Below are 285,308 nucleotides of genomic sequence, written 5' to 3'. Positions count from 1 at the left end.
AATGGCTGGGGCCAATGAGGTCACTCTCCACTGATAACCACCAGATCAGGTGATCCGATGGAGTTTCTACTCTATCTTAAGAGAGGATTACGTGGGTTTCCCTCCCCCTTCGAAGAAGTTTTACCACAAAGAGTGACGTGTCTTAAACTTGTTACATGTATTGCAGGGTGGAAGGCTGAACTAGCCTGACACCATGAAGAAATGTAATAAAACATGAACCCATTTTTCTATAAAACACACACATACAGGACATACATTACTTGGGTAAATACAGAAAACACCTCTCGTAACCTATTGCTCGTGTCTCATCTGTCCAATCAGTGAAGAAATATTCTCTCTGGTATTTTCTCAGCGTCTTTTTTCACTGGGCTGGAACTGCACAAAACCTCTCTCTGACTTCGTCCTTCTGTCTTTCCACTCAGCCTGTCTCCAGTCTCTGTCCCTCCTTAATCTAATTGTGTGATACGTTCATGTGTTTAGAAGCAGAGGGTGTGACTGTGGCAGAGGGCCAGACAGCCCAGACAAGGGACAGCGCTCATATAAACCCCACTGCGTTGGATACATTTAGTTTTACTGTCTGCTATGACATGGGCTAGTTTTCCTGAAAGCTAAGGGCAGCAGGGTGGGATAGTTGTTAGAGAGACTGGCAGCCGGAGGATCGCAGCTCAAGCCTCCGCCCTGCTGAAGTGTCTTTGAGCAAGTCACTGAATCGCTACGCAGTTCTGTAGCTGAGCCTGACCTCTGACCTCTGGAGGGGGGGCAAGAGAAAAGAGAATTTCCCTGCAGGATTAATAAAGTCAAACATCACATCAGACAACTAAGCCTCAGCCTAAGATGATCTAGTTTTATTATTATGATTTGAGCTGAAATGGGTCAGGGGAACCAGGCCCTGATGTTTGTGTATTTAAAGATCACATCACATCCACACAAGCAGCGATGTTTTATGAGGTGATAAAAGCATCTGAACTAAACCGCTGTTACTTTTATAGGTGACTAAGAAACAGTCATCCTGTCATCTGCTTTTCCCACTAACTGTTTCCGCTTTTGTTTCTCTAGGTTTGTCACCATGGAAGGGCTAATGGAGCGGCTGGAGCAAGCCGTGACTCGCCTGGAGCACATGTCCGTCAAGATGCAGGTGTCCAGTGGCATGGCTAATGGGGATTGTGTCAACGGCATCGATGGAGGTAAGGCTGTCTCTTCAGAACACACAGGTCAGAAGTTTGGGAAGCAGTGCTGTGGAAAGAGTTGAAACACAGAAAACTCACACAGAGAAGGGGATGTATAGGACTGTATGAGCAAAACAGCTCTAACTCTATTCTATTCTGTTCTATCCTACAATTAAACAGGCATTAGATACACACATGAGACATTAAGGCTGATGCTTCATGCAGAAAGTGTGTCCGTTTGTAAAATGACATAACTGTGGCCAAAACAACTGGGCGCGTTAGAGTCACACACATGGTCGTGCACCACCTGAAATTTGAGACAACGCAGGCGACGCCACAGCACTTCCATCCTGGATTTGCTGAACAAAGACAAACTGGAACTACTGTCCGTATCTGGTGGGGTTGTTTTTTCTTGTTGTGGAGAGCTGAGTTTTCCCACAGCACCACTAAAGTGCTGGAGTTTTCAGGAACACCAAGCTAGGGCTGCAACTAATGATTATTTTCATTGTCGATTAATCTGTCGATTATTTTCTCGATTAATCGATTAGTTGTTTGGTCTATAAAATGTCAGAAAATGGTGAAAATTGTCGATCAGTGTTTCCCAAAGCCCAAGATGACGTCCTCAAATGTCTTGTTTTGTCCACAACCCAAAGATATTCAGTTTACTGTCATAGAGGAGTAAAGAAACCAGAAATATTCACATTTAAGAAGCTGGAATCAGAGAATTTTGACTTATTTTTCTTAAAAAAATTACTCAAACCGATTAATCGTTTATCAAAATAGTTGGCGATTAATTTAATAGTTGACAACTAATCGATTAATCGATTAATCGTTGCAGCTCTACACCAAGCCACACGGACGGTACGACTGCGGCTCCTGCATGTTTAGCCACGCATGAAGCCTGAACCAGCCTTTAGCCTAACAAACAAGCAGCGCCCCAAGTCGGTCTTAATATCCTCTTTATGTTCATTGTATTTCACCTTCGCTTTCCTTCCCTCCTTCCTTCCTTCCTAACTTCCCTCCATCTCCAGCTCTGTCCCAGTGTGTGGAGGCCTTCGACCTGCTGCTGAGGGGGCCAGTGTCAGACTACCTGAAGAACAGCCGAGCCATAGGAGACGACGTGGAGAAACATGTCAGTGCTGTGTGTGTGTGTGTGTGTGTGTGTGTGATACAAAAGCTCCTTGGTTCTATTATGTCATTCAGAGTGCAATGGCTCCAGTTCCACACAAATGTTCTCGCTCACAGACACACAACCATACACGCACGTTTAATGTGCACACACACACACACACAGACCAGCTGTCTACAGAGCTTACCACAGCTGCTGTCTAACGCTCTACTGTTATATTAGAGGTTTGTCAGCTTATTGTTGACGAAATGAGGCAATTGCTAATCATGTATTATCTTTAAATCACCTCTAACCTCAAAGAGTGAATCCTTCTTTAAATCTTAAAGGTTGATTCTACTTTTACATGTCTTAAAATCTCCTGAAACTCCAGATGTTGCCCCTGATGCTGACTGAAGATCAGTTTGAAATCTTTTTTCTCTCAAATAACATGAGATTTGGGGAAAATCAACTAATCTGACATCTGTTTTGTGCCTTAATGTGGAGCGTGATATCTAGCTCTCTGCTTATCCTCTCTGCAGAGGCATGGAAGCATAGAGCATAGATGGATGTGGAGAAGAGAAATCAGCACTCCTGTTCTCTGCCAACTTTTGTTTCAGTGGAACTCGCTTTATATACAGATGTGGATTCTCCTACTCTAGATCCCACTTAGATATGATTAGCTCTGGGAAACTGAAGGATAGTAATGAGTGTGCATGGGAGGTCCGTGGTCCTAGAAATGGCTTTTCAAAGATTATGTGGGGTAGATGGGCAGTGTGTGTGTGTGTGTGTGTGTGTGTGTGTGTGTGTGTGTGTGTGTGTGTGTGATTGAGAAGATAATTCGTTTCCTGTCCCCTACGAAACCAAGAGCGGGAGTATGATTGAACTTTGACCTTACATTCTTGCATCAAAAGCGCAAGTGGAGCACCTTTTCCTATTTTCTAATGACCCATGCTCCCACTGGGACTTTGTGTGTATTTTGCAGTAAGCGAGTTGGCAATAATAGCTGTATTATGTCCTTGAATTAGGCCAAAAACAACAGAGTGCTCCAAAAAAACAGAGGAGTTGAAGCAATCAAAAATAAATTACCCTAAAATGCAGAGAAAGAACGCTCACGTTTGTCCCCCTGTACCTCAATAGAAAATCTCTCTATCTTTCTCTCCCATCGCTGGACTGAGTGAGGAGGTGGGAGAGTGTGTGAGCGAGAGAGGTACTTTCTTTCAGTTTGGAGAGCTCCTTTTATGGAAAAAGACTCCCTGGTGGTTCCCTTGGCCCGCAACTGGCGGTCTCTTCCCAAACACACAAAGGACGTGGCTGGCTGGGCCTAACCCAAACTCTGTGTGTGTGTGTGTGTGTGTGTGTGTTCATATAGTTTCTAGATTGATTCACTGGCTAGAGGCCATAAGCATGAGAGTGGTAAAACATGAACAAAAATGAGAGAACTTATATGTATATATGTATTGTCTGCAACCCAAAATCATGCAAACCAATATTTTTTATATATTATTTTATTTTTAGTTTCATATTGCATATTAAATAACACATTTGATCAAATTATCATTATGTTTATTACATTCAATAAAATGCTTCATATAACATGTATCATAGTCATGAGCCTATACTAAGCTGCCTTGACCCTTTATGATTGACAGGCAGAGATGGTGAACAACGCCCTGCAGTCACAGAGAGCTTTCCTCAAAATGGCCGCCACACACCAGGAACCTGCAAAGGTACAACAGTGGAAAGTTAACAAGGACACCCAGCAGTGGTGCGACGACTGTGGTCTCTGTTTGCCTATTTTGACCCTGCCACCAGTTATGATTGCATAAGGGTCGATGGTTATTAGACTGAATGTTTGGCTGTTGAATGGATTCTCAGAAAACTTGAGTACTGATTATACCGGTGTATAGCTTTGACTACATTGCTGGTATCAAAAAGCTTGGCAAAAGTGAATAGCTTAAGAAATCAGCAGTACAAGTCCAGCACACGTATCGCCAGTGTGAGTTTTTTTAAAAACACTTTTTTAAAACTTTGAAAGTCTGTTCTTCAGCAGTAATGTCTGTTCCAAACAAACTCAAACACAGAGCAAAGATTTTGAATTAATGACACTCATTGCTCATTTAAAACTTGAAAGTCATATGTTTCTTCATTTGAAGAGAAACAAAACTGTCATACAGAATTTTGGATATAAATCTGTGTGTGTGTGTGTGTGTGTGTGTGTGTGTGTGGGAGGGAGGGAGGGGGGCGTCATGGTGGCTCAACAGTGACTGCATGCTCTTGCAACCAAGGTTTTTGAAATTTCTCAAGGCATTTGTTGCATGTGATTGTTTTTCCTGTCTTCCCTTCCACTCTTCACTTAACACTAACAAATGAAATGAAATTTGCCATGTGTCCCTGTGTCCTGTGTGCCCTGTGTGTGTCTGTGGCCTGCAGCAGCTAGCCGGGCCGGTCCTGTGGCCAGCCATGCGGCACCACAGCGCACAGACCGCTGTTCACAGAGGGATTACACTGCGCTTTGACTGGGAAAACGCTAATACAACACATTCCCAACGTATTCACGTATGGGGAAAGGGGGGTGGGAGAGAGAGAGCTGTGTGTGTGTGTGTGTGTGAGAGTTGATGTGATATCATCCCATTGGCCTTCAGTTTGTGTTGCGTGTGTGTGTGTATGTGTGTGTGTGAGACGGGGTCCGCAGAGCCCACCAGGAAGTGATTACTCCCTATCTCTCAGGTCATTGGCTGAGAGGCGGTGAAAAGAGCATTCAGCGATTGTCAGAAATACAAACAAGGAAGGAGTGAGGGGTTTTACAGAGAAAGGGGGATTGACCCAAGAGAGAGAGGGGGGTGAGAGAGAGAGAGTGTGAGAGAGAGAGAGGAAAGAGACAGAGACAAGAGGAAAGAGAAAGAGAGAGAGACAAGAGGGAAGAGAAAGAGAGAGAGAGTGAGGGAAGAGGAAAGAGAAACAGAGAGACAAGAGGGAAGAGAAAGAGAGAGACAAGAGGAAAGATAAAGAGAGAGGAAAGAGAAAGAGAGATGAGGAATGACCAATACACCCTTCAACACACACACACACACTGAACCCCTCCCCCCTATACACACAAACCAGCATCCATACAAACACCCTCCAAAAACAAAATCCCTATCACACACACACACTCACACACACACACACACACACACACACACACACACACACACACACACACACACACACACACACACACACACACACACATCTGTCGACCTCTCTCATTCATGTCTATATCTGTAGCTCTCCATGCAGTGGTAGAAAAGTGTGTGTGACCCTGGCCAGTGCCCCGGTGGAGCTCTCCACACACACACACACACACACACACACACACACGCACACACACACACACATGCACACACAAACACACACAGCTCACAAACTTCTGGCCTTTCTCTCCGGCGCAGCCCTGTTGTGCTCCCTGACTTTTTATGGGCATGTTCTATATTTGAGCCTCTTGTCAGTGTGCGTGTGTGTGTGTGTGTGTGAGAGAGAGAGACAGAGAGAGAGAGAGAGAGCAACAGAAAGAAAGCCTCGCTCACGTGACCTCGACTTGGCCCATTACTCCATGTGTGTGATTGTGTGTGTGTATGTGTGTGTGTGTGTGCCTTGCTAGCTCCGGCAGTTCACACACTCCCAGCTGCTCCATCCCTCCCAGCTCTCTGCCTGTGGGGTTTCACACTGTTAAAACTCCGCTACAGCGAGCGTTTCTCCCATCGTCACTCTAACTTTGATCCGCTGCTTGTATAGGAAGTCGAGGCCTGGGATGCTGCTCTGTCACATGCTGGGCTCACACGCTACCCATCAGATAACATGAGCCGATGCTTTGATCCTCAGTTTGTCTCTCTCTCTCTCTCTGTCTCTCTGTCTGCTCTCACCGCTACGACTATCTACCGCTCCATCAGTGCTTGACTCCTGATCCCACCCAGCCCCCCTAGCTCTTCACAGTCAGAGACATTTCAATTTACACGCATTTATTTTTGGGTCGACCGAGATATGTGTAACTTCGCTGTGGATTTTGTTTCATTTTTTTTTCTGCGTCTTACTGCGTTAACCCCCAACCTTTCTCACTATACCTTCCTTTTAGAATTCCTCTTTACACCTTCCATTCTCTCTCTCTCTGTCTCTCTGTCTCTCTGTCTCTCTCTCTCTCTCTGTCTGTCTCTCTGTCTCTCTCTGTCTGTCTCTCTGTCTCTGTGTCTCTCGCTCTCTCTCTGTCTCTCTCTCTGTCTGTCTCTCTGTCTCTGTGTCTCTCGCTCTCTCTCTGTCTCTCTGTCTGTCTCTCTGTCTCTGTGTGTCTCTCTCTCTCTCTCTCTCTCTCTCCCTCTCTCTCTCTCTCAGTCCAGAGATAGAGCGGTTATTTCTGTCTCCCTCTCTGCAGTGTAGCATGATTGAGAGAGGGGGAGAGAGGGGGAGTCCACAGTCTGACCTAGGAACTGACTCACAGAATCTGATTCATGTTTGCAGGGAGAGCCATGTTGTTGTTGACTGTAAAGAAGTGACAACACTGATGAACACAATCGCACAGTGGTACGCTGCATTGCTAATATGTCTAAAATAGGTCTGCAGTAGCCTCTTTTGGTGAGGTTTCATTGTCAGCAGTGTGTTCAGTGGAGAATGCGCCCTTGCTTTGTATTAAATTTTCATATAGCAGATAGTGAGAATAGCTGCACACTGAATCTTGCACCCATTAAGATTTACTTTCCGCAACATTTAACCCATTTTGGGCTGAAAAGTTTCCTACAGTAAAGCCTACAGGGGAGATAAGGTCGCTCTGGATGTAGATACATGACATTCTTCTGTGTCTCAGGAGGGAGACGGAACAATCACATCATATGGTCGGCTATTTTTCCACGTGTGCGCATCTTACCTCTCAACCATAACGGGGAATCAGACTCCAGCGAGCGTTGCGTCACATCGTTCTCACATTACCGCTCAGAAATCACACTACATCCCCATTTCCCGTGGCAGGGTGTCCGTTTCATGGACAGGGAGATATCGCTTCAAAGCATATCTGGTCGCAGACAGATATTAGCAGGACTTAGTGAGAATAAAAGCGGCCGGAGGAGCAGTGAAAGGGCCGTCTATCTGGGCTTATGGAGATCATGTGCGTCTGATTGGGGGAAGAATTTGTTAGAGAAAAAAAGGGGAAATGTGTACTTCTGTTTTTGTCACTCTCTTGCACGCATGCTTAGGAATACACATGCAAATGTGCGTGCACAAGCACATCCCTGCATTCTCATACAGTGCTTTATGCATCATCTTTCACCTACATCCAAACACACACATGGAAAAAAAAACACACAAAAATAAACAGATATTTGTACACACATCAACCAACACACATACACACACATACATATGCGCTGTGGGATACACCTTCATAATCTATTTTACATTGACCAGCTATACATCAGGAATGTGTCACTCCCGCACAAACAAGATATTATCACCGCAACTATAATAGTTTATCTTAATGCTTATAATCAAATTAGCTACGTCAGTAGCAGAGCATTTTTTTCGCAGTGTATTCTTCAAATCTACTGTATCTGAACAAAGAAACAAATGATTCGTTCTAGCTCATCAAGTCCAGTCATAATTTCATGGCTGTTTCACATAGCAACCAGTTAGCTGCAGATCAAAATAAGAAAGCTGTAGTAGGCAATTTACCAAGGAAACATTGTGTTCCTGTGTATATGCGTGTGTGTATGTGTGTGTGAGCATGCGCGTGTGTGATAGGTAAACTGTAAACACTGGAGGAGCGGTATGCCTTACAAGGCCAGAGGGATCTCCCAATGAACCGAGGAATGTTTGTAGGAAAGGAGCGGAGGAGAGGGGAGGAAGGGAGGGAGGGAGCTGGGAATGGAAGACTAACCATAGCTGAGATCTGGAAGTTCCAATGGAAAAAGGCTCCATGCAGCTAATAAAATTAGTTACTGTCCTGTAGCCTAGTTTAGGAATTGCCGGCTGGCAGCGAGGGCCGGCTGGCTGCAGGTGGACAGGGGAAACAGCACACAAAACTATCTGAAGTGCTTAGGATTTTTGAGAGGATTCTGCATGTGAAAGTTGCGGCAGTGTTTTGATAAAGCGATGCCTAGGAATGTGTCCAGCATGGTTTCCTAGCTGTCAAGGCTTTTTGGTATTTGCTTTAAATGCAATACAATGTTTTACTCATACACTTCACTCTGCTAACCCTCTTTCTCCCCACCTGTCTCCCCATCTCCCTCCCCTCACTTACCTGTCTTGTCACCCCTGTTGTCTCCACCCTCCATCCTCCCTCCCCTCCTTCCCTCATTCTCTCCATCCTTCCCCCCCAGATGGAGCTGGCTGACCTGCTGAAGCCGATGTCCGAGCACATCCAGGAGATCCAGAACTTCAGAGAACGAAACCGCGGCAGCAGCCTCTTCAACCATCTGTCCGCCGTCAGCGAGAGCATCACCGCTCTGGGCTGGGTGGCTGTGGTGAGGAGTAACACACACACACACACACACACACACACACACACACACACATACAGGATCCCACACGCAAGGAGACATGTATGAGCATATAGGAACACAAGAAATCACACATACACATATACAGTATATAGACAGTTACATGCACACATGCAGACACACACACTCACACACACTGCTAAAACAGCCGTGGCAAAAAAAATCTAATGTAAATCAAGTTTCCTTAAATTAAAATAAAGATGTGAATGGAAAAAAAAACTGAAATCATCATCTCAAACTGAAATAATCATCTTGCTAATTAACTGAAATAGCAAATATCAACATGAAGTCTTTTCAGTTTTTTTTGTATTTCCAACCTGTAAGTGAAGAGAGAATCCTCTTGTAATGAATGCATATTATGTCCATCTAAAGTCATCAAAAGTCTACCGGCCCAACCACTTAAATACTAAATCTCAGACTGAATTTAAACTAAATAAAATCTGAAGCTAAACATTTCTGAAAAGTAAAAAATATGCTAAAACCAGAAAACCGACTGTGACCATGAAGTAAAGTTCAACAGAAATTCAAATCAAAATGAAATAAAAAATAACCTTGCACACAAATAGACACTCAGACTATAAATAAGCTGATTTACCTCATTTCTACCTCTATCTCTCCTCCCTCCAGTCTGTTTTCCATCACTCCCAAAATCTCTTCTCCTAAATTTTGAGGGGAATATAATTTGGATTAGGATGAAAGCCCATCCACTTGACATCTTAAATAACAAGCCTGGAGCTGTGTCTGGTCTGTGTAAAACTCGGCTGTCAGTAGGGCAGTTTTTCCTGCAGGACTTATCAGTTAAACCTGTTGAAGTGAATAATGTCACTATGTGCTTTTTCTTCTCAAATGAAGGCAGAGCTACAGTTAGCCAGATCCTTTTCCAATGTTCTGTACAAGGAAGGTTTTACCTCACAGTGGTTCTGTCAAATAGCTGGTGAGATGAGTATTTTTTGAGGAAATTTAGTCTCTCTCTCTCGCTCTGTCTCTCTCTCTCTCTCTCTCTCTCTCTCTCTCTCTCTCTCTCTCTCGCTCTTTCTCTGGGTCAGACTCAGAAGCCGGGTCCCTATGTGAAGGAGATGAATGATGCTGCCACCTTCTACACCAACAGAGTGCTGAAGGACTACAAGGAAACGTAAATATGTCTAATAAGGATTAACATGGCTGGGGACCTCACAATGAACAGTATGAACAGTTAAAAGGCCACTGAAGGATGATATTGAGACAACACAATCATTGTGATACTAAGATTTTGTATCGTTAAAAAGGCTCTTTTGATTTTACTCTGGGAATTAGGAAAACATAAGGACATTCAGTCAAAAGGTTGAAGGAACAAGTTTTCTTTTGTTAACCTCTGTAAAATGCTTCAAAGGGTGGTAGTATGTAGTTTAAGTGGCACAATACACAATATATTGTGACAGAAAGTCATTCACATGCATTGACAATTTGATTTTGAGCACTATCCTAACAACTTACGTCCATTTCAAATACTTGTCTCTCTCTTTGTTTACTTTGTTCATGCTCACCTGCTCCAATCCATCCTCCCCCTCCCCCCCCCTTCGCTCCTTCCTTCCCTCCTTCCTACCTCATTGACTCCCTCTTCTCCTCCCTCCCTCCCTCTAACCATCATTCCCTCCTCTCTCCCTCTGCCCTTCCTCCTCCCTCCCTCCTCTTCCTCCCAGTGACAGACGCCATGTGGAGTGGGTGCGCTCCTACCTGTCAATCTGGACCGAGCTGCAGTCCTTCATCAAACAGCACCACACCACCGGACTGGTCTGGAGTAAGACTGTGAGTACAGCAGCGTACTGAGACACACACACACACACACACACACATATATGGTATATACACACATACAGTCCCACACACAGATGCAGGTATGTACCTTACGCAGATGCACACTCACTTCATACATAATTAAATACTTCAATATGCAATTAGTATATGTGATATGAGTGGGTATTATACACTCACAGAAGTGTAGGCTGATAGGCAATCACACATACATCATATCATGCAACAATATAAAAAAAAAGGACGTTAATGTCATTGTAGAGTCAAGAACGTTTCCCCTCCAGAAAGCATTCAGTGACAACATAAACTTTCCTCAGCCTCTCTTCTTCTCTAAAAGCTCACAATGCATTTGTCTGAAAACAAGAAATCGGTATAACTTCATATATAATCACCTCTATAACTTACATAACATAACTTTTCTTCTCTCTGCTGTGTTTTCATTTCATTTCCGTTCGCAAGCCTCGATATTTTTATATCAGGACTCAAATTAACTCCTACTTTGCGTACACTTCCATTTTTAGTTATGGAGCAGCTGGTTAGATAAACCGGGCTAGAAAGTCTGAATGAATGAATGAGCGGCTCCCCAGTGACTGCCTGCTCCCTGCGGTTATCCATTGAGCAATGTGGAGCTCACAAAACCTCTATCACTCCTACACACACTTCTGTTTATGGATGTCTGCTCAGGGACTTTTAACTCCTCGACACTCTCACTCAAGTCTCAGAGATTAGGACGGGTCAAAACCAGATTCTTTCCTCTTGTTAGCCAGAAGGGATTTTTTTAAGCCTTTGTCTATCCAGGGAAGGTTGAGTGAGCACTCTCTGCATGTTGGCGATGCCCTGCCTCTCACTCGCATTAAGCAGCCAGGTGCAGCCCAAGACTGTTGGCCACTGAGCCGCTCCATTGCAGCAGCGGAGTCATCTACAGTGTGTGTGTTTTTTCATCTCTTGATCTTCTTCCTTCTCAACTGGAAAGGAAATCAAGTTTGAAAGTAAGGAAGCGTTTCACAGCTAGAACATGGAAGTCACTATATTTGGGAGCATTTTGTTTCCTTAATGTGATGTATGTCCTGTTGAAACAGGCTATTGGGTCGGGACATAACGCGGGGAGAGATCATTCAAAAGTGTAAACCAATGGGATATCAGTTAGTGAGAGAAACACAGTGTAATTTGATGGAAGGGATGGGATTGTTCAAAAATCTGTCATGGTTTTATTGGTTTTCCGGGAAGTAAAAGTAATGAGATTTTGATATAAAAAATTACATTTTTGACATTTTTTTGGCATGAACTGTCAAATAAGACCTAAAAAGGCAAGTGCAACTTTTAACATCAAATGATTAGATTGAAACCTAAAGTGAGGCCAACGTTCAACAACTGTGTGTGGGTGTGTGTGTGTGTGCGCAGGTTCTTCTCTATATGCTAGTGTGTGTGGAGAAACTTGAGAGCCTGCAGGAGCTGTGTGTGTCAGCTGTTGCCCCTGCTGTCAGACAACAGAGCTGAAGTGTGTGTGAGGGCTGCAGTGTGTGTAGCGGGACTGGAGTGTGTGGCACTAACAGGTGGTCCTCAGGGTGGACTTGAATGGAGGTTTTCTTCACAGAGGAACCCCAACAAAGGGCCTGTGTACACACACACACCCTGTAACGGTAACTTAAACTACAGGGCTTGGCCCCCTTTAACTAAGCTGTCAGCTGCTGTTCAGAGAAGGGTTTAGTGACACGCTTACTCACACATGCACAGTCTGACATATGGATGTGGCTTTACACACACACACACACACACACACACGTACACTGCCACTCATATTAGCACATATATTTCAGACCAGGCTCAGTGTAAAAGGCTCTTGAATTTTGATAAAATGTCAGTGAAATTAAAAATGACGGGGCAATTGCCTCCCATAATCAGGAGGACCCTTTTTGCATTTCATCATGTTCACATTTTTTTGCATTGAGTTGTGAAATATTCACGCGTGAATGCAGCTACTGTCCTCTGTGGGCCACCATAGGCAATTTGTGGGAGCCTATGACCAGGGGAGTATTTCAAGTGTGTTCTGGGGGAATCGGCTTTTGATCAGAAAACAACCTAACAGCCTGAAGCAGTACAAAATTAGGATTTAAAATTAAGCAATTAGCAGTACAAATTGTTTGTCTGCCAATATGTAATGCAAATGTATTGTAGCAATAAAATTACCCCCCAAAAAATACCAAAGTGCAACTAAAAATCAAATCAAGGGGGCAAAAAATGCCCTCAGAAAAAAATGTTCATTTCCTAACTCTGCCTCACACAAACATGTTTAAAACACAGGCAGCCATGAACACAAAGAAGCAGTCAGATATTTTTACAACCACACACACACACACTTCAGCTTCTCCATCAGTTCTAATCCAGTGGTATGTGCTGAGCTGTTTAGTGTAACAGGCCAGTGTTGTTCAGTGACGATATGTACAACACATGTGCCTCGGGTCAAAGGTCAAATAGTCTCAGCTGTACTCTAAAGCACGTAATGTGACAGTTCAACCTTCTGAACCTCTGTGATAGGTGTGTGTGTGTGTGTGTGTGTATGTGTGTCTGACTGTCTCTGGCAGCTGTGTTAGCAGTTGCAGCGTCTTCAGACAGCGAGTGTGTGGGAGTGTGTGTCTGCTTCTCCTCACTGCAGTTGTTGATCGGTGGCTGCGCAGTTTTACTGTACAAAGCTTTTATCCATTCTAGACACTCTGGTGTGAATCGGAGAGGACTGCAGTAGTAAAAGGAAAACTCTAAAAAATTTTCTGCTGATAAGAGGATCAGTGACACCCTGCCATCAAGTATTTTTAGTCAAAACTTTTAGCCCTAACAATGAAAAGTGTTTTTGCCATCCACATGTATTCAGACCATAGATTCAAAATGAGACACTCCATTATCCATAGCATCTCATGTAGAGTTTACCATGGTGAAAAGACGCCACCTCAGAACAAAGCTTTCAGATATTTGCTGTCTAATACTCCCCCTGCTGGAGAGGTTTGGTACTATACTGGTTTTGGTACATTTGACTTTAGGTAAACCATCTCCTTTCCCTCTACTGCACAAAAAGGGCAGGCCCTCATCTTTTCATCTTCAAATATGCTATCTAACATGCATCCCTCTCTCTCTCTCTTATCCCCCAGGGCCCCATTGCTCCTCCGTCTCTCTTTGACTCAGTCCCAACTGCCCCCAGTGCTCCCCCCCCACCTCCCCCTCCTCCCCCTGGCCCCCCTCCGGTCTTCTCAGACGATGACTCCCTTCCTCAGGCGGACAGCACAGCGGCCCAGCACTCGGCCCTCTTCGCCCAGCTCAACCAGGGCATGGACATCACTAAAGGTGGCCGACCGTAAAGCCTGACAGCCTCATGAAATATCAGCAGTCGATAAATATCATGACAAGAGAGTATAGTGCACAGCTTTTTCCTGTTTTAACAGTAAACCGACAGTTATATAAACATGTTCAATCTTCATGTTATGAATGTGTAGATGTACAAACGTTGAGCTGGATGTGGGGGACATTTCATTTCATTTTCAATTCAAAAGAGAGCCTGGAAGGTCAAGGTGATCACTTCCAAGATAGGTTGCATGAAGGAAATCAGTATTATGTAATGTTTTGTCTAAGAATTGTATTGTCTAAAATACATTGACAGTAGGTCAAGATATAAATTTACCATTGCTATCTGCTTTAATTGAAATATAGATTTTATTACAAGAATGTGTTTACAAGAAATATAATGACAGGTATATCTGGCACACACATACCATACAAAGAAAGGTATAAATGCATATGCATGATATTGTTTGTCATCTATAGGTCTGAAGCATGTGTCGGATGACAAGAAGACCCATAAGAACCCCACCCTGCGCTCCCAGGGGGGCGCTGCCCAATCGTCACCGGCCAAGAGCAGGACCCCCGGGGCCGGGGGCCCAGCCAGAGCTGCACCCCAGAAGAAACCCCCTCTGCTGGAGCTGGAGGGCAAGAAGTGGAGGGTGGTACGTTGACTGTTTACATCCACTTTGGAGGAGATGGCAAGAAAGGAAAGAAAGACTCAGTTTACATGTGGTGGTTAAGTAAAGATGAGTAATTAGAGATTAGAGGATTCTAGATTAGATTTCACACAGATGAGTCTAAGATAATCGTAGGACTGACAGATGCTTTTTGTAAACCTTGTCCTTTTGAACTTTTATGTCATTATGGTGCACACTTGCAGACTTTCACACTTGACTCATGCCATTCTTGTGAACAATAATTCAAGAAGAAATACATGATAGAAAGTTCATACTTCACATCACAGGTTCCTCCTATAGAGGAGATGATCTGATTAGATTTTGGAGCACTTTGCTGCATAAATTTGCATATTAATAAGGAACAACTGATTTTCTTGAAACTAATGCTTTAGTGTTCATATTAATACAATATTCACATTTAAGTTCATATCAAACCACCCATGTATTATGTGAAGACATAAGTATGTTAACATAGAAATATTTGCTAATTAATGTATTATTAATTAATAATGCTTAATAAAATAACTGGTTGTGCTTAATATATAATGGTGATTATGGGAACACTGGGCAGCTCATGCTGTTTTTCAGTCCTGCTTCCATTCGCACAGTTACACACATTCATACTTAGAGCAATCCTTCACCTCAGGTAATGGAAAGTTTAACCCACTGAGGTCAGCCAATCAGAGGTGACGTCTCTCCCATGTCAGAGGTCATTGACTGAATCTATTCTCTTATTGGCTGCATGGTGCAGGAGAACTTTGAGCAGAAACATGACCTGGTGATTGAGGAGACCGAGCTGAAACAAGTGGTCTACATCTACGGCTGTAACACCTCCACTGTGCAGGTCAAGGGCAAAATCAACTCCATCATCATAGGTGAGTTACCTGTAAACAGATAATGTGTTGGTGAGAGGTGAAAGTATTGTCTTTAAGATGAAATGTATCATTTCTTCTGTCAACATGTATATATTCACTGTCCCCAGACAACTGTAAGAAGCTGGGTCTGGTGTTTGAGAATGTGGTTGGTATTGTGGAGATCATCAACTCTAAGGCCATCCAGTTACAGGTGAGCAAAATATCTACAAGAAGGTAACATAATGTCTTCAAAAGGTACACACAGTTTCTTATGTAATGTCAGTTATGTACATTTTATATCAGGGATAGAACTTGAGGGTTTGGCCTCTGCTTTAATCTGCTTTAACTCACATTCAATTTGTCACTAGTAAGTTCAGACTTGTTTGGTCTAAAACATACAAGCCTAAGGCCATCAATGAGTAAGATTTACATCCCTGCCCAAACGCTCCTACCTTTGCTTACTAGCCCTGCATGAAACAATGCCAAAAAAGGAAGATGGAAAACCAAGAAAGAAAACAGAAAACTAATCTCTTGAAGAAACATTTCACATCCTCTCTCCCCTACATGCATTGAAAATGTTCCTATCTTGCTAGAAAAAAAAGTCTACCCTTTCTCCCTGGCTCTCATCACTTAGCCAGCACCTCTCTGTCATACAGGATCATTCTAGGGTCACAGGGTTACATCTGTTGTCAAGGTGCTATGGGTCTAACCCTTGCACAATCTAGGAATCTAAGTTTATTTTACTGTTACATCCAGTGTCAGCTAAATGCTTAAAATGTAAATGGATTGTAAATATACGTCTTGAGCTTGGAATGGGTTCTCCTTTAGCTGGTTGCCAGATGCCAAAAATAACAGGTTGTTTTCTTTCTACAGGCGTTGGGTAAGGTGCCCACCATTTCCATCAACAAGACAGAGGGCTGCCAGGTCTACTTGAGTAAGGACTCTCTCAGCTGTGACATTGTCAGTGCCAAGAGCTCCGAGATGAACATCATGGTACCTGAAGGAGATGACGACTATGTGAGTGTCTGAGATACTGAAGTGTGAGATAGAAAGAGAGTTTAGTCTATCTGCTTGTGTCTGAATGTGTGTATAAGCATACTGGTGTGTGTGTGTGTTAAATCAAGGTTTGTTGAATTTTCCACATACTGTATGTAGTTGTTTTGCAGCTAAGCATCATACTGCATATCTTGTTGTTCTACAGAGGGAGTTCCCAGTCCCAGAGCAGTTCAAGACTCTTTGGGATGGCTCCAAACTGGTGACAGAGCCCACAGAGATTGCTGGCTGATTGCTGCTTTGCTGTCACCACCATCATCATCATCATCGTCATTGTGGTCTTCAGTTCAGACAAATATCTCGCTGCCCCTCTGCTCTCATTGTATTTCAAAGATATAAAAGGGATCTTATAGACAGGCACGGAAACATAACTATTGGTGAGTTTATTGTAGGTGTATTTGTAGCTTCATGAGATTTCTCTAGCACTTTGAAACTGTTGATTGTAATGAACCTGTCAGTAATTGTCTGGAGCTGCTTTCCCCTATCTACACAGCACAGCAATGCTGCTTCAAAGGTACTATAAAGACAAATCATGCAATATGAAGGTGCATTCATTGGGAATAAAAGGGATATTTTGGGTGTGGAAAACGAGCACCTCAAACACCACATACTTATTATAGTTTGTCTTACATTTCTGTGCCATAGCAATAAAGGCATTTATGTAAGAATGTATAACTATTGTTACATAATCAACAATCTGGTGAGGTCTTATCTTTATCTTCAAATATTTTCTCTGAATGTTACTAGATCACCTGAAAGGGACTTGTATTTTAATATGACTGTACTCTACCTTCAATGTCATGTTTCAGTGTTGTTTCATTGTGTCAGTGTTAAAGCAAATTTAGAGACAACTGCAGTTGCACGTTACAGAACAGGCTAGAGATCATGTAACATGCACATAGAACATTTGGTGGCCAAGCACACAAGCCTTATTTTGAGTCATAAGTGCAGTAGCATTTAGTATTACAGTACAGTATGTGAGTTTTTTTCTATCTAATTAACTGTATCTTAGTTACATTATCCATGTGTATAGTGCATGGTAGTCATGTAGCACTGTTTCACTGAGTGGAGTTTATGCAACATTGTTTTTCTACTATATATTGCATTAACAGCAGACAAAATGTTACTGTGTTGCTAGTGCATAATATGTATGATGGATCAGCAACAAGAAGGTAGGTTGTGCTGTGGGAGATGTTAAATGAACCAATCAAAGTAATAAACTAAATACTTGGCTCTCAGAAGATAATTAGAAATCAAGTTACAAGCACTGTGTTTGTATGCCTTAAAATGCTGAAATGCATATTGACATTAAGGGGAACTTAGGTCCACTTAGGTTGCACACTTGACCCATGCCTAAATACCACATCCTATTGTCTTTATTCCTGTGTACATCACTATATTTTATATTAAGACGTAGCGCTTCAGGGCACCAGCATCGGGGGAAGATAGTGTACACCACTAGTCCTTTTCACAACATTTAATTCACAGGAAAAGAGTAAGAATTGTGTAAAATTTTTCAAATAAAATCAAATCCTCCAGTACTTGAACTTTGTTGTCACAGCGTGTTATTACACACAAGACACCCCGAGGGCCTTTTCAGTGCCATAGTGATTAAGACGAGAAGAAACGATACATCACAAAAACAGGCTCCAACTTGGAAGAAAGAATGAAAAGAAAGAATAAAACCCCCGGGAAGCTTGGGGACAAAATAAAGGCACAAAAATTAAAGAAAGATAAGAGATTAATTATAGACAAGAGCACCGATGTTGTCAGTGTAAAAGTAGCAAAGCCTGTTCAGTCTTTCAGTCAGGTTGACATTGTTCTATGATTAGTGTATTCAAAAACAATTACAAATTTCTGTTAAATTTCAGTTAAGAACTGATTTCAAGCATTGACAAAGTGGAAGAGGAAAGACTACGTAATATGCAAAAAAAAAAAAGACAGCTTATTTACAATAGTAGACATTGAAACATCTCACAGACAACTTCCAAAACAACACAAATCCTGAACTAAAATACACTGTTGCTGGTAACTCTCCACATAAGACTCCCAGGTTGTTCCGTGCATTTTAGAAAAAAAGAGAAGTCCTCTCTATGTCCTCTCAGTGTTTGATCACTATATTTCCCTGAGAGTCTTGAGTAAAGAGCATCTCCTCTTCCTCCACCAAGGATTTGTAAGCACTAGTTCTCTTCACCACCCCCATGCTTAAGTTAGTGTGATCTTTAAGTGGACTCCTGGCTTGCAGGCCGCGGTGTGCGATCACCCTGAAGCCTTCAGAGTCCTGGGTGAACAACATGGCCAGACTGTCCTCCTCAACCTCCCTGCAGGGTTGTTGTGGCTTACGCTTCTTTAGAGGAGAGATATTCGGTTTTGTCCACTTGTGCTGTGAATCGAGGCTCTCTTCCTCAGCCTTTTTCCACAGCTGCTCTGGAATATGTTTTTGAGACGATGTAATTTTTGGTTCCGTCCATTTTCTATTTGAAAGCGGTCCGAGAGGAGAGAGAGATGAACGCTTGTTTGGGGATTTGGAAGATGATGACACGCCGTTTTCTTTCTCGTCATCCTTCTGAGATGAATGAAGGTGTTCAAAGGATTTCTGCGTGGAGGTTCTCCCTTCCACACCCATCCAGAGTGCAAAGCCCTCCTCACTTTGCAGACTTTCAAGGAAAGCTGGCCCAGAGTCACTGACCGTCTTCGCTGTGGGATGTTTCTGATTAGTCAGGTAAAATTCACTCTCAGAATCGTGGGTAATGCGGTCATATCGTTTCATCTCACTAGGGCCATTTAACTCTTGACTGTATGGAGGGCTGCTACAGGCAATCGATGGCTCCTGACTGCACTCTTGTCCACGACGGTGAGTCTCAGCTGCTAGTGAGGAGGTCTCAGTGAGCCTCCTCTTTCTCTCTGGCAGACTCATCTCCTCCTCAGACTGCTCCTCTTCAGATTCATGGTCTGTGTTCAGTGGAGGTATATGGCTTGCCTCATAGTGCTCCTGCCAGACCGGTGCTTCACTCTCAGTCACATGTTCACTTTTCCACCGATGACCTGCACCCTCCCCTCCTAAATCAATATGAGCAGTCTTGACTTGGCGCTCCTCTGTGTTATACAACAAGTCAGACACCTCAGGATCCGTATCTCGTTTTCGTTTTGTCCCACATACTACAGGTGTGGATGTGGTTGAGGTGCATGTGGTAGAGGTAGATGATGAAGAGGAGGCATCTACTGGATCTGCGTTTGGTTCTTCAGATGTAGATATCTTGTTGAGAACTGTTTGTGGGAGGAATAGGAAAATTAATTTACCTAAAAAGAAGGGACTGTGGGCATTTTATACATTCAAACAAGTTAACAGTCCACTGCAATGTTTCCAGCTTATGACAATAATGATCCAAAGACATGTTTCTATAACTTGTTGGCTGCTGAGTTGGAGCTACTTACCTCTGCGTTGAGGTGCAAAGAAGGTGGATATGGAGCTCTGTTTGGTGTTTGGCATTTGAATTTTGGTCTGAGTGAAGTTCAGTGCCACAGCCAAACTGTATCCTCCACGTTCAGCCAAGGGGTTCAGTAGTTTAGAAATGGGACGAGCGAGTCGCTTCTGGAACATAACATGCGCAGAGTTCATCAACTGAGAAAATACAAGGCTTTTGTGTGACACAAAACTGTAATTACAGCAAAAGGGGTTACTGATAAATTGAAGGAGCTCGCTAATAGTAATATAAGTGCTAGTGTATTCCAAAAAGCCACTTGAGTCATAAGTACTTGAAAGCTATTTCCATAATTACCTGTTTGGCTTTTCCTTTCAGTTGCACAGTGTCCAACCAAACACCACACTCCTCCTGAGCAGAGGTCTGTGATGCTGGTTTGGAGGTCTTCATGGCGGACACTGGAGAGAAGAACTGGAAGACCTTACATAAAAAAAAAAATCCTTGTTGTGAAGAGGGCGGGAGGGATATGACCAATTACACTGTTGTTGAAAATAACGGGATGTAATATGGCATTAAAATTACAATTGTATCAAAGTCCTGTCATGTTTTAAAAATAAACCACTGCTACTGTTTCAATGGACATTGCAAATAAATAAAGAGGGGCTATGGATATAAGTTATTTGCATTGCCCTGGCCGTCTATTGTTTTTCATTTACTGCTTGACACACGTTAGCTTTGGTTATCCGTTAGCTAACGTTAGCTAGCTAGTTATTTTGTCATTAATGAAAACTTCTGTTTGGTTGTGCCATAAAACAATGAGTAATGTCACATTATGTAAGCTGACCGCATACGCTGCCACAAGAGAGGATTCCAGTGACAAGCGAATAGTTAATTGCAGCTTTTCTTTGACTTATCAATCTTTTATTTTACCTTTTTGTTCAGATATGTGTCTTCATCTGTTCGTTTGAGTCTGGCGCCTAGACATGGATTGCCTATGGGATTGCCAGACTGCACAAAGATGCAGAAGCAAGAAAAAAGCAAAGAAAAAACCTTGGAAACGATTTTTACCACATTTTTACCCTTTTTACCTCAAAATCTGAGGTGTGACTGAAATGGAAAAAGAAGCCGTGTGTATTTGATACGTCGGTAATCATCTTAAAATCGTACATTTATCTAATTTTAAGTGTGGCGCGACGGACACCTAATATTTTGACGTCTGTGGGTCCTTGCAGAAGGGTGTGTTTACATCGACGTCACTACAGTTTGCCGAAGGGGGTGAGTGAAATGTCTTAATTTCGTTGATTAAACATTGATATCGAAATAGCAGTAAATTGTCGTTAGTGTGTCGTACCAGTTACCACAGTAATGATCACACATACTGCGTTTATTGTTTATCAACAAGTATGTGTCCCAGTTATAAGTAACAAATCATAAAGGAAGTGCTAACCAGCTAGCCTCGCTAGCTTCCTACAAGCTAGCTTGGTTAACAGCACAACAAGACGGTTAAGGCTCATGATCGGTTTCACCACTTAACGTCAATTATTCATCGGTATCAATCGTGTTTCATAGGAGTAGCCACGTTGTGAGTGTTTTTGCTTTAGCTATATTATACATAACACGACAATGAGTATTGTTTGGCTTTTTAAATCCTCCTTGGGCTTTATGTGTTGAGCTAGCTAGCGTGGCCAACCTATGTTGATCAATAGTAATCTGAACAGTGTGTCTTTCTCATAGCGGAAATCTACCTTACAACACATTTCGTCATTCCCATAATGTTTATCAGTTAAATTATTATGAACATGAACAACTCTCTCCCACATCTGGAAACCAAATAAATAATCTGCGATGTCAGTAAGAGGCAACATTTTGAGATGCTTCCTAAATTATTGAAAAATAACTGAAACTGACTGTGTGGATTCTTTTTGACTCTTAACATCCAAATGAGTTATATTAAGTTGTAGTGTTAACATTAATGATCCAGAAAATGTGCCCATTTCACTGTAAAATCCCCCGGGCACTGTTACTTTGTTCTCAAAGTTGCTCTCCCCTTCACTATTAAAGGAGCAGGTCCAGCATTTGACACACATTTGACATCAACAGGAGGGTCTTGTTTCATGCTTTGGGAGAAACTTGTTCAACTGTCCAAGCTAATGAGAACAACATTTGAAATCTGATACGAATGGATTCCCTTTTAACAATTGTGATCAAAACTCACACCAAAACATCAAATGCTATTTTTCTGCAGAGCTTTGCTATTTTGCAGTTCAGTTAGCTTTTCTGTAACATTACTGTAGTTAAGCCTAACTTAGCTCTTAACTTACTCAGATCAACTTCTGATACACCAGCTGCCACCATGTTCCATGGAATACCAGTTACAGGAGGGATAGGAGGAGGTAAGACACTTAAATGAATCTGATGTCTGCAAGTTATCTAGTTATCTAACAGATGCTTTACACAATCAATTCAATTTCACTCATTTCATATACTTTTTTCCCCACAGCCCCAGCCAATAAACCTGAGTTATATGAGGTAGGCCTAAATGTAACTTCTTTTGTGTTTTAATTAGGGCTTGACAGACTGGATTTTTGAATTGATATTGAAACCTTTAGGAACCAAAATTATTAATGGACTTACCAATGCACCTTTCTGCTCATCTAGACATGTTCTGATTGTTCACTGAAACTTAGCCTTGAAAGAAAAAGATGTCCTGATATCGTTCCATTTGAACAAGAAGTGCCTTTGTTTCATTACTTATCAGCATCAAAATTGAGACTCTTCTCTATGAACTTAATTCACTTAATAATTCACTTGCCTCAATTATATCTGTGGGTATAAGCAGATGCCAATATTGACCCAATCAAAAATGTTTGGCAAGTATCAGTCAATGTTGGTGTTTCAAATTTAATGTAAAATGTACATTTATCCATACCAGTGTATGCAGGGAAAGGGTTTAATATTCAATATTCTACCTAAGTCAGTCTTAGCAAGCCTTCTATCACTAATTATGCCTCCCCTTTCAGGAAGTGAAGTTATACAAAAATGCAAGAGAACGAGAGAAGTAAGTGACATCACCAACAACCAGACTAATATGAACACAATGGAACCCAGGGAGTCGTAATGCAACTGTAACTCCTTATTGTTAACCCTGTTTCTGAAGGTATGACAACATGGCAGAGTTGTTTGCTGTAGTCAAGACCCTTCAGGCCCTGGAGAAAGCCTACATCAAAGACTGTGTCACACCTAATGAGTGAGTTATACCTGAATTTATATTTTGTGTATTGCGTATTTTGTGTGTGAAAGACTGAGAGAAAGAAGTGTGTGCGGGTACATGTGTTTTTGTTTGTATGCCTCTGGTAATTTGTGCTACTTGTCTGTTTCAGGTACACTGCCTCCTGTTCCAGACTGTTGGTTCAGTATAAGGCTGCTTTCAAACAGGTCCAGGGCTCTGATGTGGGCTCCATCGATGACTTCTGCAGGAAGTACAGAGTGAGTTCCTGGTTTGGAGTGCAGATGATCTAATGAGCCATTTGACTTGATATGGCCCAAATTGAGTTATGCACATATTCTTAATCTTGAATGTTACTTAATGTGTCTGTGGTGTTTCAGCCACATCCTCATAGAGGCTAGCTAATATAGCCCGAGAGGGTAAAAATAATAGCATAAGACAGAACATTTTTAAAGTTAATGATGGTATCACTTGAATTTTCACTTACACCTACTACCTTGTGCTTGTACAATGACTAAATAAACCTCTAAAGCTTATTAGCTGTGTTAATTGAACAGAACCATTTACCATAACATAACATAACGTGGAGTAAATGTGAGGAAACACAAAGCTAACTCTATTACATTTGCACTAAGCTCACTCTTGTCATGTTGTCTCCTAGCTTGACTGCCCACTAGCCATGGAGAGGATTAAGGAGGATCGGCCAATCACCATCAAGGATGACAAGGGCAACCTGAACCGCTGCATTGCAGATATAGTTTCTGTACGTCCTCTCTCCCACCATCATATTAAACACTCACTTTACTTAAGTCAATGCAAAGCGGGGTTTGTTTGGGCCGTGTGCCAGCATAGAAGTTGTTGCGGTACTTTGATGGAATGATTTAGTATGTCCTGTTCCAGCACTAAGTGGCCGAAGTGATTTCACTTAATTTGGCTCATCCTCTGCTCAGTCATAGAGAGCTTTGAGTCGCTACTAGATTGCCAACTGCATCCACTGCCAACTCTGATTCAAACAGAGCCAAGGCCTGCCATGTCGCAGTGTTGTTCTGTTTAAAAAGCTAGCTCCACCAGAAAGAAATATAATGGATCTGATATAATGGAAATCAAACTCTATTTCCAGTTGCTGACAGTGTAAGCAAGAAAATACTTCGAACGTGCTTATTGTCGTGTGTCTCTCACTTACCATCTTCCCTCCAACCTTCAGCTCTTTATCACTGTGATGGACAAGCTGAGACTGGAGATCAGGGCCATGGATGAGGTAAATGGACGAGTATTAAATGTTTGTGACAGCCAAGTGGCTAACTTGTCATACTGGTTGCTTAATTAACCTGCTTAACTTGATACACATTTTCATTTTTCTCTGGACCAGATCCAACCAGACCTGAGAGAGCTGATGGAGACCATGAACAGAATGAGCAACATGCCTCCAGACTCGGAGGCCAAGGACAAAGTCAGCCTCTGGTCAGTTGCACTAGGCCACCCAGTTTACAGTGTTTATATTGTCAAGCCTTATGTAAGCTTAGACAAGATGTTATTATGTATTTAATTTCTTGAGTCATAATAGCATGCACAACAACACTAGTACACTAATTATAGTGTTTGCTTATGAATGTAATTGCATTATAACAAGTGTATTAGTGCTTTCTAGGTGCTCAGGTGGGATGGGTGTGCATGAAGGGAGTGAGTGAAACTGCACTGACTTAAAAACCTCCACCTGTTACCACCAAGGTGCTGTGGTAGCACAGTGTTTTTTTTAACTAAGAGAATCGCTGAACAAAATATGTAATTCATGCGGCGACTTTGCCACTACAGTTAGAAAATCATCAAGCTACTTCCTGGTCTGTGGATATGAGGCACTAACCTGACACGCCAGATGGTTTGTTACACAGAACCATCTGGGAAGCCATCCTTGGAAACTGTTTGGAAAAGGGCAGGCACTTTCAAAAATACTTGGCAGGTGATTGGATGAACCATCTGTCTATTCCCGTCTAGCACGGGCTAACTTCAACCAATCAGATCAACAATCCATATGACGTAGTAGGACAGCGCCGAAGAGGAAAGACAACAATAAACTATGTAGTTAGCATGTCGGTAGACGATTCTTGCCGTCTTTGTAAGGAAAATTTGCGCATAAAGGGCACACTTACTCTCCAGTTCAGAATTAACTGATGTTATAGCAGCATCTACGCTAGCCTCTTTAGGAGCCGCCATTGTTGTGAACGAACAGTCGCTTCTCACTGTCATCACACCTAAACCACGCCCGTAGCTGCCCTCATAGGACGCTGATTGGTCTGAATCACTGTGGTTCGGCCACAAATGCATAACTTGAAGCCTGGCAAGATGGATTCTGAATCCAGCTGCCTCGCAAGGTAAGTGCAGCACACCAGTCTCCAGTTGGCCGATGCTTGCTTGACCCCTACTGTACTACCTGGTGTACGAGCACAAATTGTATTTCCCTTATGCTGGGTTCTTGGGGTTCTGCACTACCTAAACAGTGCATACAGTAATTCCCCTAAGCAGTGCGCATAAGAAGTTCCAAACACACAAACTAACACACAGATGTCGGCTCTTACAGAGGTGCTCTTCCCAAGCACCTAATAACTTGGCATTGAATTAAAAGAACAATGTAGATCCAAGTATAGAACTTCTTCAGCTCTAGACAACGACCACAAAGCAGTCAGGTTTCCTTGACAACAATGTAAAGGTTGGTGACCAGCACTGGACCAGAACTCTTTTCTCAGGGTTAGGGTTAGGGTTAGGCTACTGATCCTGCACAACACTGGTCCTACACTAGTCTGTCAAAAGTCTTCTTGTACAAATCGTGACTCGGCTCCATGATTCTTAACCGTGTGGATGTAGACTGAGTGAGTTTTGCTGTAATTCTCAGTTTTCCCCTCATCGTTTCCCCCAGGTTGACCACCCTCAGCGGCATGTCTGCCTCAGACGAGCTGGATGATTCTCAGGTGCGCCAGATGCTGTTTGACCTCGAGTCGGCCTACAATGCCTTCAACCGCTTCCTCCACTCCTCCTAAACCATCCCTCCATCGTACACCTATCCATCTATCTGGACTTCTGACTCTAATACCTGTTTCCAAAAAAAAAAATGAAACACTCTACTTTTTTCCTCGGGATGTGGTATCTGTGGTATCTGTCTCTGGACAGGTATTCTAATTCATATCCCCCCAGTCCCTTCTTTCCTCTGTCTACATTAGATTGATGTCTTGTACCATTCAAACTGTACAGCCCTCTTTAATCCACTGTTTCTGGCACATCATTGTCCACTCCGGAGCAGCTGTCCATGCCGCCTGCAGCCTTGCCCAGTGGGCTCCTCCTGTGCTGTGAGATGCTCCACTGGCCTCCTCTTGTACCCAAACCTGAGTGATAAAACCTTTTACATCATCTGTCCACCCCGCCCTTGAGAAAAAAACGTTTACTTCTGACTTTGTAATATCAAAAAGGGTCTAATTTTATACATTAGTGTCACAGAACAACAACAAAAAAAACATGACAAAATGATATTGGACAAAGTCTGCACAAGATGAAAGGTTGCGTCAGCCAAAGCCTTTATATTATTAGAAAGACGTATATAGTTTTTTTTTTCTAAACATGTGCCCACTACCTGATGGGGCTCAAAAATCATAAAAATATTAGGGTCAAATTTACATGTTTGGTTTTTGGCTGTGTAATCATTTCTTTTCTATCACACCAGATTTGTTTTCACTGTAGTATACTTATATTACTGTTTGTCAGTAGAGTAAAGGAAGCTGACAAAGGCTGAATCTACAATGTCTGTCAGTTAATGGATATTAATAATAATATGCAGCTGGATTTTAAGATCGTTTGATTGCTCTTCAAATGAATCAGTATATTGGAAAATGTGGTGGAAAGAATGGTTTATGTTTATTATTTGTTTTTCTCTTTTTATTTGTGTACATTTTCTCTCACTAACACAGTTTTCAGTTAACATGCATAATTCAGATTTTCTGTAGAAGTGAGGGTTTGGCCACATTAAGTGGGCAAAAGCAAGGTGGACACACCCCCTCCTGATTTTGCTTACTAAATATGTTTCAACCCTCAACAACAATTAGGGAGAACATATTTATTAAGATTTATCATTGTAAATAATAGTTTTGAATTTTAAATAAAAGCATGTAACACCTTTTTAGAAATAAAGTTGAAAAATCTACCTCCAACTTCTTGTATAGTGTGTTAATAACCTGGAATTTGTCCATGTAGGAAATTATTTGAAACAATCAACATGTGACAGAATGGGAGTGGTGGTGTAGTAGAGGGTAAACTCACCTTTTTATTTGTGGAATAGATGCACCTTTTTAGGTTGGAAAAAAAAACGGATGGAAATTCATAACATACATGTTAGTATATACTATCAACCTTATGTAAGGTCTATGGGGACAGGGTCTTATATAATATCTAATATGATTTATTTTTTACTTGTATATCTATATACTGCATAAATTTAACATTTATTTTCTCCAAAGTGTTGAAAATGTGGCAGCAGTTATTGTTCTGTCATTTTTACTATTCTCGTTTCTACTGGGTGGTTTTCTATTGCCTAGTTTGTATTCTATGCTGTGCTTATATTATAGCTTTCTTTTTTCCTACTGAATCATACTTCTGCTGCTGCAACGAAACTAATGTTCCCACGGGGATCAATAAAATATCATCTAATCTTATGAGAAAAAAAACCCTAAATTAATATTTTTCTGAAATTATAATGCATGTATCTATATAGGTGTTTTGCTGAATGGTGATCACCTATTGGAGGCCAAAGCAGGCCTAGTTACCCCACCTTGTGTTTTCCTCTGCCTGCCTGCTGTTGCTTTAAGAAGGCCAGTTGCGTCTCCAGGACGACAAACAATTACAAAACGCTGTTCGTCCAGTCTGAATCCATCAGCCAACAGCAGGCTGGGAGTATCCAAACTCGCAGTGAGCACTGACTTCCACTTCTGTTTAATAACATTAGTTAACCACTGTATTGCTTTGATAGCGTGTAATGTTTAATTTTCAATCACTAAAATGGAACTTAACAACTAACCGACGGCTCGACCGACACTGATTGATCAGTAAGCAACGCGACGCTTCTTTAACTTCAAGTTGCTGTTGCATGTGGGTTGCCAGATAAGAAATATCCAACTTTAGGAGTATCGTCAGACTCAACTATGTTACATATGTAGCCTAATTATAGAGGATGTTGCAGTTCTGGCTCCAGTCGCAACACCATAATTCAGTCATTGTTGCAACACCGTTACACCTGTTTTGATCGAGGATATTCAAATTCTAATGATCTCTTTCAGAAATTATCAGACAAGGTGACATTTCTGCATGAGCAAATGAACGGAGCTTAAAAATGAGCAAAAAAGGTGAAGGAATACACGTCTCTGAGGTGGAGGAACACATTTCTCTGAAATACGAAATCAAGAGGAGGCTTGGGAAAGGGGTGAGTGAATAAAAAAACTCATTTTGTTGCTTGCTTAATTTGATTAATAACGTTAGGCCTCAAAGTATTTCACTGTCAACGTGAAGCAGATTAACAAAACAATTCTAGGTTTTATGAATAACAAACAAGAGTTTCACTGCTGTTTCACCTGCTGTATTGTTCAGGCAAAATCACACCTATTCACTTTCACTTTCTGCACCCTTGTACAGTAATGTTTTCCACTCCTTTAAATGCTCCCACCTTCTTCATTCTTAAATTAAATTCCTGAAATTCTCCAGACTTAAGGTCCTCAGTGAGCACCAGTGTTGTAAGCAAGAGGTTTATTTACTTTCGCAGGACAAGCCTTTTCTCTGCAGACCAGCTGAGCTGTGAGGACAGGCAGTTTTTTCCCTTGCAGTGTCAGAGTCCAAACCTTTTGTTTTGCTTTCCACTAGCATATTTCTATGGTAGCCATCGGACCGAAGATAGTTTGATTTCTTTCCATACACTGTCCACAGAGACCCACAAATTGCTTCTTTGCTGTGTAGACACTATTAGTGGCCAGGTGGCAACCTGGGACTGCCACGTAAACACGTCATATTGGGTCACTAACCTCACCTGAACGGGAGGGAGACGCCACGGCTCATGTTACACAGCTGTTGAACCTGTTTACAGCTGACTGGTTTCACCTGAAGGAAGCAGGCTAGTAGCATGTTGTGCAATGATGCTTTGAGGGAGCTCAAAGGCTCCTGGGTGCAGCACTGTGTTAATTGGCTGTAGAAAGTCATAAAGTGGTTTTACAGTAGCACAGTACAGTTATGATATTGTTCTGGAATATACAGTGTTTTGTTTTAAAATCTACTTCATTGTATTAACCCTGTAAACAACAGGCCTTAGTGTCCCTTTTCAGTACTTGTTTAGCAGGGAGTTGATAGGGCCGGTGGCAGAGAGTGACTCTGGCTCACTGCTGTCTCTGTTGTGCCTGGCCTTCACTCTCCCCTCACCTCACTGTTTCACCTATTTTACTTTCTTTTTGCACTTCTTATCTTGTTGCCGCATCCTGCATTTTGATTTTGTTGATGCTTTTCCTTCATGCACGACTTGTTTGAAGTTATCTAATGTTATTTTCCCAAGCATTTACCAGTACACAGGATTTGATGTTGCAGTCCTTTGTGCCCATAATCCACGCTGAGCATTCACACAGAAGCCCAAATCAGATTTAAAAGGAATGATAAGAATGATAACTATAGAGGGCACCAGGCTGCGCTGTCGTAAATCTACAGGACCATTCACCAGCCACCTAATCTAAATGCCACAGGGCTGAGTGTGGGAGTGTGGGTCTGTCACTGGGGTTATCAAGTAGGCACCACCCATTACAGATGTTTCATTGAATACAGCTAAAGTTGCCTCCGCTACCCTGGACCTACACTGGAGAAGTAGAGCTAGCACAGTGTTATGACTGTATTCTGTCTGTCTCAGGCCTATGGCATCGTATGGAAGGCAGTTGACAGACAGACAGGTGAAGTCGTGGCTGTGAAGAAGATCTTTGATGCCTTCAGGAACAGGACAGATGCCCAGGTGTGTACTTGCTTATCTGACTCTTAAGTGACAGTGAAGTAATGCGTGTGGTGACTGTAAACTTTGATCATATATAACCACTGTGTACAAATTGCCTGACCTGCCTCAATAGAAAGAGGAGTTAGGCTAATGATTAAATGGAACAGAAGGCCTTTTGTGTGCTAAGTTTATTGCTGAACATTACTTGTGGATTGCAGAACCTGACAGTCCCTTGTGTTTTCTTTGCAGCGGACATTCAGAGAAATCATGTTCCTCCAGGTAAGAGTTAAACAGAGGTCAACTATATGTTAGACTTCAAACCAAAGAGATAGAAATCAAGCATAGATTCTTTTTTTTTATCTCAATCCTGAGGTATTATGAGCTGTACGATAAGACCCGTAAATCAGGCTTAGGTCATTAACTCAGGTTATGAATAGAAACTAAACAAGTTGAGTCATAGATAAGTGCTGTGGGGTTTGAAAAGGAAATTGGTATGCCCATATCTCAGAGTTTACACAGGACATATACACCTCTACCACTTCATTCTCTCATTCCCTGTCTTCTCAGAAGTGCACCATCTGTTCTTTAATTCAATCCCTTTTGAAATACAAAACATTAGGGACACTTGCTTTTCATGAAGGACACTGATGAGGTGAATCCAGGTAAAAGCCATTATCCCTTATTGACTTCCCTTATTAAATCTATACCAATCACAAAGGAGGAGATGTAGAGGCACAGACAAGTGAGAGAAAGATTTTTAAGTTTTGTGACAACTGAGATGTGGATTTTGCAAAAGGGGCTGCAACTCAATATCAGGAAGATGTTCCTGATATTTTGTACATTCAGAGTATATATTTCAGTCTTGGTGTTGGTTTAATTGTTGTGTCTGAGGAAACTGTTCTTCACTCTACGGTCCTGGTTTATTCTTCACCATGAAACCCCTCATGATCTACATAATGGCCATATAACAACTAAAGGAAATTCCCTGACTAGGCCTGTCATAAACCGGTTTGTTTGGGTAAATGACTGCATCATCATCATGATCACCAGTCTGTCGTGAGCTCCACTGAAATAGCGGCATGCTCATCTTACTAATGTCTTTCCACTGCATTACTGTATCATGCTCTACCTATACTGGCACAGTGCTGTATGTTTTTCCATTATGTTGTGCTCACGGTTCACTGCTGCATGGGCAGAAGCATGTTGGTAAGGTTCCTAAACTTATTTTGCACTGGCCCAGTTTCAAAGGGTGATGGCAGTGATGTCATCATAACTCCTATTAAAACAGGACCACAGCTGCTCAGTGTTCTGGGGGGGAAACCACTGAGTGATGATAATGTACCATACCCATAGTTAGTCCAGTAGGTGAACTACAGTACTAAGTTGTACAGTGGAAAAACTCTGTAAGGGGGACCCCTCTGCCGTAAGGTAACAACTCTCTAAATGTTTAATATGGTAAAACATATGGAGAATGATTCGTGGTGCATATCATTCCTGGTGAGAACATTAAGTAACCATTGTGGCAGAGAATTTGCTTAAAGTCACAATCAAACGGCATCTTTACTTCCTTAATTTGATGTATTTCTGTGAAACAGGATATTGAGGTGGAACATAGGAAGGGATCAGTCAAAAGTGTAACAGTTAGGGTGAGAAAGGCAGTTTGTTTTATAAATCTGTGATGGTTTTCCAGGAAGTAAAAGATTTTGTTTGGCTCCTTGATTTGATTTTGATATAGACATACAAGAAAATAAAACATTTTGTACAGTGTTTGGCATTTGTTGTTAATAGGTATATATTATGATATGGAAAATTAGGTAACAAGGTGTCAAAAAAGTCATTGTGACTAACAGTCTGGTAAGGTACGTGTAAGTTTTTGGTGTTTTTGCTAAATATTCAAATGACTCCCCCCAGTGCATCAGTTTTTTCCAATATCAAAATGACTGGAAACTGGTGATATAGCCTCCTCTTTCTCTCTCTGTTGTACGTGCCCGTCTCTTTATCTTTCCCTCACACTCACCCACATTCATGCGACCTTCAGCTGTGCCACTGCCTCCTAATCAGCTGTTGTCGTCTTCCAGTGAAACGCCAGCGCTGCAGTCATGAGGTTTACAGTGTAGACGAACACAGTGACCATTACGTAACCGATTCCAAAACCTTCCCCACTGTAGCCTATACACAACCTTGATATCAGCCAGTTATTATGGGTCAAAAGTGTAGCCGGAGTGTGTTCTCTGTGTGTTTGTTTGTGTATGTGTGGCTTCCATTACTAAGACCCTTTATCCTGTATACAGGAGTTTGGAGATCACGCCAACATCGTCAAGCTTCTAAATGTCATCAGAGCACAGAATGATAAAGACATTTACCTCATCTTTGAATATATGGGTGAGTCTTGCACACATTTACGTGATACAATCGCTGTCCCACAGTTTCACAGAAGCACAGGCCCAGCGCTGCAACGCTGCTGCTCGACATGCATAGCTGCTCAGCTGTGGCACACATCCATAGCTTGAACAAACACTCTTTATCTCGATTTTCACACATGAAGCCTGATATATTAAACCCACGAGTTTGCCTTAGATCACCACCCACACACATTGTTCTCTGTGTCTAATTTCAGACGGACAATCATAAAATACAACGGAGAATGAACGCTGCAGTGGTATTCAGCAGTTTTACTTGGCACAGAAGTGTGTGTGTGTATGTGTGTCAGTGTACGCCTATTTTCTACAGTCTGTGGTATATGCAGGTGTGTGTGAGCGTGTGTGTGTGTGTGTGGAAGGGGGTTTGCTTCTCTTGGCTGCCTGTGATGCCTTACTGCTGAGTCCACAGATTGGCCTCTCTCTCTCTCTGCAGTGTAGTCCACATCCATACGCCAGCATTACAGCACATGGCTTTCACACTCCCGCTCCCACACACACACCCACACACACACCTTCACTGCTGCCCCCACAAGTGCCAGCAAGCTCCATTGTTTCTTCTCTCGCATTTAATTTGAAGGACGCTGCGGGGATGGGATTAATGTGTGTGTGTATGTGGTTATGGATGACATTACTGTAGAAGCCATATTATCATTGATTTTTGCATTCTCCTTTGTGCCAGATACTGACCTGCATGCAGTGATAAAGAAAGGCAGCTTATTGAAGGACATCCATAAGCGTTATGTCATGTACCAGCTCCTCAAAGCTACAAAGTACCTGCACTCAGGAAACGTTATCCACAGGGACCAAAAGGTATGCCGGTGAGGTTATCAGAGGGAGAATATTGAGGAACTATAATGAATATATATGGACTCCAATGTGGAACTGCTTGAAATTTACATGTTTTTGAGTTAAAACATGTAAACATATCACACTTAAACTAACCCAGATGAGCTCTTATTCTGATTAAGAGAAACCCAAATTGGATACCTGCGATATACTTTTATTATCTAGGATATTGTGACATCCCATTTATCGTTGTTTTTGTGATTTTAATTATGGTAATGTTGCATTTATTCATGTATTTTGTCCAAAATGCTATGTGCATAGAAGCACACTCAGTGGCACTTTTGCAAGTCTGCAGTATTGGAGTTTGGCCAAGCAGCAATGACATGGCAGCACAAGATGGCCCTTGACCCTGCAGACTAGGGCTTGATCCCTAGTGCATGCAGCGTTTTCTCCTATTGGGCCTCTTCTTCTTACTCTCTCTGTACTTGTGTTTTAGTACCTTGATCAAGCTTGGCCCCACACTCCCTGATATCCTCTTAAATTGACCTCAGGATAGATGAATCAAAATCAGTTGTCCTTGTGAAGAACATTTCTCTCTTCTGTGTCCCCCACAGCCCTCCAACATTCTCTTGGACACAGACTGTTTTGTCAAGCTGTGTGACTTTGGGTTGGCCAGATCACTCTACCAGATCCAGGAGGATTCTGGGAACCCAGTGCTGACAGAATACGTGGCGACACGGTGGTACCGAGCTCCTGAGATCCTGCTGGGATCCACCAGGTATAACTGCCATAAGCATCTGGTATGAATATCTGTCCCATGTCTTCTTGAAATTCTGCTTTTGCTCATCTTTTACAACAGTTCAATAATATGGAAAGTAACATTTTTAGCAGCATTTTTAATCAAGGCTCACAGGTTGACCTATCTTGATATATGTAAGAGGACTATAAGCAGAATTCTCATTTGTATACCTGCATATCAGTTATGAGTGGACAGCGCTGTAAAAGCCCCTAAACTTCTCCCAAGGTACACCAAGGGAGTGGACATGTGGAGCATTGGCTGTATCCTAGGAGAGATGCTGCTGGGAAAAGCCCTGTTCCCCGGGACATCCACCATCAACCAAATAGAGAAGATCATGAGTGCCATACCACACCCCAGCCCAGACGGTGACTAACAACCATCATGTATAATTCAGTCAAATCCATAACACTTCACTGTTAGTGAAGGAGAGCATTCAGCACTGCGATCTAATGAAATGCAATTTCATTTTCAGACATTCTCTCCATCAAGTCTGAATATGGTGCCTCTGTCATTCAGAGAATGTTGCTGAAGTAAGAAAGAGTATAGTCTTTTTTTTTATATTTTTTATTGTGTTGTAAAAATCCTACTGTACACAGTCTGTGTCACCAATGCACATTTGCATTCTGTGCAAATATGATCTGTAAATCTGATAATCTGAATACCCAACAACGCACATCTTGAGTTTATGATCTTTCCACTGATCTTTAAATGTGTAAGTCTGTAAACTGCAAACATCTGTAAATCTCTAAATCTGTCAATAGCCATCATATCAAGAAGTCTTTTTAGTCAATAAAAAGCATCATGATGATGGTCTATCTAATTTAGTTGTAGAAACCATGACTTTGACCTCATTGCTTTACTGTTATTTTCTATCAAATCTCATTTCTACGCCCCCATGTTCCCCTGTGACTCTTTTTCTCTACTCCTTCCTCTTTCCATCTCGCTGTCCTTCCTTCTCCAGACCCCAGGTGCCTTTGGAGGATCTTCTCCAGCCATCTGTGCCTGCTGATGCTCTGGACCTGCTGAGACGCTTGCTGGTTTTCAACCCAGACAAGAGGCTGACTGCTGAGCAAGCCCTCCAACACCCATATGTAGCCAGGTACTAAGAGGGAGAGCAGAACAGATCCAGTATTGATTCATGGCTTCCTTGCTGTGGCCAACCCATATTCACAGTAGCTATATTTAAGACTGAATAAAAACCCACATCAGACTTGGATTGTAGTCTACTGTGTGTTGACTAAACATGGGGCAACATTATTCTCTTCTCTTTGCTTTCCTTATGTGGACGTTCAGTACATTTAGTTATTATGTTACACTGCATGTGTTAGGATTAGATCAGTGAGATCAATGTCTGTGTCATTTTGTTACTGTTGTCCTGCCAACCATGAAGTGCCATGTTGTAACCGTAACTGTTTTCTGTCCCTGGAGGTTCCATAACCCAGCCAAGGAGCCAGCTCTTAACTACGATGTAGTGCTGCCAGTGGATGATGATGTGCAATTATCTGTGGTTCAATACCGCAACAAACTTTATGAGGTACAAACAAGTCATAAATGTTTAAAATGCAACATGAGAAAATTGAATTTTACACAACAGGACACATACAAGCGTAGCACATTAAAACTCTAGTTATTATGGAACGAAGCATGTGTTTGTGTAAAGATGTGATTATTTTAATAGCCTGATAAATCTCTTTTTTATCATAAAACTATCATGACAGATTTTATTAAACCTGTTATGTTTTCCGCTTCCTTACCTGCAAATAAGATGATGCTGGAGAAGAGAACTAATCAGAGGATGCCAAGACTGATCCAGCCGAAGGAGAGCGAGAGAGCTGGCTCTGGGTCATCGGGATCCGGGTCAGGGTCGGCACACGACGGGGACTGTGTCAACGGCAAGGACAAGCCCACCGGGAAGGACAGAGGAGAGAAGGACCCAGCTGCAGTGAATGGAGATGGGAGCGGTGACCATGAGGGGAAAACACAGCATGAAAAGACTGATAAGACAAACCACCTGCCTTTACATACAGGCATCACCAAACCTGGGCCAGTGGATGCATCCTCCACCCAGCCGGCTGTGGAGAAGACGAGCCCATCAGTTAGCATGGGGAGGCTCACATATAACCCCATCACACACGCCCCAAGTATGTATCAATTGACACGTATGATAGGTTTGGGGCCTGCACATTGGCGGCACACTGCAATCTCACATGTTTTACACTCTTGTATAAATCCCACACATGCACACACACTCCATCATGTGGAAACATGAACTCTCTCCTGTAACTCTCTCCTGAAACTCTCCTCTTCGTCATTCAGATGGCTTTGTCAGGAGTCCAGGCGGCCCTCCTCATTACTACCAATCCGGTGCAGCGAGCAGGAAACTAGTTCGACAGACAAGTAATGAAGATGTCACTACATCACCAACAGAGGGCGCCAATGCCAATATAGTAAGCAGCAGAGATCAATCAACATGCGCATTCCCTATTCAGCTGTTTTGTTATCTCTCTTGCTGTGATGTAATCTTGGTTTGTGTCCTTTCCCACCCTTTCTCCCATCCACTTATTTTATCTGTGTGTTTTGCTCACTCCTCCTTTTTGTTTTCGGCTACTGACATTTTCTCCTGCCTATGCTATACTCTCCCCCCGCTAGTCCATGGAGCAGATCTTACAGCGCGGCCGGTCGGCCCCTGTGGCCCATACCCGCTCCTTCTCCTTGACCCTAACCCAAGCCCAGAACAACCCGCTGATCCGCAGGGACGAGCCATCTGTGTCCTCGGGGATATGTGTCACCTCTGCACGTCTGGTCAGTCTACTGCACCCCCGTGACATGTACTCTACGTACCAAAGCCAGCATGCAACTATAGGTCATTCACATGCTAAGGGAAATAGATTGAAGAGCAACTATGTTTTAAAGCTTGGTGGTTGTGATTACTAAGATGTAATGACAGTCATGGCACGTCTCATCATGTTTGCAGTGTGCTGCTTTAAGCTTAGTGTGCAAATTCTGTCAAGATCTCTTTTGCATATGATCTTTGATTTTCTATTTGAGGGTTTTTATCTTACTTATACTTCACTTTCTCTTCCCATCCAGAACCAGCGCTCCCACTCTCAGGCTCGTGAGGCACGGCCCCCACCCCGCTTCAGCAAGAAAGTCTTTCAGAGTAACTCTAATGTGGCTGCTGCGGGCGACCCTCGAGCCAAACTGGGCAGCTACTCCCAGGCCTATGGCACCATAAACAAGACTGAATTGGACAATCTGCTGCGGAGCCGCCCTTACAACTAATAAACTCCTGGGGTAGATAGTGGGTTTTGCTTGTGTTTGAACTGGCCCCTACCCACTACAAACTTTGCCTTCAACTAGGATGTCCGGCATCTGGCAAGCTGAAAGAGACCTTCTCTTGTATACTGTAGATTGTACCCATGGAGACATGGAATTACATCCACTGTCTGTGACAGTGAATGCATATTTGTAATGTGACGTCATATCACCTTTATCAAATTTTATCAGAAATACATAACATGCAAAACTGGTGTGCAGTTTTTCAACATATTTTACCCTCAGTTGTATTTTGCATTGTAAACTAATGACTTATATTTTGAAACCACAAACCCTAAAATAGTGACCTACATAGTAAAACTTTTTATGGCTTAAGCCAGTGAGCTTTAACAGAGCACAGAATAGGTGTAAAGTTGTTGTTGGTATTGTTGAATTTATGCAATGAGAAAGCATATTCCATGTAAATACAACTTTTATAAATACAACATAACAAATATTGGCCAATATTTTGCTTCTAAATCTTGGGTTTCATTTATTTTTAATTGTTTAGCTAACATTTTTATCGAAAATATCGCAACGACATGTTATGGAAAACACTGCGTCATTGTGACACCAGTTGAGCGCTATCGGTCATTTTTGCCTTAATGGAGATTCCCACACACCACGTGACAACATCGTGAGGTGACGTCAGCGGTTTTCGACCCACTTGTCGAGTCCGACCGATTTCAGACCAGAGGCAAAGGAGGAGGTATCCGAAAAGAAGGCTTGTGTCGGCAGCTATTTTTAAACAAACACACCACTCCAGACACGCCACAACGATATAACGGAAACGGTAAGGATGCAAACAGGAATATGAGAATATGGGTGTTATTTTAATATATGAAATTAGTCGTTATAAAACAACAAGCTTTGTTTGCGACGCTAGCACTGCCAGCGAGCCTGCACGCTGCTGGTTAGCAACGTCCAGCATCCTTCTTGTTGAGGACTGCAATACAAGCTATTCAGCAAGCTAACTAAGGATATATTGATAGAACCGATGACATAAACCAAACGGGAAACATTTAGCCAACTAGATCAATTACGTGCACATGTATTTTGATATTAGAATGAGCTGGCAAGCGTTGATGCCTTGGTCATACTACATTATCTGCCGATATGTCAACGACGACAAGCTAGCCTAGCATTGTAAACCCGAGGGGGCGCGGCGTGTGGTCCTCCTTCAGATAAAATCATGAATGGATTAATCTTTGCTAGCTTGTGATCTTGCATATTAATTGTGTCCTTATTGACAGTTTATCCACAATCGACTGTTCCGATGGTGTGCGATTGTGTGGCTATTTTGCGATGAACAATTGTTTGTCAGATGTAAGTGTTTTAATTCGGATGTCGCATATAACGGGTCTAGTGAGGCCTAGACGGACATGCGCGTGCTGCAGGTGTAAGATGAAAACGAGGCATAGTGTTTACAGTGGTTTGATCATTCTGCTTTGGTTGCTGTCACTCATGGCCTGTCGAGTGAAGTCGTAATTCTGTTGTTACTTAAGTCTCCCTTGTAGCTAGGTCAGTGTGTTGTAATACATTACCTACACCTCATGGAAACCTGTACTGGGTATGCAGAGGTGTCTTTCAACTGTAGAATATCTGATCATGCAGTTTGTTTCCACACAAGAGTTAGTTGGACTTGTTACCAATCATTTATGTGACTTTTGGCAGAGATGAGTTGAAATATAGTGTAAATGTATGTGCAGCAGAGGCGTTATGTTATGTAGGCCACTTTGTCTCAGCATTATATTCCTGTGTCATGACAAACCAAACGCATACTTTCTCGATAAGCCAAAACAAATACTATTGCTATTATGGTCTGGATGCTATTTTTTATTGATAAACTCTCAAATAAACAGCTTTCATTTATGGTCTGCTTGTGTTAATGGTTGAGCCTGGCTACTTATTTAGCCTGGCTGGCCTTTGTTGACCGAGGCTGAAGGAATAGAAGCATGATGATGAAAGCACATGTCCACTAACTCTGACAAACTGCCCCTCTCATTTCCTCAGACATCTTGTTAGCAGGACATAGCCGATACAGTGTGGAACGAATGAGTTTGCTTTCCTTGTAATGCAATTTACAAGTTGGCTTGCCTGTAACTCCCTGGCTTGTAGATTCTTGATGTGGAGAGTGACAGATTTTGAATGTCCAACGTTTGATTAATTTTGTAGGGTTAGAATATTACCATAGCATGTGGGTAATCATGAAAAGGAGGTGTGAGGTGAGGAGAATTCTATTAAGCTAGGGTATTGGATGTTTCTGCCGTTGTGCTACCATCCATCTGTGTGACAGACTTGAACCTAGTCCAGGATTACTGAATCTCTATTGCAGCCATGGAAATAACTGCCTCATCCCACTCCGGGTTTTTATGGGTTCATTCCATTTTGCTATCAGAGGAACAGCCAAAGGATGGAGAATTGGAGAGGAGGAAATTGAGTGTCTTGCATAAGTCTTTTTTACTTACAGTTCAGTGTTGTTTTGATCAGATTTGGATTTTTAAAGAACAGTGGGCTATTGACCAGACAGGAACAATAAAGCTGAACCAGCCTACCAACACCACATCCTAAAATTGCTGGGCAACTGTTTACGCATTCTAAAGAAAGATTTAGTCTGTTGTTTAAAGTGACACTACTATGTTGTGCTCTGTGCCTATGATGAGCTATGGCTAGGCTAACCCAGCTAAGGTGCTTTGTGGTGCAGCCATCTGTCACAAGGGGAGACGTCTGCAGGTTTGACATAGCTAGAGTTGCTGCTGACACGGCGTGTCATGATGATGGTATCCTGCCAGACTGCTGCATAGGCTGGCAGACAGGCTGAAGCCTCAAGTGACAGCAACACACTGTAGGTTTATCTACCAGGTGGTCCAGATGACACAGTTTCATCATAGGACTCAAAATCTTATCCTTGGACATTGAAAACACAGACACTTGAAACATCTTGTGGTTTTCAAACTAAATGTACATTTCTCACAAATAGTAAATAGTAAACAATAGTATCAATTATACAAACATATATTGTCTTTGTCCGAAGATGGTTAAGTTGGCATGCATGAACAAGTAAGGACTACTTTCCCCTGAATCCCTCATTCTCTGTGGGCGTCAACTGATGTCGAGCATCGCTGAGCAGGCACGTGCGGGGGGGGGGGGGGGGGGGGGGCGGCTGGGTTAACTAACCCTAACCCTTTTCCCTTAATTGAACAGAATGCCCCTTCCAATGTAAATGTATTATTTTATTATAGGCTTTTTCCGAAAAGTTACTAAATTGTAGCGATACAAGCAAAACTATTTGAGCAAATGCAAAACACAAATGAGATTGTTCACACAGTGCATTGCCCCTTTCTCTGTGCTTCTCACATGTGGATGCCCACATTCTCTCGTTTGCTCACATTATTTTTTCAATTTACATATTATAGTGAGTGGCTGTAAGACGCCCTCGAAAGCAAGAAGGGGGAAAGTAAAAGAGCTAAAAGAGCTAAAGCAGAAGGCAGCTAGAGGGACTCAAGACAACAGAGAGGCAGACTGGGGAGTCAGGCAGTGGCAGGGCAAGCTAACTTAACTTCATATTCATCATGAAAGGAAAAAAAAATAGATTTAGTGACTTTATCATGAAAACTATCCAATGAAGATTGTTACATTTTGTTTAGAGTCTTCAGCTTGTACTATTATAGAATTATGATAGAGGATTAATCAGTTAGATCATTTTTATTTTATTTAATATTTGGCACAGGCAGACAGAAATGCAGAGAGATGGGGGGGATAAAGAAGAGGACAGTGAGATAGAAAGACAAGAGTAATATAACAGATGAGTAAAGTAAAGGGATATAACAACACTGCATTGCTGCACTCCTAAAACACAGAAATTATTCCACAGACCAGACACTGTAGATGCCCCTTTTTCATTTGAGCACCTGCCCCTGAAGAACTCACTCTCCATACTGTTATCTTGATGGTATCACTCATTGGAGTCTTGGCTTTTTGGTTTGTAGCTTGTGGAGAGTAGTATTTTGTGTTCAAAAATAGCAGTCTTTAAAATGTGGGATTCTCCTTTTGTACCTACCGTACCTAAGTCATCTTTAATGCAATATCACACCTCCCCATGTATAACCTGTTTAAGAGACTGTGGTCGTAGGGCTACATATTTAAGCAAGTTGACTTCCATATAGGCCCCAATGCTTTGTGTGGCTGCTTCCCTGTTGTTCAGTCATGCACACAGCATGTTGTATATGGACTCATCGAGTTATTGTGCTAGCCTAATTGTGTTACGTGGCTTTCTGGCTAGCCCAGTGAATCCCCCCCCTTAGCCTAATTCCCAGAGCGATAGCCATCAGCAGAAGCCAGGGATAGGGGCACTGTCTTTATCCGTGGGGCCGGGGCGCCTCTCCTAAGAGGATTTGAACTCTCCCACTTAACACATGTGGAGCTGTTACAAACAGTGCCTCAAACTGACTGCCCCCCGCTGCCCCGTCATCATTCTTTCTGCTTCAGAGACGGTGTGAACTCGCAAGATGAGTGGCTGGAAACTGGGAACTTTTTTAAGTATTGAAGTATGTGTCTCTCTCCTTTTTACTTTTTGTAATCACAGCAGAGCTTTGCTGTCTATAATGCCAGGACGTTGTACAGGGTTGGTAATTATTTGCTTCAGACTTCCATCCATTAGGGAGTCAGCTGCTGTTTTGAGTGACTGTTTGAACAGTGGCTTGTACCTAGATCTTACGATAAATATGGAAAGGGACATTTGTTTTGTCAATATACTTGAGGAGCCGGTTCTCTGTATTGACCTAGCTGTTGTCATTTTATGCAGATTTCTAGCACTGGTGTCCCATTCTCTCACTGTCTGGTGTGTTACTAAGGATTATAGCCTAGTAGGTAATATATTATATGGAGATAAAAAGCTACACTCAGACTAACAACATGATTAAAAGATTCATTCTCTAGTAAGAACCCTCTCTATGTAATGCCAGTAAGGTTAAGCATGACTTACTAAATCATCTACAACCTTCACTACCTACAGAAAATATGAATGGCAAATCCTTTGAAGTCCTGAGGTACTTTGGACATTGAGCTGATCATATGTTTTGACAGTTTGTCACATGATTCGTCGAGGACTCAAGTTATTCAGTTACATCCCTGGGTTTGTTCAGTTCACAGATGTCCCAGCTTGTGCGACATGAGCAAATAAAAGTCTCCTTATGTCAGAACTATTGAAGAGGGCACTGCCCATTCTGATGAAGTGAGGGCTGGTCCCTTGTTTAAACCGGGACTATCAAAGGAGCAGCTATTTACTATTTACTGACAGACAAATGGATATACAAAGAGTTTATCAAAACTGCTGCTGTACTGCCTGTGCAGCATGCCTCCTTACACAACCATTGTTTTCCGGAAAGCCGGGCGGGATTTGGCTCCTGAGATAATTATTGTAATCTGTTATGATCTTAATGGAGACTGTCATTATAAAGCAGAGAGCCAGCAGCGGCCATGTTCCCCTGTTGTAGTTTCGCGCTGCACTGTCCTAGTGACGGACAGACAGGGATCAGGAGGACACGCTCTGGATTTGTTTGCCATGGGGAAATGGAGCGTTGTTGCATAATGCTCTCCGTTATTCAGTGTGGCCTGGAAAGAGAGGAAAAGAGAGATGGCTGTGGAGAGAGAAACTGTGAGCCTGATGCTGTAGTGATGTGATCTGCCTCTCAATGCCTACTTTCTCTGTACTCATCTGATTGACGGTGTGAACAGACAGGATTAGGACTGAGGATGTGTGTGTGTGTGTATGCAAGTGTTTGTATATGTGCATGCACCTTTATACACAGATACGGTGACTGTAGTTTACATAGAACTGGCCTACACCACTTTAAACCTAATCTGCTGCCTAGTCCAGCTCTTCCTTTGAAGTCAGCAATTAGGGGAAATGGTTTTGGCTCCCCTCCTCAGCAGAAGATGTCCTCTAGGGGATTTTAGGGCTTTACCAGACGCACAAATCAACCTTCTAAATTGGACTTACAGTGTGATCTCTCTTTTCAAGTGCACAGCTCTGTATCCTGCATTTAGACGCTTGCATTAGCATCATATAGTGCAATAGAGATGGCACGGAAACCTGTTGACTAGGGGGAGGTGTGTTTGTGTGGGGGCCTGGTAGGGGGAGGGACACTGCAGTAGTGGCCAATGTCTCAAGTCTCCTACTGAAGCGAAGCAGATTAATAATGCATTCAGTTACCAAGGCACCACCTGCGTCCATGGCAACGCTGTCAGCACTGGTAGACTAAAGCTTCTAGAAAAAAACAGTTTTGTGGAAACTGGTGTGGACAGTGTTTCTGTCTCCTCTCATCTCTCTCTCTCCATCCCACCCTCCCTCCCTCCTTCACGTTTTCTCTGAGTATGTGTGTACGTGCGACCATAGTGTCCTCACACCGTTCAGTTTAATTCACAAGTCACCACTCTTCCTACAGTAAAGAGATCATGCAGGGAAAACAACATTGTTTCAATATGACCATCATGTCCCGAGCCATCTAACAGACGAAACATTATTTGGATTTGTGCCATCGCTCATCATTTCAGTTAGAGGTTACTAGATTTCAGTGAATGATTGGAATTGTTTGCAATAGTGATGCAGCCTACAGTAACTCCTTGAAGTTTAAGGCTAGAATAAGAGTTATGTGGACACATTCATGATTTCCCATTAGCTGGCCTAATACTTGAACTACAAAATCATATTTTGTGTTATCAATTATGCAGGCCTGGGTGTTTGGAGAGTGTAAGTGGGATGATAGCTTGCTCTTTTTTTGAGCCGTTATTTTTTTCCTTTGTTTTGGATTGCGGTTCCTTAATTGAAACAGCAGTCAGCTCTTTCCAGGGACTGCAGTTTCTGCCAATGACACGTTTGCTGTCCTGTCTCTTGCCCCCCTTTCAACTCGCTGCCTAAATCCGCTGGGTTCTAGATCAGTCTCTCCTAAGCAGCCATTGGCTGTGGGGAGGTGTTTTGATTTCTCTGGATAGTCAGTGATGACAGTCAATTGCTCCTCCCCTATTCCCCCTCCCTCTCCTCAGAGCAGTGTGACACAAGTGTCTTAGCAGTGTTTATAGTGATTCCCAACCCTGTGGCCTATTTTCCTACATTAGGACCCTTGCTTATGCCTGCTGCTTTCCACTGAAAGCAACACTGGATAGGTTTAAATCCTAATATAACGCCATCATACTAAGATCCACTGAGACCTCATTAAGACCAATCTGTTTTGTTTCTGTCTGTTATGGAGTGAGTAAATGGCAACTCTGTGAGCAGAATCCATATACAAAAGAGAAAGGTAAAACGGCATCAATGGTAATTCGAAAATGAATATAGTTCCTAAACAGGAAGGCAGACTACTGTAACTCTGCTTCATCTCTCTTCCTTCTCTTCCTCTTTGCTGCATTGTTTGATTGCTTTTCACGTTTTTAATCAGGCAGATGCAGTGTTTGTGTCTTTGCCAGTTTGGCCAAGATGGTGTAGTGTCATTACTTAACGTATGTCTTAAAGCCCCTGGAAAGGTAATTCTGTGATTTTCTTGTAAATAAACAAACTTTCCTTTTGTTCTGCTTTCTTGTGGGACGTCTGAGATGTGGTAAAGGGGGTAATCATTGATATTTCTCAACATTTTACCATAACTGTGCTAAGATGTTGAAGTTGAGGTAGAGGTCATTAGAAGCATCCTCTGTGTGAAAATTTCATACATGTTGTATGTGGTGGATGTGGATTTTTTTTAACCAAACTAATTATCCTTCTACTTCTCTGTGTTCCATAGATTGTTCTAGGAGTACAGTGAGCCTTCCTCCACACCATGTCCCAGGACAAGAGTGGCTACCCTGTTATGGGTGAGAACAACCCACTCCATAACAACGTCTATGGACCCCCTCAGCCAGGTTTCGGCGTGCCCCCTCCCAACTACAGCCAGGCCCCTGGGGGACCTTACCCACCAGCAGCTGGCTACGGGCAGCCGGGCTACCCGCAGGCTGGCCCAGGGTTTGGTCCAGCTCCCTTCCCCCAGATGCCTTACCCTCAGATGCCCTACCCACAGGGACCCTATCCTCAGGGGCCGTACCAGCAGGGGCCCCCACAGCAAGGCTTTCCTGGAGACCCCACTGGTGAGTGGTTTGACACAGAGTTTGAGACTGATAGAAGTAAGCCTTTGGGACATTTACAAAATGGGCCTTTTTCGGTAATCTTTCTTCACACAGGACTTATCAATGATTAAAATATCTCTCATATTACACATTTGAAAGTGTCACAAGGCTAAGGGCAATGAATGGTGACAGCCAGATAGAGATCTATACTCTACATTTGCATACTTTTTATAATGAAAGCAAAGACATCATGGACTCTATTTGATGATTTACTAGCCCAAATTGACTAAAACCAGTGTGCCTAGCTAAGGCCAGGTATACTTTATTGCTGTTACAAAGTCACCCACTCTGTTCCATAAAGCCGTCTCAATTTTCCATGTGAAAGGCACTGGTGAATGGAATTTTCTCTCTAGTTGGGTTTCTACACTAAAAGCATATAATTGCCCAGAGAAAAGCTGTTGCAGTTTGTCTATTCAGTCTCTCATAAGATCAGAAATAAAAACCATTGCTGGCTACATAGACTGCAACACGCATGACTGGGCAATCAATAAGATTATCAATGCTTCAGTCAGTGTGCTGAAAACACCCCAGACACTTATCCATTTGTTTAGCCTAGTTGTTGCCACATGCTGTTTATTTTGACACTTTGTTGTCTTCCTGTTGTTGTTCTCCAGCACCTATGGGCAGCCCTGGTTACCATGGTGATGGGCCTCCATCTTACTACGACAACGAGGAGTTCACCAACTCTGGCTTTGAGGACAAGACTATCCGACAAGCTTTCATCAGAAAGGTTGGGAGATAAACACTCGTTTACCCCCCAAAACACACACGCACCAGCCATAATGCAGGACGCTCTCTTACTGTTTAATATCGATGATAAAGAAGCATAGCATATATAAGAAAGCTATAATATTACACAAACTAACATGGAATAACACAATACCTATATAATGAATATATCTTTTTTTCTTCTCTAAAAATTCTCTTGTTCCCTCTTCCTCACCAGGTCTTCATGGTTCTCACAGTGCAGCTGCTGGTCACCTTCTCCTTCGTTGCCGTCTTCACCTTCGTTGATGATGCCAAGTACTTTGTGCGCCGTAATCCCTGGACATACTATGTGTCCTATGCAGTTTTCTTTGTGTCTCTCATCGTTCTCAGCTGCTGCGGAGATTTCCGCCGCAAGCACCCCTGGAACTTGGTTGCATTGGTAAGAACTTGCCCCTAACACCAAATAATTTATTTTTTTTAAAAGCAGTGAAGACCCTTTTTTGTTCAGTTTGCTAAGAAAATGTATAGAGACTCTACAGACTACACAAAATTGAACATTACTTGAGTTACTTGAGTTTAACAGCAAATATGGGATTTAAAAAATTGAGTGAACTATCCCTTGAAACTCTTCAAAGGTAATAAGGCGTGCATACTTACAAAGAGCAACTTAAAATTGTCACTTGAATCTAAGATATGTGCGTCGTCAGTGACGTCAACGTGTGTTTTCTGTCTCACAGTCCATCCTGACCCTCAGCCTGTCCTACATGGTGGGCATGATTGCCAGCTTCTACGACACAGAGACTGTCATCATGGCTGTGGGCATCACCGCCGTCGTCTGCTTCACTGTTGTCCTCTTCTCACTACAGGTCAGCACGCATAAACATGTTGTACAGCCACGTTAATAAGTGTATGCAAATGTCCACACACACACAAACACCTTCCACCAGTTCTTTCTTTCTCTCTAGCTGTTAGTATTGGGGAAACAAAAATGAACACAATTCCCTCTGAGTAATTTCACACGTCGACTTGCTCCTCCCAGTCCCTCATAGTTTGAAGCATGAAATATTCAAACCATAAGCTCTGAGTAGGTTATGAATTATCAAGAGTGTCTTTCACTTTCATTCACAGAAGTCCTAAAGAGTAGCATGTAGGGATGTCCAACATAAATCGATGATCGATTCATTGTTTGTTATGTATCACGTTGATTAACCGTAATGGTTAACCACAACAACAAACATCAATATTAGATCGTTAACTAACAGTGCAAATCAATCAAGATTTTTTGGGAAAATGTGCATCCCTAGTAGCATGTCTAGCGCCGCTATCTCAGCTCGTATTTCCCCACACGTCTCTCTCTTCACTCTCCTTAGTCTCTTTCTCTAATTCTCATTTTGTGTCTCAATCTAATCTTCCCCACTGCAGAGCAAGTATGACTTCACTTCCTGTCGGGGCGTGCTGTTCGTGTGCCTGATCGTGCTGCTGCTGTTCTCCATCCTCTGCATCTTCATCCGCCACAGGATCCTGCACATCGTCTATGCCTCACTGGGGGCCCTCCTCTTCACCTGCGTAAGTTTCATACTCATACGTGGTTTTCTTTAAAAAAAATTGCAGCCCTTTTCCTATCAAGGATTTCAGTGGCTCTTGCTTGTCTTCGGTTTTTAGTTATTGTGTTGAAAACGTCAACGCAACGCGACAGTAGTGATCACATGATCATTTTATTACTTGAGCATGACTACATCATGTCATTAAAGGTTTAAACCTATAAAGGACTGGATACCTTGTATATAAGTTAATTCCCCAATTGGGTCATTTGAGATTTGTGTGGTAATGGCGTCCAATAGTCTGGAGCCTAGAGCAGACAGTCATCACCACTGGCATACAGAGGGTTTTCCACCTCTCTGAGAGCCCCAGTCTGCTCAATAAGGGATAATTTCATCTGCAGAATGTTAAGAGCCAATCTTCCCCACAAACAGGGTAGGAAAACGATTCGTGCTTAGCTAAAGGAAAGTGGAAAACTAACCTTGTGATCATGATCTAACTGAATGTATGACCGTGCATTATGAGAGCCAAACTCGGGGGCGACACAGTTGTCAAAAAACTATTACGATTATGTGAGACAAATGGCTGGAAAAAACAGAGTTTTGGGCCAACAGAAGAGAAGAGGGAGGCGACCCCATGAAGACTAGAGGTCACCTAGATGAACATCTGAACAAAGAAGGAGAAAAAGTGATATGGAGTAGTTGATGAGTAAAGAACAACTTTTGGTGCATGGCTGGAGAAACTGCTCCACTGGCCTTGAATAAACTCGAGTGTGTCGAAAGACATGGATATAATAGTTGGAGAAGATGGGTGTTGAGTGATAAGAGTGAGAGGAAAAGGAAAGAAAACATCTGAGTAATGTTACAAATGTGTGGAACTATTCAGTCTGGCCTTCATGTTGTCTCACAGCCTAAGGGCCATAACACATAGGAAACTTATGCCGCTTTTCCACTGCATAGTACCGGCTCAACTTGCCTCGACTCTACTCGCTTTTGGTAGTACCACTTTGGTTTTCCACTGCAAATAGTACCCCCTCAATGTGCCCCACCCCCCAAACTGGTCGTCATAGCGACGCTGCAACGCTGCATGAAACGCGACACACAACTACAATGGAGGATATCGAAGCGATGGTGTTCTTGATTCTCGGTATGTGGCTGTTAAGTCACAGCAGAGAGACAGATTTTTATTTCAGAAGAGGCTGAAGGCAGCGAGACAGCAGACTGCTCTCTGGCTGCTCAAGGCGACGCAAGAGGGTAAGCTAGCCTGGTAGCTAACGTTAGCATATACGTCCTGTGTCGCGATGACGATCTGACCAATCAGTGGTCTGCAGTGTTTTTACGTCACTTTTTGGTATCGCCTCAGCTCGCTTGGAACCTCGACGGAGGTGCTACGAAAAAAAGTACCAGGTACTACGTAATATGGTACCTGGTACTTGGCCAGTGGAAAACCAAAAAAGGCGAGTAGAGTCGAGTCAAGCCGGTACCATGCAGTGGAAAAGCGCCATTAGATGACAGTATTACCTTGAGCAGGACTGGAAATTGATCTCATCCCGTTATATGAACATGTTGATTACATACTTAGTAGATTGCATATTCAGCTGTAAGGAAGAAAAGCATAATGAAAATGAAAACAATACTGCTGGTTAAAGGTATAAGCGACATGGCCAATCTATGTTGCCTGTGTATCATGGCCTCAGTTTATGTCAGATGGATATATTTGTGGATCTTACTTTTGATGGGTGTTCCCACTGCATCTGACAGCGTCAACCACCTCACTCAGCTTAGATACTGTGTGTAGAAAATGACTAATTCCATCCTTGTTTCATCTCCACAGTTTTTGGCTGTAGACACCCAGCTTCTCCTGGGCAACAAGAAGCTGGCCCTGAGTCCAGAGGAATACATTTTCGCTGCCCTCAACCTCTACACTGACATCATCAACATCTTCCTCTACATCCTGGCTATTGTGGGACGCTCCCGCGAATGAGGGCGCCCCCTAAAGGAAACAGGAGGGAGAGATGGAAAATGCTTCCCCTCATTGTGGAATGATGCTAAAATGCCCTCTCTCTTTTTGATTCCTTTTAACTTTTTCCTCACGTTTTGTTTTTCCCTCACACTCTCTCAATACTCTCTTACACACACACTCTTCTTTTGTTTTGAAGCAGGTAGATTGGGCTGTAGAGGAGTTGCGGCCTGTCATAATATGCAGCTGAGAGGGGCACTCTTTAATTTATTTATTTAATGAAAATCTTGCCGTTAATGGCAGACCATTGTGATCAGTCTTTTTCTTCTTCCTCCACTCTGACCACTCTGCTTGCTCTAACTGTCCTCTGCTTCTACTAACACAGATGACTGTCTACAGTACCTGTCCACCAACTTCCAGTTTGGCTTAACACGTATAGAAGAACATCCTATCCTATGTATGCTTGGCACTCTGCCTTGCCTTGCTGCAGAGAGATTGAACAGAAAAAGAGCGGGGAGGGCATCGGTGGCACTTTAAATATTGAGTGCAGTGCTGTGATGCAAACCAGCTTTGCCTGAAGAGAAGAAGCTAATGCTAGAAACACCCTTTCCTTCAATATATCTGTTCACCCGACTTTCCTCCCTCCCTTTTCAGTCTGCCAGTGTAAAGTAACTGCATGGCAACATTGGAAACACAACTAAAGATGTCGTACGATTCTCTAGAAGCACCAGAGGAATACCTCTCCTAGCCTGCTTGTTACGTAGCTGTAAATAGTTCAGTGTATTACTGTGTATGATGCTAATGTCCCTCACCTCTGATCTCTAGGCATGCTGGAGCGAGTCGTACGGATGGGGTGCTTGATGGGGAAATGTGCGCTCTGACATCAGAAATTAGCTAACCCAGTACAGTTACCAAAACTCTTTCAATGACATATAAAGAATGAAGTATATATATGACCATACACAAATATACACATGAATATATACAGTATATATATAGTCTCTCTATATATTCTTACTGGATATCTTTTCAAAAGAAAGAAAAAATGTTGTTCTGAAATGATTTTGTATGATTCCAAAGCTGAAACTAACAATTCCCTTAGCCGCTTTGTTTTTTATTTTTCCTTTCCTCTTTTCTTCATTAATTCCTTTTTGTCTGGTCTTTTATGTAAAGTGAAATTTAGTGCTGTACTTTATTTAATTTTTTTAAAAATTATAACTAATGTGAAATATTGAAGTACTGGAATTTCTGCCCACTTTTATACCAAGCTGATCCAGGTAACACTAGTTGCTTCTGATTTTTAAAAGAATAATATGAAGTAGATGGACACTGGGCTTGAAGGACATGGTAGGAATAATTAATACATCTATTTATTGAACTTGCTGTAGATTACAGGATTGCTTTGAAGTTAGTATAAGCTAGGAAATTGAACACTCCATTTTGAAGAGAGGGTCTCCATAGACAGCTGATGCTAGAGATGTTTGCTGCTGTTTCTCTGAGGTCTGTTTTCAACCTTGAAGGGTTAGCATGTCAGTACCTGAAATAGCAAAATGCAAAGTTTCAAAGAAATTATTACTGAAGCTCATAGTGAGAACATGAGACACTGGTTACACTCTGGCTCCACAAAAGTGATCTAGGGAAAAGGAATCAATATGTACTTGACAAATAATTCTACCTTACTCACAACATGAATGGTATATTGAACATGTATATTAAGACATCTTTTAATCTGTGAGTTCTGTTTGCATTTTTCACCTGTTGCATGACCCTCTCCTCACATTTGCATGTGCCGACAACGCACACTGCACACTAGGTGTTTCTGTTTCTGAGAGACACAGTGTTGTAAAGTATTGTTTTGGCGGCCCTGTTACACTTTTTTTTTTAACTCTTGTGTTTGTATCTAACTAATGTGTAAGTGTATATACAACTCCTTAGTGGTTTGATGTGTATAGGTAAAGTAATTTGAGGCTTTGTAGGTCTGTTTGCACTGTATATTTGCATTAATTCAAACTGGAATTGCATTCCTCTACACTGCTGTTCGCTTTTCATTAAAAGAGATAATGGAAAGGTGTCATTCCTCCTGTGTTCATTCATTTTTCTCAGCCGTTTGATATAGCAAATTGTGTACAACATAAGGGAAGTGTAATATCCCACTCTGGAGAAATATTTCTGGTAAATTCCTAGTTCCCAGGTGGGGTTGGGGCATGATGATTACATGTCTGTGGCATATAATCATAGTGGATGTACTCTAACATAATAGGAATCATGATAGGAACATAGTAGTGACAGTTACGAGATTAAATAAAATCAAAGCAAAGCTGCATTTCATTTGTAGTCAGCAACAAGAGCATCATTCATTACTTATTCCTACTGCACCCCACCCCTATTGTGCTGTGTTGTCAACTAAATGAGGACATTTTTATTTAGAAAACTGCCTCTCTTCTCTTTGACTGTCAGATAAAATAAAGCCTACAGCTGTGTCTAGCAGGGAAATTAATCACAGTTCATAAAACATATGCAGACAAGCAGTTGTAGGAATTGAATTGATTGAAGTGGTTGGCATTGTTACTGGCTATACTTTAATAAATTAATCAATTTAAGCAATATTAAAAAAAATATTACCAGGATAGCTGGCAGTCAGCCAAGCCCTGGAAACTGCATTTCGCTTTAGGGCATTGGTCTTGCATCTAGTTTGGTGCACGTGTAAAATTGCTGCTTTTCGCGCCAACCATCAACAATCGGCGGTCCTCCTGCACCTGTCCTCCAAAGTTTCGGGACTGCAGACATCACCCTTCTGGATAAACTTAACCTTCTCAGAAAAAGACTGCTAAAGCTGGATAAACATGAACGTCTCTTCAGGTTAGACGTTATACATTTAAGCAATAAGTCACCGTGCTTTACAGTGATTTCAGACCAGCTAACTTAAGAGGCATCTCAAGCCAGTGAATGTTGTTGCTGAGCCGCCTGTGAGTGGGGATTTCAGTTATAGTAATATGTAAATTGATCAGGTATTTCACAAGGCTTCCAACTTCACTCACACAATCACAACTAAGATCGGATATATCCGTTTTACATAAATGTTTTACATAAGTTCATTTACCCACTACTAACTAGCTGATCAGAGCGGCCGGAGGAAAAAAACGTAATGTTAGCTAGCTAGCTGGCCTAGCAAATCATCAGAGATGATGAAAATGCAAACTTTACCCTCAACGTTTCTTTTTATTTTTGCAACAGGTTTCAACATTGAGGACATTGTTACACCGCTGCAAGGAGGTAAACACGGTTTCAAGTTGCATGAAGCAGGTAACTTTACATGTTTTTTGTTTGAGTTCACATCTCTGTGTGGCACAGGAGGTGGAAACATGGAGGAGCCTAAAATTGAACAGCTGATGGGAAAACTAAGGACGCTTCAGCAAGGTAGTGTCAACGTGGATGATTGACATATTTTTGCATGTGAAATGGTTGAAATTCTTTGATGATAAATGTGTTTAACTGTACAGTGAAATACAAATTAATACTCATGCACAATAGCGACATCTTTCGGGCAAAGGATGGACCTTTCGTCATCTTAGAACCACGAATCAAATAACGATTCGTTTGCCGTCCTTCATTTAGTGCGTATTTTAGAACCCTTTGCTATCTAATGCCTGGACTGAATGGTTGGTAATGTAAGTCAATCAAGTCCAGTAGTTAAAGTTACCCCAGTGAGTATACAGCCGAAGCGAGAGCCACTTCTGAATACTTCCGTCTTCGCTTCGCGCATGCGTAAAATGGTGATGTCTACTTTAAGAAATGAATACAACGTTCTTGGAAACACTTTATACTGTGCGCTTTAGCTATCTAAAACCTGGTAGTCGATTACATTACTACTCTAATATTAGACAATAGCACGCCGTTCCGGACTAGCGGACAATGCGGTTTCCATCGGCTAGAATACGATGTGAAATGAATATCTTGATAGTAGTTAAGACGTCTTTGGTTACGGCAGCGGCCACACTTCCGTTTCCGCTTGTAAGCTTCACTGTCTTTATCTTTAATAATATCAGACATCTTGTGAATTTACCATGCGAGCGACGTCAGACTTTTTCTGACGCAGTAAACTGCGCTGTTTGTACAATCTCAAGGGAAAACGCATGATTGCGGAAGGCTGACTTTAATAAAACTCTTTCGGAATATGCACCAATGGGAAGGCGTGTTGTGCCGACGATACGCGCAGTGCCTTTCGGGTATAACACAAAAATGTTCAGAGACAGCTAACACTTCTTTATGGAGTAACATGATAAGGAGCTGATAGTTTCAGCACAATCCATGTAACTAGATGTAAAAAGTACCAGTTGGAATAATAGCTTGGAAACGTACCACCACGATCTAGACTGCTATACACGACGATCATAGCAGTTCTGACGACAGAGATTGGTATTGTCAGTGAGGTACATCCTTACCTGTTACTTCAGAAATGAAGTATCAGAAAATGATGAATGGAGGTTTATGAGATATGATTAGTATCTCTGGCTTGTAGAGAACAGCAACACTTTGCAAGACCCATTCTGATTTCAATCTTGTGAAAGTAAAAGAGTACTGAAATAGTAAGTAGCTGTTACAGCTGTAACTAGCTGTTAACTACATGCAAAATGTCAAGTGTATGTATGTATGTGTCTTCCCAGATCAGAGGACTGACAATTAAGTTAAGAAGTATTATTACCAGTATTATGTGTCCTATCCTAGGTAAAAGGGCCCTTGAGGAAGACGTTAAGGAGGCAAAGTCAGTCTGTGACTCTTTGCAGAAGGAGCTGGCAACTTGTAAGACACAGAATCATCATCATTAATATTATTGATCCTTGTGTATCCCTGAGATGTAGCCAAAAGCTTACAAAAGGTTGACACCAAGTGGGTATGCTACTCTTAAGTCAATCTCCTATTCACCCCTCTGTGGTTAGTGTTTTCTTCAAACCAGTGCACTTCTGCATTTATGTTCTTTCTTTAGTCCTTAATAATGTCAGTGGTGCAAGTCCTCCCTTACTGTAGATGATTGTTGTTATTATTACTATTACTATTACCATTATTATTATTATTATTATTATTATTATTATTATTATTATTATTATTATTATTGTTACAGTACAAATTGAAGCTTACCAACTGGAGGGAATCCACAAAGAGAAAGAAGGTACAAAATGAACTTGAAACAGAAGTTTCTTGAGTACTAATGACCGTGCAGAGTTAATGCTTTTGTTAATTGTATGTCTGTAAACAATGAGAATGTAGCCTTTAATGTAAATGCACGGTTTCTTACAATAAATATGAATAAGCTGACGAGCAGTAGAAGTACTCCGTTTTTCTCCAGAGTCATGCAGGGTGCTGCAGTTCCAGTGTGAGGAGTCAGAGCAGGACTCTGCCAGGTGAGCTCTACACCAACTGGATAAATAACAGTGAATGAAAGTGCTCAGTTGTGGCTTCATTGTTTTGCTGTAGTGTGAACATGACCCAGCAACCTTTTTCTTTATCCACCTTGCTAGACCTCATTCGTGTGTTTATGTGTAACACTAGATGGCAGTATATCATCACGGCAGCATTGTAGATATCAACCATCGATTTGTTAACAGAAGAATTAAAACTCTTTCACTCATCATAGATCTTTGAGATTAATTTTATACCTCTGTGGGTCTTTATTCTTTTTTTGTGAACTGTGCTGTTTTTCAGTTTTATGCTTTTATTCATTATTTGCTTTTACTCATATTTTATTAAATCCACATTTGCAAATGTTCAATTGGCAAACACATTTTCAAGTATGCAGTCATGGGTGGCCATGTTTCTAAATGGCGAACAATAGATGATACTATACACCATGTCTTTGGGCAGTGCATGATGCCAATATGATACACATTTGTCTGTATTGTTCCAGTATTGTATGATGGTGTTGTATCCAATATCCAACTTAGCTTTGATTTGCATTGTGTGACGTGATGCTAGAGGCACGTGCCCTGGAGTTGAACTCAACTCATTGTTGATACGGGATCAAATGTCATAATGTGAAGAACATGCTAAAGAAATCTCTGTTATGACAGAACAGCATACCAAAGTTATGAAGTAATGATGAGCATTACTAAATTAACAGTTTTCAACTTATATGCCAGTCTATATTACAGGTATTGGGGGTCAGGTGGATTATTGATGCTATGGAAAAATGTTACATGTTTATTTCCTTTACTGAGTGATGAAGTGTGTGTGTGTGTGTGTGTGTGTGTGTTTTCCAGGCAGTTGCAGCTGAACAAGAAAAGTGAAGAGCTGCTGGAACAGTACAGATGTGAAATCCAGGAATTCAAGCTAAAACACCGGAAGCAGCGGTAACTATTCAACTACAGCACAATGATTTGCAATAAAAGAAACAAAAACAGTAAAGCACAACCTCAAAACGTGTCATATTACTGTACAGTATATACATTTACTAATGTAAGCTTTGCTCTTGCAGGATGAAGTTTGAGAACCACCTTCATCAACTGATAGAGCAACATAAGAATCTGTACTCTGTCTTTGTGAGTCTATATAGTATTACAAAAAAAAAGATTAATTTGGGCCTAATTTCCTACCCATCTTTTTCTCCCAAACATTTAAAGTAGAAGGAGCAAAAATTTGACTCAGTGCTCCTTTTGTTCATGATTGACCCGTATCCCTCAAGCTGTTTCTTCTCCCCCAGACCCCACGAAGACTTCCAGCTGAAATAGAGTGTGTTGAAAATACAAATAGTCAGCTGTTAGCAGCTGGTAAGGACCCGCTCATAATTTCTGTATATGTCTGTTCGAGCACACATGCAAATTCACACCTTTCTATTTGTGCATGCATGCAAATTGTGTTAAATTGTTTTCCATTTCCATCCCCTTTGATTTTATTCTTGTTCCACGATTCCTGTAGAACAACTGAAGTTAGCTCAGCTACGCCACCTAGACGAGGAGCTGGAAGAGGTGAAGAAGCTGAAGCAGCCAGAGACAACTGCTGCAGGGACTCAGAAGGAGTAAAGCTGCATGGTAGTTTTAGAGAATCAGAGGTAATGGTCCCTTGTTTTATTCCCACCAAAAGTAACATATTTTCCTGCCAAACCCTATTTATTGCGGTTTCCTTGGCTGTTTGAATGGTTGGTGTTTTAATGTTAATTGTTAAGTAAAGCTACAGGCTTGCTTTGTAAAAATTCAATTGTGATCCAGTTTGTTTGTGGTCCTTTCTGCCTCTTTTTCATAGAGAAGAAACAATTCATATGAAGAATTTGGTTCTATTCGCCTAAGGCAACATACTCACTGCATGTGTGAACAACAAACGCTCATGCCAAAACTCATTTATTAATGACACCTTGGATATTTTATGTTCTATGATTGTTGAATGTTTTATTTTAAATAGCCAGACTAGGCCATTGTACTGTAGAAATGCAATTACCATTCTGTGTGGTATTATTTGCACTATTGTTTAATATTTGTGCTGACATAATGTAAAGGTGTTCATATATTAAGAAATTTAATACAGTTCATTCATAACAATGTTTTCAAATTGTTGCCAAAGGGTTTTTATTTTGTGACTCTGAATCAGATTGTCAATGAAAAAACAGTACACACGTCCATAATGTACACACTTATGTGCACACAATAAACACAATCAACTTTGGTTTTGTAGAGATTTAATATAGGACACTTTTTTGTTATAGTATAATGTCATAAAACAATACAATCCAAGGTTTGAAAAGAAAACACAACTACCCTGTGCAACAAATGATGCTGATTACTTTTTACTGCCAAGACCACATGCTCACATGAAAATTGACACTGCAAGGCACTTGGAGAGCACAGTGAAGGTGATCATAATCTGTTACTTAAAATATCATCCAGCCCTTTATTTATATAAATATTTACAATAGCATCCCTAATGGAAAATAATATAATCCCTAAAGTGTCCATATAGTATTAGAGTCTCCAATCTTTCAATGAACAATAACAGCACCAGAGACAAACACTAAATGGTTTGATGCCTGGGCTAGTGTTCAAGGTGTGGAACTGTACCATGTAGCTAATTCCTTCTAGTGTTTACAGACTGACAGGTTAGCAGTCCCGCAAAGGGCGTAGGTCTCAGAAGTTAAGTGACTTATGTAAGGAGGGATGGCCCTGCTCCAGTACTGTGAAATGTAGCTATCCTTTCTCCCTTCCTTTCCTGTAGAGGTGATGACAAATCTAAGATAGTCCAGGAAGGAAAGAGGAATGGGGGCATAGACATAGACACACATAGAAGTGGCCATATTTTAGTGATTCAGGGATAGATATTTTACATTTTCCTTTACACTGAGTATAAGATCATGACTAGTACTAGTCTTTTTTTTTTGCTCTGTTCCTGTGCCCCAGCAGGCTTAGCCCTTCTCTGAAGAGTTGTTTCACATATTCAACCCTGAGAAGCGGGGCCACACCTTAATAGAAAGGTACATACCACTCTCTACAAAGGGTAATGTTCACCACAGGCTCAACTTTCTGTGGAAACTTTGCTGGTGCTGCCTCAAAAAGTAACGGGTACAACTAGATACTAAACTTGTAATGATTAGAAAACATGAAGTTTTCTCTCACAGCATTCTGGTTTTCCCTCTCTCTTCATCCTCTATAATCTCATAGACTTGCTCTTAAATTTTCTCCCTTCATCACTTTCTCCATCTCTTTCCTTCTCTCCCACATCATATCCTCGTCTCTGCTCTCTTTGGTTTGGAACTGGGTTAATAATAGTCCTGGTTTTGGTGATGGCCTTGGCGGGCCGTTGGCACAGTGTGAATCCACAGAGATATACTTGTAACATTACCAGTTTCGACACAAGTCGCGGCTACACAGACACTTGTAGACACACAGCACCGGTACTAGCATGTGCAGTTCCATACAGGCTTGTTTGTTGACTGGCATGAGTTAATTTGCTTTCTGTCAGTGGGGCATACACTCACTTTCTCATACTCTCTCTAACCCACTCACTAACATACACACATCCATTCAAGCCTACTTAAAGGTAAAAGTTGCCCTACCGTTACTGTTTGGTTGAAAGGTTAGCCCATGCAGCCAGCGTGGAAATGGAGTCACTCTTTCACACAGTCACCATATAAGGTAAAAGTAGTACCAAGTCTTGGCACACAGGCACATTCCAAACTCCAAAACATCAATGTTTTCAGCTTTTTTATAGTTTGTCTTTTCAAGTTTTATTACTTTGTGTGAAAATCCAGGAAAGCTGCAGGGTAGAGCTGTAGAGGTACTTTCATAGTGTCGTTGGCACATATGGGCAGTGGGTCTTTTTGATCATCTTGCATAAACAGTCTCCATTCAAAAGGTCTCTCCGCCGTCGTACGTTATCCCAGGCTATTACCCATCTGTTAACAGAACAACAGGGATAACAGTGAATGCAACAGGATATCAACGCCCGCCCCCCCATTTTGCTCAACCTCCTTTCTCTCCTCTCTTCCTCCTCTCTACCATCAATGTTATAAGGTTTCAGTGGGCAGACCTAACTTTCACTTATTCTACAATATAAGGGAAAAACTAAATCAAATACTAGCTAGGGTAATATAATAATGTACAATATATAACTACACTAAACTTCTACTGTATATATAAAGCAATGAACACAAGCTGTCTCATTTGCTGTGATATGTAAAAGGATTATCAAAGTATTTGGCTTTTCACAGCTTCAAATTTCAGGGTCCTGTCACTATGTCAAACATTCATCTGTCATACTAATTTGAAAGTTACCAATACAAAGAAATATACAAATAAAAGCATACGTTCTTTCTCTAATTCATAGAGGCCATTTATAAAAATGTACCACTGTTAACCTGACTGAATTCTTGAATCGAAATATGAGTGTGACACCTAAACATGAGTTTAATTGCATCTGGGAGTGTGAATGATTTCTATATATTTGGATTGTTTTTGAGTTTAGTATCAGAAAATTGCAAAGAGATTGTTTTCCCTATCCTACCCTTGATATACTTAAGTGTCAGGGTTTTTTTGTAATTGAATTAATCTAAATCCTAGATTTCACCAAAATGTGATTACTCTTCTCAACACTACTTTTATTCACTACTCCTAGCAGTCTTCTCTCCCTACTCAGCAAACCTCATCCTTGCAATGGTAAACTACCTCAAAGCGGCTGTAGACCTTCTTTTCCTTCCTCATGCTCTCTATCCTCTTCAACAAGCCCTCTCTCTCCTGAAGGCTGCCCTGTGGTCGCAGAAGTCGATTCTTCTTCATGGAGTTCTGTCTCTCCAGCCCCTTCTCCCCTCCATCACTATCTTTGTCCCCTCCTGCTTCCTCTCGTTCCAGTCGGTTCTTCTGGCTGTTGGCTGAGATCTGCTCCAGAATGACCTTGGTGTCATCTCGCAGGTTGCTGCTGAACAGAACAGAGCCACTAGAGGTCTGGTACCGGGATGTGCTCGATGTGCCCGTTGCTGATGTTTTGTGATTGGCTGTGGTTTGGTCAGGGGTGGTGGATCCTGTGTCTTTAGCAGATGAACTCGCCTTTTTGCTAGAATTTTCAGTGACCTCCATGACAGTGCTCATGGTTTTGTCATCTCCTCCGGCTGCAGATTTCTTGTCCTTATCCTTGGGCCCCAGGAATCCCTTTAGCCTCTGAGTCTGCTTCTTGAGGAAGTCAAGTGGCTTACCCTCACTCTTCCCCTCACCCCCTAGTGTATTGATGGACGTATTAGAGCCCATGATCTTTTGAAGTCCATCCTTTGAATCAGCATGTGTCATAGCTGAAGAACTATGAGAGCGGCTCTTTTTCATTTCGCTCTTCTCTGCATCTGTAGCATCTGCTGTCAGAATCTCCTCACCACAGGAGACACGACGAGGATTCAGTCCTTTGAGTTTCAACGGATCCCTCTTGAATATTTTAGGTGAAGCAAGGGGCTTTAGAGACTTGAATAGGTCTTTCTTGTGAACCTCTGACACATTCTCCTCTTTATGAGTTGAAGCTGTCTCTGAAGGCTTCAGTTGGGTAAGTGAAGGCTTGGAAGGGATTGCAGGTGGTTTTGAGGCACTAAATGACGGTCTGCGAGTGAGCTCTGCCAGTTTTGATGCGATGTCTGGCTTCTTTGGTTCAGGTTCTGCTGGGCTGACAGAGACAGATGGAATCTTGGGAGTCATAGGGTTTGGAGGAGGCTTATCAGAAAGGTCCGGCTTTTTCTCAGCAGGTTCTGTGGCTTTTAGTGATGACTCTGTCCCCATCTTTGAGGCTTTCCTCTTTGCAGCCAGGTCTTTGAAATACTGCAGTCGACTGGCTGGGTCATTCATGTTCAGAGATGATGGCTCCTGGGGTTTGATGAACTCTGTGGTGACTTTAGGGGTCTCTTCAGTTGCTTGAGTTTTTACATCTTCATTAGTTTTTTTAGGTTCCTCTTTTACTTGACTCTCGTGTTTCAATCGTATCTCCTCTTTTTCTTGCTCTTTCTCCTTGTCCTTCTCCTTCTCTTTCTCCTTCTCCTTTTCCTCAGCCTTCTTCCTCCATTCAAAAGGCTCCCGAGACATTGACCTCCTCTTTTCTAGGATCTGGGCCACAATCGATGAGGTGCGGATTGGGTCAGACTCCTCATCTTCCTCTGTAGCTGGTGTTAAGCCCAGGCTACCACTGTGCATCTCTGTTTTGGAAGAAGAGAATATAAGAGAGGAACGCAGACGGGAGCTCCGCTGCAGGAGTGGGTTAATGCGTGTGCGGAATGATTCATGTTTGGACAGGTGGATCTCTGGAGTCTCTTTCACCTCCACATCCACACCCACCTCCCTTGTTCCACCCCTTTCCCACTCTCTCTCCCTCTCCCTCTCCACCTCTCTCTCCTCTTTCTCAAGTACCAATGGCTTGAAGTCACTTCCGGAGAGAATCAGATCCCTGGTTGTTCTTGGAGCAGAATCGTTACCAGTGTTCTCAGGTATAAAGGGCTTCCCAAAGCGTGGTCTCAGACTATCTTGTCTGGGCTTGAAGGGAACATTTGGTTGCTCCTTTGTCACAAAGCGAGGTGCTGAACTATCAGCAGCAGTTGGCTGCTGAGATGGTGGAGGGTCTTCAAATGCATCAGGCCCCAAAGGTTGGGTTAGGCCTTCCTCTCCACCGTCCTCATAAGTGCTGAGATAGGAGTTGATCCTCCAACTCCTCAGGCCTTGCCTTGCACTTGAGTCTGGATCGCGCTCTTGATCAGATTGTTTGGGAAACGGTTGCTTCTCTGGAGGGTGGGGTTGTGTAGGGGAGCTCTGACAGGCATAGGCCTGGCCTATGGTTGGCCTCTTGTGGGAGGAACCTCCTCCATACCTCCCTGCTACTGGAGGTACCTGGTGCCCCTCAGCTCCCCTCAGGTCCTCACATGAAAGGTAGTCTCGGCTATAGCTTCCAGCAGGAGGGGGCTCCCGGTCTGATCGGAAGCTTGAGTCTGAATACTGGTCTATGGCGAGGTGAGGAACATGGCCTTGAAGTCTGTCATAGTGTCCATGGCCAGAACCAGGCCCAGGCCCTTCGTGGTAGTAATGGCTGCCTTGGATCTGCTCCCTGTAAAGAAATATAATGGTTCTTATTTGTTTTGTTCATAATATAATTGTAGTTATGTGTAAAAGCATCTGTTACAAGAATAATTCAGATTTCTAACAGTACACAAGCAGGTCAAAATATTAAAGGGTAATCAACCTGTGGAAGTCTGTCTCGTCCAGATTATTCATGACTCTGTGCTTCATGTATTGCCTAGAAGAAGAGTAGCTCTCTTGAGTTCCCTCTGCATAGCTGTGTCTCTTGAAGGCACTGGCACTCATCTCCATTTGTCTGGATACTATGGACCTTCCCTGCTCCAGGAATGACTGCTGTAGACGGAACTGTTGCTGTGAATACTTCCCAATCATAATTCCTGCCCCAGGTTCAATCGTGTGACGAAATAGGTCATTCCTCTGGAAAGGAAGTGCAGGATTCCGATCAGAGTCTCCATAGGGGAAGGCAGAGGGAATCTCTGGTTGTCGGAGAAAACCCCTGGGGTTCCGCAATGACTGGGTTCTCTTCAAACCAAACTGGTTGCTGATGTAACTGCTGGTGCTGCTGGTCTCAGAGTTGGCATGTAGCACAACAGATTGGTCAATAATTAGAGGCTGTGACTGAGCAAACAGAATGCGGAACTCCTCATCAAAGGTGGTGACAAGCTCCCCTAGGAAGAGGTGGGCGATGCAGCGATGGATCTTCTCAAAGGACCACATGAAACTATGAGAGTAAGAGAGAACAGTGGATGCTATTAAAGCAGCTTGCAATTACAGAGTGAGTAAAAAGGATCTTTTGGCATGGGAGTGGCTGCAGAGAAATTAAATTATCTTAATTGGCTCACCTGTAGCTCCCACTGAGTACAGCCCTGCAGTCAGCTAATAGGAAGCGATCTTTCACCTGCCCCTTGAATGACTTTCCAGACCGGCAAAAATATGTTATTCCTGCCACAGTCCTGACACGCATCATCTGTAAAACACAAAATCTAATCATGTTATGGAAACATGCAAGTAGAAATCATGTCTCAGAGTTAAATAAATAACACCTAATAAATATGAGACCATGGCCCAGTGTCATATATGCTGTGTTATTTTAGTCATTTAAAAAATGTAATGGAAAATGCAAACTCACATGAATCAAGTCCAAGTTGACTCTGCAGTTGTTGGCCATAGCGACGAAGTGATGGGCATTCTGCTCATCCAGTAGAATGTAGACAGGGACGTGACGAGCCGCTGCATCCAAGAGGTCACTAAAAATGTCAACATCTGTGAACATGTCCATCACCACAGCAATAACCTGGAGCACAAGAAAAACAGAAAGAAGGAAATTATCCAATATAATCTAAGTCTTTTTGTAATGCTTTTTGAAGCCTTGCGTGGTTCAGAATTAACTCTGTGACTGACATAATGTAGCAAAGTTAAGCCTGAACATTGACATAGTTTGAAGGGACTTTTGCAGCAGCAGTTGTTCATTGTGTTTAACAGCAACAGAAATAAAAGCATGGAACGTTATGCTCTAAAACAATTTTAACTTGATGAAAAAAGTACAGATTTCACAGCTAAGGTGTGAAGACTACTTTTTAATTACATTTAATGTAAGCTTTATTATTAGATACTGCTCAATAGACATAATTTATAGAAAATTATTTTCTTAAGTGCTGTAAACCATGATGACGTTTGATAGCACACAGGTGTAGAAGAGTGTAGTATTTTACCCCTCAGTGACTGAGCTGAATTTGGCTCTTCATGAAAAAAACAGCTTTAATGTGTCCCTACATAGTAGCATAACACCACTCAAACCAGCAACTGTGACCAGATGTGCATATACATTAACTGCATTCATTGTATCAGCAATAGTATAATGTTGACCAATCACTATCAAATTTTCATAAGAGGCATGGTATAGATAAGCTTAAGGGCCCCTTTCTCTTGCAACCTGCCTGGCTTCTTCATGCAGGTTGAAACAGGACAACAGTTACTCAAACACTACAAGACATAATGACAGGAGAGACACACTTGTCTCACGTAAAGGAGACAGAGGGAGCAATGTAGGACAGACAGTGACACTACCCACCACACAAACAGGTTTGACTAGTCTGATGACATTTGGCACATGTACACATGAAAGTTAATTATATTTTTGATTTACCAGAAGGCAAGTTAGCTAGACGCTCACCTGAAAGGGAGTGGTGGTAAAGTTGGCAGTGGCAGACAAGCAGCAAGATAAAACTAACAATGAAAATTCATGACCCATTGATAGCCACTGGCAATGCTTTGTCTGAAGTTCGTTTTCTGAGATATAACGTTTGATCTGTACACACTGATAAGATACAGAAAGAGGATATTCACTACTTAGAAATGTTATGTTAATTTATCACATCACAGGTGTTTCCCATGTATCCCCTTTGCGATCAGCAATGAGAAATTAGCGTTCATATGTGCTTAGAGACCAGAATGATCATATTTAAGCATATTAATACCATGTTGTTGACCATTAAATGCGTGTGCATTTATGAGTGTGGAATGCTTTGATCTGATCTTCAGATGGCATTTTACTCTCAAGTGTAACAAACCAGATATGCAAGTTTGTACACATCTCCCTCCTGTTTCTCATCCCTCCCTTTTACTAACCTGGTGTGCATTCTTGATGAGCCTCCTGGCCTGCTCCTTGATGCTTGGCATGTCTGGGTCTGAGGGGTTAACCAGGGTGGTGACCTCTGTGGGTCCTATGAAGCTGTGCTGCTGCATTGGCCAGCCCAGGTCCAGCCCTGGGGCAGCCAGGTCAGAGTGCACCGGCCAGTAGGTGTCTGAGGATCCATCAGCCTCAAGAGCTCCCTTGTGGTAGGTCAGCTCCGGGATGTTAGAGGTCTGGTTGGGTGCCTGGATTGTGGACTTGATATGTTCAATTTCAGGCTGTGCCAGGAAATCGACCACGTCAGCGCTCTGGAGGAACTCGTAGTAGCCCTGATGTGACAGCAGACAGGCCCATATTCATTACATGATCAATGAAATCAATATATATATCTCAATGGTAATACACATATACAGTAGAATATGAGTCTTTTCACATGCAGGCAACTGCAATGTTACCTGTAGGTCATCTTCTGTCAGAGCGTCAATAGCTAGGCGGTACTCCTCGCGGTAATGTGGGGGCAGGTAGTTGGGGTCCAGGGGGTTATCGCCAATATCAGAACTTTGAGACCGGTGTGCCATGGTTGGAGAGGGGGTGGGGTCAAAGGTTAGGGCTCAGGATGAGGAAAGGTAAGGGAGGAAGGAGTTTGAACCTGTGCAGCAAAGTCAGAGGAACATATAAGGTTATGCTTTCAATGCACGGTGTTAGGCACATATACAGACAATTTGATCTTCTAGGTTGGTAAATAGAATAGATGATATGTACAAAGCTAATTGTTAGCACCTTATTTTCATTTAGCTGCCTGTGTAGCAACATTTAGCGACACTACATACTGTACCAAGAAAGAAAGAACCAACAGAATAGCATTTATGTAAACACAACAATCAAATGTTCTCATGTTACGGTCGCGCTGCTTTTGTGACTGCACATACATAGTAGGCCACTCCTCCAGCGGTGGTATACAATGCTCTTAATGCAACTAAATATCCCTTAGGGTGGTGAGAGGAAGCATGCTTTGTGTCAGGATTCAGGACACACAGATAGACAGATTGCCCCTAACGTCTTGCATAAAGCACCTATTGTTGTCAAAGCCAGTACAGTAAGTATAATGATTACACCTTTCACATTAACACCTTTACCTGCACACAATGCCACATGCTTACACTCTAAATCACCAACGGACGCAACACTTGAGACAGATCTCAACACAGAAATTTGCTATCCAGGGCCAGGTTTTTAAGGTGACAGTTGAACTAAATTCAATCCAAGGAGGGAATGTGAAGACTCTTTGAATTGAATCAAAAATAATTTCCACCCAAGACATCTGTCCTTATTTTTGCCATTGTTTATTGTTTGATGCATCTCATTATGTTTTGAGTAGCATCTTTCTCCAGTAAAACGGAATTCACCCTAAATTGTGTTATATACTCCATCTTTTACACAGAGAGAAGAACCATACTTTACATATTATATGGATATGGATAAACCCACTGTGTTATTTGACTCAGTTCTCAGCTATGGCATCACACACCCTGTTTAATTGTCCACTGGATATGAGATTAGAGTTGTATTCAGCACTGAAATGTCATCCATGTGATAGCACCACTGATTAACTGAAATTCAATCAGGCTTATGAGCAAATTGTAAATAAAGGTCAGGAGAAAGAAAAATCACGGGATAGAAAAAAGACAGGAGGGAGAGAAAGAACAAAGTCAAGTTAGTGAAAGGAGTGTGGTAAGAAAGGGGTGGGAAAGGGTGAGGTGTGAAGAGCTGTATAGACAGGTTCTCTCATATTTCTGCTCAGTAAACTTGTCATGCAGGTGTGTCATGGTTCAAGTTGCTACTCAAACCTCATCCTGAAATCGGTGTCACTCGTAGCTTACAAATTGATGAGTCTGCTACTCAGTATGCCATGAACTGACATAAACTTAACTTAGGGTATTGAAAGGCACGTTGTGACATAACAATTTGTGAGTGTGCAATTATGTGTGTGTGATAGAGATGGAGGAGAAGTTGTAGGATTCACTGAGCAGATCCACAGACCTCAGTGGCCACAGAGCAAAAGTTACAGTATGTCTAGGTAAACGAAAGCTCCCTGTCAGCTCTGTCTTACTCGCCTGACTGGGAACTACATTATCCACAGCCATACATATAATTTCATATGAGGATGAGGAATCAGCTCTTTACTTTACAAATCTGCTCACTCCTCAAAAGAAAGAATGAAAGAAAGGAAGAGGAAGAAAGAAAGGAAGCTAGAGAAAAAAGAAAGGAAGAGAAAGAAGAAAGAAAGGAAGAGAAAGAAGCCAAACAAGAAAAACAAGACGAAATGGAAGATGGAAAGCAAAGACACAACTCAATTGGACAACAGAAACAACACGCAGCAAGGAGGAGAATGGTAGCCTTAACAAAATCTATTCATTCACTCCTACTGTATGTGAGTGGTACACATGTGGGCATTATTATTTATTATTTGGCATTTAGGCTTATTCACTGGTCTGCTTGTCTGCCTCCAAAAGACCAGCCAGGAGCTGCCACTGATACTAATGCTAAGGTTATGTTTTTGGCATTACATAGTTCAAGGTAGAGAGAGACAGGAAAGATTGGGGAGACTTTAGACATTATACTAATGCACTCCTGACTGCTGCATACTGGATGTTCCATTTGATGGTGGAGATTTAGGAAAACAACTATTTAACTTTAGAGGTGGTCAAAGTAAACTGGTAAACGCTGGGAACACATGTGGTTTCCTCTGCACACTGCAGCATGTGATCAAAACAGGAAGTGTTTTTTACTGTTTGGATACATCACTGTGGAAACCTAAAGTCTGAAGAACTGTAGTTGAGTCTGAGTGGGTGGGTGAATAGGTGTTTTGTAAAGTTGTACCTGCTGTGTGACGTGTTTTCCGTAAAGTTCCACTCACCCAAGGAAATTGGTAATGATAGCAAAGTGCTCGAGCCCTACCCTGCAGTCAAAGGGAGAACACTGTTTACTCAGTAGCCGGGTGAGTCACCGGCTAGCTCGGCCTGGCCTAGCCTAGGGCTAACTTGCACCGTGCTGCTCTGTGGTGATTCATCTGCTAGCAAAATGGCTAACATCCTGCTTCCTGACTCATTTCTAACCATAGAAACAGATCTTGTGGTGGGCCGTCCCCATTCCAAAGAAAAGTTCCGTGGTGGGTAGGGAGCCATGTTGGGAGCACATGCTGCGTGCATGGAATAATTTCAGTGTCGCCAAGTTTCTTATATGGAGGAATCATGTGTGCTTTGATCTGCTGTGTTTTCTCAATCGTTTTTAAAGCAATTTAGCAGTGCAGGACTTGCTCTGCATACAAGTAAATTTTGCTGAGGCAGCAGGACAAGGCATACCTGCCCAGATGTGATAATAGCCCTGAACTGAAGGATGTGCACCCGCCTGTGCTAGTCTCAGAAAGTCTTTCCACCATGTGCGCTCATACAAGAACAGACAGAAACCACAGGGAGTGCCTATATCTCCGAGTTGTGAGTACTGCAACGCAACTGTTCTTGTCCTTCAGTTAGAGCAGATAATTCCCACCCCACTCAAGAGGAGCGCAGGATCGACCGCAGTGCACGGACCCTGAGGTGAAGTGTTTGCACTGCTTGCACTACAGAACCTGAGGCTCCTTATTGCACGATCTGACCTCTGGGTCACAGTGAATGAAGCAACAGAATAACACACCATAATAAGCATCATGATGACAGACTCTCCACCTGGCTGACTGGTAGGGTATTCAAACAAAAGTGCTGCTTTGTTTGTTGTTATAGCAACTGCAGCATGCATCAAACTGTAGGAAGTGACACACATGATGATAGGGATCTCTCTCTCTCTCTCTCTCTCTCTCTCTTTCTCTCTCTCTCTCTCTCTCTCGCTCTCGTTCTCTCTCTATTAAATTCAATTCAGTTTGCATTATTGGCATGAATGGTAACCATTGTTGCCAATGAACAATGAACAATATAATGTAAAAGAGGGTACAATTAGATAATTAGATTAAATACAATCGAAGGTCTTGTATTAAACAAGGAAATATAATAATATCAAATTAAATAAAAAGAGTAAATAAATCAGTAAATAAAATGGAAATCTAAGAACAATAGTCATATAGGTAAAATATAACTGCATTGTGGAATTCTGGTCTAATCTGATTAGTTCTAATTAACATTACTTTTTTTCTCTAATATCATGAGTGTTACATATTGTGTGGCTGTAAATTCTGGTCTCTCTCCTAAACATAGTTTTAACAATCTCTTACCAACCTCTCTCTCTCTCTCTCTCTCTCTCTCTCTCATGATATTTTCTGTTTCTCATACAAAGGACAGGCCCTTAAATGTGCTGTAAACAAAGTCAGTTTGAAACAGTAAACCACCACAGGGCAAGGCAGGTGGCAACAAACCTAAATTGCAGGTACTTGAAATCAATAAAGTCAATATTCAGACATGCCCAGTGTTTGCTCAATGAGCGAATGTAAATGGCTCATTCTCAGCATTCCTGCATGAACACTGACTTGGGAAGAGGGAGAGAAAAGCGAGAGCAAAGAGCTGCGAGATGGGCAGCCTCTATCTGTCTCAACACGTGAATCAGAGAGCCGAGAGTGAAGAGACACAAACACACAGTCAACACACTCACTCACAAAAAAATACTACTTTCTCCTTTCTCTCTCTATCTATTCTCTCTCTCTCTATCAAACACACTCTCACACTCATATCTGAACACGCCTCGCTAAACAAACACTCACTGATCCAGCATACCTCTTTGGTCGAATTATGCTATTTGATTATTCTGTGTGAACAGAGTAATAAAAAAAAAATAAAAAAAATACCTGAAAACAGGTTTGGAGGGATGAGCCTGTCGCCTCCCGATGCTCCTGTCAGGACCTTTCAGTGCCACTTTATCACTTTAACACACACACACACACACACACGCACAGATAAGACCAGAGACATATACATAACTTGTCTCTCCATATATCATCACACCTCAGCATGCCTGTCAACATACCACACAATAGACAGCTCAAGGTCGGGCTAGAATACACAACATATACAGTATGCTCTCTTTCAGGCAGACATGGCCTTTTTCTAACTGTGTTTTACACAGAAACACACACAGATGTCCTCGTCGTCTGCTCCAAGTGCCTTCATGTCTGCCAATAAATCCCAATAAAAGCATAACAATGTTTCTCTTTTGCTCACTAACACAATATCACACATACCTGAATGACAACACCTATACAAATAGACACTGACCCCTAGATATCCATACAATACAAACATATTGAATGGATGCAGCCTTTGGCAAATGACTAGTGTGAGAAGATGGGATCTATAATAGGAAGCACACAGGCACAGAGACGCCACAGAAACTGGCACTACAAACTTTTTCCCTGAAATTATAACCACATGTTGAACTATTCCTGCCCAATGACTCACTGTGAATTAAAGAAGTAAAAGCGTGCAAAGGTATAGTTCAAATTAACACATCGCAGGTTTGAGTCAAAACTCCAAACAGAATTGATCAGTCTGTGAAACAGGTTGTTGTTATCAGAGCCTATGGACCAAAGTCTATAGAATAGGACATATGTATTTCCCTTGCTCAACAGACAGGACTGTGGAATTAGAAGGCAGACACCAGCTATTATCTCACCAATTATTTTACAATTACAGGGATCTTAAGTTATTTAGATGAAAGGCCGTGGTGGTAATAGGTAGCCTTGTGCAAGCGGAGTATTAGAAAACTTAAAAATGCCTGTGCCATTTTAAACATAATACATTGCCTATGGTTCCTTACACAATGCTCACAATGCTGTAGACCCACATGCTATGAATAGGTTCAAAAAATGTATTATTATTATTCCATGTAGTTTTTCTTTTCTGTCTTGATTAAATACGATATCATAACAGCACTGTGCCAAGAAAAGCACGCTGAGTTCCTCTTAGTCTACACCAGACAATAAGGAGCCAAATGTATGTTTAGGCTATAATAACAATACTGTTAAGGTTTTGCAATGCATAACTACCTGGACAGCTTAATCCTGTAAGCTTCAGGTAGCTGTTGCGGAAAGTAACCGGCATTTCACTTTCTTCCATTCACACATTTTACTGGGCTACAGAAATTTGAGTTCCATGACGAACGGGATAGAACAGAACAGAACAGACCAGACCAGACCAGAGCAGGACAGGACAGGACAGGACATGACAGAATATAACAGAATAGAATAGAATAGAATAGAATAGAATAGAATAGAATAGAATAGAATAGAATGACACTTAATTTATTATAGTAATTTATTATAGTAATGCCAATAAAGCCAACTTGAACTGAATTGAATAACATAGGATAGGAGATGGGAGAATAGAACAGAATAGAATAGAATAGAATAGAATAGAATAGAAAATAACCCCTGTACCGAACGTTCTTTTGTCCCGAAGAGGTGGCCTAAGTTCGATAAAATGATACAGTTTTCCCATGTTTCCACTTGGTCTTACCCCCACCTTTGCAGAAACTTGCAGACTTCCTTGTCTTGTCTGTTGTCTCCTCTTTGTGCCGATGGGTATCGCTCTCCTCGGTGCTACAGCCGATGTTCCCCCGCTATGAGTTTCCTTCCTGTCGGTGTGTCACATTCCTTTGGTCGGGGCAGAACTCCACCCAAAAGTCCGTTGAAAAGCCCCGGCGAGGCGACGCGGACTCCGGCCCGTCCTGAGCGCTTCACTCCGCGGCTTGAAGCTCCAGACCTGCCGCCTCTACAGCGCAGCGCGCACAATAAGGAAGGAGCGGGGCAACTCCTGCCAGGGCTTTCCCACTGAAACGGTGAGACTCCTCCCATACTTGTTGATTGTTAGATACCGAACATTATTGGAAGTTGACTGTGAGTGGGATATTTCAAAAGTGTTGCCTATTATAATGTATGATATGGCCCCTAATTTGGGTTTACCCTCAATATGAAATTCTACAAATGTAAACTTCAACAGCAGTCCTTTGCTGAGTAGAACTTCCTCAGCTAAAAGTTCAAAATTGGAAGAGGTGTCCAGTGTTTTAGTTGGATCTCCAAAAAAGTCCAAGTCGAGTCCCAAGTCCTCAATGTTTGAATCCGAGTCCAAGTCCAAGTCACAAGTCCAAGTGTTGTTAGATACATTTTCATAGCCTATGTCCACATCATGACCAAATGATCAGGTACAAATTTAGGGTAATGCTTAAAAGACGTTTCTATGCCTAAGGTGATTGAGTCCCAAGTTCAAGTCCTCAGTGCACGAGTCCGAGTCCCAGTCATCAATATTCAAGTCCGAGTCCAAGTCCCAGTCATCAATATGCAAGTCTGAATCAAGTCATGAGTCATCAATATTCAAGTCTGAATCAAGTCATGAGTCATCAATATTCAAGTCCGAGTTCAAGTCTGAGTCATCAATATTCAAGTCCAAGACAAGAAGTCATCAATATTGGGACTCAAGTCGGACTCAAGTCTAAGTCCAGGACTGGAGTGCTACAAACTGAGAAAAACACCCTGAGGCCAACACTCATTCATGGTCAAATACATCAGAGGCTGTTTCATCAGCATTCCCTTTCTCTCACGATCGGCAGCGTCTGTCGCCAGATTCCCCTCAAAGAACAAGGGCTTCTTTGGAGGCCATGCTCCCCTCTGAAACATGGACTAAATGAATCACACACACACACAAACACACACACACACACACACACACTGCTGTTTTTCTCCATGGCCAAACGATCATGCAGAATCAGCAGACTCAAACAGTTCCCTATTCCATATGTAAAAACACTCTTTCTGTTGGCTGCACTGCTCAGTTCCTCCTTCTGATTTGGGAGGCTTGTTATTTAACCTATAAGAGAAGGTTAGGTAAAGTGCAGGTTGAATAACTCTGCTCAGATCCTATATGTTTTGTCTTGGGTGTCCCAGCACACATTTATCATCATTTACAGGTGTTGGTGGATTTGGCACACTTTGTTCTCTCCATCTCTGTGTGTCTCTCTGTCAAGTCATTCAGCAAGAAGCAGCTGATGTAAGAGTAAAAGTTGATTTAAGGTAAATACATTAGGCTAATCTCTGTCAGCTGTGTTTTATAAGTAGTAGGCTATAGATGATGTTAAAATGAATGACTTCAGATCATAAAGCGGAAGGATAATTTACTTATTTACTACTAGATTGAGTTTATTCCAGCACATGCAATATATTGATTAGGATTATGTTTCAGTTTACATTTTTGCACCAGTAATCAGTACATAATTGTGCTGCCTCAGACTTAATCCATAACCCATTCACTCTCTCTCTCTCTCTCTCTCTCTCTCTCTCTCTCACTCTTACACACACGAACACATCAGCTTTACAGTAGCTTTACATTAACACGTGGAGTAATACAGGTAAGAAGTACGCCACTGTGGGAGGGGTGTGTGTGTTTTATGTGGGCTGTCCTTTGTCCTGAAACGTGTCTATCAGCCAAAACACACCCTTTTTCATGATCCCTGATAGCCAGTGGTACACACACACACACACACACACACACACACACACACACTTATGCGTATGGATGTGTGCTCAACGCTTGCTCCTCTGGGTGTGCCTCATTTATGGATGTCTGCCTGAGCACCCATGTCTGTATGAGCACCATTCTGCGCACACACAGACACACACACACACACACACACACACACACACAGAGTATACTTCTGGGCTCTGCCTATGTATGCTCTTCTCCAGTTCATGCAAATCTCCAACTCTCAGCTTGAAAGAGATATGAAATGAAACTAGAGTATTTGCATACAGCAGCATGAGTGTTAGATTGTGTATATTAAAATTTGTCTGCCTGCGTACGGAAAGCCTGAACACTGTGTGTGTATAAGCAATCCTGTTACGACAGAAGTATGCATGTATGTGTGTGTGTGTGTGTGTGTGTGCATGCATGTGTGTGTGTGTGTGTGTGTGTGCACAGACAACAAACAAACACCAGTAGATACAGAGGCTGGAACTGAGGGTGCGGCCGCTTCAAGGAATGTGCTCAGGGCATCTTACCACACCCAACCTCTCTCTCTCTCTCTATCTCTCTCTCTCTCTCTCTCTCTCCCACCATCCTCCCTCCATTTCTCTTTCCCTCTCCTCCCTCTCTCTCTCTCTCTCTGAGTCACCTGGCAGCCATGGAGCAGGTACAGGTTCAGGCATGAGTCCAGGCGGCCACTAAATCCTGGCCTGCATCTCAGCAGAACTGGCTGAGGAGTCTGTGTTACCTGAGACAAAAGTACAAAACGGAGAGTGGGTCAGTGGATCTGGACTCGAACATCAACAGTAGCCTACGCAGGCTGTGGCTCGATCGGATTTCAGTTTTATTTCAGCCAGCGCTGGAGGTGCTTTTGAACTTCATTCGTACCTTAATGCTTTTCATTTTGTTGATTTCCCTTGAATTCACTTTGCGTGCATCGAGACTACCCTGATCCCAGCCTCGACCTATTGCCCCAAGGCAGATTTTATCAGCGTTTACCAGGATCAACAGGAATTCGTCTCAGTGTTGTAGAAAGATAATTAAAGTGACATTTAACAACCGCTTCAGCATGAGATGTACGCTAGCAAAAGTATGCTGGGGGTGTGAGTGTGTGTGCTTTTTCGCTCTCTCTCTCTTTCTCTCTTTCTCTGTGTCTCTGCCTGAAGCCTACATCTCTGTGGCCCTGTGAGCTTTCCCAGCATGCTTTTCTCACGCTGTAATGTCACACCTGAGTATAAGGTGACTCTATGGAGCCTGGGGCTCTGAGGTCATCTTTACACCACTGTGTGGGGAGGAAAGGTGCACACATGTCAGCAGCACACACTACGTATGGGTGGCCGTGTGTGTATGTGTGTGTAAGTATGTGTGTAAGTGTGTATTTGCTGTGTTGGTGCAGTGTGTATGTGTGTGCGCACGGACGCTCACGCCAGTTTTGAGACGTCACTGTCAATTTCCATTACCACCCACTATATAATGATATTTCTCCTTTGGTTTCTTAAGCCGGTATCCATGTCCTCCATATGTTTCTTTCCACAGATGGAGTTTACACTAGCTGTTAAAGAGCAAGGTTTAAAACTGTTATACTTTATTATTCTTTATTATTATTTACTTTATTATTCTCATAGTCTCTCAGTAAAATACTCATACTGGTCTATACATTTATACCATTTCCTAAACGTTTTTATGTATGTGTTCCTCCTTTGTGGGGAGATTATGTGCTATAATTTGTTTGATGCTCTGTTTGTGTGTGTGTGTTTGTCCGTGTAATTGTGAGAGCAGATTACATAATTGCCATTGTGTTATTAAGTCAGGTAACACCTGAACCGTCGGTCTGAAGTGCTTCTTATTCTTAATGAGACTTGGTTTACTGGTCCCTATAGACCTGCATGTGTGTGTCATTTGATGTGTGTGTCTTCCTGCTTTAGCAGGAGCAGGAGACAAGAGAGAATAGACATTGAAAAGCATTGTAATCTACTGGGTGGGGCTCCCTGCGTCGCCATCACCTTAAACCATAAACAGCTCAGGTAGAAATGCTGGACAGCAGCCAGACAGTATGTGCCGGAAAGTCCCCACAGTGTGTGAATGGATTTGCATATGTGTGTATGTGTGTGTGAGAGAGCAGAGAACAGACTGAGCTGACTACATACCTGTGTCAGGTGGTGTTATGCTGATGCTATAATTAGTATTATCATGAAATGATAGTAATGATTATTCAGGAAGCTGAATTCAGGAAAGGAGTTTAAGTAAATAAGGGTCTGACTTATTAAGTTGGAAATCAGCATGCTGCTACTATAGATCTTCAAACTGGCATGAATACTACTACTATTACTACTACTACTACTACTACTACTACTACTACTACGACTACTACCACTGCTACTGCTACTCTACTGCTACTACTGATAATGTTTGTATAGCAGCTTTTCAAAAACACTATGCACTTTACAGAGCATAAGAAGAAATTCCATAAAAACAAGAGATTACATAAAAAGTAGTCAATAACATAAAGAATCTAAGAACTGCTATAGGTTTGATTTTAACAATTTAAGCACGTAAGCAGGTTTGTAAAAAATGGATTTGAAGAAGTGATATAAAAGACTGAACTGATTTAGCCAGCCTAAGCTCCTCAGGCAGGTTGGCCCTGATGGAGAACGCTCAGCCTTGGTCTTTGGTCTTGAGTCTAGACTGCACCAGACAGGAAGGCTCTGATCCAGGACCTAAGGGTGTACTCTGGCTCATCTGGGAGTTAGAAGGTCAGTGATGTAGGGAGGGGCCAAATAACCACGCCGTGCTTTAAATGTTATCAGTAAAATCTTCTTAAAAGGCACTTCAGGGTGGCAAAAAGTGACAAAAGCACAGGTTTGTCTTCCTTCAATGTAGAATGATGGTGCAGAGTAGCAGTGTTTGCACCAACAGCACTTTTGGTATGGGCTTGAATTTTCCAAACATGTCATATGTGGGCCGCTAGAGTAAACTGTTGTTCAACAGGCGGGCAGGGTGAAAAGGTAAACAGGCAACAATCCCATAGAATTATGAATGTCACCAAACAGGAATGGCTGACAAAACAGTTAAAGCTCAGCTTGATAGGGGCACTTGTTTTAGAAAGGTTATACTTGGTCATTATGAAGATCAACATTGTAAGCCTTGAGGCAGGACATGTTGCACCTGTTGTCATGAACCATGTTTGTGCATTTAGGTGACTGTGAAGAGCCCATCAATTAAATATGAGACTCTACAAAATGTTAGTAAGACCAGTGAAGGTTACAGAGGGAGGAAAAAGCCTTGGTCACAAACATAACACCTTTCAATCTTCACATTACATCAGGCAGGAGACATTCTGCACATTATCAGGGCAGAAAACGACAATGAAAACATACAGACTACACTTCCATTCACTATTTAGGCATTTAGTTGTCGCTACATATTGACTTGAGTGTAACAGTGGAAAAAGCTTAAAGGCTACTTGCAATCAAAGCAAGTTCATAGTATAGTTTGTATGTGTACTACATGAATTACTGTTATGTGTTATGACAAACAGCAACAGTTCCATCTCTGCACCTTGAAATGCAGGATTCCTGCTTATTGTTTGACCATTTAAAATGGGGGTTAACAAAATACTATAGTAGTGGTAAGCTAACCTGAGCCAGATGATGTCAGACTGCAGATACTGCTTGTGCCTCTTGTGAAAAAAGTTACAATAAAATATTAACTTGATCAAAAGCATTAGTGATCTTGCTTCTTTTCAACTGCAAAGAGCAGGTGAGGGTGACAGGGTGAGCCGACTTATTCAATATTCATTACCCTTTTTTATTTTACCAAAACATTATTTATGAGGTTCTTTTTACATTTTTTCTTTCTTTTTACTGTTTTTTTTTTTTTCAAAATTGGTAATCTAGACTACAGTGAGTCCAAGAACCAATTTTTCAATCTTGTGTGATTAACATTTTGAGCTAGCCTTTCATAGACTCAGTTGGTGTTGCTGTATAAAAAATGGAAACAAACAATATAAAATAATTTTGAAAAGAGAGGTATACATCTCTGTCTATGAAAGCAGCATACTCAGTGTCCAGGTTCATGTCTGTATCTCTCTTCAGCACCTGAACAGCAGCCCCACTTCCTCCATCTTCCTCATGGGATATTTAGAGCACTTCAGACTCCAAGTTAGAAAATGAAAAGGCCTTCAAGTTCCCTGCTGATGACTGAACACAGCATGAGTCCCTGAAACAGCCTTGCCACTCGTTCTCAGTAATGATAAGAATGTGCTCCTTGGTTTTCTCTAAAAGTGCATTATGTCTGACTATCAGGTTGGCAGCCGTTCTCCTGTTCCTCTGTGACTTGCTGCTCTTCAAACACTGTGATACTGAAAATATATTAACCTATATATGGAAAGCTGATACAATTATACTACTCCTGAGAAATGGCCTATAACTCACTACTCATATTGTTAGTGCTTAAAATACTTATTTGCGCCTTGTATTGAAAGATGCCACTACTATTGCAAGGCAAATAAGTCCACTGCAACATGTGGCAGGTCCACAAACAACTCTAATCTTAGACTGCCCCCTACTGAACTGGAACGTGTTGTTCTCTATGTGAAACTCAAAGTCACTTGCACCTGCATAGACCTTGGCAAATGTTCCTTGAATCAAAAACTGTGAAAGGGTATATTACATAGTAGATTTTATTGTATTAATGTAATTAGAATTAAACAAACTCCTTCATAAATAAGATTGATAATGATGATGACCATTTTGAACATTGTTAGGCCTTGAAGGCCCAATAATAACAAGCCTGCTATTAAAAAGTCTCTGCATTCATTTAGAGAATGGGGACAGAAGTGTAGGTTGTTAGATTACAATGACACAGACTGAACTTTTTAAGTTTTGAATAAGTTTTGAATTGAACTGAATTGAATTGAATTGAATTGAGCAACCCCCCCCCCCCCACACACACACACACACACACACACACACACACACACACAAACGGAGGTCTGTGGCCTGGATGACTGGATGCAAACTAAATCTATTTCTGAAGGAAGTCATGAGGCAGTATGGTCCTGTACGGCCATCCACAGGTACAGCTGGAGGAAGACAATTCCTCTGGACGCATGTCAGCAACATGGACTCAAACCTGGATACGATGGATAAAGTGAATAGTCGAGAAAAATTAACTTACTTAGCTCTGTACTGTAAATATTTACTGTTGCCTATGACGGGGGTTTTTGCATGGGCTCGGGAGCATATTATGCAACATGCCGATTATTGAGAAGGTGGAAACTGAAAGTATGATGTTAAGTTTCGTTTTCCAGAGTATTGTTATTGACACGCAGGGGAGGACGATATAAATGGACAGCGACATAACGCTGAATTCACAACAGAAGCGTCGTTTGGTTTCGTCGACAAGGAACTCTGCAAACATCTGAACATCAAGGACCATGAGTTACGGTAGGCAACATCACAGCAGCTTCATGAGGAACACAAAGAAGGATTAATCATAGGAGGCTATGATGTGGCGTAGTTTTGCTTTTGATCAGTTTCACATATTGCTGCTGCAACATTGCAAATTCTAGCAGACACATTAATTCGGTCTATCTTTCTTTGAAGTGTTTGCTCTAATCATAATATATAATAATAATAATAATTATAATAGTATAGTTATTATAGGCTATATCGGACTAAAAAGAAGGGACAAGGGCGCGGTTCTACGCTCCAAATTAATTTATTAGCTGAAAAACAGCAATGTTTTGGTCTTGCAATTACACTTTAAGACTTCTTTTTTTATTCTGATTTATGCAGATAGTTTGGAAGTTTCTTTTAAGAAGGGCAGCGTCTGTTTTTTATGGTGTTGTGACACAGAGAACCCTACTTTTACTACTTACCTTTACTACTATTGATTGTACACCCAACAAATTGAATGCCACTATCTTCTGATGTTTTTCTGCATTGTCCCCCCCCCCCCCCCCTATATGCAGACTGGCAGGCATCGTTGTGGAAGGACGTCTTCGAGGAGCTGCTGGATGAAGATCAGGAGCTGGACTATGGAGACCAGTGGAATCTCACCTTCAACTACAGCCAGACAGACAAAGTCACCAAGGAGGAGAGGAAGAGAGGCTGGAAGGTCTACAGCCACTGCGCCTATGGACAGTATGTATGGTTTTATCTCCTCATGATATGAATGCTTATCACCATTTAAAAGTAATTTACATCATAGGGAGTAAAGATTGATTACATGTAGGCCACTGAGTTATAATAAAAATAACATTTAGGTGCAAACTATCAGAGATAAGGGCTACAGGATTTTGGATGTTCTCTTTGTTCATAACCAACTCCCACTAGTAAACAGATATTTGTCTCATCATGCCCTGTGAGACTGCTTGTCGTTCCTGTGGGAACGGGCACATATCAGGTCAGATGACAGTGTGATCTCATGACATGGAAACAGGCTGTGTACAATAATAAAACAGTGTCATTCTGTGGCAGAACATGGTACTGCGTATGAAACATGAAGCTTTGTAAAAACAAAAAAAACATAAGTCATCTGCTATGTAGCTACACACAATAGCACCACTTGTTGGGGAGACATTTACCAAAACACAGGATCTGATGTAATTATCCCTTGTGCTATTCTGGGAGACCAATGTAGAAACCTAGTTTGGATGTTAGAGGGAAAGGGGTGGATAAGAGTGAGTATATTATCTTTAAATGTTTGATGCTTTAGCAATATTGTTCTCAACTCAAGTGGGCACCTGTGTCACAGATGCTTGGTTTAATTAGGCCCACAACACCTCCAGAAGGTGTAACAGTAAGTTTGTGTGTCCCAGATCCTAGATCTATTCAAATAATGCAGATAATTTATGTTTAATGATTTACTCCCCCCCCCCCCCCCCCCAGCTTCCAGTGTGGCTCCTGCTCTAAGACCTGGCCCTCGGCGCGGGTGGTGGTGCTGTTCCGTTACCGGCTGCGGAGTGAGACGGCGAGGGGGACGGTGATCATGCGGCCCTTTGGACAGGCCTGTCGCCGTTGCCGGGACGATGAGTTCGACCTCCCGGGTTTTGCCGAAAAAGAGGTGGAAGAGGCTTTGCTCAGGCTGTTCGCCAAGATCCGGAAGAATTGCTACGGAGAGGAGGAAGAGTATGATGAGGATGACGGGTCAGGGTGCTCTGAAAAAGTCTGGACCAAACCACATGAGGCGGGCCTGTGTCAGGCCTGCCTCATGGGCATCTGCTGTCAGGACACCTAGACAGACGGGAGAGAGAAAGAGAGAGAGAGAGAGAGAGAGAGAGGGAGAGAGAGAGAGAGAGAGAGAATAAAAAGAGCTTCCCCTCAGTCATCTGACCATCTTTTATCAACCCTCCCCAATCTGGCTCAACCAAATTATCAAAACACAATGTCTTACAAGATTATGTAAGACATTGGAATATTTGTTATCCTGCCATAACCAAAGAGACAGCCATATGAAAGACAGTTCAGCCACGTCAAATATATAATATATTTTCTCATGTTGAATATGCACTAGGATGAATGTTGCAACTGTAACTTACTTTCTTAATTTCTTTTTGTTATTATTGAAAAACTCCTGATTTTTAATTTTAATGCTGAAGGTTTGCAGTTAACTTGTAAAGTTATTGTAGAGTTACTTGTAGAGTTACTTGTAAAGTTATTGTAGAGTAAAGTTAATGTAGAGTGCGCTGATTGTCTAAGATGCTCCTTTGCACGTCTTTTTTGAAGTTATTATATATGGTTAATTATAAGGACGAAACGCCATCAAGGCTAATTGTAAGATTGTTATTGTAAATACATGTTTGTTTCTTGTTTTTTTTTTACTTTTTTGTATCAATCAATAAACTAAAGTCTAAGGTCTGATCGTGTAGTGATCGTGGTTTTATCTTTGTGGTGACGATTATTTCCACGGATACGTTCAGCTGAAAGACAGAGAGAGCAGAGTAAACGCTCGAATTATCAAACTCACTTCGCTCGGCGGTTAAAGTAAATTCCTCAATTTCAAAGAAGAGTACTAAAAGGAACCCGCTGTAACAAAACGAGCGCACCCAGACGCTGACCAATCAGATGAAAGCCTTCTTGTGACAGTTGATGACGAGCATGCGCAGAGCGGTTTTCTTTTTGGCAGCAACAACAACAGAAGCGATCCAGTCTCGCCCTCCGCTCTCAGCATCATCCCTGCTGAGTCCAGCGGCAGAAAGGATGGTCCAGCTGAAAAGCCGGATGCGAATAATAATAACAATAAGATAATGGCACTCGATTTACACGAGTTTTTGGATGTGCGACTAGTGACCAAGTAAAACGACCGTGTAAGTAAAACGCTCACAGTGGAGATTTGATGTTGTCTGACTGCTGTAGCTCTCATTCGCGAGTTTAGGCTAACGCTAACGTTAACCTGGGAGATGGTTTGCTAGCTACTGTAGGTTGTCTTGGGTGCTAACGTTTGCCCACGGTAACGTTACAGCCGCGGCTATCCAAAACGGTTGTCGGCAGCATTTTTGGGTAGGCTATTTCAATGCCGTGACCACCTCGCTTTCCACTCGGTCAAATTTACAGACTGTCAGTTTGTTGAACAAAGGAGCTTTAACTGTGGGGCCGCATGGGCAGAAGCATAGAGAAGTCGACTGGCAGCTACCGCGGGGCTCTTTGTTTTGTTTTGTGCTCCATTTCATGCTGACACACTTCTTCAGGGCTAACCACACGAGGTCTGACCTGAATTGAGCTGGTACACGCATGACCTAGCTAGTTTTAGCAAACTGTGGTAAACGCCGAAATGGAACTGAAGTTAGACTGTATCTCATGATGCATCTCTTGCTTGACTTTGTTTCGCTCATGTAAGTTGACAGTAAACCGACTGTGTCATCCAGCCCACAGCAACATGTTCCGCCCTTACTTTGACCGAAATGTTTGAGTTGATGTGCGGTCAGGCATCAGCTCACATCAATATCAAATGTTCTTCAACTTCTGAGAATTGTAATCATATTACAGTAGGTGTATTTAATTGTGAATCCATGCAGCCAGGACTGGCGTCTTGTTTTGTTTACCAGATACTGAAAGAACCGTGTTTTAGATTTGAATTAAAATCCTGGTCAATAGAATTGGGTTCCTGTGTTATGGGGCTTATAGTACAGTATGTTGTAAAACTGATCACATGTTTCAGAAGCTGTCGAGCTGAATGTGCTATCGCTTTAGTATTGCATTATTGACTTCTTCAACTGAAGTCCAATTTCCAGACCTTATTTATTGTTTTCTACAAAAGTATTGGTGTTCCGGGTTCTTGTATTGTAGACCTGAGTGTTTGATTTAGAACTTACCTTTTGCATTATTTTATTGAGGCTCTTGTGTTCTAGAATTGAATGTATTGTGGAACTGTGTTTTAGTGTTCTAGAACTGATGACCTGGGTTCTTGTAATCTAGAATTGTCCCCCTGTATTCCAGACTAGAGTATTCACCGTTTTTGTGTTTTAAAAGATCATGTATTCGGGACTCTTGAGCTCATGCCTTAACTGAGTCTTGATTGTATTTAATTGGATTTAGGGCTTAAGTCAGGAATAGGGTACTTGTGTTATAATAATGGTTCAAGTGACATCTATGACTAATATTGATAATTTTCTAACACATTTCAGGACCATAGCACTTCGCCTTGGTTTAAAGCTGATAGGACAAATGTTCATTCAACAATGACGCAAGCTCTCTTCTTTAGACTCACTCCACCCGACCACTAAATGACGTGTAGGCACAAAGAGCTATCATAATAGTAGATAATAGTTGTGTCACTACTAACTTCAAACAGCAGGACCAAAGATCTCTGGAATTTCAAAGTCCCTCCGTGTCCAGACTGTCTGTCCTTATTTAGTATGAGAGAGAGAGAGACTGGCTGAGACACAGAGAGGGGTGAAGTGAACTGGAAGTAAACCACTGTGCACAAAACAGAGAGCCAAGCAGACAGACTGACCTATTAACTATAGTAAACTCCCCCTTACAGATACACACACACACACACACACACACACACACACACACACACATGCAAGCACGCACAAGGTCCAGTCTACTGCAGGCACCACTGGAGCAGAACTCACAAAATGTTGGCTATTATTTATCAGTGGCGGTAGCTTCTGTATGACCTGTAAGCCTCTGTCTGTCTGTGTCCCTGTCTGTCATTGCATAGAAATGGAGGCAGAGGAGGGGAGGCAGCCAGCCACATTATTCAAATGTTCCAAAGCTGGGCAGCCAGTGGCCAACTGTAGCTGAGCTAAAAGAGGTTCTTTGTATGGGCTAGACAGATGGCCATAGAATGAAGACTGTAATGATACCCTCAACAGCCCGATACACACAGACACACACACACAGGCGGCACTCATTAGAGGATGTAATGGTGTGTGTGTGTGTGTGTGTGTGTTAAAGAAAGACAAAGTGTGTGTGTGTGTGTGTGTGAGAGAGAGAGAGGGGCGGGGGGACAAGGAAAGAAAGGAAGCAGAACATATTGATAAAGATAGTGATTATGTGTGTGGCAAAAAAGAGAGAGATGGAGAACTGAACTTGTGAAACTAAAACGAAGCTAAGTTTTATTTCAGTAAGCCAGAGCAGCCATAGCTGTGATGCTTGTGATTCTTTGGTTGAGAGCCTGGAGAGCAAAGGAGCAAAGCAAAACTGGTTTGGTTCCAGGATATTAGTGCTGCATGGTTTCACACACTCACACGCACACTCACGTTTCTCATGTAACAGACTAGAAGGTAAACAGCCTAATATATGTAAACTCAAGCTAACTTAACTCCATGCCAAACTGTGGTAATATTGACCCTGCCTTTCATCAACTGACTAACAAATCAATGGCTTGGATATCATTAACCTGCCCCCTCGCTCGCCCTCTTTATAATTATCTCCCTCTCTCACTTCTGTCTTCTGTCCCTGCTTTTTCCCTCTCTTTCCTGTAAGATAACATCCTCGCTGCAGCACATCCAGCTGATCGATGGATGGACTGATTGATTGAGTCTCTCTCTCTCTCTCTCTCTCTCTCTCTCTCTCTCTCTCTCTCTCTCTCTCTCTCCTTCCATCTCTCTCCCTACTTCTGTCTTGTTGTTTCCCCTCCCTCTACCAATCTGTTCCTTTTTTCTTCTCATTCTAATTCTCTTTCCTCTTTTTATGTCCCCCTTCCTTTTCCCCCCACCATCGCTTTCCTCTAATCAATCTTTTCTCTCTCTCTCTCTCTCTCTCTCTCTCTCTCTCTCTCTCTCTCTCTCTCTCTCTCTCTCTCTCTCTCTCTCTCTCTCTCTCTCTCTCTCTCTCTCTCTCTCTCTCTCTCTCTCTCTCTCTCTCTCTCTCTCTCTCTCTCTCTCTCTCCCTCCCGCACTTACAGGGCTGGAACATACAGTGAACCATGTTGCTCTAAGCTACGACCTGTGGTGAACGGGGGAGGAGGAAGAGGCGGAGGAGGAGGACGACGTAGGCAGGCAGGCAGGCATCTGTCACAACTCCCTGTAGGCGGCCCTTAGCGAGGTCGAAGCCATGGGTAACACGGCCACCAAGTTCCGCAAGGCGCTGGTGAGCGGCGACGAGGCCCTGGCCTGGCAGCTGTACGAGGGCAACCCCCAGTTCAGGGAGGGCCTGGACCCCAACGCATCGTACGGAGAGCAGTACCAGCACAACACGCCGCTGCACTACGTCTGCCGCCACGCCATGACGCGTCTGCTCAGGTAAAACACAGCCACACATCAGGCACAGGGTTTTCCATGGGCCTTGAAAATCCTTGAAAGTTGGATTTGAGAAAAACTATAATAAGGCTGTGAGTTTGTGAAAATGAATGGAAGGATGGTTTTGAAAGTACTCATTTTTTTATTAAAATATAGCACCCAAACTCATCAATATGCCTCAGCTCTCTCTGTTCTTGGATCAAAAAACCCTCTGATGGAGGTTTGTGTTGATATGGCAGCAGTTTTAAAATGATATATATTATTTTGAAAAATGTCATGTCTTACCCTAAAACACGCCAATTTTGAGTCCTTTCATCATTTCATGTGTAAGTCGCTTTGGATAAAAGCGTCTGCCAAATGTGAAATTGTAATTGTCATCAAACAAGACCTGGAAAGTAATTGAAAAAGCCTTGAATTTGATGTCCAAGTGAGTTTGGGAGCCCTGCCGTCAGTCTTTCTTGGGTTTTCAGCAGTGGTGCACCAGCACAGCAATAATGCTACTACCACTGCTAGAGAAGTGTGAAGTGAAATAAAAGCAGTGTAAATTAGCCAATTTATCCTCTGTAACCCCAACAAGCTCATAGCCCCATTTTTTAGGATTAGTGTTGCTGTAATGATAGAGTAAGTTTTTAGCACTTCACCTTACACTGGCACTGCACTACTGCTATATAACATCACAGAGGAAACACTGCTTATGTACATAGCCTATTTGAGTCAAACATATGCTAAATCAAGCACATATATATTAAAGCATACAAAATTATTCTATGCCATGATTTTCTTGCCTGGGGAATATAGCTCGTTTGTTTGCAAGCACACTCATGTATCTTGATGTACCACAGACACACCCTCCTTTGGATGATATCTTGACAGAAATTGTAAATGTATAAATACATTTATAGGAGTCATAAAAAAGAGGGGCAGAGAGCAAGACACCGCTTCCAGTGTGTCTTTTTTCCCCTGTGTGGGATAATCAGGCTGCTGGCCATGAGCAAGACAGCTGCTTCAGTGACTCAATAGCCCTCCTCACCTCCTCCTCCTCCTCGCACTCTTCCTCTCTCTTGCCCTTTTTCTCCATGATTACAGGGGGGTCAGAGGAAGCTGTTTGAAAAGGCCAGTAAATTATCTGTGTGTCTGTGTGCACACGTGCATGCATGTTTGTGTTTGTGTGTGAGGGGAAAAATATGAGTTCACAACTGCTTAGTGTGTATGAGTCCAATGGAAAAGCTGTGTGTGTTCTCAGTTGTGTGTGTGTGTGTGTGTGTTTGTATAACGCAGACAGTCAATTGGTGGTTTATTTGTTTCCCTTCCTGCTAGCCTATAATGGGCCAGAGAGGAGGGTTGGACGGAGCACACTGCTGCGATAAGTATCAGAGGAAATGCTTCTTTCTTCAACCTGATTGGACAGAGGCAGCGGATAGATGACTGGCAAATCTCAGACCAAATAAAGACTCACAGATAGAAGACAAGCGAGGGCTGGTAGATGCAACGGCTCTTTTCAAGATTATTTCTATCGCATGTCTGCTTCATATATTTATTTGCGTTATTCGCTCCCTTCTGGTTTTCTTGGTGGGTTGGATTCACTCGTAGTCCCGTGAGATGTGCAAATTGGGCAATCACGAGTTTGACCGATGACTAGAAAAATGGGTGTAGTTCAGGAAGTGAAACCCTTCCTCCACAACAACTGAATACACAGTCTTGAAAATATTTGAATGATAATTGTAACTTGGTCAGTCATTGTGAACAATGAATTTGCTATCCATTGGAGGAAGGCAAAGAGATAAAGCAAATTGCGTTGTCAGCATACAACTGCCAAACTAGAGGTTACAAAACTTTTATGTTTTTTTCTTGTTTATGACGCCTAATTTACTCTACCCGGTGCTTCCATGCTACAGGACTTTGACCAGATTTGGTCCCTGCTTGGTCACACCACACACTAATTCAGGAGTTCAGGGTGAAAACGCACCACTATAACTCTCCCCAGAGGCTTTCTCTCGCAGCGCCTTCATCAAATGATATTCTGAACAACAACGTTGGTGCCCGACAATTGCAGTGAACCTTGTGATGTCTTCCAGCCATTTGTTCCCACTAGACTTGTATTAGGGCCATCCTTCCTTAACATGGGGTTGTGTGTGTGTGTGTGTTTGTGTAGGGGTGGGGGGGGGGTGTTGGGGTGTAGTCAAGAGGGGAGTGATTAGTGATTATTGCTGTGCTGGTGAATTGACCTCCTCGACAGTACACTGTCATTAGGGAGAGGCTGGCGGTCGGGGAGAGGATGACAGGATGAGAAGGTGAAAGTGGAAGACGGGAAGAAGAAGAAGTGGGAAGGACAGGAAAAAGAGCTCAGAAAGAAACATGCAAATCACTATATTGACTACTGCAATGTCCAAATCGCAAGAGACTACAGTGTTTTTTTTTATGGGGAAAAGATAGTGTCCTAAACAAGGCATTGTGCTGTTGTGCAGAATCAGTAGCCTAGATTTGCACATCACAGTTTATGTATTCAAACAGTGCAAATCTTGTGACATCCTATTATTTCCATCTATTTTTTACATTTTGTTCTTTTCGTTCAACAAACATGATGCAGAGAAAGTCATTTCAAATGTATCAGAACTCATGTTATAATATTCTATTAAAAGTATCAAGGTTTTATCTGTAACATGCAGCTGTCATCAGAAGGTCAAGGAAAGGATCTCAAGTGGAAGAGAGAGAGGAAGGAAAAGGACATGGTAGAGGAAGAGGAGTGGAAAAAGGGAAGTGGAGGATGGAAAAGGGGAGAAGAAGGTTTTTAAGACATGGAAAGGCAGAAGGAAACAGAGAGAAATGAGAGATGGGTGGAGCCAAGGAAAAGAGGAATGGAGGGAGTGGTAATCAGTAAATGGAGGTCTTGATGGACAGAGAGCAGAGAAACTATTTACCAAACAGAACTGCAACCCCAGCCTGGCTCCCACTGCAACTGGTACATCCATCACTGTGTGCGCCTGCCTGTCCATTATCTCAGAGATGTTAAACAGAAATAGTCGATATTCAGCAATCTTTTTTTCTTCTCCCTCTCTCTGCCCTGCTTTTACATTCATATCCACCATCGCCCTCTCACTCAATCACACTCGTTTCTTCTTGCAATCCATCTCATTGCTACACTCTATCCTCTCTCTCTCTCTATCATCTCTACTCCACTCCATCTATCCCTTCCTCCTCCTCCTCTGTTTCACTCTTCCCCTTCCGTTTCACTCCTGCTGTCTGCCTGCTCTCTCCTGCTGCCAATCACTCGTACTTTTTCTCAATCCATCTCACTTCCAAACTCGCTATCTGCTTCTCTCTCCTCACCCCACATCCTGCTTTCCCCTTACTTTCTCGTCTTTTCTCTTCCTCCCTTCTTGCCCTCCCTTCCCCCTCAAGGTCCTTCCTATTCAGCAAAGAAGGCAACCCTAACAAGCGTAACGTGCACAACGAGACGTGCCTCCATGTGCTGTGCCAGGGTCCGCAGATCCTGCTGCTGCCAGAGGGGGCGCTGTCCCCGCGGCTGGCCCGGCCCCAGAGGGACGAGCAGCGGCGTGCGGACTCCCTTCAGGTAAAAACACCCAGACAGACACATACAGTAGCAGACACTGTACATGTTTACATGGTGGTGTCAACACCATGGAAACATGTTTCGTTGTTACGCTTTCTGTCCCGGATGTACGTACAGAGATTGGAAAAAGGGCGTTTATGTATTCTGCACCTTCTGCCTGGAATATGTTCCTGAATGACTTAAAACTGAACGAGGTAATCTCGCTAAATGCTTTTAAATCCAAAATGAAAGAATTGGAGGCTAAGTCATTGGAATGTCACTGTTTTTAATTAGCAAATTTCTCAACTGTGTAGCGGACTATTCTTCATTTTAACTGTTTTGTTAGATTATGCTGTATTTTGCATCCTCTGCTTTTATTGTAGTCTGTTCTGTTCCTATATTTGTCTTTATTGCAGTTTGAGGTTTTTAATCTCAATGGGATTTCCTTGTTAAATAAAGCATGCATTTAAACTCATTCCTTTAATTGAGTCGACAAAATTGACATACAAATCATTCTGTGTGTGCACGTGTGGTTGCCTATGTGTGTGGTTTGTCAATATGTGTGTTGTCCCCTGCCAGATGATCCTCAGCTGGACGGGGGCCAGGCTGGACAGGGGCCAGTACGAGAGGGCCAACGTCAACGCCACCGACAACCACCACAGCACCTGTCTCCACTATGCTGCTGCCGCCGGCATGAAGAGCTGCGTGGAGGTGAGAGAAAAGTGTGTGTGTGTGTGGACCAAGATTGGAGCCAATACCCTTTCAATTCAGAATGTAAACTGGAACTGTAATTCACATAATAATGATGGAGCGTTCATTCTCATCACTTCTACAAAGATTGGATATGGCAAAGGATTTACAGCTTTTGGATTTGGAAGAAAATCCATTTCCTGAATTGAATTGGAAGAGAAGTGAGGCCAACTCTGATATGGGCAGTGGGAAGGAGTCGGTAAAATGTAACTAACTTAATGAGGGAGGGAAAAGGGCAGGAGAGCTGTGAAATGACAAATAGCGTGAGGTGCGAGATGATTGAGATATATGTGTCTGTGAAAGAGAGACGCACGGAGAAGGGTGGGGAGGAGGTGGCTTTCCATAATGACTTTTTAAGGTGGAAAGTTTGAACAAATTCCCCTTCGCCTCTCTTCTGCTTTCCCTCTCTTCCTTCCCCCTTTATTCACCAATCTCTCTCAATTCCATTCTCTCATTTCATCCCTCCTCGCCTCAATCTTTTTCAATATACATTTACTAACCTTCCTCCCTTCCTCTCTACTTCTTTTTCACTCTTATTTCCTCTGCTCACTTTCTACCTTTCTGTCCCTTGTTCTTCTTCCTCTCTCCTGCTACCTTCATGTATCGCTGTCCACTCCTCTTTCCACCATTCCTTTTCTGTTTCCCCTCATCTCTTCTTTGTCTTCTCTTCTCTTTCTCTCTCTGCTCCTCTTGTTCCCTCCCATCTCTCCCTTCCACCACTCACTCGTTCTTTTTTTTTGCCTCTTTCCCCCATTTTCTCGGGTCCTCTCTCGACATCCATCTGTCTCATCTTCTCTTTTCCCCCATCCTTTTGTTTTCCCTTCCCTCGCTCTAGCTGTTAGTCCAGAGCGAGGCAGACCTTTTTGTGGAGGACGAGGACAAGTTGACGCCATGCGACCATGCCGAGCGGCAGCACCACACCGAGCTGGCCCTCAGCCTGGAGTCACAGATGGTTTTCTCCTCCTCCCCGGCTCAGCAGGCGCACACAGACCCACACAGCGACACCAACCTGCTGCGATGCAAGGAGGTGAGACTGCAGGCATGCCATCCGGGGGATTCCCCACTGGTCAGGGAATTTGGGAAGTGTGGAAATTTTGAGAGGTGTGTTGTAGAGGAATTAGAATTAATGTGTTTTCTGAAAAGCTTATGCTTCGTACAGACACAGACCTTAGTCAGCGTTTGAGTCATACCGCTGTCAGCTATGCACTGTGCGCCACAGACACAGGGTGTAGAGATTGTAGCAACTGTGGCATGGCCTGTTAGCGAACAGCTATTAGCCACAAGGGATTTCCCTATTGGTGCAGTGGTAGCGTTGTTGCCTGGGAAGCATTAGGTCTTGGGTTTGCTCCAGTTGCTACGGAGAAAGCCAAGGAATTTCTGAAATTTGTGTAAAGGTCAGTTACACGCATTTGTTGTGTTAAGACTGTTTATCCCTTCAGGAGTTTTTTTAATTAAAGAACAGCAAACACTCTAGGATGGAATTTAATCTTTTAGGTCATGGAAATGTTCCTACATAGTCATGGAAAAGACATGGACGTTCAAATCATGTGTGCCAGACACACACAATGACAGCAGCTTGCTCTGACAGAAGGAACTGTGATGTTGGCACACCATTTACACAGGCAACAGGAGATAAACAAGGCATGCATATTCATCATACACGCACTCTCTCTCACACACACCTTCAAATGTTTCAAGTTGCGCTGGTGCTCACAAGTGTAGTGATCCAAGTATATACACAGACACATGCACACACTTCGCCTGCTGTTTCTTGGGGTCCAAGTTAAATGGAGGACACCCAGCACAGTCCTGTAGCAGCGGCTGCTGCCTTCTGATAGCAGTTTGATCTTCCTTCCCGCAGCCAATTCCATGCTAATACTTCATCTCTCTCTCTCTCTCTCTCTCGCTCTCTCGCTCTCTCGCTCTCTCGCTCTCTCTCTCTCTCTCCCTCTCCCTCTCCCTCTCACCCCTTTCTTTCTTTGTTTTTATTTTATACCTTTTCCTTACCTTCTCTCTAACCCTCTTTTCCTCCCCACTCTGCCCTTTCCTCTTCCTCCTCTCTCTCTTTCTTGTCTCTCCATCCTCTGTCCCCTCCTTCCTACCCGTCTCTCCCCCTCCTCTCTCAATATCTTTTCATTTTTCCTGCTCCATCCCTCCAGCCCTATGAGGGACTGAAGCTTCAGGACCTGCGCAGGCTGAAGGACATGCTGATAGTAGAGACGGCAGACATGCTGCAGGCTCCCCTCTTCACCGCCGAGGCCCTGCTGCGAGCGCATGGTGTGTATTTGTGAGTGTGTGTGTGTGTGTGTGTGTGTGTGTGTGTGTGTTTTTATACAAGAGACAGTAAAAATGCATAGCCCCTTGTTTAGTCTGTCAGATTTGAGTGAGAGTGCATGAAGGAGAGGGTAAATGGGTGTGAGTATATGTGTCTGTGTATGCATACAAGTCACTGTGTTTTTATGTGAATTTATAGGAAGGATTTATAGAAGGCTCTTAAATGTGTGTGTATGTGTGTGTAACCTCCCGCCTCTCTCAGACTGGGACAGAGAGAAGCTTCTGGAAGCCTGGATGACTGACGCCGAAGGCTGCTGCCAGCGCTCGGGCGTGGCCATGCCCACCCCACCACCCAGCGGCTACAACGCCTGGGACACCCTGCCCTCGCCCCGCACCCCAAGGACCCCCCGCTCGCCCCTCACCCTCACCCTCACCTCCCCCACCGACAGCTGCCTCACCCCCGGAGAGGAGGGCCTGGCTACGGTGAGAGACCCAGTAGGCTTAAATAGGAGGATTCCTCCTAACTGGCCACAAAGTTTAAATGACCTCTCATTATGAGAAGAGATGCAGCAAGTCGGATTGGTTTAACTGATTTCTGTTGTATTACTTGGCAGTTTGGTGGCAGTAATAGTGAAAACAACAGAGATATTACCATATGTAGTAAAAGCAAACGTTTTCACTGCCCTGTTTGATTCTATTCCATCTAAAGGTAAATGCCTCCTCAGGTGATAACAAAACTTTCATGAATATTACTTCCTTATTGTGTGTGCTAGTAATACACACAGTAAGGAAGTAGTGAAAGGTAATTTACCTGAATATTACTTCCTTATTGTGTGTATTACCTTGTCATACTATACACGATAGGTATGTTGTTGTTGTTTTTTTGGTGTGGGGGGGGTTAATGGGATTAATTGCTAATCTTACCACTGGAAAATTCATTCATAGTTGGCCATCTTTCTAGCTAGATGTCTCCTTTCTGCTTTTTTTAGTTGACGTGTTTGTAACCATTAGCCTCTTGTCCACAATTGCTCTCAAGTCGGGTATAATTAGACAAGCCAGTGCTTATCATTTGTCTGCTTGCAAGCGGTGCCCCTCCTTACTTTTGGGCTTTTGCAGTGCTCATACATCAGGCTTCTAGTGAGGTCTACAAGCTAAAGGAGGTTTGGGTGTATTTTTGGAGAGGAGTTGGATTTAATAATGATTAATGTATGCACTCACTGGACTGTATGGGTCTTTGGATAAATATGGATACAAATGGTGTAATAATGATGTTGGCACAGCAGTTCACAGTATTGACTTTTGAATCTTGAATAATCGGAATGTAGAGCAACTTGTCAGGTATTATTGTGATATAATACAGTGCCAAATAGCCTCTGTGTAACAGGTGATGTGTGTGTCTTCTGTTTCCCTGCAGTGTGGTATCTGTCTCTGCTCTATCTCAGTGTTTGAGGACCCAGTGGACATGTCCTGTGGCCACGAGTTCTGCAGAGGCTGCTGGGAGGGGTAGGGGCCTGTGTGTGTGTGTGTGTGTGTGTGTGTGTGTGTGTGTGTGTAAATGTTCCTGCATACCTGAATGTGTTTGATGTGTTTATGTGTGCGTCTAATCTCTTGTGTGTGTGTGTGTGTGTCTCAGGTTCCTGAACATAAAGATCCAGGAGGGCGATGCCCACAATATCTTCTGCCCGGCCTATGACTGCTACCAGCTGGTGCCGGTCCAGGTGATAGAGAGCGTGGTTTCTAGAGAGATGGACCAGCGCTATCTACAGTTTGATATCAAGGTAGAAACGCACACACTCCACTACAAATAACAGTGTTCACAGTGTGTTCAGACACACAACACCTCAGGGAACACTTTTCTTCTAACTATAAATTTATTTTATGTCCCTTCATCCCCTGCCCCCCTTGCTACCTTTTTGTACTGGATTTTCTCTGTTTGTTTTTGTTTGTTTGTCTCTTTCTATCTTTCTTTGTTTCTTTCTTTCGTTTTATTTCTTTCTTTAACCTTCTCACTTCTGCTCTTCACTTGCTTTCTCTTGTCTCTTGTGTTCTGTTCTTCCCTTCTTCTTCCTCCCTGTCTGTATCCTCCCTCACTTGTCCTTGTCCTCTCCTTCTCTCCCATCTCTCTCACTTATCTCCTCCAGGCGTTTGTGGAGAACAATCCAGCCATCCGTTGGTGTCCTGCGGTGCGTTGTGAGCGGGCGGTGCGGCTGACCAGACCGGGCCCCGGGGACAGCGACCCCCACAGCTTCCCCCTGCTGCCCTCACCGGCCGTCGACTGTGGCAAGGGTCACCTCTTCTGCTGGTACGCTAATGATTTGTTGGCTTTGTTTACACATGTTATCGACATTGTTATTGACATGTCATTTAGCGAGCGCAACATATCATATTGTCTCACAGTATCAGCTAATATGGCATGTAAGCTACGTTTCAAACTTTGCCTCACTGGAAAGAGCAGCGACTGTGACAAAATATTTGCTTCATCATAGGCATAATGACCTATGGTGTCGGAGTTGTTCACTGACGTGGTATTAGTGCTTTTTTTTCAGGTTTGAATGGCAACGTCTAACAACTAACATCTTACAAACAATTATGTGGGCAACTGTTAATTTTCCTGGCCACAAAATATAATTATATGGGAAATACTCACAGTCTAAAAGGATTTTTGCATTATGTGCCTGTTTCCTGCATTGCTTCCTCTCTCTGTCTCTCTCTCTCTAGTAATGAGTAACTAAATGTTATGCTGCTATAAACTCAATCCCCTGTTCTAGTTCAAGTTTGTTGTTTTATTTATATAGCCCTTTATCACAAGCAAGTCTCAGAGGACTTTACAGAGAATGTGTCTAGCTAGATCTAACTAAACACAATCAATGGTGAACAAAAATATATAGGACAAGCATAGCGAAAAACACAAGGTAGGCAAGAGCAGATTTTAGCAAGACAAACAATCTACCTATTCTACATAGCCTAACCTACCCGTAGCCTAACCTTCTCTGCCTGTCTCTCTGTCTCTCCCCCTCCCTGCCTCCAGGGAGTGCCTTGGCGAGGCCCATGAGCCATGTGACTGTCAGACATGGAGGAATTGGCTCCAGAAAGTCACTGAGATGAAGCCTGAGGAGTGTAAGTCTGTCGTGTTTACAGCAGTTTTTATTGTTATTAGGAACTATTTTAACTGGCGCCACAATGACAGTAAGGCTTCCTGGCATCCAGTTAAGGGCAGCTGTCAGTAAGGCCAACCAGGATGTGTCTAATGTGCTTTTCACTGTGGTGGCGGGTGTCCACATCATTGATATTTGCCAAATGTGTATATTTGTTTGAGTAAGGGTGTGTTTACAGGGCAGGTGGTGGCCTATTAAGATGTTATACTAACGTGTGTATGTGTGTGTGTGTATGTGTGTGTGTGTATATGTGTGTGTGTGTATGTGTGTTCCACAGTGGCAGGTGTGAGCGAGGCCTACGAGGACGCTGCTAACTGCCTGTGGCTGCTGACCAACTCCAAACCCTGTGCCAACTGCAAGTCACCCATTCAGAAGAATGAGGGCTGCAACCACATGCAGTGTGCCAAGGTACACACACACACACACACACACACACACACACACACAGGTGATTTAAGGTAAAAGCACTGTCGGCTGTGTTTTATAAGTAGTATAGATGTTAAAATGAATGATTTCTGATCCAAAAGCTGAATGATAATTTAATATTTGCATTTATTTACTACTAGATTGAGTTTATTCCATCACATACAATATATTGTTTAGGATTATGAGGATAACTTGTATCAGTTTTTGCACCAGTAATCAGTAACTAATTGAGCTGCTTCAGGCTAAATCTCATCTCTCTCTCTCTCTCTCTCTCTCTCTCTCTCTCTCTCTCTCTCTCTCTCTCTCTCTCTCTCTCTCTCTCTCTCTCTCTCTCTCTCTCTCTCTCTCTCTCTCTCTCTCTCTCTCTCTCTCTCTCTCTCTCTCTCTCTCTCTCTCTCTCTCTCTCTCTAGTGTAAGTATGACTTCTGTTGGATCTGTCTGGAGGAATGGAAGAAGCACAGCTCGTCGACAGGAGGCTACTACCGCTGCACTCGCTATGAAGTCATCCAACAGCTTGAGGAGCAGTCCAAGGAGATGACTGTAGAGGTACACACACACACACACACACACACACAGACAATACACACTCAGAATACGTACTCAGCTGGTCATGCACACAAGCACATGTTCATATGAACACACACACAAAACATACCTTCACAGACATACATCACCTGCTCATGTATCCACCTGCACACCTCAGTCATTCATGTACATGTCACACATGTCACACGCACACACACACACACACGGAACACACTATCAAAGTACATGTTAATGTGCTCACACATACAGTTATACTCACAACATTCACAGTACACACACACAGACCAAGCCATTTTTATGAAATAGGAGTTCTTGTCTGTTGCAGGCAGAAAAGAAGCACAAAAGTTTTCAGGAACTGGACCGTTTCATGCACTACTATACCCGCTTCAAGAACCACGAACACAGCTATAAGGTAACACACATACACACACACACGCACACACGCACACACACACTTTTCTAAGGAATGTGCTCAGAAAATGTTTTGATACACTCAAAGAGTTGATTGCTGTATTTGATCAAACTGATCATCATGAAAAATTTGACGTGTGTACTGTCTCTTCTCCCTCTGTTAGTTGGAGCAGAAACTGCTGAAAACGGCCAAAGAGAAGATGGAGCAGCTAAGCAGAGCCTTCATTAGCCGTAAGTCTCCCCTGTACGGGCCTCCAACTGTAGTTAGGAAGAGCTGCATCAGAACGGAGTGAAAGTTAACTGCTTGTCAGCGGCAAGTCAACTGCTTGTTGAGTGCTTTCCAGTAGCTAAGGGTTATACACAGCACAGTGCTTTGAACCTCAGTTTGTATTCACCATAAGATGTTGCCCTCCAATCCACACTAAAACATTGGCTATGCTTATTGCAACAGGAAAGATAAAAACCGTACCAATGTGTTTTTTTAGCTGTAGTCAGCAGCTAGTATAGGTTGGTCTGTTGGTCCGTCCAGATTTTTAAAAAGTTTATGCTGGTTTGGACTCGGGGGAGAGTTTCCTATTGAATTGAAGCTCCTCCTTCTTTCCCAGTTGGGTGTTTTTCATCCTTTGTTGGCCCGTCCTAGAAATTTGAATACAATTTTTGCTCCTAATAGAGTATCCTATTGATCGGGGATGTCATTTACACCCCTCCCCCCTTTTGTTTCGTTTTTTGTTGTCTAAATCTGTTGATCCCAAAGTTGCATTAATGATAACTATGATGAACCCAGTATGCAGGACTTCACTGATAAATGTATGTGTGTCTTTTTGACTCTGTGTGTGTGTGTGTGTGTCCAGGTGAAGGCACTCCTCCAGACACACGGTTCATTGAGGACGGTGTGTGTGAGCTGCTGAAGACGCGGCGCGTGCTGAAGTGCTCTTACCCCTACGGCTTCTTCCTGCAGCAAGGCAGCACCCAGAAAGAGATCTTTGAGCTCATGCAGGTAATGAAGGACACATCTGGCATGCTTTGTATCCTTACAACAGAAAAAGTCATATCTTTAAAAAGTTTAGGAGTGGGTATTTTAGCGTATGTTTGTAAGATAATTCCTCACTCCTTCTCCTTTTCTCACCCTTTGATGCCTGTGATAATGATTTGAAATGAAGCTCTGAGGCAGAACATGGCAAAAATATTTGAACCACCACAGGCGCACTTGATTTCTTTTTCCACACAGTACAATCAGTCAATCAGTCAATATAATCAGCTCAGGTCTGATCAATATGGGTTGCAAATCCCTTTTTAAAATCTGAATTTCCAGCCTCTCCTTGAATAGATGGGATTATGGCTGTTGTGTATGTGTGTTCCCAGACGGACCTGGAGATGGTGGTGGAGGATCTGGCCCAGAAGGTGAATCGGCCCTACCTGAGGACCCCCTGCCACAAGATAATCAGCGCGGCCCGCCTGGTCCAACAGAAGAGGCAGGAGTTCCTGGCCTCTGTGGCCCGTGGCGTGGCTCCCAACGACTCTCCTGACGCTCCCCGCAGGAAGTATGGACACACACTCAAACGATACATCGCTTTGCTTTGTGCGTGTGGTAACGGAGACAAGGGAATGTGAATGTGGAAAAATTTTGACTGTATTGGAGAGACACTGAGAAGAATGAAGAGGCTCTTAGTGACTAGACTGAGTCAAAATATTAAAACTAAGTCATCTGCTCCTTGTGTTTCATTGTGAGAAAACAAGTGTTTGTGTGTGTGTTTCAGTTACCCTGGAGGGTCCTGGGACTGGGAGTACCTAGGCTTTGCCTCTCCTGAGGTAAAAAAAAACGACCTATATCACACCATACACTAACACACTAACTTTTTTGTTCTGCTTCTCTTTTTGCTTCATGCCAAGCTAACGCTACTCCCTAAAAATGTGTTCAGTGACCCACTTGAGTATGAAGTCATATGCATGCGCGTGTCTATGGCTGCAGCTGACCTAGTTTACTTATGTGTGTTAAGATGCTGAGTCGTCACTCTGTACTGGGAGGAGGAGATCAGAGAGAGAGACAGACACAGGTAATGCACAGAGATCTGTTATTATCTCCACATACTGAAAGAAAATGCACTTTAGTCTCCTGCCTGCATGGGCTGAATCCTGTTTTGTTTGCTAGATTGGTGCTGTAGGCTTGCACCTGTTAGGGACACAAAATCGATTCTTGACACTTAGTGAGCCTGTTGTTTTTGTAATAACTTTACTTAAATGACTTATTGCAGGAGTATGCTGACATCCAGTACCGCCGAAGACACAGGCCGCGACGCAGAGGAGACATGCTGAGTCTGCACAGCCTTAGAAGCAACAGCAACACACCAGAGACTAGCAGGAGGAGTGACAACACAGGTCTAGTACACACATAGTGTTTATAATGTGTGTAACAATCGTTTATATGAAGAGTTTCATTCTAAATTATATATTAATATTCTAATTAGATATCCATCATTTTGAGAAAAGTGATGCGTGCACTCATAAAATGATTAGTAGCACAAATATAATAATAAAATACTCAATTAAACCTTTAGAACATTGATCTGTAACTTAAATCCTTGGTTAGCAAAATAACAAACTGAGTCCTCAGGTCACGTAAGGTACAGTTTTTTTTCAAAATGGATATGTAGCATTTAGGAAATTAACTCAATGTGATTTACCTTAACATATACAACATACAGAATGTGTATAACAATATATATTTGGACAAACTCTGGATCTCAGTCAAGCACCATACATACTTTCATGTATAAATTTTGATCTGTCAACCAGGCAACCGGTAAAAATGATTTTAATTTTTTTAATAGTCTAGTCTAAACACATAAAGGGCATTGATCACTGGGGTGAAGTGGGGATCAAGCTACACAAACACAGTCCTTATTCTGTTTGTGTATGTCTAAATTTACCATTTATGTTTCAGAAGGCCCAGAGAGGAGCGAGGGCCGGAGACGAGCGCTGGGTTCACTGGATGAAGACGACCCAAACATCCTGCTGGCCATCCAGCTGTCCCTCCAGGAGTCTCGCAGGGAGAGAGGCCTGGAGGGAGGGATGGAGAGAGGGATGGAGGGAAGGCCGGAGCTGGAGAGAGGGTTAGACAGAGGACAGGAGAGGCGGCCGGGTCCCCCAGGAGACCTAGGTGGGGTTGCCTCGCACTCCCCCAACACAGACGGTCCTCTGGGGGCCAGAGGCTCCTCCTTTCCACCTTCTCTCCTGGATCCTCCCCGCCCTCCCACCAGGACAGACTCCACCCCCCAGCCTCCTGCCTCTAACCCCCTCCCTCTCCCTCCGCCTCCACCCTCCCTCAGTGCAGAGCTGCTGGAGCTGGGGGACAGCCTTATGAAACTGGGGAATATAACCACTCCTTATGACCTAGACACACACACCTTCGACACACACACACAGGACCAGCCATGCTCACACCACACATACAACCATAGCACACTCACTGCTCCTTACCCCATGGAACCTAATTACAGCGACCGCAGCCATAGACAAGATCAGAATGCACTGACCACTCCGTATTTGCTTGACCATATCACTATCAGTCAGAGCTCAGATCCTAGCAAAGAGCAGAGTCACTGCCACTCGAGTACTTATTTGGCCGAGGCTGAACATGCTGGCTCCTACGCACTTGAACGCACCCAAAATCCTGCCCATCCTAGTTCATATAATCGGGAACACCCAACCACTTATGAAAGCACCCCAAAACCAGACAGCTCTTACAACCCTCACCCAGAACATACTAGCTCTTACACCCCAGAACGTCCTGCCCCCTATGTTCTTGAACGTACCCCCAAGTCAGCCCCCCAGCCCCCCGCCCAGTTGTGCCTCCCTTCTCCAGAACTTGAGCCAGAGCTCATGCTTTCACCAGTGATCCCCCCGGGGGGCGCTTTCACCCCCAGTGACCCTCAGAGACTGGAGCCCCTAGACCCCGCGGCCAGCGCCCAGCTGCTGGACAACATCATGGCCTGGTTTAGCAACAACATCAACCCCCAGAACAACCCCCAGAGCCTGGCCCTCATCCCCTCCCCGCCCACCACAGAAACCGACTCCTCCCCTGACACAGTCACTGAGACTGGGTCAGAGAGCCAGACCTCCAGGGAGGTCACCCCCGCCCCGACCTGGCAGCCCCCGGAGGGTGAGCCCGAGGTGGGGAGAGGGGCGACCGGTCCCTGTCCTGGTGCCGGGGTTGCGGAGGGCCGAGAGCTGTCGAGGCCCAACACGCTGGAGCTGGAACACAGGGAGGCTGCTGAGGAGGGTGTGGACACCGGGTGTGTGGCAGACGTGTCGCTGGACGAAGCGGACACACACCCATGCCCACACTCCCAATGTGGAGATGGTCCCGCGCACACTGCCCAGGCTAGAGAGACGGACTTAGACCTCGCCGCTCAGTTAGAAGAGGACCAATCGCCTGAGGAGTGGGAGGAGCAAGTACACTTAGTGTGACAGTGAGAGAACAAGACAGAAAAATAGAGAAGAAGGTTGAGACGTAGAGAAATTAATAAGAGAATTGAATGGGTTAATGGAGGGATGAACATGAAAAAGGAAAGACAAAGAAATATTGGGCAAACTGTAAAGTAGCACTGCTAGAATGAGAGATGGAAAAAGAAAAAAATATATACGATGGAATAGTGAAGCTTCAATGGAAGATCTAGTTCTTGGGGCTTGTGTGTTTACTGTATGTATTATACTGTATCTAGACAGGACATAAAGCCCTGAGGGCTTTGTCCAGTAAAGATGATGTCATAAGCAGTGTGATTTAGAAAAAAAAAAAAAAAAAAAAGTGCTTTTGTCTGCTGTAGAAACAGACAAACTATTCTTTGACATTCAAAACAAATGAGTGTTCGAAACTGAGCGCATCAATGGAAAGCTACTGATATCATCATATACACGTAATGCTGAACATGTTTTTCTTTTTTCATTTTTATTTTTTTTTATTCCACTGCCTCCTATATTTGAGTTTGTCTTCTCAGTTGTTAAGGGTGAAGCTTTGGTGCTGATCACGCTGAATTCCAAACTTGCCTCTTACATCCTCCAAGCACTTGCTGTCGACCACAGTGGCTGCACACTGCACCAACAATCTGACCCAACCACAAGCCTGTTAAGGGCTCTAAGAGCCAAATATGATAATTGCAACCTTGGAGCTCGTTTAGCGTACTGTACAATCAGAGGGACTAATTCTGTTTTTGGACCTTCATGCACACTGTGCCTGCTTTGGTAGAGAGCCGACCCACTACTGGTCTGTCCTTTTGGTAGGCTGCAGAGAAACATGATACACTCTTCTGCTCAGTAAGCATCAGTGGAGTTTCCACCTAACGTCACAGCTCTGGTCATACCAGTACAACTAGCTTGTCTGAAATTTATGACAGTGATACTTGTTTTGTGATACTCTATTGATCCCTGAAAGGAAATTCTCCTTTTGCTCCACAGGGAGGTCAGAGGTCAGGATCAGTTACAGAACAGCAGCCCTGAAGCTGGTAGGGTTTCAGTGTCTTCTTGCTCCAGGACACTTCAGCAGGGAGGATGCTTGTTGTCTCCCTAGTCGCTACACCACCCTGCTGCCCATTCCACATATTTCTGTCTCTGCTTTTATCAGAGATGAGCTGTCATCCGCAGGTGAAGTACATGTTACCAAGTAAAAACACTCCTGAAACTTGAAGGTTTTTTAACGTATTAATCAGAAATGGATGTTCAGGCCGACTATCAGGCTTTATGGTGCAAAATCTGTTTTGACACTTTGAAATTGGCTTTGTTTTTTATCATATCTATTCCACTACTGATTGCTAGTACCGTGTGCTATTGATAATGCTAGTATAATGGGAAATGGGTTGGGTTTTCGCTGTTATTTATCCTTTTACTCCATTTTTTTTCCTGCTGGGAGATGAAATTCCTCCGAAGTGTGACCTGAGTTACTGGGTCTGTGTGCCTTTTTGTTTCAATCATATTTAATTTGTGTATTTTATTTATGGGTATTTATTAGTGTTATTATTACTTTTTAATACAGAACTCCAAGCTTAAGAGTTCTTAATGAAAGATAACTGACTACACACCCCTTTGGTGTGACTGTTGCCATACACCGAGGTTTACGGTGCACATTATTACTACCGCTGCCCCCCCCCCCCCCCCCCCCCCCCCCACACACACACACACACACACACACACACACACACACACACACACACACACACACACACACACACACAGAGCTTACTTCTCTTTATCCCGGAAGGAAAATACCACGAAGCAACGTCCATGTGTTAGCCAGCTTTCTCTGTCGAAAAGATTCTGCACTTGATCACTTGATTCACAGTGCAAAGCTGCTCAGAAGCTACATGGAAAGATGAGGCTTTAATACACAGATTTTCCTCCGTACTTAATAACCACTGTATCTGAATGTTATTCAAATGTAGTCGGCCTTCGATTCTGTAAGGATCTTGCTTTGTGACGTAACACTCTTGATTCATAGGTTGTCTTTCAGCCTCCATCTTCAACTGTAACGCCCAGCTGTATTGTTTACAAGTGATCGAATTAAACACTGCCTGTTGTGTTGAGATATGCTTAGGTGCTTTGGGAGCCAGAACGGTATAACCAGAGGGTTTTAATGGTATTTTGTTTGTATGCCAAACATAGATGTAGTGTATGAAATTATAGTGATATCCTTCCCAAGACCAGATTCTGATTTTGTTGAATTTGTTCCTCCCTCTATGGAAGTAGCCAGTTTAACAGAATGGGATATGCAATCAAAAATGCATCCACTACTTTATAGCTTGAGGATTTTTCATATATCAGCATAGATGGAGATATTTAGCAGTGCAATTTAACCTTGTTTAAAGTGTAGTGGTCTGGAGTGATCCACTGAAGTGAACTCGGATGTAGTGGAAGTGACAATATTTGGCAGAATCCTGACATGACATCTTGTCCTCTCTCCCCCTTGAACATCAAACTGTGAAAGTACCGGACAGGTCTTGAGTGCAGCTCGTATCGCCCATAACCCTTTCAAAGTTTGCTCCCTAAGGTGCTTAGGGAACGAGACAAGGGCTAGATGTAGGACTGCATGTGTTTGATGGGTTTCACGGTGCAACAGGATACACAGCTGAAGCACTCAGTCTGAGTCTTGTTTGTTTCTTGGGTCTTAATTTTATTTTGCACACCTATGTGTTTTTTATGTGTTGGCACTAATTCACTGCTGTCAGGCAAGTTGTGGAGGAATGATGTGCATGGCTTTTATTCTAAGTCGTATTTCCTTTTTTATTACTTTGATTTGTCATTGGATTTGTGGTGTCAAGGGAAGGGGCCTGTGCCATTTTGTATTCCATCTGATTTTTTATATTACAACGATCCATCAACCGACGACTACAAAATTCAGAAAACTTAATTGCACTTTCATAGATTATACTTGATACATTCCCAATCGGTCCATAAGAAAGGAGGCGATGTTTGATTTGTGGCCAATACTGTAAATGAAAGTGTCAGTGCAAAGTTTACTCTCAATAAAAAGAATCGAAAAGTGTGTTGCTCTGAGTTTTTGTTGAAATGCTTTATGATAGTGAAGGTCCCGGGACCACTGGGGGTGTTTGAGGGAGTTCCAGGAGGTCTTCAGCAAAAGAAGTAGTTTTATTTCATTATTTTTAATTCCCTGATCATTCTAGACAATGAGTACAGTGTGTCAGGATGACTGTTTTGATCAGAGGATTCACTCTCCCAGCTGTAACCATCCTACCTGAACTATGGAGAGATATGTAATTATATACTAAATCATATTTACTAAATCATCTAATAACAATTATCTCCTCAGATGGGGTCCATTAAGACACCTAGGGGTGCCTATAGTAGCACCTATAGTAACTTCATTCGACCGGTAGGGGGCAACGTTTCATCAAACATCTTGAACCTTTGCCCTGAACTCGTTACCGTCGCTCATTTAATGACGTAGTATCAGTGCGCCTGAAACGTAAATCGTACAACAGCGGCCTGTGGATTCACTTGCGCGCTGTAATTTTTCTCTCTTTGGTGGAGGATTTGTCTTTACAGTCCGTCACCATCATGAAACTAGTCAGGTGAGTGGAGTCAAAAAGTCACTGTTTATCAAATGCTGTGATTTGTGTGGTGAAAAAGTACCTGATGCCGCTGGATGGAGTTAGATTTTAATTATGAGATAGATGGGAGGCGGGAAGCGGTGTAGGAAATGAATGGAGGCAGCCCTGTGTTGTACAATGAATGCACTTCATTATATGAAATAACTACAAATGCATGCAGATCACGCACTGTGTATTCAAATTTCATTGACTAGCAATGATTTAGCTGCAAAACTACATAGGCTTTGCAACGCTAGCTAATTAACGTTAGCTACAGCAGGGTCGTTAGTATTGTTGTTAGGCCCTGTCTCGCCTCCTATGGAGGGGGATTCAAAATGGAATTGGCATTTAAGTTTTACCAATTCATCTTCAGCTACAGTTTTAACCGCAATTGTTACAAAGCAATGGGCAGCCACTTTATCACGGTGTTAACAGCGAACTGCTCGGTTAGTATTTGTTTTGGTGGTGAATGCTACATAGCTAATAGCTAACGTTAGCTAGCTAACTTTACAGTAATTTTGCAGTTTGCAAGATCGATTTTCAGAGGGAAGTTGGAAAGACTGTGCTCAAAGGTCAATGTTTGGCTCATCCAATAACTCTTTTCTCTAATAACCCACAGGTTTTTGATGAAGCTCAGCCATGAGACGGTCACCATTGAACTGAAGAATGGCACCCAGGTCCATGGCACCATCACAGGTATGACCCACCTGGTCCTGGGCTATATTGCGTCTTGAACGGCTCATCTTGGTATCTGTTTTCTTCCTCAATGCATAGTTATATGTTGATGTGTGTAGATCAGTTTAAATCTGAAAATGTTGTAGTCAGTGGATGGTGGGCCGTCTGAACATGTGTGCTTTTGTTCATATGCATATATTTTTATCCCTATGCTATCCTCCTTTCCCCACTCAGGTGTGGACGTGAGCATGAATACCCACCTGAAGGCGGTGAAAATGACTCTGAAAAACAGGGAGCCCACTCAGCTGGAGTCACTCAGTATCCGTGGCAACAACATCCGCTACTTCATTTTGCCCGACAGCCTGCCGCTGGACACCCTGCTGGTCGACATCGAGCCAAAGGTCAAGTCCAAGAAGAGGGAAGCAGGTGAGGAGCATTGTGCATCGGCAAACAGACCTTGCCGAATCTGTCTTAGTACCTTTTGCAAATTGTCGGGGTTCACTGGTAAATTTAGCAAACATGTGGCCCATCAAATGCCACATAATCCAATAAAATGCCAAACTCTGAAATTGATTGACACTTCTCAGTCCATTAGTCTGCACTCAAGTCTACCAACAAGGATACAGTGAACTGGATTTGTAGGGTGGCAGTTAAAAAAGATCCAGCAGTAGAGGGATTGGTGTGGGTTTTGTCTAGCTGGTTGCGAACATGGAGAAAAGAAAAATGTTAAGTGACTAGAGGCAGAGTAAGTAGAACTGGAGGTACGCGGTTCAGAGGCTGTCAATACCCAATTGACTGTCTGTTGAGAAATTGCTGGGTACAATATGATAAATTTGAGAGATTTCTGAATAATCCCATTAGATTAAATTATACAGGCTTTACAGAGAGAAGGAGGATGTCCCAAACCACACTTTGTCAAGCTTGAGACTTTAAATTGTTGTCATCAGGACCTTGTGTGTGTGCAAGCATATGGATAGTACATACTAACTGATGAGCCTTTGGTGCATGGTTGGTTGACATTTGACCTATTTCAGGAAATGTAAAATTAGAAGGAAGGAAACATAGTGACTGAGATTTTTGAGAAGGCGAGGAAAGATTGAGCTGCTGTACACTCCGCGCCAAAACATACAAATTCCATATGAATCTAGATGTCGGCTCCCTCGTCTCAGACCAGTGGTCTTTGAATTAAATTTATTTGGGAAAAAAAAGCTAATTACTCAGATGGTTCTTTGAGCTGTTTAAAACCAGGGGAAACTGCAATGTGTGGTTTGGTTCCCTGGTAATACCTGCAGGCAATATTGGCAAAACTAAGCCACCACTAATTTTGAATAATCGTGGGTGAGTTGTAGTGGTGATGGGAACTTTAAAATTCTGAGCAAACTCCTCCCAGGCAGTAGGGTGGTGAATTGAGCAAGGGGACTATGCTTCAAACAGAGGGGGCAGGTTCAGGATGGATTCCCTGTTCAAACACTTGCACAAGAACTGGGCAGGCATATTTCATACTGCGACTTGCTCACGGAAAGCATTTGTTTGAAGTGGGAGAGTTGAACAAATGAAAACTGGCAAAGTGAGCAAATTCTCCTCCCCTCTTCCCTGTCCGGAAATTGGGCAGCCCTGAGACAAGGGAGCTACTACCCAATGCCATCCAATTGGAGGATTAGATTAATATGCTCATTAATAATGGGAGAAACGCTAAAACCACTAACAACATGACGTCTTCCATCACATACCTTAAAGACAAGATCAGACCTCGCTTCTCCTATCTGGGACCGTCATGTGTGAACACATTATACACAGACATTTTACAGATGATAGCTAAAGGTGTGAAACCACTAGTGCTGCCAGAAAAGTTAACACTGCAGTCTTGTGGGTTGCTGTGTCAATCCTGGGAACGGCAGAGTTCAACTGCACATGATGTTCACAAGTGCAAATTAGCCGTTCCTGGGGCCGATTGTAGGCTGATGTTCCCATGTGTTCATTAATGCATTCCCGGTGAATGATCCACACCTCTACTCTTTGTGATACCTGCTATGCTTATACATGTTGATGCCATTTATTCCTCTCTTAACCCTGGCTCTCTCCTCTCTCCTCTATCAGTGGCTGGTCGGGGGCGGGGCAGAGGACGGGGGCGTGGCAGAGGCAGGGGCCGAGGCCGGGGCGGGCCCAGGAGATGATCACCATGGCCCGACTGTCCTTAGCCGTCTCCCCATTGTTTGTACAGGATTTTTACTTTTCTCCGAGGAAACGCTTTGTGAATTCCATGTGTCTTTTTTTTGTTTTTCCTTATTTTGTACATTAAAATGTTCCTTATGAACAGAAAGATTGAGTCTGTGCGTTATTACGGTTTTGACTGGACTCCTCGATTTGTGAATGATTTTCAGTTAAGGCGTTTTGTTTTCTGATACAGAGTTTTCAGAACTACAGTTGAATAAAAGTATTTTTTGCATGGAAATGTGTATCCCCGAGTGTCATGAGAAATTCAACATGAACTGAAAGTGTTAAGTTGTAAAATTGAAAGTTTTATATAGGATAGCTCCCATAAACTGATAGCAAATCTAGACCTTCCCTTTCAGGAACTTGCCAGAATATACTCAGTCAAATTTAATGTAGTGGCTCACTGGACGGTGATGAAAACATAAGGTGACATGCATTACGGAATCATAAAGAAACTTAAATTCAGAATAACAATGGCTCTATTCAAAAGAGTGTGTATATACACTAACGCATTAAAGAATGTGGTTACGCCGGCTCCACTTGTCTTTAAGCTTTGCAGTGTTGAAAGGTCAGTGGGTGAGGAGCTTTTGTTCCAGAACGCGCTGGACAGGGAGTTTTAAAAGCCAGAAATCTCAGCATCTGGCAAAGTAAAGAAGTCATTGGTATTGTTTAACAAATCGGTCAACATCCTAGCATATACAGCCTGTTTCAAAAGTAAGTAGGTTATACTTAATTAAATATTTTCCCTGTTTGAATGTTGAAATGACTGACGTTTTACAACTATTTAAATACTAGTTTACTAAAAAAAAATTGTATACCTGCTTTTGTAACACTGTATATTATGGTACTTTTGCATTCAGGAGTAGCAAGATATCATAGGCCTACTCATTGCCTCTGGAACCACACAGTCTGTAATAACTTACTGATTTACTTCTAACTTAAGTTGCTGCAGTGATCTATAACAGGAGCTATGAATCTTTTGTCATGGTTTGGTAAAAGTAATTTTCTTAAAATCATATATAAAGCTATATGTAGCCTATAACAGATGCATTATGGTGAAAATTCAACTTTATAAATGATTACATCTTGGCTGTGCTTTTTCTGAATCCTGTTATCGTATGCAAATGATTTGTGTGATGTCACACGACGGAAGATAGCCTATATAAAAAATATAAATCTATATTGTAAGAGAATGGAGACGACGACCCATATAACAAACATTAAACCGATGAGTTATTGAACAATGTGTGTTTAAAATATCCTGTACAACCCGTAGAGGCTGTTGTGCCATCCAACCATCCCAAGGAGGTTTAATATCAACCACTAAAAAAACACGTACTTCCCCTGGGGGCGTGTCCTGGTTTTACCCTGCTCCTCCGTCTCACGTCTGTACGGAGCCGTTTGGCGCCCTGAAAATTGACGTTATCGCTTGGGCGCGCAGAAACATGTCCGGTGCTGCTGGGGATTTCATGTATTTTGCTTTTGGAAGCAACTTGCTCAAGGAAAGACTACAGCTGGCAAACCCCTCGGCGATATTCCACTGCGCGGGCCGACTGAAGGTATCTGTTCAGCTGGGACTGGGTATAAAGCGAAAGTCACACTGTGGACGCTTCATTAGTAAAGCGCACCCCCGGTGAGCAGAGACCATAATCACAATATGGATTTAATACTGCCAGCGAGGGTGAGGTTTTCGGAAATTATTTTAAGAAGGCCATCTTGGGCATTCGCCTGAGTTTTGACCCAAGCACCCATCGCCTTAATTACAATTTAGCCGACGGAAATTAGTTATTTGGTACTATTTGGTAATTCAACTTTTAAACCACATAGGATTGCTTGCTAGCGAATTTTAAATGATCTTCAAATAATTTTTATCTAGCCCTTGCCCTTATGAACCAACTGAAAAATACTAATCATAACAAAGGCAGACTGTTGTTTGGCAACATGGTGATGGTCCAGTGAGAAACTTGTGGCCCTGGTGTATTGGTCTGGCACCACATAGCACGGTGACGTAATGACTGTGGCCAGACGATTAGTGAAAGTGAAAATGTGAACATGGCTGAACACACACGTCCCTCTTTATTTCAAACTAAAAACGGTCAATGCATTTTTGTTTAAAACACACATACCTTGTCTATGACTATAGTTTCAAATTGCCTTGTGTCCTACCCCCACCCTTTATGTGTGTGTGTGTGTGTGTCTCTATAGGACTATGTGTTGAAGTTTGGCCTTTGGGAGGAGCATGTTGACAACCCCTGGCATGGTGGAGTGGCCACCATTGACTTCTGTCCAGGAGGAGAGGTGTGGGGGGTGGTGTGGACTTTGAACAACGAACACCTCATCAGCCTGGACAAGTGAGACACACACACACACACACACACACACAGCTGTTAATGAGTATGCTGGTTCATCTGTGTCATCATCGCCAAGACAGTGTGGCCTGGTTGTCACAGTATCCTGACAGTTCACCCCTTTTGTTAACATGTACAATACAGTACTCATCTTGATTATTAATCATCATTATTACTGTTAACAGCATGATTACTGCTATTTGGTACAAAGGATGGTATGAGCTGTCAACCATGGACACACCCTAAACACAGCTGGGGATGAGGAATATATAAGCACTATGTCACTGTGTGGGTAATATGTCTTGAGAAAGGTTATTTCTTTGGACTTGGATCTTCAGGGGAGTTCATTCCCTGCACCACTAAAGGAGAGTGCAGTTGTGTGTGTGTTTTTTGCTATTATCTAGTATCTTATGTCAGACCACAGGTTTGATCTGGCTTCTCTTCTGTGCATGTGTGTGTGTGTGTCTGCAGCCAGGAAGGGGTGAACCTGGGACTGTATTCTCCACTGGAGGTCACAGTGGAGACAAATCATGGACTGATGCTCTGCAGGACTTATCAGATGAACCATTTCCATGCCTGCCCTCCCTCTCCTCAGTACAAACAGGTGTGTGCGCGCAAACACACATACACACACACAAAGGACCAAAGACAAATTTGTATGAGGCCTGTCCCCTTGTAGATTTGCTTACAGTAGGACAGGTAAAATACACATCTATTTTTTTTACTGAACATAACTGCAGAAACACTCTCCCCTTAAGAAATCCAATATTGAATGACACCTTACAAAATACAAACTAGAGAATCAAGTTACTTTATTCATACATATTCTTAATCCTCCCAGTATTCATTGAAGTACAGTAGAGCATAAGATCCACCCAAAATGACAAAATGAGTGTCTCACCTAATAACTATGTTTATTTATGTGTGTGTGTGTATTTCATAAGGTGCTGTGTCTGGGTGCAGAGCAGAACGGGCTCCCAGTGGAGTACTTGAGGGGGCTGGAGGCAGTTCAAGCTAACAACTACAGCGGTCCTTCTATCCTCGACCAAATCAAAACAGTGATGAAGTAGAACCGGCACCCCCGTGTGGCCAGGAGTAGGAACTGCACTCACTGGGTAATGAGCTGTTGGCTGGCCCATTCCAAAACATACATGTGAAGATTTATTTATTTTTACTTTAAACAGCTATTGGCCACTCAGTTAAATGTATGAGAAGTGGAGTGGTGAATGTCCTATGTTTTATTTTAGAGCTGTTAACATGGAAGACCATAATCAATGTGATGGAGCCAGCGTTTTGCTTTGCTATCACTCAGGGGAATATTAAAAACATGCTCTTGAATTAATGCATACTGATTACATCAGTGTTTTATTAAACCATTGTCAATTTTACTTCAATTGTCAGCCTTTTATTGTACAAAATGCATTGGCATTATTTTTATCATACTCTATTCCTGCTGATTAAAGGACTATTTCCAGATTACGCTATTATACACAAAGGGAAGAAACATACCTTAGGATGCATGGGCACAACGTGATAAAAATAATAGTTTTTATTACAAGTGAATAGTAAAGGAAAAAATAAATGAATGTTTTACTTAAAAGGAAACCACTTTATTTTTTACACCACAGTGGCCCTGGACAGAATCAGAAGCGGTACCACTCCCAACAGTTTTGTTCCTCTATGAATTTATAGAAAATACAACAGGTATAGTACAAAAATCAACTGTCAGGAACACAGTTATGAATAACACAAGATATATGGTGACACAGTATCAACACACAATGAAAGGTTTTATGTTTTGTTGAATCTCTAGGTAAATTTCCACAACAGAAGTCTATGCAAATAGGTAGACTTTAGAGGTCACAATGGCACGAATCATAATTTGATTTAAATAACATTAAACAAAAGCACATGCAAACAACATGGTATGGGACTTAAAACCAAGTGTTCCCTATCTGTAGGAATTTAGCAATCTGAGCACTCTTCAAACATTTGTACATTCTTTGCAATTTGGTTTAAGTAGAGGCTGATGGAACATTCATCTAAAATATTTGCAGGGGTCGGTAACTGAGAACATTTTTTCCCCTAAATTGTTAAAATGTAGGGGGGGAGGGGGGGGGCACACACCGGTTACTATGTGACAACAATGTGAAATAAAAAAAACATGGACAAGAAAGAATATTGAATGTGCTGTGAACATGACAGAAAAAGGCGCAGCTTTCTTAAATGAAAACAGGAGTATCCATCTATGAAAGAACTGCTTGTCTACATCACTGTAGACAAGCAGTGATGTAAAATTCAAATTTTTGTACAAATGGGTTTCAATAAAGGGGGCAAGAAATTAAACAAAAAAACAGCAGCAAATCAGTGCTTAACTTGAAGTCAGTAGCCATTGTTGAATGAGACTGTAACCAGCTAAATGTTGCACATACACAGATTTACATCATATTTCACTGACATTACTCAAATCATCTGTATCTTCCATCATGTACTGTAGGGACCACTGAAAATAAAATAAAGTCCAATGAAGGCTACATCAAGAATATGCACTGTTACGGTTAACTTGTATGTTGGGAAATACACACGTACTGCATTATGTCCAAGTTCTCTGGTGAGCGTGAACACAAAAGGCCACCATTTAAGCATCAGTTGTTTGTCGTTCCATTTTCTTCGACTGTTGAATTCATTCCATCTGCTCCAAGTCCACCGTTTGCTCATTTCCACCTTCTTCCATTGGTTCTGGTTCTTTGTGCTTGTCTGTCTGCTCTGATGGTTCAGCGGGTTGCACTTCCGGGATGAAAAGGTTGTGCTTGACTTTGCTCAACTCTGTCATGTTGAAGCCGAGGAGAACTACAGCAGTGTTCCTCTTGAGACTCTTCATACACTTGCTGCGCTTGTTGCCAAAGTGGGCTGCCAACTCTGCTTTTGAGAAAGACAGTCTCTTGCACAGCTCGTCGGTCTCAGCTTTGTTCGCATAGGGGTTTCGGTGAAAGTATCTGGATATGAAGTCTTTGCGCTCCTCGTTAGAGCGACGTTCAGTTGGAGTGGGCTCCAACACTAGCTTCACTGTAGGGTCGATCTGAACCTCGGGCTCGGGTGGGGCCACCACCTTCTCCTGCTCTCGTTTCTTGCGCATGGCCGCCCTTTCTTCTCTCTCTCGTCTGTTGGTCTCAATCACTGCCTTCCATGCTGCCTCCAGCCTCTTCTTGCTCTGCATCTCTGCTTCGCTTTCTGGTGATGGGCCCAGGGGAGGCTTCATGGTGGGTGAAGCTGGAGTCAGCAGAGATGGAACTGGAGCTAGAGTTTGTTTCATAGTAAGTGCTTGTGGCATTTGGAGGAAGTACAATCCAGGTGGCTGACTGATCTGCTCAGCTGGTTTTGGTGTCTGCCGTGGTCTTCCTCTTGGAGCAGGAACTACTTCATTACTTTCTGTAGTCTTGGGTGGTTCTGGTTGTTTAGGTGAACACCGGCAACGCTGAATGTGGAGCATTACTGCCTGTTGTGTGACCTTTCCTGTGTACACACCGTTGCAGTATATGCACTTGAATGCCTCTGTCTTGAGTATAGCATGGATGGTGGGTGCTACAAAGTGTTTTTGCTTCAAATGCTGAAGGTGTTTGGCTGCATTCTGGAACTTTTCATCGCAGAAGGGGCAGTATGCACTGTTGATTTTGACAGGTGTCTGGCAGACGTCCGGAAGGCTGCTGGGCAGCATCTTCAAGAAGATCAGGTCAAGGGAATTTGTAACCAGGGCTAGGTTGACCTCAGTATCTCCTAGGACCTCTTTTGGGGCAGTGGTGTTGACATCAAAGTAAGGGAACAGGATTCTCCCGACACCATTTGTGTACACCCTGTACTCCCGCCTTAGGAAGTCACAGTATGCCTTGGTTGTAGGATTGTGTTCCTTTACATGTTCAAGAAGTTGTTTGATGGAGAAGAACAACGCTGAACAGTACAGACAATTCAGGCCATGCAGCAGGTGTTGGAACACACCCTTTTCCGACAGGAGAATTTTGCACATTAGGCATTTGACAGTTTTGTCGGGCATTTTCCTCAGGAATGGTGCTCGGGCAGCCACACTTTCAGACTTGGATGTACTGGATTTAGTCTTATGGGCTACCTCTGTGTGCATGTCGTAGACATTGGAAGGGAAAAGTTCATTGCAGAGGGGGCAGGTAATCCATTTCTTAGTTTGCAGTGAGAAATTACTTGCTGGCTCAACTGGCTTAAGAGGGGTACCTGCACTCTGAGAGACGGGCATTGCTACCTGTAGTGGAGCAAAAGTGTATGTCGGCATGCCATTCATCTTGTTGCCAGTGGGGATCAGGTGGCTCAGAAGAGACTGTGAAGTCAGCATGGTACCTTGTGGGGTGATTTGGTTTGTTGATGCCTTTTGGGTAACCATAGTAGGCTGAGATGCGGAAGTAGTCCCCACTGCCATGTTGGCCTGCAATCCTGGTGGGAGAAGGATTTGCTGGGCTTGCGGAGTCTGTGGTGGCTGCCCAGGGGCAGGAGCTAGGGTCAGTGGTGCCTGTTTCAGAGACACATTAGACATTGTGGGAAGCTGGACCATAGGTGGTCCGTGGGGCAAAGCACCTTGGAGGGCTATGGTGGCGCCAGGCTGAAGCAAACCTTTAGCCTCAGCACTAGCTAGCTGCACTAGGGCTGAAGCTTGAGGGGGCAGAAATGCCTGGTTGGTCCCGGGGGTACAAATCAAAGTGGTACCGCTTGGAGTTCCTTGTAATTGCTGTAGTGACACCACTGTCCCAGCGTGTTGTCCACTGTTCGGTAAAACCAATGACCTATTAGTGAACATTTGAGGTTGCTGTGGCTTAGGAGCGATACTTGGGAATGTTACAAACACACCATTCCCATTAGGTGTTGGTTTAATGGTGTAGTTCTTGTTCTCAGAAATCATACTCTGCACTTGGCTGCTGACCCAATAGTGTGATGGCTCAACCAGCATGTGATGCAACATTTGATCTAGACTTCCAGTGTTGATCTTACACACCTTGCAGCAGTAGATCTTTGTAGCAGTAGCTCCTTGAACTTGTACTCTGTAACCAATAAACTGTTCTGCCAAACGATCAAGGTGCTTGATAATGACATGCTTCTTCATTGCAAAGACAGAAGAACTTGGGTATCCACATTTTCGACAGTGGTATCTCTCATTTCCACGATGGGTGGGTAAAGGCCCCTCCCTCGTCATTACGGCGGTATGACTATGGTTGGAAAGTGTGGCATGGAAGAACAGCATGTGCCTCTTGAGAGCCTTTGGGTGGCCGATGAAGTGGCATTGAGAACAGGGTGCCAGGGCACAGACTGACCGCTCATACTCATGGTTGCGTGTGACGTGACTCCTGAAGTTGTAGATGTTCCGCGTGGAATACTTGCACAGGCTGCAGCACAGTGCCCGAGAGCGATACGGCCACTGAACAGGAAAAAACAGAAAGACAAAAAACAGTCATGTGTCATTTCAGATAAAGGCAAGTTTACATTTACAGCACAAGACCTTCAAGAGTCCTTGGGAAATATTGAGCTAAGTGCTAACCATAGTCCCACACGCCTCAACATCAGTCTCAAAACAACAGACAGTGCAGGTGAGAGAGCAGATCCCCACTGCAGCTGCAACCACCACAGGAACGAGCCAAAGGCCAGGAAATAAACAAGTTACCAAAAGTTTTGTCAGTGCTCCAACACAGTCAAACAAATTCATGAAATGAGCATGAACTCTGAAACACAGATTGTGTGTTGTGGATACAAATCATGTGATTACATTCCTCCACGAATTGGACACACCATATTCACCTGTTTGCCATGTGAAATGGTTAGCTAAGTTAGGTTAGGTTAGTTAAGTTTAGGTAAGCAAAATAACATTGGTTAAAGTTAGGGTTTTTTTTTTTTTTTATTGCAATTGTTTTATTTCTGTCCTTTAATCGTTTTTCCTCTCTCTGTGAAGCACTCTGTAACTTTGATTTTAAAAATTGATACATAAATAAATATTATTAAGGTTAGGTTTAGCTTTAGGCAACGAAAACAATTTGGTTAAGATTAGGGTCAAGTTTTGGTCATGGTTAAATAAGAAACACTTTTGCTAAAAATAAAAACGTCACTCAGTACAAAACCTCTTAGCACGAATTGAGAATTGAAGCCGGGTTAGGAGTTGAAGGCAGATGTTTACACCCATCCACTACTCTGACCACAACACCTTTACTGTCCACCGCGCTACTTTGATGTCCAACTACTGCCTGTTTCTAAATCAAGTCTCCTTCACATAATCCTTTCGTGGTGGGAAAATGTATTTCTCTCACTTTTCATGCATGGAGCATGTAATTGTATTATTTTTTTAATTGAATTAATTTCTTTTAATCGCATTCTCTGACATTTGAAAGAGTAATTCTCAAATGGAATGCTCTCTCTTGTTTGTTGTCCTCTCTGCCTGTTTTACCTTTAACACAGCAGCCATGGCTTTCTCAGGGTGAGGAGTTAAATGCTTTGTGTGGTAAAATACCACACACAATTACAGGTGAAATTGACACATTTTGGTATAAGATAGCACTTCATTGATCCCTTTGGGGAAATTCAGGTGCCACAACAGCAATTGACGAACAATACCAAAGAAGTAAAGTATGTCAAGTACAGGTAATAAAGAAATAAAGGAAACAGCTACTAACATAGAATCAACATATTAACATATCAATACTAGTGATCCATTTCAATAATTTCCTCTCCCATTTTTGCACCCTACCATTCCCACACCTCAAAATACATATTAATTGGGTCAAATATGCCAACTGTCATCTCCATTTCCACGTGCACAATGCTTGTGTGCACAATACAGTTGACTTTTTACACACTCAACTGACAAAGTACAATAAAAAATATTTGGGACCTGCTTTTTCCATATAATTAGATTGACCAAGTGAATTCAGATGAAAGCTACAATGTCTTATGGATTTGACCCTTTAACCATATTGGAAGGGAGGTATAGAGTACATGGAAGAGACAGGTTAAAGGAGACAAATGAGAGTTGTGCAACTCAGTATTAGAAGGTGTAGAGTATGTAATACTAGATACATATCAACCTTCCTAAACAATAATCAGGAATAACCTGTCCACTCTTCTCTTAAAAAAGGAGAAGATGGGTCAGGAAGTCCACAGGACACTTAACTTCACACACCAGACATAATACCCAATGTGCCTCGAAAGACATTTTTTATTGACAGATATTCAAGATCAAAGTTGTCATATTCACCTTTTTCCTTTGTCTGCCATTGAATCCATCTGTGAAATCAACCCACTGTGTGTCCCCGAAAACCTCATCTTCATCCAAGTTTTTCTCAGACTTTTCATGGAGATCCTGTACAATGATGACACACAAACAATTAAAACTCAAGTCTGCACCCCTGTTGAAAGGTTTTAAGTGGAACCTCTCCTCTCATATTTGGTTCAAGCTGAATTGGCAAATAATTAAATCAAAACAGTTGGGGCCATGTCATCTTTGCTTGAGTCCCAAGTAGGTCCCAAGTTATAGGATGCAAGTTTCAAGCAAGTCCCAAGTTAAAAGGGTCAAGTCTCAAGACTTTGCAATCCCAATTAAGCAAGCCAAGTCAAATCTAGTACTTTGATGTCAGTAAGAGTCAGTAGGTAAGTGTGACCCAATCAGCTTTGCTTCACTTGTCATCCCCACAGTTATCATTTCATTTGTCATAACAAACGAACCAGGGTTGTTGTCAATTCACTCTGTTTTATTGCCATCGGTTTTTATATCCAATACATATAAATATGTGGAGAGGGAGAGAAAGAATGCTCTCATCATGGCCATCATTATATCAAATCCAGTTTCAATTTACATTTTAAGCTGAGTGTATTAAAACTGAATTTATCCCAACGTCAAAACAAAACAAATCATGCATTGCAAACTGCATTTCATAATTTATTTCCAAGATTTTAAAAACAGCATGTTGTCAGACTGTTGATACCACAGTCTAGGTGTATCAATGGCTAACATTAAAATCTAGCACAGTGTTGAAACAATGACCATGACCTGACTGACTCTACTTATCTAGTGTTACTACAGAAAGTACTTGATTAGCCAACATCACCTAGCTAGCCTTACATTTACCAAACCAAAATGTAAATACAGATTTGATTTGTGTTAGATGATTGGGATGGCGAACTGCAAATTTGTGATTCTTAACACCCATGTTTTGCATACTACTCTCTTATGTACTGTGCTAAAATCCTTAAATCCAAATGATTGGACTCGAACAGCCGTTCAGTGGCACGCTAGGACTACTACAACTGGATCCAACACAAGCAAAGAGAGCAACCTTTCCAAAGCTTCTGGACACAAACACACTAATATACTGACTGCATCATTACCAAGAGCCTGGGTGTGTGCAAGGAAATGTTATCACTGCTGTAGTTTGCAGCTGTGTGAGCTCTTGTGAGAAAGTAAGTCCCAAGTTCTCAAATTTGTGACTTGAGTCAGACCCAAGTATAGGCTAAGTAACAATAACTCCACATCTCTCTGGGAACAAAGCATACCTTCAGAAGGTTTTTGCAGTCCTCTAGGCCGATGTCGCTTAGAATGTTCTTCACTTTCCTCCGTGTTTTTCGGATCTTGTCAATATTTGCAACTGGAAGCTGATACATTATTTCTTAGATGCCTAGCAAACATTAAAAGAAAGAGTACCATGTTGTCAGGTTATGGAGCATCAAGTTTTAGGAATTTCTAAGTGGACCACACAGAATTATTATAAAACCATTACAAAAAATATAAAACTGATAGGCACATAAAATATGTGTTAATTAGTGGTGTAATCAATGGTATATGCCGTTATACTTCACCTTTTTCTATGGATTTAGAGTATACTCAAATGTATGTGCTGGTGGGATCACAGTATAATATAAACATATTTCCTGTTCTACTGTTACAAGGCTCTGATGTGTCCAAATTGCATCAACAGCTAATTTTTGTGTTAATACCAGGGGAGTTCCTCCTTATAAGCCCATGGCTTCTGATCTCTCCTACACAATAACTATATCTCTTTCTTTTCTCCCTTACACCCATTTTTGTTATGTGCAAATAAAATGACATCCACCTCCTCAAGCACTACTAAACCATTACTGCTACAACCCAGATTTATTTATTTATGGTTTATTTGATAGGGACAGAAGTATCATAGTGTTTATAGCGGATGCTAATTTGCAACACCCGTCCCTAGAAGGGCTTTTGTGAAAATAAGAGACTAAAACAGTGAGGTAAAAAGAAGGTAAACTGAGTACAGCAAGATACAATAAAGCACAAGGTAAAAAAAAAAAGAGGAAAAAAAAAGTAAACGGAGTACAACAAGATACCATAAAACACACATTTAGTAGTAACATAACTACAGAAAACTAGACATGAATACAAGTTTGTCGCTGAGTTAACCAGGATTTGGTAACTCTCTTAAAAGTGGTTAGTGGTTTGTAGCAGATTTCAAGTGATCAGGTAGCGAGTTCCAGGACTTTGCGCCTTTCACAGAAAATGCTGTCTGAGCAAAAGATGTTTTGCAGAATGAAACTTTACAATTGCCACTTGAAGCTGCTCTGGTGGATCTGCTGCAGTTCTGTAGTCTCTTGATGTATTTACAGAAAGGCTGAGGAGCAAGTCCATTTAAACATTTAAACACAAGCTTTACATAATGAAAATCAATAAAGTTTTAAATAAAATACTTTATTTAAAACAAACTCCACTGCACATTCTCTAATGGTGTCTTGATTATTAGCAAAAATACACACCTCCCAGAACAGGACTTAAGGCCTTTTATGTTACCAGGGTCCTCTGGTAACTTTGGCATACCTGTCATCCGCCAAGCAGCCTTTATTTCAATAAAATATCAACTCTGATTTGCACTACTTGCTGCTGCCCCCAGCAGAGTATTTTGGTGGAGAGAGGTTGTAGAATTAACAGGCAAACCAGTAAGAAAGACTGGCATTTTATAGCAATAAAAGAATAGGAAATAGAAAATGGCCCATATAGGGCGACTGCTAATTATGAGTAACAGCAATGCAATTGGCTGTGGTCATGTAGTATACAGTATGCATACCAGCAAGCCAATAACATTTCCACCAAGCACATGGCAGAGAAAAAAATAAAGGTATGAAATGCCACTCCATATTCCATTTCATCAAAAGACATATTTCGAAACTATAAATGATCACAAAAACTATCACGTGGTTTGCATCATGAAAATGAGAATATCTATTTTTCTATGCAAAATGACAAATCATAGTAAGAAACCTCACAGCATCCCCGGGCCTGCCTCACTATAAAGAACTACAGCAATCCAATAATACATGTTAGAAGGATGCTATACAAATATCACAGCAAAACTGTAAGTCTGTGCAGGAATATTATGATTATACCATATGAGTTAAAAAGGAACATACGATGCGATAAGGTCACTACAGAGTACCACACATAGGAAACGTCCCCATCACAATATTATAGATATATTAGCTATTTTCTGACCTGATAGCCTGATGTTTAGCCTGTTGAATGTGACGATGCTGATTTAGCTAAGGTTAGCTACTAATGCAAATTTGGCTATTTACACAATCTCTTAGCTAGATAAATACTGGCATGCATGCTAACACTATGTATACAAAAGTAACGTTATCATTAAAAAGCACGTTGCAGCACGGTGACAGCGATGAGCCGGTTCACCACGCCGGCCACGCCGCTCCTTGCTGCTTGAGGATGCTCAGAGACGGTTCACAATTATTTACCTGAGATCTGGTTTGATTTCAGGGTAGCTGTCGCTGTGTCACCGCGAACAGGGCTAGCGTTAACGTTATCTACTTTCACCGGTCCGCCAGAGTGCGTCTGTATCGGTACTTCCGCAGTGGACGATGCGCACAGATCCTCATCCAACCATCATCCTCTTTCTATATGCGCCATACAGCTAAGGTGAATGTATTCAAATATATTTGCTAACCCCGCCGACGATAAGTTATATTTGATCGAGCTTTTGTCCCCTTTTCCTGTTGAGGAAAAATGGCGCTTAAGTTCAGGATCTGACGTAGGGCTTCTAATTTGCATAGTGTACAAAGCAGCCAATGGGAGTCTTCTCACCCTAAAACTGAATAACTTTTTATTCTTGAACCCAAGCTGAAAGCCACTGATCCAGAGTGCATTTGTGGTAATTTACCAATTTAGTTTTCAACTCAATGTAATAATTGATTTATTAATTGTTCTCTTTTACATTCTACATGAGATAGCTAGGTCTGTGGGCGTGGCTATTGTGACCCCCCCCACAGACAGTCACGTGGTATATGTCTAGGCTGGCCAATGAGCTGTCGAGAAAATGAGCTAAATGGGCGGTCCTCCAGACCTTCAATGATTACATCATATCATGCTACTTTTTTTAGCCAATTACATTGGTCTAACATTGTAATTGGGGGAGTAGTCATATATACATTGATTTGGTGTTTTTTGGTTTGCATAAAATCTGAAGTTTAGCTAGCTTGTTAGAACTTAACAAATAAGCTGATAGCTTGATAAAAAAAAAACATAGTTACTAGCTAGCGCCGACTGCAATGGAATTTGCACTAGAAGACATTTATAACGAAACCTCATTTTAGTTTAGTTTCTTTATGCTTGGTAATATTTGTAAAAAGGTGATTCTACGCATTTTGGATTAACTATTTTATGGTCGCCCTTCCCAACTATCAACTTTTTTTGCAAACATGCTCACTGAATGACTGAGCTGAGCAGAGTCCAGTCACAAAAACTGAGCAACCCGTCTACATTGGTACTTACCAGTTAACCTAGCAGGTAGCTAGGTCCATTTGGTACGAGACAAATCCACTACCCAACAAAGTATCCATTTGATATCACCCAGTCTAGTGCTTCCTGGTGGTGGATTGCTGTAGTACAATTCCTTGGAAAATCATAATCTACTGTAATGGATCTGGTGCATCACAGTCTCCTAATCCTTTGTTTTCAGTAGAGAATCAAATAATTCCACGTCTTGAGTATTTTAACTTGAACTAATTTACGGGTTGACGAGTGAGGTCACAGCTAGTTATGTCATTGTTCCCTTGAGCAAGGCAATGCAAACCAGGGTTTAATTTCCTGGGTTAACAATGGAGCAATGCAAGAAACACAGGAAGTGTCAACATGCATGGCTTTTATACGGCAACTGACTCTGACTGCACTGCAGCATTTCTGACGCCGGCAGGCCCATCTGCAGCCGGACCATCTCACAGTGGTACACAGTGGTGGCTGAAGTACAACTGAATTATGACATTGTCTCTGAGCCCAAAGAGGGAAAGAAAAAGAAAGTGATTATTCACAGTATAATGCCCAGTCTGTTGAATCAATATGAGGTTATGCCATTAGGCCAATCGTATAGAGTGCCACCACTCAATCACCCAATTTCGGGCCATCCTCATGGATCAGTGGGCTAAGGCACATATCATGTAACCACTATGTCGTGGATTTGAATCTGACCCAGGACCTTTGTCACATCGAACTGCCCCCCCCACCCCATCTTTCCTGTCTCTCTCTACTTTGAACTACTTTGAAAATGCCTTCCCCAAAAACATAATAACATCAACCAGATTCATAGTTCATTCATGCTTGCCAGCCTAGTCCTACTGAGCATGCTGTGAAGCAAGACAGCTGAGTCCTTGAGTATGTAAATACAAACCCAGCAACTCTGTGTTGTAAGCTTGAAAACATGTCACCTAACTTTTTTGTTTACTACTTTGGTGGTGTGCCATGATGTGTTTTTTTAATCTGACAGCTGTATGATGCAAAGAAATGAATTGTCATCATTATTATCATCACCATTATCATCAAATTCCCTATGACCATCCCATCTCTAAGCATGCTTTTGACCTGGATGACATGCAATGGTAAAGGGAAGTATGTGAACCCTCCACTAGTCTATTATTATTTGTCTTATTTCGAATCATGTTAGCCCTGTGATGGACTGGCGACCTGTCCAGGGTGTTTCCCCTCCTTCCGCCCAATGCATGCTGGGACCGGTTCCAGCCCCCCACCCTGAATAGGAATAAGTGGGTATGGAGTGAAGTAATGATTTCAAATCAAAATAACATTTGCTCATCAGTTCAAAGATAGATAAAAGGTACATAAGACATCTAATGTAAAATGTAAAATAGCACCTTTAACAGAAATAACCTAAGATAAATGTTTCCTTTAATCATTAATCTCTCTCACACACAATATCTGCAAAGAATTCTGGACCACAAATGTTTAAATGGTTGTAAAGATTTCACACCCAGTTTCTCCAGTGGAGTCCCAGTATTGACTTCATAACATTACAATCAGATATGCATTCATGTTTTATGAAAGATGAATGATGGAATGATGTTGAGGCCTTGAGTGAGCAACAGAGTCAAGCTACCACCAACAATATTTCACATTGCCAATTACATTTTACAGGCAATTAGGTGACGCTCTTATTGAGAGCAACATACAATGAGTGAGCAGGTGGGGGTTCAGTGTTTTGCTCAAGGACACTTTGACAAGACACGTGGTTCTTTCTGGGATTTTACCTGCAACCTTATGGTAATAACACAGTCTCTCTAGCCAGTAGGCTATGCTGCCATCCATTAACACTTAATTTGCACAGCTAACTTTCTTTAACTCAATTTAAAGATGGCTGGTGAGTTTGGAGTAACCCTTCTGGACCAATATACAATGTAATGCACAGCAGCAAGACGGTGACATTTTTTAGCTGCTCGGCTTCCTAAGGACTCAATCATTGAGCCTGTAAGGAAAGCTCTATTAGATTAAAGATCAGTCTGTTTTAATTTCTGTTTAGTCAAGCAGTAATTTCATTGGCTAAGAACAGTGGTTCTCATGTATGTGCCATCCAGGCCCAAGAGTACTTAGGTTTTCATTCCAACCAAACACCACATCTGATTTCACTGATTAATTGCTCCTCTCTTGTTGAAGGTGCTAATGAGTGAAATCAACTGTCCTGGAGGATAAATATCCAGTTTCTTTCCCTTCCTTTGAAAGCCAAAACACAATAAAATACCACACTGATGTAGCCTACAGTTAAGATGAATCGGGCCACAACCAAAGGCTGGTTGAGATCCATTATAAAAGCCTATACAAGCTGTAAATCCATCAAAGTTGGAACAGCTGTGGTCCAGAATTCTTCCCTGGTATTGAGAGAAAATTATTAACCAGGCATTAACCAACATTAGGCAAACAATATTGTGTTTGCCTGTTGAAGGAGAGCTTTTCCATCAGGCTTTGCTATGATGTCTAGGTGGAAGGTGAGATCTGGAAATGAGCTGATGGATAACATCACTGATCTGATGAATTGATGATATTGGAGCAGTTAGATTATAAAGGCCAAGAATCTTTTCATTATGTGAAGCGGAGATCTCATATCTACTGTTTTCCTGATTACAGCATCAAAGTAAAATAGTGTTTCATTCCCTGAGCCGTTGCTGGTAAGATTAAAAGTGAGCCTGTGGTTATCCCTCTTGTTCGTCCTACAGCTTGATTAGATTCATATTTCTAGGACATTTAACTACATTAAACTAGATCCAAAGTACATAAGAAACATATGGTTATAAATTATGTTGGCCAATGCTGGAAAGAAATATTTCCCAAAAATGTGTTGATGTCTACTTCAAGGTGAGCTTTGTGCCCAAACACCCCACTCCCAAAAGATCACACATACACAAAGCAAATGATTTCAGTCATGATGTATTAAATTAATCACTTTCATTACTTTAACAAGCACAATTTACAGTCAAAAACAGGCTATGGTCCATTAGTGCCTTAGACAGCAAGTAATTAACAATACATTAGTCGTGTGTAACACACTGGGGCAGGATTTCCTTTTAAAAACTGGAGTTTAGTCAGGTCACCTTTAATATAATTAGACATTTAGCTGTACAAGAGACTCCGTATTACGTCCCTCATAACTTCAGAGAGGCATGAGGAAGAGTTTCCGTCTACATAAGCAGACAAGCCTGGCGCTTATCTGCCAAACCATCTGCATTGCCTCAGATCTGTCTGTGTACAACTAGCATGTCTTCCACTTGACAGATATAGACATGTATACCTGCCACTTATAAAGCATTTCATGTGTGAGCACTCTCCTGAAATAGATCCTTGTTTGCTGGTGGTAGAGAGCCTGTATTCAGAGTGATGCTGAGCGGATATGGACCAATCCCTTGCCAAGGCACCCATGGCACATCTGATGATTTGAAAAACTAGGACTGCATTGTCTTAAACGTCACAGTAGTTGATTAGCCTACAACAGATTTTGTGCATTTTAAACCAGATTAATATCTAAGTTTATTTCAGAAGAGGAGTGCCTTAGGGTGCAGCTTCACTGTATTCAAGCTATGGCTCAGCGTAGAGAAAATATCCCTCACCAATTCCTTCATGCCTTTCGAGTAAAGGGAAAACATTGAGGTCACAAATGGCAATCACAGCACACTTAATTCATGTAGCGTTAAAAAATACATCAATATCTTATCAGAAAATACTGTTAGATGGGCCACAGCATATACTTGGGCAAAACACACTTAAAAGACGGAGCTTTCAACATGCCCCAGTGATCTTTGAATCCAATAAATAAAAAAATAAAAATGCAAAGAGGTGAACTGCAATAAAGAAATAGGTTACGTCATCGTGTCACACTTCCATTTAAACTATGCGAGGTGAGGTTTCCAAAGTACAGAATCCACAGAAGGCATTGATTCTTTAAAATACCTCTCAAAAAATCATCTATAGACAAAATGTATTGGTGTTGAATAGACACAGGATTTTTACAGGACTGTCAACAGGTAATCAATACAGAGCAAGATTAAAATCAAGTGTACATTTATGTAAACTGGATTTGATTTAGGAAACAAAACACCCCAAGGATGGCGGGGGGTTCCATCTCCACAGAGTCGTCCATTTTGTTGCATAATGTTGTCGTTGTCGGCCTGGAGTTCTTCTAGCTGACAGATTGTTGGAGTCCGTCAGAGGGAGGAGCATAGCAGGGGAGGGGGCAAAAATGAGAATATCATCTTCCACAGAAACTTTTGGACAATTGAGGTACGGAACAGCCAATTGTTTTCTCTTTCCAGAGAGAAAAAAAAAGTCTCCATTTCCTAGAAAAAATATATGACACTGCATTTTCCGAGGCGGCTGGAATGTTGACCACATTTAGCCCCGTGCCCCCATCGCCACCCTCACCCCTCCTATCACAGGGTGAAAGTGGAGGTCAGGGCATCTGTGCAATATAATCTGGCCTAGGAGGGACAGGGACACAGGGTTACATGCTGTACTGGACCATGGAGAAGTTCTTCATGGTGCTGTCCAGAGCCACGCCGGCCTCCTGCATTTCGTACCTGTGGGCAACACAGAAAGCATTGGGATCAGCTCTCTATATTCCTCACATTTTTGTTACACCTATATTGATATCCTGATCAGCATGTAACAAAAGCAGGAAATTATACTAGAAAACAGAAGCCCTGGTAAAAAGGGATGAGTCCAGAAACCCTGACATGTTGAAAACCTGAGAAAACCCTTTACTGATGTTTCAACCTCTCAAACTCAATTGTCCTGTGACATAATATTTTGGCCCAAATAGGGGATTTCAGTTCCTGCCCCCTTTCAGTCTAGTGTGAGAATGAAAAACTATAAAATGATTGCCTACACTAATACTGACAATATTTGCTTTTGAGGGTTCCTCTATTATGCATTCCTTTAGATGTTCAGGTGGATTCTTAAAAAAAAACAAAAAAAACGCAAGCCATGCTTAGCATCCCAGAATTTTGTGGCTTTGTGAAGATAATGCAGCAGCCGTACCATGGTTGTTAGCAAAATATTTTAAAAAATTCAGTAATGCATTAAAATATGTAATACCTTTGTCATATGTCATTTCTACTGACATTATTTTACCCGTTTAAAAAAACAGAAGAATTGGCAAGCGGGGACCAAAAATCCCATTAATTTTTGCCATAGGCAGGGGAATAAAACAAGGATCCGGATAGAACCCAACAGCTCCGAAATGACGATGACATTAACATGTACAGTGGCACCTCAGTTTAGGCTTTAGCTTAGTCAGGGTTCATACACATTTTGACCAATGGATTTCCATGACTTTTCCATGACTTTTCAATGACTTTAAACCAAATTTCCATGACCAAACATTTTGTGAAGTCTCGGTGTATACATGAAAAAGTGAGGATAAAATGTAGTATTTAACTAACTCATTGACCATAAACCAACAAAAACAATTTAACATTTAAACAGGTTTATAAAACAACATTCGCATAACAAGTGCTTTCTTTTTGTGTTTGACTGACACACCCACACCCACACACACACAGTTCTGTCCCCTTGAGAGGCTAGTGAGAGAGAATAGCTGGTGGGAACCTGACCAAGTTGTAATGAAAAAAAAAAAGTGGTTTCTTCTTGTGTCTTACTGTCCATGGGACCTTAACTGAACAGTCACTTGCCAGCTTAGCGTTTCATTTCTGCAATTAGCCACCTTCAGCGCCCACATTACCTCTGCAGTTAGGACTTCATTTTTCGTTACAGCATCGGTTATCGACACCTGCTTGGTAGCCGAAGAGAGAGACGTGCTGCTCGGCTTAGCATTTGCCCTCGCTGTGGTGAGAAAGCCAGTGATTGGGGTTGCGGTAGCTTCGCGAGCAGCAGCGCTTTGATGTTTGCCACCTTTGGCGTGGCTCGATAATGCCGCCTCTCCCATGTTCGAAATATCGAACGTTTTGCCACCACACAACCTGCATTTTGCTCGTCCCGGGTCTTGGTCTGTTGCAACCCATGACATGTCCCACTGAGCAAAAGACATGATTTCAACGTCGCCTAGACGGCTATGGGCCATTTAGACGTGTTTTAAACGTCTAATCAACGTAAGATTGTTCAGTGGGGTACTTCTCCATTTGTAGCCAAGCATTGTTAAATCTACACTTCCCTGGCATAGTGCGTTATCAATTTTAGCTAGCCGACGGCAAGCCCCACCCGCCTCCCTGAGTTACTGTTGCTATGGCCACCAAACTTTTCAGGTATGAGAGCGTATGCCTGCTTATATTTTGAACGTTATGTAATTTCTTTTAAAAGCATATGAATTATTTTAAACTCAGCGTAAATGAACGACATGAAAATATTTATGAAACAAATTTCCATGACTTTTCCAAAACTTTTGGGATTTTATTTTTTTCAAGCACTTTTCCAGGCCTGGAAATAACAATTTTCAAATTCCATGACTTTTCCAGGTTTTTCATGACTGTACGAACCCTGCTTAGTGTGTCTTTTCTCCTCAATCAGAAAAATCACACTCAGTAAATGACAATACAGGAAGAAGGAGAATGAGACCAAAGGTGGACCTTCACACACTCACCAGTCAGAGGTGGAGACAGTGTAGTAGACGGGCGGCTCGGGGCTGCAGGAGAGACAGCTGAGCTCCTCCAGGCCACACGCTCCCATGTTGGAGAAGTGCAGCCAGTCTCCCACGCTGAGCTCAGGCAGCAAGCAGCGCTCCACCACCTGGTCCAGCTGGTCCAGCGACGGGCCCCACAGGCTGCTGGGATACACCGCCTCCTCAGCGCGCAGCACATGCTGGACGGAGGAAAGAAAGCAGTCAAAATAAGGACAACAATCGGCTAGTTAGCCTTCCTGGCCAATTACGTCACATCTCCAGACAACATTTTGTGTGAAATGTGCTTACGAAACATTAAGGTAATACTATAGAGCTGACCTTTCTTTTCTGCCCTACAATGTCTTTCATCATCCACCCCCATATGTTTAAGTACCTTGTGTCTTCCTCTTTGTGTTAAAAGCCCAGAACCAGTATACGTTCTTTGTATAGGTCAACATAGTTCACCATCCAAAGCAATCCTAATCCTGCTTCCTATCAACGCTCATAATGCACGTCCTCCTTTTCCATTCAGCTAGACTTCCTATCAGATGTTTGATTCAGCATGGAATAGGGCGAGCTCTCTTGAGTGGAGGCCTACTGACCTTGTGCACTGATGGGGCGGGGATGTTGCTTCCCAGTAGCTTGCGGCTGAATGAGCCGTACACGCCCTCGTTCATGTAGTACAGGAACTCAGGCTCCTCGCTGCTGCTCAGCTCACCTGTACAAACACACAGGATGTCCACGTCAGAAATGTAGAACATGAGATATCATCTATAAAGGCAAGACAAAGTGAACCCATCTCAGAGAACCTCGTATCTCACCTTGGGCGAGGCTGTCCCAGTGGCGGCTCACCACTTTCTTGCCGATCACGTTGACAGCCAGGCTGAAAGCAGAGGCCACGTAGAAGCTGCCAGGCTGGGCCAGCACTTGCACACCAGACAGTGGAGGGAAGTAGGCATCCAGCAACGGCCTGACTGCACACTCAACCTGCAAACACACACACACACACACACACACACACACACACACGCACACACAGCAGATACAGTGAGTTAGCACTCAGATACAGGGAGCTGCCTGCAAGATACAGGAAGCATGGGTACAACAACTTCGCCTGTAGGCATACAGTACTTTTATTAATGTTCTTTTAGCTATGTTTTACTTTTTGAGAGCAACTTCTTTGAAATGGTGAAATATAATTCTCATTTACCCAGCTAGTACTTGATACCAGGCTGATCCAAGTTTAGTTTTATAATTTTAGAAGGCAGGTATTTGAATAATGCGTTAATAACACGTTATCAAAGCTGTCTGGTTACCTGTTTGAGCTGAAACTCTGAGCCAGTGAATCCGCCACCAATGTCCAGGATGTTCATGCTGAAGCCCAACTCCACCTGAACAGAAACAGCCAACAGTCACATTTAGTTATTACTCTAAATGGAATAGACACAAAGTTTACAAAGGAAAAAAAAAATCTCATAAATGAGTTGTCCTCTACAGGGTTCCTACAGATTCAGCATTTCAAAGTTAAAGACATTTTCCAGACCTTCAATTCTTGACTATATTTGAAGATTTTGGCTGATGCTCAGCATGATGTATGTTGATATTGGCAGGGCAATATGACTGTCAAATAATGCTCTAAAGATGATTATTCTTTACAAAACCAAATATATCACAATATGTGAAATGACAGTGAGTCTACAACTCAATAAAATGTCACATGTATCAGCACTGACCGTAACAGCATTTTCCATAATTTTAATAGACACTTTGTCCAATTGCAAAATGTTTAAGATCTGGAAATGATCAAATTCATTTTCCATACTTTTCCACTTTCCAGACATATGTAGGAACCTTTTCTCTACCACTTGACTTTTGTGAATTCTCCCACAAGCTTATCCCTCTACCAGCACAGTTTAAGTCCACAATGCTCACCCCCATGTCAAACACACAGCGGGCGTCTGACAGTGCATGGGTGTAGGCCTGCTGCAGGTCCTGGCAGGAGGGAGGGATGTGGAAGGTCACCCCCACCACCTGGACCCCCAGCTCCCTGGCCGCCTCCAGCAGGTGCCGGCAGCTCTTCAGAGAGCAGCCGAAAGCGATGCTGGTCTCAGCCGCGTGGGCCTCAGTGGTCAGCTGCAGCAGCAACCTGCGAGTGATGGGACAAGCATAAGTCAGGGATCATAACATAAACATAACATTCATGCGCCAAGCAGGGCCAATGATCCTGAGACACTGCGAGTTTCTATTTCAAGTTTATGATTGACATATTAACAGCAGCTTACTCTGATAGGTCAGTTTTCACCAAGAGGCAGGACTTTCAGATTAGAGCTGGTAAAGTCAATAAGCTTTATGGATTTTCCACTGTTTATGCTGAGCCAAAGGCAAAATGGATCTACTTCCCTATTAAAAGAGTAATTACATTTATTTCATCTTTTCAGTTCTACATAAATGCAAATGGATCAAAACCAAGAAAAAATGCCTGCTTTTACAGCTTGCTTTCTTCACTTACTTTGCACTGGGGTGCAGGCGGGAGATCTTGCACAACTCGGCCTGGCTGTCACACACAAGGTGCTGGACATTGTTCTTGGCAGCATGCTTGACATGGGCCAGCTGCTTGCATACACCCGACAGGATGATGTTTTCTGGTGACACGCCATGCTCCAGCACCAAGCTCACTTCAGCCTGGGGGGAAAGAAAGGACAGACACACACCCTCAGATTATCATGCTAGCAACATTAACCCAGAAAAATCTAAAAGCCTCATCAATACAATCACAAAAAGGGGTACGAAGGTTAAGTGTGTTGCATAAGTTGAAAGGACAGCACTTATTAGATAACTAGTAATCAATTGAGTGCTTGTCATGTAATTGTCCCAAAATGTCAAATGCTTTCATGAGAGGATGAGCCACTGTCCAGTGAAGCCTATAGTTCCCACCTGGTAACAAAATGAAGCCTGACAACAGTGCACATTCCACACTCCTTACAGTAACAAACCAACAAAGCCATCTGAATTCAATGCCAAAGATGACGGCTTACCTTGTTGGTGCAGACGAAGCCCAGGCCCAAGGAGGCCAGCACCTCGATGACCGCCGGGCTGCTGTTGCACTTCACTGGGTAGTAGGGCCGCAGCTGTGGTGCCACGCTCTGCCAGCACACATGCTGCCGCATCAGAGCGCCCAAGTCACCCACCACAAATGCACTCTTCTCCACCTGGGGGACACAAAGGGGGGATAGAGGCTGCACTGAGTATACCATGCAACAGGTAAAGCCACTGGCAGCTCTGTTTCCTCTCTCTGGGAAATTGGTGACCTTTATAATGAACAGTATATACTATAGCTGACACAAGTGAATATTGCCCCAGGACTCCAAGATATGTAGAGTGAATAGGGGTAGAGTAATGCTATTGGGTCAGGATTACACTGCTTATACCGATCCAATCCCTTCGGATTGACAGGGATATCTTAACAGGGGTCAAGAGGATTTGTGTGTCTCAATACTCAACAGGGAAAACCTTTATCAGATAAAAAGGGTCAGGCTCCTTCTATGAGTGGCCCATTGTTTTATGATGAATATTTTTGATCCAGAATCTGCTGCTGCAGTCTGTGAGCTGAACTGACCAGAGCCTGCTCGCAGATGTGTCCATCAATGACATCTTCAAGGGTCACTCCTCCCTCCAGGAGTTCAATGATGTAGCTGGGTTTGTCAGCGAGGCCTTTCATCTCAACCGTAATCCGCTGAGCCGACAATCATAAAGAACAGTTAAGCAAGTCAAGGGGGGTCACGACTGAGCCAATGGGGTCCTGCCGGTATGCAACAAACTGCAAAGAGACAGAGGGAGACAAGAAAACACATCACGAAAAGAAGTTTATTTGATTAAGCAAATTAGACACACGGAATATACAGGCATGGCACCGATGAACTTTCACCCAGATACATTTCTTGCTTTCAAAGTCAGCACCTATACATGGATGCATATGCACACCCACACCCTTTTATCTGTGTTTACTGCCCAAAACTCAGGCTGGAATGTGCATGCATGTCCTCATTACATTCAGGGCAACTGTGAATTTTCTCTTACATATGAAGACTCTCAAAGAAACATTAGCTTCCACTGACACAAAACCCAAGAACCAAATTCCTTTCCCAGTTTAATCAATACAAGTATCGACACCAGACACCTGATGTTCCAACACAAGAGGCAGTGCCTATCTACCTTTAGTTTCATATCATTCACTGACTTGCTATGAACCAGATAAGCCACTTCATACACACTGCAAACATCTGAGATCACTCACATTACGACCTGCCTGCCAAATTCTTCTCAGAGCATGTAGCAAGTCAGGCCACGTGTTTGTGTGTGGTGCGGTGTGTGTGTGTGTGTGTGTATATATATATATATATCTATATGATATATGAGGGTGTGTCCTCGTGTGTAGACTAGGCACCCAGCTACTCACATGGACAAGTCAGGAGATGGACCTGTCCCGCTATCAGCTAGGATCCCAAGGCGGCTCAGCGTTGAAGTCAAAGTGCTCCCGGTAAAGAGCCGCCCCTAGGCCTTCTGGGTAGCACTTATACACCTGTGCAGAGACGGGGGAGCCCTGAGGAGTAAACACATTATCATTAGATTTTCATGCGGAGAAAAATAAACTGCCAAATTCAACTTTGGCATAGACTGTGTTGACATCAAACATACAACTGTCCAGCCAGGCGCCAAGTGGTTATAACAAGGGAAAGTACAAGCAGTGCAGTATCTTTGGCTAGTCTGGTCAGTCATTTAGATCTCATTTGGGATTATGCGATTTACGTCGACTACCTGGGACATTTGTTTTCACTGTGGTCAAAAATTCACCGACACGATCGATATGTTAGGCAACTCTCCCGTCTGCTTACCTGGATAGTGTTTGAATCATATAAACACCCACGACTTAACTAAATTAACTAAACCAATCACCAGAGCAGTTAAGGTTAGTTCACATCTGAATAACGCTTGTTTAAATTGTACATGCGCATGCGTTACGGTGGTGCACACTGGTGTCAAGACTTGACAAATGACACTTAATATTGCAATGTGTCACCAAAACAAGACATGACCAGCTGTATCATGGCAGATTCGGGAAATGTCAGAACATTTTGAAACGTTAACACGACAGTTCCACTGGCCGGAGGAAACGCCAGCGGCGCTGTTGACATTCTCGGTGACTGAGAGCTAACCTGGCTAGTAACACTACATGTCGCTGTATAACAAGCTATCGCTAGCACTTCATTTCACTAACGTTAATAACCCCACAACAAACCTCCATTTTACTCTTGATAGAACGTATGAAGTAAGCATTCGTCTGGAGTGGTAAGACCGCTTCATAATAAACACATACTTTCGAAAACAGCTACATAACGTGACCACAAACGCTGAACGCAATGAATCGGCCTGTCATGTGTGGCAAGGCAGAAAGACCAGCCCGCCATGTTACGCCGCCAGCTGAATCCAAGGAAAGCAACCGAAGTGTTTCATTGTACTTACGTGAGATAACGGCCAGAATGTTTTGGAAAATCGTCTTCTCTTTTTCGGCGGAATTTTTAAAGAGTAGTGGGCACAACGATATAAGAAAGAAAGAGGGCTATTTTTGCCATATGTTCGGACAAGGAGCGAGCGTTGGTTCACTATCTGTCTCTCTCTCTCTCGCTGTCTCTCGGCTGGTGGGTGGAGAACTGGAAGCGAGGGGAAGTGGAAAAGATAATCAACGGACTGGGGGCGGGCCCTCCACGTTCAGTCCTACCAATCACCTCTCCCCGTTTTTGAGCAAATACCAAATATGTATTTCCGAATAACATACAGGCCATTGTAGATCTGTTATGTTTATTCGGGTTACATAACCCCAAAACTTTCCATAGATGGCAACTCGTTATCACTCAATCATTCCTGGCCGCTGCTGCTCTTGATCTTTTATTGCACCTTTGAAATTACACTTACTTACAATTGGGATATTCTACCTTCTATAGTTTATGTATTGAGAATTACAGAGATGGGTCCATGGCAAAAGCACTCATACACTTCCATTTACAGTCACAAAAGCATAAATTGTAAGGATACAGTGTTAAAATTAAAAGCTTTTCCCAGAAAAAAAAAAAATGCACCTGTTGGTGTAATTATGACAAATGTTCACCTGCCACCCCTTGTCAACGCATGCAAACAGAAACAAGTCAGTGATAGAGACAGTATCTTGCAGCACAACAAATCCATCAACGAATCAAAATCTTTATATCCATTCCCTTGTTTAATCTCTTCAAATAGCCTATAACAGTACTGAAGTGTCACGTTTAGCCACTGATACACACCTCGCTAGACACCTGACCCTTTTAGACATTATAGGCCTATCATATTTCCAAAGTTCATCAAGCACTCCTCTGCTGTAAACAGTAAGGGTGTGACAGAAACTTTGTACCCCTGTTTGAAGACAGACAGCACATCAGTGCTTTGAGGCCAGTGAGATAAACTTTGGGCTTACTTGTTTGGCTTAGTAAAATGTTCACAGATTTGACCCAGTTTTGCATAAGTATAGTGTAATGGGCAATGTGACTGAACTTGACTGACTTGGCAGATCATTGCTCACCTTTGTTCATAAAGCCTTTAGATTATATCTGCTTTAGATATCTGGCTTTACCTTTTTTTTTTATCTTCATTACAAGTCTGTCTGAGAACCCAAAGGAACTGGCCTTAATTAAGTCAAGTGCTAACAAAAACAATCATCTTAACTGTGATAGTATGATTCTCTTCCCAGCATGGTGCTCACTGAATGAGCCATGCAGTGCTTTTGATTAAGACTTTTTTTTTTTAAATCTATGAATGAGTTCTCAGCCAGTGTTTTCATCCCTGATTTTTCTCACACGCTCTCCACGAGCTTTGAAGACATTTGTGACTGCAAGAACACAGGCCTCTGTTTGACTGTGGTTGGGACGGGTAGGGTGGAGGGTAGGGTGTCACGGGGTCAAACGCCTATAAATCTTCTAACCGGAACGATCTGAATGAATCATGGAATGAGTGGATCTTTTTTTTTTAGGGTTAGGGTTAGGGTTAGGGTTAGGGTTAGTTAATGTGTATCTTTTTTTTTTACAGCCTTGCTGAACTTGATTCTGAGCATGCCCCTGCACGGGTTTTTAAAGGAGCCTGTTACTCTGGACTTATAATCAGAGAATAAACATGTTTGCCACAGTGGAAGATTATGGCATGGAATTGATATCACAGACTTTCAAGACACAACCTAAATGCCTCAGTGTCTCAGAAATAGTAGCAGACATGTTGACTCTCACTGTGTTCCTGCCAGTGTCTCATGGAATGCAGCAGATTATTAAGATTTAAGAGCTTACTGGATATTTTGTTGTTTGTTGTTTGTTGTCAATGAGCCTTTGTCACATTCACTTGCAAACACCACTCAACTGGATGAGAAGAAATAATAATTAAAAAAAAAAAATCTATTTCATTCAGCGTGGTGGTCAGGAGTTCAGTAGGCTGCACCACTGAATGACTGGCAGGAGAATGTGTTGTTCCAGCTTAGAAACCCTCCTGTAGCCACTCGGTCGTATGACTTGTCTTTCTGTGGCTTGATCTGTGGCAGTTTATCTGTATTTAATTGTCTAGCCATTCTGGCCCTTATCTTTGTTTTATGACAGTCACATCATGTTCACAAACAATGTGGCCTAGAAAATGCTGGCTTGTAGACAGTGAGGAAAGGCCTATGCTAACACTTCCTTTGAGCACACGACCCTGAGAGTTTGAAGGCTGGAGGCTGGCTTGCCTTCTTTACTATGTTTAGAAACCAAGTGACTGGCTGAAATGTGCAGTTTATGGCTGTTCAGTTATTCCAATGGCCCTGAGGTGCCAGACAGACCAGGAATAGTTTATCAAAGTGGACTGGAAATGTGCATTTTCTGAAAAATAATGACATAATGACCTTTTGTAACTAGATTAAAAAGACTAAAAGATTAAATAGAAGGCACAGTGTTCGGTGACTGGTTTATACCGGGTCTATGGTTATTACACACTCAGATATGAGGAATGTTGACATTTGGACACTGTGCAGGTAGGGATAGAGGTACAGGTACAAAATGTAATCATGTAACATCAGCTGGCTACCATGTTTATTTATCTAGTCTACTGGAATGGTAGGTCCAACAGAGGGAAATGGGAGTAGTATTAATCTTCTTTGGTCTATTTGTTTGATTTTTATCATAGTTTAGTAAATCTGAGAGACCTTTATTGTCTGTAGCCTAGGCAGAAAGGAAGTGTGCGTAGTTTGAAATTCAGTCTTGCATTTAATATTAGATTAATGCACATGAATTACACGTGAATGAATTGAGGGATTGCACACAGTTGAATTAGTGAGCACTAAAATGCAAAGGCTGTTTTATTGACGTTGATTCACTTTCATCTAAAGACACTTCTGACAGATCCAGGTATATTACTGAGTGATGTAGTAGGTGCACCTTGCCACAAGAGGTCGGTATTAAGAGGCACTGGCTTGCTGACAGGTCTCAAAACAAACACTCATGTTGCCTCCAGGTGCAGTCGGGATTATTGGAATTACTAATAGAGCGCAAATGAACGACACAATAAAGTCGTAAAGGCTACTGGGAAATAGTCAGAAGTTTCAGGGATGCGTGACGTTTAGTATACGGAGAGCATGTAAGACAACAACTGAATATTTCCACCCAAAAGCAGCTGAATACCCCAAAAGCATGGAAGTATAGTCAATCCGTCGTAATTTTGACTTGGTGTTTCGGAAACAGGAGCTTGCGAGGAGCACTTAAACGCAGCACAGTGCGCAGCAGTTTTTGCGCATACGCACAACTTCTCCCCCTGGTCAGCTGACTTTGAGTGTGATGCTGTTGAAGGACCTCTGAGTCGAAAACCTCCTATTATCTGAGCGATGCATCGGCAGTTGTGACTATTTTACTGCATTACACCGTGTGGTCCAACACCGAAGCCAGTGAACGCGTCGGTAAGTGTGAAAATACTCGGGTTTCGATGTCGTGACAGCGTTGGACTGCCATGCTAGCAAGCTTATGTCAGCAGGCTAATGCTTACTGTAGCTAGATATGAGCCTGGCATATTGTGCTGTGTATCAGTGATTTGTATTGGATGGGAATCTACAAAATAACCTAACGAGCATATTCTTAGCCATGGGTTTGGTGGGTAACATACAGGATCGTGTGCATCACGTCTTCAACAACACAGAAACATGATCACATGACAGTCAATCAGCAGATAGGGAGGCTTATCTGTCTCTCCTCACTACTTCAGTCAGTAATGATACAATCAACCAACTTGAGAGTGTGCTGTATGTAGTGAACAGCTTGTGACCATTGGTGTACGTGAGGAAGTCCTGCCATGGCTCAGAATCAGAATAGAGCCCAAAAAGAGGAAGAAGGGGCTTCATAATGTGACACTGATTCACAATTATACTTCTCTCTTTATCTTTTATCTCTGTCACAATGTGTAGCCTACATGTTTGAGATGCGTAATTAGGGGTTCACTGATGGGAGCTATATCAAAATGCAAAATTGGACCATGTTATATTTTTCAAGGGGCTTTTACCCCCGAAATTCACTCAGAATTGTAGATATGCTTTTAACTGGTCATAATTCATATTCTTCTTTTGCTTAAGAACTATATCAGTTACCCACCATTTGATTTGTCTAGATAATAGTAATAATAATAATATACTTTATTGATTCCTGAAGGTAAACTTCTCTTTTTGCCTGCCCCCTTCACAGCGAGGTCAGGGTCTTGCTCAAAGACACTAAAGTAGGGTGGATGCTTGCTGTCACTATGTAAAAATATAGGTACCAATAATAATAATGTCCTTCTCGCCTTCCCTTATCCCAGTGACTCCCCTGTATCAGAGGCCCGGTGGACGACCTTCCTGCCTGCAGCCATGACAGAATTCTGGTTGATCTCCGCCCCGGGGGAGAAGACGTGCCAGCAGACCTGGGACAAGATGATGATGGCCACCACGCGCACCAACAACCTCTCCACCAACAACAAGTTCAACATCCCCGACCTCAAGGTGAAGAGTCGGCACCATCTGTTAGTGTTGTTGTCAAATTCTCACACTCGGCTTTCTCTCTGCTCCCCTGTGGTGCAGGTTTACACTACTGCAATCCCTCCTGCATGTGCCACAGATGCATCATCTGTAGCTAAAACCACTTTGGGGGATGCATTAGTGGACACCACAGGGAGGATTAGGGAGCTCAAGTAGTTTAATAACACTGTGCAGTTTTTGTTTTTTTTTAATGTTTTGTTTTCTGTCCCCAACAGGTGGGAACGCTCGATGTCTTAGTGGGTCTGTCAGATGAGCTGGCTAAACTCGACACTTTTGTGGAAAGGTAAACTTTGTTGCTATAACCAAGTTCAAGCATGTATTTGTACCTATTATTTTATACTTGAAATAGTTTGTTTAGATTGATAGTTTTTGTGAAAAGGCTGTATTGTGAGGAAGCAGTTCTGTTTTTGTTAGGTCTTAGGAAGAATCTGGTCAAAGTCAAAAAAGAGACTCTGAAGCTCAGTTTTATGACAAATGTCTGTCACATTCCAGTACCTCAACCTACTGTGTGTCTTTCTTGTCTTTCTGTCCCCTCTGTTGGTCTTCAACCCCGCTCCTCATCCTCTGTTGGGCCGGCCAGTGTGGTGAAGAAGGTTGCCCAGTACATGGCCGATGTCCTGGAGGACAGCCGAGACAAAGTCCAGGAGAACCTGCTGGCCAACGGAGGTAATCATCATCAACAACTTATGCTCAGGCACTCACTGGCTTGATTGGTTCACAGGAGTATACGTATATCAAAACCGGGTTTGGTGAATTGAAGGAGGTGGTAGCAGGCTAAAATAGCATAGATTTGATTTCTTTGATTAGACATCTCTTCACAGCCAGAAGTGAAAGGCTGCTGTGTATTCAGTTGCACAAGCGTTATGGGATTCAAGGCCTACGCAACTGGAGGTGATCAGTTAATCAATGTTGATGACCTTTGTCTGGTTTCTACTCTTCCCAGTTGACCTGGTCACCTATGTCACCAGATTCCAGTGGGACATGGCTAAGTATCCCATCAAGCAGTCACTGAAAAACATCTCAGAGATCGTCTCCAAGGTACTCTATAATGTAATGTAGATGATATGGACGTGGCACTGTGTTCTAGATTTTACCTTGATGTATCACCCATCTCTGCATCTCCATTCACCCATACTTCCAGTGATGTTTGTAGATGGTACAGAAGTGCATTTGCATATGTTTGAGCAGGAAATGCCCCACAGTCTGCAGCCTGTAGCACTCACCCTGTCCCTCTTGGTTTGTAGCAAGTGACTCAGATCGACAATGATTTGAAAGCCAGAGCTTCAGCCTACAACAACCTGAAGGGGAACCTGCAAAACCTGGAGAGGAAGAACGCGTGAGTAATGCCATTAGTTATCTGTTCTTAAACATAGATTATTCCAAATACTTCATATTGTTTTGCAGTCACTGTAATCACTGTACACACTGTCCACTGACTTACTGTATATAGCCAACATGCTTTGATGACTCAGAACTGTTATCTAAAGCCCTTTGTAGTCTGAACAGTCTTTTCTTTTGTCTTTGATCATTTACTTATCCTTTAGCAAATTCTGTTATTGTACAGCAGAATATTTTTAATCTGAACCCCTCAAGCATGGACATTATTCAAAATATCAAAAAATAGGAAAAGGCATTATTATTATAGTTAATTTAAACTAAGATCAAAACTAGGTTTTAATAAACATTTTAACACTGATCTTGTCAACTTGTAAAACTAACTTTAAATTTGTTGAGGATGTATTGAAAATTAATGTAAATAAAGAGTGCACTTTGCACCGTATATTTAGAGCATCTGTAACAAAAAAGAAAAGAAAAGATATTTTTTATGCCTTTGTGGGAAAGACTCTTTCCTAACATTCATCAGTGTGCAGATTCTTCAAGACCTATTCATTTCACATTTTTCAAAACATGAAACACGTGTTCATGTGAGCTCTAAATGGTGCCACTTGAGACTGAAACGCTTTTCATCACATATATCCATAAACAAATTCCAACATGCACAATTAAGACTTTGCCTCTTTGAATGTTTCATGTATTACCTGTCCATTTAACCGCTCAGTTTGGAATTCAGCAGTTTTTGGATAAAGAAGTTATATGAGGATCTGAACAGTATGTGTTGTCCTGTAGGGGGAGCCTGCTGACCAGGAGTCTGGCTGACATAGTGAAGAAAGAGGATTTCGTGCTGGACTCAGAATACCTGATTACCATGCTGGTGGTCGTCCCAAAGTAAGTACATCACCATTTGCAAGACCTTAATATAAAGTGAGGTGGAATTCCTAAAGTAGGCTTTTTTTCCCACATATCCCAATTTGAATAACTTTCCTCCCTGACCACAGCGTCATAAAAACAGTCTGTAAAACCTGTCATGGAGTTTTATTTAGTAATTTCTTTGGTCATTTATTGTTCAAATTAATTCTTCATTTAAAGGCCCAATGTATCCCAAAGTTTCCCCTATCATTGGGTGTGGGTCACCGTGCGTTAAGGAGCTGCTAACCCTTTTTTTTTTTTTTAACAACTTTATTTACATTTTCACAATACAAAATATAAAAGTTGGAATATGGTTACATGTACATACTGACTTATCACCCCCACCCCACTCTAACATAAACACACCCCCCCACCCACATCCTCCCATCCAGAGTCACACAAACAACCAAGGAGAAAAATAAATAAATAAATAAATAAAATGTTACCAGCCTCGTCCTTTACATTTTTAGTACGTAAATTAACCAGTTTACATATATGACAGCTACAGATTGTTCAGTCAAAGGATAGAGTTTCAAAATAACTAATAAAAGGAGACCAGGTTTCATCAAACTTTTGGTGTGATCCACCTACAGTATATCTGACCTTCTCTAATTTCAACATTGACATCACCTCCTGAATCCACTGCATAAAGGGTGGCGGCTTTTTTGCCTTCCAATTAAACAAAATAAGTCGATGGGCCAGCTAGAGGCAAATGCAATTGCATTTCTTTGGTGACCAAGGAGGCCCCCCTCTGACTGGACTATCCCAAAAATGGCAGTAAGGGGGTTAGGATTCAGTGTTGTATTGCACAGAGATGAAAAACATTCAAAGATTGAGGACCAGAAGCTGCTTAGAGATTGGCAGGACCAGAACATATGCCCTAGAGAGACCGGGGTATGATGGCACCTAGGACATTCTGGGCGGACAGATGGATAGATTTTGGACAATTTATCATTGGAAAAATGCAGGCGATGAAATATTTTAAATTGTATCAGATTGAGTCTTACACAGAAAGATGAAGAGTGAATCTGTGAAATAATGGAGTCCCACAGTTCATCTGAGATTTCCTCTCCTACGTCTGATTCCCAAGCAGCCTTTGTGTTGTCCCATGTAGGGGAATATATATTCTGTATCACATTGTACACTTTGGAAATGAGTCCCTTGTTGTATGGATTAAGATTAAGAATGTGGTGTGTCGGGTCTTTCTGGGGGGGATTGGGGTAGGACGAAAAATGTTTGGAGGCGAAGCTGCGAGCCTGAAAGTATTGAAAATAGTGACTATTTGGAATTTTATGGTCTTGACACAGAGAACTGAATGATCTGAATGAATTATCATCAAATAAATCAATGAAGAAGACCAATCCACATCTATGCCAGGCCTTAAATGCCAAGTCTAATTGTGAAGGTGGAAAGAGATGATTGAATGTTAACGGAGAGAAGCCAATTGTTTGTGTGAAACCAAAATGTTTTCTAAATTGGGTCCAGATCTTAACTGAGTTTAGCACCAGGAGCTGCTGACCCTAAAAAGACTTTATTCGTTTCAATGGAGAGTTTTAGTGTCACATGATGGTCTAAATGCTGCTTCAGAGGCTTTTCCACCCTGATAAGAATGCAATTCTGGGAGAAACACTGAGTATTTCTTTGGTATGAAAAAGGTCAAATTTAAAGACATTGAAGTAGTGGTTAACGGCGACTTTGGTCTGAAAATATCAGTATCAATAGAACCCTAGTTCAGACAAAATGTTAATATGGAAATACACTGTTGTCATCTTTCTCATGCACGCTCACCAGGACAAACTATGCTGACTGGCAGAAGACATATGAAACCCTGTCAGAAATGGTTGTGCCACGCTCCACTAAGTAAGTATTAACTAACTAGTAGATTCAGCACTGTCACACAACATCCGGTTGTTTATTTAGCGATCAACCAATGGGGAAGAATATTTTGCTCAGTGATTCATTAGCAGTGTTCAGTCAAACAGTGTGCAACATACAGATAGATAATAAACATTTCTACCTTACCCGTTCAATGCATTGTTGTGAATGCAGCCCAGTTTGAAGTGTTGTCTTTTTTACCATAGACGGAAGCTCACATCTCTTTGAATCACAACAATGTCTGAGTCTTATTTTCTAGAAAATCTCTTAGACACGACAACTTGCAATGGCCTTGGCTGCTCCCATTGTCAGCCCTCTGTCCTGTACACTTGGTATATATCGTTTTGCCTGACTCTGAATAGAATAGGAAACATCATATGGTTGACCTGTTAAAAGCAAATGACTCTGATTAGAATAGAAAACATTATATGGTTGACCTGTAGAAAGCAATTGACCTTTTGCCAATGCGGCAAGATGATATGCAGACATCATGTTCAGGCTCTTGGATGGACAAGGCACAGTGTGGTGCGGTAACCTAGCAACCTGTATTGCCAGACTGGATATGGAGCACTATCTGCTGATGTGATCTGGAAAAACGGCACATCCGATGTGTAGAAAAATATGGACAGAGAAGACTTTTCTTTGGCTGAGATGTGACTGTGGTCTCAATCATTCTTCTTATTCCAAGCTCTGCTTTGATAACAGGTAGCAGATAACCTCTCCTGGGCAGATTGAGGACTTTGATCATGCAGACTTAATTTTAAATTGTAGCTCTGATGCTTACTAAGGTGTTGATTTATTATAGTATCGCACTAGTTAATTAGGTGGGCTTGTGTTTTGAAATGCTGCAACACAAGAAATATAACTCAGACAACATTTTGAGCCTAACTCTTTGCAGTTTAATGTTCTTTGTGGTGTTGTTCTAAAGGTGTCAGTATACTTGTGACAAAGTTGAACTTGCGTGAAATGGCAACGCAGTCGAACACAGCTCCACATACAAATTTGTGTATGCCCGCTGTGGCTTTGTGCTGTTCATTTATCTACACTCCACAACATTCAAGGAATAGTTCACCCAAAACTGTCATTATCTACGCACTCGCATGTCAGTTGAAATACTGGAGACCATTTATTTAGAGTTCCAAAAAGGGCCATAAAGAAAATGACCATAAAGTTACTTCAAACAGCATAATCCAAGTGTTCTGAAGCCAAACAATTGCACTGTGGGTCCAAAAGTCCAATATTTACTTCATTATCTGCTGGATCTTCTGAGCTTGTTCTGCACCGCACCGCACCAACCATCACCATAGCAGCAAGCAGATGTTGCCTTCAAATGCTGTTGCTCTTTGTTTTTTCTGCAAATGTGTCCTTTTCTCTGTAAGAACCTGGCGAAATTAGTTTCCGCAGCCAATATACCATGGGTGTTACTCTGGGCTGCAGCTCTCCTGCTAACATCATCCTGTGTCTGCTCCCCAGCCTGCTGTTTGAAGACCACGACAGCGGCCTGTTCAGTGTCACTCTCTTCAGGAAGGCCATTGACGACTTCAAACACAAGGCCAGGGAAAACAAGTAAACTATTCCATTTCAACTGCATCTCTCGCTTACCTGCAACAATTCAAGCTATTCTATTTAATAGTTTTGAATTGGAGATTGTTCCTGACCACATCGCTGAATCTAGTCGGCCACAGATAAATAGCAGTCCTGAACACAGGATTCAAGGACCTCTTTACAAACTCAACCACTGCTTTGTTTTGGCCTAAAAATAGACAGCCAGTCTATTATAAACATGATTTTGTTGGCACTTGACAGTCTCTCCAATTAGCACAATGCAGTGTGTGTGTGTGTGTGTGTGTGTGTGTGTGTGTGTGTGTGTGTGTGTGTGTGTGTGTGTGTGTGTGTGTGTGTGTGTGTGTGTGTGTGTGTGTGTGTGTGTGTGTGTGTGTGTGTGTGTGTGTGTGTGTGTGTGTGTGTGTGTGTGTGTGTGTGTGTGTGTGTGTGTGTGTGTGTGTGTGTGTGTGTGTGTGTGTGTGTGTGTGTGTGTGTGTGTGTGTGTGTGTGTGTGTGTGTGTGGAGGAGGCATGCATCTCTGTGTTAAATCACAGCTGATTGCCAGCTCTCTCCCATTTGTCCTGACCTAGGTTTACTGTGCGCGATTTCCAGTACAATGAGGAAGAGATGAAGGCAGACAAAGAGGAGATGACGCGGTTGTCCACTGACAAGAAGAAACAGTTTGTACGGCTGCCTTTTTCTCCACCAACAACATAACCGGCCAAATAAAGCAACAATTTCATGCAGCAGGCTGTGTACAGAAGGGGTTTTCAGACTTTTTTATGCCAAGGACCCCCAGCTGCATAGCTATTTGGCCGCAGACTGGACCAGATTGTGTGTGTATTTCTTTGTCGTTTTAGATTTGATTTGAGACAGTAAGACAGGCCTGTAGCTTGTAACTGTCTTGAATAATAGTTGAAAGAACAACAAATGTTCAGCAAAACTAACACTTTGCTTAATGAATTAATATATTTTAAAAATGGGACTGCATTTTTAGAACGATATAGCTTCACTGTATGCTATTTTTGCAAGTTGAGTGGTATGTTATCTTTATTGAAAACTGCCTATTTTAATGCTGTTACTGTCTACATAGGGGCCCTTGGTACGATGGCTGAAAGTGAATTTCAGCGAGGCCTTCATCGCATGGATCCACATAAAAGCCCTGCGTGTGTTTGTGGAGTCGGTGTTGAGGTGAGGAATGTAAAGACATGGGAGCTTACATGAGTAACAACCTAAACCAGTAACATTATAAACTGGGGTGATATACTGTAAGAAGAGAAAGAACTAAGAAAAATATGAAAGATGGTGGAAGAATTAAAAAAAGGAGAAATATGGTTGCAAGCAGCTAACAGTTACAAGTAATTCACATCAAACATTATAACCAACAACTATCAGATAGCAAAGTTATGATTCCATCTACTTGTACATCCACCACATCCATTGTTTCATGTTCTAACTTGTGCTGTGGATTGGCATTGACGGTCTTCCTGTATTTCATAGATATGGCCTGCCAGTCAACTTCCAGGCCATGCTTCTGCAGCCCAACAAGAAGAACATGAAGAAGCTGAGAGAGGTGCTGTACGACCTGTACAAACACCTGGACAGCAGCGCTGCCATCATTGACGTGAGTCTCCTCACACACTCTCATTTCTCAGTCCCACTTACTATTTTACATTTTGGGATTCTTCACTATACTTTGTAGTGTCTAAATGTTTTTTTTTCTCCATTCTGCTCTATTGCTTTGCTGTGTTTCTCTCCTGTATAGTGTCTGTGTTAGTTGTTCTGGCATGTTGTGTGATGGCTTTATCATTTTTCCTGACACATCTGGACATTGTTTTATTTATATAATTCCTTTTCACTCCCAGGCCTCCATGGACATCCCAGGACTGAACTTGAGCCAGCAGGAGTACTACCCCTATGTTTACTACAAGATCGACTGCAACCTGCTGGACTTCAAAGTCTAGATGCGCTGCCTTCGTCACCGTTGTCATCATCATCATCATCATCATCATCCTGAAAACCTTGCTGTTACTGCGATAGTGTTGCGGTGTGACATGCTGAACCACAAGTTTTAATTTATTCACTCTTCTTCTTTTCTCACCTTTTTGTTTTCCTCATTCTCCCAGTCTTTCTCTCTTTCCTGCTCATGCTCCTGGTACATTCCCGGGTCCATATTCAATGAGCTATTAGGAATAGGAGTCCTGATTGGCGATTACTAGTCGGGTCACATAGCGGCATAAATTCAAGAGGTAAACTGGGCTCCAGTCATAACTCCTATTCGAAGATGCTTGATAAATGTGGACCCCGAGCTTCTTCTCAGTCTCAGTCTCTCTTCCTCTTTTTCCCATTTTCCACCCACTGACAGGGTGGACATTCCCTTTGGCAACAAAGAACATGGTAAATACTGCAGTGTATATTGTTGTTTTTTCCCCTTTATATATTTACTGTCTTAAAAGTAACAAGGAAGGTACATATCTGGGGAAAATGGAAAATACAAAGTATGTTAAATATAGTATTTATTTTAAGACTCTGAAATCAGTTGATAGAAATGGTTTGTTTTTGTTTATTTTTTTGAAGGTGCTGTGTTTTTAGCTCCATGTGAGGAATGTCTATGTAGAAGTAGATACAGTATGTGACCAATGTTGTTATGTTTTCCCCACCCAAGCTATCAACATGTGAAATAATATTGAGACAGACAGGCCATTTTATCAAGAAGCAATATGTTTGTTGATTGTATGCTCCCATGATTTCTGTATATTACAATGTTTACTGTGCGAATACTGTATTGTCACTATAATATAATTGAAATTTGAACCAAATATCTAAAATAAACGTGTATATGTAAAAGACACCTAACCTCGGTTTACCCTTTTTAGTCTGATATCAATGATGTGATATTCATAGTAATTATCAAACTTCTGTAAGTTGTATGAAGATGGGGATAGGGAATGCTTTTCTGAACATATAAATGATTTTTGTTTATATTGGTGGATGTTTGCCTTATGATGATCACCGTCTAGAGTTGATAGATATCTGGTTTACCTTCATTTTTATTTGTAATTACCTCTACATACCGCATAAACAATTGTTAGACAGGATGCATTTTTAATTTTCCCCGCTTCGGATGACGCAGGCAGCCACGGTGTATAATTCATGCTTGACAGCTGCTGTCTGTGTGGAGAGGAGCGCATCATCACCATCACCACCACCACCACCACCACCATCATCATCATCATCGTCGTCGTCTCCGGTGCGTCGGATGGAAACGGCCACACCGAGCGGCTGCAACCGAGATCCGCGCGATGCTGCTGCGGCAGTGGGCCAAGCAGTGAGGAAGCCCCCGAGAAAACCCGGTTTATCCCGCGTGTCGGTACCGTCGGTAACACTTGCCGTGGATGATATTTTCCGATGGGTTGCGGAGGGAGTCGGGCGGACGCGATCATCGAGCCGAGGTATCATGAAAGCTGGACCAGGGAGACGGAATCGACGTGGCTCACGAATACCGACGTAGAGACTCCTCTCCCTGGAATAAACGGTAAGAGCTGGTTTGGTTTTTTGTTAAATGCAAGATGAGCAGATCCACCCTGCTGAATGAAGAAGTCTGTAAGCAATAGGCCGACTCTGCATGTCTTTTAGACACGAATAATGATTACAACATGTGTAGGGTTGACTGGATAAATGAATCAGAATATGAACACCTAGCTGTCAAAACTCTCACACCTCACTGATATCTTTCCCCTTTGACCTAAGCTTCATGCATCGTCATATTGACTTCTTTTGCCTGAAGCCAAGTGAAGAATCTGCTTATATGAAGCAGTGAGCCTGCTAACAGCATGCCTCTCCTCCTGATGTTTGCACCCGCAGGTAAAGGTCTGGAGGGCGGTCTGAAGGAGAAGAGGATGGTGAACACAGGAACCCAGTGCGGGAAGCAGGCCCTCACCACCACCGGCTCCAACCACCAGAGGAGACCCAGACGCTCCTTCAATGATGTAGGTCTCACTGGTCTGGTCTGGTAGCACAGGTACTGGGAGTCCCTCAGTGTGTAGCTTCCCCCCCCTGCTGTGCGTGCATTCATCTCTAACCAACACCGCTCACTCAACATGACGGACAGGGTATGAGACCCCAGGTGGCTAATATAGACATAATGACTTAATTGTCCTGTCACACCCCTTTTCATATGCAGTCCTAAAGTCCTTTTTCTGAAAATATTTTAAAGAAAGTTTTGGCTATGTTACTGTAACAATGAAAAACAATAAACATCAAATTCGAATTCTATAAAATCTAGATGCTTTATATACACACACAGAAAAATAAAGGTGCTGAAAATGCTCTTTTTCAGAGTGATGTCATAGAAGAACCATTTCTGGTTCTACAAAGAACCTTTCTGACTCAGGTTCTTTAAAGAACCATTTCTGCACTCATTTGCTTAGACACCTGCATTGTGTTTTTGTTTATCTGCCCTTGTATAGCCTCATTGGCAATTGCACAATTGAGGGGTTTGGTTATTTTCCACATTTATGCCATCAACCACCATCCAATAACTAAGAATTAAGAACAAAACGCTACATGGACACACGCCCTTAACAAACCATATATGATTCTTTGGGATATTAAAAGGTTCTTGAAAGGTTCTTTGTGGAACCAGAAGTGTTCTTCTATGGCATCACTCCGAAGAACCATTCTCGGTTCCAGTTGTGCCTTTATTTTTCTGTGCGTGGCTAGTACAGGCGTAGTGACTTAATTGTCCTTTCGCACCCCTTTTTCATACGCAGTGTTCAAAAAAGGCATTCCACCTTTAATGTTCTGTTTTGAAAGAAAATGTTGGCCATGTTCCTGTAACAATATAATAACAAACAAACTGAGGATTATGAATTGTGTAAAAAAAAAAAAAACTAGATGCTTAATATAGATACTGGAACATGACTTTAAACCACCTCAGGCATTACAGTTTGATTGCCTTGTCTGAGAGCTAAGTGAACTCATGAAGAATGAAAGCAAGTCCGGACTCTGTTATCTACTCCCAGAGTGTAAATTAATGAATGCCTAAAGCAATGAATAGCAGTATGCTTGAAACGTCACCTGTAGTACAGGTGCTAATGCATTCACACACTGTGGGAGCAGATAACAGTGTGCAGACTCTCCTTTATTCTCCATGTATTGGATTCAGTCTGGCACCTGTTGTTGAGGATTGGGATGTGTGTGTTTTTGTCCTTTTCAAAACTCATGATAGAATTGAAAAAAAATTGAAAACATGAAAATCAATTCCACTTACACATAAAATCATATTTTCAGTGACTCAAAAACGAGCACTACTAAGTTTTATTTATTTAACCTTCCACTTATGAACAACAATGCCTCAGTGACTCAGGGCTCAGTCGGCTGTCTTCGCCCACACACTCTCTGTCCAGTGTGGTGACATTTAAATGACGTGACATTCAAAATCGTACATCTTTTTACAGCAAACTACTCGTGAATCCAAAAGGAGAGCATCAAAGGAGGCCAGCGCTTTGTCTAAGGATGCACAGCCCGTCAGCGGTGGAGAAACCGAACCTGCGAAAGTGTGTGACGAAAGATGAAGAAAACCTGAGACTCAGTGGAGAGGAAGAAGAAGAAGAAGAAGAAGATGGCCAGTGCAGCGAGCAGTTCACCAGAAGAGGAGGGCGATGGTTTACAGAGTAGTGTGGATGATGTGTGCTTGTGTGACTCTGTAAGATCTTGGCTATCTTTCTCAGCGATTTCTAACATAAGCACTTGCATATGTTTCCATCCAAAGATCTTTGGGATGCTGCATCTTTGTTGTGCCATTGCAAATGCATGTGTGAAGGAGGGAGTGGTTTGCAAACGCTGTTCACACACTCTCCACCATGCTTTTCTCCCATGCTTATGGTGCCGGTCAGGGAATGTGTGCGTTGTATTCAGTGAACCATAAGAAAACAAGAACAGACCATCTCCTTCGCACATGATGCTCTCACTCTGCACATCAAATGTTTTCTGTGTGCGGCCTTACTCAAGAATTCGCTTCAATTCTGTGTGCAAGAGTACGCCTTTTCCTTTGAACGACTGATACAGTGAGTGAGAAACCAATGATGATGCTGTTTAACCTCAGTGAATGCTGTAAAAACATTACGTTTAGATGAACCCGAAGTGCTGTTCAGAAATCGAGGTGTAGAGGTTTGAAGCTCGAAGGCTGAGGACTATTTTTTACTTTGGCCTTCGCAAGGTAACGAAACAAACACACCCGCATGTGCCTATGACTCGTCTTGTTTTAATCTGCCCCTGTGTTCACTTTGACAGAGTTTCTTAAGTGCTCTTGAGCTCCCTCACGTTTTCTCTTGTGTTCTTTGATGTTACATTGTATTATTTGCCCTACTGTGTTGTAATGATGTGTCATATGTGTGGCTTATATTGATTTGCATGTATAAATCAATCTCAAATTTGTTGATTTTCCATCCCAGCATTGATGACAATTCACTGTCATTGTCCAAACATAGGCTATAGCAACAAGATGTTCAAAGTACAATATTTTGCCCTTCAAATGTACACGAACATAGAAAAATGTAAAGAAGTGAGATATTTTTGTGGAAGCCATACTCAGGATGGGTAGCCAGGGTACTAGGATGGTTTGAATGAGGAGGTTTTTGTCCAGCAGGTGGCGTTCACAACCAGCCTAGATCTTCAGTCAAGAGTTCATACACAAGATTGCTATTGATTGCAAATTTGACTACAACGACCACTTAAAAGAAAGCCATTCATTTAATGGAGGAAGCTGAGCTTTGCTTGAGACTAATCAATAGGCAATCTACTGGTTATATCTTTTAAGTAAATTTAAAGTCTGACTTTTAAAACCCCCCAGCTCACGGCAACAGCTGCTTGTCAAGGGGAGGAGTGATTGTTTTTTATGATTGTGTGAGAGGATACCTGTGAAATGTGTACAGGACGACTTTGGTGACTGAAAATAAAAGTTAAATACACAGGTTAAATCGTTTGTCAACCACGATTGTTTTTCCTTTGTTTCTTTGTATTTAATTGTTGTCAGTTCCTTAAGTTGTGATAACCCAGAGAAAATGTGACGTGCGCAATCATTTTTCTTTAGCTATAGATAGGCTATAGCAGAAGTCAATAAACCCATAGACCAATAGCTTGCCTTTGTCATTTTTCATTACCTCGTGTATTTCTTTCTATACCACATATCCTTATAGACTTGCTTAATAAAGACGTGTAGAAATATGGCTATAATTCTCTGGCCCAGGACACGATATCATTATAATCAGTGATTGTAATCAATTGTATAATTTTTTTTTTCTCCTTGAAAGACCATTCTTTCTCTTTAATAGCACTAGCTACTGCTTCTACTACTATTGCTACTACTTCTACTGCTACTACTACTACTAATAATAATTATTCTTTTATTTTATAGTGTGAATAGCATAAATGCGTTTATCAGGTTCCAGAAAGCTCGATATCATACTATACAGTATACTATACTATTTTACAGTTGATGGAGAGTCCTTGTGCTTAAAACCGGCGGGCACTGAGACCACGCGGAACGCCCTGTTCGCTAGCTGCCGTTCATACAATCTTCAACCGCTGGTGCTGCGACCACTAGCTAGATAGAAAACAGCTGATTGAGACCTAGCGTGGCCAACGGCTGCGTCTGTGTAGCCGGGCTAGTTTGAAACGTTTGTTGATTTCTTCCCTTCGCGCTTTGTTTCAACTTGTGTGCTTATGATGTGAGAATGGCCAAGCGACCAGGGACTGACGACGGGATGTTGATTTCGCCGACCATTCTCCGGGATTTCGCCGTCGGTTTGAACGCCGGGGACGTCAACATGGATTGTATCGATGGAGTCGAGGAGCTTTCCTTGGAAGAAATCCTCACCTTGTACAGCCAGCCGATTAATGAGGAACAAGCATGGGCGGTTTGCTATCAGTGCTGTAGGACTTTGGCTCGGAAACATCGGAGGAGAAACTCCAAGTCTGCCGGTGCTTCAGTTGTCGACCATCCGAGGAGAATTGAAGGACCCGGGGATGTCAGGATCCGGAGAGACGGGACTGTCAAATTGCACTGTCAAGACAGCACAGGTAGCTAACGTTAAACAAACCAAGTGCGAAGTGTTGGAATTTACTCGAACATTTACTCGGGCGTTTCGTTTGAATAACTGCGCAGTTGAATGACAAAGACTGCTGTCTTTACTGGCTGCCAACACGATGCATTTTCCTTCACGTCACTCAGGGCAAGAGAATGGAGCATCCCAACACAGTGGCCATATTGTGGCTCTGTCTGCCTCCAGCCATGTGGTGAATGTGTTTACAGACGTGGTGATGCAGTTATTAATAATTTCTCACATTAGGCTACCGCAGTGCTGCTGTGAATTAAAAGGACTAGGCGAGCTGCTTTATCAATTTTTAATAACTAGATAGGCTATTTGTCGATATTTGTGTTCATGGGTGTATCATTGCATTATTCAAAAGGGTGGTTGAACAACGTTGGCAGGTCTTGTGCAGAATGGCTGCTGGGGTGTTTGTGTTTGAAGTGCTGTACTGTACAGCGGTCAGTTAGCCACTGTAAACAACGGACCATGTGATTTATTCAAACTGCAGAGCACCTTGCGTCCAGGAAAAAAATATCACTGTGAGCCAACATCAATGATACAGTGAAACAAAGTAGCGAAAAGCCAACGGATGATTCACAGTGCTGCAAACTGCCCCAGTATGTATGCGAGAGGTAACGTTTAGTGTGAAAAGGCCTACTGCTGCAACACACCTTTTGAATGTTGCCCACGTCCTAGGCTTAGTTCAAGATAGGTGCTTGGTGGGCTACATACATCTAAAGGACATTTATTTTTTAACATAAAGAAACTACATTTGACTCTCGTTTAAACCTATAGGAATGCCAAGTTGTATTTGGATAAATAGAAATTATTACAATTAACATCCATTCATAATCATGAATGCATCCCTCTTGTACATCCTTACACATGGGGATACATACAGTAAACTGATTATACCAGTGCTTCTGAATCCCAGTCCTGGGAGTTGAGCCCTGCTGGTGATTCAAGCCATCTAATCAGGCACTGATTTACACCTGGGATTCAAGGTGAATGCAATTAACTACCTATAGACTACCTATAGAAAACCAGTAGTAGGCTTCTCTGGGTCCCCAGGACCAGGATTTAAGGCCACTGGACTATTCATAGTATTCCCATGATGTCACATGTATTTCCTACCAATATGGCACTTTATAATTCACACAGCTCATTGGCTGTGTTTGTCATTTGATTGTAATCACCTGTGAATTTATTACAGTCGCCTGTTGTTTTCCTACCAACATGGCCCTGTGGTGATGTAACAGAATACTATGAGTAGCCTAATACATTATGGAAGTTGAACACCATAATGTAGCCTGTTATTTAAAACACAAACTCTATTCAAGATGGCCTCCAGCAAGGCTTGATCCAGTAGGCAAATTCACCTGTGTGTTAGTGAGATTTACTGAATGTCTCAACTCCGTATACCCTGTCACTTTTTAGCCTCACACAAATCTAGCATGCCATTAATATCTGAGTCACAAAGGCAGGCAGAGGGAAAGGAGGCAAGGGCGTCAACACGGCATCAATGCAGCCTCAGGCGCTGGGGTTGATTATGTCCTCCAAGCCCTGCTGGCAGTTTATTAGCTACCTTCCTTCTCATCTTCCCCTCCCCTTTTTATTCCATCCTTCCTCCTCAATTATCCCATCAGTCCAGTTCTCCTTCATCTCAGTAATGTTTAAGCAGCCAGTAATGTTTGTTGTGTATGGAAAATAAGCCCTGAGAATAAACAGCATCAGTCAGTGCTGAACATCTTTGCACTACCAAAAATAGAACAAACGTGATGATTAGATGCACAGAATTTAGAGGCCTGACTGCAGATGAGTTTGGAGATTAGGAGCCTCCCTTGCTGCTCATCTGGCCAGTGGCCAAGGTATTTTGGGACGGCTCGGCCCAGTCCTGATTCTCATTAGGCCGGGAGATGAGAAAGACGTGAGATCTATTAAGCAGATAGCCACCCATCTATAGCTCCCAGTAGCTCAGGGGCAAGTTCAACAGGTTACTACCCTAGCATAAAGTCAAAGCTTATGTAACCTATGACAAGCTAGTGAGTCAGTGTCAAGGTGACATGATTTGACAGCCAAGTGCTGGCCAGAACCCAGACACCCACTATTTAGCCCTATGACCTGTCTGACCAGTGTCACTCCTCCACTGTGATCCCACAAGGATGTTGTCTAGAGTCATATCGGCCTATCAACCGATCACAGCAAATGAGGAAATGTTTACCTTTGTGATCTAGATCAAAGGGAATCGGACTAATAAGCAGCACAGACTCCGAGCCAAGTGTTATTTTGGGCTTCGCTGATGCAAAATGCACGCAGCTCCTGCTGCAGTCAGATCAATTCACATGGAGAACGGGGGGAAATATGTTCACTCCCACTCAGCGCTTTGAGAAGGGCCAAGCCTGATGCTGCATCAAGATGAGACATTTGTTTACCCAGTAAAGATTCCCAATGATTCATACACAGGGTACAGTTTATTTTTAGTTGTTTCAGTAAAAGCAATATATGTATTTGGGCAGTATTTATACTTTTGATATGGTTAATTATCACATTGACTGGGTTTCAATAAGGACGTAAAGTCAGTTTATTTGAAGCATCCTCTTCTAGATTTGTTTGTTAGAATGGAGGCCAATGTTGGGTAAAAGATAAAATGTTGAAAATTTAATAAGGTTAAAAGCGTTACACTGTCCAACTGGGTCCCACTCTCTGTAATGTCCTTTTACAAGAACAAAGGTTGACATTTTCCTTGGACAGGCTAGTCAGGGTGACACTGTGCACTGCTCCAAATATGCCCAGTGTGATTTACTGACCCTGTAGGAGAGACAAGCGCCCTGGCCAAACCACCTCTCTGGCTGGGCGAACAGAGGACGTAGTGTTCCCAAGATGAGCGTTGGTGGATTGGTGTTTATTTTTTCCCCCTTTTGCCAGCTACAAGTCGTAGTGACCTGCACAGAACTGAGCAACACTATGACAGAAGTATTTTCAGTGGTGGTATCCTTAAGCTCTGAGTGGAAATATTAAGTTGTTATTGATAATATGCAGCTGCAGTTGCCTAACAGGTGTGGGAGTGGCCCCATTTGATTGGAAATTGAGAGATTTTAAAATTATAAGAACTTTCAATTAGGCTACTTCCTCAATTGATGGCTCTGAAACTGAAATGACGCTTGTACTATGAGCCTTCAGAGAGATGGCACATCTGGCCAAGGGTCTCATATGTGTAAGATAGCCTCATTTTACACTCTGGACTGGCATCAAAGTCCTATGGTCTATCGCACTGTCTGTACTTTCACCCCTGACGCTACTGTTGTCTTGAGGAAGTGGAGAAGTCCACTCAGAAGGCCATGTCATTTTGCTATGTTAATCATATCATAACTCAATATGCACACAGGCACAACTGTCTAGATGTAGGACATGTGCTTATCCTGTGTTCAAATCACTATCTGCTAGAACCACATCATCAATTAACAATTTCAATCTTTTATAGTCCAATAGGGGAAAGGGAAAGTACAGTTTTCCATCCATTTAGATTATTGTAATCAGTTATATTGTTAGAAAAGATTTATAGTCTACCAAACTAAAAATCAATGGGCCACATTCAACCTCATATGCCATGATTTATGAATAGGCCAAGATCAAGGTCGAGGTATCAGTTCCTTTATTTTGACTTTTCATTTAGAGAGGGGTTCCCATGGAAACGGAGAGGGGGAGATGGTTAGATGGCAGTCTCCCAGTATGAATGAACAGTCCAATTACCGTGGCCGACCCCCAACGGCAAGTTTTGACACCTCAATTTGCCTCAGGCTGTATGCAGTCGCTCACTGCAGAGGAAAACATGCTCATTTATTCACAGGACATGCAGCCCCCTCTAAAGAACTGTAGTCAGCTCTAGTAGTGTCAGTGATTCCCCACTCACTCCCTCCTGCTCAGCTCCTCCTATATGGCCACCTGCAGTCTCCCTTCACCCCCCTCCTCCCTCTCCAAGTTTAATATTTCATGCTTGCTAACACTGTGTGAGGTTATCCCTGAGGCTGGGAGGAGGGATATGTGTGTGTGTGTGTGTTTTCTCTCTATGAATCTATTCATGTGAAGCTGTTGCGTAGCTGTACATGTTCATAAATGATTCACAGTGTATGCATGCATGCCTTGTTGATTGTTTCTTACTAATACCAAATGCATGCATGACCAATAGGCATTTACATCTGTAACATGCTCATGAATGTCTAAGTATGAATAACGCTCCTCTCTGTTTTGTCATTACAGATAAATTTAGATCGGCCCACACGTCATTAGAGGTGAGTTCACAGGAGTGCTTGTCTCTCTTCAGTCATTCCAGCTTCACAGTTTCATTAAATGAGTTGTCTGGCGCTGGTAGTTGTGTGGCACTGGTTGAGCGGGTTTGATGTTTAGCCGTGACCCAGTAGTTTTAATCCCTTAGGGAGAGAACTGATATCATTTTCATGTGTTTGTCTGTGCTTTTTTTCAACTTGAATGTTCATGGTAATTCAATTATCTGAGCTTTTTTTTCCCCCTCTATAGCTGATATGCATGTTTGCTGCACTTAAAACACTAGAACTTTTTTAACACAGGGAAAACCATTTCAGAATCTTTTTCTACTGCGTTGCCAACCATTGACATCATTAGCAAGCATTTACACCAGAAGTATGTTGGAGTGACAGTTCTATTGCAATACTGTTGATGTTGGCCTTGAGAGAAGCATTTCCAGTACACTCAGTACTTTTCAGTCATACCAATGTAAGAAGACAATCAATGCAGATGAATAATGGTGGTGATTTCTTGTATATACAGCAGCCCATTGTCTCTCTCCCAGAAATTGATGGAACTGTACCAATGCTCAACGTGCCACATCAGTAGAGCTGAAATCTACATGTAAATATGGCACAGCTCAGCAGGCACAGATGGACGTGCCTGCATGGATTTTGCTCCTCCCGTGTGCACACAGACGCACACACAGATGCTTACTTCTTGGCAACAATACAACGTGATCACAGCATTCAAGCGTCTTGTCCAACATAAAATGCACTTTCACTAGTACAGATACTCGCACACATGAACATGACATCCTTTCAAGTGCTTTTTCCCAGAGATTAAGCCCTGGCCTGCCATGTACTATACATGAGTGAGTGGGAGTGTGTTCTGTACAAATTGCTCTCTACATTTTGTTCTGTACTTAACGTGTTTGCTCCACTCTCATGCTGAAGAGCACTTACACAAGAATATGTCTTTGTTCTTGTTGTCGTCTTATTATTCATAAATGCCTTATTCTTCCTTATTATATACTCAAACACGTCTGTAGCTGACGGTCTTGACAATGTTAAGGGCAGCAGCATCAAAACCACGTGAAGCAGACATGTGTCCAGTGTCTGTTTGGTCTAGCAAGGTACTCATGCTGTTAGGACCAGTCTCTCTCAAAGGTTCACTCTGTGTACATACACTAATTACACAGAGAGCACTCTGTCAACGCTGAACAGTCCGGTTGTGTTTACACCCATCATCCCTCCTTCTGTTAGTCTTGTAGTTCATGTGATCACGGGTATGCATGTGTGTTTTGCATGACTGAATTGGAATTTAGAATTCCTCTACCTCAGCTGACATGCAGTCATAGCCAAATATCCAACACGGATGTGATCCCATGACCGAACTGTGGCCAGTCGGCCTGACTCTGGCTGCCACTAAAGCGCACGAAGAGATGATGGGTGAAAACGATAAGCTTGGGTCTAATCTTCCATCCACTTTTAAATCAAGCTACCTTCACTAGCTGATATTGGATTGCTCCTTGCATAATGAGCTTTCCCTCTACTGTGTTTCTCCTGAGTGGGCAGTTTAACATCCCCCAAATAATTTATTGCATTTGGTGACAGTATAGTAAAGAGAGAGGAAAGGGAGGTGAGAGAGGTACATAGCATGACAAACCCGTCGCCTATATGTGGCATGTGTGGCAGCCACAAAATGGGTGAGCCTTGAGCACACCCCCTGTTTTTTTGGTCATTATTTTCTTATGTTCAGAGCTGAAGCCTAGATATAATCGGCTGTCACCTCTGTGTGCTGCTCTGTGACCGGCGATGGCGTGTTTGTTCCAAATCTTCCAAGTTTGGCTATTATCCTGTTTGTTTGTTTGTTAGCTCCTGAGTGTCATTTGGTGTTTTCATGCTACAAAACAAATTGCCTCTTTTAGGACATTAAAGTTACCTAATGTAATCTTAGGTTCCGAGGCGGCTGTGAATTTAGCATCAACTGGAACAGCAAATTTCACTTTGGGCTTCACCGTGTTCCAGTTGCATCCAAATCAGTTAAACAGATTAATTCAGCACACACACAGCCATCATCACACATACACAGTAGTCCCTGCTCTAATTGATTATGCCCAACAATCCATCTCACACTTGGTCACACTTTGGCCATAGTCCTGTAGCCCCCGTGTTTTGGCTGTGTGTCCGTCCCTCTGTCTCAGTCCCTGGTGTGAGTGAGTCAGCCAACTATCCAGCCAGCCAGCCAGCCAGCCAGCCAGCCAGCGTCTCCCTGTTATAACCTCCTCCGGTTCTTTGCACTTGAGCCTTTTGGAGCTAATCATCAGCTTGTGTAGAGTTGACCCACTTTCCCTATCTCACTCAGCCCCCCAATGGAGCCCATGTTGACTAGCAATAGGAAAAATAATGGCCAACTGGATAATGATCTGTGTTGTTTACATTATGCCTGGTCATGACTCAGGTTTGCTATCGTGATGCCGTATTGTCATGTTGGCAGTTGGTAGTGAATATTTCCTACAGGAGAATTTGTTGAGTCTGTGTGAGACCTGCTCGTGCTGTGGGTGGGGAACAGACATGCAGGCTTAACCCAGTTAGTCTCCAGTTGAGGATTAAGGTGAGATTAGTTGTAGTATCCTATTAGGGGTTTCCTAGATTTGCCAGGTCTGGTCAGGTCCCTGTGGCTCACTTTTGGGGCAAAACAATTAGTTTGCATACATCATATAGCACGCAAACCCTAAGATTTGGAAACAATCCCAGTAGTTTGGGTTTCAGACTTGAATGATGGAGTCAGTCACTTACACGCATGCTAGTAGTCTGTTAATAGGCCTATTTTGCGCTTATCCAAATCATGCGTGATTTCCAAATGAGTGAATGATATGCAAATGATATGGAGTAACCTGAAGCAGAGTAACCAAACTCCTAACCAAATCCTGTTGAACTTCAAAGTGTTTGTTTTTATGGATTCATGTCAGAGCATGACTACTTGTTGCTGGGAAAATTATGTAGTAAGCGTCAGAACATAGTCACTGAACTGAAAGTGAATGTACCCTAACTCTTGTAGTATTTGGCTTAGTATTTGGCTGTTTGGCTCAGATTGGGTAGACTTGTGTTTTCTACAGTGGTATTCTTGCATGTAGTTAGTGTACAGTAGTGGCTCCCATGCTGCAGCTGGGTGAACAGAGGCCGCATGTGTCTGCATGTGAGGCTCCTGTGTTTTGTGTGTGTGTGTGTGTGTGTGTGTGTGTGTGTGTGTATAGGGGGAGGCTGAGTGTCTCCCTCCCCCATACCCCAGTCCCTGCAGGCCATGGGCTCTGTCTCTACAAAGACTGGTTCTCACTCTTCTCAGCTCTGATGTCAGACTGCACATTTAAAGAGAGAGACAGACAGAGAGAGAGAGAGAGGGAGAGATATTTAACACAGTTTTTTGGGTGAAATTAAAGGCTTTTGTGCATCAACTCTAACATGCTTAGAATTGTTTTTGGGTCAGTTGTCTGCATGCTTATTTGTGGATGCACTCTCTGAGTTCAGGGACAGTCAGCTGGAGTGGTTGAGTGCCACCCAATTTGCCCCCCATGTGCCTGACCTGTATCAGCGACCTTGTTGTGCTACATCCTGCCTTTATTCTAATCAATCAAATGATTTTGAATAAAGGCACTGGTGTCAGACAGCTCTGTCAGCTCGTATTGCAGTCCCCAAGGTAAAATCTCTGCCTATACTGGGATATTCACAGGAAGCCACAAATTCAATTTTATCGAGTAGCATTAACTATTCAAGTCAGTGCATTCTATTTCTGACCACCACTGGAGAATCTATTGGTGTAGTCAGTCTGAGAGATGAATTGAGTTTTTCCCTCCGTCAGTTAAGTTTATGAAGTCATCAGATCTTTTGCCAGAGACCTTTTCCATTAGCTAGCTAATGGGCACAGACAAAATCAAAGTCCTTGGCCTGGCACTTGGAATGAGACAAATATTTTTGTGTGAATGAGCCAGTTTTTTTGTTTACTCCACTGTCATACAGGCTGTCTATCAGATTTGAGTGCTGTTTAGAATCACCGTAGGGGTTTGACAGCGTTTTAGGCCAAACTCAGCAGGAGGAACCTTCCATTAGCGGTTTCTGGGACAGTGTGGGGACTACTCTGAGTTGTTGTGCTACTGATGAATGATGGCTGGCGTGAAAGAAACTAGACTCAATAGTTTTGTGTCATTTTTTGGGGAGGATGTTTTGGGGACATACCTGCTGGGTGCACCACCTCCTGCTGCTAAGCTAAAAGAAATGGAGCCCTCAACTTGCAAAACATGGTTTCTCATTCAATATGTGTTCTCAGCGTTTGAGAGGCAGCCTATTTTTATTTTGACTTTTGTCAGGATAGATTCTTGTATTATGACAAGTTCCTGTGCCGCCTCTAAAAGAGTTTTCTTAGTCTTACCCTCCATCCATCCAGCCTTTACCCTTGTGTCATACTGACAACTAGAAATGATGACACAGAATGGCAGTGGTGGGAGGCTGTCAGTGAATGAACATTGAGTTAGACAGGCCAGTGCAGTCTTGACAGTTTTTGACCAGGAGATAAGGTGGAAAAGCAGCATGTTGTTTTGTTCCAGTACGGTGCGACAACTACGATGGAGATGCTGCAGACTGGAGGAGGCTGAGCATCCCCTGCTGCAGTGGAAGGCCTTTAGATTTAGCGCTGGTTATGTAACTGTGTTGTGAAGGCTTTGCTCTACTGCTGCAGCAATTGCTGAAGGCTGCGTCTCTGACTGGTCTGTCAACTCAGAAAGCCACATTGTTGAGTTGAGACACAATTGCAAATGCAACGAGTGTGACCACAGTTGCCCTCCTCCAAAAATGATGTCAGGCCAGCTACTAGTCTGCATGAATGTTGTTTTGCATTAGCCAGTGCTAATGGTTTTTATATTTTCTAATATAATGGAATGGCAAGGCTAAAACAGGTTTGAATGTTTGTATTCTACAATTGGAGCTCATATTGATTGCAGTGAGACGTTCAGTACAGCTTCCCATGTAGTCATTCCCTGCCTAAGATTTCCTTTTTTGTTTAATCCCCAGGAGCTACAAAAATGCAGATCAGAATGTCTGTCTGCTTCAAGATATTTCATCAGTAATGTCCTAGATAATGATCTTATACATGGACTTAAGCTCGACCACTGATATATAAATGGGCAATTTCTGTGGAAATTGGAGTAATGGTATCTTGCTGTCTTGATCTATATGCTGCAGGATTCGGCAGCACCTTGGCTTAAATTCCCTCCCTGTGTGTGTGTATGCGTGGAAGTGCACCACAGCCACTAACACAAACAACTCATTCCTCTCCCATCTACATACTGGTTAATGCACTGATGCTTTCATCATCATGCTAGCTCCTCAAGTGATACAACTGTACTGCACAGCTCAGAATGTCTATATATCCAATTGTCAATCCAAAGGATCATGATGATTTTGTCTATTGTACTTTCACTTTCCACTTTGAAGTACAGTAAACTGGCAGCTTATCAGAACATTTTCAAATACTCCATGACACAGAAAATGTCAGTGTTACAAGAAAAGCAATTTTTTTTTCATTTTCTGCAGTGTTATGGGAAACAAGTCAACTACTATACTCACCAAAACAGTAGCGTACAGCCTTGGGCCCGAGGCCACATGAGTCGTAGGCTCAGCAGTGACAGCATTTGTACCAAAGAGTGACCCAACTGGCTGGCTCTCCTCTCTAAGCTGTTTGGCCTGGGAGGAGACCAGGACAGGACAGGTTTGATTGTAGGGCTTTTAGGAAGTCCCATTCCTCCAGTCATTTATTATTTTTTTTTAATTCATTGTGCTTATTGAGAACTATCCCCGGCTATGACATTCAAGATTTTCTATGAAATGCCAGAGTATGAATGTCATCTCCTGGCCTGCAGGAGACAAAGGTTATTCATGAGTGAAGAATTCTCTTCGTATTCGTCATTGATTCCCAAGATTGTGCCTCTGACACCGGTATTGGCTGGAAAAGGTTGACCGAGATTCTCCACGGATTTATGTAAAAACAACTCATTGTTTCCCTTCGAGGAACCTTGATGGGAAGTCAGCCAAAATAGGAAAACATAAACCTTCCTCCTTACCCTGGGCAATGATGTCATGTGCATAATACTGCTCTCAGTCCTGAGTATCAACATTGTTTTGTGTAGTGTGAGAGAAATGTTTGGCTCAGAGGGAGGGTGAATTTTGCCTGGGTGAATGGTGAACTGGACGTAAGGAGCCGAATTTGAGAGGGTGTAATGACTTTTTGTTTTGCACACTGGTTCTGAATATTCGGTATTATATAAATACATAGCAATTTGAGGTAAATTCTCATACTGTTTGACCTCAAAGGTTTCCGCTCATGGTAAGCCTTTCTGAGTAATTCAGCAGAGCATCAGAAGCTGATTTTTGTTTTCTCAGTGAAAACCGTTTTGTTTTTTTTCCATGACACCCACATGACTCATCCCATTGCGCTTCCAAAGACGTGTGTGGAAATGTAGGCGATTTCCTGCGTTAGCTGCAGTTAACCAAGACTTGATCAATGAGGACATACAGGTATTAAGGTGGTTTGCTCCTGCACGCCTAGGGTCACACCTAGGGTCACACCTAGCACCTTCCTACACACTTGAAAGTCTCAGCATAGTTGCCAACAAAGCAGCAGACATGCTGTAAATTGTAGTGGGAACCATCACTGATGCCTGACACACAGCTCGCTCTGCTGTACTGAAACAACGGAGGGTTTATGTGTGCTTTTGGTTTAAATTAGTAGTTTGCTTTCAGTCCGTTTTCAGTGTTTGAAACAGCAGTGGATTTTCTGGCTGCCTTTCCCAAGTGTTTATCCGCATGCTTGGTTTCCTCACACGCACACCCCCCCCCCCCTCCTGCTCTTCAACTTTGCCTCCCTGCCTCATTCCTCTGAGTCACAAGTCTTCAAATGAGATTGTGATGTGTAATTGGAAAGCCACGTTTTTTTTTTTTTTACCTGTTCTTTCCTTCTGTCAGTCTGCAGATGCTTCCATACCTCAGCCCATCTTCTTCCCCATTCCTTCTGACCTAACCTTATAATACAACACAAGGCCAATATTGGTGCTTGATGCGGTTTACAGTGGCCATATAGGAAACTAAAAGATGAAACCTTTGCTGCTGGCAGTTATAATCATTGAGCAGCACAGCAATGTTGGCAACTATGAACTAGCCTATAGTTTAAGAACATGTAAGATATCAATCTTGGTAATTGCCAAGATGTATGATTTTTTTTTTTTTTATTCTTTTTTATCATGTGACCTGTCTACCACTCATGAGTTATGTTTTTAATTTTATACTGTGAAGGTCTCCATGTTCCCAGGCAGGGTTGGCTTGAGTGACCCACTCTCCGGACTGAGCTGTGTTTTTGGCACAGTGGGTCCAAGCTGTGCTTATTTGTGGTTTGCAGCAGTACTCTGGGCTTTTTCTAGCTCGCATAAACCAGATTATTGTACAATGTTTTATTAATGATTATTGAACAGTGAGCTTTACTGTGCTACCTACTGCTGAGCCACTGGAAAATTACATTTTACAAGCTATTTCTGGTTCAACAGAGGTGTTGGCAGGGAAATTGGATTCTTTGCTAAACAATAACTGTTGTCTAGCTGCTCGTGCCTTGACAATATAACAAGTGTTCCACAATAATTGTGTGTATACCTAGTCCAGTGCAACTACTTCCCAACTGCTAAGATTAGGAGTGGAGGTGATACTGTTTCCAGTATGATTATTGAGGCTTAATATTTCAAGCTATTTTGCTTTGTTTCCTACAGACCATGGCTGTATGGCTTTATGCATTTGTGTAAGCACTGATGAGATGCTGTCCAATATAAATCTTTGCATCCATGTAGCCAGTGAGACCCCCTACGCTGACGGTCATTCTGACATCTCCTAGCAGCTCTGCCCCCTAGAGCGCACGTTGGCCTACAGATGGATTATAAGGTTACATAATAAGACACCAAGGAATAGGATTTTTTTTTTTAGCACTGGCGCAGGATTATCAACCAGCATACAGAGATGGCTGATAATTGATAACAGTAGAACTCCCCAGCCCAAAATAAATGATCATTCTGATTTAATGGTTTCAAGTATTGGTATTTTTTTGTACAAACACAATATGGAATGGCACATTTGTCAGTTATGTAATGATTTTTCATCTAATGTGCTAAAGCCAATAAGCCCAAACATGCTCAGTCAACACCCCTCCCTTCAGCGCACCACCCTCCCAGACACCACAACCTGTTCCCTGGCACCTAACTCAAGCGCAGGCAGCCTTGCCCATCCTCACCAGCTTCACCCCCCCTCGCCTCACTGCTCTATTTGGGCACCTCCCTTCGTCAACAGCGTTGCTCCACTCCTTTCTGTATAAAAAGATAATGACTCACAGCTGAAGTTGCAGTACACAGAACATATTGGAGCAACTAGCTGAGGATTTTATTACCTTATCCTAGGCATTTTGCAAATGCTTTGAGGTGTTGCTTTCTGTTGCTGCAATTAGCATGGGCTAAACCTGCAGTGTTGCTTCTGCAATATAGCAAATTAACATAGCTGCTGTTGATCCTAAATATAAGCTAGGCCAGTTAGGGGTGTGTCCACATGCTCGCTGCCTGTTGGTGTAAATGCCTAACATGATAGATATTCCTTTACTTTAAATACGTTAAAGGTCCTCTCCACAATCGAAAATAAGATTTAATGGTACTGTCCCAGAATACCTACTTCCTCATTGACCACTGCTTGAGGCCACTTGCCCCGTGCTTCAGTTGTATTGGCCCTAATAGGAGCCTGATCGTCTTGAGGTTTCTGAAGATTGTGCCAGGTCGTCTGGCCTGTGTTGGGTTTGTTTGCTTGTCTTGGTTCTGAACACCCACGCTGACCTGACCAGTGAGCTCACATTTGGAGCTGCAACAAGCGATCACTTGTTGATCTGATGGCAGTGGTTTGATTGAGTTGTTTGGAGAGGGCATGGCAGAGTAGAGCCTGCTGGAAATGCCACACTGAAAGAACGGCTTTGTCCCGTCTCGGGCTGATGGTAGTTTGAGAGTTTAAGATCAGATGCAGACTTATGATAGATCCGGTCGGAAGAAAAATGGGTCATACCCTAATGAGTGGAATCAGAGATGCAATCATCCCCAGATTATGTTAATAATCATGCTGCAAGGAGGAACATTGTAGCCTCATTTCACATCTGGCTTTAGGACATGAAATATAATTTTGTCTGCTCAGGTGAATGGAGTTAGTTGTGGGCGGAGTTGTTTGTTTAACTGAGACAGGGATGGCATGAAATTGATAGCTGATGAAATGTGTATTGGATGTGGGTTGGAGGATGGAATGTTTTGTTAAAAAAACAACAACAAAAAAAATAGATTAGCTGTGATCATGTTGTTACCCTCGATAATTGCTGTAATTAGGACATGATGTTCATATTTTGTTAATTCTGTCCAATTTGTTTATGTTTCATTTGTTATAACTGTTTAATATTTGAATCCAGGTCTATAAAACTAAAAAAACATCTTATTATTGTGTATTGGAGAATAATGTGAAGTCATCTTATTTGCCCATTTTCCCTTCTGTAGGTGATAGACTCATTGGGCATCATGATCTACAAGGCTCTGGACTATGGCCTCAAGGAGAATGAGGAGCGCGAACTGAGCCCGCCGCTGGAGCACCTGATTGACATGATGACCAACAACGCAGAGACCGAGAGCGACCCCTGTCCCGATGAGGGCTACGAGGCCACCGAGGAAGAGGATGAGGGCGAGGGGGAGGAAGGCCGGGCCTCTGCTACCACCACCAGCGCAGTCAGCAGCATTCGCAGCTATCGAGACATCATCACGGTAGGTTGGTGGGGCATGGGCGTGTACAAAAAGGTGGAAACTGATTTTAAGATGAACACCATGCTCAGCTGAAAGCGATCCATAATTCAAACATTTTGGTTTGAAGGAAGAGGTTTAATGCGCTTCAACCAACTCACAAGGAATAGTAGGTCTGTCTGGTGCTCTCAGAGTAGAGCAATCTTGTATCAGGAGGGACTTCAGAGATATGGTCCAAAGTATGCGTCGAAACGTTAGTCCTGCAATAAAGTTTGTTGCCTTTAATCCGTGTGCTCCAGTATACTTTGGACCATATCTCTGAAGTCCCTCCTGATGCAACATTTTGGTTTGGTCAGTGCAGTTGGCAAAAATGCATAGAACAAAACTGGTAAAACGGGCAGTACAAACTGAGATGCACATGTTCTAATGAATTTAGTGCATTTTTCCTGTGGTCCTATATTGTTGCTTCTGACACGGACGTATCTCCAACTAATTTAGATTCCACCAGTTGCGAGCTATGAGAAATTCCCAGCCTGTGTCTCTGGTAGGAAATGAGAGCTTAGCTTGTCAGACAGTCTCCCTGGGTGCATTGAGTCTGTTTTAATAGAGCAGCGCATCCACACACAGTCATCACTACAGCTCCAAGCAAATCCCCCTGGTAGAGGCCTCCACATTCAAAATTGCCCAAGTAGCTCTGAAATAGGAGACTGATAATTATAGCTGTGTAAACACACTGGTATTTGGGGAATAAGCTTAGAAACTTTCACGGCCTGATCCGTCCATATAATGAACCCGGTGTATAACACAAGTGCTGGGGCTGTTTGCTGCCAGAGTGTGTCTAGCCTGGTTGCTCAGCCCTTAATTCCTGCAACAATCATTCTCTTGAGTGTGTACTATAATATGTGGGTATGACATGGCTAGATTAAATAACAGCACATTCCTGACTGACCTCCTTCCTTCCCATGCACTCTGCTGTTTTGTTGGGCTGAGGTAGATTTGGTGGGTGAGGATTCGGTCAGACTTGAGGGTGACTGAAGATGACAGGACTTGCTAGTGTAAGAGAGGAGAGGAGTAGTGAGATGTTTAATGTGTTGAATGGATTTGGTCATTGCTTTAGTGTAAGGGAGTGAAGTCTGAGCAGTGGCTACACTAGCTGTCATCCTCATATCAAAGCAGTCAATCACAAAGCGGGCCATTGATTTAACACCACTGCTCCAAATTATTATGTCGCTGGCACCAATTGTTAGTTTAATTAACCTGCCTTCACTTTGAATTTTCTTAACCTACTTGAATACTCAGTTCAGTAGTTTATGCTTGATAAAGATCTGTGTATGTAGCAGGAACTGTGGAAACCACCTATGCAGAGGTATTTTAAACATGTTGGTAAACACTCTCATGGCCCCGGTGTCATTTTACGTGTGAATTTCCTTTTGACGACGCACTGGAGGAGGAAGAAGACAACGTGTGCCGAGTCAGACATTCCTGAGGCAAGCCAAGCCCAGCAGGAGGAGATGAAAAATGTCATTTGTCCGGTTCCTTCCTTGTGTTTCTGGAGATAATTTGACAGCTCTGCCATTACTCTGCCAGGCTGCCTTTATTGTCATTGTCATCACAGCAGAATACCACAGGGGTCAGAGCTTTAAATGGTGCATGGGTGATGCTAATCAGCCAAAGGTGCTGCCACTGGATGATCAGGTTCACGCTGTTAAAAGGACCAGTTTCATGTTAGCTGTGCATGGCCTGGCTTTTGTTCTGAATGCAGCCCCGAAGAGTCAGAAAATGTCCTACTATGATTTCAACAGATGGAGAAGGGAAGCCTATAGAGCAGGAGTGGAGGAGGAGTTTGCCTTTCATGCATAGGTGTGCAAGCTATAGTTGTGATGTCTGTGTCTACCCAACCATGTTGTAGGTCTGATACAGAGAGAAATAATTACTTATCAGCATACTGAGATTACAGTTTGAATTCACAACTATAATGCTACAGAAAGTCCCAGTTTTTCACCACATTAAGTCATGTAAGTCCCTCAATCAACAACATCAACAATTTGTTTTCCAAATCTGTCTTATTTTACCAACCCTACAAATTCATTTTTCTAGATTTCATCTTTGCAAATTTGTCAATGACTGTGTTGATAAAGGTTATAAGAGTGAATGGGGGACAGAGAATAGTCGATTATTGTTCATAGTATTTATTTACCAATTTTACTATTATAATAATATAATATTAGTACAGCACCCATTCAAATTCTACTCATGCTACAGAGGCTTTGCAGTTGCAAATGTCCTAGTAACCACAACTGGTGCCATCGTGGAGGTCCAGTGGAGAATTGGCTGTGTGCAAATAATTGCTAAATATATAACAACCAGGCTGGAAAAAGAGAAATACCTGAAAAACATTGTTGTGTGGAGTGCAGATCCACTCAGTAATGCTGTAAGTATGTGAATAGTCTGATATGGCAGCTTTGTTTCCAAATTTATGTTACTGTGATGCAGGAAACTGTCTCCTCTTTAGCCCTCGCCTCTAATCCAAAACACTCTGAGTTGTAGTTTGACAAGAGTCAGCTCAGTTAACCTAACCAGTTGTTTTTTTTAGATCGCTAACTAGCCAGCAGGCATTAGCCATATAGCCAATGTTAGTGTTAACATGCAACTACTAGCCATACTAGCTTTAATAGTTATGTTAAGTAGTGTGCAAATCAGATGTGTTTACAACAAGACAGTGATGGTTAGCTGACCACCAGATATGACGATTAGTTAGCTAACAAGCTGAGATTATCTCAAAACAAAATCCAACAGATTTATCAGTGGCAAAATGATCACTTCCTACTCACAAACAGCACTAAAATTAACTGTGTCTGGTGAATTCTGTTGAGACGTTGAGAAACACAGTCAGCTGTTCACACCATGTTGCCCACGAGCTGAGGACCTCTGATATGGCCATCAGAGGGTGCGTTACGTCACCTGATGAAAGATTTCTATATTCAGACTAAATAATGGAGGGTCAAGCACAAAAAAAGTAAAACTAAACTAAAAAGTAAAAGTTAGTGGTTTATAACAATATGTTTCTCAGAAAGGGGATACCAACCTGAAAATGGTTCAGACATTAGTGGTCATGTGATTTGACCTGTGACCATTACTCAAAATAATTCTTAGAAGCTTGAAGAACCTGGGCCCTACATATGTTTGCAGCAGTTATGCAAGATACTAGTGTATATTGGCCACGTTTAATTGATGATTATTGCATAAGCACCAATATATAACACTGTTCTTTCCTTTTTTTCCCTTTTCCCCTGTACAGCTGTGTTCTTCCCACCTGCCCAGCCCGTCAGATGCCCCCGACCATTACCAGGCTGTGTGTCGTGCCCTCTACGCTGAGACCAGGGAGCTGCGCACCTTCCTGGAGAAGATCAAGAGTGCCAAGGAGGTAAGAGTCTCAGGCATCTGCTAGTCCTTAATACATCTGGTGGGGATCAGTCACATCAAAGGAAGCGTATGCAGTGCCATCTGCTCACCCACCTGAGTCCAAACGTGTCTTCCACAGCAGTTGATATTGCATAACATACATAACAAACATAGCACAACATTAATAAGTGAGTCAGTGACACTTGAAGTAAATCATACATAATTCACGGTCCTTAGATGGGATCATAGAAATAAATGGCTTATGGATTATTCATGAATATTTCTAAATCTGTGTGGTAATACATTTACTACAGGATTAATACTTCACTTATGATGGCAAGTAGCTTAGTTATTTCAGAAATAATATGATTGAGTTTTACACTAACTTTTACTAATTTTGGCCACTGCTTCTCACCCTCACCTTCCTGAAGTCGGTTAATAGTGACCATGAGTCATACTAGGGATGTCAACCGTTAATCGGTTAACCACCGAGAATATTTTTGACCGGTTACGCATGTCGGTCAGGTTAATTTGCATACACACTCGACTCAACTAGCAGTCTGAGCAGGGCTGCCAACTCTCACGCATTGACCGAGAGACTCACACAATTGATACTTTTCACATGCTCTCACGCCACAAGTCCATTTTCTCATGCAGTGAAAAACAAATTCATAACTGATAACGTTGCGCCGAAAAGAGGACACTGACAGCGCATGGACAGACAAGACAGAGCAGCACCGTGCAGCAGCGAGTTATTCAGACCATCGGGGGACAGCAAGAAATATACACAAATCTATTGTAATTTATTCCCATGCATGCTGCTCAGAGTAATCAGGACGTCAGCGTCTCTCCCTCTCCTTTCGCGCCGTTTGCACACAGGCAGGAGTGAGATTGAGTTACTATGGTTACGGAGACGCTCTGTGTCTCTGTCGCTCTGAAACTTTCTCGCGGTTCCCAATAATAGGTTTTTAGGTTAGTATGCCTATGCAAAATGCAACAAATTGTAACAAAGTGAAAGTGATGGGGACAAGTTGGTATGTTGGAAAGTGCAGAGCAGATGTAAGGATACAGTAGAAAGCACCGAGCTCTCTTTTTAGTCCTTTTGCTACTGGACTGGTAAACCCCAGGGATGGCATGTGTAATTGCAGTGTGGAATTAAGATGGTTGAACACGGGTCAGTTAGGCCACCAGGTGTCCCAAATCACACAGACTCTGATTTCGCTATGCCACACTAGGAAACAGATCTGTTCAGCATGAAGGCAACGTTACATAAACATTGTAGTGGCCCCATATTTAAAATGACCCAATGACACTTTCAAAGGCAGCTACACAAGCAAGTCATTAAAGGTGCAATAAGTAACATTTTGCTATCACATAACACAAAATGACCAGTATCTATCTATGCAGGTTTGATAGGGTTGTTTCATCTATATCAATGACGCAATTACTTTATCAGGTGATAAGATTTCTGGCTTTCAGAACTCAATTTTTGACCCATGTTTTGGAGCAAAAAGTGTACTGTGCAATGGCCAAGCAATATGAAACCATTTTACAAGACCAAACACTGTTCCCTCATGATGATGCATATTCCAAGATGATAATGCCCCCATGCACACTGCTAAACAAATTCAATAGAGGTTTTATCAATACCAGGTTGAAGTCAAATGAAGTCCCCAATCACAAGATCTAAACATCATTGAACCCTTATGGGAATATCCAGAGTGCAGGCAGAGGGTTAGGGTTACAGAGGGCTTTAAGTGCTGAATTTTCTAAAAAGAAATATCTTTGTGCAAAGATGATCTTTAGTCATTGTGAGTCAATAGAACAAAGATTTTAGTGCTATGGTAAGATGCTTCTGGGAAAGTAGGTTTTTGACATTAGAGCTATGTCATTTTGTTGTTGTGTTTTCGAAAAGATAAGGATTCCCTAAATAAATCTTTTAGTACTATGGTAAGATGCTTCTGGGAAAGTAGGTTTTTGACATTAGAGCTATGTCATTTTGTTGTTGTGTTTTCGAAAAGATAAGGATTCCCTAAATAAATCTTAGACCTTCTCAGGAGTGTCTACCAATTGTCCAGAGTAACAGACAACTAATTGTAATAAAGGCACAGCAAATTGTTCTGCAAACCGTTTGAATGTTTTGGTTTTGTGTGTCTGAATTTGTCTCTAATGTGTTTCACCTCACCTACAGTTCGCTCATGGGTCGCCCGTCTCCAGAATGACTTTTAAAGATGGGTGTGACAGCTGCGCTGTTGGTTTCCAAAATGCCTGGGGGCAGCATTGTCCTATCACACTTTCAATTTGTGCCTGGCAATGATGATGTAGTACATCCATTTTAATGGCACTACCTTTATTAAATATGTACACAAGCATTTAAAAAAAGGACATCAGTCAAGTGCTTGTACACTCACTAGTACGATTGTGCTTGCCCTGATTGATTTACGTCTGATAAGCAGACAGTGTGTCTGTATGTATGTGTATGTATGTACACACGTTTGCAATAGGTGCTGGCTATGACTGTCGTAGCAAACATGTCTCCTGCATACCGTCTTATGTAATATATGATTCTAAAAGCCAGCGTAGCCTAATTGCTCCAGTGTAAGGAGCTTACAAAGGGAAACACTGGGCTATAGAGGCTGCTTTGCACTCACTGCACCACTGTATGTCACAGGATAATTGCTAATACATAACCATACACATCACCATACAGTACACATACATATGAATGAGGCAACCTGGAAGTTAGTCTCTTTATTTCGCTTTTTTTTTTTCTCTCTCTCTTTTTTTGTCAGTGTGTCAGACTTTTCTCATGGGATTCTCCTGTCTTTTCAGCCAATCTAGAAATAAACTGAATCCCTCATTTAGATGTGAGGGGGTGTGGGTGAGAGACGAGTGAAATGTAACCATGTCTCAAATGGGAATGAATGATGGGTAAGAAGGCGGATGAAGAGAAAGGAGAATATGGTGGTGCACTGGGATATTAGATGAGGAAGGTCAGATCAACGGAGCTAGGAGGAGGCTGAGGAAGAAGGAACGGGGGAGATGCAACACTAGCGATGAATAGATGTGCGGAGGGAACAGAGTAAGAAGAAAAGCCAGTCGGTAGCTGCTCCTTCAGGCTTTCTTCCTTTGATCTGAGAGTCTGACATGGAGAGATAACCAAATCATGTTTGATTCATCTGGCCTAAAACAACTCTTTATTAACCAGGACTGGAATCGGAGACAAGACCTTCCTATATCTGTGTTTGATGGATGAAGGAGTAGAATATGTGGCTGTTTTTGAGAGAGGAAAATAAAAACTAGTGTGAAATCACAATGACAGGGCTTCAGTACTAAACCAAATCAGCTGTAAGGACTAGTGCTTCAAGATTAACTCAGGTACACCTGTCGGAGTATATACCCGTTCACAAAATTCAAAATCTCCACAATGCAACTAACTTGTATTATAATGAAAAAGGATACAAATATAAATAATGTCACAAGGAATGCTGTCCTAAACCTTGCCCCTTTGTCCTGACCCAGTTTGACATTTGAACTAGTCACCCAAAACTTTTCCATAGCTAGCTGGTGAAAGTGCCACAGAGAGGATCTGGCAGAGAGATGGGCATTAAAAGCAGTCATTAGTTGACTATTGAATTTGTTTTTCCCCCTTGGCAAGCTGTCAATATATGATGAAGTGGATACCAGACATGTGAAACAAAAGCCATCGATTAACAAACCCGCCATGACAATATGGGCAGCTTGCCATTGACACCAGTTGTTAGGTTTCACTCATTGCTGTGAATACAATGGTGGCCCTTAATACACATGTTCAATGTCATTACATTATTAAAGGATAAGGCCGGTGTTTTTTAATGCATTGCTTACCGTCAACAAATCCTATGAAAATAACAAAATCAACAATGTGTTTGCTCTACTCCCGTTACTTTCTGACTTCCCACGTACCGTTTTTAGCCGTCAACCCAGAAGTAATTGGCTCCAATTGTAAGCTAAAAACCTTGAAATAGAGCTCAAGACATAGTTTCAATTTTAAAAATCGCTAACTGTTACCACGAAAAGTCAGAGTGTTAGTAGTTATTACCAAATCAAATTCAAATGGGAACAAATTCTTCATTACGCCAGGGACTATTTTCGGTGCTACGGAACTACTTTCCTGAGATCGCAAAGTGTTTACAACCGGCTTATTAAGTTGTTTGAGAAAAAAGTCATCTGGCGCGGTGCATCGTGATGATGAAATATGCTGCCCAGAGCAACGGCATGGCTCTTTGACGTGTATTTAATCGTTTTTTTAATACAATGGAGTTCTATGCCTGCTGGGACATGGCTTCATTGGGCACCGGCTACATGGACGAGATTTGCTGGCAAAACAAAATCATTGCTGATTTTGTTATTTTCATAGGATTTGTTGACGGTAAGCAATGCATTAAAAAAACACCGACCTTATCCTTTAAGCTTCTCACCCCCCCCCACGTTCTTTTCCTTTCCCTGCCTTTGTTTTGTTTCTTTTTCCTGACCCTTCTTCTTCCTCTGGGACGAATGGCTAGAACCTTCGGAAGATGGAAGGTGATGCTCGGGACGAACCGGTTAAAGACCTGAACGAGCTGCAGAATGCAGACTGGGTAAGTAACATCTCAGAAAGTAAACACCACTATGTGTTACAGTCTGAGTCTATGACCATTCATTGGTAACTACATCACTGCAGTACTGGATGTAAGTGTCATAATCGTGACCACAGCAATCATCATGACACAACATTTTTCCCCCAGGCACGCTTCTGGGTGCAGGTGATGCGAGACCTACGGCACGGTGTAAAGCTGAAGAAGGTTCAGGAGCGCCAGTACAACCCGCTGCCCATCGAGTACCAGCTCACGCCGTACGAGATGCTGATGGACGACATCCGCTCCAAACGTTACAAGCTGCGAAAAGTCATGGTGAGGCTGTCACTAACCTGCACAGCCCCAACATAACACATTTATTTATATTTAGCTATTCTCTCTTGTAACTTTCCTACCATTTATCCACTGCTGAAACTGGGCATGAAATTTGGATGTAAATAAAGATTTTACTCCAGATGTATTAGGCAAGTGCTGCACCTTGGAGGAAATACTTCTTCAAAGTATTCTCACAGTTGCATTAAGGTCAAGGTATTGCATATAAGTGTGGCGACCATTAGTATTGGTACCTTTGACCAACTACTCCAGATAACAAGCTCACTTCATTCCTAGTGAGGGTTAGTAAGACGCTAATTTGTTTTGGCCAGTAACCAATGAAAAATTAGTCTTCTTCTGCAGCGATTAGATGTAAAATGATTTATTTGCTCCGAACACACAACACACAACACTTTACTAGATGTTTTCCCAGGCCCAATCATTCGCATCTGTAAAGTCATTTGTTGTGATTAACACATTTTGATCATATTTTCGTCAGTGTACTACCGGACAAGCAGGTACTACAGTGTCTGCTATTCTTGTCAGACAATAGGCAGATGTTCAGCATGCTTTATAGTGTTAGCAATGTTTCATGTAATGCGTTGGACTTAACTGGCACGCAAACATTGTAGGGACATTCCAGTTCACTAGAAGCTTCCTTTTGATTGAAATGCCACAATTAAAACCAGATGTGTCCTGTTTGTGAGATGTGTCACAGCACAACAAACCTTTGTTCCCTGTCCATTCATGGGCTGCATGCAGTTTTATGCTCTCTACAGAAATGTCCTCAGACCTTTGAAACCTATACTTACCTGGTAAGAACACAAAAGGGGCCATACTGATACACAAGGGTGCGCACATGATAAAATGAGTCCAGGAGCCGTTTGTGGTAGTTGCTCTTTCCAGTTTATCAAGACCTCTGAGTCTAGATAGGCTTTTAGAGATCATGAGCCACATCAGAATGACAAGAACTCTAACAAATTGCTTTCTCTACCAATGTCACTGCAGGTGAATGGAGACATCCCTCCTAGGTTAAAGAAGAGTGCCCATGAGGTCATTCTTGAATTCATCAGGTCGAGGCCTCCTCTCAACCCTGTGAGTAATAGACAACACACTGCTGATTAACTGTCAGTACCCACTTTTCCTCACCAGGGCCAATACAGCATCCAGTATACACAGCTGACTCAGAGCAAAACATACATTTGGTTTAGAGGCAAAGAATGATTTAGATCATTTTCATCCATGTTCCAGGCCAGATGAGTAATGTGAGACTTAATGATGCATGCATGCCAATCATCACCATGCCGATAAGCATGCTAGCACAGTGATGGACTTCATTTGTAGAATAGTTAGTTGACTTCATGTGATTAACAAATCACAGACTCATGATGCAGAGGTCTGGGGGAAACCCCTCCCTGGTCTCCTTGGTGATGGCAGACGTGTTGTCACTCATGTGTGTTGTCATGGCAGGTCTCGGCCCGTAAGCTGAAACCTCACCCCCCGCGGCCCCGGAGCCTCCACGAGCGACTGCTGGAGGACATCAAGGCTGAGAGGAAGCTCAGGCCCGTCTCACCCGACATGATCCGCAGAAACCGCCTGGGTGAGACTATGACACACACAACACACACACACACACACACACACACACACACACACACACACACACACACACAGACACACACACTGTGAACACATTGGTATACATGCACAAACAGACATAAAAAAAAAATACCTGTGCAACACTCTCCTGCACACAAATCATACACCTTGGAACCTCCTATTAAAATGATGTGTCAACTCAGAACAGCCCTTTATTGTTTTTAATCCGGCCCAGTGTGGCTGTTTTCCTTCTGCATGGCTGTTCTTCACTAGCAAAACCCCTTAATTGAGGACAAAGCCATTAATAACAACAATAATAATAGTAATAATAATAATAACCTCTATTTGTATAGCACCTTTCATACACAACATGCAGCTCAAAGTGCTTTACATCAATAGAAGGCAGATAAAAGACAGATAAAAAGATAAAATTCATATAAAAGAACAAGCAAAATGCACTGCATTAAAAGAATCAAATCAAGTAAAATAGAAAGAAAAAAGAACACAACAAATACTGCCACTTTAAGGAGTATTTTACATCTCACACTTAAGAGGAATGAATTTATCATACTAAACCGCAGCCTTCATGATTTCTGTAGCGCTGCCCCTCCCTACACAGTTCTACTCATTTGCTCAGAGGTTTCATGGGGTTTAAACAAGGATCATTTTGAGTGCTTGCATAGGGCTTTCAATTGTTTGCTAGACTGGCACCACTAAAGTTCAAACTGTTGTGGTTGATGACAAAAGTTCCTTTTTGGGCTGATGTTTTTTTTTTTGGTTTTAACTGATTTGACATAGCCTAACAGATCAAAGTATGGATCTCTTGTTTCCTTTACATTGCGTAATGCTGCTTTTGCAGGTTGTGTCATTTGCTAAAAACAGTGTATAGGATATAAATAATCTGTTAGGTATGCGGTGGTCATGATTGGCCAATGTTCCTAATCTATAATGTTTCAAAACATTTTAAGGCATTAATAGGATTATGGTAACGGAAAATAATTTTTTCAGTCTATAGTGTACAATGCATCTATACAGAATACACAAGGCGTCTTTTGTTGGGGGAATTAGGAGGGTAACTTGGACCAGTTGTTGCATAATATTACATACAGCAAACTGCTCAGGTTTTCTGTAAAAAGCAAATGCATGTGGTGCAGCATTACACCGCTAAGACTCAGGTTGTTAAGAGCATATACTCATTAGGGAAAATGTATATTTGTGAGGGATATGTTGCATAGATCTGGATGGTTCATTGACTTCATGGATTTCTTTTTCCTTTTCTCCCTTTTGCTTCTGTCTTTTTTTGTTTAACATGGGCATTTCTTTCAGTTATGCGGCCGCTTAGCATGTCTTACAGTTTTGACTCATCAGGTAAAGTTGTTCCTGCTTTACCCATTGTGCGTATTGGTGTATGCGTGTTTCCTTCCTGGCTATTTTTGGTTTTTGCTCCAGCTCCTACCTAATTTAAACACATGCCCCTCTCCTCTTTTCCTTCATGTCATGCTTGTGTTGTGAGAAGCGTGTTTCAGACATGCTACTGCAGCAACACTGTCACACAATGGCTGCTGTGACACAGACACCTACCTGAGGGAAGGATGGGTCGGTGCAGTGCAACTTTAATCCCAGATTGTCGGAAATTGTCCCTCAGTTTTGTTAGGTCTTAACTGAGGTTATTTCAGGGCTAACCAAGAGGTAGAATGAAAATGCATTGCTGCAGAAGAGCAGAAATTCTGTATTTGAGGCATTTTATGAATGTTTTAAGTTGAACAGCATTTGAAATGCTGTAGTTGTAGTAGCTACTCACCAAGGCTGTCTCTTGTCTAGGTGATGAGGGATAGCCATTGAGCCAGAGCCAGTAGGGTGAGATTACAGATCATCACTCTGCCTCCGCAGCCAGCCTGGTCTGCTTGTCGTCCTAATCCGCTCTCACTGTGCCATATGATAAATTACATAACACAGCAGCTTCCCTCACATAGCCTAATAGTCGAATGTCACACTACAGTATTGCCTCTGAATGTAGCACTGCAGTTCACAGGACTGCCATAATGCAGGTGGATGTATGAGAATGACCTTTTGCACTGTGACCCCACTCGTCATCTTCCTCTTCCTCCTTGGTGTCTGAATCCCTCACCTATCCCTAAGTGTTTGCTGTGCTTTCCAGCTATGCACACGTATTTGTGTGTAAATGTAACCCAGAATTACACAGCTTCCCCTCACTTCACACCTGCTGCAACTGAGTGAAGGTGCTCATCGTTGTTGTTTCCCCACTGTAGCACCAGACTGCTGTTAGGGAGGAAAATGTTAATGAGTGTGGGGTCCTATTGAAGGCTATATTCCCTCGATTCCTCTGCAGGCGCAGGGAAAAGCATCAGCACCCCTCAGGATTTGTTCCGCAGCTCAGGTAAAGTACATGAAGTGTTGTCTTGTCGCACCGTGTGTAGGAAGACGTGTGTGCATTTTGATTCACTCGCTGAGTGAACCCAGACTGAGACGTATCATCTTGTTGTCATTTGAATTTATTTCATGAAAAAAAGTCTTGAGTAGTCACCAGATATGTGACACAGATGCCACATTTTACGTTGCTGAACTGAAGACATCAATCTGTAAACAAAATTTTGGAGTAATAATTTGTTTTCTTTAGGCATTAGAAGTAGTGTGGCAGTTGCATATTAGCTTTACTGCTGCATTCTCATTGCGGGTAGAGGAGGTCTGATCTCAGATGGTGTTTGACCATCTAAAACTCAGGTCAACTTGATGTACTTGAACATGTACATGCATATCAAATCTATTTATGTGCAATTCACAAGGAAATGACTACCTGATGGATATTAAAATGGTTAATAACATTGTGCGGCTTTTATTGCTTTGTAATATAATATGTTGAAGTATTGCCAGTCATGTTTGCTTCAATTAGAGGAAATGATTGAGCGGGGAAAAGACTGTTAAATTAGCATATGGCAAGGGCTTATCTCGCTCAACATGTGGTGTGTGGGTACTGTCTCTGCGGTCCTGCATAGTCACAGTACAAAGACGCCCACAGTTTACACAGGAAACATGATGGCCAGCTGTCTAGATAGGGGGGTCGTACATGGGGATTTACGGTTGCGTTGTAATACATCATTGTTCAAAACCAAAACATAGTTAAAAAAATATGTTAAAACCTATTGTCCTCTCCCTGTGATTGACTGACTGCTCCATCTTCCGCCCACAGACATGAACACACCTGATGCTCCCAGGAAGTTGGCTGTCAGCACGCAGTCGCTGGCCAACGGCACCGCGACTCAAGGGGGCGGAGTGCAGCCGCTCAGCCAGAGGAAAAGGCTGCTCAGGGCGCCCACGCTGGCCGAGCTGGACAGCTCAGAGTCTGACGTAAGACTGCAGTCCCAATGTCAATTGTCTGCGCTCAATAAATAACTCTTTATCTGGTAGACTTTCTCTGTCAGTGCACTTGGTGAAAAGGATAAGGGCTTTACACAGCAGCTACATTTACATGCATAAGTAACCTTATGCTATTGTAGTAACCTGGCTATTGGTCGTACTCTGGTTAAGGTCACATCAGGGTTAAGCCGTTTACCTAAACCTTTGCTACCTTGCAATTGAGTATTCCTGTTGCCAGGGAAAAGCACAATTCACAGCATATTCCTGTGCAGCTGTGGCCCTTAGTTGGCCCCTCCCTCTGAATGCAGTAAGATGTTTACATGCCACAGTAACCAGTTTAATATTAGAGTATGTCCGGCATTTTACTCGGGGTTCTCATAATTGGCGTACAAGCTTACCTAGTTTACTCTTAACAGAGTTAGAGTTTACATCAATGACCCAAAACCAGGTTACCTGCATAACCAGGTTAGGAACAGAATTCTCCATTCATGTAAACATAGCCAATGAGGATGCTTAAACTGACTTATCTGACTATAAGATCAAAGACGACCAACCTATTAAAATGCCTTGGGAAAATTTGACTATGCTTTGTCCTGCCATCTGAGTTCCAATGTAGTTTCAAGCCATCAGTATCTTGTGATGCAATGTCTATAATCTTCTGGTTGAAAGGAGGAGGCGACACGGAGCAGTTCCAGCATGTCCACATCTTTGTTGGAGGACACGTCTCCCGAGTCTGTCACAGGGAAGAAGGGTAAGAGCTTACTTTGAATGGATTGCAGTAATACTCTACTCTTTGACAGCTCCAATCATATCTAACTTGTTGACACAAAACCTTTGGTGCCAAGTCTTCATAATGTCCACACCACCCGGCGGTCTTTCCATGCCTTTCTCACCTTTTCCGTCTCATCTCTCTAGCTCCGCCAAAGTTCCTGCCCATCTCCGCCACCCCGCAGCCAGACAAGCGCCAGTCTCCACAGAGGCGACACTCCATCGAGAAGGAGACCCCCACCAGTGTCCGTCCCTTTGTGCCCCCCTCCAAACAGAGCTCCAAGTCTTTGGTAAGTTCACCACTGGGGTTAATTCTATTGGATTTAAGCATCAGGGCCAGCATGAAGGAAGCCTCTAAGCCTGGAGACTCACTAAAAGACTCCTAAAATGCCACCCAACTTTGAAAATGTATGGCATCACAAACTTAATGGAAGATTTCAGATTTTTTTTGTCTCAGTTCCAAATATGCTCACACATGGCAGTTATGTAAGGATGGGGTTTCACACTTCTAATTATCCTGAAATGTCACTGATGTCAGGACCTCTAATCTTGTGGGAATGTAAATCAATGTATCAATATGCACATTAATGGGATGTGACTAAATGGGATGCTGAATATGCCAGAACAATAAGCATATAAGTATGCTATAAGTATGCTAATAATTCAATAATTATGCTTAAAGCATATATTTGAATGAGTTTAGTCTGTGAAATCCCAATCATAAACTTTGGCATCACATAGAATTTGAATGGATGCAACCCATTCAAAACGACCAAACAACATTCGATGTACATTATATCTGTTGAATTTACTGCTGTCCTGTGACTGGTCATTTGTTTGCTGTGAAGTCATTGGCTCTCTGAGTGACCCTATGCTTGTCATTTGATTTTTGTGAGGTTGATGGATGTAATTGAAACCACGGGACAGGCTGCAGAATGATGGAGATGGAGTAGTCCATCCCCACCACTCGTGTGTACAATGGCAGACCACTGGCACCGACCTAGAGGCCCTAGTTCAACCAGAGATCACCCAATCAGGACCAGTGGGCTAAAATCTAAGATAAAATCCTGAGCTTTTTAAATAGTGGCCATTGTCCTCATGTTACTATCGTGACAGAGTGTGGTATTAGCAAGCAACGATCCAGAGGGACAGTCTATGGTGATCAGTCTGCTGGAGACTCTCACTCTTGCCCGCTGCTCAAACTTCACTTTTGAACAATGTTGGACTTATTAATCAAAACAAATACTCTTTACTCACTTCAAAAGTAATATTATTATTATTATTGTTGGGAGTCATTCATTACAGTATTTGTTATATTACTTTTCCATTACACCTCCCAAATTGGCGATTGCATCCTCTCTTACCTTTTAAAAATCAGGATAATTCAACTTCTGTGTAATCAAAAAGCATTCAAGTCCAATGTTGTCATCCTTTTGCTTGATGAAACCAAACAGTAATTGATTTAAGCAGAGGCAGAATTTCTCATGTGTTTTTATACACACACACGTGCTCATACACGTTTTCCGCCTTTCACATAGGAGTTTAGCTTTCCTAATGGCATGTACAGCAAACAGTAAAGCCTTTGTCCTTGGCCTGCAGCTCTCCTTCCCTTCCCTGCCAGTTCCCATAGTATATCTCATTATTATGGTTACATTGGTTAGCTGTCTTGTTCTCCCAAAGACTTAATTAGTTGTTTCCTTTTTTATATAATGCTGCAGCTGATGTCGGATCCCAGCACCAAGGTAACCTGGTCAATCTTCTGTCTGTCTGTCAGTTCTTATGTTTTATTATATAGAATGTTTTGAATTTTTTTCTTTATTAAGACAGTGAGAAAGCTAAGAGGCAGACAGATTAGGGGCAGGATTCAATCGTAGGCCAGCAGGGATACATGTGGGTCCAGAGACAGGGGTCCTGACCATTACAGCATCAGTGGGCACCAGCTGTTATCACTGACCCACACTGTGTATGATGGAAAATATGACCAGAAAGAATGCACTCTTTGTCAGTCCAGTCATCAGATGGATGCTGCCATCTCAGTAGATTGTCCCATCATGGGACTGGCACTACAGTGTTGCTTATTGAATTAGACTTGATGCCATAATATGAGTTAAAATAATTGCATTGTTTATTTACAATTTGAGTCCATGCAGGGACTGAGTTTAATTAATAATGTATGAATCGGAATATAGAAAGGTTAGGCACACTTTAAAAAACTATAGTTTACATTGTGTTTTTGTAGATTATTCCTTATCATTATCCCACCCTGTTAAGGTTAAGGTTCAGAGACTGGTGTAACTAGGTCTAGGTGTATGATGTAACTCCCAGCTGTCCTGACTGCCTCAAATAGATTCATGCAGGTCTTATATTATACCTTCTTAAGCATATTATGTGATTAGCTTGTTGGAATAGAAGGTTCTGTTTATGTTTGAATGTCATGTTCCCTCTGTCTGCTGGTCAGGTGGAAGCCGACAGCGGTGCTCAGGGTGGGGTACGTCACTGTTGCTATATATCATCCAATTGCATCATCAAAAGCACCTCTGAACTCTTATACTAACACGGTGTGGGGAACCCGTCCATAATACCATCCAGTTCAACAGATGCAAATCATTAAGGTTCATCAGGGCTACTGAGTGAGGCGTTTTATTTTGACATAAATCCGTTGAATGAGACCTTGTGTCATGACCAATTATTTGAATGGAAAAACTTACCACAGGAAAACCATGCCATATCGAGCAAATTAAAGAGGCTGCCGTGTCACAAATCTCCTAGCGATGAAAGCTAGCGCCATGATGGTGGGCCACTGGATTATTGGCTGTGTGCAAATAATGGTTAAATATTATCCAGGCTAGAAATAAAGAGATATATGGGAAACATAGTTGTGGTGTGGGTCTATTCAGTAACTTTATAAAAAAAGTGAATGGTCCGATGAGGAAGATTTCTTTCCAAATTACGGTTACTGTGACAAAGTAAACAGTGTTGCCTTTAGTCCTAGCTTCTCTAGCCCCATTTTCTACTCAAAAGCACTTGTAACTTGAGAAAAGAAATCAACCTTGTCTATGCCATACTGTTGAGTTGGTCGAGTCCTAAGTTTAGAAATACAATCAGCTGTTGTAGCCAAGAGCTGTGGACCTCCAATATGGCACCTGGCAGGCGTGTTATGTCACCTGAAAGCCCTCTATTCCTGTTCTTCATGATTGCATCTTCATGTCAGTGGAAGCATCATGTATTGTTTGTATTGCATCAGACGGGGGGTGGAAGACTTTCATTTTCAACTTTATCATCTCCTAACATGTTTGTCTACAGGTAAAGGGTGCCTATATTTTGGGTGATTCAGCATGACTGTATCCCTTGTTTTTTGTATTCCGCTGCATTCACATGGTGTTGACCTCATTTCCTTGACAATCACCTCTTGCTATTGCACTGGCACATGGGACATCTGTTTAGTCATCTACATGTGTAAGGGTAGTTTCCTAATGTGACGTGTCTCTCCCTCCAGGAGGAGTTCTGCTACCCAGTGGAGTGCCTGGCTCTGACGGTGGAGGAGGTGATGCACATCAGACAGGTTCTGGTCAAGGCCGAGCTGGAGAAGTTTCAGCAGTACAAGGACATCTACAACGCCCTCAAGAAAGGAAAGGTACAAATCCTCCGTAGCTTCTGTCCGAGTTTCAATGCTGTCCCAAAGACGGGTAGATTTTGTCTTCAGAGTGATCATTTCCCAAAGCCATTCAAATGCAACAGATTTCCTCACCCATCCTCTCCTCTCTAGGTTTGCTTTTCATGTCGGACCAAGAGGTTCTCCTTGTTTACCTGGTCCTACACATGCCAGTTCTGCAAACGGTAAGTTGAACCACTATTACTAGAACAAAAGGTCATCTTTTTACTCTACTGAAGTGTAGCAGCAGTCCAGGAATGCTTAACTAAAAACTATTTTATCTTCCTCTCTAGGCCTGTGTGCTCCCAATGCTGTAAAAAGGTAGGTGGCTCTTGACTTCTCTTTAACACACTCTCGAACACTCGCTTCAAGATGTGTCGACACTCTTGACACCTGTCAGCTGCTTCATGAACACTAACAGATGGTGCATAAAGCTGCAGTTGCATCATTGCCTGATATCAGACAGAATTGTCAACTCATTACACTCCATTTCCATCTTCAGTTTGGCATTGCCTCCACTCTAACCGATTTCCATGGGGGAGGGGGATTCGATTTTCCCTAAACAATCACTAGAGACCAGTGTATCCACCTGAATCTAATGTCATTTTAAGTCAACACTGATGCGAAAAAAACATCTCCCCTTTGAATAAAAGCCTTCAAAGCAGAGTGCTGTTCGGAATTCAAAGTAATTGGTACTTTAATAGATTTAGAACAGCCTCGATAGCAGCGTCTATCTTGTCTATAGCGGTCGCCATTGTTGTTATTAGGGCTGTTCCTAACAACTAATTTCCCTGTCGATTAAACGGAAATTTAAATGTAGACTAGTCGACTAGTCTAAAAGTAAGAAAACACTCAGAAAACAGTCAAAAATGAGCACAATTTAATCTATAAGATTAAAACGCTGTCCGAAAAAATATTGCATGTATTTAAGAGCCATTTGAAACCGTTAATATTCTTCAATAACTGTGGCACTTTGCGCCGTTTATTATGAACGTTGTACATTACAAACGACATGACAACTCACTAAATAAAAGTTAACAAATAACATTTAAAATAATAATAAAAAATATTAAAAAATAATAACCTGTCATCAGAAAAACTACCAATAATAGGCCTACAAAAAAATAACAATTAGGCCTACTGATCGACGTGACATTAGATTATTAGGCTATGCAACAACGGCGTGCTGTTGGCAATCAGCTTCAAACAGCAGGTACACACACACACACACACACACACAACGTGGTAGGCCTACTTACTCAACTGACGAAACATTTTTGTTCAGCGAAATCAACATGTCAACATGTTCGGGTGAAAGGCGAGACCTCAGTCTATTAACAATAAGTCCAGCAGCTGAAAAAACTCTCAGCTGGAACAGATGTTGCAGGCACACAGAGATAGTGACTTGAAGCCGGCATAGTTTTGGAAAGCGTCGCGTTTTCCCGCACCACCACACAAGTGGATCTTCGTTAGGTGAGATACAGGTTTACAACCTTATTTTCTTTTTCTAGATCAAAATACTGCCAAACCGCGCTGGAGATGTCATCTCTGTCCGGTCCCACTTTCCACCTTTACGTCCGGGCATAACCACCTGCTGGGGCTGCAGCCCCGGCTAGTGGCAGGTGGCTGCGTAACATCTTAGACGCAACAGTTAAGCGGCGTACATTATTAATAATTAGTTTAACCGACTAGTATTTCTGGTGCCGATTAGTGAGGGTAGAAACGTTTAAACGACTAGTCGACTAATCGCGCACATCCCTAGTTGTTATTACTCCTCCTTGGTTCCGGCGCACAGCTTGACAACACTTGACAACAGCTTGACAACGGCGTTAGTCCCGCCCGTGGCGCTGATTGGCTAATAGTTAGTCCCATTGGACCGATCATTTTTCAACAGAGAAACCGCTGTTTCATGTCACGATGCCAGACCAGAATCGGTCAACTCGTTTGAGTGGGCGGATTCAAAGGTCTGGACCCAGGCATCAAGCCACAGTTGCAAAAGCAGTTTTCAATAGCATTTCATTTAATTTCATCATTTTTACCTCAGATGCGGCTGCCATCTAAGCCCTACTCCACCTTGCCCATCTATTCGTTGGGCCCCAGTGCCATGGCTAAGGAAGAGGCAAGTGCAGCCTCTGCCCCCGCTCAGCCAGAAAAGACCCCGTTTGCATCCGGACACAACCGACACAGCCTACGCAGGACTGTTTACAAGTATGTCACTGCAGAATCCCCTGTTTTTTTCATATAATATATATATATATATACTGGACAAAGTCAGCCATAATGCCACCCTATGTCTAGCAACAGGCTGGGATCCGTCAGATCTTACAGACACATCCTCTTTTCTCTCTGTCCTCAGGTTGTCGAAGCACGGCAGCAGTGGCAGCAAGGAGGGCAGGTCGCAGGACGAGCCTGAGCTTCCCAAGGAGCTGACTGAGGACTGGGCCTCCATGGAGGTCTGCGTGGACTGCAAAAAGTTCATCACGGAGATCATCTCCTCCAGCAAGCGCAGCCTGTCCGTGGCCACCAAGCGCGCCCGTCTCAACCGCAAAACCCAGTCCTTCTACATTTCGTCATCCAGCTCGACCAACTTCAGGCCCTCGGAGCGCACCATCAATGAGGTGTAGAAAGTAGGAACCACCATGTACGCTTCCCTCCTTTCATTCACCCCCCTCCTCTAAAGGATCTTGCCAGGGTAAAAAAAAAAAAACCATCTTATTTGATCTAGGTTGAGGCTGACTGGTCATTTGTAGGTTCACTGCAGTGTTTGTAAATGGTTAAAAAAAGTAAAATAATAAAAATCACAAGTGACCATGAACCCAGTCCACCACCCCAAAGTTAGTAAGGGTTCTCATACCTTACCCCCTCTCAGGAAAAGTTGGCATGCTTTGCTGTGATGCTCGTGAAAAAGACCACTGGTCAGGACGCCCCCTTGTTGTAATCCATCTGGCTGCCAGATAGCAGTGGAGAGAACCATTTTTCAGTGAGTGGCAGTAATGATTCAGGGCATGTTGTGGGTGGGTAACATGGGTAAATAAAGCTGCTGATGTCACAATGGTGAACCAAGTAAGAGTCTGTATATTTGGCACGAGAGTGGGACGAGTCGCAGGATACAGTGGTTCTTCCGGCCAGGCGTTGAAGTGATATTGTGTAAATAGTACAAAGGCCCCACACAAATCTTAGCTGTAAATAAGTTTTCCAGTTCCTGTTTACTACTAGCACTCAGGAAGAACAACCGATTGTCTGTTGACAGAAATGCACTGTAGATCCACTCGTCAGGTCTGCTGGGGTAGTTGTCTGCCACCCCCCCGCCCCTCCCTCCTCCTTCCAACAAGATTATGCCAAATGTTACATCATTTATTTTTTTTTAGCCAGTTTTCATCAAATGTAGAGATTTGTCAAATACATATTTACTATTCTCTCTGATGAGATGACAAGTTGAGGGGCAAGAATAGTGTTTTTCTGGGTGGGTTTTAGCCACTTGGTTATGATGTACATTAAAGTCTGTGCCTGGTGCCAAAATAATAACTTTTTTTCTGAATGCCTTTGTAATTATGGACCTATTATACATTTTTATGATTTAAAATTAAATAGGGGGGACATTACAGGGGGAATCCAAGGTCTGGTTTCTTGCCCTGCTGTGTTCCAAGCTGGGCAATAGAAGCACAGCATTGTGGGGTTATGAATGTGTACATGCTGTATATCTAAATTGTTTAAAATCCTGACTCTAATGTTCAAAAACCTTTACTAAGTGATGTAAAGAATGGGAAAATTATACTGGATTTTGTGTATGGAAAAGTATAAAAATCCAGGTACAGGCACAGCTGAAATGCCTTCATTTAGACGTCATAGGAAAACGACACATTTTGGCATCGTCACACACACCGCAGTCATGCCTGGGTCTTGATTTTTATGCTTTTACATATTAGAAGTATAAGTTTGCCGTGTTTCTTTTAAGTTTTTCCGTGCGCCTCTTGAGTTTGAATTCTTCTCTTAAACGTTTATTATTAGTGTTATTATGGTTTGTGTCAATCTAATATATTGAGATTTTATTTCTTTTGTATGGTCTATAAACTTCCTGTTAAGATACCCCTCTAAGTCTCAAATAGCACTTTTAATGGACCAATGTATTGTTTATGTTTGTCTTAATTTCATTCTTTTTTAAATCTCTGTTTTTCACCTCTTGGGGGTCCATAGTGCCATTTCTTAGGGTTCCTCATGGATGAAGGTTTGTGTGAATGGTTGCAAGTTTTAGTATTTGGCTATAACAAAAAAAAAACATCCCATTGAATGTAGGCTATTGTTTTTTAACTGTATGGCTCTGTCATTGCAATATGCATATAGAATTGTACATCATACTATAAAGCAAGGAATCTCTGTATGTGTTTCCTTCGCATATCTTGAGAACCGTTCATCCGATCTACTTCACACTTGGCGGGTGTATTGCTCGGGACCCAAGGATGTGCAGTGATGGATTGGACACGTGACGCGTTCAATATACTCTGTGCAGCAGCGGGGCTCAAAGCGAACGAGCACTGCACTAGTCCTTTCAAATAACACATTCTCTCTTTCACACACACACACACACACACACACACACACACACACACACACACACACACACACACACACACACACACACACACACACACACACAAAAAAAAGTTAAAAAGTCACATGTACATATAATCTGATTGTTTTGTGACAGTTCTTACCAAATGAGCAGAAAGCCTACCCAGCCTGTTAAATGATGATGCCATACTCCAGTGAAGTAGTGTGTCTGACCAGATTATTTTAGACCCCTGTAAGGAATGTGTGCATGCTGTACTGTGATTTTTTTTTTTTTTTTTTATGAAAGAAATTATAATAAAATGATCAAGACTCTTATGTAAGACTCCAATATCTCTTATTTGGAACATATTATGTGGGGTTGAATTTTAGTACCACAAATTTGCAGTGTTGTAGAGCAAAGCCTCAAGCTTGAAGTGCAGGGTCTCTTAACTCAATGAATGCTTGTTTTAACCAGCAGGGGGTGATAGAGGTGCAGTGAAAGGCAAGTTGCTCTGTTTCAACACATCACCCAGTGGTCATGGGGACATCAGGTGGCAGAGGAAGGATATTACATTTGTTTTTCACTGTATTACTTGGTCAATATTGGATCGGCATGTCCAATTGTGCAGATATATGACAAATGTAAGCAATTTAGGACTTTATCATATTATGTATGTTTGAATGTATAAATGTGATAACTGTTTTTGCTGTTCTTATTTTATATATTTTATTTACGTGTGTTTTTTTTTTGTTTTTGTCTGTTCTTAAAAGCTGCACTGGGGCAAATTCCTATCAACTGTGTTGACATGGCAATAAAGTATTGAATTGAATTGAATTATAACAACTGTATTGACATTCAAACTATCTTTGCAATATGTGCTGCAAAAGTTAGGACTTCAGAAAAAATGGTGTGTTGCATCCAAACACTTCACATACACTGAGACCTTCAGTTGTAGGTGGAACTTCATTCTAACCTTATCAACTGAAAATCTGTACTTGTTTTTTACTTAATTTCTTAATTTTTCACTTAGATTTACTCCAGTGTTTAGAAAAATGAAAGCCATTCACAACTTTAATATTCAATCCATTGCTTATTTTCAGTGAGCTACTGTTGCTGTTGGTTCTGACGTGATGTTTGAGAGTGGTAAAATACATTTTTAGTAGCTTTATGTACTGCCCAGTAATGCCCAATAGGGGTCAGACAAAACCTTTATTTGCTGCAGCTTCAGATGTGACAACACACGACTCCCATAGTGTATTTTGTAATATACTTTATATAATACATAATAACACTTTTACCATTTACCAACACTTGAACTAATATACTGAAGTGATATAATCTCACAAAAAAAAAATGACTGATGCATTTTGCATTTCAATTTCAAAACAAGCATATCTAAAAAGGTTGATATGTAATCTTACTAGGATTTAAGTAAAAATGGAATCAAATTACCACACAGGTGGCTGAATCTCTATCTCTATCGCATTTCTAAACCACCTGTTACCTCAGGAATGGATGGCAGTATGGCTCACCCATAGCTGTATACTGTAGGGGTAAAGCTTCCTAATCCCACTGTCTATCACATTAACACAGGGGTAAAGTTACAGCCTGGCCAAGGCAATACAGCCTCTCACATGACACAGTGGGGAAACCCCTCACTTAGTATTTCAAAACAGCACTATGGGCAACCACCGTGTAGGCGCCTCTGGGTGCTGTGATCCAACCAGGAGAGACACGGCGTCTCTAGTGTTTGCTGTTGTTGAGAACTGATGCTGCCATAGTTAATGAGATGGACTTAAAAAAGTTGTTTAAAACTAGCATGGGATGGCATTGGTGATCTTAAACTATATTTTTCAATGTGGTTATTCCTTACCTGCCTCATTTTAACACAGAAGTGGCAAGAATGTTTAACTGTCACTGCAGTGGAAGTAATCTTTACTTAACGGGTGATTCAACCTTAGCTGAAAGAGCTCAAATACTCTTTGTTTTGTTTTGGAGAATCTATGAGGGTTATATGGGGTATGGTTTATACTGATGGGGTTGCTTGTTTGTATGTGTGTGTGTGGCAATGCATGCATGCTGCTCTGTGTGCATGTTTGTCTTTTAACCACACTTATGTGGGTACGTGTATGGGCTAACATTGAAACGTTATCCCTTGATGGGTTAGTAACAGGCACTGAAAATAACCTGCCAGGCCACAGCCTCCCTGAAGGGTGACCCTCACACACCGGTTTCTATGGTAAGGCAGCAAGCAAACACACATCAATAAACAGTCCGAATAGGCTGTGTATTTAGCTGCAGCTTAATAAAAAAAAGTTTCATAGGCTGTTCTTGTCAAATGCTGCACTGGCTAACTGAATGGAGCCAATGACAGCTGACCCAGCTGATGACAAATTACTCATAATGGTCACAGTCATATTCTCAATAGGTTCAAACTTTGAAGGTTTATGGTTTAAAGTTAAAGAACAGCTATTCTGCTGGGTGACATATGCCATATTGAAATGATTTGGTTAGGCTCTAGGTGTTCAGGCCACACACACACACACACACACACACACACACACACACACACACACACACACACACACACACACACACACAGGGATATTGTGAGGCATTCAGAGTGACCAGGCTAACGAGGAGCCATTTAACCCAATGACAGTCGGGGCTTGCTAATGTGGAGTGTGATGAAATTAGCCCTTGGTCGCTGCTCTTGGGCAGGTTTCAAGGTTTCCCCACTAATGGGCAAGGATTAAAACTTAAAAGCGAAAGCTGATCCTGGATCTCTTCCCCTAAGGTCAACTTCACCCGTGGGCCGCATACAAATAGGCCATACCATACACACAGTGAGCCGCTCAAGGGGAAGTTAGTAACTGGAGCTGTACAGGTCGACCTCCCAGGCCAGACACACTTTATGGACAGAACGTGCCCTGAGGGGTCAAGGAGCTCGGCACAGGACCGTCATGTGCTAACATAAGGGATGTATCCATAACATGCCGAATGGACTGTAAATTGGTTTTTGTGACTCAGTGTCAGTGTATACAACAGTACGTCTGCATCAAAGTTAAATGTAATCCAATATTTCAGTGCAAGTTGCACTGGTACTTGTCTGTTGATGTATGCATAGCTGCCAATGTGTCACCTGATAGCCAGTGAACATGTTCCTGTGTCACTGTCAACAATCATCCCTTGAGTATGAAGGAACATGACTCAGCCACTCTACAAAGGGAGACCCATTTAGTTCAACTGAAGACAGTCTAGTAAAAGAGAGACAAAATCTGCACCACTGTCAAAGAGAGATTCTATCAGTTGTTCTTGTATTTTAGGGAGATTCAAACCAATAAATTAGAAACTGGATTTTTTTGTAGTATCACTACATTCATACACAAATAACATATTGTTCTTTTAAAAACACAAGGCACACACAGGGTAATAAATATCCAAAATGTAAGCATGTACATTGTACAGTGGTAAATTATACATTTTAAAGAGAAAGTTTATCTTTTGTGCAAGTAACAGCAACACATTATGCATCATGCAGTTGAGCAGTGATGCGATTTGAAATAAATAGATTCACTGCCACAGGATGCCACAGGATGATCCAGTGATGTGATAATAGGGTTGCCATGGTGATTGTTACCAGGGACAGGGACTGGTTGAGCACCATGGTGAATCTCTGTTCCATAGGGGTCAAGAGTGTCACATGCTAAGGAAGGAAAAGGCACAGTCTGTCCACAGCCTCAGTGGCCAGTGTCTTACAACTTGTTGCCATACAATAAGTGTGGTTCAGTTTGGACTCCAATACACACCACTGGGAGCTGTTTATGTTTATGCACAATTGCACTGTTTTTTCTTGGATATCTAAAGACAATGTTCTCAACTGTTTGTTCTCTTCTACAGGAATTTTATCAGATGAATGGAAGGTTTGATTTCATATCTGTGGACATGCTTCTGCACGTTACATTTGCAAATGAGCACATGGTGTAAACCCTTAAAAACACCCTTTCCTCTCATGGTTGCCCTTCAGTAGGTCACTGCATCACCCTTGGGCATTCAAATGCAGTAACGTCACATGTCCACACATCAACATAGCTGCCTGCAGAACCAGTGACTAGTTCTTTCATCTAGCTGCAATAGCACATGGTGAAATTAAAGATAAATCACCACTAAAGGAAACACTGTAAATAATTTCTATACACAGTGCTTAGGCTAATCTACAGCATCTCTGAAGTCTTGGACATATTCTACTTTCAGTATGTAATGTTGGAAGTCAAACAACATCACATAGGACAGAATGATGTACATACTTTGTTGAGGGATACAGTAATAATTCCCAAAGTCATAAATCAAGCTGGCTAAATTAGTGTTGGCCCAGATAATTTAATTTCAGCAAAATTCTCCTTCCCAGCTACATTCCAGCAAATATGGTAGCAGCCATAGCTAACTTGGCCAGCGGCTCTGCTAACAGGAGGAGCTGTCCATCTTTTGTCTTGATGGTTCTCATCAGGAAGTGAACTCTGATAGAAGCATGTGGGTCAAGGAGGAATGTAAACTCTTTAAAGTGCCTATGTATTTTATGCCTGATCTGTCTGTTGCCGTCTCACAAGACAAGCAGAGCCCATACAGTTTACCAGCAGACGCAAAATTCACTGTGCATTCAATTGTTCTAGGTAATTCAACTGCAACTGACACACAGACTGAAATTAAAGCATTAACGCCTTTAGTAAGCGTCAAAACACTGCAGCCATCTGTGGAAAGAGCTTTTTTGGATTACGTATGTGTCTGAACAGCTGCTTGTTGTGTAAGTATGTCTGTCTCTCGTTATCTCTGGGGTTCTCAGTTCAGTTCCCCCACAGGTGCCTTAGCCATGACACTTCTGATTGCCAGCTGAGGTCTCCTTTGATTTAAAACGCCGCAGATGATGGCCAGCCTGGCCTAACATGCCGCTAAGTTGCGGCAGAGGCTGAGCTGCGTGAAGGAACGCAGTCAGTTTGAGATGGTTTCCCATTTGTAGCTAGAGGCAGGCCAATAAATCATGGCAAAAGGGGGGATGTAGAACATGTAGCAAGGCATTGACCCAAAGTGGCTGGGTTGGGTGGTGGGTCATGGTGGATTGGGTCTGTTGGAAACGCAGACCAATGGCAGGGAGCCATGGTCAAACAACTTGTACGGCAGGGAGCCCTTCGAGGTCCACACGTCCGTCTTGGGGTCATAACACTCAAAGCAGTCTGAGTCCTCGATGACATCATGACCATTGAGGATGCGTCCACCAGTCACATAGAGCTTGTTGTTGATCACTGTAGCGCTGTGATGCATCCTTCGTTCCTTCAGATTCTCACACTTGACAAATTTGTTGGCTTTGGTGTCGTAAGCTATCATTCGTCTGGTGTACCCTGGAAATTAAATATTCATTGAGGCCATCTTTAAAGATGCACTATACATCATTTAAAATTCTCTTTGAAATTATATCTAAAGCTGTTCATGAACATGTTTTCATGTGGAAATATGTAACAGCTAGGGAAAACAACCTATTTGTTTTCCATACATGAAAAAGCAGGCTCTAAACAATTCCCTGGGCCCACCTCCTATGATGTAGATCTTGTCCTCGATGACGGCAGCAGGAGCACAAACATTCTTCACTGTCCTGGTCTCTAGCCTGGACCACAGGTTGCGAGAGATGTGATACACCTATTGACACACCACACATATCATTGGACAATTAGCCAACCTGTTTACTATAGCATCAAAAAATAAGATTGTAATTCACCATCCGCTTGTGTGACATTTGGTATACATAATAATTACTCAAACATTCTGAAGTTTCTCATGAGTGTTGGATTTTTACAGTAAATATATTTTCTATCTGCACATATTGACAATTAATTCTGTTTAAGGCCATGGCCATATTGGATTGGTAATAATGTTGAACTGGAACTTCATGTTGATCCAATAATGTTGAAGCGAGAAGTCTTCTCTACCTGAATCAGCCTGACAGGGTTCTGCATGGCGTCCTCCCCTCCGAAAACATAGATCCTCTGATCACTGGCTGCAACTGCTGGATGCAGCACCGGTGTGGGCATTGGCGCCATGGGCTCCCATTGATTAAACATACTGTTATACCTCTCTACTGAGTGGGAGATTTGTTTGTCTACCCCAATGCCTCCTAGGACAAATATAAAGTGCAGATAGGACACGCTTTGGTGGGCATATCGTGGCTCCAACATAGGTTCAGCGGTCCGCCACTGGTTGGTCTTAAGGGAGAGTGTATAAACTGTAGCACTGACTGCACTGTCGCCTGATGTCATGCAGAGACTGAGCCCACCAACCACATACAGGATGCTATGAATACACACGTACGCGGCTTTGTAGAGGCGCAGAGGCAGCTTGGCCAACCACTGCCAACGATGGGTCCTCTCATCATATAGCAACGCTTCTCGAGAAGTCTGTTCATTGTTTTTGCGCCCTCCAACCACTACCAGCGTTTCTCGGCAGGTGTAACGCCGCGGTGTGGTCCAAAGTGGCTTGAGCTCACGGCTGCACTTGGTGCTGACAGAGAGCATGAGGCGACGCACTGACTCAATGATCTCGGTACAAAGGGTGGAAGACTGCACCAATGGGTCATTAGCGATAAACTGGAACAGGTAAGTTGGGTGGATGTAGCGAAGACGGACTTTCTTGAAGAGATCATGGATAGCACCGCGTCGTGAGAATGGGTCATGGTGGATCCACGCCAAGAGGGTCTCAAACACCTGCTCTTCCTCTGCACAAAGACGGTCGTCTTCTAAGTAACACATCAGTTCAGGAAGGGACAGCTCACAGAAGTCCTCTGTAGCGGCCACATCAGAGAAACACCTCACAGCCATCTCTTTTGCCCTCTCCCTTAAACTCTCGCAATGAAGGATCTCAGAAAGTCGTATCATGCTCAGACAGTTGTCTGGACTGAGCTGCTCCTGGAGAAACATCGAGCAGGCCTCAAAGAGATGTCCATAGTGAAGCATGGATGCTGCCTGCATGAGTGGGAGCACGATCTCCATGGTGATAGTGATGGTGCCTGTGTAGACGTAGTCCACAATGCCACTGAGGACGTCTGACGAGATTCCCTTCAGGTCCACACGGGCCTGGCTACTTTCCAGAAAGTTGCTGCAGAACATGGCGCGGAAGTATGGGCTGCTGGAGACCAGGATGTTCCGGTGGCAGGGGATCTCCCGGTGCTCAGTGCAAAGCAGGACGTCTGTCAGGATACGCTCCTGCCGGAGGACGTTGAGCTGGGCAAGTAGATGGGAGGGAAGTTCCAAGTCTTTGAAAGCAAAAACTTCACGTGATCTACAGGCCATTCTGTGGAAGGAGGGAAATGAGAGAAAGGCAAAAGAAGCAGGAATCACGTTATGATCATAGTTTTTGAGTATTTCTACTTTCCATTGGGAAAGGTTGACAGAAACAAAGGATTTACCATTATGCTGTCCTGCGGTATTAAACTGTGGGGAGGGTAGAAACTTAGCTTGGATGTTGTGATGAAGAAGAGGGTGAGTGGGTGAGAGCAGGTAAGTGGGGTTATCAAGTGGCTACTCTGCATGAGAAATGTTTTGTTTAATTAGGCCTACCTTCAGAGGGCCCAGCGGTAAATACTGGTGACCCGGAACAACCCCTCAGCATCAAACAGTCTTACACCTGCCAGCACTATCCTCAGCTACTTAGCCTGGGAAACTACTTTAGCACACCTTGTCCTTCCTCCTGCTAATTTATTTGCTCCATCATGAATTTCCTTTTTTCTAAGGCTGTTACTTTGGTCCACACAGGTTAAGTTGGGTTAGTTCTTTTAATGAATGATGCATAATGCATTAATGCTTTCAATGACTGTAGAAATCACAGTAAATTACAGAGAATGCTTGAATTGATAGATATCAGAAATTGATTAGGGTCATCTGTAAATTCTTCACTATATGGAACTATATGTCCACAACTTCACATCATGTAAAATGATTATGCATACCAGTAGAAATATGAGAACAGTTTCACTTAGTATTTCTCTAATTTGACATCTCCTCCCTCCTGTTACAGTGCAGAGCTGACAGTGAACTCTTCCATTTGTTAACCCACTCTCCAACTCTTAGAACTCTTAGAGCAGCTGTCCCTAATGTGCCGATTACTTACTCACAGCTTTCTATTTTTAACCCCTTCTCCTAAATTATCTTGATGCATCCATGTAGCATTAGGCCACATCTCCCTTATCCAGCTACTCATCACTGCTAACTTTATCAGAGTTATGCCACAGGCCATCTGTTTTTGTCTCTCCACCTTTCTGTATTTCTCTCTTCCTCTCTGTCTCTCTTGCTATTTCTATATTTTCTGCTTCTTCCTCTCTCTTCCTCTCAGTCTCTCTCCCTCCCTGGTTGGAGGGTTTGTGATGATCCTGCTGTTTAGAGTGGGGGAATTTCATAGGGCTATTATCAACACTAAGTCTTCTAATCACCCCCGCGACAGCTACTGTTACTCACTCACACACACACACACACACACACACACACACACACACACACACACACACACACAGGCCCACCCTGTCTGATATATTTGGACCTCTAATCATTATTCTATATTATGAACCGCCAATGGCCATGAGTGACATTCCACAACTGGCATTATTTCCTCAGACTTTGTTAAACCAGTGCTGGTGGAGACCCCAAGCCTCTTATAATGGACTGCTTCAGAATGTACATTTTAAATTGCTTATTCATTAGGAGGAGTCAGACACTAATGGATAAATTGTATTTACACCCTTTGGATACTTTCGGTGATGTTTCTAGACATTAATAATGTAATAAATCTCCCTTTGTATAGTTTGTTAGTGACAAAATATTATTTATTTTATTTCTGGGAAACTGTCACAATAATATTGTGTCTTAATGCCAAGGTTAATTTAGGAATATCCTCCCTGTAAAACATTTGCAGTGTCTGTGACTCCTGACTCCCTTAGACCTGAGATGAAGAACAATAATAACGTCTAGAAAAAATCAAGGAGGAACCTACAGCTGAAGTAATGATATCACTATACAAATTAAAGAGTAGTGCGGTTAAACAATGAAAACTACACATTGAAACAATAAATCACAACAATAGTGTTATATTGATAAGTATGTAAAATCTGTTTTCAGTTCAGCAGCACCAACTGGTAAATTCTTACCTCCTGTCCTCAGTAAATCAGAAATATCCGCAGTGTCTCCTTAGACTAGGCAGAAAAACAAATCAGCTGGAATCCAAATAGCAAAACATTGTCCAAAGCAAATAGGAGAGTCAAGTGCGCAGCGTGGTCATGGAGAGAGAAGGAGCGCGAAGCAGAGGTACAACAAGGCTTTCCAGTGAGGAGCTCTCGGAGCTTGCCATGAGGCCACTGTGTACATTCCTGCAGCTAAGAATAGTATCCTGGGCCACTGTGACTCCAGCCAGGCCGCTCATGTGACACAGAGCTGTTTGGTACCCAGTTGCCGGCTTAACAACTCTGCCAGGGCCCAGTGGAGTGAGTGTTTACAATAGCCTGGGGAGAGAGAATCATCTTGGGGTCTTGGCTCAGCCCTGAAGCCCACCAAGGATGCCGTTTACTGAAAGTGTCCCGGAGCTGCCGACCCTTATCCACCTTCCTGTGCTGTTTAAGCCCCCCTCCCCCGGGCTGTGTAACCCAGGAAGCAGGTAAATATAGTGTAGCGCTGATGGGCCGGCCTGATCAGGAGGAACAGCTGAAAGACCCAGGCTTGGTTTGCCTCAAGGTGTGGTGCTGTTTGTATATGCGTGTGTATAAGTGGAGAACCATTCACCTGTTTGAGGCATTGTTTGCCTTGTGCCAAGGTGTGTGCCAAGGTGCCAAATAGTATCCATGGTGGAGATACGTTGTGGTCTCTGTAGTGGTATATTCAGGCCTCAAGGAGTCTGGATTCTGATTATCTCTGGGTATATATGTAAGTCTCACAGTCTAATAATCCAGAGTTTCTTTAGGTTACAAGTATTTTCCACCATAGCACCCCATTAAAAAAGCAATAGAGACTTTTGTGGCTGATATAGAGCAGATGAACAGTAGAAATGTGCTCATACCTTGCTGAAAGATAAAAACGAGTCTGGACAGAATCTGTAACTTTATTTGAAGTCAGTGATTAAATTAAAGATTAAAAAAAAGTAATGAAATATTTCTCCTTTACGCTGTAGCTCTACTTTTTTTTTTTTTTTCAATTTCCACTCAGATTCTCCAGGAAGAGATACAGTTCTTATATTTAAGCCTCCATTTCCTTACGGTTGATATCTCTAAGTAGGCATTTCTTTATCTCCAGATTGCAAAGGAGGCCTTATCTTCAGCAGCCCTCACTTGTCCATCCTGCAGCTCCTGGGGCAGCGAGATGAGTTATTGTCATGTTTGTTTAGCTGCGTATGACAAGGAATTGGAGATACTTGTGGACAGATTGAATGACATAGCTACATGGAAGTGAGCTGTCAGCAAGTCAGACATCATGACAGCAGCACACACAGCTTTGGTGGACTTTCTCACACACTGAAATCCTACTCTCTGCTACTGGTTACCAAGTGACAACTTAATGCTGGTAGGTCATGGTGTGTATTACAGACTCCTTCAGCGGCAGGGCTGAACATCTCACAAAGGGCACTTCCCAAAAATACAGGTTGGGGTGCATGGGGGAGACTCTGATTTTCAATTTTGCCTCAGCTTAAAACACCAAAGCCTTGATCCGATGATATCCCTGCAACAGAAAATCAAGTGACTTTGGGGACTTTTTTCACTCTCTGTTGTGCCTATCCCAATTCTTTCAATTCACTGGAGGGCTGTTGATGCCAGGACTGACAGTAGGATGTGTGGCAGCTCTTGAGCTGGAAATGTATTTGAAATCTGAATGTTTGTAGAGATTACAAAAGCCAAATCTTTGAAGACGTTTTGATGGTCTCTGTTTAGTTTGTTTATGTAACAAGAAAACAAATGAAGTTCTAATTAACTGAACTAAGACTACAATATTGCTGTAAAGTAGACCTAAATGTTTTGTAATTGTAACAGTTATTGCATGGATATCACTTATAGAAGCAGCTACAAAAATCTTCCTTCTGCAAATCAAATCCTATAAGAATCAGTGCTTCTATAGACATACAAAGCTATGAGAATACTGAGAAGAACACAGCTTTTTATTTTGACTATAGACTATAGACTATAGAGCTTCAGCCATAGCAACACAAGGCTCTCTGGCCATGATAATGAATGTATAATGAAATGAAATTAGTTCAGTGAACAGCAAGACCAGACTCTGCTCAAATTCTCTAGTATGTTATCTTGTTCTAAAATGGCTTATTCTAAAAGGTCATCCTCATCCCCCTTACCGGCATTATCTGATAGTCTATGGACCCCCCAAAACACCATCTGACATCTTGGTATGAGTCATACCAAACTTGTCAAACTTGTGTCTTAAAAGTCATAATGTCTTCTGCCACAGCAGTTGTTGTATGCTGTATGGCACTGCAAACAAACACTTTAGAGCTAGCTGGGAGACAATTATAGTTTGTATATTCGATCATGTTTGATGACCTCATCACTTCTCATCTGCCTCCTCGCACTCCATTCACATCCACGGTCACGCCTCGACCGGAAGTGACGAATATAGCCATAAGCGTGACGAACGGGTCGTTCGAAAATACAACAAGGAAGTGGACGTTTATTGCAAAGGAAAATCATCTCTAGACAATAAATCTCTGAGAATCGAAAGTCGGTCTACTCAACTGTGTGGTGTCGGGGGGTACAGTCAGTGTGGACTTGCCCAGAAGCCCGTTTCTGATCGTCTTGTGGGATTCTGCCGTTAGCCAGCTAGCTAGCAATGAACACGGACGTGGAATTTCACATCAGGCAGAATTATCCGTGGACCAAGCTACCAGCTAATGTCAAACAGGTATGTTCCCACCGAGCTGGGTTAGTGGGTACCGCTGTCCCCCTGGGGGTGAACAGTCAATGACAGCGTGCTCTGTGCGGTCCAGGCAGCTGTCAATGTCGAGCGGCTTGCTAACCTCATCTGCAGCGGCAGGGTTTTACCATTCAGCCGGAGCCATAACTACCCATCATTAGATTACAGCTAAGCTACGGTGACTGTGGCTAACTACATTTGCATCACATGACAGATTGACATGATATGTGGCACCACATGATGATGATATCGAATGGATATCACTTGTTATTATAGTAATCACACCCTTGTGGGCTATCCTACTCAAAATAATTGCAATGTGCAAAGATATGAAGACTGTTATACTATTAATAGGTTGCACAAATCCCACCTCCTGCTAAACGATTGAGCTATTATGCCAAGATGTCGTGTAACTGGAGGCGGGTGCATAGCGGCGCTTGAGAGTGCAGGAGTGCTTTGTGTTACTATACCAGAGACAGTATTATTACTCTTAAAGGGACTTTGACTATGCCAACTCCCTGCTGCCGTGTATCCAGTCTTCACCTCTCCTGTGTTTTTCTTTCTTGCAGAGTTTGGGAAACTCTCAGCGCGAGTATGAGAAGCACGTGCTGCTGTACAGTATTCGCAATCAGCTGCGATTCCGCAATAACCTAGGTGAGCAAGTCTGCCCCTCCTGCGTGAGAAACACACACACATACACACACACACACACACACACACACACACACACACACACACACTGACATTATGCTGTACTACACTGCACCATGCATTATTCATCAGTGTAAAGCTAAAAATCTAAACAAGGAGCTTACTTATCCCTTTGAATTTCACGGAATTTCACGGATCAAGAGTAAGTTCACCCACTCTCTCATTTCTAGATAGGCTAACAGTGTTTCTAACTGCATCAGGTCAACCATTAAATCTCAGCTTGGCAACAAACAGATTCACTGTACCAGCATACAAATTACAGATACATCTCTTGGATCACTGAAATGCTCTCCCTCTTTGCACACAGGGACAGTTGATGAGTGACACAGACATTGTTCAATTAACAGAAACGTGTTTAAACTACCAGTTAAATAATAGTTCAGTGGAAATTATATCGTAATGATCTTTAAATAGATATGTAATAATATAACCTTCATGTGATCAATTATATTGATTCCCATGCGATATAATGGAGCTGTCAGCATGTTGTCCAAAATCAATATTCCTTTTTTTAATCTGTGTTTATCCAGTGTAGATTGACTGAGAACCTGCCTGTGTTTTCTGTGTAGTGCGCCACGTGAGGAAGGATGAGCGCAAGTATTACGAGGAGCTCCTGAAGTACAGCCGGGACCACTTGATGCTGTACCCCTACCACCTGTCTGACATCATGGTCAAAGGGCTGCGTGTCACTCCCTTCTCGTATTACATAGGAATCATGGAGGTAAGCGACACGCTGCACCCCACGGCAGAATGGAATAGAAAAGAACAGGGTGGAATAGGAAAGATCTGCATATGATGTGGAATGTCTGAGCATCACGACTCCCTTCGTCTGTATCAACCATGAAAAACAGTTTATGGCAATCAGTCTTGTTTTAGGAGTCTAGCATTGCTTTCCTCTGAAGAGCAAGACAATAACATTGGTGATTTTAACTATTTCATCAGTGCTTTAAGAAACAGGAGCAAAGCAGGACTTCTTATTGTGCAATAGTAAAGATTCTCTAATTGGTTAGGGAAGATCCAGTCACTGTTAGATTAAATTCATCAATGTCCTCTATTTTGGCATCATTGAAAATCAGACCACAGCATCAGACCAAAACTAAACACTACCCTAAAACCATTATAATAAGAAGGATTTGCACTGTGTGTCTTACAACAGACTTCCTGATGTCATGCCCGATGAGTTCAGGGTTTACCTGGGGATTGGCAATAAACCGTATTTTAGGGTATAATGGAATGGATCCACATAAAAGTATGCATTTTTACAATAACACTATCATTGAGGTTTTATTTATTTTTAGAATATGTTCACCTTCTTTTTCTACAAATCGATTTCACAGTTTTAAAAATGTTTTAAGCAGAGCATTAAGAGTAAACATTTTGATTAATGTGTAAGTCATTGGTATCGGTGAGTCATGCACTTCTCATTCAATGGTGTAGGAAAAGCCAAAAACTGTCAAATATCGTTACACTGTCAAAAAAAAATAGGGAAAGTAGTGTAACATGGCATGTATTGCCAAGCCCTAGGGTCAGTACATTCAGAAGAAATATTGAGCTAGTCTATCAAGCATTCTGCATTGAGTAGAACCTCATTCTGCTGTTTCAGAGTAAAACATAACGTAATGCTTCTCAAATGCTGATAGGTTTGGTGTCAGTCGGGCACTAGGTGTCACTCAGCGTCTAATGAAGCCTCTTATACCGGCTTGCGGAGACACAGAGGACTGAGTCCAGGACAAACAAGCCCAGAGAAAATCTTTGCTGTTTGCACTGTGGTCAGTTTAAGCTTCGTCTGCATAACGGTTCACTCTCACTGATAAAGCTCAATCTATTGTTTGAGACTGGCACAACCAGGCTCACACGGCAGTCTGAGGTAGACTTTGACCAGCGCACTTCTCCTTGACTTTTGACATTGTCAGCTATGTTAGAAAGACTGAGCCCAGCGATGTTGCACGTTCAGTATGTGTGCTGGTCATAGCTACTGTACCTCCATTTAACTGTTCCTCATTTAGGATACTTCCCATTTCATTTGAACAGACTTGACTAATATGCCCAGCGGTCTTTCTTACAATGCTACTCATAAACATGAACAAACACAAACCGTTTAGTTTTCGGCTCATGCGTGAAAATGCTTCACCCATACGTATACGAAACTAAAATTGACTGAGCTGTAACTGTGGACACTAAATTGCTGAAGGCTATGTCATATTCCGATAATCCGTCTTAAGCACTTAATGAAAATGGTGAGTAGAAATTAGTGCAGCAGTCAGATCTGCTAATCCTGTTATTAATCAGACGCAAGGGGCATAGATTGGGGAGAAGAAAAATTGGTTTAATTCTTCCCTTTTTCTTTCCCCCGTTTTCTTTCATTCTTTTTTTTGCCCCTCCAGGATATTATGAACAGTGAGAAGAGTTACGACTCCTTGCCCAACTTCACTGCTGCTGACTGTGAGTTTTTTCTTTTTTCCATTCTATTTCTCTGTATTTCTTTCTCAATTTACCTTCTCTCCCATGCTGTAGAAATCACTTTATTTACTATGTCCTGTGTGCCTCCCACACCTACTCTCCCTTTCTCTCCCGTCTCTTTTCTGAGTCCACAATCCTTATTTGTTAAGAGCTGTCAGTGAATGGTGGAACAATCACTGTGAAGTGCTGCAAAACATTAACCTCCCCCCAGTACAGTGTGACCTTAGTGCTCTTTTATCTTTAAACTTAAAGATCTTTGAGGAATATTTGGCATTGTACAACATTCATGTTGCGTGGCATGCAGATCTCTACACTGGTTTATGAAACTCAGAACTCATATTGGCTGCCCTGGCAACTCATAATGAAATACCTATTTAACAGTTGCTCATGTTTTCTTCCATTAGTTTAAAATTGCATTTCTAACAGAGTCTTTGCAAGCTAAATTGGGGCAAACAAAAAATATTAATTTTCCCAGTTTGCAATTGTTGTTAACGAGTGAGTGTCGTACTCAAGGATTGCCTTCAGTAGGTGTAGTGTGTGTTTATTTAAATAATAGTTCAGATCGATAGATTAGGTTTTCAGGAGGTATTTTTGATTTGTCTTAAACTAGAATTCTTTTTTGTTTAGCCAGAAACAGTCATTGCCTCAGTGCTTTTGTTTTTGAGACACTGGAGGCAGGATTTGTTAATTTTTGTTAGAAAAGCTACTGCAAGTCAGTTGGGATAAAAAAAACATCTCTATAAACCACATGCTGCATCTTTTCAACCATTTCCAAACGATTTCACAACATACTCTAGGATATGAATGGACAGTGATTTGTCAAAGAAATGTTTTTCAATCCCACTGCCCTAGTATTGCTAATAAATGTTAATATTTTCTGTTTATCTCAATAACCAAAGTACTAGCCAAATGGTTTTTGGATAGACTGAAATAAATCCCATTTCATGGTAAATCAAATTAGCTTCTCAAAAAACGGAACTGCCCCTTTAAGATACATTTCTGATGTGTTCCTGCATCACAAAAATATATTGGGGAACTGTGTTCCTCAGAAATGATTGCAAAACCTGATACCGTTGCATCAGAGCTGAAAGTGAAACGCACGGCCAGCTGCAGGGTTCCATGACTTTCAGGTGGAGCGGGCTGAGGCAGCGGCCTGGGAGGGACTGAGTCCTGGCAGAGCGGGACCTTCACGCTGCTGAGACAGAAGGCTGCCAGCAGGCTGTCAGAGCCGAGCTCGGAGGGGCCTCTCTCCTCTAATCTCCCTGGAGGGGGCTTGGAAGTGTGTCATGCAGAAGTGGGTGGGGAGAGAGAGGCAGCGAATGTGTGTGTGTGTGTGTGTGTGTTTGTTTGTGTGTGGAGAGCGAGAGAGAGAGAGATTTACGTGGGAGGATGGATGATGTGAATGTGTTTGTGTGTTGTGTCTGTGTCTCTGTGAAGCAGCAGGATGTGTGTGTGGGACTCTGCTAGGTTGAGAGGCTGAAAGGCGAGCATCTCTGACCGGTCCCTGCTTGGCTTGGCAGCGGGCCCAGCACGTTTTGCTCTGCCCCTTCATGGCCTCAGCACCAGAGGGGAGGGGAGAGGAGGGGCACCTTCCACCACGGACAGGCTGGGATTTAGGGCCAAAATTTGCTTATCTGTACAGTATAATGACCGCCAAACTTTTGCTATAGGCGTAACATTTTCTCATACTAAACTTAACTCAGATATTGAATATTGACACATATGCTAATTTCGCCGCAGATAAAAATGCACACGAAATGCACACAAATTCACACAGACACACTCGGTATCATATTGTTATCCGCTCAGATCCCTCTGTGTATGTTGGTAGAAGGGCTGGTCGTGCTTCAGTGTGTGTGTCAGGGGATTGTATGAGAGAAGGTGTGTGTGTAAATTTGTGTGTGTGCAACTGCTCCCTCTGCGGAGCTGGGATGAGTCACTCTCACCACTCCTTGTGCCGAAATAACTCCCCAATATGAGGTTGGAAATATTCTGGAAACCAATTTACTTACTTTGCCTCTTACTATAACTCTCCCTCATTTTTTGAAGAGCCTGAGAGGCTATAATTGAAAAATGCCAGAGACACTTTCCCGCTGCACTGCAGCCAGATTTATTTGCTATAGTGTTAATGTGCTGTGATTTCTACAAGTTCACGGCCAATTACTGAGGCATGATTACGTTTTAATCTGTTGGACTCATTTTCGCATCATCCCACAGGTTTGAGGCTGCTTGGCATCGGGAGAAACCAGTACATTGACCTGATGAACCAGTGCAGGTCCTCCAAAGTGAGACATCTTACTCAAATAAACTTTCTTTAATAAGTTGGTTATTCATTGACAACATCATAGATTAGACTGATAGATTTCTAGTTTTTATAGTATGGACACTTTGTTCCTGTTCACACATTTAGAGTGAACTGTCTAAGGCCATAGGAATGCTGTGTGAATCTTTAATCAAGTGGTATCTCCCTTTCCACTCTATTGAGATTGGCCAATAACTTACAGCAAAGTAATAACGTATAAGCAAACTTGTTCAGCTCATGTAATGACAATTGCCAAAATGTGTAGCATGCTCAAGATAAAACGCCATAACCAACCTTCTCTTAATACTCTTGAATTTCCTTTCCATCATCCTCTCAGTAATTATAATCTGAACATTTCACTTCTCACTTCAGTAGATGTTGATGACTCCAGCTTCCCTGTTTGTCTCCTTTGTCAGAAATTCTTCCGCAGGAATCGGCGCGTGACCTGCTGCCGGCCAAGCCAGTGGAGATCTCCGTGGAGCCGTGGTGGGTGGCACAGACCGGCTTCATCACTGAGGACGACATCAGGGTGCGACACCTGCATTACTTGTCTCTCTTTGCCACATTTCCTATTAATTTGATAGATGTGTGTTTTCACAAGTTCTTAGTTTATTTGTAGTAATAGCAGGCTGGGATGGGTAAGATGCACATTGTTACACATATTTACACATATAGTGGTGGGAGTGGGGCGAGAGAATGACATGCAAAAGGTTCGGTAGTGAAGTGGTTGTGATTTCTCAGTTTGAGCTTGGAATTCCAACTGATGCAGTAGATGTCAAATAATTGACATCTACTGTATCTTCAGTGGTTTGACTATTTAATTTATTTTACAACAGTTGAAGGCATAGAGCAGAGACACTGCGAGGGGAGGACTGGTTTCCTTTGACCCACATGTATTACTGATCTTCACATGGAGTGAGAAAAGGTCACGTTAGCATGATTTTCATCTCGCGCTTTCGTAGCAATCTACATCTGTTCATCCCATGAGCCTCTGCACCGTGTGGAGATCACACCTCACTAAATATAGAGACTTGCCAAGTTCCCACCAGATCTTCTACCTTCCAGAAGAAAAAAACAATGTGAAAGATAGAAAGACAACCTAGGGATCCACACAATTATAATCATCCTCCCGACCACTGCAGCACTACAGGTGTTCATTTTAGATGTTTGTGACCCACACACACGCCAAGACAAACATATGTATGTGTAGCCTAATGGTGTCTGTTTGCTGTGTGGTTACAGATCTGTTCCCCAGCGGAGAAGAAGTCCATTGATAAGATGATAGATTCTGGTCCCCAGCTGGCTGGATCGATGGAGTACAACGTGGTCCTCAGTGAGTTTCCCTCCCACGTCCCTTTACCAGTTAAAACAACTGCAGCTGCACAGGTTAAAGGCACAATGAAATGAAAAATGACTTTTCACCTTGGTAGCTAATTCTCCATATCACAGCATACACCATTTAACAGTAGCTGCCAAAAACCCCCCCAAAAAAACAATTTTTATATCAAAATCCTTACCTTTTCTCCCTGGAGACCACAGTATTTTTAGTGGTGTACCTGCAGGTATACATAAAAATTCCAACCAAAAATACCAGCACAGGTTTTTGAACACTCCTCCCCTCCGCCCATCACATGAAACGGCTTTCAAAGTGACAGAAGTGGAAACAAGACACCATGGCTGCGTCCCGGTGGCTGGAATTTATTCGTTTTGAAGAATCTGGAATTTGCAATATGCAATATACTGCGCTGCTTTCCTATTTCCACGTTTGTTCTGTTCCAACCCGCCCACTTTTGAACAGTCTCCCCGCGTTATGTCCCGCTCTAACAAACCGTTTCAACTGGAAATACATTGAATTACAGAGGCAAGGCACCACCAAAATGCCGTTTTCTTGCAGCTTTGAGTCTGAATATGGATGCTGATGCCAACACTGTGGTTTAAGGTCTGGTGTGAATTTCAAGGAAGGAGCATTTGGACCGAGGATCTGTCCATGCAGTTTAAATGTTAATTGGAGAAAAAATTGGAGAAAAGTGGACTGGAGCAAATAGAATTAAACACAGGAGACTCTGTTAGGCCCATTTCAATACAAGTAGCTGTTTAAATGAGATTTGATTGGCTTGAGGTTTTCCCAACACGATTTGTTGTACAGTTTCATGTTCTCTCATTTTTTTTGGATTACAGGACCGTGATAGATTCTCTGATGTTCAGCATAGTGTGTTTGCATGGGATATAAAACATTTGTTTTCTCCATTCAGGCTTGTATAACCGTGGCTTCATCTACTTGGATGTCCCCATATCCGATGACAGCTGCATCTCAGGTGTGTGTGTGTGTGTGTGTGTGTGTGTGTGTGTGTGTGTGTGTGTGTGTGTGTGTGTGTGTGTGTGTGTGTGTGTGTGTGTGTGTGTGTGTGTGTGTGTGTGTGTGTGTGTGTGTGTGTGTGTGTGTGTGTGTGTGTGTGTGTGTGTGTGTGTGTGTGTGTGTGTGTGTGTGTGTGTGTGTGTGTGTGTGTGTGTGTGTGTGTGTGTGTACGTCCATGCACGTACGCATATACAGGTATTTTAAGTACACACACCAATCTCCTCCTTCTCCCTACTTGCTATTATTTGCCTCTGAGTTACTGACTAGCCTCTGAACAGTCTTATCTAAATCACAATGGGGGAGCCATCACCGAGCATTATGGATAATGGATGTCCGTTGATCTGAAAAGAGGCTTAATGGTGCTATTACAAATACATATAAAAACCTAGGCATGAGAAAGTTTTATGTCTGATCCGTTCTCAGTGCCGCCGCTGGAAGGCTTCGTCATGAACCGGGTCCAGGGCGATTACTTTGAAACGCTTCTCTACAAAATCTTTGTGTCCATTGATGAGCAGACAAACGTATCGGAGGTAGGCTTTTTTTTTTGTGCATGCTTGCTGTGCTCATTGAATATGATTGTGTGTGTGTGTGTGTGTGTGTGTGTTTGTGCGCGCGTCTGTGTGTGCGTCTGTGTGTGTTTATTGATCAGCTTTTCATTTTTTTTTCTTTTTTTTCTCTCAATCTTCTTTCTCCTTCTGTGCCTCTCAGCTGGCGAATGTGTTGGAGATTGACTTGGGCTTGGTGAAGGTGAGTATCCACTTGCTGGGGAGTGTGAGAGCCCTATTGTAATGTATAGTCTAAAATGCCCCTCTTCACCAGAGCATGAAAAAGTGTGGAATGTGGTCCCTCTCTCAGAATTGACACCGACAAAATGGAGAAGGCAATTTTCTTGGGCTCCATTGCGGTTTTGATGGGATTCTGAAAGGAGACGTGCTTTCGTTCTCTCAGTATGCGTGAAGGCACACGGTTTGGCTGCTTAGACTGAAAGTTAAATGGACCATATATGTTTTTTGCTAAATGATTAATTGGACCCAAATATACAGATTTATCTTTGCCATCAAATCTCATAGGAGGTTTAACAATGAAAGATTAAACCCGTATTTGTTTCTTGTTCCTGTGGTAATAGTATTACAGTCATTTGATTTCCAAAGGTATGCCATTATTAAATTAAGACGCTGGCAGTTTGCAGGCTAAATATATCATATTGTTTTATTAGAACAGTACATTGGCACTGCTGTCTCTTTTTTTGGCCCCGGGCTGTTCAAATGAAATTGTGTGCAAATCGGTTTTGCTGATATTGTTGGGAGAAGCTGGCATGGTGTGTAGCCTGGCAAGCAAATACTTCTGCACAATTTGGCTGTCTCTTTTATGGATACACACCCTCTCACACACACATATTGTGTCAGATGAGATCCGCCATGCCCCTTAGCACTGCCACAGACCGAGCAAGACCATTTGAAGGTGAATTGGTTTGACCTAGTTTCCCCCAGTTCCCATTCACGTTCTGTCAGACTCCCTTTCAGTGGCATGACCTCCAGTGTGAAGAGCTGAACGCCCGTCTCCCTCCGTTCCATCGCTTTCCTCCTGCTGAAAAGCAGCACTTGAGGGAGGCGGTTGAAGGTAGCAGCCGCGATGATTCTCCAAGAGAAAGCCTGTAACCTTTGAGATGATTGAGATGTCTGAGAGGTCTCTTTGGTGCAGAACTTTTCCCCATCCTGTCTTGCGTCAAACTGTTTTCTTTGTAACGACTACCTAATGGCCTCAGTGACTTGACAATTTTCCATTGCTGTGCTTCTATTGATATGGAAGTGGATGGCTAAGAGTTGACCTCGGCATGCACTTAGAGAGCTTTGAGGGGCAGGAAGCAATCAAGCCCACCGTACTTGACTGAGGTGGCTTCCTCAATCTGAATAAAAGATTGGATGGCAAGGGAAGTTTAAGACTGAATAAATTAGCAAATGAAAAGATGGAAAGGGCAGCCAGTCAGACAACTGCTAAGTGGAAAGTACACAGGTTAAGGAAGTTTCAGCCATCTGGCATCTGAGTAGAGTAATGGCTTTGTATTGTAGTTTCTGTGGGGCTATCAAGTGAGCATCACTCAAAATAGTACTTGGTCAGTTTTCACAATCTCGTTTCAACTGTGACAAATCAGCACTGACATCAGTAGAATTTGACCATGTGGTGGCAGTGCAGAACAGTGGTCGTCTTCTGACTTGACATCGTCCAAGTGACTAAAGGGTTGTTGTAGGACTGGGCGATAATTCAATATTATCGTTTATCGTCTTTCAGTGGAATCATATCGTGATGATATGATTTTGATATCGTGACACACATTTCTGCTGTCTAAATCGATGATGACAAGCAAATTTTACTTAAAAACTCTCATAAAATGAGGTATGGTAGGAATACTATTTGAATATTTCTGTTTTGTTTGACCTCACACCTAACATTACCATTCGGTTCAATGAGATGAACATTAATTTGATTATTTAATGTGATTTTGCATACATGAACCATATATGATATATATTGATATCGAGAAAAATCCTTATGATTATCGTGATATTGATTTCAACCATATCGCCCAGCCCTAGGTTGTTGTGTTGTTTTTTGGACTCCACTGTAGTCCATCACATTATCTTGATAGTAGTGGAGTGGTCCGTCTTATTTCAAGATATTGTTACTTTCTCAAAACAGCTGAAATTGCATTGGAAACAACTGATATTATCTCACCCCGTGAGATGTTTGTATCTCACCCCAGATTTTTTTTTCACTTGCTTTAAGGATGATGGGATTTTAAGTAAATGACTTGTTAAAAGGGCTATTTTTTTTGCAGTGTAGCAACAGTGGATTTTGACACTTTTGTGGGGGACAGTAGTTAAAGGAAAATTCACCCTGAAACACTTCAGCACTTGAGAGCTGACTCTTACGCTCAACTGGAAACTCTCGCTCTCAAGCTCTTACTGTTACTGTCGTTATTGCCCTTTCCACCTACATGCACAAAATATACAAAAAGTCCAGGGCCATTCTCTGGAGGTTGTTGAAAAGCATTCTGGGAAGTGTAGGAAATCAAAAACTGAAGTAGAGGTAGATGAGGCAGGTTGAGGGGAAAGTGGATACAGCCAAAAGGTGAATTACAACACTTCATCATAAAATAACTACTGGAATGTATTGAACATCACAGATTGGTGATAAATAACACTATAAGAGAGTCTGAAGGTGGAATGGTCTCAGAATTTGACCTTTAATGACGACCTTTAATGACGTCAAACTCTGAGACCATTTCACTGCATGGTGGGATTGAGGACAAGGCTGTTCGACTGTGTTTCTGCTGTGTCCCATCAGAATGCAGTTTCCATGTACTGTCGCCTGGGCTTCGCCCTGAAGAAGGGCCAGGTGTTCAGCTCAGAGCAGCTGCACCCCACCTGGAAGAGCGCCCCCTCTGTCAACAGACTCAAGTATGTGCTGTTCATCCATACAGCCATTTAATATCCATCTATCCCATCTTTCCATCAATCTGTTAATATCACATATCCACTCATGCATTCATTCATCCATCCATCCATCCATCCATTTATCATCCCAGTCTGCAATAGCAGTATGGTGGGCCCTGTTGAAACACCGGCTTTGTTTACATTTTGATTTGCTGGATTTGAGACTTTTTGCTTTGCTTATTAGTTGAGCTATAGTAATATTTTTAAACATTGAAGTAAAACAAACCTGTATTTTGAATTACAATTGGTTATGAAAGGTGCAAAAAGCTGTTTTTTTTCCAATTAAGCAAACTCTTATATATGTGAGGATCTTATGTAGACAAATGAAATTCAAATTTGGGGCTTCATTATCCATTCATCCATCTCATACATATCCATCTAGTAAATTTTTTGCCATCTCTCCTTCCATATCTGTTTTTGCAACTCATCAGTATGGAAATTCTCTGAATTTTGAAGGGAGCTACAATTATACAATGACAAATAAACTCAACTCGCACATGGTTTGAGTGCATGAGTCGTAGCGTAGTTAGTAAGTGTGGCTGTGTGTTTGTTGTGTGCCAGGAGCACCATGGACCCCCAGAAGATGCTGCTGTCCTGGGAGCAGGGCAGTCCCGTCATGGAGGGAGGCTCCTCAGCCACCGACACAGACACCACCAGCCTGGAGGACCAAGGTCTGGCTGCCTGGCTTAATACACACACACACACACACACACACACACACACACACACACACACACACACACACACACACACACACACACACACACACACACACACACACACACACACACAGTGTGGTGTATGTGCACACACTACTTTGTGATTGTTACTTCAAACATTCTGAAATAACAGTGCTAATTAGTCCCTAAGAAAGGTGAATCACAGGTCTGAAAGCTATTCTCACATTAATAGCATTTTGGTCTCATTTTAACTTTATAATGCCCGTTGGTGCTGTTATGAATAATGGAGATACTCAAACTTACAAATTGGATATTCTCAAAGTGGCGATTTTAAACATTGTGTGTTGTTAACCCAAATAGATGTGTCCACTCAGTCCTTTGGGTTTCCACTCTGTAGCGCAGGACTCAGGCAGTCTCACACAGGCCCCACGATTGGGCCCCAGGGGGTCACCCCAGGGCATGCTGGGATTTATTTTCAAATGCAAAAGTATATATGTACATCCCCAAAACTCTAGCTTTTCAGTCTCACAAAGGTGGCTCACTTATAACCGGGGTAGATCACCATGGTAACCTCTACTGCATGTCTAACCTGCTCCGGAGCAGGTTCAGTTCAGACTATGGGATCAGAACGAATAAAAGGCCCGCCTCCTGACCAATCAGGACTGTGGAAACATGGAATCACAATTCCTACAGGATCCTGATAGGAACAGAGACATTTAATTCAAATGAAAGTGACAAGTAATAAAAAGAACTGTATACGGGGAAACTATTGAATTAACAGATAGTGAGAAGGGCTGTTAGCAAGGTGACTGTGTTTACAGACCGGTACAACCACTTTGTTTTCTGTGATGATTTATTATATCAGAGTTATAATGTTTATTAGGCTACATCAGATATAATACATGTTTGTAGCATTCCCAGGCCATTGGCCCACTCTGGCTATGAAAGAGGGCTTCTATCAAAAAGAATGAATAAATATGAGCAATACAAAAACATAACAGTGAAAAGTAATAGTGTTGCAAACTGCAAATAATGTAATACTATTGATAACTATGGTCAAGTAATGTAAGCTACCTGCTATTTGAGAGAAGGACACAAATGTTAGTAATCCATTTCTTTCCCATACACACTTTTACAATCTACTTAACGTGTTAAAATTGTTGGCAACATGTTTACATAATCCCAAAATTATTTATAGTGTATTGTTTTTATTGTTTGATTCTTTTTTTGTTATATTTTAGGTGTGCTTATATGATATTTCCTTTTCCCCACTGAATCCTATTACTTTTGCTGCTGCAACAACTTAACGACAGTGATGAGTAAATCCACTGATCTGGATCTGTCCATGTTGCATGTGATTGGCTGTTTGGTACCAACCCCGCCTCTTTCATGTGAACGCTCTCATTCTGGATAGGTAAATCCTGGGTTGACAAAGCCAGCTGATAACCAGCTTCATGAGACTGGTTATCTGGGATCGTTAATGTTCGGTTTTGTGGCTGGCTAACGCAAAGATAGCCTGACTATATTGAACTTGCTTTATGAGACAGCAGGGCGAAATGTTGGGGGACAAGAAAGCACTTGTGCTGTTTGGAGTCACTTTAAGTTTAACGGGTACAGCATTATACTCACAGTACCAGCATTAAGGCTTTGATTCCTTATGGGGGCCAACCTTACTAATATATGCACTAATGGTACTGCACAGAATTTATTTTATTTTTGTCTTGTTTTTCTGTCTCTCGGCAGCAGACACAGCCAGCGTCAGCAGCCTGAGCATCCCGGTTGCGCCCACCAAGAGGATCGCCTTCCTCTTCGATTCCACCCTCACCGCCTTCCTCATGATGGGCAACCTGTCTCCGGTCAGTGAGGGGATTTGAATACACACACACACACACACACACACACACACACACACACACACACACACACACACACAACACACACACACACACAACACAAAAGCTTGCAATGTTGACAGCATAATAGAAACAGATGACTTTAATCTCCAAGTACAATAAATGCACAGCCAGTTGTCTTGGTAGCATCGTCATTGGACATTGACTGTAGATCCCACAGCTTGTGTCTAACTAGGTTCTTCTGCGTTTTTGTCTTCCTACCAGAACCTGAAGAGCCATGCAGTGACCATGTTTGAGGTGGGTAAGCTGTCTGACGAGACTTTGGACAGCTTCCTGGCTGAGTTGGAAAAGGTGAGACCAATGATGCCAACATTGAAAATAAAGATTAATTTAACATATTCCCTTTGTGAGGTCTCAGTCTGAACCTTGATGGAAGCCAGCATTTGCTATGAAACACTAAGGGATGCTAGCTCGATGTAGCAAAGTGATATACACATAGGCAAAGTCTTAGTGCTGGCACCAAATGTTTGGCCATGTGTGAAAAAAAACTTGATGTTTATACATGCTCACATGGAATCAGTACATACATGTGCACACACACACTGTGCTTCAAGCTCCTTCCTGGTCTCTGTCCCCAGGTGGAGAGCACAGCAGAGGGCGAGGCCCAGCGCTACTTTGACCACGCTCTGACCCTGAAGAACACCATCCTCTTCCTGCGCTACAACAAGGAACTCACTCAGGACCAGGGGCCCGATATACCTAACATAGGTACCTACACAGTGACCTGTCACACTCCCTCTCATACCCAGTATAGGTAACATCACACAAGACCTAGATGTCTACTTCTATGTAAGCCTGCACACAATTCCCTTGCTCCCTCTGTGTTGTCTGCAATTAGTTTTCTGCTGACATAACATGATTAATGATAAAAATACAGTCATCATTTTGTAATGATGTTGCAGACACACTGTCAAAACTGCAGATATCAGCCAGGCTGGTTAGCCACAACCGGAATTGAGGGTGAGAACTGTGTGCAGAGTGATTTAGGTGTGTGTGTGCGTGTGTGCGTGTGCGTGTGTGCGTGTGTGCGTGTGCGTGTGTGCGTGTACAGGAAGTTGTCTTGGTGACATTGTCATCTGACATTAACTGTGTGTGTGTGACATTCAAAGCGCAGGATCAGTCTTGCCTACATCTTTGTGACTTGAATTGTGAGCAAGCAGTTGATTCAAGTCTTATGAAATTTAGGTCCAGAATCGATGAAAGTGGTCCGCCTCTACTAGATGTTTCTACTGATGGTTGTAGGCTTGAGGTGTCTGGATTCTCTTGAAGGAGATGGAGGCTTCTCAAAAAATAGAAAGTAAAAATGTATAAAATGCCAAATCTACTCTGGTATGGAACCGCAAATATTTTTCTGACCTAAATCTAATTGACTGTCTTGTTACTGGAAGTGCTTTGTTTTTCTGTATGCCAATTAGTAAAATCCCAACCAGTCACCCCAAACTGTGACCCAAATGTGCAGAAGCTGAATCACTGCCACTGGCTCATCAGACAGTCCAGAACATATGACAGCAGTGTTTTGTGTGGTGAAGTAGACGGGGTTAGTCTTGGATGTCATGTCTCTCTTCCCCAGCTGAACAACTCCCACTTAACACTTGAATTAACCCTTTAGTGTTAGTAGGTCGATGAGTATCGAAGTGTCATTTTCATGTGAAAGTTCATGAACAGGGTGGAAGCTCCTCTGGAGTTACCAAAGAGGAAGCTGTTCTTCCATTTGTGGTGTTGTGGCAGACAGACTGCACCATGTCATTACTGCTGTCACTCTCAGCTGTCTGTCTGCCTTACACCTGTCTAATTCTGGACGGTTTCTGTTGAATATGGTGGTGTATTTCTGGATAGTGGCACACACTGAATCCATAATAAAGCTGTATTTTTTGACTAGTGTCCCCAGGGGGAGCAGCAGAGAGTAACTCCTTCAACCACAACAAAGCAAATCTCCTTGTAGTTACCATTGTGCCACCAGATGCTGTTTGTTTGAGTTGGCTGGGTGCCTCAGTTCTGATTGTCTATCTCTCAATCCTCCTCATCTGCTCTCCTAGGCTTCTTCTGGATGGTCTGCGCTGTGAGAGCCCGTTGGCTCAAACTAAGCCCCTACTAATACAGGATTTTTGAGTCTAGTAGTGACGTTGATAATTGTTCACTTAGGAACAGAGGAAAGTTTGTCTTGCCAACAAAAACAAATTTTGTGAATTGCCAACAGATTGCCACTCTGGTCTTCTTTATTGCTTCAGCACTGCACTCCTGAATTAGCAGTGAAGTTGAATGGTTAACTTAAATTATTCATCATAAACAAATCATCATCATAACCTACTGTAGACTGAGATAAAACGAAAATGGCGATCAGACTGCATAAACTGTGTTTTGTAAATGATTGTTCTTCTCTAGGTTGTAGAATCAGTGTAAAACATTAGTGCCTAAACCTCTTTCACTAAATTTAAGTGATGGTGGAAATATCCACAGAACTATACCCTGATTGAATTGTCTGTGAAAGGGCAATATCAGCAGTTCATATCAGTGCATTGATATACTTTATATCTGTCACTTAGTAAGTCCAGAGCTAGTAGGTGATTATCAGATCCAAGAATGCCGATCCAAGTCGATACTTGTATTCTTGTGGAGAACGTTCTTCCCAAGTTGTCTTGGAGAAAACAATCTTCTGAAGAACATGAGCACAGAGAACGCATCTTTATAGTTTGGGATGGACTGTGTACTTGAAGTCACGCAATCAATTAAAACTGGCTCTGTGCTATAGACTGTGGCGCTTTTTGGACATGATTGTTCTCGCAATGAATCTTTGGGCTGCCCATTCATCCTCATCGACCAAATCACCATCTGATGCTTCCTCGACTGACCGAGTAAACTTCTGGGATCTTTATCTGCCCTTTGTTCTTGCCGTTCTGTTGTTTTGGAATCGTACCTCGGAAGTTCAATGTTACATCAAGCACATCATGGAGGACACAAGAAGGCATGTTCAGAAAGACCCAATCACTCTCACTTGGCTCTCAGTCTACTCCACATACCAAATTCCTCTGTCTCTCCGCCCCCTCGTTTCTTCCCCCTCTAGGTTTCCCCTTGGACATGCTGCGCTGTGAGAGTCTGCTGGGTCTGGACCAGGCCACCTGCAGCCGCGTCCTCAACAAGAACTACAAGCTACTGGTCTCCATGGCGCCGCTCAGCAACGAGATCAGGCCCATCAGCAGCTGCACGCCTCAGGTACTGAAGCCTGGAGGATGCTCTGTGGCAGGCTGGGAAGTTGGATCAAGTGGCGTGTGTGTTGGGGATGTAGAGATATCTGTTTTGTGGGTGTGTGTTTGCTGTGTGTATACTCTTATGTGTGCAGTGTGTACAGCCTGGGGAGGTGTGTGACTGCGTGTATGTGTTGTGTGAACACCCAGCCTGCAATTGCCCCCAACAACAAAGCTACAGAGAGAGAGAAAGACTCATAAGCAATTCCACTGCCTGGCCATGCTCCAGCTTTCTGGCTGAGCGCAGACACAGAAAGAGAGAGAGAGAAGTTAAACTCTTGTTGTGCCATTCATGCTGCTGTTTATTCTCAGACTGCTGGGACTCAGTGAAATGGGAATCGATGAATTGTTTTCTTTGTGCTTTTTTTTCCTATTCACATCTCTAACAGTTTCAATTTATACTCTCTGACAGAAGAACAACACAGAGAATGAAGGTTCCTAATCCTGTGAGATAACACAAACCAGAATTTTCTTTTGGCTTTTTTTGCTTTTTGTTTGATTTTAAATTCTGTGTGTATGTGAGAAATGAGACAGAAAAAGTGTGTCTGTGTGAGTGTGTACATATGCATACATTATTTACGCTTCTGTGCACTTAAATTTGTGTATACGTTGTGTGTGTGTGTGTGTGTGTGTGTGTGTGTTTGTGTGTGTGTGTGTGTGTGTGTGTCCCCGCAGCACATTGGCCCGGCCATCCCTGAGGTGAGCTCCATCTGGTTCAAGCTGTACCTGTACCATGTGACCGGCCAAGGCCCGCCGTCTCTGTTGCTCTCCAAGGGCTCCAGGCTCCGCAAACTACCAGACATATTCCAGGTTAGTCTGAAGTATCAGACATATTATTCCAGGTTAGTCCAAACTACCAGACATATTCCAGGTTAGTCCAAACTACCAGACATATTCCAGGTTAGTCCAAACTACTAGACATATTCCAGGTTAGTCCAAACTGCTGTGTGAGTTTGAATTTAAGTCTGAGTTTGAGTTTGTGTGTGTGTGAGTGTACACAGATAAAAAGAAGTCTTTCCTAGACTAGATACCTCTTTGAGGTCAGATAAGAAAATCCACATATATGATAAGAAAAGCCACACGTTGCTAGTAAAAATCAAGACATATTCAGTGTCAGACTGAAGACCTGATTGGATATTTCTTCAGTCTTGTTTGACACCTACCTCTTTTTTAAAGTGTGACCTTGCCATTTTGATTTGAGGACCAGGTAGTCTGAAGCAAATCCAAGACGGCTTCCTTTGTTGCTCTCAACCTTCATTCGTTAACAAAGCACCAGGTGCATCATGATCACAGCCACACTGCAACATGCATCCTGCATTTTCCAACTTCCAGGGAATTTCTGGAATATTATGGAATTTTGTGAGGTGTATTCCAGACAGGGAACATCAGGGAATTTGAGAAATTCTCTAGGGAAGTCAGGGAATATCAAGGAATTTTACAAATGGGTCACTTTACAGCAATATAGCAGCATGTATTTTCCCACTTGTTTCGCACATTCATTGCATTAGATGGTGGTTTTCAGCTGTTTTTCTTTCCTAACTGTAGTAGAAACCAGACTGTTTACATTTCTCAGCTAAAAACAACATTAACAAACCAGGAAGGAATAACATTTTTAGGTCATGGAAGCGCTCTTACTTAATCATGGAATTTTACATCAGGGCCACAGTGGGAACTTTGAATTTCATTTAAAATCTTTGATGTTAATGTTTTGCACAGTGGAATGGGTGATGACATCAGATTAGTAGACACATGATCTGTCATTATCCCACCTTGAGCACCTTGAGCATGACGTTGACGTGTCAGATTGGAAGCATGTGAGGAGGGGTTATTCCTCCTCTACATCTTTCTTTCTCACTTCCTAGAATGAACCACTAATGTAAGCAATACTAGTAAGATTATTTAATAAGATTATTATTTATTACTTGTAGAAACTTAATTTGGTAAATCCCAGAATCTTCAAATCACAGTGGAAAGTGATACTAGATGGAGTACATGATGCTATTTACCATCATACTGCATTCTCGATGGTTACAGCTAAGGCAGTGGGTGTCTACTGTGGAAACATCCTGTGTTGAACCAGTGTTCTGTTCCAGGTTTATGACAGGTTGCTGATCACTTCCTGGGGTCACGATCCCGGAGTCGTCCCTACGTCCAACGTGCTGACCATGCTCAATGATGCCCTCACACACTCTGCAGTACTGATCCAGGTGAGCGCGTGTACACACACACACACACACACACACACACACACACACACACACACACACACACACATAAGAAAAACTTTAAGCCACATTAATGCCTGATAAAGTTTGTGTGTGTGTGTGTATGTGTACCCTCAGGGCCATGGAATGCACGGCCACGGAGAAACAGTTCACATCCCATTCCCCTTCGATGAGGAGGATCTGAAAGGAGGTAAGCTATGTGAATACAGCTGTAAAATTAATTGGTAATTGATGTTGTAGTATAGCCTATATGCTATGCTGCATCTGTTCATGATATACTGACTGTACTTAGTGCTAAGTACTGAGGACTTTGCTTCTAATTCATGGAGGTGATCGTAATGTAATGGGAGAGACATTTCACTCTGCAAGGGGAATGCCACTCAATTTAATGATATTCTTTTGGTCAAATTAGTATTTTTGAGCATGTACTATTCTCTCTCAAAGCTCAAAACCACAGAGTGAAGACTAATGTATGATGCCTTACTAATATACAGCCTGGAGCTGATCCACTGAAAATGAATGGGAGACTGACTTTGTCGTCAGGGGATGTTTGTTGAAGGTTCACTGGCACAGGCCAAACTTTCCTAGGTTATACAGTAGAAATAGGTTATTGGCTAATAATAATATCATTATCCACTGTTAAAATTGATGCTGGATTATCAGTCAGTGCCATGTTGTGTGTAAATGATTAACACTACCTCAATCCAGCAAGCCAATTGTGGTCCTTTCTCTGGTGACTCAAATATTCACTGTTTTGGCTTTGAGGGCTTAACTCTCCAAACATCCTATGTACGCATTTTGAATCGTCTTTTTGAATCCTTTTATAGTGTATCCAGCTTAACAGTAACAACTTAATGCGAGTCTCATCCTTCATCCTCCTAATACTTTTGCTTTCAGAATATTATATCCGCCGGAGAAATAAGTTTCATATGAAACTGACACTGTACTTTTCAATAAGATAATCTACATAAAATCCTATTCATCCCTTTGATTGCTTGCGTTTGGCCCGTCTGGAGTGCAAGAGTGCACTTTTGGGACGTTCCCACTGGATCCATTTTTGCCATACAAAATCAAACAATCCCAGGATGTCTGTCACAGAGTAACTTTACCCAGATGTGAGTTGAAGTGATGTGGCCTATCCCTCTCTCCTTCCCTTGCAGAGTTCTCCTACTCCAACATGTGTGTGCACAAGGCCCTGCGGACGCTGAAGGAGCATGTGGATCTGGAGCATCAGTGCGGCTACATCACCATGCTCAACTCCAACAACAGGCACCGCCGCAGGACCAGCGACACCACTGACTGCAGGGGTGGGGGCCAAGGACACGGACACACACACACACGCACACACACACACACACACACACACACACACACACACACACACACAGTTTCAGCTACATATGGGGCCCCAAAACAGACCCATGCTGTGTTTGAAATGATACCTTATTCCATCACACACTCACTTTTGTTCAGAGAGACACAGACTCTTTTTGGCCAATGTGTTTTTGAAGTTTGAAGTTTGTGTTTCTGACTGTGTGTGTGATTGTGTGTTTGTGTGTGTGCCTACGTACGTGTGTGTGTATGTGAGCATTTGAATGACAAGACATATAGTTGAATTAGTAAGGATGTCCTTGCCTCTGATGGCCATTAGCACTGATGGTGCAAATTTGATAAGCATTGCTAGCAGTCCAGTTTAATTATGCTGTTTGTCTGTATAATTGTGTCTCTTGCTGTGATCGCCCTTGCTAATGGATGTAGATCGAACATTCTTAGCCTTTTCCTTGAGATTTTCTGATTAAATTTTGTTGATCTAATCCATCACAGATTTTGTTGGACATGGATAGCTACGCACATAAAAGCATTTTAATGCACTGCACAATTTATTTTAATGGACAAACCCATGGTCTTTATTCAGCAATAACAAAACAAATCTACACAAATTAAGTCAAAGCTTGGATTGAAGTTGTGCATATAATTGAGCTTCTTAATTGAAGGTCATTCAAGCTGTAATTTAGCCGTAATCAATTTCCCAGAATCAGGCCTTCGATGCCTTAATGCTGATTGAAAGTTGTTGTTCGTCTCCAAGGAGACACTCATCTCGGCGGAGGCCTGGACACCAACGGCAGCACTGAGTCCTTTGAGCTGGTGACGGAGGAGAACAACGGAGAAGGCAAAGGAAAAACGGACAGTAGGTCTTTCTTTTTTTGGTTTATACTGTATATAGATGTTTTCCGATTATGTTTTGGGCATTTTTACCTTAATTAGATAGTTGAAAGTAGAGAAAGACAGGCGTGAGAGGGGAATGACATGCAACAAAGGCTCTGGGCCGGATTCAAACCCAGGATGTTGCAGTCACATGGTATGCACCCAGTTAGGTTTAATATACAGCAGTTCAGCCATTAATGGTAACTGGGCAATCTCTTGCTATCATTCTCATTTGGAATGACTGGAACAGTTTGTTATGGGCGATGACTTGTAAAATAACTATTAAGCAAAATACTTTTTTGAAAACCTACTTCCATGTCCTTGTTTAAAATTCTGTTTAAAAATGTTTTTTTTTTTTCTGTGATAAGTGACAATTCTGTCCCTTGCTTTTTGAGTGCCGCTCTGATTTCTTAACAATTTATGCTGTATTTATTCCCCATCCCTCCCTTCCCCTTCCAATCTCTGTTTTTCAGCCCTGTCATCTGAAGACGAGTGGGTCCCATTGGAGCTGTGCTTCGGCATGCCCCTCTTCAGCTCCGAGCTCAACCGCAAAGTGTGTCGAAAGATCGCTTCGCACAAACTGTGCAGCAAAGAGAGGTAAAACGGCACTCAGTGCCACTTTCATTCCCCCGCTCCAGAAAAATGAATTCACAATTGAATTCACAAAAAACTTTTTGGTTGTTTCAGCCTACAAGAGCTACTTCACTCGAGCCGAAAGCTATCACTGAAGGTGCTGAGCTTCGTTCAGTCATTCCAGGTAAGAGCGCTCTCCCATCTTTCTGCTACTTGAGACGACTTGCAGCAAGGAAAAGAAGCAACAAGGTCCAGTGAGAATATGAGGAGTTAGAGATAAGAAAGGTTTCATTTTACAGCTTTAACCAAGGTTCAAGATAATCATTAATCATTTATATCTGACTTTAACAGCACTGTTGTTTTAATGTAGCTCAGATACAACTACCTCTAGTATGCAGGCTAGTTGAAAACCAGTTTGGTCACGGTTGAAGAAACAGCAAAGGTTTCTGGCATATTTAAAGGCCTCCTCCAGTGATGTCATCACCCCATTCAAATTTCCAGTCAAACAGTGAGCTACAAGAGGCTGTGACAGGCAAGAGGTTTTGTTCGGCATGATGTGAAGCACAGTGCACTCCCTCGAGTGGCCTATGGCTTTCATGAACTGGTAAATCAGCAATAGTAAAAAAGAATGCAAATACTCTGTAAACCTTTTATTTTGAGTCAATATTAGTTAAATTATAATGATTAAATAGTATTCTTGCACCAAGAAATATACAGTAGCTCTAGTACCAGTATGATCAATGTTTAACTTAAGAGTTTTATGGTCACAGATTTGTGTTGAACATGACTCATCAAATCAGAAATGAGCACCAGAACTATCCTTTTTTTTGTAAAACCTCTCTGAAAATGGCCAAAATGATGTATGAGTGTCTCAAAATGATGTATGATTATTTCCAGCAGTCACAGTCCCAGCTGATATTGGTTGCTGGTGTGAAGCAAGTGAATCAGGGTGAGGTTGTACAACGCTGCCGTTTCCAAAAGGCAGGGATCAGTTGTTACCTCACTTAGCGTTCTCAATCCAATACTCATAAGGCTTCAATAGGAAATGAAAGAGAAGAGTGCTTTAGATTTTTTTCCTACTCATAAGGCTTGTTTGAAAATCTTGAAGTTGTTTCTGTGGCGGATGAGGGCGTCTTCAAGACCTGCATGGAGAAGAATTAACAATTTGAGAGGAGGTTGTTTGGTAAAAGAGTCACAACACATAATCACTTCCTTATTTTTGCAAAAGTAGGTATAAGGGTGTTTGCTAAAATGCGTCCCTGGAAGGAGGGTGGTAATTGGGTGTTGAGGGTCATTTACCAAAAAGTAACATATTTGATGGTATAATGGAGCAGTGAACAGCAGGTACTATAACATTTTTTCCCAAAAGGGATAGGCTTACAGCATTTTAGTATGAAACCCTTTACACGCTGATTGGCAGTTTGATACAATTCGCTACCACTGGAGCAAGTGATGGCTGCAGCTTGACTAGTATCTATAGATAGAAATTAAGAGTGATGGGGGGGAAAGACTGCCATTGGGAAAGAAGTTGCCATGTTCTTTCATTTGCTTCCCTAGGTTTACACTATTGGACTCCTTTATTTTGATAAGGCACGGCACCATTACTGGATGAGGATGAGCTGGTATTTTGAGCAATCACATCCAAACTTTTCTCAAGCAGTTAAAAACACTGCACTGCTTCACATTAATGGCATGCTGCAGTTGTAAGTGTCTCATGAGATCAAAATGTACCCATAACGCTGTGCCAGTCTGAGTTTGCAAAGTATAAAAGTGAAAGGAGTAAGATATTAACAAGCCACAGTAACATGTTTAATATTGTAAGTCAGGTGTTTTACCAGATTTCTCATAATCGGAGTACAAGCTTACCTGGGTTATTCTAAGTTATAATGTTTAGAATTGACCCAAAACCAGGTTAAAAACTTAATTCTCCATGCATGTAAATATAGGGCCTGTGTTTTGCCTAAATATTTATAACTTTAAGTTTTCAACATCTTGCCTCTTCTACCTATATGAGACCATTCTACCTAGGTCAGGCCTTTGCCTACAATTTTCATCCCAGAAAAATTCATCCTTGCTCCACGTGCCGTCTGTTGCACCATGTGTTCTGACCAGTGACCTTTGCCCTGTGTTGGCAGGACGGCAGCCAGAGTGCTGACCCGGAGAGCGGCATATCGGGCCCTCTCAGCCAGCCGCCGGCCGAGTCCGGCGTGCCCCTGCCCGCTCTCAACCTCCTCTTCAAGGAGGGCCAGCTGAAGGAGTGGAGTGGGCGGGCCCCTCCTTCTCTGGACATCTCAGCGCTGCAGAAGGACCAGCCCACATAGGCCACATAGGCCCCAAAACCTCCACATTTGGTCGCGATGAAATGCCATCTCATTGAAAAGGACCACCTTCTGTCGCAATGTCACCTCCCAGCGAGGGAGCAAATTCTCACACACGCTTCAACCCCGCCTCTCCATGTCCGGTCACAAGGAAGCGCCAACCTTCACAAGCCCCGCCCTCTTCCATCCATATCTTGTCATGGGAAACGAAGCCCCATCCGTCATTCGCCTATGAGGCATCGCCCTTCTGAAAGACTAGTCAACACTAGTACAGTACCGACCCCCAAGCTATTCCCCCATGTGATTGCTCGTGTTTGTAACAAGGCAGTGTTATCTGTTGGAGTGGTGCTGTCATCACAGTATATAACAGTGATGCAGGGGCAGCATATAAGAAGACCTTATAATGGGACACTACTGGAAACAAAAGCGCTGTTCCCCACTGACAGGCGAAGGTCCTCTGCCCTTCAGTCAACAGGTGTTGTTGTTATCCTTGAGAGGAGAGAGTAACATGGTTAATATTATAGATGTTATAAAAATGATCCACAGAATAAATGACCTAAGTGTTGAATGGACGTCTTCAGGAATCATGTGACATATGCATTTTAGGACCAAGTCTTTGGACTCACCTGGCCACATCTGGCCAATTAGTCCAAATACAACCCCCCCCCCCCCCTCCCCGTATTGTCTCACATTAAGTGATCTGATGCATGATACCGTTGCACAACTTATGTCATAAGAATACCTTCCTCATGACTTGTTCTTGATATTGGAGGCATTTATAATTTGCACTGTGCGGGATTCCTCCAAACCTGTGGATGAAGTAATGTCATGTGAAATGTTTTTTTGTTTTGTTTTTTTACGTTGTATCGGTTGGATCGGTTGGATCCCTAGTATTGCTCGCATGATTTCAGAGCTGTAGTTCACGCTGTTTGCCACTAGGCAGTGTTTCATCTTGGAACTCAAATAGGTTTGAATTCGAATTTGACTGGGCATCAGAGGAACCTGCTGTTATTTATCCTCTGTTTTTTGCAGAACATTTCTCTCTCAATATGAGAGAACACCAAAGACCAAATTTTCTTGTTTTGTTTTTTTCTTTTATTGTGACTTTTTTTCAGAAACTTCTGTTTTACTGTCATTTTTTTTTATTTTGCTGCCTTATTAATGTTGGCCTATCAACAGCTACCAGGTCTTGGATCAAATCCATTGATTTGATTTTTTTTTTTTTTTTTCTTACACATTTTTTTAGATTTTCTAAGATTCTTTGAAATGATTTAGAGGCATTTAAGTATATCTAATCAATGAAATCAACAAAATTGGTTCACAAACTATTAACCCTCACCCCTTTCCAAAAAATCTGACAAGATTAACCAAGTGCACCTAATGTGATCCAACAGAACAGTCGAGTCTATGTGTTTGACCCAGGCCTGTTGCCACTGCTGCCTGCCAGGATCTTTCCCTGGCTCGACTCCAGTTAGTGTGCAGTGCACTCTTGGCCAGTCCACCGCACTCTCCAAGGGATTCTGTTTACAACCGTGTTTTGAAAAATAGGGTTTGTAGTCCAGAGAGGAGTAGGCAACTTTGTTTCAAAGCCCTGCCACGGACCCATGGGACAGAAATGCTAATGTTTCGCCTAGCGTCTGAGAGATGTGATGGCCCAAAAAGTGTCTGATGTCTGTCATGAATTTTCAGTGTGGCTCCGAGGACATAGAGTACTTTTTATTGCATTTAGAGTGGTAACTCATTTTGTTGAGTTTTTCTTTCTTTATTGTTGAAGGGATTTGCCTTCTGCAGTTTTTTTGACTGACTTGTGGTTGTTGTTTCTAATAACATGATGGTGATGTAGAAAAAAAGGCTAACATGAGGTCCCGTTGAAGCATGATGACTGTGTAGAAACCATTGTGCGTATGTTGTGTGTGCGTGTGTATTGTACACCTCACTCAGTCCCACGGTGTGTTTTCGTACACACCCACCTTTCACAATAAGAGTCCCACGATCTGCCAGACCCTTATCTAGTCGGTCCCCCCGCAGTACTCAGTCATCCCAGATTCCCCCCTTCCATCCACCAGTGTTTCAAAAAAAATGCTAGTTTTATATGTCAGCCTACATTTTAGGAAATCTTTGTTGTAGCTTGTTTAATGGGACTGTGAATATTATTGACCGAATAATAATGATATGATGCTCTTGTAATTAAATGGGTTAAAAAAAAAGAAAGTGACATTCCTCCATAACATGACCTTCCTCCATCCCCGCCTATCTCCCCTTGCTCCAGAGATACGTGTTATTATTACAAATGAATATGTAAAAAGTATATGAAAATATAAATAAATATGTAATAAGAAAAAAAAATCTTTTTCCTCCCTTAAATTGTCTGCAGTGTCATCTTTCCTTAAACACTACCAGTCAAAAGTCTGGACACACCACATTTTTCTTTATTTTTATAATTTTCCACATTTTAGAATATTAGTAAAGACATCAAAACTATGAAATAACACAAATGGAATTATGCAGTGACCAAAACTAAAGTAACCGCACTTTGCCTTGATGGAAAGGCAAAGGCTTTGGAAAGAAATCCATACATAGGCATCAACTTCACTATTTATATTTGTCTAAAAACAAATTTCAAGCATTTAAGCATAAGCCTTTAGATCAAAATGGCTTTAAGAGAATGAAAAATGCGTCCAAACTTTTGACTGGTAGTGTATGTATCAATGAGTTGCAGAATTTGAAGGTTTTGCAACACTTGGACTTGATCATCACCATGTCACAGACTGATGCGACTGATTCCAACCCCCCATTGGCTTTGAACCGTAGCCAATCACATTACATGATATTAGGCTGTGCTCTGTCAATGTTTTCCAAGCCAGGTGGAACAGATGGTGTGCAAGACGCGGCGCGCCGGATGCTCTGTCCATCTGCCTCAAGTATACACCCATTCACCTAGCCTCATAGATTTAGATGGACATTGAGCGCTTTCAAAAATAAAAACACAAGCACCATCTCTGATACACTCACTGATCTGAAGCTTTTGAAATCTATGAACGACACAGATATCCTGGGTGAAGATTAAGGTGGCGGTCCGTGACTGTGCTCGCCCCTGGCTGTGCCCCCACCAGACAGGTGCAGCCCTGCCTAATTGACTACGTCTCCCAGGTCTCCCTGCTCCAGTAATTTCCCAGCACCACAAATTACAGTGTGTCACCAGGGGGCACCAGGGGCATAAACTGGGTCACACCACCCGAGGATAACAGGCTCCAATAAGCAGTCAAATGGGCTCTAATACTTTGTCTCTTTCCTTATGTCCTCACCTTATCCTCCACTGATATGAAAATGTTCCTGAGTAGATGCGGATGTATTATGTTTGACTTCATCACATGCATTGTTGCCACTAACTAGTGCTGCACGACTTGAGGCTGGAATGTGATGAAAGAAAGCTTTAGGTTATGGATGTACAGCCTGAGCCAACGGTGATGAAAGGTCAGTGAAGGTGACGGGGAAATTATAGTGCCTTCTTACACACTGCACTGCCATTCTGCTGCTTAGATATCTGTGTTTGCCATCTTTACCTCATTTCAAGTCTGCAAACTGGAAGTATGAGATTTCTCCTCAGACAATGTTCCAGCTGCGAATGAATCATGTTGCATCTTGTTATCTGGTCAGTACATGATGGGTTGTCGTTTATCTCCCTCCTGGTGTCATCTGTTGTAGCTGTACACTTTTTGAATCAAACTTCCCTGGAGCACAAGAAAACTTCTGTTATGGGGCTCTCAGTAATGCCGAACTAAACCCAATCATTTCCTCACTCATACAAAACAGAAATGCAAGTCAGTTTCAGAAGCCATCTTGACTTTGGCACAGTCCAGAGCTGGATCTACGCAGAAAAATAACAGATTTGAACCCTGTGACCCAGATTGAATCTTTCCATTAGAGACTAAACAGGAAAGAAAAGACATCCAATCTAGATTACATAGGGTAATGGTGATAGTAATGGAATAATGGTTCTATTGAATCAGAAGCCCGTGTACTCTTACACTGTGAACTCTATACAGACATTTGTTCTGAATTATTTTTTTTCAACTTTCAAACCATGTTGCAAATTTTAATGGGTACGGTGATTTAAATAAATTGTGTTTTAGCTGGTAAATATTGTATCAACGAATGTGCCAAAGCTTGCCACCTCATCCTTAACAGAAGACGTTCATTCACGAGTGTTTAAATTTTATAATGCAATACTAAGATTGTTTTTTATTCTTTGTGTTTGTGTGTGTGTAATATGACCTCTACTTTTCGTGTGTGTGTATGTATGTATATGTGTATCAATGTATCTGTACGAATGTATGTACCTATGTGTGTGTATATTTGTGTGTATGTGTATATATATATATATATATATATATATATATATATATATATATATTCTAGTATTTTTTTTATGTGTATTATTTTTAGCCTGTGTCTCATAACTCTAAATGAGTGGTCCTCAACCTCCTTTTTTATTGGGGTACTGTGTTTGTTGCTCTGTTTGACCCGTATGCTGAGGAGTGACACATAAATAAAATTATATCTATCTCTCTATCTATCTATCTATCTATCTATATATCTATCTATCTAGAGTTGAAAATCACATTTTCTGATCCTGTGTAGCTCTAACCAAGCCCAGTCTCTTAATTCACATGCATAGTCTTAGGGAGCTTTGCCAAAGTCTAAAGTGGCCTCCTTCCTAATCTGTCTCTCTCTTTCCGTTGTGGCACCTGAAGACATCCTGTCTGTTGAAATCAGACTAGACAGAGGGAGGGATAAGAAGGAGAGTATTTTTTTTCTATTGAGACACGTCCTCAGTCATATCTACTGTATCTATGACTTCTGGAGGGAGACTTTGCAGTCGGTTGTAACCCGTCTCTCTAGTGGGTACCAGGCTCGAAACGGAGGTCAGGGTCAAGCTCTGCTCCGTGTTAACAAAGTACACCTCTCTGTCTCTCTGTCTTACTCACAGAGTTTAACAGTCATGTTTTCCTCTGCAGCCTGTCAAATGTCAAACAAACACCCCACAGCTACTCTCATCCTCCCCTCTCTCCCTCTCTCTCTCTCTCTCTCTCTCTCTCTCTCTCTCTTTCTCTCTCTCTCTCTCTCTCCAGTCTCTCACTCACAGCCACACTTTCAGGACAGGTGTTTTCACGAGAGGCTGCTGCAGTGTGCCGTTTTTAGGGCATACTGTGCACATTCCCCTTGCCTGTGGGATATAGTGAGAAAATAGCCCATGACTGAGAGCGAGTCTAGGCAGGCCAGAAGCCACTACAAAAGTAATGGAGACATTACGGTCCCACCAGGAGAGGAGAGCGAGCAAATGACTGTGCGGCTGCAGTTCACCCAAGGACAGACAGGTGGTCAAAACAGTAAAATATCATTGCAGATGTTGGAAACCTTTTCCCCCTGTCATCCAGTAGATTTGTCTCCAATCAGCTACTTAGCCTCTGGATGGAAGTTTTTTCCCCCCACTTCAAAGTGAAAATCCAAGGTGCATCAAAGAAACTGTCATCTAAAAGGGGCAAATTATTATCCTACTTAATATCAGATTTTGATAAATTGAGAGATTTCGTGGTCACACAAAGTAGGCTAATTTCCCTTACAGAAAATAACTATTCCTAATTATTCATACAAGCCTTTAGAAGAATACTAGAAATATTACAGAAAAACTACAAGTCCCTATTTGAATATTATAGGAATATTATAGTAATACCATAGGAGATAAAGAACATTATAAAATAATATAAGGTCGCTATAAACCGCTATTGACTACACCGAATATTCCCTATTTTAGAAATATTACAGTCTTTTTTCGTGATGGTAATTATATATTTATAATATATATTCTTTGTATTCCAGCTTCCACAGTGAAAAGCCAAGGTGCATCAAATGAAGAAGCTGTATCTAAAATGGGCAATAAATTATATCTTAATTGCTGATAAATGGAAAGTAGAACATTTATTTCTGGGACATCATTCAGGAGCGCAGTTGTGTGTGTGGGGATGAGGAGCATGCAGGTATTAAAGGGGCGGTCGTGAAAATAGCGCGCACTTCCGCTTTAAAAGCAGATCGTACAGTCGCCGTGGCGATGCCAAGCCACAGATCTGCCTCTAAACACACAGTCAGCTCACCGTCGGATGTGTGCTGTACATTGCGGAAGCTATCTACAGGACTACCTTATCTGCGGCGGAGAACAGATACCTATCGTGGCTCCTGTGCGGCGAGGATTTGGATTGTAATTCTCTCTGTTTGTGTGGCAGCCGGCGGACGGAACTTTACGCAGGGAAACGTCAGGTGAGTCTCCGGGAGCGAGGCTACACCTGGAGGATATTTCTCCTCGCTGCATTTAAAACCACTTCGCGTTTTCCTCCCGACTCCACTTGTTGATAGATCACCAACAGGCTGCCTTCGCGGTCACAGTTTGGAGATATTCCTATGCGTAATTTGGATAAATTCCCATTCCGCCGGGTGCAGGAAGTTTTGACCTCTATTGTTATGTAGGTTTGTGCGCCGCTGGCAGACGCTGGTGATGTTTGGCGACTGGTAACAGCTCAGCATCAGATCGCGTTACAGGCTGCTACCGGGGAGCAGCGGCGGCATGGGAAACCAGGTGGACAAGTTATCTCATTTAAGTTACGCAGAAGTTCCCACGGTGGACCCGAACGGCGTGGACACGGAGGACGGCCCGCGAATCGGCGTTTCTTACATCTTCTCCAACGACGACGACGAGCTGGAGGATGGCAGTGCCGCCAACGGCACCGACAAGGACCAGAATCAGGAAGAGAAACACTACGACAAGCGCGACGAGGTGGAGTGCGCCGTCTACAACAGAGATGAATGCATTTACGAGAAGAGCGTCAAGTCCGCCGACCTGGAGGCTTACTCCCCGGAGAATCTGCTTAATAAATGTAAAGCGGGCGACTTGGTTGAGTTCGTGGCTACCGGCCAGTACCCGCACTGGGCCGTGTATGTGGGGGACTTCCAAGTGGTGCACCTGCACCGGTCCGAGGTGAAGAACAGCTTTCTGACAGACGCCAGTCAGGGCAGGAGGTGTCGGATTGTGAACGATCTGTACAGGTTCAAGCCTCTCGCTCCGGACGTGGCCGTGCAGAACGCGATGGAGCAAGTCGGCTTGAAGGACCGAGAGCTGAGCTGGAGAAATTCAGAGTGCTTCGCCGCCTGGTGCAGGTTCGGCAAGCGCGAGTTCAAAATGGGTGGAGAGATACGGATAGGCAAACAGCCCTACAGGTTGAAAATATTCCTGTCCGAGAAACATTCCCACGTACTGGAGTTTCAGAGTTTGGAGGACATGATCATGGAGAAGAGAAGGAACGACCATCTGGGCAGGACAGCCGTGTTGCGCGAGCTAGCCAATCATTTCAACAGTGTGGAGGAGATTAAAAGTGAACCGGGCGCTGAGTGATGTCCGTCTGACTCGCTCCCTTGACGGTTTTCTTCACAATCATTGCTTTGCAAGTAGACTAGCTTTTACCAAACATAAATTTTATACCCTGCTTTGATCTATAGCAAACCTTTACGCGCTCATTTTTGTTTAAAGATTTAATTGAAGCACGTGTTATAATTTACACCAGGATGTTGTCATTTACTTAATTATGCCTTTAGGTCCACATGTTTTTAAAACAGGTCTACAACAATGTGAATGCCTTAAAGCCACAATCCTCAATATTCCCTGATGCATAATGGCCTTAGCAATTATGAATTCAATTACCTAAAAGGAATTGAATTGATTCAATTAAATGATACACCCACATCCCCCCTCCCCCAGAGAATGTATAGTTTATAATTGCCTTACAAGTTTGTCTTAAACTGTCCTACACCCAGAAGTACAGTGACTGTGTCTGTATTCATAACGTGTCCTGGTACTTGATCCTTGTGTGGTTCAACTCTGACTTCATCCCTCAGTTTACCAAGACAGAAAAATGTCAGAGCTGCTCACTGAATACAAGAAGGATTCTGCCTTTAAGGCTAATTCTTACACCAGCATCTTTGGAAAACGTTTTGTGGAGCTCGCCTGCATTAAGTTGATCAAAATGGGTATTCATTGTACCAAAAGTTTATGTCAAGTAAACCATGACTCCCTGTCACATTTGAATTGAGTCTTGTTGTATGTCCCATTCTGTATGAAGTAGCAGTGGTGTATTAATCACATGCATACTTAAGATTCATCCTGAGATTTTAATAGGCTACCTCTTGGGATGCATCCGTTGGTCTATGAACACTGTGTTTATGTATTGTACAGGTATAAATTTTAAAGGGCTAGTCCTGTTATTTTCATGTGATTCAGGAAGTTCTTAGTTTGCTGCTGGATTCATGCAGGAAATAAGATGTATTATTTTTCATTTTTGAAGATCAGATCTGTGCCACCTAATGCTACATGAATGCGGGGTAACTGCGACATGTTTCATATTTCTTGGTCAAATCAATTTATATCTATTTCAATACAAATTAGGATGATCTTACCCAAAATTTCAAGTGTCAGGGTCGACTGTATGATTTTCATTGACGTGGGAGGTAGATCTTATTTATTTATACGGCTATTACCAAAGAAACAAATCAGCTTTACCGATCTAGTTTTTAGATACTCTCAGGCTGAGTAACCATCATGAATGTTGTTTTTCTTTTTGGTGTGCTTGCTTTTGCAATCTGAAATGCTCTATTGCTTTCGACTCAGAGGCTACATTTATGCATTACATTGGTTCTCCATTTCCCTGTTGACAAGGAATAATTATTAGTCTAGTTAAAGCCTCAACCTGGATTTTTGATTGTTTAAATGAGGGGCAGAAAATTCGCTTTTTGCAAGTTTTTCATCCCATCAGAAGTCTCATTTACAAGCTTATTTTGCTGCATTGTTTACATGCAAAACAGACTTCTTGCAAGAGAGAGTGGACAATGCTGTGGGTATGAAGATTAATTTCTGCCATAGGGAACCAGCACCTGCAATGCTTACCTAGCATCAGAGCCAACACCTGTAAGATCTGACCAAACTTCTAAGATTATGCCAAGAATTTAGATAGATTTACAATGGAGGCCCAGTCGTAATGTTGGCATGTCTTTCATTTTGTACATGTAGCATTGGCTTAGAGTGTAAATGATGCCTGCACTCCACCTATATTAGATGTATTTTGCACACATTGATTCATTTATGTGTTATAGGATATCACCACTTTATTATAGTAGCCTACACACTGCTGGATTGCTTTCATATTCCTTGCACTTGCTTAGGGAATGTTGTAATCAAATTAGGACATCGGAAAACTTCCTTAGGGTCTTGGCAAGCTCAGTCAACCATACTTGAGTGTATTTGACAACTTCTGTATTGAACCAGGAGCTATTTCAACAAGGCAGGCGTGCAGCTGTGCAGATGCTACTAGCTATAACAAAGTTACAACTGGTTCTCTAGGAGTTTGGCAGAATCTGAACTTGAAAGATGGATAAAGGATGGACTTGGTGTGTATGAGCGGCCCGCCGGCTCAGTGGCCAGCAGCACTGTGGCCTCAACCAAAGACGATCCCCCTGAGAAAGACATACCACTCTCAATGGTCACTAGGCGCACCTGTAAATAGCGAAACAATAGAATTGACACAGAGCAGAGTGGTGTGTCTTCCCAGTGTAAGCAGCTTTGGTACAACTAGGCTACACGAAACACTTTTCACACACGGGAACACTTCAGTCAAGGAGACCAACGAGGAGACAAATTCATCTTTCGACATCCATGACTGAAGACGTGAGTAAAGTTTATACAACTTCTTATTAGTAAGTTTAACACCAGATGAACAATACCAATATCGTATTTTTATTAGTTACTGATTCGTGTCACGCAAGTTACCTGTTTTGCCTCCACAATAGCAAGTTACAGTCAACACTAGAAGTGAGGTGATATCTGAACTAGTTCTTAATTTAAGGTTAACTGTGCTCCACCGTGCTAAATAATCTAACGTCAAATTAAAACGAATTAAAATTAAGGCCAGCACTCTGGTCTGCATGCCACTCTGGCTCCTCTCTGCGCCAAACTGCTTTCCTAAGGAGCTCTTAGTTGCACGTGGCACACGTGAAATTAAGATACATTAAAATTAAAGATAGTCAGAGTTCAGCATTTTGGTAAAATTTGATATTCATTATTATACACTATGCAAAGGCATAGATTGACTCTTGCTTTTTCCTACAGATATTGAGTGTGTGCTGTTCTGTTCTCCAAGGCTCCGAAGTCTGCCTGCCATTCTAGCTCCTCCAAGGCTCTCTGAAGTTGAGGTGCGTGCCATACTGCTGTCCCAAGCAGCCTTAAGCATTTATATTCACTATTTCACTTAATTTTGAGCATAAAAATATCAAGTTCAAATTTAAATATAGATATTTTTTTGTTTTGATTTGTTTTTTTAAATATTAGTTTTGATTTTTGTAGAGGTGCTTGGTTGAATCCTGATCCTAAACAGATTATTCAGTACAAAGTGTACCCTTCTGACTGTGAGTTTAATGATGTTGCTGAAGCCCTTGTGTCTGCACATCCATGTTTAAGGGAGCCAGCTTCAGTCACTGGATACAGTGGATGGAAGGCAAGCTTAAAGTATAAACTTGGTAACTACAGAACAAAGCTTAGGCAGCTTGGATGCCCTGAAGTGACAGTGAATGCCCTGAAACACAAAGCTGATGGCAAATACAATCCTGCCTATGATATATAGAAACCGAGAAAAGCTGAGGTCAACTACTGCCCCAACTATCCCTCACGTGAAACAGTGGAAACACTAGAGAAGATGAGATTGGACCTGCTGTCCGAAGTAAAGAAAAGAAACAATGAGGACAAGGTGAAAGCAATGATGGACATGACTTTTGCTCAAAGAAGGAAAGAGGTCGTTCAAGATACACCCATGGTTGCGGATTTCCAAAATGAGGTGGCCAGCTCTCTTTCAAGTGAGTGAGGTAAGTTTATTTGTGATGAACATCCCCTGTAGCCTTTTGCAAACTCTCTCTGCAGTGTTTTTTTGTTTGTATTTCTCTATTTCTGCTCACACTATGGTTGATAGGCTGATGAAGCAGTCACACACATACTCTAATACACGAATGGTTGCACACATTCATGCATACACACTCACATGCACATAAATGGCTTTGTGAGGCTTTAGTCTACTTAGTCTTGCTATTGCTCTATATTGGGACACATTAAAAGACATTGGTAAATTGATTCAGAAGTAGTACATTGAAATAAGAATTTATTGAAACAGTTGCTTTTGGCACACATTTGTATGCATAACATATAATTTAGTTTGCATTTAACCAATGACAGGCTGAGTGGTTAAAAGGAACTAATGAACCAAACTGATTTTTGTGTACTATTGTCTTTCTTTGATTTATATTCATGAAGGTGAATGCAGAGTTCAAGCGAATAACAACAGTCCATTTGCAGTCAAAGTTCTTCACAAGGCTGGATTTACTCTCAGAAGACCTCATGAGGGTGTACGCTAAGAAAGGTGGAGTTCTGGGAAGATTCTGTTGGAATATTTACAGCCTGGCTTTTGTTTGCCATTTCACTTGAACTAAAACTCAGAATAAGTTTGCCACTTCTGACATGTTAACCATGTTACAGTACATATCCAGGGGCCCTCCTTGGTGGAGCTATGCACTTGACTGCATTTTTTTTATTTTGAGAAAATCATTCCTATGTTGCACTAATGATTGAAGGTTTTTTTTGTGTTAAATATAGAGATCCATTCTATTGACAGTGTTGAAAGAAAAGTAATGCACTTTGTTTTTTCTATGTTGGAAGATGTTTACAGCCTGGCTTGTGTTTGCCATGTCACTTAAGCCAAAACTGAAATTAGGTAATGGATTTTACTTCTTAGTGAAACTGAGTGTTTTTGATTATTGTTGGGTACGTTTTTAAATATCTGGAAGTTACACAGCATTGCATTTCTTCATTTCTTTTTGCAGTGTGTATATGTTAGCAACTGCCGCGCAGTACAATCCTTGCTCAGTCTGTTTTATGATCTACAATTTTTTTTTTGCAACAAAATTCTGTTTTGTGTTATATTTCCACCCTTGACATCAAGCAGGTTGTAGACCTAGTTTCAGTTTATGTCTTAAGATATGATACATTATGATTTAATTCCACTCTGGAATAGTTTTCTTAATGGATCAGTATGGCTTCATCAAGTTAAAAAAAACACCAATAAACTAAGTTGGACTGACTCTACTACATTAAATTAGACCAGCCGTAGTAAAATAAGTTGGACCACCATCAGTAAAATAAGTTAGACCAACTCTAGTAAATCAAGTTCGAACAACCCTATTAAGTTGAGTTAAAACAGCCACAGTAAATTAAGTTTAGCCAATACTACTACATTATGTTAAATCAGCAAAATTACTTTATGCTGAGAGAAAGTCATTAAATTGTGTGGAAATCCTTTACATAATTCAATTAAGTTCAGGTAAAGAATTATTTTTTTGAGTGATGGTACTTTAGAAAGGCTTGAACATGATGTTCAGAGCCTCAGATCCAGAAAAATAGCAACGAGCGTATTTTATTTTTATACACCGCAGCTCCCTTGTAGTGTTAAGGGAGAATAGGGAGGGAGTACCAGTCTGAAGTAGCAGCCATCCAGCATTAACTATCTCTCAGGCCACTCCTCTTGATGTGATGTGAAAGCATGGGGCATACTAGAACCAACCCAATTATAATCAACTGTCAGCGCTTGCCTACAGGCATCTGTGCCTGCTGTCGCTACATGTGTTTTTTCCATAGGATGCTAATGAATTGATGAGATTAGCTGTATTGTAACAGAGCAACAAATTAGAATTCATAATGCATAGTCCCACTGTGGCTCGGATCAGAGTGTAGTGTTTGCTTACATGTGAGTGGTACATAGTGGATGAGGAATATAAAACACCATTCAATAAATGTGATTTTTATCCTTATAGAAAAAATACTGTGGGCCTAACTTCCTATCTGTTGACTGTCTTCAGATAGCAGATATGCATAGTAACACATAAGCAGAAAAAAAGTAGAAGTTAAAAGCCCGATTGGGAAACTTGAGGTGATCTTGACTTTCTCTCACTCCCACCAGATGATTGTAATTTTAGCTTTTGAAAAGGGAAATGCTTAATTTTCCAATCTGTAATCCAAACAGTAATAACAGACCTGGCACTCCATCAGAGACAAAACATGGTACTTAAGACTTTTTTTTTTTTCCCCCAAAACCCTAACGAAGCACTCGATACAAGGACTAAGAGACAGCTAAATCTTGGGTTTATTTTTAGGCTAAGAGTGTTTTCTATGTTATGTTCATCAACATTGGAGCGAATCAGACCTGCACTTTGAGGTCTGGTAGAAGAAAATTTACAAATGCCCATTTTCTATGTACAAATCAAACTCTTTGACAATCCCTAAGATATGATCCGGCATCAAATTTTCATGACAGTGATCTCAGCCAAAAATATATCTCTTAATGATTGGGGAAATATGCTATTAGTGCCAAAGCATAGTAAAGTAACTTCCTTTATTGTTTTTTTTTATTCTCACCATGGTAAAGTGAATCAGGTATATTGTCACAACCCTAAATGAATACACCCCAATATATATGGCCAGACTGTGGCTCTAAAAATAATGAGACTAGAGAATTCAATGTGTTGAATCCCTGCAGCATCTGAAAAGAGACATTCTTTTCAAGCCACAGGACTGAACAACATGTCAACACATACACACATGCACACACACACACACACACACACACTCACACACACACGCTTTTATCAAAGTAAATAACAGCGAGGTAATTTAAGAGGCTCAATTTTGAGGCCCATCCTGGGCTTAAGCTGTGCTGCTCTTTCTCTCCTAATAGGTAATCAAAAGTGAATTAGCTCATTAAAAAGTCTAAAGTAAATGCGCACTCTCAAACCCTTTGTGACAAAGTTGCATGTGTTTTAGGATTCAAGCCCCACTTTCCCCATGGCAGGACCTCTCTGGGCAAACAGAGAGGATGCTCGGAAAGGGTTGGGTGATTACACCTGCCATGCTGGGAGTGAGTAATGGCCACCCACAGCGGCAACACAGCCTCTCTTTGTGTGTCGCTGAGGTAGAAGAGTCATGCCAGGACGCCTCCCCGGCGGCTCGAGGGTGATTAGAGCGGTGTGATGTCATTGTTGTGCTGGAGACTCGGCGCGTTAAGATGAGCTGATGCAAAAAGATTTCAGAGGAAAAAGCAGTGAACAGCTTGCATTAGCTGGAACACCGCTGGATTAGAGCATTAATTGCAGCAAATTACAATCATTATTAATCACTCACGTGGTGAATCATGGGAAAGTCGTGAGGCGGACAGTCTAGCATGGAATGGCCTCCAATTTGACATTTTTCTAGTGTTACGTGCATCCTGAAAGCTGAAATTTAGAATGCATTTATTGTTCTCCGTTAAGTTCTGCACAAGAGCTATGCAACATTTTCAGAGAAAATTATCATTTTTACATCAATATCCTGATACACAACCTCTTTCATCCGTATTGTTTGTGCTTATGTCATAATCAACCACTTTTAGTGCTATGGTGTCTCTAGGACTCAAGGTTGGGACTCAGAGAGGCTGATGTGAGTAGTATTTGTTCATTACTGTACAGTCTCTGACCCACAGAGCCGGTATTGAACAAGGAGTCGCCTCACTGGTTGTTGATACAGTAACACAACACTTTCTCTCTTCCTAGATAAACTGGAGTGAATTTGTTTTCCTCTCCTCACTTCATTTCCCATTGCTGGGAATGTTGCCTGTGTATATTGCCCAAAATGTTGCCCAAAGCAATGTCTTTCTGTTTGAGGTCCACAGCCACATGGCAGCACCGAGTGGCTGGAGGCAGAGAAGAGGCAGGTGGCTCTATTGTCTGCCCAATCTTTGTTTATCTCTGCTGTTGTCCCGCTCTTTCCCATGACGCCACTTATTGGCACTGGTTCATTCAACTGGTCATTCTGAGATGACAGGGCCTGTGTTGGCTGTGTGTTGGGTCATTTGAAATCGATTGTTGTTTTAAATAAGCTCTTTGTACTTAAAGGTAATTCTCTTCAGCTAACGTGATACTTTTATTAACCACGAAGGTCAAGTCAAGTTTATTTACACAGTGCTTTTGATAAACAGGCTTGGTTAAAGGGTAAACCCTTGCCTAACACGATCCCCAGTGTTCAACATTGTTAGTTGCATCAGTATCATGTGTCATGTCTCACAGCAGTATACTGTATACCGTATACTCATGTTTACAAAGATACTAAGGAAATATTTAATCAAGTTATGAAACACTTCGGAACAGAAAGTCATTCTATTTGTGGACAATATAACGCTCTATGACATCAAGCTGGGAAATCAAAGGCAAATTTACATACTGTCACCAAACAATAAAGGTTTTTCACTTCATTTATATTCAACGTTAATGCACCATTAAGCTGCTAAATTGGAGGACACGAGGGCAGTGTGTGTGAGTCATAGGACACGGTAGCCCAATAATTTCTTCCTATCTCTCCCTTATCTGTTTACACAGCTGTATTTTCTGGCAGGGTGCTCTGCTTAGACCAGCTTTGCAAGGGGCGAAAACACCGCAACAATGGAGACCAACTGTTTAGTGTGAACTTCATCATTTTTTCATTGCATTTGCGTATTTTATGAGGACACCCAACTTTCCCCGCCTCAACTCAATTAGCAGCTCTTATCTGAACATCTGGATGGTTCTATCATTTAATCTGGCAATAATGTCCCTTTTATGGCATGAAGAGTTTGCCGTTATTGAGTAATGAAGTCTTGTATTTACCTGAGCATGGACTTATTTCTAATTATCCTTGTTCGCAGAGTCTTCTCTCGGTTGTTTTCCCCAAAGCTTGACAGCAGCAAAGTGTCTCCTTAATTCTGTTAAGCCATGTGTAAAATTATGCAAATATTGCCAGCGGAAGATTAGTTGGTAATTTTACTTTTAACATCTGGGCTTATCATGTATGTGCTCGTCAAGTATATGCTGCGAGTCTAAACCGAGAAATTGACATGCTGCTGTTTGCTGGATAACACCTAAGATGAATCAAAGCTCTGAGTCATTAACTGATGTTTTGCATAAATTCCAGACTGTTAAGTGAAGGTGGGTTGAGAGCCATTTATACAGTGCTTGCTGTATAAATGGCTCTGTCCTGCCTACCACCGCTCTCAGCACCTAGAAACGTCTGTAAGATCAGAACGGATTGGACTGGATTAAGCAATGTGTGAATGATATGTAAATATGCAAACATGTTTGTGTGTGTCTAATACAGATCCGAGGGATGTACTACAGTTTTAACATTTCTCTGGCTGTATCACTGCTTTCTCATGCACATGATGCGACAGCTTCTTGGAGCAGTGAGAGGCCAGCAGCATTTGTCGCCAGCAGTTATTTGTCGACTGGGTTGACTTTGGGTGTCTCTTTGTGCCTGAAACCATCGGCCTTTCTTCAAACTGCCCTTCAGCGGCGGTTTGAAGAAAAGTGAAGCTTACAGGCAGGGGTAATGAGCAGGAAGGAGGTACTCCAAATCGATTTGCATTCCGCCTCTCCTTGTGCAGCCAGGATTTCCTGTTACCAAACAAATAAACAGCAATCTTCATGATGCTGCCTGGGTAATTACTTGTTTAAAGTGTGATGCTCTTGAAAGCACAGAAAATTGTACTGCATCACATTGCCAATTTTCATATTAGTTATGAATGCATATGCGACTTTTGAATTACTAGTATCAGCTCAGTTATTTTCATACTAAAGGTAATTTTCAGAGTCCACTGTAGCGTCCTCCCTCTTTCTAGTTATATCAGCTGCCATTAGGTCTATTTGCCCATGGGAAATTCATGATAGATGTCTATACTGATTAACATATAACTATAAGGTGAAGTACACTCTGTCAGAATGGTTAAAAGCAGAACTTGTTCCTTATACAACAGCGGTCGTCTTGCACAGTATTTTTCAAGGTTATTACCCATATCTTACTCTGCTCTTCAGACACTCTGTTCTATTGGATTGGAACAGCGCATGATGCAAATAGGCCATAATGGCATATTCTCCCAAGCCCCTGCTGAAGCTGAACATATTGGTCATATAATTTTGATGGCGGATGGAGTGTAGTCGATGGGCAGATCGTCTAGCAACAGCACCTCCCTGCTGGGCCGGTGCAGACAGCTGAGGGCGCACTCTAACTGGCACATGCCATCTGTCTGGAGATCAGGGGACCAAGGTGTTGCTCCAAATGTGTGTCACTGTCATCTTCATTGTGAAACTGGAGCAGGAGGGCAATGCGTCCCTCTCAGAAGCTGATCTCAGGTTGTTTTTCCATTTTTCGCTTCAGTAGATAAGGTCAGGGTTCAGCGAAGCTAAGATGATCCTGGACCTGTGCTGATGGTCTAAAGTAAGGTGAGCTTTTGAGTTTTTGTCTCGGTGCTGCGGGGAGATAATGGGCTGGGACTGGGATGCCCCTAGTGACTTAATCAGTTGCAGGAGCTAGTCATTCCTGTCTTCCCCCACAGCGTAAGGGGGGTTGCCTTACCTGCCTCTTCTGAGGGACCATTTGTTCGGCTGTAGTGTCAGTATGGTGAACTCCCTTATACTAATGATTCCAGTGGCGGCATGTATGCTGTCACTAACAAGCTTGCCAAAGGAGAAAATTGACTCCTCTGGAATGCTTCATATTCTGCAGAGCTTTGACTGGAGGAGGGTCGGCCAGTGCGTTAGGTGGCAAATCAGTATTCATGGTATTTTACCTTCCCCTGTTAAAACCCGTTGGCTCTCTCCTCCTTGATCTCTGGTCGTGTCTGGGGAGCGCATTAGGGCAAATGAGCAGCCACGTACTAATTGCTGTTCATTTGTATAAATGTGTGGCTTCCAGATGCCAGGAGTGTGGCAAGTTGTGATGACAGCTGGCCGGGGCTAAGGGTCGCCACTCTGACATGTGTGTGTGAACTCTGACCTCTACAGTAGAGCTCTCCAACTCTGTGGCTGAATGTCCAAAGTTTGCAATTTAATTTTTCAAGTCTCTTTCCTTAATTCTCTGTCAAACATCATCGGGTGAAATGAGATGGGTGAACCTCATTATTTTCCTATCCAAACTGTGTTGAGAGGGAGTTGAGGATGAATTGACAGACACTGTTTCAAATTCATGCCTCTGGTGCCCACCATGGGGTCCAGCTCTTGCACTGCAGTTGCTGCCAGGCAGGCACAGAGCCCTTTTCAAATCGTAACCTTGAAACACAAAACTAACCCAAGGCTGATATGAAGGAGAAATGAATCTGACAATCAGGGCTTAAATTGTAGAAAATATCAATATCTCCAGGCCTTTTGGGAAATAATAACTTGTTTGTTGAGAGGAAATTATAAGGTACAAGCTACAACTCAGTTTTAGAGGTACTCAAGCAATGTCAAGTAGTACAACATTCAGAATGAATTATTAGTAAGGCATCATCTGAGACACGGTATTTCACCTTATGGCGTAGTTATCCTTTATTCTATCTAATTCCTCCATGCACCATAAAAGCCAAACACTCAGAAGCTTAGCAAACCCTCTTTCACTGGACGGTAATATTTTTCCTTTCTCAATTCTATGTTCTCGTTTAAACTTCAGAGACAGAATGATTGTGATAATATATTCATAAAGGCTATAAGCTATTTGGTTGTTGGATGAGCATTATCAACGTAAATGGAAATGTTCTAGCGTCCAGTGTTCCAAAATGCTCTGAGTTTTCAACTTTGGATTTGCTGTAAAGGAAAAACATCTGACAGCAGTGAATGTAAGATGAGTATTCTAACAAGATGACTGAAAGATACCAATGTAAATCAAATTGTAAGCATTGTGTAGTTTTCCTCTGTAGAGTGAACTAAGGACCTGGGCAATGCAGCATAACAGTAGGTGAGAAATATACTACCTAGTTATGTGCTCTTCATATTTGTAGTCACAGTATGGATCAATCCTACAACAATGAGCTCACACACTAGAGGCATATTTTCATCACTCTGCCTGGTGGGTCAAAGCTGCAGAAATTCCACTGCTTCAAGAGGCTTGATTACGATGCTGGGATTTGATAATAACAGTGGCACAGAAAACAAAGGAGCAAGTCACTGTGTGGGGTACGCAGGGCTTGAGAGCCTTATTCTGATTAACACAAGGTTGGTTTTGCAATGTGTAATATCACAGGGAATGTTAATAACAGCATGAAGAGTCATGCAGTGCCGTTTTTTTGAAAGAGCAGTGCTCCAATTTCAGCCAATTGTCATCAGAGTTGTGATTACACTGCCTTGTGCGTACATTGCATATGAACGTTAACAGTTTATTTAGACCTGAGATATTCCACTGTGTGAGCACATTGATATATCATTGATATATCGAGGAGGGTATATTGGGGTATATATCTACTAGGAGGGTAATAGTTTAACAAGTATGCAGCTCCTCATATTTACTCTCCTTCTCACAGTAGCACTACAGTTTTGAGTCATATCTATTTCATCATGAAGTTAAAGGGAACCTATAGTGTTAGATGCTAACTCATTCTACACAGAAGAGACAAAAACTGTCTTCCTGTTACCTTCACAGCAACATATCAGCCTCAATGTCTGTTATCAGTTATCTGGACCACAGCGAGCTACATTCAGGTCCTGCAGTCTGTCTGACAGTCTTCTCTATAGCTCATGGCTCAGTGAAAGTATGGCCAAGCTCTCGGTCCCAGCGGGAAGTAGGTTATGACCTCTATCATTAGAAAAAAACTGTCACTCTGTGTGTGTGTGTGTGTGTGTGTGTGTTTGGGAGATAAGACTGCATAGGGGTCATAGGTAGTCATACAGAACAAAGTCATCAGGGCAAGTTACCTGTCCTCACCTGCCAGTCTGCCTCACACAGTGTTACGGAGGAGGCAATATGGGAATCAGCCTCTCATCCTCCGTATCCCCACATCAACCCCCCATCCTCTGCCTTCAGCGGCGGGCCTATGTGTCGACCCAGCAGTAAGAAGGTCCTCATGTTTGCTGAGGTCAAAGTCATCTGTCAAACCGGGGAGACGGCTGGCTGGTTCCACAGAGGTAATTGGTAGCATTGCTGCTTTCTAGGGGAAGCTTGACAAAAATCTTGCCATGTGTCAGGGAAGTTCGGGAAGCGCAGGCTCTCGCTCCTCTGATAGCTGGCTATACTGCGCTCTGGCATGAGAGGCAAACACACGCGGGGCGGCAACGCACATGAAAGAGACACGCAGCCGCGCTTAGGCATGACAACAATCAAAGGCAGGTTGACGGCACTCGCTCCCACATGGCAATTTCTTTTTTTTTTAAAGATTTATTTTTGGCATTTTATGCTTTATTTGAGAGATATAGTGAGAGAGAGACAGGAAGGTATGGGAGAGAGCGAGGGGAGGACATGCAGCAAAGGACCACGGGTCGGATTCGGACCCGGGTCGCTGCAGGAAGGCCTGAGCCAAATGGTACGCGCCCTACTCGGTGAGCCACCAGGGCGCCCCACATGGCAATTTCTGAGAGGCATCATTACATATTCATAAACACAGAGTTAGATAATAGATATTGACACTCAACATTTATGCACTTGCACAAAACCATTAAAAACTGAGATTTAATCAAGAAAGAAAACAGATGAATAAAGCCAATGGTAAAACAGGCAATTTCTCTTGAGACGCTGTCAATTTGATCTTTGAATGAAAGATGTGTTGAAGTAACATGCTGTTGCAGACCTGGATACCCTCAGTAGAAAGAATAGAAATTAGTAAATGCAGGCTACAGGTTTTTCAGTGATGATGCAAAACTTGTAAACCTGTTCCTTGTTGAGCGTAACAAAACCAGGATGATCTCAATTTAGCTGCTACCTAATCAAGTCAAACCCAGAAAAGCCAGCAGTTGCAAAGTAAACAGGGGCAATGTTGCAGATGTTTAAAGAAAGACAATGTCTGGAATTTTGTTGCTTTAAGAATAGAAATGTCTGACTGAATAGGTGATTTGAAATGTGACATAGCTGTGTCTTAGAAAACACCTCAGGAGAGGTTTTAGCCCCAGGCCAGGGATAACATGAAATTCCAATTGGATTCCAGGACCAATGCTATGGTTGCCAGGATACAGACCTTCATACAACAGGTAGTTCCATTCAGGCTTTATGAATACATGGCTAAGCTAACTAGTGGAAATCAAGGAGCTGCTTTAGTTAACAATCTTCTTCTTTCTCTATTCTTATGTATTCATGCTACATTGAAGACAGCTTTTCACACCGCACTCATACTATACTTTGCTAAGCATTGTATAACATCCATAGTCATCTGACCAATTGGGTGTCCTTTTGTGCTATTGTGAAATGTGTGATGATGCAATCACAATGGTACTCACTGTCCTGCCCATGATTGCAGTAAAGAACATCATCTTTCGGGGCAGGAATGTTGTTAGCATCAAGAGCAGTGATGGTGAAAATCAAAACGGTGGTTATAGAATGAAAGCACTTCTCATTAACATCATGCAACACATTACATCATTGTTGCTGCTCCTCACTGCTGGAATGCATCTACTCTCAGTCTTCTCACTTTCCATTCCAGGTACCATTAACTATCTCTCCAGGATAACATCTCTTCCCAACTCTACCCCAAAAACATCTTTGCATAATGACAGCACCATCACCATTTCATCGCCCGGCCGCTCCTCATTTCGTTAATCCAAGAGCAGTGCTGCTATTGTTGTAGCCATAGTATTTTCTGGTACATATTCAATGTTGCGCTGTAAGCATGATCAATTAACTGCAGCATCTTGAGGAACCATTAGAAATTCAAAAATTTTAAATCTCTAATGCCTACAGAAAGCCATACCTGCAGAGTGTTTTCTGTCTACAACTGTCAGAGAAAAGGGTTGTTTATGTTACTAATAAGTTAGCCTGTACAGCTTGCTTTGCCAGCTAGACCTCCGCCTGAGGTGTAGACAAGTTTTAATCCATGGTGGTGTTTGCTCAGTGGTAAAGCGGCCTCAAATTGCATCTTCAAATCAACTCAGTATACTGTTCTAGCAATTCTACCTATAGCATCAGCGAAGACACCAAAAATGGTGCCCAAAATGATAATTTAAATTCAGATACAGACTCACACTCCACTGCCGGCTTTAAAGCTGCTCTGAAGGGAATGCCAGTTCTGTTTGTATGATGTGAAACTTGGAGGTCTTGTCAATGTCCATCATCACATCCCGTTGTCTCCCCCTTGACAGGATGAGTGAGTCATCGATAGCCAGCCTTCAAGAGCTAGAGACTGACTCAGCTAAACTTGAAGCTGTATTAAAATATGCTTGCCTTGTGTGTGTGTTGGAGCCAGTGTGTTTTGGAATGTATCGAGTTGAACAGAGTGTAAAATTATTATTTATTCACAAAGACATTTAAAATAAGTGCTATATTTTGCTGAATTTTCAAGGGATTAGAAGGGAACAGCTTCATTTTCTGCTCCTCTTTCCTTTCAGAGGGGAGAATATGAATGTGTCATGTAATCCTGCTGTTAGTACCTTTACACTCCTGCGGTCCTCTCTCTGGAGGTTATTCCACATTGCTTCACTACTGCTTGCTCTCCTCATAACCGTTCTTCCTTATGACTTTACTTAATGTGCACAAGCCACTGGGTGAAAGAGAATACAAGGCAAACAACACAGACAGATATCAGCCATGTCCGTATCCTGCGGCGATGTTCCTTTGCTCTGCGCCTGCCGGTTGCGTTGCACAACAAGCGAAGAAACTTTTGACTTTGGTGCGATTGAAGGTCTGTCCCGGCTCCTTTGATTTGCTCAGCAGGCAGGCACTGGACTGCGAGATGAGAATGGGGCTCAGAGGCCCCAAGCAGCTGCGTGCGATAGCCTCTGAGGTCGCTTTGTGGATGAGGTGGGAGGGGTGCGACCTTCAGACAAGCGCAGGCAACCGCGGGCATGTGGGACACGGAGGCCTGGAGGTGGGCCGCCTGGCTGGACCGCACTTCAATAGACACCTGCAGCTCTCTCCTCATGCCGTCTTATTCCCGCTCTTTGGTTCAGTGGACAGTGATTGCAGGGGAGAGAGAGAGAACGGCGGGGATGGGGAGATGGGGGAAAGGGTGAGTAACAAAGATCAGAGACATGAGGGATATATGGAGCTGCAGGAGAAAGGGACAAAAGATGCAAAGGAAGGGTAGACAGTCTAAAAAGGGAAATAATGAAGGACGGTAGTTGTGGTTTGAGGCTGAGTAACGATCAGGGAGAAGCTGAGTGGAGGGATGAGGTGGGAAACTGAAGAGGTGTCAAGAGAGAGGAAGGTCGGGGAGTCACAGTGCAGCACCTGGGAGACAACACCCTGCATATGTGTGGACCAATCATGGTGACCATGGAGACAGCTGTGCCCAGCAGGAAACCAGTGGCTTTGTTCTCACCCTCAAGGCTGTTCATTATTTCACCCCTACAGTGCTTAGACAGTGGAGAAATCTGGGTTTATAAGGCCATGCTTACATTTATTAGAAGAAGCAGGGATAATATGGAGGGAACAGAGATTACCTTGTGTATTTTGAAGCGATAGGCTCCTTGTAAACAACACACTTAAGTTTAAAAAAGTGTATATGGAGAAGTGCACTTAAATGTTTCACCCTGCCTGGATGATTCGGTGCTTTATTGTGCTTTCTCATCATGAATCATCAATTGATCAACTTGTCTTCACAATCAGTTCCCCTTTTTCACCTACTGTTGGCAAACCGATCTACAGAATTGCACAGCAATTAACTTTAACCTCCAGAGAATAGATGAAAACGCAAATTACACAAATAAGAATCCACCGATAACGGTAATTTCACAGTTTATGCATGTATTGCCTTTAACCTGTGAGCAGCTCAGCGCCGCAGCTCAACGCTATAGGAGAGGTATGTGCTTGGATAATGCCCTTGTAAGCTTTCTGGCATGCTGAGACGCTCTCCAGCGCAAACGTAATTACGACCTGACAGCGGGCAGAGGCCCTCACAAAGGCCCGATAATCAGAGGCTGGTGATCAGAGCATGCGGCTCATGACCAGGAGAGGCAGTGACGCTGAAAAGTAATTAAAATCACCTCATCTCACTCGCAGTGTGGAGCCATGCAAACTGCACTCCCCAGCTTCCCCTGCATGTCACTCCTTTTTGCCTTTCCATTGTTCCCCCTCTCTCTCTTTCTCTTCATTCTTGTCTCATTTTCTCTCACACCCTGCTGTATTTCTTTCTGTTCTCTCCTCCTACACACTCAGCTCTCCTCCTCTAACCTCCTGTCTTGCTTGTCTCTCTATCTGTCCATCATCCTTCCACCCTGTCCATGTTTTCCTCTCTCCATCTATCACCCATTGCCTCACGAAGCCAGCACCTACCTGTTGTGTTTTCCTTGAAAGCAGTGAATAATTGGACCGCAGCATCCCTCAATCCCCTGCCACAGCCACATGCGTGTGCTTTCTCTGAAATGGAACATTAAATTAATATTACATGAAGCTTATATTTTACATGCCAGTACTTGTAAGCCATTATGCTGCTCTGTATAAAATGCCATGTAGCTCAGATGCAAGGTAAACACCTTCAGGGCTGTGCATCTGTGTGTGATAGGCGCTTGTCTGTGTATATGTGTGTATGTGTGTGTTTATGTAGCTAATTTCAGTAATGGCTCCAGTACATCCTCTCAGATCTCTTAGATGCATGACCAACTTTCCTTTTAAAGAGTGGTGTGTCTATCTAATATTACATGTCTTGTGTGCCGCAGACTTTGAGTGTGCGGCTTATCTCCAGCTAAGCCTTTGTGCTATGCAAAAGTGTGAAAGCCTAGCCCTTTCACCGCTCCCCTGTTCATAACCCCCTGGCTCACCCATAGGGAGCTCCAAATAAATGGCAAGGGAAGGAGGAGGGCCATTGTGCAACTATGTGGATTGGAGATTTAATCCCTTCTTCCACTTTTCATGTTCGGCATGCTGTTGTGCAGCGCCTGTTCTCGCACTGTAACTAATGAAAGGATGTTGGAAAAAAGCAAAGACTTACTGTATCAAGCGCTCATGATTTCTCCCACTCGGGGACAAGCTCACCAGCCAATGAGCACAGACGTGAGATAGTGATGAGCCAATGGGACATGCATCAGTAGCGGATTAAGTGAGAGTTTAGACAGCATGTCAGGGGAACATTAAAGTATATTATATGATATGATGCCTGTGTGTGTGTGTGTGTGTGTGTGTGTGTGTGTGTGTATAATCCCTCCCTTGAGGATCAATGAAGTTCAGTTCAATTACACGTACAGTATCACGGTTGTCATTTGATTATATATACACAAGCACACAAAGCACACGAAGCACACAGAATGTACGTGCGCGCACACACACACACACACAGAGTGCATATCTATACATGCACCGGCACACGCAGCACACACGAGCCATACAGCCCTCCTCCTCCTCACAAGCATGAGTGTTCAAGGAGGGTTAAGGCTGCTGCTGAGTACAACTGATCTGTGGATTTTCTCAGACGTACAATGGGACCTATGTACTAAGCATCTAATCCAAGGGCTTGAAGCGAGCAGCAAGTTTGCTAATGGCCATTTTTAGAGAATAAGGGCACTAAATCATTACAAAGCTCAATGCCATGAAAGACGCCAAAGGCTACAGCCATAGCCATTGTATCCTCATTTATTCAATGTGGCTCTGTGTGGTAGAGCAAATCCCCTTACACTGTGCTCTTTGTTTAATTTTGAGCTAATCTCTTTGGCCAATACAGTATTTTTCTCTGCCATCAGTTAGGGAAATTGCTGATTTATCGTTTTTAGAGGGAGTTAGGCATTAAGTAGCTTGCTTGTACCCCCATTTAGCAATGCCAGTGCATCAGGTCCAAGTGACAGGACTCAGTCCAGGCACTCCCCAGCTAGACTGGCATTTAAATACCACTATGCTTTTTCATCACGTAAAGTCTCGAAACGTCCTGTATTCGGTTTTCCTTCTTTCCTTATACCTTTGGAGCACTTTAGATTTTGGAAGAAGAAAGTATTTACCCTCCTACGAAAAATAATCAACTCCTGGCTGGGCCAAACTCCAATTCATACCATGGATGATGAAAAATACAAAGTAGCCTAATTTCTATTCTCCTCACAGACTCGGGTCTATTGCAGAGAGATTGGCGGTGATTGTGTTCAAGCTCTCAGGTCTGTGGGGGGAAACTAAAAAGTCAGGTATTAGGTTGGCATTGTGCCTCCGGAACAGTAGAGCCCTCACCGCACTAGATCTATCCCACTTCAAGCATGAGTGACATGCTAAAGAGGGGCTCTTGGACTGAAAAAACTCCACAGCATGACAGCAGCGCTCATTTCCCAGCAGACAAAAGTATCACTGCACTTGAGGAGGGAGGGAAGAACATTTTGTTTGTGCCTGGTTTTCTGTCTTGAATTCGCTACTTATTTAGCCAAAATAAAAAATGGAATACACAAAACCCCCCAAAAAAGGGCAGATTAGAGTTCCTGTAAAAGTACATTTTGAAAAATGCGGCTAATAATGGGACGAGTTTGCATATTCTCCCCATGTTCGTGTGGGTTTCCTTTGGGTGCTCCTGTTTCCTCCCACAGTCCAGAGACATGCTGGTCTGGTGGATTAGAGACTGTAAATTGCCCATAGCTATGAATGTCTGTGTGAGTCTGTGTTGGCCCTGTGATGGACTGGCAACCTGTCCAGTATATTTCCCTACCTTCTGCCTAATGCATGCTGAGATAGAGCCCCCCGTGACCCTGACTAAGCAGGTAAAGTAAATGAATGATTGAATGAATGGGAGGCACAGTACACACCACACTGAATACTGTCGGTTTGGAAAATCCAGTTCAGTGCAGAACATGCTGTCAACATGGGTTTATGAATGACACAAAGATTACTGGAAAAGCTCGGGTACACCCCATCGGCTCCATTAGCTGTGAGTGAGAGATATAATGTTAACGCTGCAGTGCGACGGCACAGAGCTGACTAGAGAGCCGGTAGCAGAATGGCAAATTACCGGGAAATGGCAGTGAAACGTACAGTGGAGATTGTGGCTGAAGTCACATGCTGCCTATTACCTGTTCCAGTGGGGCTGTTAGAGCTGAAAGCATGTAATCATGAGCTTATATGGGATGTAAAGCAGAGCGTACAAGTTTTGCAGCACATGACAGTAGATTACTTCTCTTGTTTGTGAGCTAGCAGTGACTTATTTTTTATTTTTTATTTTATTTTATGAATCAAACAAACTCAGTAAACTCAACGTTCTTTAACATCTGGGAGTGCTAAATTGAATAAAGTTGACAGTCTAGGTGGGTTTTTGATGGATTTGTGAGAAATAAGAGTGAGAAAAAATCAACAGCCTTGCTATTCTTCTTAAAGCACTATCATAACATCAGGCCCAAGTGGGCATATGGTTTGGCTGGTTTAATGGACTATATCTAGTCAAGTATATAGTAATTATGGCAGAGGCAGCGCGTGTTATTAAGAATAAACTTTAAGATAAGGATTGGTGTAAAGGAGATTAAATATGTCAGGACATAATATGATAGAATAGAATATTTGTCCTGTTCAGATATTTTTTTTCAGTTTTGTCGGTCTGTGGAGCAGTGGGTTGAAACACTGCAAACATTGGAAGTTCAAGTCCGACTCTCAACTTTTGTCACATATTCTCCCTTCTCTCCCTTCTCCTATCCCAACTGTCTCTCTCCATCGTCAAGGGGAAATGTCATGGAAAAATATGGAGAAATTCCACTGAAAAATAATAAGGCACTAAGCTGAGATCACTTCAGACTGGGAATTTACCTGTTAAATGTGATAGATGCTGCTTCCTTATTGCCTGTCCCAGCCTAACAAGTCCAAACCCTACCACCCTAAAACACACCTTCACCATAGCCATGAAACTGATGGATCACCATGATTTTGATAAATCAGTCTGGAGACATTTGAGTCTTCCTCAAAGCTTAGTTGAGGAAATGCTAATATATTACTATGTTGAAATAATATATGATAATATTATAATACCATCTAAAATATGTAATGTTATTAGTAATAATTATTGAGCTGCACTCTTAACAAAAAGAGTTGTTCATACCACCAGATAGATGTTTCTTGGCTTGCACAGTAGCAGAACCCTTAGAGGATATTTGAAATGTTCCAAATTTCCTCTGGTTTGGCTTGTTTTTATTTCAGATCCAGACAATTTGGTGGAGTCTAAACAGTCTGAAGCCAGGCCAGGAATTGGTAATTGCTTTCAAAGACAGATGGTTGGAGTGCTTTACTACCAAACAATATACATTATTTTGGTCTGCAGCAGTTAAAGACCCCATGAAACTGAAATCTGAGGTCAGTGGCTCCAATAAAAATATGGGTGGGAGATATGTGGGTATGGGACTGGTCATTGTGTTGGGAACAGTGCTAGCCAAATGGCATGGCATAATAAAGCAGCAGTAATCAGCTGTGCTTTAGTCTGACAGATTTCATCAGAAGCATTGTGCCTATTCTTATATCTGTAGCATGTTAATCTGTGCTGAAGAACTACCTGAACTTGTATTTTCCCTTGGAAATGTCCAGCAAGTCGCTAAGTAATGTCAGCCAACAAGTTATGTAAACCTTTCCTTCACAGATCTAGATGGCTTACAGGAAAATGTAGAAAGACGGTGTTGTGTTGTTTTTGAGTGCAAATTTATTATTTATTTATTGCAGAATGTTTTGTCCTTGATCATCTCTTTGGAGTAAGTTTTGGTTTGGAAACCAAACCACAACCTCCCAGAAAACTTTTTCACTCCATGAGATTTTTAAGCGCTGTCCAAGTCAAAACTAGAGAAAAAACCTCTATGGAAGAACTACATGCTGCTATGAAACCAATAATGGCTGCTCAAATAGTGATGGTGACTATCTATCTATCTATCTATCTATCTATCTATCTATCTATCTATCTATCTATCTATCTATCTATCTATCTATCTATCTATCTATCTATCTATCTATCTATCTATCTATCTATCTATCGAACATGGACTTGTATAAAGGAATTATATACCATAATATCATCATCACCATCATATGCAAAATGATGTCCAGCAACTTTATTCCTCACCTATTTCTTGTGCAAAATAAAAAGGAAAATTTCATTACAGATAAGTATGAAAAATGACTTGGCCAGTTGCATGGAAGCACTGCCCTCTACTGGTCATTGGTTGTTATGACAGGTGGTGCCTGGGTACTGAAGACTGTCGACAGGTCCACAATAATATAACAAAATAAAGCAAGCCTAAGCAGTGTTTTATGTCTTTCTTCTGTCACCATGATTTAGGACAGAAAGAATTCTGTCTGTGAAGCAATGCTCTCTCTGTGGGATATTAGAAATGGACTCTATCAACTGAGAAGATGTAAGCATATATGTAAATAAAGCATAAATAAACAATTTTATAAAATTGGGAGGAAACAGACACATGTTAATATGAGTAATATAGAATAGTTGGTTCATAGTGTTCTGGCAGAGCAGCAGGAGTTTTCTATGCTAATCATCGTCAAACTGATAAACATTAAGCTGCAGAAGCCATTTTTTGGGCCTCAGGATTTTTGGATTTAGGTATGATCGCCTTAACTGTCATAATAGGTGTGTAGATAACATTTGAAATATAAAGAAAAACGATTAATAACAACACAATAAAATATAATCACATCACAGATGAAGGTCAGTGCAAAACAGTACAATGCATGACAGTCACAGATGGCGGTGCAGTGATTCACCTAGCTTTGTTGAGCAGGATCACAGCACTGCACCAGGCCAACAGACCTCGACAGGCCTTTCTGTCTGCCAGAGGTTTTCTGAAGCTCAGACCTGAGGGGAGCGTCAGCATCTCACACATGGGTGTCACTGCCTCTCTGTGTACAGCTGTGTTGTCGTATAGGTCACCCAGTCATCAGTGTGTGTTCCTAGGCACTTAAAACTTATATCAATTTCCACAATTTGGTCACAAAGAAGAAATGGAGACAGTGGACCCACAGTTCTGTTGTTTTGTCAACATTAATCAACAAGGAACTGGATTTCCACCAATCATGATGAACAGGCCAACCAGGGCCAAGTCATCAGCATATTTAAATAGCTTAACAGTGGTGTTAAGTAACAGTGTCCTTTTTTCATTTTGTTTGTGTGAACAGAAAACAATAATGGTGATAAAACGCAGCCCTGAGTCCCTCTGTGTGTAGACAACAATCAGAGAAATACTCCTCAGTGTTTTGTCATCTCAGCAGAGAAAAATAAATAATGATTCTATATTTGAAATTGAATCAAAAATATTATGTTAACTAGCAATATGTGACAGTACAGTATTGCACCATACAAGGAAGTACAATTCAATACAGCACTGTACAATAGTAACAGTGTATCACAGACAAAACTGCAGTTCACCACATGTCCACAAGATAGCAGCAGAGGTCAGACTTTGACTTCAGTCTAATTAATTCGTGGTATGCCTGTGTGTTTTATGGAAATGCCATCCTCACTTCAAGCCTTCAGACTCCTCACTGAGCTGCGTTCAGCGCAATGCCTCAGATTCTTTTAGGGATTTGGATATTGACATAAATCAGGTCAAAGAGACATTTTAACAGAGTAAGCTGTTTCCATTGCATCAGCGGAGCTGCTGTCTGTGCCAAAGACTTCCAGGAAGAGACAAAACACTTGACATCATCTTAGAGCAGGACTGGAGCAGGTACTTCACTGTCAAATGTGTTTCTTCACTTCAGTTCAGTTGTGTGGCTCAGTTCAGTAAATTACTCTCTCTTCTCGCAGTATTCTCTACATGGAATAACATAAAGAGTGTTTAAATTCCAAAATGCTATATATCCATATATATATAAAAAAAAACCATTCATCACTCAACATGTCAATAATACAGGTGATTGTAGCTACTATTGTTATGTTAGCAAAGGCCTTAAAATAGCTTAAAACTTCAATAATATTCTGGCTATAATTTTGTAATTTGTACTTTTTCAAACTTGGATGAGGACATGAAGGATCAAAGAAATGCCTACTGACAAAGAGAGGAAACACAATCTAAGGAAGTTAGCGAAGTCTGTTGTTTCACCCAGTGTTTAAAGGATTAGGTGGTTGAGAAAGCTTAATGATCCTGGATCACAGGGAAGGATAAAGTTTACGTGTGTGGCCAAGGGACAAGGTGAGATCACACACGCACACACTCTTTTGACTTTCATTTATTTCTCAACACATTTTACCGCACTACAACATACCAAATTTTAATCCTTACCTTAACCTTAACCCAACTCTAATTCCAACCCTAACCTTAACATTAACCTTAAACAACTATGAAGAGAACCCTTTTCCTAATGAGGTGTGGGAAATGGTTCTCACAAATAACCACTCTTCCTGGTGTGCTGTTCTTGAGGGACATTTAGATCCTACAAACTAGTAAAACCTTCTGTAAAAAATAATAATAACATATTAACAGCCATCTTATGACATTTGACTGATGACTTTCAGAAAGCAAAGATTTTTCCAAAATAGATATAAAGTGTTTTGGAATGAAACCCTTCACACACACAATCTTGAAACCCCTGACTAACAAACTAATAATACAGGTATTGCTCACCTCCTCCCACCTGCCTCACACACCTTCCCAAACACACCCCTTCCACACACACACATTTTTCCAGGTATTCACTTGCTTGCTGACCTAGCCTACTTTTCGGGGCCCTGCCGTCACCCCTGGAGCAGCCTGCCTCTGACGCGTTAGGCAATCGCTGGCTTGGCAGCTTCCCAGCAACTGAGACACTCCAGCTACCCTGTTGATACCTAATCTTGCTCCTGTTCTCACACACGCACACACACACACACACACACACACACACACACACACACGCACACACACTGCTTACGCAAGCCCCGGCCAGCCATGCCTAGGGTAGTCATAACACACACAGGGTGGAGATATGCCTAGCTCTTATAGGTCAAACAATGAATCACAGGCAAAAGTGGCTCAGATAGAATAAAATAGATGTAACTGACTTTGAATGGCGCTGATGTTCAGTGTCCTTGGTGTGTGACGTGTGATGAGCTGAATTTAAGTGGCACCAGTTACTCCTGAAGCCAAGGAAAGAGAAAGAGGACAGTGTATATGCTGCCCCTTGCGTATTCCGGGAAAAGACACTGACCCACTATTGACATTTGTGTGTTTGAGGAGTTAAATGTTACATTACGCAAAGGTCAGCGAAGAGTAAACGGTCGGAGGCAGAGAGAGAGAGACAGAGAGATACTTTCACCGCATTTTTTTTTACCCTTGTAAAGATTAAATTGAAAGTGCTGAGGAAAATGTGGAAATGTATTTTTCCCCTCACAATGATGAAGAGCTGTGTGGAGAGAATTCTTCCAGAAAACCCTTCAAGGCATGCAGTTGAACTGTGTAATGTGCAGGTGTTTGCAAGGATTGTATGTGTGTGTGTGTGTGTGTGCATGAGTGTGTTTGAGCGAGAAAGACAGAGACAAGCAATAATCATGGAAAAACAACCCATATGAATGAATATGAAAAATTGTGATCTTTATTCAACATCTCCACACATATTTCAAATATACATATTTACACGTTTTGTACAATGAATATATCTTTTGTGTGTAACCCATGTGGACTAATAGCCTCTAGGTTGTGTCACAAATACATAATTCACAGTGCAATATGAACTTTGTGCACCCGTGTCAGTTTACTCTACATGTCACATGAATGTGACTCACTCTACATGTATGAAGCAGAAATAGAATAAGAAATCCATTAAATTACTTTTCTGTGATTGAGCAGAACTGGCACAGAGGAACCAATTAGATCGCCACAAAAGTCCGAACCCCTGCCCATCTGGCGTCCAGGCAGACGAGAGCAAACGTTTAAAGGACTGCAATTGGAATTTTATTAGCCTACTGTGAGGCTGGGATTTTAAATGCACAGCGCTTCTCAGATATGCCAGATATAGTACCGTTATCAACCCAATTTGTACAGAATGAAGTAGTCGGTTGCAGACCTATAGTAGCCTAATAGGCCCAACGTCATAGAAACGCTGTATCCGCCTGTCAATGCAAGATAAAAATATCTCTCAGAACATGGCACATCATTGTCACCGACTATGATGACTAGTCTCCATGGATCCCCAGCTTTCTATGCCAAACAAAGTAAAAAAGGAAGAAAAAAATTGTACCATTAAAGAGGTGAAACAGTCAGAACAGATTCTTCGAGCCAAGGTCAGGACTATTCTCTACAGACACGCTGAAGTGTTGAGTCATCATCAGACTACCAACATCAAATACCGCCTGGCTGCGACTGATTCAGAGCCATTCAGTTTATGAAACACAGTGATACGGGCACAACACTCAGCTCCGGTCTGCCGGAGCTTCACATAATGTTCCTGACAGAAACGAACAAACAGGTTCGACTGCTCAACTGAAAAGTCTTCATACTTTTAGAAAATTGTTATCTCTTTCCGATTTGACTGTTCTTTCATGTGATGTGTGCCACATTTCTGAAAAAAGGAAAAAAAAATACACAGTGTTGGATTGAGAGATAATTCATATAGTACCAGCAGGACGCACCGTTTCACACAACTCTCTCAGTGTTTCACTTGAATCCTACTGTACGTCTGATCAATCACCTCCAGGCAAAAGGATCATTCAACCATCTCTGTTGCTGCAAAGGCATGTGACCAAGTGTTTGACATGAAACCAGATCTGCTCCTTACATCATATTTTAAACCAGAAACATTAGTGTTAGTGCTGCTGTGGCTGATCGAAACGTCAGACACTGGCATGACATGTGACCCTGTTACAGCCAGATGCAAGGTACACACTTCCTGGAGAGATGCGCTCTGCTGGAAAGAACATTTCTGGTTACATCTTTGCAACCTTTTGTGAAATATTCAGTTTCTATATAACAGTTTTTGGGGTGTTCAGAGTTGAAGGGGAGGTCAGGTTAGGGAAAACTACTTTGGTGCTTTGCTTCTATCTTATCTTGTTTCATTTATTCTTTGCAGCGCAACCTAATAGCATTATTTTTTGTGTATCCTTCTCTGTTAGCCACTGAGAAAGATTTAAATGTGGCCTAACACCACTTACTGGTTACTGTTTGGTGTGTATGACAAACTCTTCCTCCTCTACACTGATACATCCCGCCTCCCTCAACCTCCTGCGCATGGTGTGAGACGCGTGAGCGCTCTCCCCTCGCTGAGAATGTGCCAGTTTGGCAGTCGGACACCTTCTTAGCATCCCATCGAGCGTGACACATGAATCCTACGCTAACCGTCTTTCTCACTGCCTGCTGTGAGACATTGAGCTTGTGTTAGGTCTCTCCCCTGCAGCCGGTCAGTGAGTCAGCCAGCGGTGCCTCCAGCCTGGTCAGAGAGGGAGAGGACCGACGTCTCTGTCTCCTCGTCTCGCTCCCCTGCTTTATCTAATGCTTTCTGAATCCTTAGGAGTCAGGGGACAGAGCATGAGGAACCTAATGCCTTAGGTTCATTCTCTATGACACACTCCTTGTAGCCCGGAGAGATGATTTTGTTAACATAATCTGGCAAATTTTCAATCCTTGTTACATTTTTTTTAGCACCAAATGATTTCAAACACACACACATATAGAAACACACAATGAATAATCATTGTGAACAATGCCCTTAGCAAGTAACACATATACGACAACAAAATACAGTACGTTTTGTAGAAAGCTTGAGGGTGTGTGGATACACAACAGTACACAAATGGGGTTCTCAAAAGTGCCAATGTAAAAAAAACAAAACAAAACAATGAATCCCTCATAGCAATATTTGTTTTTTTTTCTGTGTGTGTGTGTGTGTGTGTGTGTGTGTGTGTGGTCCCTCAGCCAGACAGAAGCGCTCGGGCGAATCGAGTCTGTCAGCAGAACAGATCATCGTCCTCTTCCACATCAAAGGACGGCACCATCTGTTCTGCCGAGCTCACTTCCTGTTCACCCGGTGCCACTTCCTGTGACGCTGGCGGCCGGTGGAACCACGGGTGAGCGAGCAGCTCGGCCGCCGTGAGTCTCTCCCAGGGTTCTTTTCTCAGCAGGCTCTGCAGCAGACACTTGGCCTTCGGCGACAAGCCCTCCGGCAAACAACACTGGCCCCTGCGGATCTTGGAAAACAGCGTGGCGGGGTCCGGGTCGTGGAAGGGATAGCGGCCCACCAGCATGGTGTACAGCATGACCCCCAGGCTCCACATGTCGGCCATCTTGCCGGAGTAAGGGGCGGAGCCGCTGAGGATCTCGGGGCTGACGTAGGCGGGGCAGCCGTGGGTGTCGGACATGGAGTCGTCACGCGGGTCCTCCAGGACGCGGCAGTCCTCGAGGCTTTCCAGCCTCACCTGGGTCCTGTGAAGGAAGAGGGTGGTGTTGGTTAGAACCAGGGTTTCCCAAAAATATTCTACATATAATTTGTTTTATATAGCTATGAGATGATCAGGTGTCTCAAGGCTGGTAGTCCCTAAGAACTGTTTATCACCCCACATCTACATTTTTTAGTACTTCTGTACATTGCTGTTCTGCTGAAAATAAGGTTCTCACAAGATCTCACAAGTTCAACAACATCTAAAGCACAAAGATTCATCCCTTGATTCAGTAGGCAACCGTGTGTACTCGTGTGTGTGTGTGTGTGTGTGTGTGTGTATCAATACTGTCAAACATTTCAGAGATTTGTTAAGCTTAAGTCACCAATTGCATCATGGAAAAACAAGCGTCCTTTAGCCTTATGTTGTAAGACCGTCACACCAACAAACACACACACACACACACACACACACACACACACACACACACACACACACACACACACACACACATACACACACACACACACACACACACACAGCCACAAGACCAGTGAACTTACTTTGACCTAAATGAACAACAGCGAATGCAGTTTCAGAATTAGCCTGCATAAATGCCTAAGCAAATTTCCACTGATTTCCTGGCACACATGAACGCATAAACACACATATAAATACACCCCCCCCCCCCCCACACACACACACACACACACACGCACACACACACACACACACTGCTATATTTAGCCATGTTAATGGTAGGGCGTACATCCAGTCCAGCATAAGAGCAACTAAGAGTGTGAGTGTGTATTTGTAGAGTGAGATATTCAAAAACATGATGCCTACTCTTACAAAATGATTGAAGGCACAAAGATAAAGTGTATTATGAGTTACTGTTAAGAGTTATGGGTCATCTTAGAAACTTTGCTTCATAAATTTGTTCTGTTTCTGAGGGTTGAAAATTTTCACTTCAATTTTCATTTTTACACAACACCGGATATACAGTGTTTTGAACTGGAAAAACTTAATTTGCCCCTTTGGACATTTGCTCTGAGTTAATGACCCAAGGACACAAACACACAAGTGAGATCTTATCCAGTCAAACACACACACACACACACACACACACACAGGAGTGTGGTGTTTCATCTCACATTCTAAGGGTCAACTCTGTGAGAAAACCTTCAGTGATCAGACAGAAAGGCTAGAGAGAGAAATCAGCAGGGCGTTATACAGAGAGAGAGAGAGAGAGCATGAAGAGAGTGACAGGCAGAAGGAGCAAGAAGAAGAGCAATTGATATTTAAACAGCAAGAGAATGGTGGAGATAAATCAGGAGAGAGAGAGAGCGATGAAGACAGGAAAAGAAACAGAACAGAGAGAGTTAGAGGGGTGGAGAGAGTGAGTCATCCTGTTGAGAGTACATATCTTCTCTCCTCCTTTTCCTCCTCTCTCTCTCTTTCTCTTGCTGAGGCTATCTGCACCTGGGTCCCACACTCACGGCGCCAGCCATCCCATAATTACCCTCAAATGGCTGTTGCCACATCAGTGACGCATGGGAAGGCTGGCCCAGCAATGAAGCTCTGCATGCTTCACAGTGCTAGTCACCTTCCCCAAACTGGCTTTCCAACTGCACTGTGTCTGTGACTGGAGATAGCATTTATCATATATAATGTGACTGCCTCTGTCCCTGGCGCGAGCGCTGCATTGTTGGGTATGACATTGCATCATGGCTTGATTGTTGGGGTTTGAAAGATGGCTGATTGCGAATTTGCAAGAATGTATCATGGAATAAATGAGGTAATGTAGATTCATGGCATTTCAAGAAATCAGAAGAAGACCCTTGTGTCTGTGTGAAACATTATGTCAAAATGAGATTAAGTGTAGTCTCTGATTAGATAGAAATGGCAATACAGGTACACAAGACTGATTGTCTCGCTTGGTAATGAATGCAAACAAATTCCATTCTTCAGTCGTCATACAGTTACAGCCAATTACAATCCTCAGCAAAACCTGCAGCTTTGTTTTTAAAGCATCATGGTGGTATCATAGTAGGATCAGTTGTACTCATAGTACAAAGATATGTCACTGTCAAAAAACACAGGTCATCCCACCACTGCAGGGTCAAGTGGGTCTTATGGGTCAGTCCAGCAGCATTAATGTTGCAATCTTAACACCCGGTCAGCATAACATCACAGTTGTAGGCAACAAGGCATAACAACATTTTGGCTTGCAATGGTCCCACCCTGTAGTTTTATAGGTTTGAATGTGTAAGCACACACACACACACACACACGCATATGTGAATGCATGAGCAGACACACACACACACACACATACACACAAAGAAAGAAAATGAGCTACACATGCATTACCCCCCCCCCCTCTTCTCTCCACATATACCCTGTGACTCATCGCTCTGCAGCCGTATAGCTATCAGAGGGACACGAGCGACTCCAAGTTCTCTCACTGCCTGTCTGCTCTCATTCATCCAGTGTGACCCTGCAAACCCAGAGGTCACTGCTGGGGAATGTTACTGTTGAAACTCTCCATGAAAAAGGTCTTTTGAAAGCTGGGGGGGGGGTGTCTGTGCGGGATGAGCAGGCGCTTACAGGAAAGAGACTGACGCAAGGGCAAAGAGGTGACAAATAGTTTTGTAAGCAGGGGTTGTGTGTGTTTTCCTGAACAGACTGTAGTACCCAGAGATACAAGCATCGAGGTGTGTTTATGTGTGTGTGCGTGTGTGTGTGTGTGTGTGTGTGTGTGTATATGAGTCCAGAGGATAGTGCTTTGAATGACTGCTAGATGGATAAAAGTGTATTTGAATGAATCCCTGTTAGAAGCTTAGTTATTCTGCAGCATAGTTATGATGTAATGTATTAATAAATAATGAGTAATAAACATATTCTAAGATATAGACTGCAGAAAGGGATTAATGTCTCATTCACCAGCCGAGTCTAGCTTCTCTGCCAAACTACCACCCACTTTATTCACACACATATAAACACGCGTGCACACACACACACACACACACACACACACACACACACACACATAGAGACATGGAGAGTGAGAAAGAGAGACAGACCGATGGCCACAGAATCTGGGCATCCATGCAGTCTACCTCCACAAGTACAGAACCTACTCTATCTGTTCCCAGATCAGTATACACACTGTGTGTACCAGCTGTTGCAATGTTTGCTCTGTCTCTTCACTGGCACATCCCCCCGAATGCTGAGTCTCATTCAACTCATCAAGACCTTAATGCTTAGCTGATGATATGCAGTCAATCGGTTATACTGCAGTTTAAAAACAACCAACAACAAATTGAAGCGGCTGACTATGAGAGAAAGAATATTTGTGTGGATTTTTGGTTCATGAGCATCCAAAACAAGATAACTAATACCATTAGAGCTGGAATCTCTTGAGCATCTGTATTACACAATGTGTAAAGGAGAGGTCAAACAGTGTACTGTGTGCAGTTCTGTGGTATGAGAGGGTGGTGCAACAATGTGAAAAACTTCCAGTCTCCAGTAGATTATCGTTCCCAATGGGTAATCTGAGTGACAACTGACACTGAAATTATCCAGTGAGGTTTTCAGTCTGTTTCCAAGAATGAGAAGAGAAACCAAATTCCCTCCCATCTCACCTTTTCTCATCAGCGAAGACGAACTTGCGGAGTTTGAGGTCTCCCAGCACGATGCCCGCCTGGTGGCAGTGCGCCACGGCCTGCGCCACCTGACGGAAGAGCCTGGAGGCCTGCTCCTCGTCCAGCCTGCGGCAGCCCTTCACCAAGGTGTGCATGTCCCCAAAGTCCTTGTCCAGGAACACGTAGGCCTTGCGTTCGCCAAGGACGATGTCCCTGATGCCGGCCACATTCTTGTGGGCCGGTAGGACGCCGTAGGCTCGGATCTTTTCCTGGTAAACCCCCATGTCAAAGACCTTCGTGAGAGGAGGGAGAGAAGGGAGAGGAGGGAGAGGGACAGGGATGCAGGATGGAAATTAGGGAGAGGGAGGGAGAGAGAGAGAGAGTGTGCACAGGGGCGGTCAATATGTGCCTTAATGATCATCTGAGGTAACAACCATGTAAATTTGGCTGAGAGCAAAGAATATGTTTTGATTCCAGCTCAGTAAGGCGCCATCTATCCCTTTTGCAAGAGCATAACAAATGGATTAGAAAAGTGTGAAGCGATTAACTTTATTAATCAACAAAGCCTACCGCCTGCAGGTCTATCATGTTAAATGAATGGTTTTGGAACACTGGAGTGTTGTGCCGCTATCAGCGCAGCTCATCAGAACAGATCCTCATCATGATAGGCCGCTTTCTTTCCCTTTGCCTCTCACATGTTTGCATATTTGTGTGTCGTGGCGTGGCGTATCGCAGTGACGTGTATGTAAATGAGCCGAGTTGACAGACAGGGTGTGAAGCCACAGTGCCAAAGATAGGTGGACTGGGTTAGGTAGCGACATTTCCTCAACACGCCAGGTAGGCTACAGTGTTGTTGTTTGCTGCATAAGCCACCGCTCATCGATGCATTCAGCGCTCTCACCTTTCAAATGAACATAAAGCCTAATTTAGTTCAGGTTGTGAAAGAACCGTGAAGCCGAACGCCTGTTATCACGCAACGTGTGACAGTTTTCGTGTCAGAATGACATTTGGTGAAAGACTAGGCTAGATACTGATGACATGTCAGACAGGCTATTGAGCAACACGGTGTCTTGAAACACCATTCATTCAAAGACATTGCACAATGAGGGTTTTGCGCATACCTTGCACACTAGCTCATCTCCCGTGTCGGTGTTCAGCGCGCTGTGCATGCCCTCCCGGTCGGCCAGAGGTAGAAGCAGAAACGGTCCTATCCTGGACGGTCCCTGGTGGGTCGCCGGGACGGTGACGGGGCCGGGGCTCACCGGGGACCCGGGCGAGGTGCCGAGGAGTCCCGGCGCGTCCCCCGACTCGGCGCTCAGCCTGGCGCATTTGGCCAGCGGCTGATCGTCTGAGTCCAGTCGCTTGTGTCCGACTCTCCCGGTGCGGATGCACGGTACCGGGCTGCTCCACTGCAAGTTCATTCCGATTGACCGATTTACCATTAAAGCAGAAACGCGACCCTGACTTGTTTTAGGATGTGTCCTTTGTTGGCTAAAATAAACTGCAAACCGCGTGTTCCATTTCTCGACTCCTTATAATTGTGATATAAGTATAAACTTATTTAGCTCATTCAGTGAAAAAAAAAATCCTCTTTTTCTTTCGCGTTTTGGTAATAGTCCAACCCAAGTCCTTCAGGAGAGTGAATGCCCGTGGCTGTGAGAGCGCAGTGTACTTTTTTTGGTGAGAAAATCCCGATCCCTCACAGCCCGAGCAGAGAGACCGTCTGACACAGAGAGAGAGAGGCAGAGTGAGCCGCGGTGATGTTTCTCTGAGTCCTGAGCTCCAGCACTCCACCCGACCAGTCCAGCCTCCTGGTGACACAACCATTGAGCAATCCTCTAACGCCAGCGACTCCAGCTCAGCTTGCCTCTGATGAAACAGCCTGCTGTATTACCTTCCACTGCAGACTATATGGCCATATGGTTCAAACATCAACAGCTTTTTTTTTTTGTCACGGTGTCATGACTCCAAATTCATGCTCCGTGCGCTGTAGGTTTGCAATTATTGATACTGAGAAACCAGAGCACGTGAGAGGAATAAGGAAATCATCTGCTACTAATCATAGCTCTTTCATCAAAGCAAACACGTGTTTTAGACAATTATTAACATTCTTTGAAACTGTTTCTACGGCTTTCGTAATAAATGGTAATGAGAGCTGAACATTAAGACACCTATTGTTCAGCTCCCATTACAATTTATTACCAGTTGCAACAATCTCTCCAAATCTAATAGCTGTATGGGAGCTAAAAATGTTTGCTCTCCAAACGTTAGGCCTGAAGTGTGAACTAGCCAATACAGGGCTTCAGTGTACGAGTCTAAACTCCAGCCTCAACATCACCATGATATTTTCCCATGCTGTGCTTGTTTGTTATGTGGATATGAGTCACCCCCATAAAGCCTTAGTAGTGCAAGGCTACAAGCATTCACATAAAATATGCCAGCGGTTCCGTAAACAAGATAATAACAGTTGGGGTCCCAGAGACACTGTATCCCGAGCTAAAACTCATTGTATTGCCACAAAAAGAACAAACCATCCTGTAACATTACAGTGCAATGTCTGAAAATTACACAATGTTTCTTGAAAAAGTGATAATCAGCTCCACAAGACTTGAATGTAAGAACTAGAAAGGCTACAGTGAATGAAAAGTCAGTTAGAAAACACATTCCTGAGATTTGTGGTGATCACTTGATGAGCTGTGTCAATGGCAGCATGAGGTAATTATGAATGTGCATATGCGTGTGTGTGCGCACGCGTGACTGTGTGTGTTGCGCAAGAGTCTCCTTTTCACTGCTATAAGTTGAACAAGCATAGCGACAGCAATGGTGTACAGGCTTACTGAGTGCTCACCAAAGCACAGAGCACCAGCTGGTCTGTCTGTGTGTGTGTGTGTGTGTGTGTGTGTGTGTGTGTGTGTCTGTGTGTGTGTGTGTGTGTGTGTGTATGCGCCTGTACGCACACACAATTGATTATCACCCCTCTTTTGCACAAACCCCTCCTGCCAAACAGAAGCGTGCTGTTCCAAACCATTTCTTTTCACATTGTACATTCCGACGCAGTTCCTTCCACAATAGGTCACACACTTAACCAGGTCATTCCAGCTCAGCTCAGCTTGACTCAAAAAGGTTATGTGAACCTGTCTCTGCAGGCCGTCCAAACAAGGATGAGCTGCGGATTCCATAGGAATGATGGCTGTTATTTTTAGGCCTTGCATTCTTTCTTTGTGCAGTGGTCGTCCTACGAATAAGGTGACTCACCAACTCGCTGATGTGTGTGCGTGTGCCTGTCATGCTGCCGAGCCGGCACTGGAACAGGTTTCCTTTCTCACTGCAGCCTCTCTCTCTTTTTAAGGAGTTCAAATAGCAGGATGAGCTGTTACTGTGGGAATGGCCGGCAGAGGTGCAGGAGGCCGAAAGGCTCATTGTTATCGGACGGTAGTCAGGAGCTGATGTGTCTATGTGGAAGTTTTGGCTTAGGCTTGTGCATGTGTATGACGCGTGTGTGTGATGAGAGAGAATTGTGGTGTATACTGGTAAAACGGGCTGATTTCTGTTGGCTGTGATTAACACAATGTGTTTGCGTGTGTGTTGCTATGGGATATAGCCATTTGTGCCTATGTTTGATTGAGAGTTTATTTTGGCATTGTTACAAAAGGTCACAGTATACTCCATGTGTAGGCAATGTCTTGTGCTTGTGTAAAAGAGTTTATGTTGCCGGACTGCAGGTTGTAGCATGATATCGTTGGTCAGCCGCTGTGTACTTCATGGTGGATGTGGGTGTGTTTATATGTGTGTATATACAGTACACAACATGTCCCCGTGTAGGTGTGTGTGACTGCATCCCTACGTTAGTGAGCTAGGAAAGAAAACACTATTCAGGTCATGCTCTCCCTTGGTATAATTAGCTGACTCACTCACCACCAGCAGTGGTAAAGAGAGGCTGGGAATTGATCACTCCGCTCTGAGAATAGTTCAATCTGATCTGGCTGCCAGCCAGCCACCGGTGTGAATTATTCTCCACTTGAGCTGCCATCTCACAACACTCAGACACACACACACACACACACACACACACACACACAAACAGGTACGCATGCTCACACATATACTGTCTTGGTGTTGCTGGCCAATGGCGAGACATGTCCATAGTAATTACAGCTGAACTGACCCCACACCCTCAGTATCTGAAGAGGTCACTTGATGATAGAAGAAAGTAATGGTACTCTGTGCAACAGCAGCATTCATAGAAGTTTCACATCAAGCATCTGTCCTGTATTGGTTTTACACGGGCCACTGCCACTTATTCTTTTGAAGTAGAACTGTAATGCTAAACTTGTGTTTCCCAAATGTGTAGGTGTCAGACAGTTTCCATTGTATCTTCTGACAGCTGATAAAGGGGAAAAAATAAGGGAATTTTCCAAATGCTGATGAATGTGGATGTGAAATTTCAGTGTAGTAATTACAAGTGGGCCAGTGGATACATATCTAACTATAGACCTACAAGAGAAATGATTGACGCTCTATCCTCAGGGTGTAAATGCTGCTTTTAGAACAAGAGGAAGACGGACTGAATTCAAGCGTAGGTCTTATGAAACTGCAGTAGTCCACTGAACTAGATCTTAACATAGGCCCATAGACACTGTGAACTCCACGAACTCAAGTGTTGAGGTCTCATCCAAGATTAGTCATCACACAGCCACAACCACCTCTACTGAATATGCACTATATTTTCACAACCCCAGCCGACCTCAGGGACAATCAATCAAACCAGGAGCAGAGATGAGGATTGTTTCATGTGGACGGACTCCAGACTGTAGTCTGGCCCGTAAATTCCTGCCTTCCTTCTCTAGTTATCCCAATCTATTTCTTTGATCTGCTGAGTTGAGTCAGAGTTAGGGCGATTGGAGTGACCGGATTCTTGGCAACTCAGATGATTTGTTCTCATCGAAACCCAATTTAAGTTTGAGACACACTCCCAATTCTCACAGTATGCTTTGCTCAGATTTTACAGCACATAAGCAGTAATTATTTTTACACTTGAAAACATACCAAGACATAATTCCCCAGAGTGTTTCTTTGAAAACAATTTTCCCCACCCAAGGGAAAAGTTTATTGGCACATGCTCAGCATAAAGACTTCCCCAAAAAGTCTTCTGAGAAGTCGTAGACCAATAGCTGAATACAAGAAGCTTACATAAGTCATGTCTTGTCAATAGTTCAATTGAATAATTCAGCTGAAATGGTCAGCCTCTTAGCTTGTACTCTTTCCTTCACATTTTGCAGAACAAGCCAGCGCTACTCTCTAACCCTCATTCAAACCCAACAAATAAAATATAATTTAAATGTTTCTCATTCATCCCTTTGTCCTTTAAAATTCAAACCAGAATTTCAGTGAAATTGTCAACTTCACCAACCACCTCATACCCTGAGATAATATAATTACATTGAAATGGTCGACTTTATTGTAGCCTCCCGTCATACCCTAACACCATAGTTACATTTAAACAGTAAAGCCCCTGAAAACATAATTACAATGGCATGATCAACGTTGCAAGCTCGCCTCTGTTCATGCCCTGAGCACATAATTTAATCAAAATGGCAGATTTTACCAGCTATCCCCTCTATATGCCAAGAACATCATTTCACTGAAAAGGTCACCCATTCAAGGTATCCCTTCAGACCTTTAACAGCACAATTTCAGTGAAAGGATCCGCTCACTTCCCCTTAACATCCTAAGAACATCATTTCATAATTTCATTGAATTGGCCAACTTCAGCTGTCAGTCGCCCTCCAACACATGATTTCATTGAAACAGTTTGCCTTACAATCACTGCTCTGCTCCACTCCAGGATGACTCAAGGGGTTTCCTGTTGCTAATGGGAAGTGGACGGCGATTGTGTGTGTGTGTGTGTGTGTGCGCGCTGTGGCCACAACACACACACGTCACTGTCACACTGTCACCAGCCCATCAGTGAGGTTACACAAGATGTCTCCGCTCAGCCAGTCTAATGATGTCACACTCACAGGAATGTGAAGCCACCGTAAGAGAAAAAGAAGGAGGAAGTGATTATCATCTATCGCTCTACTGGGAGAAAAAGAGAGATTTTATCATTTCTGTGTGTGTCCACTCACCTTTGGTATTTGTTTTCAGACAGTGGGAAAGGAGGGAGGGAGACACATGAGAGGGGAGATTTTAGATCAAAATGTGTGAATCCATGCTGACAAAAAAACTACAAACTGTTTTTTTTTCAGTGGTCCAGTCTCTTGTGAATGATGCAATATCATGACTGAAAAAAAATCTCTTTATGCCACGGACCCACACAGTTTCCCATCAGGACATTTGCTTTGATTTATTTTTTCGGTGGGGTTAAAATGATTTTTCACAAACAGCGCCTCAGAGGATGGCACATGAAAGTGTCATCCGACATTTATCTCCTCTGCGGTGCTTGATGAAAGATAGGCTACAACCACTGTTCAAAGGGGCCTCAGCTTTTAACATGCCTACACTAAATTACATTTAGAATGGAACAGACTCACGGTTGCTCATCCTTTCAATAGCTGTGGACACAAAGTACGTCCTCCAGCCAAAACATAACAGGTTGGATCAACATTAACGACCCTTCTGGAAAGAAAGAGAGAGAGGGAGAGAGAGAAAATGGCTGGGAATGCTTATTTGTTACCAATCCCCTCTTTACAAGTCCCACAACCCCCAACCTCTTTCCAGAGTGAGTCAACTGAGTGCTGAATTTATCAAAGTGTATGAACACGAGAGGGAGAGAGGGAGAGAGGGAGAGAGGGAGAGAAGAGCTTAGCGTTTGGAAAAAGCAATTAATTGCAGGATAATACCCCCATGTAACAGGATTTCAATGACTGTTAGCGCTGCTCCGCTCCAAAAGGAGATTTATTCTCATAATCCTGTGATGAAAGGGATGGCCAATTATTTCCCATGCATTGGAATACACTGACTGAACTAGGGCTAGGCCAGCGGGAGAATGAGGAGCGAGGAGCAGGAGTCAAAGACAAGAAAGTGTTTGTGTGTACACATACACACTTACTATTCAGCCAGCAACAACAACCTGTCACTCTTCACAAATTACCTAGCGCAGAGCTTTAATGATATGATTGCATTACAACTCACGGGAGAAAGATGAAAGCCGTGCGTTGCTCTATTAAATACAGACTCTGTGGCTGGTGAAAATTAGGCTCTGTGCATTTCTTGGCGTTTCATCAGTTTTGAAGGATGTTGAAAATGTAGGTTAACATTCATGAAGAGTTTGTGTTTGAGTTTCAACGGCAGAATGTCATCATAAAGGAACACACATGATGGAATTGAAAGAGGCACTAAAATCTTTCAAAGGAATTCATTGGCAGGCATTTGTCCCTGTTGGATCACAATGCTATAACCCACTAATGAAGGGGAGATAGGAGACCAGAACTTGGTAAATTAATTGTCAAAAGCGTCTTGAACAGTTGAAAAGCAGAGTGTGATCATTGTGAACTTATCCTGCAAGTGATGTGTCTGACTTGATACATCCAGCACACGTCAAGCTGTTCAAATATTTGAAACCATCTTTAAATATATTTATTCCCCAGTTCTCTGTTGAATAGTTTTAAAACTCATTGCAGGTCATAGTCTCTCAGCAAAAGTTTCCATAAATGTGTGTTTCCTGGTTTTGTTGAGGAAATACTGTCAGTTAAAAATCAGATAAGATGGACTAGGTGTATAAAGATGGCGGCTTATGGGGATGATGTCATGTGTGCCTCGGGTCGTTTCTGGACTTGCGGGAGCAAATGTTAAGTAATGGATGCTTTGCATTGTGGGATGGGGAGGGGCATCAAACCGGGAACGGTGTAGAGTTCATGTTGCACTATTACCTGCAGAACCCAGTCACCCAGTCAGAAGTCTCTATCAACCCTCAATCTATAGTCATGCACAGTTTTGTTTGATGGCAATTTGTCGCACCAGATATGAGACATTTCTGTGCGTGCAGAGTCATTGTGACATGATCAGTATGGGTGCGTGATAGAGGAGTGAACAGCATGTCCTGGAGCGTGTGTTCAGGGACAGACAGCTGCACTTACTTGAAGCACCTCATCCCCTGTTGTCGGGGCTGCATGTGTACGTTTGACAGGGAGAGAGTGTGTGTGTGTGTGTCGTTGTGCTGTTGTGATAGAGTTGGTGCTGACTGAAGGTTTGTATATGTGTGTATGTGTGTGTGTCTGTGTGTTAGGGTGTGGGCGGAGGTAATTAAGGTGTCAGGAAACATGCATTATTAATCGTAACACGACGTAATAATGGAGAGGCAGCGTGATCTGTCATGCCCAGCCGCTTTAACACCCCTGGGGTGTGTTTTGTGTGTGTCTGTGTGTGCTTTTCTTGTGTGTGTGTGTTTTTGTGAGAGTGCGAGACGTCTGTTTCCTATATGATTTGTCTGACAAGGAATGAGGGTTTTCTTTATGTGTGTAAATGGACTTATATATGCACTTGGGCATGAATGTACCTTTGCCTGTGTCTGTGTTGTGTGACTATCTGTCTATATGTGAATGTGTGTTTTCAATATGTGTGCAGTATACATCATGTACACACTGTGCCCAATTTGTGCTACTATCTTGCTGTTGTTACATCAGGTCATTTGTTCCCATTCACACACAACAACAAAAGGCCACAAGGGACACACTCAGTGAGTGTGGAGTCGTGACACAGACATCAGAGAAACGAGGACAAAGATTTTCTATTCATGGCTCAGTGGGTTGAAGAGGAGCCATGCTTGTTCATACTCCAGTGTTGAGACAGGGTTTTGGTGTCAGGCAAGTTACCAGGCTGTGACTCAATGTTTAGTGTTGATTTTCCCTCAGTGTTTAGTGTTATGTCACCTTCTTTCCCCGAGGGTAAATCCTGAAGGGTTTAGGTTGATCCGGTCCTTTTGAATTCAGGGTTAGTGGTAGCGTATGAGATGGAACACAAGACCGGCGAAGGTTTAAGGAAAGTTGTTTTCACAAAACACAGATCCTAAACCAAGCCAAAAGCCACAGAAAGTGGTGCAGACCCAAAGGCAGGAATCAATCTTGTCATTAGTTTCAGATGAAAGCCTTTCCTTTCCTGTCCTTCCAGTAACACCAGACTGGATTCTGTGGGCAGCTGCAGCTCAAACTGGAGGCAGTAAGGGTAAAAGGTTGTAACAGATTATCAACAATCTACATTTTTGCACGTGGATCATGAAGGGTTTTGCTCATTCCTGTGATGCCTGTACCAAGTGACAGCCACACCACTAAAAGATTAAAATGTACTGTACTCTAGCTACATTGCCAATCATACAATATATGATACATTTGTTTTCTGTTTTTATTTGAGGTGGGCCTTCATTGTAGGAGCATTACTGATTTACCATTGGACGTTGCTTTAGGATGCTTTTGGGTTTTACACATTGATTGACTGCTTGAATCATTGAATGAACTGAATTGAATAAATCCATCATTTTCAGTTGATAACCAGTATACACACACACAAAGATCATCAACACAAACATATGTGGACATAACCTGTAGCAAATCCACCATCCATTATTTTCCTTCTCTCAGCAATCTCTCTAAACAGACTGCAACTGTTCATCTTACAGTAGAAAAAACATCCAACATTTCTTACAGATTACAAAAAAGCCCAAAGATGCAATCAACAGTTCTTCTGTTCTGAGGAGGAGGTGAGAATAAATACATGAACAGCAATGACAGATGATTTTCACCAAAGTCTTCTAAATTGCTGTGTAATGGTGTAATGGAGGCTATAATAGTAAAACTAAGACCGGGTCATAACCTCGGTTTTACTATTATAGCCTCACACAATTAAGCCAGCCTGCAAAGTCATCATGAAAATCCTGCCTCTGTGTTTCTCTCACTTGTCGTCCCCCGATCTTGAAAAGTTGGCTGGGGACTTGGCACTTAATAAATTCAAGAGCACTGCGAGAAAATCTTGAAGTGTTTTTCCACCCTGAGGCGTGTTCCATTTTCTGTGGTCTGTGCTGTTCTGAGCTCCTTTGACATGTTATTATTCTTTACCGTGCCTGGCCGTGCATCTGAGGGAACAACTAAACCTGCATGGAGGCTTGCCTGGAAAAGAGCACTGAAGTATTTACCGTGTGGAGAGAAGGAGGAGAAAACAACTCGCTTCGTTCTCTTCAGGGATTATTTCACCTCACCACCCAGTAGCTGCTGAGCCCCTAAAGAAGAACATCAGTTTAAGAATTTATATACGTTAGGATAGTCCAATCAATCTTTGTGAACATGAACAACTCTATCCCAAAGCCAGAAAAACAAACATGGCTAATTAGGCTATAAAAAGACTGAATAGCAGAGTGTGGTTGGTCTTTGTATTAATCCTGTGTTATCAAGACAGAAAATCTGGAGCTTCTGCACAGACAAAGAATGGGTAATTGTTTTTTATTTATTGAGTTTATTGGGTTTTATTAATTGCGGTTTATTTGTAGTCTTAATGGATCTAAACTGTAGCCTTATCCCCAGAATAAAATATCCCTGGTGTTCTCTTGGTGACATTTCTCATCTCATCTCAAATCTCTCTCTATGGAGCAGCTGCATGAATTCTTAAACCGAGTGGCTCTGTTACAAAAGCATCTGATCAACTGTGGATGAACTCACATTTCTGGCTGAAATCTGATTTTTTTCCCCTCTCTCTTTCTCTCTCTCTCTCTCTCTCCTTTTGGCATGCAAATCTAATGTTTACAGTCATGGCTGTGAAAGATCTGATTCAACGGTTTATGCCATATTTAGACGCCAGGGAAACGATTACATCTGTGTCACATAGAAGAATAAAAAAACACATGATTTGCTATGAATGTCCAGCCTTGGAGAAGATGATCAGATCATTTGAAGTGCAGCGGACATGCTGTTTATTTGAAAGCTGTCAGCAGCCTGCTTACTCAACCATGTGGCTTATACTGTAAGCTGGTTCATGGTCAGAGGGTTGGGTTTAGCACACAAGGGCCCCACCAAAGAGACACCCATAGGCTCAGTGGGATTCCCCAGTGGAAGTAAGAGGATGACTGCATACACATCATGTTTGACCTCAGAGGTTAGTGGTACATACTGTATGCTGCATGTATGAATGGGAAGTTTTCCCCTATAGTGGATCCTCTGCGCATGTGTGCGTGTGTATGTGAGTGAGCGCATGCACGATCATAAGAAAGGAGAAAGTATTACAAGAATCTCCTCCTACGGGGGAGGTCCATTGTGTGTGTGTGTGTGTGTGTGTGTGTGCGCTACTTTGTGGGATACTTTGCGGCTTGTGCTAGTGTGGAATCCGCTGCAGTCGACTTCCCCTGTGGGAGAAGACAGACAGTGGAACAATACACTCCTATTATGATTATCATTCTCCACCACACACACACGCACGCACACACACACACGCATGGACACACACCCCTACACACACAAACGCGCAGACATACGCACACACACCGGAGCTCTTCTAACACAAGCCAGATGCCTCCTGGAACAGTGTCGGAGATGGAAAGTTATCCTCTTCATTTTCAGGAGTAAATATTTTTCACCGGTTGAAAGGTAACTGGAAACAGGCGGAGGACAAAGAGAGAAACACAGAAAGAGAGAGAGAGACAGACAGAGAGACAGAAAAAGAGAGAGCAAGACAAAGGAACAGAGAGAGAAACAGAGAGAGAGGACATTTTCCTGCTGATTGTCTGCTGCTTGGCACATTAGGAGAGAGGGAAAAGCAATGCAACACCTTCTCACCTGCTCAATACTCACGATGAAAGAATGAAGCTGAGCTGATAGTAAAACAGGACCACCGTGATCGCCTGTCTCACCTCCATAGGCTTTGCTTACCTAACACATCAAACCTCCAGCCTCCAGCCCCCCAATTTTCCCAACTTTTACAAGCATTTTGACGCGTCCAGTCTTGTGCGATTAAACTCGACCTCAAACTAAATTTATATCCCGAAGTCTTTCCAAGGACATTAGGTTCCGAGTGTTTAATGCGCACAGTAAATGCTTTACTTTATACATGTAAATAAATACAGTACCGTACGCACTGTAAGGTTGTAAATCCCCACACTGGCAAACAGCTAGCCTTTGTGTTGGAGGCTCATGTTGTGACGTAGATGTAGAGACTACTGTCCATGGAGGAAACGAGTCCTTGTCACCCACACAGCAGGAAGAGAGATCTACATTTGGGCTGAATCTGTCCAGATGTACCCCCTTGTATCCTGTCCAGCCTAAACAAATCCTCTCACACGGGGAGAGCAGGATACACGGCAAATCCCTGTGTACTTCTCAGTCAGGAACATTTCTTTCTGTTTCTGTCTCTCTCTCTTCCTCACTCCATCTGTCTCTCCCTCTCTTTCTCTCTCTGTGTCTCGATCTCCCTCTTTCTCACTCTTCTGTTCTCTCTCTCTGGCGATCATCTGTCTTTTCTCTTGCTCATGCATTTATTCTTTTCCTTCTCTCCTTCCCCCCCTAGTCTCTCTTCCTTCCTTTTGTTCTGTCGGTAAAGGGCATTTGGCGAGACTCCATTTATGCTCCGGGGATGTTTACATCACTGGGTGATTGATGGGATGTAATGAAACAATCTAACCTTGAGTAGACGGAGCATGTTGTAAGCAACCGTAGATCAAACATACATGTCTCCCTTAGAGTCGGAGGGAATAACATACTGTTACATTATGGAGAAAATACAGGCAAGAATGAAGTAATGGCTGACCTCATCCAAGGTAAAGTAATGCAGTGAGTGTGGTGACTTTTTGTAATCGTTGAAAGACATTCCGGTCACCTGCAAAATATCCTAAAATGTCCTAAAATATCAAATTGACTGCACAGGAGAGGGGGGGCGGATTGTGGTGCAGGTCAGGAAGTTGTAGATGGGTGTCTACAGTGTGTTGAGGCTTGATGAGTCATTATGGAGCAAAATACCTCAGTTTAAATGACTAAAAATATAATACTTTATACCAACTTCCTAAAGCCTAAGGGCTTTGTAGCCTTCAAATGTCCAAAGGTCACAGCTTCTCAATAACTGAAGGTCAGTACAGTGTGAGTCTTGTACTTATAATGTAATAGTTTGTCGCTGTCAGGTCAAAATGTAAACTTTTCAGGAACTAAGAAAAACTAGTTTGACCACCATGCATTTTTGAGTTTGTCTAATTGTATTTTAAAAGGTTTCAGAAACCAAAAGGTTGTAGAGGAGAATTAAGATCCTTTAACTGAACTGAAAACATGAAAATTACCAAAATTGGAGATACAAGGTTTTCACCCGACAGCAATACTACATGTAAATTGAGATGTGAATGTTGATTTCCGTTACAGGTGTTATGAAGTTATTTTTATCAACAAGCACTCACAGCCAAGGTCCTCTCACTCTGGAGAAACATTGTCATACCAAGGACGTCTGAACACTCCCCTGGTCATGGGAATCTCTTCTGACGACAAGCTTCCTTTTAAGATCGCACAGAATGCTGCATTACCCTCTAAGAGCGGGATAATATCTGTTCTCCCAACAGGAAAAGCAGTTGCCTCTTATCTCACCCCAGTGTCTTATTATATTTGAAATGAAATATTCTGATCCTGATCAAACTATTCCATATTTCGAAAACAGAATAAGAAAGGAGCGCTTCTTGGATCTGACGAAATATTCCATATTTTCTTTTGGAGACTGACAATTTTATTCCTTCGATTGCCTTGGCAGTCACCTTGAACTGATACTGACCTGCCTCATAGCTCCCAGTGACTCCAAAGTGAAATTCAAACAGTTCATAAGTGCTTATGTTTTTGTAATCTTTTTTATCATTAGCTAAACTTTTCACATGACGAGCAGGTGACTATCGTGTGTCCAATTAGTGCTGTTGTCACATAATCCTATTTATAGTGGAGGAAATGTAATGCTCACAACACATAATCTGTGTTTCAGAGTTTGTGCTCACATTTTTTTTTGGCTGTGTTGGAGCATTGACAAAACTTCTGGCAGCAGTTTATCTCCTGGCCTTTGGCTCGTTCCAGTGGACGGTTGCAGCTGCAGTGGAGATCTGCTCTCTCACCTGCACTGTCTATTGTTTTGAGAGTGATGCTGAGGCGCTATATGGCTTCGTCTCAGGTATTTTAATTGGGAAATTGCAACTGACTTGATTTGCATAAGTGGTTGTAATAGTCGTTAAACTGGAGGCAGTTGCGTCCGTTAAGTTTTTGCACATGGTAGTAATTAGTGCCTCTTAGTAAATATGGACTATAGTCAATAATGCTAATGTGAAGTGAGTTTGTGCCAGTAGAAAACTCTTCCCATGTCAAGGTAAACCTGTCCCCTCCACATGCAAGCCACTTCGTCTGTAAACACAATATCGTTGACTGTAGAGAATTACAACAAAAGTTTTGCAATGATGGAATACCAGCACGGACACAAACTGAAGACAATGTTTAAATTACATTCAATATGTACTTTTTTTTTTTTTAAAGATTTATTTTTGGCATTTTATGCTTTATTTGAGAGATATAGTGAGAGAGAGACAGGAAGGTATGGGAGAAAGAGCGAGGGGAGGACATGCAGCAAAGGACCACGGGTCGGATTCGAACCCGGGTCGCTATGGGAAGCCAAATGGTATGCACCCTACTCGGTGAGCCACCAGGGCGCCCCTCAATATGTACTTTTTAAGTCTGCAGATAGTGGGAACCGCTCCTACAAGAGCAAACCTGATGTACTGACAAATAAATGGGTGGAAATGGTAAACAGCAGGAGTTTATATAAGCAGGCAGACAAACATTATTAAAGGATAATTTCTTGATGCGCTGGTTTGGACCCTGGGGGGCCTGTGACCCCACACTGAAAGCCACTGCTCTAATAACTTGGCTGTTGGCGAGCTGAAGCAATCTTTTGTTTAATGTAGCTTGCCACTGCTCTTTAACATCAATGTCTTTGTCCATCTCCCCTGCTGTATACAGGACAGCATTCCATGCCTAGTATGGGCTTGAGTTGTCAGACACGTTTCTGTAATGACACATTTGTCAAGATAACATATCTGAAGTGAAAGTGGAATGTGTAATTCAAGGGATGAGCATACTTTCCAATGTTAATATTTCTCTGCACAGACTATCCATTTCATGCTGTTATTGTATGCCGAAGGTGGTCCTGTCCAAGAATTGTGGTCTAAATGTTCGCCTTTGGGCTAGAGGAAGATTGAGAAGAAGAGGAACAGCGCATCTTTTTTCATTCTATATTCATATATCATAATCATAACGCTGTGTATCATAAAAGGTCTTATCTGTATGCCCCATAGCAGATGCTTTTATTGTAGCAATGGATGTATTTATGACTGATCCTTTTTGTGGCATGGAAAAGCAGTCGTTCAACTGTGAGCCAAATGATATTCAACTTTGTGTCTTTCTCTTTGGTGTTACTCAGAAGAATCTTTGACTGCAGTATTGTTTGAACTCTAATCAAAAGCCAAAGCAAAGGAATAATTTCACACAGTAGTATAATGAAGACTTGGAAAACCAAATGCTCCATACAGTAGGATAATTAGTATAATTCTCAGTGATTTTGGTGTTGGGAAATATAGCCAAATTACATCGACTGCCTTTGAAGCAGCCATCTCTATACTGCAGCCTTGTGATGTGCTATGATGATTCAGGCATGCCTGTTTTCATAGACACTCCAACATGAATATGAATGAAAGGAAAACAGCCTGTTTTGACCTGAAACGTGCTTATTAAGAAGAAAAATTCCACCGCTCCCCCACAGTGTGTGTGGTCTGGGGCACTAATCAAACAAAAAAAAAGGAACATTTTTACATTTCAAATTTGCTGCATTTCAAAAGCTCCACTGTCTGTGGGTGAGGCCTTGCACAGGCTGCCAGACAAAGGATTGCAAAGGGGTGAAATGACTCAAGTGACAAACGGGTGGTTAGGAATTTTCTGCTCAGCATGGAAACCCATCATTACTGGGAACATGAGAGCATCAGAGGTACGCAACAGCCAATTAAAACGTGACCTTGGGTTTTTGTGTTGGAATGGGTTACATATGAGAAATATTTTGCATATTATATTGAATAACTCAAAATGTACTGCGTGTGTCCCTGAGTCTTTAATGGCAGGATGAGCTACTTGCAAACAATTAGCATACCATATAAGCAAAGGCAGTTTATTAAAGTTCAAGAAATGGGTGTAATGTGTACAGTCATAAACACACACACGTACACACAAATGTGTACAATCATAAACACACACATACACACACACGTCTTTACTGTGCTGGAACAATATATATGGCTGAATGATTTATGAATTCATGCTATTGACCAGTTTTATCATCTTTTTATGATACACATAACTTAAAATGACTAAATGCGCCAATGATGTGTATATTCTTTCCACGGTTTACAACTATACAGTAGATAACAAGACACATATAAACCAGTGAAAAATGTGTTTGTCCCCAGAATAGCGGTATGTTTATGTAATGTAAAACTGGCAGGACAGACAAAAGTAGCAGTTCAATGCCAGATTACATTAGACAGCAAAATGACATTGCAAAAACCAATATTGCTGTTGAGCTTATTCTGTCTTGAAACCAGATGTGAAAACCCATATTTTTCACCACCAGACAGTAATTATGGACATATGACAATTAAATAGGATGACTTTCCAACAGCATTAGGTTGGGCAGAGGAGAGCCGCTGAACAGATGACAGACTTATATCCTGATAAAGGGAGGAGCAGACATCCGTATGTCACCGCATGGGGAAGTGAACTGACTAACAGGCTGACATATGTATGCTTAGTGACTGCAAGCAATCTCGGTACCAGGCACTGGCTGGTGTTTGTGTGTGGTCAGTAAACACAGGATTCCCAGTTGCGAAGGTAAATAGCAAAGTCGCCCCATAATGCAGATCTGGAGTCAGCTTGGGCTCACTAGGTCCTCACCTTGCACAACACGAGTGGAAATGAAAAAAGTGATCTGAAATCAGAATCTGGCTTATTACCAGGAGCTTTCCCCAGTCATCCACACATCCACCCCCCCCCTCCCATTTACCTTCTGGTAATATCCCTCTGGCTGCAGCCCTGCCAGTACAGGCAGGTTTGCCAGGAAGGCTGAAAGGATATTACCCCTTCACACACACACACACACACACACACACACACACACACACACAAACGCACATCCCCCAGCATACTCTTGTGCACAGTTCATTGTTGACTGCTACTAATGACTTTTGTGCTGACAGGGTATTACCTTGTTACCGGCACATCTGTTCATCCCATATTTGCTGTTCGACCCAGGTGTTCTGCTCTCCTGTTTAGTGCAGTTGAGTCAGGTGTTACTGCAGCTTAAACTGAATTCGTTTCAGGATCATTTCATGCAGGTTTATTAATTTTGTTGTTGAAGGAGTTAGCTTGTTGTTGTCTGAGTTAAACATGTCAATTTTAGTCTTTTGAATGCATTTGTATCTGTATAGATTCATGCTTCATTATTTTCTATTCGTCGTTTTGGTGGATAGTTTACATTTCTGCCCGTCTGAAGTGTAAGTAGACTAATACTTTAGGCTTTCACCTGGCAACCCCTGGCTTCCAGAGGTTATGGTTATGCAGGAAAGCAATAGAAAACCTACAGGCCCTTACAAGTTGAGCCAACACCTATCTAGCAAGGCATTCGTGCAAAGGTGACCTTTCGAAATATCCCAATAACCACTGCTAGTTCATCATTACAGACTATGATTAAAAGACTATTAAAATGGTTCTGCTTATGATTCACATCCATGCTTTGGTGTATTTCAATGAGGTGTTTTTGAAAGGAGTGCCACAACTGTTTGTGACCTTTATCAACGTGTTGCTCAACATCAAATGAAACAGAAAATTGTGCAAGGCCTGCAGACTAAACGCAAATGACATTGGTGGAGAATAGAAAGGAAAAAACAACCCAAGTGCAACACGCAGGCGAAAACCTCTACAAAGCACAACCCCCCTTTCCTCTTTCTTAGAATGTTGCTATTTGCTTTGGGCAAATGGGCCGCAGTTGCACAACTGTTCAGCCATCACCACTCAAAAAGTTCACACACACTTGGGGACACACACACACACACACACACACACACATGCACACACACACCACAGTAAACACTGTTTGGAAGAGCCAGCTGAGCCAATTTGCTGCATTTCCAGATTGTTTTGCCACTCAGTTCAATTTAACAGACCCTCAAATTAGAAACACCTTGTTTCACTGCAGCGAGCCATCTCACACACCTTTTTCCAGGCTTTTAAAGAACTGTAACACAAACAGGCTTCAGTTTCACAAGAAGCCCCTGCTTACTGATCCTCAAAGCTTATGAAATTGTATTATGGCTTAAAAAGAGTTATGTATCTTAACTGTGTTGTGTCTTACATCACGGCAATATCCGTCGTCAGATAAGCTGATTTAGCTCTGGACAAGATTGTAATTCATCCTGAAATATGAAATTGTGAAACTCTGGTCTAGATTAGCTAGATTAGGTAGACCTCAGTAGCTTTATCATGGGTGGTCTGCTGGTCCACATTTCATGCCCTGTCTTCAGATGCACTGAGCAGATCTTAGCTGTTGCTTCAGGCGATGTACTGATCCACCTTGGATTACTTAGCAAGAGATGAAAAAAGTGAAGTGGGTTTCACGGTGGGTTATGGGAAAGTCATGAAGCTTCTTAGTCCTATACCCACAGTAGATTCCTCATATTGACTCTAATCGTGGCTATACTATACATTTAGCTGTAGCGTTATTGCTCCACCCTATAAGCAGGTTCACCAGACAAAGACCAAGCCTTTGGGAATATTAGAAATGTCTTTCACTGGAAAATCCCCAGCAGATGATTCCAGGGCCTTGGATAGAGTTTACAGTACTATATGTCCAGGAAATTGGTTCTTTGTGTTTCACAGTCTCTACAAGAAAAACAGGGTTTCCCATGCATCAGAGGACTAAAGTGAATACCATATATGGTTGTCGCAACATTGTGGACTTGAGTCTGAGAATTTGGTCACATGTCATCTCCTCTTTCTGTCCCACCTTTACTTTCACTCAATCTTTACACTGTCCAATACAGCAACCCCCTAAAAATACAATCTGAGAAACAGGAAAAACAAAGTTACCAAAGTTGTGTTCTCTCCCAAGATTACAAGCTACATCCCCCTCACTTCCATCCCTCCACCCCTCATCCTGCCCTGTCCTGTCCTGTCCTTGGCCAGTTTAGGCTGTTTCCCACCCCAGGGCTTGGCCATATGTGAGTGTTGGCTCAGTCCCTCATGTGAAGGTCAGGCCTGATGGGACATGTGAGCCCCAGATTGTCACCCCTGGGGTTGGGAGGCTGGGCTAATTGACTTTAAACCAGACTGGGTGACACGCATCAGGACACAGTGACTGGACTACTGAGGGACAGAGGACAAAGCTCCTCAGTCTGAAACCTCACACCTCCAAACTGATTTCAACTGAGTGGGAGTCACAATAAAACATTGTGGCAAAAAGAATTCAAACATCTATTGATTTTGCTAATTATTGTGAATTTCCCAATATATTCAACTAAAGCATTTAAGCATGGCATTTGAGTTGTACGGAGCAGTTAAAAATGTACGCATCTTTCACATTTTGAATAAGGCTTTGCTCCCCAGGTTCAACACATTTAATTGTACCAAATTCACAAAAACCCTCCAAGGAAAGTTTTACTCTAGTAGGAAGTTAATAATAAGTTAAGTTAATAATAATAAAGCATTCATATTCATAAGCATTCATATTGCAGTGTCAACCAGATGGTTAGCATTTAAAAATGTGCAATTTATGGAGAATTTCATCAAAATGGAGTTTCAACATGACAAATGTGAAGCTCAATTTTTGCTCATATGTGACCAAAGTGTGCGCTGTGCTGTACTGTCACTAACTAACTAACTGCACACACACACACACACACACACACACACACACACACACACACACATGCACACAGTAATCAGTTCTCCAGAGCTCAGGATCAAAACCCATTTCAAACCGTAAGCCCTCAAATGATCCTTATTGCGCTCCCTCCCCTCCACCTCCTCCACTCCTTACATCCCGCTAGGCCATGTAAGGACAAAGCACTGTGGGGAAGCATCAGCATAAACGGTGGTTAATGTGGTGTTTGATGAGACGTCCGGTTCAGGGCCGCCTGCTGACTGAGACGAGCCGGGGGGAAAGCATTGTGCAATCAATGGGCTTGGTTAATTACAATAGATCAAACACAAGCTCCATGGCAACCCCTGTCACATTTTCCAAAACAAAGGCCTGCGAGGCATTCAGTGCGCGCGGCGGCTGTGACATGGCGTTACGCACGGCTGACGCTGGGGCGATTAGCGGCAGTCCAGTGTTTATTTCTGGGGACGGATGCACAGTGGTTGTGCACTGTCATTTTTTGGGGCGGTCGTCATCACACAGACCATGCCACACGCCATTAATGAGAGTTGTCATGATGAACAATAACCAGACCGCCGTTTACTGCTGAACACAGTGGTCTAAAGGGATAGTCTATAATTATTTTAGCAGTGAGAATACAGTACAGTCGATCATATTCACACAGCCCTTTATAGGCTGTCTGAGCTCTATGAAATAGTGCAAACATATCATAGGAGCAAGGCACAATAGAAGCATTTGGCATTCATCCAATCCACAATAATTCACAAGCCTTCAGACCATAAAAGTCTATTTTCAAATGAGCGACATTGTCAAATCTCTATCCAAACACTACATTTTAGAGTTGTGTATACTCATAGTTGAAGACGGTAAAGATTGTGTACTTTTGGGTGATGTATTCACACTCCAAATGGTTTGGGTCGACTATACAACTGTGAGCACACCGAGCTTTTCAAAAACATTTCCAAACACACTCATAAAGTTATTCAGCGAACAGTCGAGAACGCGGAGGAGCGTTCTGTGTCGTGACGGCGAGCGGCGGCCATGCTGTCCGTCTCTCAGCTAGCAGCAGGCACAATCAACAGGCCACCAATGATCGGGTCTGTCCGCCGCAGACACCAGGCCTGTTCTACAAAACTCCTTCTTGTTGGCTCTCACATCCAGACCGGCAGCCAATCCCATGAACAAATGGTAAGAGCAAATAAAACTCTCCGAGATCCATGTCCTCATAATTCTCTCTCCCTCTCTCTCTCTCTCTCTGTCTGACCCTTCTGTACCCTTGTTTATTTATTCCTCCTTCTTCTCATTCTGTTTTCTCAGCCCATTCCCCCCTTTCTTTCTCCTGCCTCTACTTGCTCTTGTCTCAGAGTAGTGTCAAATTCCCCATTGTGCTTGTTAGCTTTGTTTCTAATGCGGCACCCACCACATTACAAGTGTCCCTTTCTTGGACGCCTTCTATCAATTCTCATTCATGTGCAAGCGGGCAGCTCTCGGACAGTAAAGTGGCTCCATGTGTGTGTGTGTCAGGGCAGGTCAGTCATGAGAGCGGAGAGCCACATTCCACTGTGCAGTACTAAATCCCCATGGGATAGACCTCATTAGTGGACTTGCTGTTCCCAGGCTGTCTCATGGCCACTGCTACAGGGTGTGTGTGTGTGAAGAGATATGACAGTTTGTGTGTGCGTGGAGGTAAAAGTATTTGTGCATACATTCACACATTTTGAGTGTGTGCCTACCTCTTGTGGCTATTTAATGTGTTTGCGAGATAGT

The 285,308-nt window shown here is 42.5% G+C and overlaps 19 protein-coding genes and 1 non-coding gene across 25 annotated transcripts in view; 14 read left to right on the top strand and 6 right to left on the bottom strand.

The window, feature by feature from the left end:
* The window catches only part of cap2 (cyclase associated actin cytoskeleton regulatory protein 2), a 19,886-nt gene extending 3,114 nt beyond the window's left edge, over positions 1-16,772 (top strand). The window contains exons 2-13 of the mRNA XM_071522006.1: positions 1,057-1,184; positions 2,198-2,298; positions 3,924-4,001; positions 8,616-8,759; positions 9,842-9,927; positions 10,475-10,580; positions 13,727-13,919; positions 14,397-14,575; positions 15,342-15,465; positions 15,573-15,655; positions 16,318-16,461; positions 16,646-16,772. Of these exons, the coding sequence (XP_071378107.1) occupies positions 1,067-1,184; positions 2,198-2,298; positions 3,924-4,001; positions 8,616-8,759; positions 9,842-9,927; positions 10,475-10,580; positions 13,727-13,919; positions 14,397-14,575; positions 15,342-15,465; positions 15,573-15,655; positions 16,318-16,461; positions 16,646-16,729 (1,440 nt within the window). The 5' untranslated portion in view covers positions 1,057-1,066 and the 3' untranslated portion in view covers positions 16,730-16,772. The remainder of the gene's footprint in view (positions 1-1,056; positions 1,185-2,197; positions 2,299-3,923; positions 4,002-8,615; positions 8,760-9,841; positions 9,928-10,474; positions 10,581-13,726; positions 13,920-14,396; positions 14,576-15,341; positions 15,466-15,572; positions 15,656-16,317; positions 16,462-16,645) is intronic.
* Positions 16,773-18,596: 1,824 nt separating this feature from the next.
* On the bottom strand, positions 18,597-20,878 carry LOC139646113 (aurora kinase A- and ninein-interacting protein). Its single transcript, XM_071522021.1, has 4 exons — positions 20,850-20,878; positions 20,277-20,399; positions 19,933-20,089; positions 18,597-19,764 (listed from the first exon to the last, which is right to left on the bottom strand). The coding sequence occupies exons 2-4, from the start codon at positions 20,367-20,369 to the stop codon at positions 18,599-18,601; spliced, it is 1,416 nt and encodes a 471-aa protein (XP_071378122.1). The 5' UTR covers positions 20,370-20,399; positions 20,850-20,878; the 3' UTR covers positions 18,597-18,598.
* A 282-nt stretch (positions 20,879-21,160) lies between these two features.
* On the top strand, positions 21,161-27,338 carry vps28 (VPS28 subunit of ESCRT-I). Its single transcript, XM_071522005.1, has 10 exons — positions 21,161-21,194; positions 22,245-22,312; positions 22,420-22,448; positions 22,940-22,977; positions 23,077-23,166; positions 23,300-23,405; positions 23,807-23,908; positions 24,350-24,403; positions 24,515-24,606; positions 26,057-27,338. The coding sequence occupies exons 2-10, from the start codon at positions 22,273-22,275 to the stop codon at positions 26,175-26,177; spliced, it is 672 nt and encodes a 223-aa protein (XP_071378106.1). The 5' UTR covers positions 21,161-21,194; positions 22,245-22,272; the 3' UTR covers positions 26,178-27,338.
* A 747-nt stretch (positions 27,339-28,085) lies between these two features.
* On the top strand, positions 28,086-37,858 carry mapk15 (mitogen-activated protein kinase 15). Its single transcript, XM_071522019.1, has 15 exons — positions 28,086-28,229; positions 28,461-28,603; positions 30,062-30,160; positions 30,389-30,418; positions 32,431-32,521; positions 33,239-33,369; positions 33,960-34,123; positions 34,370-34,509; positions 34,617-34,674; positions 35,106-35,243; positions 35,573-35,678; positions 35,910-36,285; positions 36,461-36,591; positions 36,794-36,946; positions 37,235-37,858. Exons 2-15 carry the CDS (start codon positions 28,514-28,516, stop codon positions 37,424-37,426), a joined length of 1,899 nt encoding a protein of 632 aa, XP_071378120.1. The 5' UTR covers positions 28,086-28,229; positions 28,461-28,513; the 3' UTR covers positions 37,427-37,858.
* Positions 37,859-38,119: 261 nt separating this feature from the next.
* grinaa (glutamate receptor, ionotropic, N-methyl D-aspartate-associated protein 1a (glutamate binding)) lies at positions 38,120-51,877 on the top strand. The gene is made up of 7 exons (XM_071521998.1): positions 38,120-38,252; positions 45,235-45,574; positions 46,228-46,343; positions 46,560-46,760; positions 47,059-47,187; positions 47,744-47,887; positions 49,694-51,877. Exons 2-7 carry the CDS (start codon positions 45,271-45,273, stop codon positions 49,841-49,843), a joined length of 1,044 nt encoding a protein of 347 aa, XP_071378099.1. The 5' UTR covers positions 38,120-38,252; positions 45,235-45,270; the 3' UTR covers positions 49,844-51,877.
* Positions 51,878-54,238: 2,361 nt separating this feature from the next.
* Positions 54,239-54,371, top strand: LOC139646123 (U8 small nucleolar RNA). The gene has a single exon (XR_011695268.1). It is a non-coding gene; the product is annotated as a U8 small nucleolar RNA (small nucleolar RNA).
* Positions 54,372-57,465: 3,094 nt separating this feature from the next.
* fam83hb (family with sequence similarity 83 member Hb) lies at positions 57,466-71,742 on the bottom strand. Of its 3 annotated transcripts, XM_071522003.1 has the most exons (8): positions 71,467-71,741; positions 65,419-65,612; positions 64,960-65,292; positions 63,461-63,625; positions 63,174-63,298; positions 62,495-63,052; positions 59,962-62,359; positions 57,466-59,192 (listed from the first exon to the last, which is right to left on the bottom strand). In XM_071522003.1, the coding sequence occupies exons 2-8, from the start codon at positions 65,539-65,541 to the stop codon at positions 59,172-59,174; spliced, it is 3,723 nt and encodes a 1,240-aa protein (XP_071378104.1). In that variant the 5' UTR covers positions 65,542-65,612; positions 71,467-71,741; the 3' UTR covers positions 57,466-59,171. The 3 variants fall into 3 exon arrangements, with proteins under 3 accessions (XP_071378104.1, XP_071378103.1, XP_071378102.1); XM_071522002.1 differs by lacking the exon at positions 57,466-59,192 and having other exon boundaries at positions 59,222-62,359; positions 71,461-71,742; XM_071522001.1 differs by lacking the exon at positions 57,466-59,192 and having other exon boundaries at positions 59,223-62,359; positions 71,467-71,742.
* A 7,023-nt stretch (positions 71,743-78,765) lies between these two features.
* LOC139646097 (receptor-transporting protein 3-like) lies at positions 78,766-81,323 on the top strand. The gene is made up of 3 exons (XM_071522004.1): positions 78,766-78,905; positions 79,433-79,604; positions 80,352-81,323. The coding sequence occupies exons 1-3, from the start codon at positions 78,896-78,898 to the stop codon at positions 80,698-80,700; spliced, it is 531 nt and encodes a 176-aa protein (XP_071378105.1). The 5' UTR covers positions 78,766-78,895; the 3' UTR covers positions 80,701-81,323.
* Positions 81,324-81,649: 326 nt separating this feature from the next.
* Positions 81,650-102,394, top strand: ankib1a (ankyrin repeat and IBR domain containing 1a). Its single transcript, XM_071522014.1, has 22 exons — positions 81,650-81,769; positions 84,820-85,156; positions 88,553-88,724; positions 89,283-89,414; positions 90,289-90,480; positions 91,613-91,730; positions 91,990-92,210; positions 93,142-93,230; positions 93,361-93,505; positions 93,869-94,029; positions 94,756-94,844; positions 95,160-95,290; positions 95,720-95,854; positions 96,180-96,266; positions 96,430-96,496; positions 97,117-97,262; positions 97,628-97,806; positions 98,023-98,074; positions 98,263-98,319; positions 98,518-98,641; positions 99,207-99,674; positions 100,164-102,394. The coding sequence occupies exons 2-22, from the start codon at positions 84,969-84,971 to the stop codon at positions 100,730-100,732; spliced, it is 3,522 nt and encodes a 1,173-aa protein (XP_071378115.1). The 5' UTR covers positions 81,650-81,769; positions 84,820-84,968; the 3' UTR covers positions 100,733-102,394.
* Positions 102,395-104,223: 1,829 nt separating this feature from the next.
* Positions 104,224-107,362, top strand: snrpd1 (small nuclear ribonucleoprotein D1 polypeptide). Of its 2 annotated transcripts, none has more exons than XM_071522011.1 (4): positions 104,224-104,343; positions 104,981-105,057; positions 105,271-105,462; positions 107,134-107,362. In XM_071522011.1, exons 1-4 carry the CDS (start codon positions 104,330-104,332, stop codon positions 107,208-107,210), a joined length of 360 nt encoding a protein of 119 aa, XP_071378112.1. In that variant the 5' UTR covers positions 104,224-104,329; the 3' UTR covers positions 107,211-107,362. The 2 variants fall into 2 exon arrangements, with proteins under 2 accessions (XP_071378112.1, XP_071378113.1); XM_071522012.1 differs by having other exon boundaries at positions 104,981-105,059; positions 105,396-105,462.
* A 1,278-nt stretch (positions 107,363-108,640) lies between these two features.
* Positions 108,641-110,984, top strand: ggcta (gamma-glutamylcyclotransferase a). Its single transcript, XM_071522010.1, has 4 exons — positions 108,641-108,809; positions 109,456-109,601; positions 110,070-110,202; positions 110,543-110,984. The coding sequence occupies exons 1-4, from the start codon at positions 108,696-108,698 to the stop codon at positions 110,666-110,668; spliced, it is 519 nt and encodes a 172-aa protein (XP_071378111.1). The 5' UTR covers positions 108,641-108,695; the 3' UTR covers positions 110,669-110,984.
* A 129-nt stretch (positions 110,985-111,113) lies between these two features.
* Positions 111,114-120,624, bottom strand: adnp2b (ADNP homeobox 2b). The gene is made up of 4 exons (XM_071522009.1): positions 120,375-120,624; positions 118,149-118,270; positions 116,854-116,958; positions 111,114-115,029 (listed from the first exon to the last, which is right to left on the bottom strand). The coding sequence occupies exons 2-4, from the start codon at positions 118,254-118,256 to the stop codon at positions 112,282-112,284; spliced, it is 2,961 nt and encodes a 986-aa protein (XP_071378110.1). The 5' UTR covers positions 118,257-118,270; positions 120,375-120,624; the 3' UTR covers positions 111,114-112,281.
* Positions 120,625-124,325: 3,701 nt separating this feature from the next.
* Positions 124,326-133,710, bottom strand: azin1b (antizyme inhibitor 1b). The gene is made up of 11 exons (XM_071521997.1): positions 133,541-133,710; positions 132,477-132,620; positions 131,637-131,837; positions 131,056-131,229; positions 130,530-130,702; positions 129,953-130,166; positions 129,337-129,411; positions 128,842-129,007; positions 128,623-128,738; positions 128,003-128,220; positions 124,326-125,984 (listed from the first exon to the last, which is right to left on the bottom strand). Exons 3-11 carry the CDS (start codon positions 131,736-131,738, stop codon positions 125,909-125,911), a joined length of 1,314 nt encoding a protein of 437 aa, XP_071378098.1. The 5' UTR covers positions 131,739-131,837; positions 132,477-132,620; positions 133,541-133,710; the 3' UTR covers positions 124,326-125,908.
* A 3,166-nt stretch (positions 133,711-136,876) lies between these two features.
* On the top strand, positions 136,877-146,630 carry atp6v1c1b (ATPase H+ transporting V1 subunit C1b). The gene is made up of 13 exons (XM_071522013.1): positions 136,877-137,015; positions 137,903-138,083; positions 138,335-138,402; positions 138,700-138,785; positions 139,063-139,157; positions 139,364-139,455; positions 140,247-140,345; positions 142,158-142,226; positions 143,715-143,807; positions 144,377-144,470; positions 144,880-144,977; positions 145,287-145,410; positions 145,652-146,630. Exons 2-13 carry the CDS (start codon positions 137,952-137,954, stop codon positions 145,748-145,750), a joined length of 1,149 nt encoding a protein of 382 aa, XP_071378114.1. The 5' UTR covers positions 136,877-137,015; positions 137,903-137,951; the 3' UTR covers positions 145,751-146,630.
* Positions 146,631-147,194: 564 nt separating this feature from the next.
* LOC139646091 (brain and acute leukemia cytoplasmic protein) lies at positions 147,195-149,362 on the top strand. Its single transcript, XM_071521996.1, has 3 exons — positions 147,195-147,321; positions 147,651-147,775; positions 149,246-149,362. The coding sequence occupies exons 1-3, from the start codon at positions 147,195-147,197 to the stop codon at positions 149,360-149,362; spliced, it is 369 nt and encodes a 122-aa protein (XP_071378097.1).
* Positions 149,363-151,408: 2,046 nt separating this feature from the next.
* On the top strand, positions 151,409-188,319 carry spire1a (spire-type actin nucleation factor 1a). Of its 3 annotated transcripts, XM_071522016.1 has the most exons (19): positions 151,409-151,868; positions 156,137-156,168; positions 165,747-166,007; positions 169,282-169,407; positions 173,930-174,004; positions 174,152-174,316; positions 175,322-175,408; positions 175,784-175,913; positions 178,263-178,310; positions 179,121-179,278; positions 179,957-180,038; positions 180,203-180,345; positions 181,774-181,797; positions 182,514-182,543; positions 183,552-183,689; positions 183,822-183,892; positions 184,001-184,028; positions 185,752-185,915; positions 186,064-188,319. In XM_071522016.1, exons 1-19 carry the CDS (start codon positions 151,523-151,525, stop codon positions 186,329-186,331), a joined length of 2,376 nt encoding a protein of 791 aa, XP_071378117.1. In that variant the 5' UTR covers positions 151,409-151,522; the 3' UTR covers positions 186,332-188,319. The 3 variants fall into 3 exon arrangements, with proteins under 3 accessions (XP_071378117.1, XP_071378118.1, XP_071378119.1); XM_071522017.1 differs by lacking the exon at positions 178,263-178,310; XM_071522018.1 differs by lacking the exons at positions 181,774-181,797; positions 182,514-182,543.
* A 5,040-nt stretch (positions 188,320-193,359) lies between these two features.
* Positions 193,360-195,590, bottom strand: klhl38a (kelch-like family member 38a). Its single transcript, XM_071522032.1, has 3 exons — positions 194,235-195,590; positions 193,839-193,944; positions 193,360-193,649 (listed from the first exon to the last, which is right to left on the bottom strand). The coding sequence occupies exons 1-3, from the start codon at positions 195,588-195,590 to the stop codon at positions 193,360-193,362; spliced, it is 1,752 nt and encodes a 583-aa protein (XP_071378133.1).
* Positions 195,591-199,935: 4,345 nt separating this feature from the next.
* On the top strand, positions 199,936-227,027 carry fam91a1 (family with sequence similarity 91 member A1). Its single transcript, XM_071522027.1, is given in 25 exon segments — positions 199,936-200,183; positions 200,765-200,849; positions 201,476-201,627; positions 203,291-203,348; positions 205,584-205,651; positions 206,085-206,097; positions 206,100-206,197; positions 206,911-207,001; positions 207,921-207,983; positions 208,448-208,554; positions 208,733-208,771; positions 211,370-211,482; positions 212,080-212,189; positions 213,942-214,054; positions 214,316-214,402; positions 214,690-214,819; positions 217,173-217,321; positions 218,029-218,163; positions 219,447-219,560; positions 219,696-219,768; positions 220,739-220,885; positions 221,665-221,766; positions 222,257-222,380; positions 222,471-222,540; positions 224,492-227,027. Coding segments are annotated over 25 exon segments (2,499 nt in total). The 5' UTR covers positions 199,936-200,111; the 3' UTR covers positions 224,678-227,027.
* Positions 227,028-230,813: 3,786 nt separating this feature from the next.
* On the top strand, positions 230,814-233,429 carry lratd2a (LRAT domain containing 2a). Its single transcript, XM_071522007.1, has one exon. The coding sequence runs from the start codon at positions 231,294-231,296 to the stop codon at positions 232,116-232,118; it is 825 nt and encodes a 274-aa protein (XP_071378108.1). The 5' UTR covers positions 230,814-231,293; the 3' UTR covers positions 232,119-233,429.
* A 23,772-nt stretch (positions 233,430-257,201) lies between these two features.
* On the bottom strand, positions 257,202-265,368 carry trib1 (tribbles pseudokinase 1). The gene is made up of 3 exons (XM_071522020.1): positions 264,758-265,368; positions 263,637-263,929; positions 257,202-260,035 (listed from the first exon to the last, which is right to left on the bottom strand). Exons 1-3 carry the CDS (start codon positions 265,076-265,078, stop codon positions 259,561-259,563), a joined length of 1,089 nt encoding a protein of 362 aa, XP_071378121.1. The 5' UTR covers positions 265,079-265,368; the 3' UTR covers positions 257,202-259,560.
* Positions 265,369-285,308: the final 19,940 nt, after the last annotated feature.

Source organism: Centroberyx affinis, unplaced genomic scaffold, assembly GCF_046629955.1.
Source record: "Centroberyx affinis isolate AG114_WGS23_722 - 3 ecotype Tasmania unplaced genomic scaffold, CSIRO-AGI_Caff_v1 ptg000949l_1, whole genome shotgun sequence".
Lineage (NCBI taxonomy): Eukaryota > Metazoa > Chordata > Actinopteri > Beryciformes > Berycidae > Centroberyx > Centroberyx affinis.
This window is presented reverse-complemented; position numbering and strand designations above follow the sequence as displayed.

Coding starts and splice junctions, on each gene's coding strand:
- klhl38a (XM_071522032.1), bottom strand. CDS start 195,590: ATGGCCTGTAGATCACGTGAAGTTTTTGCTTTCAAAGACTTGGAACTT. Junction 193,945..194,234: donor ACCCTGTCAGGCTGATTCAG/GTAGAGAAGACT, acceptor GTGTGTCAATAG/GTGTATCACATCTCTCGCAA. Junction 193,650..193,838: donor CAAGATCTACATCATAGGAG/GTGGGCCCAGGG, acceptor TTTAATTTCCAG/GGTACACCAGACGAATGATA.
- vps28 (XM_071522005.1), top strand. CDS start 22,273: ATGTTCCATGGAATACCAGTTACAGGAGGGATAGGAGGAG. Junction 22,978..23,076: donor AATGCAAGAGAACGAGAGAA/GTAAGTGACATC, acceptor CTGTTTCTGAAG/GTATGACAACATGGCAGAGT. Junction 24,607..26,056: donor AAGGACAAAGTCAGCCTCTG/GTCAGTTGCACT, acceptor CGTTTCCCCCAG/GTTGACCACCCTCAGCGGCA.
- spire1a (XM_071522016.1), top strand. CDS start 151,523: ATGGCCAAGCGACCAGGGACTGACGACGGGATGTTGATTTCGCCGACC. Junction 169,408..173,929: donor AGATCAAGAGTGCCAAGGAG/GTAAGAGTCTCA, acceptor ACGAATGGCTAG/AACCTTCGGAAGATGGAAGG. Junction 180,346..181,773: donor AACAGAGCTCCAAGTCTTTG/GTAAGTTCACCA, acceptor ATAATGCTGCAG/CTGATGTCGGATCCCAGCAC.
- LOC139646113 (XM_071522021.1), bottom strand. CDS start 20,369: ATGAAGACCTCCAAACCAGCATCACAGACCTCTGCTCAGGAGGAGTGT. Junction 20,090..20,276: donor TGAAAGGAAAAGCCAAACAG/GTAATTATGGAA, acceptor GTTATGTTCCAG/AAGCGACTCGCTCGTCCCAT. Junction 19,765..19,932: donor CTTTGCACCTCAACGCAGAG/GTAAGTAGCTCC, acceptor TCCCACAAACAG/TTCTCAACAAGATATCTACA.
- grinaa (XM_071521998.1), top strand. CDS start 45,271: ATGTCCCAGGACAAGAGTGGCTACCCTGTTATGGGTGAGAACAACCCA. Junction 45,575..46,227: donor CTTTCCTGGAGACCCCACTG/GTGAGTGGTTTG, acceptor GTTGTTCTCCAG/CACCTATGGGCAGCCCTGGT. Junction 47,888..49,693: donor GGGCCCTCCTCTTCACCTGC/GTAAGTTTCATA, acceptor TCATCTCCACAG/TTTTTGGCTGTAGACACCCA.
- fam83hb (XM_071522002.1), bottom strand. CDS start 65,541: ATGGCACACCGGTCTCAAAGTTCTGATATTGGCGATAACCCCCTGGAC. Junction 65,293..65,418: donor TGACAGAAGATGACCTACAG/GTAACATTGCAG, acceptor CTGTCACATCAG/GGCTACTACGAGTTCCTCCA. Junction 62,360..62,494: donor GACGAGACAGACTTCCACAG/GTTGATTACCCT, acceptor ATTTCTTTACAG/GGAGCAGATCCAAGGCAGCC.
- mapk15 (XM_071522019.1), top strand. CDS start 28,514: ATGAGCAAAAAAGGTGAAGGAATACACGTCTCTGAGGTGGAGGAACAC. Junction 30,161..30,388: donor GGAACAGGACAGATGCCCAG/GTGTGTACTTGC, acceptor TTTTCTTTGCAG/CGGACATTCAGAGAAATCAT. Junction 34,675..35,105: donor ATTCAGAGAATGTTGCTGAA/GTAAGAAAGAGT, acceptor TTCCTTCTCCAG/ACCCCAGGTGCCTTTGGAGG.
- trib1 (XM_071522020.1), bottom strand. CDS start 265,078: ATGGTAAATCGGTCAATCGGAATGAACTTGCAGTGGAGCAGCCCGGTA. Junction 263,930..264,757: donor GAGATGAGCTAGTGTGCAAG/GTATGCGCAAAA, acceptor CCTCTCACGAAG/GTCTTTGACATGGGGGTTTA. Junction 260,036..263,636: donor GTCTTCGCTGATGAGAAAAG/GTGAGATGGGAG, acceptor CTTCCTTCACAG/GACCCAGGTGAGGCTGGAAA.
- adnp2b (XM_071522009.1), bottom strand. CDS start 118,256: ATGTATCAGCTTCCAGTTGCAAATATTGACAAGATCCGAAAAACACGG. Junction 116,959..118,148: donor ACTGCAAAAACCTTCTGAAG/GTATGCTTTGTT, acceptor ATCATTGTACAG/GATCTCCATGAAAAGTCTGA. Junction 115,030..116,853: donor ATGGCAGACAAAGGAAAAAG/GTGAATATGACA, acceptor TTTCCTGTTCAG/TGGCCGTATCGCTCTCGGGC.
- LOC139646097 (XM_071522004.1), top strand. Junction 79,605..80,351: donor AGCCACTGCGCCTATGGACA/GTATGTATGGTT, acceptor CCCCCCCCCCAG/CTTCCAGTGTGGCTCCTGCT.
- lratd2a (XM_071522007.1), top strand. CDS start 231,294: ATGGGAAACCAGGTGGACAAGTTATCTCATTTAAGTTACGCAGAAGTT.
- azin1b (XM_071521997.1), bottom strand. CDS start 131,738: ATGAAAGGCCTCGCTGACAAACCCAGCTACATCATTGAACTCCTGGAG. Junction 129,412..129,952: donor GCTGTGTGTTTGACATGGGG/GTGAGCATTGTG, acceptor GTTTCTGTTCAG/GTGGAGTTGGGCTTCAGCAT. Junction 128,739..128,841: donor CTGGGACAGCCTCGCCCAAG/GTGAGATACGAG, acceptor GTGTTTGTACAG/GTGAGCTGAGCAGCAGCGAG.
- LOC139646091 (XM_071521996.1), top strand. CDS start 147,195: ATGGGTTGCGGAGGGAGTCGGGCGGACGCGATCATCGAGCCGAGGTAT. Junction 147,322..147,650: donor TCCTCTCCCTGGAATAAACG/GTAAGAGCTGGT, acceptor TTGCACCCGCAG/GTAAAGGTCTGGAGGGCGGT. Junction 147,776..149,245: donor CCAGACGCTCCTTCAATGAT/GTAGGTCTCACT, acceptor ATCTTTTTACAG/CAAACTACTCGTGAATCCAA.
- ankib1a (XM_071522014.1), top strand. CDS start 84,969: ATGGGTAACACGGCCACCAAGTTCCGCAAGGCGCTGGTGAGCGGCGAC. Junction 89,415..90,288: donor GCATGAAGAGCTGCGTGGAG/GTGAGAGAAAAG, acceptor CCCTCGCTCTAG/CTGTTAGTCCAGAGCGAGGC. Junction 90,481..91,612: donor ACCTGCTGCGATGCAAGGAG/GTGAGACTGCAG, acceptor CCATCCCTCCAG/CCCTATGAGGGACTGAAGCT.
- snrpd1 (XM_071522011.1), top strand. Junction 105,058..105,270: donor GGTCCATGGCACCATCACAG/GTATGACCCACC, acceptor TTCCCCACTCAG/GTGTGGACGTGAGCATGAAT. Junction 105,463..107,133: donor GTCCAAGAAGAGGGAAGCAG/GTGAGGAGCATT, acceptor CTCCTCTATCAG/TGGCTGGTCGGGGGCGGGGC.
- ggcta (XM_071522010.1), top strand. CDS start 108,696: ATGTCCGGTGCTGCTGGGGATTTCATGTATTTTGCTTTTGGAAGCAAC. Junction 108,810..109,455: donor ACTGCGCGGGCCGACTGAAG/GTATCTGTTCAG, acceptor GTGTCTCTATAG/GACTATGTGTTGAAGTTTGG. Junction 110,203..110,542: donor CCTCTCCTCAGTACAAACAG/GTGTGTGCGCGC, acceptor GTATTTCATAAG/GTGCTGTGTCTGGGTGCAGA.
- atp6v1c1b (XM_071522013.1), top strand. CDS start 137,952: ATGACAGAATTCTGGTTGATCTCCGCCCCGGGGGAGAAGACGTGCCAG. Junction 138,084..138,334: donor TCAACATCCCCGACCTCAAG/GTGAAGAGTCGG, acceptor TGTCCCCAACAG/GTGGGAACGCTCGATGTCTT. Junction 143,808..144,376: donor CACAAGGCCAGGGAAAACAA/GTAAACTATTCC, acceptor GTCCTGACCTAG/GTTTACTGTGCGCGATTTCC.